The sequence below is a fragment of the Macaca mulatta genome, chromosome 14 (assembly GCF_049350105.2).
Source record: "Macaca mulatta isolate MMU2019108-1 chromosome 14, T2T-MMU8v2.0, whole genome shotgun sequence".
NCBI classification, from domain to species: domain Eukaryota; kingdom Metazoa; phylum Chordata; class Mammalia; order Primates; family Cercopithecidae; genus Macaca; species Macaca mulatta.
The window spans coordinates 18182947-18410188 of record NC_133419.1 but is presented as its reverse complement, the minus strand read 5'-3'; the positions used below and the strand labels follow the sequence as shown (position 1 = coordinate 18410188).

Below are 227242 nucleotides of genomic sequence, written 5' to 3'. Positions count from 1 at the left end.
GCTGCAACCTCTGCCTTCTGGGTTCAAGCAATCCTCCTGCCTCAGTCACTAAAGTAGTTGAGTTTATACATGTGCACCACAATGCCTGGCTAATTTTTGTATTTTTGTAGAGACGGGTTATCGCCATGTTAGCCAGGCTGGTCTCAAACTCCTGACCTCAGGTGACCTGCCTGAGCCTCCCAAGGTGCTCATTGCAAGCTCCGCCTCCCAGGTTCACGCCATTCTCCTGCCTCAGCCTCCCAAGTAGCGGGGTCTACAGGTGTCCGCCACCGCACCTGGCTAAGTTTTTTGTATTTTTAGTAGAGACGGGGTTTCACCGTGGTCTCGATCTCCTGACCTCGTGATCCACCCGCCTCAGCCTCCCAAAGTGCTGGGATTACAGGCGTGAACCACTGCACCCGGCCTTATTCCTTCACTTTCTTAATAAACTTGCTCTCACTTTATTCTATGGATTCCCCTCAAATTATTTCTTTCACCAGACCCAAGAACCCTCTGCTGGGGTCTGGATCAGGACTTCTGGTAACAGAAGCAGATGGAAGATGAAGCTGGAAAGATAGGTTGGGATTGGATGGTGAAGATTTGCAAAGTGAGCTAGGGAATTTGGACTCTGTCCTATAGGCAGTGGGAAATGTGCATGGGGGTAAGTAGATCAGATGTCCCCTTTTATTTTATTTATTTATGTTTTTGAGACAGAGTCTCGCTCTGTCGCCCAGGCTGGAATGCAGTGGTGCGATCTCGGCTCACTGTAACCTCCGCCTCCCAGGTTCAAGCGATTCTCCTGCCTCAGCTTCCCAAGTAGCTGGGATTACAGGTGCCCGCTGCCACGGCTAATTTTTGTAATTTTAGTAGAGACAGGGTTTCATCATCTTGGCCAGGCAGGTCTTGAAATCCTGACCTCGTGATCCACCCACCTCTGCCTCTCAACTGGGATTACAGGCATGAGCCACCACGCCCAGCCAGATTTCCCCTTTTTTTGTTATTATTATTATTATTATTTTATACTTTAAGTTCTAGGGTACATGTGCACAACGTGCAGGTTTGTTACATATGTATACATGTGCCATGTTGGTGTGCTGCACCCATTAACTCGTCATTTACATTAGCTATATCTCCTAATGCTATTAGCAGATTTCCCCTTTTTAACGATAACTCTGGCCACCCTGCCGAGAGTAGATCAGAGCTGGCCGAGTGCTGTAGGCAGGGCTGTCTCCTCTGGATGCTGCTTTGTGAGCTTCCCTCCGTGGCCTCTGGACATTGCCCCAGCATTCCTGACAGGCAGCTGAGTAAAGTATTCTAATTTCACAGCTATGTTTTTCAGAGCTCAGGCAGTCCCACGTAAAGGCTGGTCCCAGCTATTAAGAGCAGTTAACCTCAGTCGGGGAGGCTGTTTGTGGATAGCAAGGCAGACCGATGGTGCTCAGGTGAAAATGAATTGCAGGTTTCGAGAGTGCAGCCTATAGAGAAAGCTTCTCCAGGGTCAGGAAGTTACCCTATTAAGAGAAAAAAAAATTAAGTTACCCTATATAGTCTAAACAGGGGAGGAACCAGTAGTTCCAGGAATCTGCCATTGCCCCAGGCAGATTCTCTAGCTGGTCCCTGCGTTGGCAGGAGACGCCCCAGGAGTTGCCATTGTGTACTCCGGGTTTCAGCTCTGTCGGCCGGGAGGCTCCTCCTCCGGAAGCCTACCCTGGTGCTCCGGAAGCCTACCCTGGGCCCTTCCACTGGGGTCTCCTTGCCGGTGAATGAGGAGTTCCTCGTGGCAGATCCATTCATTTCATAGGTTTTCAGGGAACACCCGTTGTGTGCCCAGTACCAGGCTGGGTGCTCAGTCCTTAATTCAAAGAAAGCAGGCCAGGCATGGTGGCTCACACTTGTAATCCAAGCATTTTAGGAGGCCAAGGCAGGCGGATCACTTGAAGTCAAGAGTTCAAGGCCAGCCTGACCAACATGGTGAAACCCCGTCTCTACTAAAAATACAAAAATTATCCGGGCATTGTGGTGCACGCCTGTAGTCCCAGCTACTCGAGAGACCGAGGCAGGAGAATTGCTTGAACCCGGGAGGCAGAGGTGGCAGTGAGCTGAGATTGCGCCACTGCACTCCAGGCTGGGTGACAGAGCGAGACTCCGTCTCAAGACAAAAAAAGAAAGCAGACAAGATGCCTAACTTTGTGGAATTTTCCACTGAAATCAAATAAAGTTTCAAAAACATCATTACCAATTGTCATGACTGTTTGAAGGAAAAAAAAAAAAAAAGGACAGTGTGCTGGAAAAGAATAGTGGAAGTGTGGCTTCAGGGAGTTTACGCCTCCACCCAAAAAGACCCAAAAGACAAATGGAAGTTAAAAAGGTGAAGAGGGGACCTAAGGAACGGCATTCCAGGCAGAACAACTGAAGACATGTATGTAAAGATCCTTACGTGAGAACTTGACCTTCTGGGACAGAAGGGTGGAGTGGGCAGGGCACGGTGAATGAGCGGGTGAGAGGCCCAGAATGAGGTGGGAGAGGCAGGCAGCACCCGGACACTACCAGGCTTTGTGAGTTCTGTTTCGAATGCAGGAGGAGGCCCTTGGAGGGATTTAAGCGGAGGAGGGAACTGAATGGCCTTTTTGGATGTTGCATGAGGAATGGATTAGAGCAAGGAATTAGCAAACCATGGCCTGTGTGGCCCACAACTAAGAGTGGTTTTTACTTTTATTCTTTTTTTTCTATGGAGACAAAGTCTCCCTGTGTTCCTCAAGCTGGTCTCGAACTCCTGGGCTCAAGTGATCCTCCTGCCTTGGCTTCCCAAAGTGTTGGGATTACAGGCATGAGCCACTGCCCTGGGCTGGTTTTTACCATTTTAAATGGATGAAAAAATAATAATAAAAAGAAGACTATTTTGTGACACACAAAGGTTATAGGAAATTCAAATTTCGGCATCTATAAATAAAGTTGGATTGGAACACAGCCACACTCATTTATTTATAAACTGCCTTTGGCTGTTTTCACACCACAATGGCAGAGTTAGTACCGTAGTTGCAACAGAAATCATATGGCTCAGACAACCTAAAATATTTACTATCTGCCCCTTACACAAAACTGGCCTGACTCATGGATTGGAGAGAGAGAAAAAGCAGGGAAATCAATTAAGAGGTACCTGCGGTAGATGGTACAGGGGTGAGATGACCACATAAGATGAACAGGGTGACTTGTTCCAGGGTGGTAGCCGTGGAGGTATGAGACGTGCATGGGTCCGGGCAAGGTGGCTCACTCCTGTAATCCCAGCACTTTGGGAGGCCAACGAGGGCAGATCACCTGAGGTCAGTTTGACGCCAGCCTGACCAACATAGTGAAACTCCATCTCTACTAAAAATACAAAAATTAGCCAAAGCCAGACGTGGTGGCTCACACCTGTAATCCCAACACTTTGGGAGGCCGAGGCGGGTGGATCACCTGAGGTCAGGAGTTCCAGACCAGTCCGGTTAACATGGTGAAACCCTGTCTCTACTAAAAATACAAAAATTAGCAGGGCATGGTGATGAACATCTGTAATCCCAGCTACTTGGGAGGCTGAGGCAGGAGAATTGCTTGAACCCAGGATGCGGAGGTTGCAGTGAGCCGAGATTGCGCCATTGCACTCCAGCCTGGGCAACAGAGCAAGGCTGAATCTCAAAAAAATAATAATAATAATAACTGGGTGTGGTGGTGCATGCCCGTAATCCCAGCTACTTGGGAGGCTGAGGCAGGAGAATTGCTTAAACCCAGGAGGCGGAGGTTGCAGTGAGTGGAGATCATGCCACTGCACTCCAGCCCAGGCAAGAGAGTGAGACTCTATTTCAAAAAAGAAAAAAAAGCGCCGGGCGCGGTGGCTCAAGCCTGTAATCCCAGCACTTTGGGAGGCCGAGACGGACGGATCACGAGGTCAAGAGATCCAGACCATCCTGGCTAACCCGGTGAAACCCCTTCTCTACTAAAAAAAATACAGAAAACTAGCCGGGCGTGTTGGCGGGAGCCTGTAGTCCCAGCTACTTGGGAGGCTGAGGCGGGAGAATGGTGTAAACCCGGGAGGCAGAGCTTGCAGTGAGCTGAGATCCGGCCACTGCACTCCACCCTGGGCAACAGAGCGAGACTCTGTCTCAAAAAAAAAAAAAGGCAATAATGATGTCCAGATGTTTAGCTACCTGAAAATACCATTTATTGAGACGAGGGAAACTGTGAAAGAGACAGAAAAAGAGCGAAAGATCAATAGTTCACTTTTGGACACTTTGGATTTGAGATGCTGATGAGATGTCTGGGAGGATTTCTCAAGAAGGCAGGGCCATGCACTATTCTGGACATTATCAATGAGCCTGAGACCCAGGAAAAGGTATAGGAACCCTGCTCCTCAGCCTTGCAGTGGGAGCTCTGTGCCGGAGGTGAGGTTGGACCAGGGTGGAGAAGGGGGAAGATGGGAACTCACGCATTAAGTCTTGTCTGTGGTACATCTGTCATTCCGCTCAGCACTCTGTCACCACGGCCTTACAACGACCTGGCAGAGTAGGACTTACTCTCCCCGTTTTACAAAGCAGGAAACTGAAAATCAGAGAGGGGCTACGATTTGCAGAGGGACACATCTAGGAACTGGGGAAGTGAGGGCTGGTTACGAGGTGTATTTGTTTCCCAGGGTGGCTGTAACCAATTACTGCAAATGAGTGACTTCAAACAACAGAAATATATTCTCTCATAGTTCTGGAGGCCAGAAATCCAAAATTGAAGTGTTAGCAGGGCCACACTCTTTCCCCAGGCTCTGGGGAAGAATTTTTCTTTCTTTTTTTTTTTTTTTTTTTTTTTTTTGAGATAGGATCTTGTTCTGTCATCCAGGCTGGAGTGCAGTGGCATGATCACAGCTCACTGCAGCCTCAAATTCAAGGCATCCTCCTACTTCAGCCTCCCCGGTAGCTGAGACTACAGGTATGCACTGCCATGCCTGGATAATTTTTTTTTAGTTTTTGTAGAGATGTTGACCAGGATGGTCTTTAACTTCCTGGCCTCAAGTGATCCTCCAGCCTCAGCCTCCTAAACTGCTGCGATTATAGGCGTGAGCCACTGCACCAAGCCTTGAATCTTTCCTTGCCTCTCTCCTAGTTTTTGTGGCTGCCAGCAATCTTTAGCATCCCTTGGCTTACAGCCTGTCATTCCAATCTCTGCCTCCATTTTCCCAGGATCTCCTCCTCTGTGCATCTATTTCTCTGTATCTGGCCTCCTTCTGCTTCACTCTTTTGTTTGTTTTTGTTTTTAGAGATGAGGTCTCACTGTATTGCCTAGGCTGGTCTTGAACTCCTGGGCTCAAGAGATCCTCCCACCTCAGCTTCCCAAGTAACTGGGACAACAGGCATGGGCCACCATGCTGGCTTGCCTTACTCTTTTCGGTGTGTGCTTCACTTTTTTCTTTTCTTTCTTTCTTTCTTTTTTTTTTTTTTTTTTTGAGATGGAGTCTCGCTCTGTCCCCCAGGCTGGAGTGCAGTGGCGCGATCTCGGCTCACTGCAAACTCCACCTCCCAGGTTCACTGCATTCTACTGCCTCAGCCTCCCGAGTAGCTGGGACTACAGGTGCCCACCACCATGCCCAGCTAAGTTTTTGTATTTTGTATTTCACCATATTAGCCAGGATGGTCTCAATCTCCTGACCTCGTGATCCCCCCACCTCAGCCTCCCAAAGTGCTGGGATTACAGGCGTGAGCCACCACGCCCGGCCTTTTTTTATTATTATTATTATTTTGAGACGAAGTCTTGCTCTGTCGCCCAGTCTGGAGTGCAGTGGTGCGAGCTTGGCTCACTGCAACCTCTGCTCCCCCGGTTCGAGCGATTCTTGTGCCTCAGCCTCCTGAGTGGCTGGGATTACAGGCATGCACCACCACACCCGGCTAATTTTTGTATTTTTAGTAGAGACAGGGTTTCAGCATGTTAACCAGGCTGGTGTTGAACTCCTGAGGTCAAGTGATCTGCCTGCCTCAGCCTCCCAAAGTGCTTGGATTACAGGTGTGAGCCACCATGCCAGGCTGATGTGCCTCACTCTTATTAGGACACTTGCCATTGGATTTAAGGTAACTGGATAATCCGGGATGATCACCTCACTTAAAAATGCTTAATTAGGTTGGGTGCAGTGCCTCAAGCCTGTGATCCCAGCACTTTGGGAAGCTGATGTGGGTAGATCGCTTGAGCCCAGGAATTGGAGACCCACCTGGGCAACACAGTGAGATACTGTCGCTACAAAAAATATACAAATTAGCTGGGTGTGATGGCAGGTGGCCATAGTTTGAGCTACTCAGGAGCTCAGGAGTTTGAGGTTGCAGTGAGCCATGTTCACGTCACTGCACTCTGCTTGGGTGACAGATTGAGACCCTGTCTTGAACAGACAAACAAACAAACCTTTTTTTTTTTTTTTTTGACATGGATGGAGTGCAGTGGCACAATCTCAGCTTACTACAACCACTGCCTCCCAGGTTCCAGCAATTTTCCTGCCTCAGCCTCCCAAGTAGCTGGGATTACAGGCACCCGCCACCACACCCAGCTAATTTTCGTAGTTTTAGTAGCAACAGGGTTTCATCATGTTGGCCAGGCTGACCTAGAACTCCTGACCTCAGGTGATCCCCCTCGCCTTGGCCTCCCAAAGTCCTAAGATTACAGGCGTGAGCCACTGCACCTGCCAAGAACAAACCTTTAATTATATCCAAAAAGATCCTTTTTCCACATAGAATAACATCCACAGGTTCTGGGGATTAGGATATGGACATATCTTTTTAGGGACTGCCAGTCAACCCAGCTAGAGGAGCTAGAGGAGGCCGCAGCTGTTAGCTTTGGAAATCTTATAAAATGCTTCCTGAGCTTAAAAAGCAGGCAGCTTTTCCTATTTCTTCATCTAGCACAAATATGCCTCTTTGCAGGATGGCCTGGCAGCCTAAATGCTGCCAACCCAAATGTGGCTTGGTCTTCTAGACTGTGTATAATTATGACAAAACCCTCAGATTCTGAGCCCTTATGACACAGGGATAGTCAAGTATGAAGGGGAGGCCAGGCGCAGTGGCCCACGCCTGTAATCCCAGCACTTTGGGAGGCCGAGGTGGGTAGATCACTTGAAGTCAGGAGTCCGAGACCAGCCTGGCCAACATGGTGAAACCCCATCTCTACTAAAAATACAAAATTACCTGGATGTGGTGGTGCATACCTGTAATCCCAGCTACTCAGGAGGCTGAGGCAGGAAAATTGCTTGAACCTGGGAGGCGGAGGTTGTGGTGAGCTAAGATCGTGCCATTACACTCCAGCCTGGGCAACAAGAGCGAAACTCCATCTCCAAAAAAAAAAAAATGTCTTTGGGGATGTGCACTCAGAGTTTGGAGCACAGGGGAGGACGCGTGTGGATCTGTACAAAGATACCACCCCACCGGGCCATGGGCTTCACCAATAAGAGCCACAGCTACCCAGGTAGCTTGCCACCTTCCTCCCCATAGAGAAACTAAGCTGGGGTTTCTTGAGCAAGTTTTTTGTCATAGGGACAGGAGACAACGCAGGGCAGTGGGAAAGAGGGTGGGAAGAGGGAAATGTAAAGGAATGTAAGTATAGTTCTCCCAGCCCTGCTCACACGTGACTCATCCACCCATAGGGAACTAGCTTGGCTGTAACACAGACAGAATCATTTTTATTTCTGCCACTTGGGATTTTTGCTGTCCTTGGAAGAGACCTTTGGCATGAGAACAGTGAGAGGAAGGATCTAGCAGAACTCAAAACCCTGGTTTCTGATTCTGGAGTTCCAGTTCTTTCTACGATGGTTTTCTAATCACTAAGGACTTCTGAGAACAGCAAAGGGCTTGTTCACCACCATCATCAGACCTTATTAGTAACTAACATACCCCCAGGAGATTATATCACAATGTCTATTTGCAGAACACTTTACAATTTACACAACACTTTCACATGTATTATTTCAGCACTCTGGTGATTGCTGTGCAAATCTGGCTGTCTAGAGAAGTTACCTGGCATTCTGTACATACGGTATTTTATGACATGATATTGATTTAGTGTGTGGATGGTGCCTCATCCCCCGTATATAAAAACAGAGGTGAGGCTTGGGTTTGGGTTTTTGTTTTGTTTTTTTTTTTGGACAGGGTTTCTGTCACCCAGGCTGGAATGTAGTAGTTTGATCTCAGCTCACTGGAGCCTCAACTTCCTGGGCATTGATCCTCCCACCTTAGCTTCCCAAGTAGTTGGAAATACAGGCACAGACCACCACGCTGGGCTAATTTTTTTTTTTTTTTTTGAGACAGAGTCTCGCTCTGTCGCCTGGGCTGGAGTGCAGTGGCGCGATCTCAGCTCAGTGCAACTTCTGCCTCCCGAGTTCAAATGATTCTCCTGCCTCAGCATCCTGAATAGCTGGGATTATAGGCGTACCACCATGCCCGGTTAATTTTTGTATTTTTAGTAGAGATGGAGTTTCACCATATTGGCCAGGCTTGTCTCAAACTCCTGACCTCAAGGGATCCACCCACCTTGGCCTCCCAAAGTGCTGGGATTACAGGCGTGCGCCACCGTGCCCACTTGAGGCTTGAGTGCGTATGTGTGTGTGTGTGTGTGGGTGTGGGTGTGTGTTTTTCTTGTTTTGTTTTTTGATATTTATGAAGCTGTCTGACACTTCCATCGTTATCCAAATATATATATATATACACACACACACACACATACACACACATACATATATATATATATAGTTGTTGTTTTTGTTTTGTTTGAGATAGTCTTATCGTGTTGCCCAGCCTGGGGTGCAGTAGCGCGATCTCGGCCCACTGAAACCTCTGCCTCCTGGGTTCAAGCAATTCTTCTGCCTCAGCCAACTGTGTATCTGGGACTACAAACACATCCCCCCACACCCAGCTAATTTTTGTGTTTTTGTTTTTTGTTTTTTGTTTGTTTGTTTTTGTTTTTTGAGACAGAGTCTTGCTCTGTCATCCAGGCTGGAGTGCAGTGGCGCGATCTCGGCTCACTGCAACCTCTGCCTCCCGGGTTCAAATGATTCTCCTGCCTCAGCCTCCTGAGTAGCTGGGATTACAGGCGCCCCACCACACCCGGTTAATTTTTGTATTTTTAGTAGAGATGGGGTTTCACCATTTTGGTCAGGCTTGTCTTGAACTCCTGACCTCAAGGGATCCACCCATGTCAGCCCCCCAAAGTGCTGGGATTACAGACGTGTGCCATCGTGCCCGCTTGAAGCTTGAGTGTGTGTGTGTGAGTGTGGATGTGGGTGTAAGTGTGTGTTTTGTTTTGTTTTCTGGTATTTATGAAGCTGTCTGATACTTCCATTGCTATCCAAATTTATATATATATATACATATATATGTATAGTTGTTGTTTTTGTTTTGTTTGAGACAGTCGTCTTACTGTGTCGCCCAGCCTGGAGTGCAGTAGCACCATCTCAGCCAACTGCAACCTCCACCTCCCAGGTTCAAGCAATTCTACTGCCTCACTCTCGTGAGTAACTGGGACTACAGGCATGTGCCACCATGCCTGGCTAATTTTTGTATTTTTAGTAGAGACGGGGTTTCACCGTTTGGGCCAGGCTGATCTTAAACTCCTGACCTCAGGTGATCTGCCCGCCTTGGCCTCCCAAAGTGCTGGGATTACAGGCATGAGCCACCGCACCCGGCCTCATTTTTGTATTTTTAATGGAGATGGGGTTTCGCCCTGTCGGTCAGGCTGGTCTCAAACTCCTCACCTCAAGTGATCCGTCCACCTCAGCCTCCCAAAGTGCTGGGATTACAGCCATCAGCCACTGTGTCCAGCCCCAAAATTGTGTTTTTGACACTGATTGCTGCTCCCAGAGTGTGGGACTCCTGCCTTCAGTCAGCACTGTTACGGATTTTCTCCTGTTAGGGCATTTAAATATGTGTTGGAGATGCCAAGCAGCAAGGACTCCGGATGCCTGTATTCAGTCTGTTTCCAAGCCTTGAGGAGGAATTTCATCTTCAGTTTGCTGCAAATTCTGCAGAATCCTTGAGGCTGTTATTTGCAAACCACTGGATGCAGTGACTGTGCAGGAAGCTCACACACATCATCTGTGTGGATTATGCATAGTTTTGCAGACTCAGCAAAGCGTTTGGATCCACAGACCACTTGAACGGAATCAGAGTTGTGTATTAGCCTGCACCAGGAAAATTCATCCCACGAAATGGAAATTTCCCAGAGGGAGCCTGGAGTTGAAAGACTTCTGCTGCTAGGCAGGGCGCGGTGGCTCATACTGTAATCTCAGCACTTGGGGAGGCCAAGGCAGGCGGATAACCTGAGATCGGGAGCTCGAGACCAGCCTGACCAACATGGAGAAACCCCATCTCTACTAAAAATACAAAAATTAGCTGGGTGTGGTGGTACGTGCCTGTAATCCCAGCTACTCGGGAGGCAGGAGAATTGCTTGAACCCGGAGGCAGAGGTTGCAGTGAACCGAGATTGCAACACTGCACTCCACCCTGGCAACAGAGCTAGACTCCATCTCAAAACAAAACAAAGCAAAACAAAAAAACAAAACAAAAAAACAGACTTCTGCTGCTTTTACAGCAAATCATGAAATCCACAGGTCCCAAAACTGGAAGGGATCCAAGGGACCATCTAGTCCCTCCCCTTTCATTTTAAGATGAGGAAACTAAAGCCTAGAAAACTGAAAGGATGAACCCAAAATCCCATAGCCCAAGTCCAATGCTCTTTCCACTGTGCTATGTTACCTGTTCTAGAAAACACCCCGACAAAGCCAAATATTGTTTTGCAGATCAAAGAAACTGGCATTATTTAGGGTCATGCTCATGGTCTGCCCAGCTTCCAGTGTGAGTGAACCTGAGACCTTGATTTGCTATCCCCAGCAGCTTTTCAGTGAGTTGCCTTGTGATGCCTTAGGTCGAAGTAGTGTCACAGACAGGAGCAAAACGTCTGTAAACAGGGCTTTATGACGTGGTCTCTCCATGGCAAGAAAGCAGAGCAGGGCCGCCCCATCCTCCTCACTATCAGATTAGCAGCATCAAAAAGTAGGTATCAGGTCAGGCATGGGGGCTCACACCTGTAATTCCAGCACTTTGGGAAGCCAAGGCGGGAGGATCGAGGATCGCTTGAGCTCAGGAGTTGGAGACCAGCCTGGGCAACATAGCAAAACTCTGTCTCTACAAAAAATACAAAAATCAACTGGGTGTGGTGGCTCATGCCTGTGGTCCCAGCTACTGGGGAGGCTGAGGTGGGAGGATCACCAGAGCCCAACAGGTTGAGGCTTCAGTGAGCTATGATCATGCCACTGCACTCCAGCCTGCAGCCTGGGCAACAGAGTGAGACCTTATCTCAATAAATAAATAAATAAATAAATAAATAAATAAAGTATTAAAATTTTGTGTCCACCCTGCATCTGAGGGCTCATCAGATGGGAATGGATGACTTTAAGCCCCTAGGAAGTTGTTTTGCTGTGTAGCAAAGGGAGCCAAAGTAAAGCCTGGGGTTAGTTAAGATGCCTCAAAGCACAGCCTGAAACAAAGCGCTTTACAGGAGTGTGCAAGGCAGGTCTTCCCTGCTCAAACATGGCGCTTTTTTTTTTTTTTTTTTTTTTTGAGATGGTCTCCCTCTGTCGCCCAGGCTGGAGTCCAGTGGCACGATCTCGGCTCACTGTAACCGCCGCCTCCCAAGTTCAAGTGATTCTCCTAGCTCCACCTCCCAAGTAGCTGGGATTACAGGTTTACCATGCCTAAGTTTTGTATTTTTAGTAGAGATGGGGTGTTGCCATGTTGGCCAGGCTGGTCTCGAACTCCTGACGTCAAGTGATCCACCCATCTCGGCCTCCCAAAGTGCTGGGATTACAGGTGTGAGCTAACGTGCCTGGCCCGCACATCGTTCTTTCTATCCACCATGGAAAACCTCTCCAGTCCTAAAAATGGATTCTGGGAAAACGTGGCATTAAGCAGGACATTTCCTGTTCTCATAAATCCATTATAGCTAGAGGTGGCCTCCCTGCCCATGCATTTCCTGCTCCCTCTGCCTGCAACGCCCTCCCACTCCCGCTGGCTCAATCTCTCAAGATTCAGCTTAAGTGTCACCTTCTCTGGGAAGACCTCCTTGACACTGTCTTTTCTTTTTTCTTTCTTTCTTTTTATTTATTTATTTTTTCTGAGACAGGGTCTGTCTCTGTTGCGCAGGCTGGAGTGCAGTGGCACAATCGCAGCTCACTACAGCCTTGAACTCAAGTGATCCCTCCACCTCAGCATTCCCAGTAGCTGAAACTACAGGTGCAAGCCACCATGCCCCAGTATTTTTTTTTTTTTTTTTTTTTTTTTTGTAGAGGCATGGTCTTGCTATGTTGCCCAGGCTGGTCTTGAACTCCTGGCCTCAAGTGATCCTCCTATCTTAGCCTCCCAAAGTGCTGGGATTGCAGGTGTGAGCCACCGTGCCTGGCCAACACTGTTCATTCTTTACCCCATTTGAAGCTGACTTAAAGTGCTCCTTTTCTGTGCCCCCCGCCCCCCAATGCCTCTTCTTTCAGCAAGCTTGTCACATTCTATTGTAGTTGTAGGTTTACTTGTCTCCCACTCTTAAAAGACACACTCCGTTGGGGGCAAAGAGTGTTTTCCATTTCAGCATTTCTTTTTCGTTTTTGTTTTTTTAAAGACAGGAGTCTAGGCCAGGCACAGTGGCTCACACCTGTAATCCCAGCACTCTGGGAGGCCAAGGTGGGCAGATTGCTTGAGCCCAGGAGTTCGAGACCAGCCTGGGCAACATGGTGAGACTCTGTCTCTACAACAACAACAACTTAGCTGGGCATATGCAAGCCTGTAGTCCCAGTTACTCAGGAGGCTGACAGGGGACAAGTACTTGAGCCTGGAAGGTGGAGGTTGCAGTGAGCCGAGATCGCACCACTGCACCCCAGTCTGGGTGACAGAATGAGACCTGGTCTCTCAGGAAAAAATAAAATAAAAAGACAGGAGTCTGGCTCTGTCACCCAGGCTGGAATGCAGTGGCACGGTCATAGTTGACTGTAATCTTGAACTCCTGGCTCCAGTGATCCTCCTGCCTCGGCCTCTCAAAGCGCGGGGACTACAGGCGTGAACCACCGCTCCTGGCTGAGCATTCCCTTTGGAACAGTGAAGAGGAGAGTAGATTTTAAATAAATGTCAGTAGAATTAATGATTCTTCTGCCTGCCATCCAATCACCCCCTTTATCTGGCCCCTCTTACTTTTTTTCTTTTCAAACAGAGTCTCGCTCTGTCACCCAGGCTGGTGTGCAGTGGTGCCATCTTGGCTCACTGCAACCTCCACCTCCTGGGTTCAAGCAATTCTCCTGCCTCAGCCTCCCAAGTAGCTGGGACTACAGGCACATGCCACCACGCCCAGCTAATTTTTGTATTTTTAGTAGAGACGGGGTTTCGCAGTGTTAGCCAGGATGGTCTTGATCTCCTGAACTCATGATCCACCCGCCTCAGCCTCCCTAAGTACTGGGACTACAGGCATGAGCCACTGCGCCCAGCCTTTTTTTTTTTTTTTTCTTTTTTGAGACAGAGTCTCACCCTGTCGCCCAGGATGGAGTGCAGTGGTATAACCTCGGTTCACTGCAACCTCCACCTTCCAGGTTTAAGCAATTCTTCTGCCTCAGCCTCCCAAATAACTGGGACTATAGGTATGCGCCACCATGCCCGGCTAATTTTTGTATTTTCAGTAGAGACAGGGTTTTACCATGTTGGCCCCTCTGGTCTTGAACTCCTGACTTCAGGTGATCCGCCTGCCTCAGCCTCCCAAAGTGCTGGGATTACAGGCGTGAGCCACTGCGGCCGGCCTCCTCTTACATTTTTTAAAAGAAATAGAGGCAAGAGAGGCCTCACTATGTTGCCCAGGCTGGCCTCAAACTCCTGGGCTCAAGTGATTTTCCTGCCTTATCCTCCTGACCAGCTGGGACTCCAGGCACACGCTTCTGTGCCCAGCCAGCCCCTCTGACTCTTGAAAGATCTTCAATATGAGGATCTCTTCAAGCTGCCTCCTATCCTACCAATAAATGTCACTGTTCCCAGCCAGACACCACCAGGAACAATCCTGTAGCTGAAATTGGGGTGTATTGCTGTTTGCAATGGAGAATGTGTACTGGGGGAATGATGGGACATCTGTCTAAGAGGGTGTTAGAAAGGACTTATTACAGGATTTGACTTGCATTGGGTGATTTGGGGAAGAGTCAAAGAAACAGGGCTTTGCTCTAAATTGGAGGCTGTCAGGAAGTGGGGGTAATACTATAATTGTTTTTTTGTCGTCGTTTTCAAGACAGAATTTTGCCCTTGTTGCCCAGGCTGGAGTGCAGTGGCACGATCTCGGCTCACTGTAACATTCACCTCCGGGGTTTAAGTAATTCTCCTGCCTCAGTCTCCCGAGTAGCTGGGATTACAGGCATGCGCCACCATACCCAGCTAAATTTTTGTATTTTTAGTAGAGACGGGGTTTTGCCATGTTGGCCAGGCTGGTCTCGAACTCCTGACCCCAGGTGATCCGTCTGCCTCGGCCTCCCAAAGTGCTGGGATTACAGGGGTGAGCCACGGTGCCTGGCCCTTAAGATTGGTTACTGAAGTGGTTCAGAGCATGCCACCTCAAAATATGCCACTTTAGTATACTGATTATATACTGGGCTGAAGGCACAAGAGAAACAGAAGATACAGGAAAGGATCTCTGACCTCTCCCTTTCTACCTAAAAGAGGTCATAAAATTTCCCATGAGAAAGGTTCCTTACCTAAACCAGGAAGAAAGAGACTGAGAACCTGTATAAACCAACCTACTAAAATAAGCCCTACCTTCCATTACTTTCCTCCATCTATTTCCTAGTCACTGTCTCACAATTTACTGCCCCTAGTTCAAGCCTCTTTGTCTTGTCTCATCCCCACTGTGCCCAGTTGTGAACAATTAACTGTTCTTTTTTTTTTTTTTTTTTTGAAACAGTCTCCCTCTGTCACCCAGTCTGGAGTGCAGTGGCACAATCTCGGCTCACTGCAACCTCTGCCTCCTGGGTTCAAGCGATTCTCCTGCCTCAGCCTCCCAAGTAGCTGGGATTACAGGCATGTGCCATCACGCCTGGCTAATTTTTGTATTTTTGTAGAGACAGGGTTTCACCCTGTTGGCCAGGCTGGTCTTGAACTCCTGACCTCAGGTGATCTGCCCCCTCGCCTGCCAAAGTGCTGGGATTACAGACGTGAGACACCGAGCCCAGCCCACAGTTGATTGTTCTTTGTGTGAAAAGGTAAAGGTATATAAGCTTTTGAGCCTAACAGCTTCTTTGGGTCTTCATTTTCTTTCTAAAGTCTCCCATGTATACACACAAAAATATTAAATAAAATTTGTATGCCTGGCTGGGCGTGGTGGCTCACACTTGTAATCCCAGCACTTTGGGAGGCTGAGGCAGGCGGATCACGAGGTCAGGAGATCAAAACCATCCTGGCAAACACAGTGAAACCCATCTCTACTAAAAATACAAAAAAATTAGCCTGGTGTGGTGGCGGGTGCCTGTAGTCCCAGCTACTCGGGAGGCTGAGGCACGAGAATCGCTTGAACCCGGGAGGCAGAGGTTGCAGTGAGCCGAGATTGTGCCGCTGTACTCCAGCCTGGGCGACAGAGCAAGAGAGAGTCTCCCCCCCAAAAAAAAAAAAATTTGTATGCCTTTCTTCTGTATATCTGTCTTACATCAGGTTTTTTTCTTTTCTTTTCTTTCTTTTTTTTTTTTTTTTAAGACAGGGCCTCAGTCTCCCAGGCTGGAATGCCATGGCACCATCAGCTCACTGCTGCCTCAACCTCCCAGGTTCAAACAATCCTCCCACCTCAGCCTCCCAAATATCTGGGACCACAGGCTTGCGCCACCACGTCAGCTAATTTTTAAATTATTTTTGTAGAGATGAGGTCTCACTATGTCGCCCAGCTAGTCTTGAACTCCTAGGCTCAAACCTCCCACCTCAGCCTCTCAAAGTGCTGGGATTACAGGCATGAGCCACCACACATGGCACGTGGCCAGTTTAATTCTTTTTTTTTTTTTTTTTTTTGAGACGGAGTCTCACTTTGTCACCCAGGCTGGAGTGCAGTGACACGATCTCCGCTCACTGCAACCTCTGCCTCCCAGGTTCAAGCGATTCTCCTTTCTCCACCTCCCGAGCAGCTGGAATTACAGGCACGCCCCACCACGCCCGGCTAATCTTTGTATTTTTTTTTTTTTTTTTTTAGTAGTGATGGGGTTTCACCATGTTGACCAGACTGGTCTCGAATTCCTGACCTCAGGTGATCCACCCACCTCAGGCTCCCAAAGGGGTGGGATTACAGGCATGAGCCACCGTGCCCGGCCTGGCCGGTTTAATTCTTAGTCTCAGCTACAGAACCTGAGAAGGTAGAAGGAAGTTTTTTTGTCCTCCCACATCCTGTACCTTAATAAATGTTATCTATAAGGTGGGAGGAAAGCAGCAAAACTAAAGTTGTGATTGGGAAAGCAGCTGCAGTGAATCACATTGGCGAAAACAGGGAAATTTTTGGTCATTTCGGTGTTTTGGACAATGTCCATATTTTTGCCTGTGTTCTGACATGAGTGATGATTTTCTTGTTTGTTTTTTGAGACAGAGTCTTGCTTTGTCGCCCAGGCTGGAGTGTAGTTGCACAATCTCGGCTCACTGCAACCTCTGCCTCCCGGGTTCAAGCAATTCTCCTGCCTCAGCCTCCTGAGTAGCTGGGATTACAAGCCCACGCCACCACGCCCAGCTAAATTTTGTAATTTTAGTACAGATGGGATTTCATCATGTTGGTCTGGCTGGCCTTGAACTCCTAACCTCATGATCTGCCCACCTCAGCCTCCGAAAGTGCTGGGATTATAGGCATGAGCCACTGCGCCCGGCCGTGATGTTTTTTTTTTTTTTTTTTTTTTTGAAACAGTGTCTCACTTTGTCACCCAGGCTGGAGTGCAGTGGTGTGATTTCAGCTCACTGCAACCTCCGCCCCTAAGTTCAAGCGATTCTCCTGCCTCAGCCTCCTGAGTAGCTGGGATTACAGGCGACTGCCATCGTGCCTGCCTAATTTTTGTATTTTTAGTAGAGACAGTTTCACCATCTTGGCCAGGCTGGTCTTGAACTGCTGACCTCATGACCCACCCACCTCGACCTCCCGAAGTGCTGGGATTATAGGCGTGAGCCACTGTGCCTGGCCGTGATGTTTTTGTCTTGGTTTATCATGGCCACAGAGTAGCCTTGTCTGGTGTTGACGTACTGTGAAACTGTTCACTTCAGTGGAACACCAAGGCCTAGCTGATAGTACCAGGCCCACTACCACATGCCAGGGCTTCATTGCCTTTCTCAGAACTCATACCTGTTCCTGAATGTTACCAAGCTGTTCCTGTTCCTTGCCTAGGAGGCTCTTTTCCCTTTCCCAGCCAAACACTACTTTTTTCAAGTCAAACTGCACAAAATTCCATCTCCCCGTGAGGTCTTCCCAAAGACAGTGAAACCGCCTTTGCAAAATTATAACTGATACAGTGAAAGAGATCTAACTTAACCAACTCCATCTTGCTTTTAACCTCCAAGCTGTCCTTTTTCATTCCTGGGCATAGGCTGAACTAACTTTGGGAGAAATTTATTTATAATTTATAGTTTGAAACAAAGACGATGGCCGGGCACAGTGGCTCATGCTTGTAATCCCAGCACTTTGGGAGGCCAAGGTGGGTGGATCACCTGAGGTCAGGAGTTCGAGACCAGTCTGACCAATATGGTGAAACCTCGTCTCTATTAAAAATATAAAAATTAGCTGAGCAAGGTGGCGTGTGACTGTAGTCCTAGCTACCAGGGAGGCTGAGACAGGAGAACTGCTTGAACCCCGGAGGCAGAGATTGCGCCACTGTACTCCAGCCTGGGCGATAGAGCAAGACTGCCTCAAAAATAAACACATACATACATACATACAAACAAACAATACATAAAACAAAGATGATAACAGTCCTTTCCCAAAGCAGACCATCTTCCTGCTTGCCTAGGGACTAGATTGCTTCTGTAGGACTAACATTAGCCATAAGATTAGAAATAATTATGGTTTAGGAGTCATGCAGCTGGAGGTTACAAGCTTTTGACCCTCCCTAAACTGCTCCTAAGATCAGTGCTTGAGATAGTTTGCAGACCCTGCACTTGATGGATCAGCTGGCACCACCCAGATCAATAAACTGGCTCACCTGATCTTGTGGCCCCCACCCAGGAACTGACTCAGAGCAAGAAGACAACATCAACTCCCTGTGATTTCATCCCTGACCAGTCAGTACTCCTGGCTCACTGGCTTCCCCCAGTCACCAAGTTATTCTTAAAAACTCTGCTCCCCGACTGGGCGTGGTGGCTCACACCTGTAATCCCAGCACTTTGGGAAGTGGAGGCGGGTGGATCACCTGAGGTCAGGAGTTCAAGACCAGCCTGGCCAACATGGTGAAACCCCATCTCTACTAAAAATACAAAATTAGCTGGGCATGGTGGCGCATGCCTGTAATCCAAGCCACTCTGGGTACTGAGGCAGGAGAATTCTCTGAGCCCAGGAGGTGGAGACTGCAGTGAGCTGAGATTGTGCCACTGCATTCCAGCCTAGGTGGCAGAGCGAGACTCTGTCTCAAAACAAAACAACAGAAAAACCAAAACACCACCACCACCAACAAAAACTCTGCTCCCCAAATGCTTGGGGAAGCTGACTTAAGTAATAATAAAACTCCGGTATCCCGCACAGCTGGCTCTGCGTGAATTACTCTTTCTCTATTGCAATTCCCCTGTCTTGATGAATCGGCTCGGGCAAAGTGAACCCCTTGGGCGGTTACAACAGTACTACTTTCTCCATAGAATTAGCTTTCCTGCGTGCATCTAAAAACCTTAATTGGTCATGCCTGTAATCAAAGCAATTTGAAAAGTTGAGGCTAGAAGATGGCTTGAGCCCAGGAGTTCAAGGCCAGTCTGGGCAACATAGTGAGACCCTGTTTCTATAAAACCAAAAACCAAAAACCCTTGATTGGCATAGCATAGTTAGTCTTCAAATATATCCCTATCTTGAAGTATTTTACTTGTTTCACGTGTGTTTTTCTTCTGTTCCCAATAGGTTGTAAATCTTTTAGAGGCAAAGTCCATTTCTTACACTTCAATATCCCCTACAACTGAGCACCCTGCTGAAGGACAGGTTAGTCTGAGTTGGCATATTGGTTGGTCTGAATAAGGAGAGAGGGGAGAACAGTTTGCTTCTGCAACACAGCTGTGAAAACACAGCTCTAGGCTAGCAGAGGAGTAGCTCCCAGCTTGCCCCTTTCCCAGGTAAAGCCATTTCTATTTTTGTTTGTTTGTTTGTTTGGTTTGTTTTAGACAGAGTCTTGCTCTGTTAGCCAGGCTGGAGTGCAGTGGCACGATCTTGGCTCACTGCAACCTCCCTCTCCTGGGCTCAAGCAATTCTCCTGCCTCAGCCTCCCAAGTAGCTGGGATTACAGGCGTGTGCCACCACGCCCAGCTAATTTATATATAATTTATATATATTATATAAATTATATATATTATATAAATTATATGTATATATAAATGAAGGGTTTCACCATGTTGGCCAGGCTGGTCTTGAACTCCTGATCTCAGGTAATCCGCCTGCCTCAGCCTCCCAAAGTGCTGGGATTACAGGCATGAGCCACCGTGCCTGGCCTGCCCTTTCTTTTTTAAAAAAGTTTTTTATTTTTTGAGACAGAGTCTCACTCCGTCGTCCAAGCTGGAGTGCAGTGATGTGATCTCAGCTTACTGCAAGCTCTGCCTTCTGGGTTCAAGCGATTCTCATGCCTCAGTCTCCTGAGTAGCTGGGAAGACAGGCACGCGCCCCACGCCTGGCTAATTTTTGTATTTTTAGTAGAGATGGGTTTTACCATGTTGGCCAGGTGGGTCTCAAACTCCTGGCCTCAGGTGATCTACCCACCTCAGTCTCCCAAAGTGTTGGGATTATAGGCGTGAGCCACTGCAACCGGCCTTCCAATTTACGTTTTGGAGCATTCATTCCATTGCAAGAGCTTATTTAATTTTTTTTTATTTATTTATTTATTTGAGATGGAGTCTCGCTCTGTCGCCCAGGCTGGAGTGCAGTGGTGCGATCTTGGCTCACTGCAAGCTCCGCCTCCCGGGTTCATGCCATTCTCCTGCCTCAGCCTCCCGAGTAGCAGGGACTACAGGTGCCCACCACCATGCCTGGCTAATTGTTTTTGTATTTTTAGCAGAGATGGGGTCTTGCCGTGTTAGCCAGGATGGTCTCGATCTCCCGACCTTGTGATCCACCCGCCTTGGCCTCCCAAAGTGCTGGGATTACAGGCATGAGCCACTGCGCCTGGCCAATATTTATTTATTTATTTATTTATTTATTTATTTATTTATTTATTTATTTTTGAGACACAGTTTTGCTCTTCTTGCCCAGGCTGGAGGGCAATCGCACCATCTCAGCTCACTGCAACCTCCACCTCCTGGGTTCAAGCGATTGTCCTGCCTCAGCCTCCTGAGTAGCTGGGATTACATGCATGTGCCACCACGCTCTGCTAATTTGGTATTTTTCCTAGAGACGGGGGTTTCTCATGTTGGTCAGGCAGGTCTCGAACTCCCGACCTCAGGTGGTCCGGCTGCCTCAGCCTCCCAAAGTGCTGGAATGACAGGCGTGAGCCACCGTGCCTGGCCAATTTTTATTTATTTATTTAGAAACAGGGTAAACCTCTGTCATCCAGGCTGGAGTGCAGTGGCACAATCATAGCTCACTGCAGTCCCAAACTCCTGGGCATAAGCGATCCTCCCACCTTAGCCTCCCAAGTAGTTGGGACTATAGGCGCGTGCTACCATACCTAGCTAAGTTGTGTATTTTTTAATTTTTTAGACAGGGGTCTCAGTATTGCTGAGGCTGGTCTCCAACTCCTGGGCTGAAGTGATCCTACTCCCGTGCCCTCTCAAAGTGCTGAGATGACCAGCATGAGCCACCACACAGGACCAAGAGTTGATTTTGGTAACATCTTCTGTCCCTATCTGTCTGAAAAATCCTTGAGAGCAGGATCTACCATTAATGCATTAAACAATTATTATTATTATTTGTTTGCTTATTTTGAGATGGAGTCTCACTCTGTAACCCAGGCTGGAGCGCTGTGGTGCTATCTCAGCTCACTGAAAACTCTGCCTCCCAGGTTCAAGTGATTCTCCTGCCTCAGCCTCCTGAATAACTGGGATTACAGGTGCGTGCCATGATGCCCAGCTACTTTTTTTGTATTTATTTATTTTTATTTTTATTTTTTTGAGATGGAGTCTTGCTCTGTCACCCAGGCTGGAGTGCTATGGCATGATCTTGGTTCACTGCAGCCTCCCTCTCCTGGGTTCAAGCAATTCTCCTACCTCAGCCTCCTGAGTAGCTGGGACCACAGGCGACTGCCACCACGCCCCAGCTAATTTTTGTATTTTTAGTAGAGATGAGGTTTCACCATGTTGGTCCAGCTAGTCTCGAACTCCTGACCTCAAGTGATCTGCCCGCTTTGGCCTCCCAAAGCGCTGGGATTACAGGCGTGAACCATCACACCTGATGGTATTTTTAGTAGAGACGGGGTTTCACCATGTTGGCCAGGCTGGTCTTGAACTCCTGGCCTAAAGTGATTCACCTGCCTTAGGCTCCCAAAGTGCTGGGATTACAGGCTTGAGCCAACGCAATTGCCTACCATTAATGTATTTTTGTATATCTCCTCCCACCCCCACAAACTGTCAGGCAGGGGGCTTAGTGGGTGGAGGAAAGGCCCAGCAGTGCCTGAGTAACCCCTTTGCAGAAGGGCTTTGCCTACCTCTTTGTAGAAACTAGGGCACATCCAAACTGTCTCTTCTCAGGCTAGGCAGGACAGCGTGGCCTCACCTCTGAACCTTCAAGACTTGGACTTTGGCTGAAGCCAGGGCGTAGGAGTTCTAAGTCCCACTGGCCACATGCCCTCTGGCCCATCACTGTCCCAGGCTGCTCCTAGGTGGACACTCAATAGGTTAGGCAAGTCTTAGTTAAAAGCAGTGAGAGGCTGAGAGCCTGGGCATGGTGTAATCCCAGCACTTTGGGAGGCTGAGGCAGGCAGATCACGAGGTCAGGAGACTGAGACCATCCTGGCCAACATGGTGAAACCCCGTCTCTACTAAAATACAAACAAATTAGCTGGGTGTGGTGGTGGTGCACGCCTCTAGTCCCAGCTGCTCTGGAGGTTGAGGCAGGGGAATCGCTTGAATCCGGGAGGCAGAGACTGCAGTGAGCCGAGATTGTGCCACTGCACTCCAGCTTGGGTGACAGAGCAAGACTCTGTCTCAAAAAAAAAAAAAAAAAAGAATCAGTGAGGAGGCTGGGCACGGTGGCTCACACCTGTAATCTCAGCAGTTTGACAGACCGAGATGGATGGATGCCAGGAGTTCTAGACCAGCCTAGGCAACATAGGAAGACCCTGTATCTACAAAAAATGCAAAAACTAGCTGGGTGTTGTGGCACGCACCTATAGTCCCAGCTACTCGGGAGGCTGAAGTGGGAGGATCGATGCCCAGGAAGTCGAGGCTGCAGTGAGCCCACGTCCTGCCACTGCACTCCAGCCTGGGTGACAGAGAGGTCCTGTCTTAAAAAAAAAAAAAAAAAAAAAACCGGCCAACCACCAAACAAACAAAAAAGCAGTGAGGGTCAGACATAGTGGTTCATGCCTAGAATCCCAGCACTTTGGGAGGCCGAGGTGGGAGGATCACTTGAGCCCAGGAGGTCCAGACCAACATGGGAAACATAGCAAGACCTTGTCTCTACAAAAATACAAAAATTAGTCAAGCTTGAGGACGCAGGTCTGCAAGCCTACTTGGGAGGCTGAGGTGGGAGGATCAGTGAAGCTTGAGTGACTACATCACTGCACTCCAGCCTGGGTAACAGAAGACAGACGACGTCTCTAGAAAAAAAAAAAAAGGCCCATCCTGGCTGACACGGTGAAACCCCGTCTCTACTAAAAAAAAAAAAAAATACAAAAAACTAGCCGGGCGAGGTGGCGGGCGCCTGTAATCCCAGCTACTCGGGAGGCTGAGGCAGGAGAATGGCGTGAACCCGGGAGGCGGAGCTTGCAGTGAGCTGAGATCCGGCCACTGCACTCCAGCCTGGGCGGCAGAGCGAGACTCCGTCTCAAAAAAAAAAAAAAAAAGAAAGAAAAAAAAAAAGGCAAGGCGTTCCAATCATTCTCCCTTCACAGAGAAGCAGCTTGGATTCGATGGGGCTGTAGTTTCTGGATTCCGACTGCAAAGCTGACCGCTGGTACAGCGCAGCTTCTAACTTAGGAAAGGCACTAGCTCTCTACAAAGCCGCCACGCCCCAACTACACCCTGTAGCTACCAGCCAATCCCAAAGCCCGAGCGGGAGTCATCACCAGTTGCAAGGCGGGAGCCAGGGCCTTGGCTGGTACCAGGCCTCCTCCCCGGACCCGCAGAGGCCTGGCAGCGCCTCGTCTGAGGAGGGTTCGTGTCGGGAGGCTAAGGCTGGATGATCACTTAAGCCCATGAGTTCAAGACCGGCCTGGACAACATAGCGAGACCCCGTCTCTCCAGAAAAAGAAAAAAAAAAGAAAAAGAGAGAGAGAGATAAATTAGCCGGGCGGGGTGGCGCACGCTTGTAGTCCCATCTACTTAGGAGGCTGAGGTGGGAGGATCGCTTGAGCCCAGGAGGTGGAGGCTGCACTGACCTATCATCGCGCCACTGCTCTCCAGCGTGGGCGACAGAGCCAGACCCTGTGGCTGAAAAAATAAAACATAAAGCCGGGGGCCATCTTTGCTCCGGGCAGGTCAGCTGACCCGGGCTGGCACAGGCCCTGGCGCAGTTCCCGCCCCTCCCGAGAGCGCTGGCACCGCCCCCTCCCCGCGCCCCCTCCTTCCAGGAAGGGGCGGGGTCTCCTAGACGGGTGGGGCCGGAGCTCGGAGCTGGTTTGAACAAGCCCTGGGCATGTTTGGCGGGAAGTTGGCTTAGTCGGCTACCTGTGGCCCCGCAGTTTTGTAGTCCCCGCCTTGTTTCTCCCCAGAGGTCTCTCAATCCTCCCTCCATGATCTTCGCATAGAGCACAGTACCCCTTCGCACGGAGGACGCGATGGCTCCCAAGAAACGCCCAGAAACCCAGAAGACCTCCGAGATTGTATTACGCCCCAGGAACAAGAGGAGCAGGAGTCCCCGGGAGCTGGAGCCCGAGGCCAAGAAGCTCTGTGCGAAGGGCTCCGGTACTGCCTGTGCCTGCTGCTTGAATATTTCCGCCTTTAGGGGTGCTCGCGCAGGAGGCTGCAGCGGGGGATGGGTGCTCCGAGGCTCCCGAGGCCGGCGCAGGTCACGGATGCCGCCGGCTGTGCATTCTACCTGCAGGTTCTTTGACACCAGAACGTTTAGGCTTCAACACCTCTCCCGCCAGGTGACAGGAAGCAGACAAGCTCCGTAACAACAGACACACGGACTTGTCAGATTCCTTGTTTGTAGCAGGGTTCTTGCACAGTTTGGACGGCTTCAGAGAATACTACCTTTCCTGGCACTGTGTGTGCTGGATTTCATAGTCACGCTTGTTAGCTGCACGTGCTAGGTGGTCAGTTGTGAGAGCCCCCAATTCCTTCCCTCCTTAGAAAGCTCATTCTCTGAGGTTTACTGGGGCTTGAACCTGGGGCTATAAGGAGTTTCGAGACACTCAAAAACTGGAGCTGGGGCTTGTTAATCAAGTGGGTTTTGTCCATGTGAAGAAAGAATTGGTTGTCAGGACGTCGGACCTATAGTGATTGGGTCCTCAAATGCAAGTTTGGTGATCCGGAGTTGTTGCTTTATTGCTATTCTAATTTCACTCACCTCCCCAGAAGTAACCTAGTTAAGAGCATTTCCAGGCCTTCCTATTCCTTCTTTTCCTAAACGGTGACTTCTGCCATGCTCCCCTAAAATATTTTTATTGTGCATTATATGTGATTTATAAAATTGTGACCCTGTCCCATCTCGTTTTGCAGCCCAAACTGGGAAGAGTTCTGCAGTGTACTTTATTCTTGTGTGTTTCTTTGGCTGGGGTCTCAGGAACCCTGCACGATTATTTACTTTCATTTCAGTCTTACTGTTTGGGGGAGTGTTTTGGGGAAGGGGCCAAATCCCTACTCATTTTTTTTTTTTATTTCCGGTGCTGGGTGAGACCGCACAGACACGGAAAGGCCTCAGGAGATGATGAGACAGAGATTAGCCATGCCGAATGAAACAAGGCTTCCTTTCAGGGAATTCAGCAGAAAAACCTTTCGTGAGATTGGAGAGGAAAATATGTCTGTTCTGCTTGGCAGGTCCTAGCAGAAGAGGTGACTCAGACTGCCTCTGGGCGGGGCTGGCTGGCCCACAGATCCTGCCGCCATGCCACAGCATCGTCAGGACCCTCCACCAGCATAAGCTGGGCAGAGCTTCCTGGCCATCTGTCCAGCAGGTAAGGCATTTTTTGCCTCAAGTCCTCAAGGGTTTGCACGTGCATTTTTACTATTGCATGCTCCCAAATTAGATGATGGCTTGGTTCACCAGCTTGTCAGAGTGGTCCGATCACCCAGACTGTGGTGACTGGCCTACTGGGCACTCAGCCATCTAAAAAAAGTCTTATGTTGTAAAGGTCCCAGCTGGAATGCACTCTGCCCCTTTTGCTTTCCCAGATTATTAGTTCATGTACATTGCAAATATTTTCATGCAGGGCAGGCGGTTAGCTTTCCTTTGGTGGGAGGACTTGGCTCTAGGGCTCATCTATGAAGGAGGCAGAGATTGGCAGTTTACCCAGAACTTGGGTTTTAATTCAACCTAATTCATTTCTCTCTGTGGCAGGGGCTCCAGCAGTCCTTTTTGCACACTCTGGATTCTTACCGGATATTACAAAAGGCTGCCCCCTTTGACAGGAGGGCTACATCCTTGGCGTGGCACCCGACTCACCCCAGCACTGTGGCTGTGGGTTCCAAAGGGGGAGATATCATGCTCTGGAATTTTGGCATCAAGGACAAACCCACCTTCATCAAAGGGGTGAGCAGTTCCCCATGCCAGGTCGTGCTAAAGAAGTGTTTGCTGGCCGGGCACGGTGGTTCACGCCTGTAATCCCAGCACTTTGGGAGGCCGAGGCGGGCGGATCACCTGAGGTCTGGAGTTTGAGACCAGCCTGGGCAACATGCTGAAACCCTGTCTCTACTAAAAATACAAAAATTAGCTGGGCGTGGTAGCAGGTGCCTGTAATCCCAGCTACTCAGGAGGCTGAGGCAGGAGAATCGTTTGAACCTGGGAGGTGAGGTTGCAGTAAGCCAAGATTGCGCCATTACGCTCCAGCCTGGGCAACAAGAGTGAAACTCCATCTCAAAAAAAAAAATAGTAAAATAAAATAAAAATAAGGAGTGTTTATTGAAGGAATGAAAGGGATATTGATGTCACCCAGTAATTGTCAGGAAGAGGACTGGGATCAAAAGTAACTGTGGGCATTTTCAAATACGTAAATGGTGATGGTATATATTTTTCTAATGCCTGCCCTTAAAATACTAGAAGATATAGACTATTGATCATCCATAGAATTGAAGCCCCTTCTGGGCTGGGCGCGGTGGCTCACTCCTGTAATCCCAGCACTTTGGGAGGCCAAGGTGGGCTGACCACGAGGTCAAGAGATCTAGACCATCCTGGCCAACACGGTGAAACCCCGTCTCTACTAAAAATACAAAAAATGTGCTGGATGTGGTGGTGCGCGCCTGTAGTCCCACCTACTCGGCAGGCTGAGGCAGGAGAATCGCTTGAACCCGGGAGGCGAAGGTTGCAGTGAGCCGAGATCGCACCACTGCACTCCAGCCTGGGCAACAGAGTGAGACTCCATCTCAGAAAAAAAAAAAGAATTGAAGCTCCTTCTTACCACATTGACCTCATCTTACACCACTGTCTTTTCTCACTTCCTATGCTGTAGCCACACCAGTTGTTTCTATTCCTGAAACCCAGTCTCTGTAATTGCTGTTCCCATTGACTGGAGTGCTTTTCCCCATGGTCTTCTCATGGCTGGCGTCTTCTCATGCAGGTCTTTGCTGATTCTACCTCTGCAAAGAGGCTTTCACTGGTGGTCGTTACTCATAACGTAGATCCCACTCCTCCACCGTCATTCCCGGTATCATTACCCTGCTTCACGTTTCCCCCAAGCGTTGGCCAGTGTCTGAGATCTGATGCTTATTTGTATGTGTTTGCCCACTGATGGCAGACACCTTGCCTGTCTGGTTCACCACTCTATTCCCGGTGCCCGGAACAGTCTGGCCTAGAGTAGCTGCTTTATATTTGTTGAATGAATGAGGGACTTGAAGTGTAATTGAGCAGATAGGATGTATACATACGAGGTAATTAACAATACAGATGCCAAGTGCTACAGAATGTGAAAGAAGGAAGAACCCCTTGTGAATTGGAATCAATAGAGAAGACTCCATGGATGAGCAAGGAGGAGCAATATTAGGGAAATGGAGAGAAAAGAGGGAAAGACGTAGTGTGATTGGGTGAGGTTTGGCATAGAGTTCTTGGGGATAGTCTTTGTTGTGTCAGTTTCTCATCCGTTGCTGAGAGGTGAGTGTGTCATCCCCTCTAAGACCTTTAGCCAGCCCAGCTGGTGGCTAACGTTGGACGGCTGTGCTGTGAAAAGTGACACTGGGTTTAGAGCAGGAGTCACAAACTTATATGGCTCCAGAAGCCAAACAGAGTGGGAAAAAAAAAAGAATGTATGGTGGTAGCGTCAGGGGTAAACTAGAAATGACCGTTGTGCAAAAATGTAGGTCTTGTGCTATCAGATGTGATTTTTTCAAACAAAGCCACAAATCCTCATTTTTTAAATTTCAAATATCTTGAGTTTTAAAAAAATTGTAAAATAAGGCCGGGTGCGGTGGCTCAAGCCTGTAATCCCGGCACTTTGGGAGGCCGAGACGGGCGGATCACGAGGTCAGGAGATCGAGACCATCCTGGCTAACACGGCGAAACCCCGTCTCTACTAAAAAAATACAAAAAACTAGCCGGGCGAGGTGGCGGGTGCCTGTAGTCCCAGCTACTCCAGAGGCTGAGGCAGGAGAATGGCGTGAACCCGGGAGGTGGAGCTTGCAGTGAGCTGAGATCTGGCCACTGCACTCCAGCCTGGGCGACAGAGCAAGACTCCGTCTCAAAAAAAAAAAAAAAAAAAAAAAAAAATTGTAACATACATGTAACATAAAATTTATCACCTTAGCCATTTAAAACTTTTTTAAAAAAATGATAAAATATATATAACATGAAATTTACTTTCTTTTTTTTTTTTTTTTTTTTTTTTTGAGACGGAGTCTCGCTCTGTCGCCCAGGCTGGAGTGCAGTGGCTGGATCTCGGCTCACTGCAAGCTCCGCCTCCCGGGTTTACGCCATTCTCCTGCCTCAGCCTCCCGTGTAGCTGGGACTACAGGCGCCCGCTACCTCGCCCGGCTAGTTTTTTGTATTTTTTAGTAGAGACGGGGTTTCACTGTGTTAGCCAGGATGGTCTTGATCTCCTGACCTCGTGATCCGCCCGTCTCGGCCTCCCAAAGTGCTGGGATTACAGGCTTGAGCCACCGCGCCCAGCCCGAAATTTACTTTCATAACCATTTTTAAGTGCACAGTTCAATGGCATTAGGTAAATTGTGTAACCAGTCTCCGGAACTTCATTATTTTATTATTTTTTTTTATTTTTTGAGTCTCATTCTGTCACCCAGGCTGGAGTGCAGTGGCACAACCATAGCTCACTGCAGCCTCCACCTCCCTGACTCAAGGAGTCCTCCAGCTTCAGCCTCCCATGTAGCTGGGACTACAGGTGCGCACCACCATGCCTGGCTAATTTTTAGAGATGTGGTCTCTCTGCTTTGCCCAGGCTGGTCTCAAACTCCTGGCCTCAAGCAATCCTTCTGTCTTGTCTTCCCAAACTGCTTGGGATTACAGGGCTAAGCCACTGTGCCGGGCCTCTAGAACTTCTTAATATTGGCACTGAATAAAATTAAACACACATCTCAGCTGAATTCTGCTTCAGCCCACTATTTTTCTAACTCTGGTTTAAAGGTAGAGATGGGGGGAACCCAGGAGGAGGTCTCTTAAGTGGAGGGATTTGGAGACCAGCCCACCAGAAAAGGCCAGGTTAGACAGGTGTGGGAGACTGGAATTCAAGGTGTGAGATGGGTGTTCAAGGAACAAGTGCCAGCAGCCCCCAGAAAGGCAGTCAGAGGAGTGCCGTGGACAGAGAAGGGTAGGCTTCCTGCCTAGCTAAAGAGGCAGGTGACCGCCAATAAGGCAGCATGAAGTTGAAGTCAGAATCCAGAGCTCAGACAGGAAGAAATTTGTTTTCTTGTTTTCTCCAGGAGTCTAGGACATGGGAATAGAGGAATTTAGCTTATGCCTGGAGATGGGAAGAAGCAGTGTAGGGTATTCTAGGGGAAGATCTTCCTGACTAACAGGGTAATGACAAGTGCTTTGAACTTGTGCCAGACTGAGATTTTTTTTTTTTTTTTGCATCACCTTATGACATGCATGTAACTTTCTTTACAGTGTAAGCTTTCTTTACACTGTAATGAAGATTGGTCTAGGCATTGAATTTCGTGACTTGCAGTTGCAGGGAGCTAGGTTGGAGCAAAGGAAGGGTATGGCAGTCTGGAGAACTGTCTGGTTTTGCTCCCAGATGCTGACAGCAGAATGCTGATTTGAGACCAGTTACTGGAGGAGTAACAGTGCCTCATTTTGTCACTTCTTTAGTCATCTGACTTTGGCTGTGACCTCTACATTCTTCAGGCCCTTGTCAAGGGAACATGTATTACAGTTTCACAATGAAGATAGCTTAATTTTATTACTATTATAAAAACAATGTATGGGGCCAGGTGCAGTGGCTCACGCCTGTAATCCCAACACTTTGGAAGGCCGAGGCGGGTGGATCACCTGAGGTCAGGAGTTCAAGACCAGCCTGACCAACACATAGTGAAACCCTGTCTCTACTAAAAATAAAAAATTAGCCGGGAGTAGTGGCACACGCCTGTAGTCCCAGCTACTCGGGAATCTGAGGCAGGAGAATCACTTGAACCTGGGAGGTGGAGGTTGCAGTGAGCCAAGATGGTGCCACTGCACTCCAGCCTAGGCGACACAGAGAGACTCCATCTCTCAAAAAAACAAAACAATGTATTCTTACCATAAAAAAATACAGAGAAAAGTATAGAAAATAAATTAAATATGATCCAAAACCCCCATTTTCAGCATCCCTCTGTGCATGTGTACACTATTTTTTTTTTTTTTCCGAGTCTGAGTCTTATTCTGTCTTGTAGGCTGGAGTGCAGTGGTGCGATCTCGCCTCACTGCAACCTCTGCCTCCTGGTTCAAGCAATTCTTCTTCCTCAGCCTCCCAAGTAGCTGGGATTATAGGCATGCACCACCACACCCAGCTAATTTTTGTTTTGTTTTGATTTTTTGAGACAGAGTCTCACTCTGTTGCCCGGGCTGGAGTGTAGTAGTGTGATCTCGGCCCACTGCAACCTCTGCCTCCCGAGTTCAAGTGATTCTCCTGCCTCAGCCTCCTGAGTAGCTGGGATTACAGGCGCCTACCACCACGCCCAGCTAATTTTTATATTTTTAGTAGAGACGGGGTTTCACCATGTTGGCCAGGCTGGTCTTGAACTCCTAGCCTAAGGTGATCCACCTGCCTTGGCCTCCCAAAGTGTTGGCATTACAGGTTTGAGCCACCGAGCCCGGCCTAAATTTTTATATTTTTAGTAGAAACGGGGTTTCACCATATTGGCCAGGCTGGTCTCGAACTCCTGACCTCAAGTGATCCACCCACCTTGGCCTCCCAAAGTGCTGGGATTACAGGCGTGAGCCACTGCACCTGGCCTGGGTTTTTAAAATTATATCTTTATTGAGGTATAGTGGACATAAACTGCACCTATTTTAAGTGTACAATTTGGCTATTCTCAGCCTATGGGGTAGTCCTACTCCATAGGAGCAGTAAAAAATAAAAATAAAAATAAAAATTTGTAAAATTTGATGAGTTTTGACGTATGTGTACAACTGTGAAGCCATTACCACAATTAAAATAACTCACATTTCCCCCCTTTGTAGTATATTTGGGGCGTGAGAGATAGATGAGTTATCTATGACCCTTTGTAATCCACTCCTCTCCACCCAATATCTTACTCACTGTAAACTGCTGATCTACTTTTTATTTTTAGAGATTAATTTACATTTTCTAGAATTATATATAAATAGAATCATAGAACATATGCTCTTTTATTTTTGTTCTAATTTCTTTCAGTATAATTATTTAAAATTTATCTACATTTTTATGTGTAGTTTTTTTGTTGTTGTTTTTTATCTTTCTGAATAATGGTTCATTGTTTTTTGGGTTTTTTGGGTTTTTTTTTTGAGACAGTCTTGCTGTCTCAAAAAAGGGGCAGTGCAGTGGCACGATCTCGGCTCACTGCAAGCTCCGCCTCCCAGGTTCACACCATTCTCCTGCCTCGGCCTCCCAAGTAGCTGGGACTACAGGCGTACACCGCCACACCCGGCTAATTTTTTTGTATTTTTAGTAGAGATGGAGTTTCACCGTGTTAGTCAGGATGGTCTGGATCTCCTGACCTCATGATCCACCCGCCTCGGCCTCCCAAAATGCTGGGATTACAGGCGTGAGCCACCGCACCCGGCTGGTTTTTTTTCTTTAAAGACAGGGTCTTGCTGTGTCACGCAGGCATGATCATGGCTCAGCATAGCCTCAACCTCCTCGGCTCAAGCAATTCTCCCACCTCAGCCTCCTGAGTAGCTGGCGCTACACACACAGGCCACCATACTTGGCTAATTTTTAAATTTTGTTATAGAGACAGGGGTCTCACTGTGTTGCACAGGCTACTTTCAAACTCCTGGCCTCAAGCAATCCTCCTGTCTCGGCCTCCCAAAGTGCTGGGATTATAGGCGTGAGCCACTGCACCCAGTCGCATTGTATTGATATGCTACAGTTTATTCATTTACCTATTGAAGGATATTTGGAATGTTCTCTAGTTTTTGAATGCAACATATAAAGTGGCTGTGAACATTCACATACAAGTATTTGTGTGGATATATGTTTTCATTTTTCTTGGGTAAATACTTAGCAGTGGAATGGCTGGATTATTGAGTAGGAATGTTTTAAAGATACTTTTTAAATGAGAAAAGGCTTTTCTATTTACCCACATATTGTCATTTCCAGTGCTTTCATTCTTTCATGTGATCCAGATTTCCTTTTGGTAATATTTTCCTTCTGCCTGAAGAAATTCCTTTCATATTTCTTATAATGCAGATTGTTGATGAATACTTTCCACTGTTGTTTGTCTCAAAAAGTATTTTGCCTTTATTCTGGGGGAGGATGTTTTTGCTAAGTATAGAATTCTAGGTTCACAGTTTTTAAAATTATTTAACTTTTATTTTTTAATTGACGAATTAAAATTGTATTTATTTATCACGTACCATATATTGGTTCGCAGTTTTCTTTCTTCAGTACTTTAAAGATGATTTCTAGGCCGGGCGTGGTGGCTTACGCCTGTAATCCTAGCACTTTGGGAGGCCAAGGCAAGTGGATCATTTGTGGTCATGAGTTCCAGACCAGCCTGGCCAACATGATGAAACACCGCCTCTACTAAAAATACAACAATTAGCTGGGTTTGGTGGTGCTCACCAGTAATCCCAGCTACTTGGGAGGCTGAGGCATGAGAATCGTGCTTGAACCTGGGAGGCAGAGGTTGCAGTGGGCCAAGATGGCATCACTGCACTCCAGTCTGGGTGACAGAGTGAGACTGTGTCTCAAAAATAAATAAATAAAAATAAAGATGATTTCTAGCTGGGCACAATGGTTCATGCCTGTAATCTCAGCACTTTGAGAGGCTGAGGATGGGGGTCCTCTTGAGGCCAGGACTTTAAGACCAGCCTAGGAAACACAGCAAGATCTCATCTCTACAAAAAAATCTTAAAAATTAGCAGTAGCTTGAACTTGCAGTTCCAGCTACTCTGGAGGCTGAGGTGGGAGAATTGCTTAAGCCCAGGAGTCCAAGGCTTCAGTGAGCTCGGCAAGTCTGGGTGACAGATCATGATCCTGTCTCAATTAAAAAAACAAAACATCCTGATGAGAAGTTTGCTGCTATCCTTATGTTCTTCCCTATGTAATTTTTCTTCTGGTGGCTTTAAAAATGATTATGAGACCGGGGGGCACGGTAGCTCATGCCTGTAATCCCAGCACTTTGGGAGGCCGAGGCGGGCGGATCACGAGGTCAGGAGATAGAGACCATCCTGGCTACACGGTGAAACCCTGTCTCTACTAAAAATACAAAAAAATTAGCCAGGCGTGGTGGCAGGCGCCTGTAGTCCCAGCTACTTGGGAGGCTGAGGCAGGAGAATGGCGTGAACCCGGGAGGCGGAGCTTGCAGGGAGCCAAGATCACACGACTGCACTCCAGCCTGGGCAACAGAGAGGGACTCCATCTCAAAAAAAAAAAAAAAAAAAAAAAAAAAAAAAAAAATTATGATGATGTGCTTGTGGAGATCACTAAGCTTCTTTGATTTGATTTGTGAATTTTTTTTTTTTTTTTTTTGAGACAAAGTCTTGCTGTGTTGGCCAGGCTAGAATGCAGTGCCATGATCTCGGCTCACTGCAACCTCCACCTCCAGGGTTCAAGCGATTCTCCCTCCCTCAGCCTCTGGAGTAGCTGGGATTACAGGCACCCACCACCTCGCCTGGCTAATTTTTTTTTTTTTTTTTTTTTTTAAGTAGAGACGGGGTTTCACCATGTTGGCCAGGCTGGTCTGGAACTCCTGACCTCCGGTGATCCGCCCACCTTGATCTCCCAAAATGCTGGGATTATAGGCATGAGCCACCTTACCCAACCCATTATTTCTTACAAATAGTTCTTTTTCTCTTGGGTCTCCAATTACATATTGTCCAGCAGGTCATTGTTGTACTGTTAATTTTTGTCTTTTTCCCTGTTTCATTTTGTGCAGTTGTTCACTGATCTTCACTTCTGTAATATCTGACCTGCTGTCAATCCCTTCCTTCTTCCCTTCCTTCCCTTTCCCTTTCCCTTCCCCTTCCTTTTCTTTTCTTTCTTTCCTTCCTTCCTCCTTCCCCTCCCCTCCCCTCCCCTCCCCTCCCCTCCCCTCCCCTCCCCTCCCCTCTCTCTTCTCTCTTCTCTTTTCTCCTCTCTTTCCTGCTTGTGCAGAGCAGGGCTATTCCATAGGCAAAGTAGCCCAGTGTATTTTTCATTTCAGATACTGCATATCCCCTCTAGAAGTTGGGTCTTTTTTTTTTCATGTCTTCCATTTCTCTCCTCATATTTATTATTTCCTCTTCTTTCTTTTGTGAGGCAGGGTCTCACTCTGTCCTCCAGGCTGGAATGCACTGGCACGATCTCAGCTCACTGCAACCTCCACCTCCCAGGTTCAAGCCATCCTCCTGCCTCAGCCTACCGAGTAGCTGGGATTACCGGTGTGCACCATCACGCCTAGCAAATTTTTGTATTTTTAGTAGAGACCAAGTTTCGCCATATTGGCCAGGCTGGTCTCGGACTCCTAACGTCAAGTGATCTGCCTGCCTTGGCCTCCCAAAGTGCTGTGATTACAGGCGTGAGACACTGTGCCTGGCCTGATCCTGTGTCTTAAAAAAACAAAACAAAACAAAAAACTCTAACATGTAATACTGCTTTTTTACAAAAAATTGTGGGCCGGGCTCAGTGTCTCACACCTGTAATCCCAGCACTTTGGGAGGCTGAGATGGACAGATCTCCATCCAACATGGTGAAACCCCATCTCTACTAAAAATACAAAAAAATTAGCTGGGCATGGTGGTGGGTGCCTGTAATCCCAGCTACTTGGGAGGCTGAGGCAGGATAATCACTTGAACCCGGGAGTCAGAGGTTGCAGTGGCCCGAGATTATGCCACTGCACTCCAGCCTGGACAACAGAGCGAGACTCCATCTCTATTAAAAAAAAAAAAAACTGGCCGGGCGCGGTGGCTCAAGCCTGTAATCCCAGCACTTTGGGAGGCCGAGACGGGCGGATCACGAGGTCAGGAGATCCAGACCATCCTGGCTAACACGGTGAAACCCCGTCTCTACTAAAAAAATACAAAAAACTAGCCGGACGCGGTGGTGGGCGCCTGTAGTCCCAACTACTCGGGAGGCTGAGGCAGGAGAATGGCATGAACCCGGGAGTCGGAGCTTGCAGTGAGCTGAGATCTGGCCACTGCACTCCAGCCTGGGCGGCAGAGCGAGACTCCGTCTCAAAAAAAAAAAAAAAAAAAAAAAAAAAAACTGGTAGAAAACACGTAACAAAATTTACAATCTTAACCATTTTTAAGTATACAGTTTAGTAATGTTAACTATATTCACGTTGTACAACAGATCACTAGAACTTTTTTCTTATAAAATTGAAACTCTACACCCACTGAACAACAAGTCTCCACTTCTTCCTCCCCTTATCTCCTGGCAACCACAGTACTACTTTCTGTTTCTGTGAGTTTGACTACTTTAGATATCTCATCTAAGTGGAATCATACAGTATTTATCTTTTTGTGACAGGCTTATTTCCCTTAATACAGTTTTTTAAGATTCATCCATGTTGTAGCATGTGGCAGAATTTCCTTCTTCTTTAATGCTGAATAATATTCCATCATTCGTGTGTACCACCTTTTGTTTATCTGTTTATTCACTGGCAGACACTTAGGTTGACTTCATCTTTTGACTACTGTGAATAATGCTGCAGTGAATATGGGTGTGCAAATATCCCTTTGAGACCCCGACTTCAGTTCTTTGGGGCTAATGCCAGTAAGTAGGATTGCTTCATCAAATGGTAATTCTGTTGTTCATTTTTTGAGGAACCACCATACTGTTTTCCATACTGGCTATACCATCTCATGTTCCCATCAGCAGTGTACAAATGTTCCTACTTCCCCACTTCCTCACCAACATTTCTTTTCTTTTCTTTTCTTTTTTTTTTTTTTTTTTTTTGAGATGGAGTCTCCCTCTGTCACCCAGGCTGGAATGCAGTGGCGTAGAATCAGCTTACTGCAACCTCTGCCTCCCAAGTTCAACTGATTCTCCTGACTCAGCCTCCAGAGTAGCTGAGATTATAGGCACACACCACCATGCCCAGCTAATTTTTGTATGTTCAGTAGAGATGGGTTTTGCCATGTTGGCCAGGTTGGTCTTGAATTCCTGACCTCAGGTGATTCACCTGCCTTGGCCTCCCAAATTGCTGGAATTACAGGCGTGAGCCACCATGCTCAGCCTTTTCTGTTTTTTTGATAGTGGCTGTCCTAAGCGATGTGAGGTGATAGCAGTGTAGTTTCATTTGCATTTCTCAAATGATTAGTGATGTTGAGCATCTTTACGTGTGCTTCTTGGCCATTTGTATATTTTCTTTGAAGGAATGTCTATTCAAGTCCTTTGCCTTTTTTTTTGTTTTTTGAAACAGGGTCTTACTTGGTCACCTAGGCTGCAGTGCAGTGGCATGATCATAGCTCACTGCAGCTTCGAACTTCTGGGCTCCAGTCATCCTGCTGCCTTAGCCACTCTGGCTAAGACTGGGACTGCAGGTGCTCGCCACCATACCCTGCTAACTTTGTTTTGTTTTGTTTTTTTCGCTGTCTCTTACAGAAAGGACCTACTAACTTAAAAAAAATTTTTTTTCCATAGAGACTGGGTCTTGCTAGTCTCCCAGGCTGGTCTTGAACTCCTCTTTGCCTGCTTTTAGTTGGGTTATTTGTTGTTGTTTTGTAGGGGGTCTTTATATATTCTGGATATTAACCTCTTTTTTGTTTTTTTTTTTGTTTTTTGAGATGGAGTTTCGCTCCTGTCGTGCAAGCTGGAGTGTAATGGCGCAATCTCCACTCACTGCAATCTCCACCTCCCGGGTTCAAGCAATTCTCCTGCCTCAGCCTCCTGAGTAGCTGGGATTACAGGCATGAGCCACCATGCCCGGCTAATTTTTGTATTTTTAGTAGAGACAGGGTTTCACCATGTTGACCAGGCTGGTCTTAAACTCCTGACCTCAGGTGATCCGCCCGCCTTGGCCTCCCAAAGTGCTGGGATTACAGGGGTGAGACACTGTGCCCGGCCATGATATTAACCTCTTATCAGATCTATGATTTGAAAATATCTTCTCCCACTTCATAGATTGCCTTTTCACTCTGTGGATTGTTTCTTTTGAGGCCTGATTTTTTTTTTTTTTTAATTTTGAGATGGAGTTTCACTCTTGTTGCCCAGGCTGGAATGCAATGGCGTGATCTTGGCTCACTGCAACCTCCGCCTCCCGGGTTCAAGCAATTCTCCTGCCTCAGCCTCCCAAGAAGCTGGAATTACAGGCACCTACCAACATGCTAAGCTAGCCTGATTGATTTTTAATAGTGAACCAACCTCGCATTCTTGGAATAAGTTCATCCTGGACATGATGTATTTATCATTTTTAAATATTACTGGATTGAGTTGGCAAATATTTTAAGATCTTTGCATCTGTGTTCATGTGTAAAATTGGCCAAATCCTTGTCACATTTGTGTATCAAGATTATGCTCATTTCTGGCCGGGCGCGGTGGATCACTCCAGTAATTCCAGCACTTTGGGAGGCTGAGACGGGCGGGTCACAAGGTCAGGAGATGGAGACTCCTGGCCAACATAGTGAAACCCAGTCTGTACTAAATATGCAAAAATTAACTGGGTGTGGTGGTGCACTCCTGTCATCCCAGCTACCTGGGAGGCTGAGGCAGGAGAATTGTTTGAACCCGGGAAGCAGAGGTTGCAGTGAGCCGAGATCACGCCACTGCATTCTAGCCTGGCAACAGAGTGAGGCTCTGTCTCAGAAAAAAAAAAAAAAAAGATTATGCTGATTTCTGAGAATTGCTTGAGCCCAGGAGGTGGAGGTTGTAGTAAGCCGAGATTGCCTGAGCAACAGAGCATGACTCTGTCTCAAAAAAAAAGATTATGCTGCCCTCATTAGCTTGGGAATGATTCCCTCGTTTTCTAGTCTGTGGAGAGGGAGGATTTAAGATCAATATCTAGCTGGGTGCGGTGGCTCACTCCTGTAATCTCAGCACTTTGGGTGGCCAAAGTGGGCAGATCACCTGAGGTCAGGAGTTTGAGGCCAGCCTGGCCAACATGGCAAAACCCTGTCTCTACTAAAAATACACAAAAATTCACCGAGCATGGTAGCAGGTACCTGTAATCCCAGCTACTCGGGAAGCTGAGGCAGGAGAATTGCTTGAACGTAGGAGGCAGAGGTTGCCGTGAGCCAAGATTGTGTCACTGCACTCCAGCCTGGGCAACAGTGTGGGACTCTGTCTCAAAAAATAAATAAATAAAAATTAAAAAAAGAAAGATCAGTATCTCTTCCTCAGCCAGGTCTGGTGGCTCATGACTGTAATCCCAGCACTTTGGGAGGCCGAGGCAGGCAGATCACATGAGGTCAGGAGTTCGAGACCAGCCTGGCCAACATGATGAAACTCCATCTCTACTAAAAATACAAAACTTAGTTAAGTGTGGTGGCGTGAGCCTGTAATCCCAGGTACTTGGGAGGCTGAGGCTAGAGAATTGCTTAAACCTGGGAGGCGGAGATTGCAGTGAGCTGAGATCGTACCATTGCACTCCAGCCTGGGCTAGAGTGAGACTCCATCTCAAAAAAAAAAAAAAAAAAAAATTATTTCTTTCTATCTATCTATCTATCTTCCTCTTTCATCATCATCTTTTTCCCTTCCTGAACAGTTCAAACCAAAAGTCATTAGGTAGGATCAAGCAAGATAGATGTTTATGTAGTGGGGAGGCTACAGTGCTGGAAGTACCAGATGCTGGGCCCCTGAAGCTGAGGTGGGTGTCAGTACAGGTGGCAGGTGGCAGCAGCTCAGTACATAGAGACTGGACCCAAGCAAGATCAGAGGGGCATCCATGCAGGCAGGGGTGGAGAGTAGAGGAGGCCAGGCATGGAACAGTGAAGTGTGAAGCGGGGGTAAGGAGGCTGACCCACAGGGAGGTCTAGAGTGGGGTGGCGGAGTCAAGTGGGGTGAGCAGGGCTTTTGCATGGAGAGGGGACGGCAGTGGCGCCTGATGTGGGCAAGGAAGTTGTGTCTGCGTGGTTGAGGGAGTGGAGAGAGAGGAGAGGGTGATTGTGCCCTCGGGAGGGTACAAGAGTCCAAGCATCCTAAGGAAGATGTGCATTTGGGGGGTGTGTGGCAGCAATAGTGGAAGACTGGTTAAATACAAGGAGATTAATCAAATATGTAAGTATATTGAGTATAATGGGAACTACATTTTTCACTGTCAAAGAAGGGAATTATAAATATGGAAAGAGAGAAACTCGAATCAACTCTGTGGTGTTGAATTTGAATTGAAGACATTGATACGAAATTATGGTTTGCAGTATACAAAGTAAAGACAGTTGTGAAGCAATCTGATTGCAGATTCTCTTTACAGTTTTATTACCTTAATCTTTTATAAGTGTCTCACCCCGTGCTTAATTTGATGGCTCTTTTTTTTTTTTTTTTTCCAATAGAGATAGGGTCTTGCTCTGCCGCCCAGGCTGGAATGCAGTGGTAGGATCATAGCTTACTGCAGCCTTGAACTCTTGGGCTCAAGTCATCATCCCGCCTCAGCCTCTCGAATAGCTATGAGCACAGGTGTGCACCATCACTCCCAGCTGATTTTTAATAATTTTTTATAGAGGCTGGACCCAGTGGGTCATGCCTGTAACAGGACTTTGGGACGCTGAGGTGGAAGGATTGCTTGAGCCCAGGAATTTGAGACCAGCCTGAGTTACATAGTGAGACCCGGTCTCTAAAAAAAATAAATAAATAATAAAAATTGGTGACACACACCTATAGCCCCAGCTACTTGGGAGGCTGAGGCGGCGGGAGGACTGCTTGAGCCCAGGAGGTTGGGGCTACACTGAGCCAGGATTGCACCACTGCATCAGGGTTTCGAACTCCTGGCCTTAAGCGATTCTCCTACCCCAGCGCCCCAAAATACTGGTATTATAGATGTGAGCTACTGTGCCCAGCCAATGGCTATTCTTTTTGCAACTCATTACCGAGTTCTCCCAAAGCTTTCAACACGGCTTTTGTAGAAGTAACAATGTCCTTTGTTTTTGCACGTATTTCATCAGTTTACATGCTTGATTAAATTTGGTATTAATTACAATAAAAGATGCAACTGGAATAAACAGATTTGAGAACAACCACAACCAACCCTTGGTTTGGTAAGCATAGAACTCAACTGGAGGGAGCAGAAGATTATCATACTACCAGCCAGCATTTGGCAGACCGTGAGCATTAGAATGACCGTGAGGTTAGAACGTTTTATAGAGGGAAGGGAACGTGCCAGTTAGTATGTTGCGATAGCTAAGTGATTGTTGCATAGAGGAACTTGTACAGTTCTATGAGGCTGGGATAGCTGCAGCGTAAGGAAGAAGTGGAAAAGGTGGAGAAAGGCAGAGAAGTGGAGAAGTTTCCCTCTTGGGGATGTAAAGTTCTTAAAACAATGCCTGACCGGGCACAGTGGCTCACGCCTGTAATCCCAGCACTTTGGGAGGCTGAGGCAGGCCAATCACCTGAGGTCGGGAGTTCGAGACCAGCCTGACCAACATGGTGAAACTCGTCTTTACTAAAAATACAAAAATTAGCCGGGTGTGATGGTACGGGCATGTAATCCCAGCTACTCAGGAGGCTGAGGCAGGAGGATTGCTTGAATCCGGGAGGTGGAGGCTGCAGTGAGCTGAGGTTGTACCACCGCACTCCAGCCTGGGCGACAGAGCAAGACTCCATCTAAAAAAAAAAAAAAAAATCCCCCCCAAAAAACAGTGCCTAATACATAGTAAGCAATTAATAAGGTTAAGCCATTGATATTATCATGATTACTTTCATCATAATTTTCTGGGATGACTGGAAGAATAGGAAGGGGCACAGATCTGACTCTTGCCCTCCTAACTCCGCCACTGCTCTGAGCTGAAGCTCTTCTAAAGAGAGGACTGTGGGAATAGCAAATTAGGGCACATCCATAAAATGGAATAATACCTCAGCAATAAAATGAGATGAGCTTGTTGATAAAGCAAACTCAGATGAATCTCAGAGGCATGATGAGTGACATGAAACAAGACAGTCTCAAAAGGTTGCATACTGCCTAATTCATTTACATGACATTCTATTTTTAATTCTATTTTTAATTTAATTTTATTTTTAGAGACAGGATCTTGCTCTGTCACCCACGCTAGAGTGCAGTGATGCGATCACAACTCACTGCAGCCTCGACCTTCAGGGTTCCGTCATCCTCCCACCTCAGCCTTCTGAGGAGCTAGAACCACAGGCACCTACCACCATGTCTATATATATATATATGTGTGTGTGTGTGTGTGTGTGTGTATATATATATATATATATTTTTTTTTTTTTGTAGAGATGGGGGTTCTCCCTATATTGCTCAGGCTGGTCTTGAACTCCTGGCCTCAAGCAGTCCCCCCGCCTCAGTCTCCCAGGTGGTGGGATTACTGTGCCTGGTCTATTGGACATTCTATGAGGGCAAAACAATAGTGATGGAGAACAGATCAGCCAGGGGCTGGGGGCGAGGGGAGGGTGTGATTGCAATGGGATAGCACAATGGAGTTTTTGGGCTGTTGCAAATGTTCTGCATTTTGATTTGGGTGGTGGTTATTTAAATCTATACATATGTTAAAATTCAGAGAACTGTATACCCCAAATTTGCTATATGTTAATTAAAAAAAAGAAAGTAAAAATAAAGCCTTAAGAAATGAAGGGAGGCCAGACTTAGTGGCTCACGCCTATAATCCCAGCACTTTGGGAGGCTGAGGCTGGCGGATCACCTGAGGTCAGGAGTTCAAGACCAGCCTGGCCAACATGGTGAAACCCTGTCTCTTCTAAAAATACAAAATTTAGCCATGCGTGGTGGTGGGCACCTGTAATCCCAGCTGCTTGGGAGGCTGAGGCAGGAGAATCGCTTGAACCTGGAAGGCAGAGGTTGCAATGAGCTGGGATCACGCCATTGCACTCCAGCCTGGGTGACAGAGTGGGACTCCATCTCAAAAAAAAAAAAAAACAAAAAAAAGGAAAGGGAGGGAGGGAGGGAGGAAGAAAGAGAAAGAAAGAAAGGAAGAAAAAGAAAAGAAGGGGCCAGGCAAAGTGGCTCATGCCTATAATCTTAGCACTTTGAGAAGCCACGGTAGGAGGATCACTTGAGCTCAGGAGTTCGAGACCAGCCTGGGCACCACAATGAGACCCTGTCTCTACCAACAATTTTTTAAAAATTAGCACTTGTAATGCCAGCACTTAGGGAGGCCGAGGTGGGCAGATCGCTTGAACTCAAGAGTTCAAGACCAGCCTGGGCAACATGACAAAACCCCATCTTTAAAAAAAAAAAAAAAAATACAAAAATGAACTGGGCATGGTGTGTGCACCTGTAGTCCCAGCTACTTGGGAGGCTGAGGTAGGAGGATCGTTTGAGCCTGGGAGATTGAGGCTGCAGTGAGCCGTGTTCGTGCCACTGCACTTCAGCCTAAGTGACAGAGAAAGACCCTATTTCAAGGGAAAAGAAAAAGAAGTGAAGGCTCTGTGGAGAGCGTCCTAGTGTTTAGGTGTCCGAGCTGACCTGGCCCCACGCACTGCTCGTTGGTGCTTCCGTGACAGCGCAGCACGCGTGCCCAGGCCTGGTTCCTCACTGCCAGGCCCATCATCACTCACTGGCTTTTTCCTTCCTCATGTTAGATTGGAGCTGGAGGGAGCATCACTGGGCTGAAGTTTAACCCTCTCAATACCAACCAGTTTTACGCCTCCTCAATGGAGGGAACAACTAGGCTGCAAGACTTTAAAGGCAACATTCTACGAGTTTTTGCCAGCTCAGACACCATCAAGTGAGTAGTTTAACTAGGTGGGGAAAGGGCTTCTAAGCTTAGGTGTAGTTCCGGCAAGAGCATCCAGATCCCATTTCCTCAACCCAACCTGGCACAGGGAAGAAAGGAAAGATGTCAGCCACCTTCCGCCCTTCTTTCTCTTTCTCAAACTGTTCCTTGGCCACCCTCACTTTGGTCCAGGTGGGTTACTGCTTTGGGAAGGTGTTCTGGAGCCTCAGCTCTTCTGTAAGTCATACCTGTATTAGACTAGACCTGGACCTTCACTAGATAAGCCAGCATGGCATAGGCCCAGAAAGCCACCTAGAGAATGGAGCAGCAGCTAAGAACTTGAGACTGAATTCCCTGCACTCGCTGTGGTGTAATGACCTGAGCCGTTCCTGGGTGCAAGCTTACATGGATGGAATCTTGTCCATAAAGTGCTCTGAACTTCCCAAGAGAAAGTGGCTGGAGAAATTACAGAATGCAGCTGGGTGCAGTGGCTCATGCCTGGTGGGTGGATCACCTGAGGTCAGGAGTTCAAGACCAGCCTGGCCAACATGGTGAAACCCCATCTCTACTAACAATACAAAAAATGAGCCGGATGTGGTGGTAGGTGCCTGTAATTCCCAGCTACTTGGGAGGCTGAAGCAAGAGAGTAGCTTGAACCCAGGAGGCAGAGGTTGCAGTGAGCCGAGATTGCGCCACTGCACTCCAGCCTGGGCAACAAGAGTGAAATTCCATCTCCAAAAAAAAAAAAAAAAAAATTACAAAATACTCGTCACTTTGATTTCCAGCTAGAGCCGGGACTCTGACTGCTCCCTGAGGAATTAAGTGAGGGTGCTGGGGTGTAACTAGCATTGGATGGGATCCTGGGCTGTCCTGCAGGGATGAGGAGTGCATGCGCAATTCAGCAGGTGATTGGATAGACGAGGCTCCAGGCTCGTTTTCCGCAAGAAATCTTCTTGCTTGAAGATATTCATAAGGGATGGCAAAAGTCAGTGTAGCATGGATTTGAGGGTTTGAGAGAAAAACTGAGCTGAGCTCCTCTGGCTGGATAGCAGGATCCCTGAAGCACCCCTAGTCAGCCTCCCAGTCCAGTGGTTTGAGGGACCAGAAGAGCTCCTGGTTGTGTGTTTTTCCCTCAGTGTTCAGAAGGGGGCAGAAGTGCCTTTCCAGCCAGCTCTGAGGAACAGAGCAAGGCAATCCCTGTTTGGCTTGTGTCTCCTTTGGCCCAAAGGGTGGAGAGTGAAAGGAGAGAGCAGTAAAGGAGGATTGCTTAGAACCCGGGGTGTGGGGGCGGGCGTGCCCTGAGGCTTGCTTTATGGTTTGAGCTTTGTCTGCTTCAGAGACTCTTAGGAGCTGGGGATCCTGGGCCCAGCAGTAACCGGACAGATTTCTGAGCCCCATTACCCCATTCCCTCTGTCTGGACGGTAGAGCAGTCTGAATGTTCCTCGCTAGGAATCCACAGCAAGACAGTTATTCATTCATTCAACAAATATTTATTGAATGCCCACTGTGGGTTAGTCACTGGAGCAGCAACAGTGAGTAAACAGGCCTATCTCTGTCCCCAAGAATCTTACAACACAGTCTTTCCCTCCAGCATCTGGTTTTGTAGCCTGGATGTGTCCGCCAGTAGCCGAATGGTGGTCACAGGAGACAACGTGGGGAACGTGATCCTGCTGAACATGGACGGCAAAGAGGTGCGTTCTCCCAGGTCCTGCCTTTCCCTCCCTCATCCCCGCCTCGGTTCTGTGTCCCCACCTGAACCGAGCTCTTCTCTGCAGCTTTGGAATCTCAGAATGCACAAAAAGAAAGTGACGCATGTGGCCCTGAACCCATGCTGTGATTGGTTCCTGGCCACAGCCTCCGTAGATCAAACAGTGAAAATCTGGGACCTGCGCCAGGTTAGAGGGAAAGCCAGCTTCCTCTACTCGCTGCCGCACAGGCATCCTGTCAACGCAGGTGTGATATCCCAGACTTCATCCCTCCTGCAGACCCTGCCTATCTGACTACTGCTGGGGTGTTCCCTCAGCGTGGAAGCCACTACCACAAACCTTTACCCCTGATAGCGTCTGCCAAGCTGATGTCTGGGAATCTTTGTGGCTGTGGCTGTCCCCATCAACTGCTGAGTTTCCAGAATTTTGTTGTTGTTCATAGCCCAGATTCACCTCTTCCTTTCCGCTCCTGTCTAGAGAGGAGTGGTAGGGAGGGTACCCCTGCAGGAGAAGGCCTGCAAGGCCAGGACCACAGGGGGCTCGTGGTTCCTTCAGCTCAGGGGCTTTTCACTTTGCCAGCTTGTTTCAGTCCCGATGGAGCCCGGCTCCTGACCACGGACCAGAAGAGCGAGATCCGAATTTACTCTGCTTCCCAGTGGGACTGCCCCCTGGGCCTGATCCCACACCCTCACCGTCACTTCCAGCACCTCACACCCATCAAGGTGAGTGGCGGAGGGAAGGAGCTCCCAGAAGGAAGCTGTGATCATGAGGCTGGAGCAGGTCTGCCCACGGTGGGGAAGGGCTGATGTGGTAAGCCTGCCACCCCAGATCGCTCCTGGCCCAAGCACAGAGCATCTCTTACCCTTTGGCTCTCTCTCTTCCTTTTATCCCACTTCTGCCATTCCATATGGTTGAGTTTTCTTTCTGTCTCTCTGATAAAGTATTTTTCTGAGTTTTTTCAGCCCAGCTCTGATCTCACGGTGAGCATTTTCTAAGATCCTGACCCTCTGTTCTGTCTTCTCAGCTTCAGTTACCTGTGTACAGTTGACCCACAAACCTTCACCTTTTATTTATTTATTTTTTTTAAGGCAGGGTCTCGCTCTGTCACCCAGCTGGGAGTATAGTGGGGCAATCATGGTTCATTGCAGCCTTGATCTCCCAGGCTCAAGCGATCCTCCTGCCTCATTGTTTTGTTTTTGTGTTTCTTTTTTGCTTTTTTTTTTTTTTTTTTTTTTTGAGACGGAGTCTCCCTCTGTCGCCAGGGCTGGAGCGCAGTGGCCGGATCTCAGCTCACTGCAAGCTCCGCCTCCCGGGTTTACACCATTCTCCTGCCTCAGCCTCCTGTGTAGCTGGGACTACAGGTGCCCGCCACCTCGCCCGGCTAGTTTTTTGTATTTTTTTAGTAGAGACGGGGTTTCACCGTGTTCGCCAGGATGGTCTCGATCTCCTGACCTCGTGATCCGCCCGTCTCGGCCTCCCAAAGTGCTGGGATTACAGGCTTGAGCCACTGCGCCCGGCCTGCTTTTTGTTTTTTAAAGACAGGGTATTCCTCTGTTACCCAGGCTGGTCCTTTTTTTTTTTTTTTTCTTTCTTGAAACAGGGTCTTGCTCTGTCACCCAGGCTGGAATGCAGTGGCACAAACATAGCTCACTGCAGCCTCAACCTCCTGGGTTCAAGCAATCCTTCCATCTTAGCCTTGGGAGTAGATTGGACTACAGGTGTGTGCCACCACATCCAGCTAATTTTTTTATTTTTTGTAGAGATGGGGTTTTGCCATGTTGCCCAAGCTGGTCTTGAACTCCTAGGTTGAAGCTATCCTCCCGCCTTGGCCTCCCAAAGTGCTGGGATTACAGGCATGAGCCACCACGCCTGGCAACTTTGCCTTCTTAGTTTGTCTTGCAGGTTTCTGTGCTTCTAATAATAAAAATAAGTCTTTTATTTTCCCACCTTTTCGCAGGGTCTTGTTAATAGCTTCTCTATCCTTAGTCCCCAAGACTAATGGCTTTCAAGTCCTTTGATGCCTTCTTGCCTGAGCCCCCATGCAGCCTGAGCTCTGCTAGTTCTGTGTCCTTTTCCAAAACTACAGATCCTCTTCAGATCTTCAGGTTTTATGCCTGTACTTCTCTGGTCAGTTCAGCCTAGTGGTGGAGAGCACCAGTTTCCAGCAGCCAGACCCCCCGGGTTAGAATCCTTGGGCAAATTATTTATATTTTGGATCTGTTTCCTCATCTGCAAAAAGGGAATACTAGTCTCTAACTGATAGGGTTGTTGTGACGATGAGTCAGTATACTTAACGCACTTGGCCCCATGCCCAGCACCTGGTAAGTATTGGTAAGTACTCAATAAATGATGATTGAATATTGAGTGGCCCCCATGTACCTCAATCACATCCAAGCTCTTAATAAGTAATGTCAAGAATCCTTCCCCAATTGGTGTTCCTGTTAATCCATCGGTGTTCCTAATAATCCATCTGTCCCCATGTCCCAGTTTGTATCTAGCCAGGTGTCATAAGTCATTACAGCTTCCTGTGATTTGTGACTTACTTCTAAGCCTTTGCATGTACTATTTCTTCCTTCCTGCTAACCATGTCTTTCCTCCTTCAAAACTTCCTTGAGAAGTTTAATTAGGAAAATCCCATCCAATTTTGTCATTTTAATAACTGCCAGATTTGTTTTCAGTGGGGTGATCTGGGGAACATGGGTTTCCTTCTCTTTTTTAGCCAGTAGCAATTCTATACTCAACTCTTAGTAATTCATGCTGACGGAGGCGGGATGATAGTGGGGTTCCTCCAGAACTGAAGTCCTGTTAGGTTTTGGTCATCAGAGGCTTCTTTTGCTTTGTTGTAGGCTGACCTCTTAGGCTAATATCTGGGTCAGGCTGAGGTGAAAACGTTTATCAGTTAGCATGATCTTAGGAAATGCAAGTGAGGGAGAAGGCCTGAAGCTGCCCTAAGGGCCAGGGAGGCCAGCTAGGGATTAAAAATGTGCAATGGCAGAGGCAAACACAACCAAAAACCATTCTTGTCGTTTTCTGTAAGACTTACCTCCATTATTAGGTTGGCTTGTTACTGGCAAATAATACCTTTTTTTTTTTTCCCCTTTGAGACAGAGTCTTGCTCTGTCCCCTAGGCTGGAGTGCAGTGGCATCATCTTGGCTCACTGCAACCTCCGCCTCCCAGATTCAAGTGATTCCCCTGCCTCAGCCTCCCGAGTAGCTGGAACTACAGGCATGTGCCACCACGCCCAGCTAATTTTTTTTTTGGTATTTTTAGTAGAGACAGGGTTTCACCATGTTAGCCAGGATGGTCTCGATCACCTGACCTCGTGATCCGCCCACCTCGGCCTCCCAAAGTGTTGAGATTACAGGCGTGAGCCACCGCGCTCAGCCCAAAGAATACTTTTGATGTCCCTCTTTGTTGATGTTTGATGTCCCTCTTGGTCATGTTCTGCGTTTACTCTCATGACCGGCCTCTCCACCTCCTAGGCAGCCTGGCATCCTCGCTACAACCTCATTGTTGTAGGCCGATACCCAGATCCTAATTTCAAAAGTTGTACCCCCTATGAAATGAGGACGATCGATGTGTTTGATGGAAACTCAGGGAAGATGATGTGTCAGCTCTATGACCCAGAATCTTCTGGCATCAGTTCGGTGAGGCTTGGGCCCTCAAATAATGATGGGAGGAAGCAGGGATTCAACCTACCTTATTGACCAAAAATGACCAGAAATTAGGTTTTGTGTGCCCTTCTATGTCTCTGCTAATACCTTCACCCTTTCCTTGTGTTGACACTCTTGTCTCTGCAGCTCAATGAGTTCAATCCCATGGGGGACACGCTGGCCTCTGCAATGGGTGAGTAGGAAGAGGATGTATCTGACTTGCCGAGCCCAATCCTACTTCCCAAGGTTCAGTGCGGGCCAGCCTCAGCCCTGCCCTGCCACATTCACCCCAGGGCAGTGGCCCGCGGAAGATGGCTGGAAGACAGTGGTCTCTTTAGCCGAGGCCCTCCATGCCTCTGGCTTTGTCTTGGTCATGCAATGCCTGGCTACTGTCCAGTTTCCTAATGTTTCTTTCTTTCTTTTTTTTTTTTTTTTTTTTGAGACGGGGTTTCACTCTTGTGGCCCAGACCGGAGTGCAATGGCATGGTCTTGACTCACTGCAACCTCCGCCTCTCAGGTTCAAGAGATTCTCCTGCCTTAGCCTCCCGAGTAGCTGGGATTACAGGTGCCTGCTACCACGTCCAGCTAATTTTTTTCATATTTTTAGTAGAGACAGGCTTTTACCATGTTGGCCAGGCTGGTCTCAAACTCCTGACCTCAGGTGATCCGTCCAGCTTGGCCTCCCAAAGTGCTGGGATTACACGCATGAGCCATCATGCCGGCCAGTTTCCTAGTATTCCTTTTTTTTTTTTTGAGATGGAGTCTCGCTGTGTCCCCCCAGGCTGGAGTGCAGTGGCACGATCTTGGCTCAGTGCAAACTCCGCCTCCTGGGTTCACGCCATTCTCCTGCCTCAACCTCCCGAGTAGCTGGGACTACAGGTGCCCGCTACCACGCCCAGCTAATTTTTTGTATTTTTAGTAGAGACGGGGTTTCACCGTGTTAGCCAGGATGATCTCGATCTCCTGACCTCACGATCCGCCCGCCTTGGCCTCCCAAAGTGCTGGGATTACAGGCGTGAGCCACTGTGCCTGGCCTTCCTAGTATTTCTTTACCAAATCCTAGGTTTGCAGGCCAGCCCCAGGCTCTGAGAGACTGGTAATGGAAGGTGTAAGTCAGACTGGTCTCATTCCTCCTAGGTTACCACATTCTCATCTGGAGCCAGGAGGAAGCCAGGACCCGGAAATGAGAGACACTAAAGAAGGTGTGGGCCAGACAAGGCCTTGGAGCCCACACATGGGATCAAGTCCTGCGAGCAGAGGTGGCGATTTGTTAAAGGGCCAAAAGTATCCACGGCTAGGGTTGGAGCAGGGGTGCTGGGAGCTGGGGCGCTGTGGGACTGGGACACTTTCGTGTTAATGCTCTGGACCTACCTCCAGAGACTGCTCCAGAGTTGGTGACGCAGCTGCCCCAAGGGCCCCTCTGTATCTAGCCTGGAACCAAGGTTATCTTGGAACTGAATGACTTTTCTCCTCCTCTCAGTGGGTGGTAGCGGAGGGATCAAGCAGTTATTTGATTTCTGCTCACTTTTGATATGGCCAATAAAACCATACCCGACTGAGCTTTTGTGTGGATCTTCCAGAAGTAACCTGGTCAGAGAGCTTCTTGCGTCTCAGAAATGAAAAGGCACAGGAAACAGCACTATCAGTCCAATAGGAAACAACACTATTCATTCTCTGGGAGCTGCCCCAGCCCTATTCTGGGCCACAGTCTACAACTTTCTTTTCCAGCTTACAACCTGCATGTACCTCAGGTCCCTGGAGACCCCAGCCCAGCTGAGGGACAGCAGTTTCCTGATTCCATGTGACAAGCAACTCCCCTCCCACCACTCCCCACTCCCTCCCAAGTACAGACACCCTTCCATCCTGCTCCAATTGAAGGGGTGACAAAGGTTCCTGAAGCATTCTGTCTGAGTCTAACGGTGGCTCTAGCCAGACACAGGGAAATGTGGCTGGCTGGCTGTTGGGTGATCCAGTTCTTTGGGAGCCAATGTTTGTACCCCTGGTATTTGCTGTTTTTCTCACTAAAATAAGCACTGAGAGGCAAGACCGTGTCCTCTGAGCTATTTGCCAAAGACTCCAGGCTGGAGGAAAAAGAACGGGGCTTGATAGAAGCGCAAGGTGGATCCAGCACCAACTCTGCCGTTTTCTAATCCTAGGTCCTGAGTGAACACTGACGGCCAGTTTACATCTCAGGTGTGTAGGGAGCATGGAGGAGGCAAATCCTGTTTGGAGAAAGCCAGTGTCCAACACAGCACTTGGTAAACATCAGGCATGGGAATGCTGAGTGACAGGCACCACGGGCCACGCTGAGCCCCACTCGCTCATCTGGCTGGGGTCATCAGAGGGAGGCCCAACCCAGGATCTCCCGTCCATGGGCTGGGGAGCAGCAACAGTCAGAAGCGAGGGCCCAGCCCACCTCCCCTAGGAGGCGGAGGGAAGCGGGCTGAGTGGTTGTCAGGCATGGTCCTCCCCATCTGCGACGTGGCGGTAGCCAGGAGGCTGGGCCTGCATCCGGAAGAGGACGGTGAGGAGCAGCACTATGAGGAGGAAGAGGATGGAGCCACATACAGCCAAGGCCACGATCACTTCTGGGCATGGGGGAGGCAAGAGAAAGGTCATGTCAGCGTCCATCATATGCCAGGGACTGTTCTGACACATAGGAGATACACAGAGGTGGCCAGAAAGAGTCCCTGCTCTCATGGAGTTTACGTGCGAGGAGAGGGGATGTAATAAATAAGCAAATGGGCTGGTCATAGTGGCTCATGCCTGTAGTCCCAGCACTGTGGAAGGCTGAGACGGGCAGATCACCTGAGGTCAGGAGTTTGAGACCAGCCTGGCCATCATGGTGAAAACCCATCGTTACTAAATAAAGTTGGCCGGGCGCAGTGGCTCACACCTGTAATCCCAGCACTTGGGGAGGCCGAGGTGGGCAGACCACCTGAGGTCAGCAGTTTAAGACCAGCCTGGCCAACATGGTGAAATGCCATCTCTACTAAAAATACAAAAAATTAGCCGGGCGTGGTGATGCGCGTGTGTAATCCCAGCTACTCGGGAGGCTGAGGCAGAGTAATTGCTTGAACCCGGGAGGCAGAGGTTGCAGTGAGCTGAGATCGTGCCATTGCACCCTAGCTTGGACAACAAGAGCGAAACTCCATCTCAAAAAAATAAAAAATACATAAAAGCTGGGCGTGGTGGTACACGCCTGTAGTCCCAGGTACTCAGGAGGATGAGGCGGGAGCATTGCTTGAACCTGGGAGGCGGAGGCTGCGGTGAACCGAGATCACACCACTGCACTCCAGCCTGGGCGACTGAATGAGACGCTCTCTCAAAAAAAAAAAAAGTTAGGAGTGACAGGTCAGTGATGAATGTGATACAGAGAGACAAAGCAAAGTAGGTCAGCAGGGAAGGCATCGTTGAGGAAGTGAGAAGTTTAACAGAGACCTGGAGTCAATGAGTGACATACAATGATCTGAGAAGAGTGTCATGGGGCAGAGGACAGGAAGGAAGGGCAAAAGGCCCAAATGTGGGGATAAGCCTGGCATGTGCTAGGATCATCAGGAAAGTCAGTCTCACCAGAGCAGAGTAAGCAAAGGGCATGTAGGAGATGGGGCAGGAGACCAGATGGAGTAGGGCCTGGAAGGCCATGGTGAAGAACTTGGATTTTATTCTACATGTGATGGGAAGCCATTGGAAAATTCTGAGAGGACAGTAGTGTGAACTGGTTTAAGAGTTAACTCAGTCGGCCACGGTGGCTCATGCCTGTAATCCCAGCACTTTGGGAGACTAAGGTGGGCGGATCACCTGAGGTCCGGAGTTTGAAACCAGCCTGACCAACATGGAGAAACCTCGTCTCTACTGAAAATACAAAATCAGCTGGGCATGGTGATGCATGCCTGTCATCCCAGGTACTCAGGAGGCTGAGGCAGGAGAATCGCTTGAACCCGGGAGGCGGAGGTTGCAGTGAGCCGAGACTGCGCCATTGCACTCCAGCCTGGGTGACAAGAGCAAAACTCCGTCTCAAAAAAATAAAAAAAGTTAACTCTGCTGTGCTGAAAGACTGGTAGGGACAAGAATAGAACCAGAAAGAACTAGGAAACTTCAGTCGGTCGGCAAAAGCTGACAGTAGATTGGACTGTGGAGGCAAGAGCACGTATTAATATTTGAAAGGTTGAGCTGATCTGGCAGTGGGCTGGATGAGGGGTATGAGAAACGGTATGCAGAATGACTCCAAGGGCTATACTGTGCCACTAGGCAACTCGTGGCATTGACTGAAACAAGGAAGCCTGGAAGAAAAGCAGCTTTGGAAGGAAAAGCATCTGGTTTAAGACATTGCAACTTTGAGATGCCTTACTTAACGTGCACATAGAGACCTCAAGTCGGCAGCTGGATATGAGTCTAGCTCAGAGAAGAGGTGGTGAATCTGTGAGGGCGTAAGGACAGAAGTGAGCATGGAGATGGGCATAAAGTCATAAGGCTGCATAAGATCACTTGGGAGTGTGCACAGATGGGGAAAGCGCCAGGGATGAGTCCTGGGTCATCCGTTCTTTAGTGAGGAAGGGACAACTAAAGTCAGGAGAAGCCAAGAAAGTGTTTCAGGAAGAGGTGGCCAATTATGTAATGCTGCTGAGAGGCGAGAGAAGCTAAGAACTGGTCACTGGCTTTGGTAAGAGGAGGTCACTGGTCACCAGACAAGTGTGGCTTCAGGGTAGTGGAAGGTGACACAAGACTGTCTAATGTGAGTCTAAGAGATCAGGCGGTGAGGAAGCAGAGCCAGAGTCTAGGCAGCTCTTTCGAGGATTCCATTCTGAGAGGGAAGAGGCTGGTGGCTGGGGAAGAGGTGGCTCTCAGAGGTCATGGATGGGCTTTTGGGAGGGAAGTGATCCAGTAGGGAAGCAGAGGCGTCAGAGCTCCTTGCAGAGGTGAGGAGAGAGAACCTGAGCGTGGGTGGAGAGGCCATCCTAAGCAGTGGCTTCCCCAGCAAGTAAGCTGGTGGAGCTGGTGGTGGAAGAACGAGCCGATTCTCTCCTGGCTCTTATTTTCTTGGTGATATAAGTGAGACATCACCTGAGGGTGAGAAGTGGGGAGAAGGTATAAAGTGGTCTGGGGTCGGGGAGGGAACTCCTAGCAAATGCAGTCAGATGACTGGGAGTGCGACAGCTCTTGAGATTTGAGGATATGAACTGCAGGTTGGTCTGGGGCATGACTAGCAAGGAGTCTGGTGACAGCTCACCTGTGTCTGCAGGACCGCTTGCCAGCTGGCACTCCTGCTGCCAGTCCTTGGGCACGACGGGCTCCGTGAGGTGAAGGAAGTCCTGCAGTGGGCAGCGGTGAGGGCAGCCAGGCAGGCTGAGCGGCCAGGGGGCCTTGTCACTCTCGTTCCGAAAGTACATCTCCACTGAGAAATTCCTAAGGGTCGACAGGAGGCAACATGGGAGCTGCCCAGCCTGCCTGTCATGGGGTCCTTGGGCTGCCCCGAGCCACCTCCTGAGGGCCCTCTCCAGAGGACACTGCTAGCTCCACTCACCCAGAATCTTCCTGGTACAGTTCAAATATGTGGCAGGAGGCATAGGGGGCTTGTTCGCCATTGTAGACGTCCAGTGCCATTTGCAGGGCAACCAGGGTAGTGTCGTGCTGCGGGGGAGAGGGGCTCCCCGTCAGCATTGTTCCCCACACCCGCAGGAACTGAACAGAGAAGAAATCCAGCTCCTTGCCTGACACAGCAAGCTAGGGAGCGCAGGCACTCACCGCGGAGTAAACCAGCAGCTTGGGGAGCTGGGAGGTGGTCGCCATTAGGGTCAGGTTCTTCCTTATCTGAGCCAGCAGGACTCCTGAAGGAGAAAAGTCCCCGGTGTTGCCGGCTACAGCCACCCCTGCCTTCTAATTCCACCTATCTGTGCTCCTTTCACCCTCTGCCAGGTCTGGGCCTCATCCCCTACACAGAGAACTCTTTAGTGTCATAGGGACCGTGTAAGAACTCTGTGGCACCCCTCCTCTCTAAGAACTGTCAAATGTATAGAAGGAAGCAAGACAAAACAAGGTATTTGCCTATATTTCAACACGGATGTAGAAACCTGCCTGTGTTTACAGAAGCACTTCAGTTTGAAACAAATGTAAACGTAAGATTGCTTCAGAGTACACAGTGGGTGGATCCGTGCCCGGGTAACTACCATATGCTCTGAAAACTGAGATGTCAAAAAGGTGTGACAGCCGGCAAGCCTTTAGGTGCTCAAATGAGGAAGCTGGCATGTGTATTACTCTCAGCCTTCTCAAAATGGTCCCCACTGGTTCTCTTGGGGCAGCTATTCATTTAGGAGAGGGAGGGTCTTCTGATGTGGGCGAAACTTAAGAACATGAATGGCAGGGCTGGGCGTGGTGGCTCACGTGTGTAATCCCAGCACTTTGGAAGGCTGAGGCGGGCAGATCACCAGAGGTCAGGAGTTTGAGACCAGCCTGGCCAACATAGTGAAACCCTGTCTCTACTAAAAATACAAAAAGTAGCTGGGCGTGGTGGCAGGCACCTGTAGTCCCAGCTACTTAGGAGGCTGAGGCAGGAGAATCACTTGAACCTGGGAGGTGGAGGCTGTAATGAGCCAAGATTGTGCCACTGTACTACAGCCTAGGTGATGGAGCGAGACTCTGTCTCAAAATAAATAGGCTGGGTACGGCGGCTCATGCCTGTAATCCCAGCACTTTGGGAGGCCGAGGTGGGTGGATCACCTGAGGTCAGGAGTTCGAGACCAGCCTGGCCAACATGGTGAAACCCCATTTCTACTAAAAATACAAAAATTAGCTGGGCATGGTGAAACCCCATTTCTACTAAAAATACAAAAATTATCCAGGCATGGTGGCATGTGCCTGTAATCCTAGCTGCTCAGAAGGCTGAGGTAGGAGAATCGCTTGGACCCAGGAGGCAGAGGTTGTAGTGAGCCAAGATCGAGCCATTGCATTCCAGCCTGGGTGACAAAAGGGAAACTCCGTCCCCCCGAAAAATAAATAAATAAACAATTTCTTTTAAAAAGAATAGGATGGCAGAAAAGGAAGAGAGCTGGGGAAATTTGGTGACTAGCGGCATGAGGAGGGGAATTTGGTTCTCAAAGAGCAGGGAGTGTTTCAGTAGAGAGGGAAGTGTGTAAGAAGCCCCCACAGCAGATTTTTAACGCCTTAGGGTCCTGAGGAGTGGAGTGACATGCTGTCTTTGTCACTCACCCCCCTGAAGCCGGGCCTTCTCCGCCTGCTGGTAGATTCCGAAGAGGAAGCGGAAGCTGAAGTCCTTTAGCCGGCTGAGACGCTGCATGGTTTGGGGTGAGGCCCAGGGCGGCAGGTGCAGCCCGTGCGTTTGCTGTATATCGCAGCGGGCAGGTTAGCGCCCCAGGCCTAGGCCAGCCTCTCCAGGGGGCAGCTCTCTTCCCCAGTGGGAAGGTGCCTGTGTGTGTGAGGGAGGGAGAGGAGACAGAGGCAGAGGGGCTGGAACTAGTAGACATGGCAGACGGTGTGGATGCTGCAGGGCACAGGAAAGGAAGCTCAGGCACAAAAAGTGAGACTCAGCAGAAAGGAGCTTTGGGTGGAGAGCAGCAGGGACTGCTGACAATTAATAAACCATTTCCCACTCTGAGGATCTCTGTCACCCGTGAGGGAAGTTCCCGTGTTTCACAAGCACAGCCTCCCTGGACCTCCCCAGGGGCGTAACGGTATCAGGCACTGTGTTCTACCGTCCTGGTGACCTGGGCCTGCTGAGGGGAAAAAGAGTGATCACAGTGGGCACTCTAGTGGGCTCACCTCACAGAAGAGTGTGTCATAGACATTCCAGACAGTCTCCAGTGTCAGGTCTGTAAGCCCTGTCTCGTTGGCCACCATGTCCAGAAATTGCTATGAAAAATGGATCAGGATCTCAGTGCTTTTGTGGGGAAAAGACAGTGTGGCGACCTCCACCTCTGCCCCTACTCACTGCATTCCGAGAACTCTCGTTCTGATACTCTGGTGTCTTCCGGGTCTCATTCTGCAGCTGCTCATAACGGGGACATGGGCCCAACGGGAACTTCAGCAGCTGTAGAGCGAAGCAGGGAAACAGGCAGTGGGAAAAGGAGCCTGGCGTCAGCAGGCACACGGCCACAGCTGTCCCCTCACCATCCCAGGGAAGGGCTGGCCACTCTCACCCTGTCCTCAGTGATGGGCACAGTGTGCACAGGGATAGGCTGCCACGAGATGTTCGGGTTGAAGCGCTGCATCCCGTTGGGAGGGAAGAGTCCAGCCAGGTTGGCCTCAGCACTCATGAGAGTCCGGTCAAAGTCTGTGCTTCGCACATAAACCTGCAGAGATAGCAACACAAGTCACGTGTGTGTGTGTGTGTGCGCGTGCGCGCGCGTGTGGTGGGGAAGTTTTGGTCACCCTGGAGTCGTGTGTGTGTGCGCACCTGCGCACGTGCGTGTGTGGTGGGGAAGTTGTGGTCACCCTGAAGTGGAGCCGCGTGTGTGTGTGTGTGTGTGTGTGTGTGTGTGTGTGTGTGTGTGGTGGGAAGTCCTGGTCACCCCAAAGTGGAGCCCCGGGGGAGAACCTGTTCTTGAGGATCACCCAGCAAACTGTAAACCTACCATGCATCTGGCCCTCACTCCCCTCTGGCCTCTGGCCTTCCCCATCCCCCAAACACTCCACTGGGGGTTGTCACCACTCTGTGAAGAACTCCTGTGGGAATGGCCTTAATTGAATACCCCTTTCTCCCAGTCAAAAGTGCTGAGTCAATCAGTAAGGCTCTCTGGTCTGTCTGGTTTCATAACAACACCTCTCTCCTTGTCTAGATCAGGGTCCTTGGGGCAGAAACTGGCTCCAGTGATGACCCTTAGAGACCAGGGAGAAAAAATAAGATAAAGGTCTGGGCCTGGTGTCTCACGCCTATAAACCCAGCACTTTGGGAGGCCAATGCAGGAGGATCGCTTCAGGCCAGGAGCTCGAGACCAGCCTGGGCAACATAGTGAGACCCTGTCTCTATAAAAAATGACCCAGGTGTGGCGGGCACCAGCTACTTGGGAGGCTGAGGCAGGAGGATCACTTGAGCCTAGGAGTTTGAGGCTGCAGTGAGCTATGATTAAGTCACTGTGCTACAGTTTGGGTGACAGAGTGAGACCCCTTTAAAATATACGTATATATTTTAGGCCAGGCACAGTGGCTCATGCCTGTAATCCCAGCACTTTAGGAGGCCGAGGCGGGCAGATCAGCTGAGGTCAGGAGTTCGAGACTAGCCTGGCCAACATGGTTAAATCCTGTCTCTACTAAAAATACAAAAATTAGCTAGGCATGGTGGCATACACCTGTAATCCCAGCTACTCGGGAGGCTGAGACAGGAGAATCGCTTGAACCCAGGAGGCGGAGGTTGCAGTGAGCCAAGATCATGTCACTGCACTCCAGCCTGGGCAACACAGCAAGACTCCATCTCAAAATAAATAAATAAATAAATAAACAATATTTTGAAGAGCTTATTCAGAGATAGTGGCTCATGAAAAGGGAGGAGGAAACTGGGGAAGGACAAGCTCAGGACAGAGCTGGGCCTTAAGGGAACAATTAACAATATCTAGGGACTCTTGACACAGCTGAGGCTGACAGTGGTAACCAGAGGAATAGCTTCCCCCATCCCTGGGGTAGGGCAAGGACTCAAGGAGCAGGCACACTCGCCAGTCCTCCCTGATGTGCCCTAGGAACGTAGCGTGACCTGGCGTGGCAGACAGGGCTCGAAGACCTCATCTTGATCAAGGAAAGACAAGCCCTATCTACGTGCGTCTTCCCCGCTGTCTTTCATCTTGGCCCTGTCTGGTTTATCATCAGATACCCCCACAACATTCTAAGCTCCATGAAGACAGAGATCATATCTGTATGGTGCACCACTGAATGCGAAGTGCTAGCATAGTTCTTGGCCTTTAATGGGTACTCAATAAATGTCTTGGATGGAAAGCCTGTGATTTCAAAGAGTCAGAAACCACTTTGCCAGGCCCGCCCGTAAGGCTGAATTTGGATGCTTAATCAGGTTTGCCTCTTCCTAGCCAAGCAGGGGCAACTCAGCTCCTAGGGTTTTGTTCCAGACAGCTCTCAGATGCCTTTTCCTGTAGTTGTAACCAAAAATACAAGAAGGAGGCCAAAGTGCCCAGCCTCAGCCTTAGGCTCCCTGAGAGCAAAAGATGAGGGCAGCATACCCCATTCCCCTTGCCTCTGGAGCTCCCAAGCTTACCTCTTGCCGGTGATAAGAGGTGTTTAGGAAGCCATGATAGCGCTGCCGCAGGGCCTGGCCCAGCTCCCAGTGCTGTAGCATCCCCTCCTGTGGGCAAACCCAAAAGTTAAGAGGGTCTAGAGGGAAGGGGTGGCTCACAAGCCCCATGGGGTTTAGGCCCTGTTGCTTTCCAGGTTTACCCTTTGCTGGAGTCAATTAATCTGATCCCAGAAGTCTTTCATTAAGTGGCCAGTCATGCACGGCAATATCATGGGCACAGAGGTTAAGGTTATGAAATCTGGTCAAAGTCAGCACCCATATGGGAAAAGGCAGTTTAGTAAGGCCCCAAGTTCTGTAGCCTGCTCTAGACATCACTCATTCTACAGCTCATCCTGAGGAAAGGCTGGCTTCTGACCCACCTTGGTTAATTGACCAAACCCCTGGGGCCATTCTTCTTCCTGGTAGGGGTCCTTGGGATATGTCTTCACTGGTGAACGGTCTCCATGGCGGTACAGCTGAGGGAAGAAAATGGTTTGTCTATAGGTCAGAAGCATCTCGATAGGGACCCAGAGCCTACCTTTTGCCCCATGTTAGGGAAGGAAGTCTCATTCCCTTTGGGAAGCCTACTCGCTGCAAAAGACCCCAGTTAGGAGTCAGTCACTTCTTCCAGATTCCAGACACTCTAACTTGGCTAAGCAATGCCACTGGAGACCACAGGCAAAGCCAAGGTACAGGTGGTAAGGGAAAAGAGAAGTGAAAGCAACATATGTGGTGGGGACAACTGGGGAAAAAAGACAACCAAAGGCTTCTTTAGGGATGAGTCTTAACCATTCAACTACTTCCCTGTCTCAGGGCAGACTCACCCCGACCTATTCGGTCACCCTGACCCCCATAACCCAGGGCTCCACGTCAATCCTGAACCCAGCCTCCCAACTACACAGGCCAGTCGTCCTCTCCTAAACCAGCTGTTCCTTCCCAAGATCCCCGACCCCCACCAGCTGGCCTTTGCCCTTCTAGCTTCAGGGAACTCTTTGGTGACCCCATTTCTCATTACCAAGGTAACGAAGCGCAGACTCCGGGCCTGGGTGGGCGGCATCACCATCAGGTTCGCGCCGAGAAGGAGCTGGAGGAGAGCCGCACGGCTCCAGCCGGACCGCTTGCCCGCCATCACCGTTGTAATCTATGCAGCAAAGAAGCTGGAACCCGCTGGGTGGCACCTGCAAGCAGCCGCCCGGACGCACTCGTAAGGACACACGCCGGAAGTGCGCTCGCCGCCATCTTACTTAGGGACGAGCTGGGGTTGGGGGAGAAGGCGCAATCTCGGTGGGAATGCGTGCAGGAGGGTCGCGACCTGGCTGTGGCGGAGGAGCGTAGGCATGTAGCCCGACGTGGCGAGGCAGACAGGTCTCGAAGACCTCATCTTGATCAAGAAGGCATTAAGTTCGCGTTTGCCTCTGCTAGGAGAAATCCCTTACCAAGGTGGCGCTTGCAGTGGGCGGGACCATGTCCTGGAAAGCGAGCGTCCCCTCCAGCCGGGGTGCTTCCGGGCTTGACCCCATAGCTAGAGCGGGTGCAGAGTTGAGGCGAGGGACGGAAAAGCAGAGGTCGCTTCTCTCCATGCCCCTGCCTTTGGGGTGGATTGAGCCCTGGCCCTGTTTTCTAGGAGACGTTTTGCTTGGGGTGCAGGGCATAGTATATAAACAACCCTTTGGATTTCCTGTGTCCTCGAGGTTGCCTCCAGTCTAGCCTACCGTTCCTGCCCCGCACGAAGCTTCAGTAGCCCTTTCACTTTCCCTTCCAGTCCTTTCCCTGACCTCCCTCCCCTCCACTTCCAAGTTTTAGTTAATTAGATTCAAGACGTCATGCCTCTTCCCAAAGGAGTTGTGTTGCACAGGATGTTCAGACTTTCCAAACCCAAAGCACTGAATCCCTAGGGGAGGAATTTCAGACCAGTGGGGAGGTATTTTGAGGTAAGGGGCAGGCGCATATCATAAAGTGGGAGTACATGCGGTTTACACAGAATCAGTGGCCCTCTTGGCATTGACCATTAGGATTCAGGTGCAGCCAGTTTGGCCTCAGGACTTTGTGACTAATATGACGGTTGCAGAAGGTCAGATCGTAGGTCCTGGGGATGTTTTGATTCAGATCTGCCTACTGGAAGCAAATCTCCTCAGATCTTTGGGAAACAAAACTGATCAGGCTTGGGCTGGGCACCGTGGTTCCCCTGTAATCCCAGCACTTTGAGAGGCCGAGGCAGGCAGATCACCTGAGGTCAGGAGTTCGAAACCAGCCTGGCCAACGTGGCGAAAACCCATCTCTACTAAAAATAATAATTTAAAAATAGCTGGGTGTGGTGGCGTGCTCCTGTAATCCCAGCTACTCAGGAGGCTGAGGCAAGAGAATCGCTTGAACTCGGAAGGTGGAGGTTGCAGTGAGCCGAGATAACACCACTGCACTCCAGCCTGTGCGACAAAGTAAGACTCTGTCTCAACAACAAAAAAACCTGATTAGGCTTGGTGTGGTTGCTCACGTTTGTAATCCCAGCACTTTGGGAGGCTAGGGTGAGAAGATTGCTTGAGCCCAGGAGTTCGAGACCAGCCTGAGCAGCTTACGAAGAGCTCATCGCTACAGAAAAAAAAAAAAAAAGTTTAAAAATTAGCTGGGTGTGGTGGCACACACCTGTGGTCCTAGGTCCTCAGGAGGCTGAGGTGGGAGGATCACCTTGAGCCTGGGAGGTTGAGGCTAAAGTGAGCCATCATGGTGCGACTGCATTCCAGTCTGGACGGCAGAGCAAGACTGTGTCTCAAAAAAACAAAAAGAAAAGAAAAGAAAGATCAGAATTAGCTGTCCTTATTTTGCCCTAGGACTCCAGATTCAATTATTTATATATACTGCAGGATTTAAACTTTGCTTCCAAAGTTGTTGTGGAGGAGGCTGAGAAGCAAATAGAATAAGAGCTGAAGCCTGGGTAGCCAAATAGTTCTTAACCTTGTTTAATCACAAGCTGCTTTTTGAATCACATGAAAATTTTGCACCTCTCCTCCAGAAAAATGTTCACACGTGTAAACACGCACATGGAATTTTGCATATAATCCCAAATGGTTCACAAAGACCATTTACTAGAGGTTTCATAAATCAGCATTTCTGAATACCTGATTTAACCTAGTCGTCTTACTTCACAGTTTAGGAAACAAACCTAAAGAGAGGAAGTGACTGGCCCAAACTCACAGTTGAGGAGAATGGATTAAAAGTCTAGTTTTGTGGTTCTCAGTTAAATAGTCTATAATGGGCTGCTTCTTGCAGGCTACTCAAACTGCATTACTAAACTGTAATTGGTGATCTCGAAATACTTTCAATAAAGAGGTATCTGTCAAAGGAAACCTTTTCACATTAGTGGGACTAAACAGGGCCTAGGCCGGGCACGGCTCGCACCTGTAATCTCAGTACTTTAGGAGGACAAGGCAGGCAGATCACCTGAGGTCAGGAGTTCGAGACCAGCCTGGCCACCATGGTGAATCCCCATCTCTACTAAAAATACAAAAATTAGCCGGACGTGGTAGAGCACGCCTGTAATCCCAGCTACCCGGGAGGCTGAGACAGGAGAATTGCTTGAACCCAGGAGGCAGAGGCTGCAGTGAGCCAAGATTGTGCCACTTCACTCCAGCCTGGGCAACAGAGCGAGACTCTGTCTCAAAAAAAATAAATAAAGGAGGCTTGGGTAATTGGCAGATTGCTGCATATTAGTGGCGGGGAAAGGGGTTGAGTGTTTTGTTTTAATGGGCCTCTTACTCTCCTTGCAAACTAGCCATTGTACTTTCAGAGTGTAAATCTTTGGCTCACCAAATTTCAGCAATCTCTCAAATTCAGCTTTTGCTTTTCTTCCCACTTGCTCAAATATGTCTGTATTCTTTGTGCGTGCAAGTATCCCACGTGGGAGGGATTGATGAGGCAGATATTATTTCAGTTTTTATAGGGAGAAACTATTCCAGGAAGGATGGGGGTTACAGCACAAGTAGACAGTAGAGCCTGGAGCTGAGCCCTAGTTTCTTCTTCCTTTGCCCCCAGCTTTTGCATTTTCTGCCAGATGATTCTGTGGTCCTTACACTTTGGTTCCTAACTACAGATGCAAAAAAAACAACAACAAAAAACAAAAATACCACACACATGTAGATGGTGAGATAGATGGATATGTGGGCCTATACCAGATCAAATAAATCAGAATCTCTGAAGGTGAGGACAGGAACCACTACCTTATTCTGTGTTGGCAGAAGCAAACCTAAATCCAGGTATGTTCGCCATTTTTTTCCATCTGAAGAGGCAGTTTTTTGTTGTTGTTTGTTTTTTTGTTTTGAGATGGAGTTTTGCTCTTGTGGCCCAGGCTGGAGTGCAATGGCGCCATCTCAGCTCATGGCAACCTCCACCTCCCAGATTCAAGTGATTCTCCTGCCTCAGCCTCCCGAGTAGCTGGGATTACAGGCACCCGCCACCATGCCTGGCTAATTTTTTTGTATTTTTAGTAGAGACGGGGTTTCACCGTGTTAGCCAGGATGGTCTCAATCTCCTGACCTCGTGATCTGCCCGCCTCGGCCTCCCAAACTGCTGGGATTACAGGTGTGAGCCACCGTGCCCAGCCCCAGCCCAGTTTTATATAATGGAGTGTGTTTGTGATTTTTTTTTTTTTTTTTTTTTTTTTTTTTTTGAGACGGAGTCTCGCTCTGTCACCCAGGCTGGAGTGCAGTGGCCAGATCTTAGCTCACTGCAAGCTCTGCCTCCCGGGTTCACGCCATTCTCCTGCCTCAGCCTCTCGAGTAGCTGGGACTACAGGCGCCTGCCACCTCGCCCGGCTAAGTTTTTGTATTTTTAGTAGAGACGGGGTTTCACCGTGTTACCCAGGATGGTCTCGATCTCCCGATCTCGTGATCCGCCCGTCTCGGCCTCCCAAAGTGCTGGGATTACAGGCTTGAGCCACCGCGCCCGGCCATGTTTGTGATTTTTGTTTGTTTAAGCTTGAGCTCAAACTTTTGAATCAGCTAAACTTGTATTTTTTTTTTTTTTTTTTTGAGACGGTCTCCCTCTGTCACCCAGGCTGGAGTGCAGTGGTACAATCATGGCTCATTGCAGCCTCAATCTCCTGGGCTCCAACAGTCCTCCTACCTCAGCCCCCCAAGTAGCTGGGACTATAGGCAGATGCCACCACACCTGGCTAATTTGTGTGTGTGTGTGTGTGTGTGTGTTTCTGTAAAGGTGAGGTTTCACCATGTTGCCTAGGCTAGTCTCAAACTCCTGGACTCAAGCGATCTGCCCTTCTTGGCCTCCCAAAGCGCTAGGATTACAAGTGTGAGCCACCGCACCCAGTCTTATCCCTGTATTCAAATTTGATATTTGCCCCTTGCTAGCAACTATCTCCTAGAGTTTACTGTGAGAATAAATGAAATAATGCATGTAAAGATAAATGTATGTAGTAGGCATGAAATCAATGTTACATCTTTCCTTTCTGCCTTCTGTATCATCTCTGAACTCAGGTCTGGGAATCCAGGTTTCTGGATTATTCTCTATGTTGTGATTGGAAGGTTGGGCAGAAGTCACTTGAGTAGATACGCAGTGGTCTGCAAGATGATCCCCATACTTTCCACCCTTCCAGAACGGTGAAGGAGGGAACAAGAAGCAGTTGCCCTTGCCCATCCCTGCAGACCTTACCCTGCAGCCTGCTTCATTGGAATGAGTACTTTTCAGGGGAGTTAGCCAGTAGTACCTGTGACCGTGGCTGGTGTATGCTCCTGTTTCTGCTTCAAGTTTCTCCTTGCTGTGAGAAGAAACCTGTGGAGGTTCTGGAGGACCAGATATGTGACTTGGTAGATCCCCGAGTGTGTTCCCAGGGACATTGCCTCCTGCAGGAGCCAAGGAAACAAAGAAGAGGCCCATAGGACTGGCGACTTTGGACCTAACAACTGCAAGCTGGTGGGACTGTGGCACAGGGGTGGGGCTGGCAAAGTGGGAATGTGATTCCGGCCGCTGATCACTTCACTGCTTCCCCTGGCTTGAAGCAAGTCTCAGTGGTTGGTCTCCAGAAACTCCGTGGAAATACTGCCAACAGGTTTTGGTCTTCTCCCACTTTCCTCTCCTTTTCCCTCTTTGTAGGGATGACGGTTGGGGTTTCTGAGCTGTAACCTGGTAGGACAGCTCTGGCAGTTGAAGTCCTGGTTATAATTTCTTCTAAACAGGAGATGAGGCTGAGGCCAACTCCCTGGCGTGGGGGAGTTGGTCCCCAACCTACTTTTTCAGCAGTTGGCCCTAGCCTGGCGCCCCCCATCCAGATGGGGCTTGTGTGTGGTCCTGGGTCCTGGGAAGCCACCTGTGGGGAGACTAGGTGTCAGGAGAAGGAGTTGAAGAACAAAGTGGATGAAAGAGACTTCTCCCAGCTGGCAGAAGATAGGGCACCAGGCGCCAGACCATTGATTCCTGAGATAGGGCACCAGGCGCCAGACCATTGATTCCTGAGATAGGGCACCAGGCGCCAGACCATTGATTCCTGAGATAGGGTACCAGGCGCCAGACCATTGATTCCTGAGATAGGGCACCAGGCGCCAGACCATTGATTCCTGAGTTTCTTGAAACCAGGCATCTCAGAGACATCTCTGACTGCCCTGCTGGGCTGGAGCTTCTGGGAGCAGGGAGGTAGAGGAGGGAGCTGGACTGGTGATGTGGGTGCTGGGACAGAATAGTGCCAGTCTCTCAGTGACTAGAGTCCCTGGTTTCTGCTTTTCCAGGACAGCTGGGGCCTTGTGAAAATCAGAGAGGGAACACATGCGAGAGGAATGGAGAGCCTTGTGCTTGTGACTCAGAGATACCCAGACCAGGGTGGGGGCCTTGGGAGGGGACAACCTTGTGATGAGGGGGAACAAGAGCAAGAGCTGCAGGCAGAAGTCTGAGATGGGGGTGTCACAGGGGCTTTTCTGAAATGTGAAAATGAATACATGGGCAGATTTTGCAACAGCACCCAGCCTGCTGTCTTCTCACACTTTGCTCCCCAGCCCCCGCCTGTTCCCCATGTCCCACCCTGTGCTTCCTCCCGTCTTTCAACCAGGCTCCTCTTCTGCCTCAGCCTTCAACTTTTCCTCATCTGGTCCCTTCTGTCCCATCCACACCCCCGTCCACTCTTTCCCTGTTTCCTCTGTTCTTTTCCCTGGTGCCCTGTTCATCTGTTTTAGTCTCTTTGGCTGCCTGCCCTGGCCCCCGTCCTTCTGTGCTTTAATGTGGGGCCCATGGGAACTGGAGTTCATAGCAAAACAGGAAGAGCCCGTGAGCAGGAAACTGGGAATGGGGCAGGGGGTGAATGACCAGCAGTAACCTCAGCTCCTCGCCTCCTACATCTGGACTGGAGCATCTGCAGGGTTCTCAGCCTCTCCCCTGTAGCCCACCAGCCCTGGCTGCTTCCATTCCAGCACTTCACTGGCCCGAGATGCAACAAGACAAGATTGCCCTGGACTCTGACACAGCAAAGGGACTGGAGTGAGGACATCTGGGTTCTGATCCCAGCCGGGCCACTAACTGTGTGGTCTTGGAAAAGGCCCTCACATGAGTTTCAGTGTTCTCTGTCAAATGGAGCTCAGGTTACTTACTCTGCTTTCCTCCCAGGGCTGCTCTAAGGACCAGAAAAGATAGTGAAGGGTTTGTGCTGTGTATGGAAACAAGTACAAAGTTCAAAATCCACTGAGTTAAGGCAATGGGAACACCCACAACTGAAAGAACTGGGAGGGTGATGACAACTCGTGCCATTTCTCGAACACTTACTGTGTGCCACACGTTGTGATACAATCTGTAGTCCCTCCCTCCTTCCTTCCTTCCCTCCATCCTTCCTTCCTTCTTTTTTTTTTTTTTTTTTATGGAGTTTTGCTCTTGTTGCCCAGGCTGGAGGGCAATGACGTGATCTCGGGTCATGGCAACCTCCGTCTCCCAGGTTGGAGCCATTCTCCTGCCTCAGCCTCCCAAGCAGCTGGGATTATAGGCATGTGCCACCACACCTGGCTAATTTTTTGTATTTTTAGTAGCGATGGGGTTTCACCAGGTTGGCCAGGCTGGTCTGGAACTCCTGACCTCACGTGATCCGTCTGCCTGGGCCTCCCAAACTGCTGGGATTATAGGCATGAGCCACTGCACCCAGCGTGATCTGTAGTTTCAATCTCACAACAACCTTGTGTGGTAAAAATGACTACTATCCCTATGTTTTCTTTCTTTTTTTCTTTCTTTTTCTTTTTCTTTTTTTTTTTTTTTTTTGAGACAGAGTCTCGCTCTATCGCCCAGGCTGGAGTGCAGTGGCACAATCTTGGCTCACTGCAACCTCCCAGGTTCAAGTGATTCTCCTGCCTCAGCCTCCCGAGTAGCTGGGATTACAGATCCGTACCACCATGCCTGGCTAACTTTTGTATTTTTAGTAGAGGCGGGGTTTCACCATGTTGGCCAGGCTAGTCTCGAACTCCTGACCTCAAGTAATCCACCTGCCTAGGCCTCCCAAAGTGCTGAGATTACAGGTATGAGCCACCATGCCCAGCCTATTTATTTTTCAACATACCATTGCTGGCTCGAATATTCCTATTTTAAAGATAGGGAAACAAAGATTCAGAGACATTAAGTAACTTGCTCAATCAAGATCACATAGGTACTAAGAAGTTTAGGATTTGAACCCAAAATCTGAGCCCAGAGTCTGAACACTAAATCAACATGCTGAGTTGAAACTGACTACAGCAGTTGTGAGTGCGTGCCTGTAATGCTAGCACTTTGGAAGGCTGAGGTGGGAGGATGGCTTGAGCCCAGGAGTATGCAACCAGTCTGGGCAACGTAGTGAGACCCCACCTCAAAAAAGAAAAAAAAAGGAATAATAAAAAAAATTGACTAGGGCTAACAAGTAGGGGATAGATGAGAATAATATTTTTCTTGTTATTCATTCAACAAATAGGAACACAGTACCTACTCTGTTGCCTCCTCTATGCCAGCCCTGTTTCAGGGGTTTTGGGGAAAATGAAATCAATAAAATATGATGTCTAGTTTCCGGGATGGATTTCATGCCCCAGGCAACAGAGTGGGAAGAATGGCTATAGTCTCAGTAGCTGCTGGTTGGAGCCTGCCATCACTTCAGATAGGGATGTTCCCCAGATGAGGCAACCTTCATACCTTCCCAGGTCCATCCTGGGCTGCCACCCGAGTTGCCTGCCTGCCTTCTGCCACGCCCCCACCCCTATCCCAGGCCTGCCATTGCTCATAGCAGATTTCCTACCAAAGGCTCTCCTGGCCTCCTCTCTTATCTGTGGCCCCCGCAGGGCACCCACTTTCAGAAACTCCCTGGAAGGCCCAGCACCTGCCTCTCTGCACCCCTGGATTTCTACCAGCTTGGCTGAAGCCTAGGGCTAGTGGGGAGAGCTTCTTGGCCTCTTCCCAGAGGCAAGGGAGGAGGAGGGAGGCTGGGAAAGCAGGCTGGGGCTCAGTGTCGCAATTCCGGGCCCTGCTGGGACCTTTGCTCCGAGAGGTGCCTATGGAAGGGAGGGAACACCGACTCTGGAGGCTGCTGGGATTGGGGTAGGGGTTCCTGGGAGGCAGTCCTTTTGCAAGAGCTGCTAAGAGCGCTGGGTAAGGAGAGGAAGGGGAGAGACATGGAACTTGGCAGGTCTGCAGCGAAATGCCACTGTTTTGACCGGGAGTAGGGGGTGGGAGTGGCGGGAGAGGGGGTGGCCGGCTGGGGAGGAGCCAGCCTGGTGGAGAAGCTGCCCTGTGGGCGGGGGTGAGGAGGGGAGGGCTGCGGTCGTCAGGCAGGAAGGAGGGGTGGCCTGACCCCTCGGCAGTCCCTCCCCTAGCCTTTCCCCAAATTGCTACTTTCCTGGGGCTCCAGGTCCTGCTTGTGCTCAGCTCCAGCTCACCGGCTGGCCACCGAGACCTCTGGACAGGGAACTGCACCATCCTCTTCTCCCAGCAAGGGGGCTCCAGAGACTGCCCACCCAGGAAGTCTGGTGGCCTGGGGATTCGGTGGGTCTGCTCCTTAGCAGTGGCCTGGGGCTCTGTGTGTGTATCTGGGGTGGGGTTGGCGAATGTCCTAAGGATCTTAGAAGGGGGTTTCTGGGGAGAAGTGAGGGGTGATGGTGATGGAAGCTTGGGAAAGGAACAGGACTCTGGGTCCCAGAATAACTCATGAGGGATTCGGGGGAGGAGGTCCTCTATGTGAATTGGGGAGATTCTTGGAGATAAGAGATTTGTGCTGGGACCCTGGAGAGTGGCATGAGCAAGGTCCTCTAATAAGCAGCGTGTTTCACTGAGTGGAGCGAGCTTCGATCCCGTCTCCTGGTCCTGCTCAACTTTGGCTGTCCTCAATGTTGGAGGGGGAAGGGGCCCGAGAGAAGCAGGGCAGATGTACCCAAACATTCCCCGCTGGTTTGGAGGGGACTTTGAGGGAGAAAGGCTGGTACAGTGACTGGGAGCTCAGACTTTGGAGTCAGACGAGGGTTGGAGTCTTGATTCTACCGCCGCCTAACTGTGTGACCATAGTTACTTAATCTCTTTGAACCTCAGTTTGCTTATCTGTAAAATGAGGTTAAGAATAGTCCTGAGCCGGGAGCAGTAGCATGTGCCTATAATCTCAGGTACTCAGGAAGCTGAAAGTTGATTGCCTGAGCCCAGTAGTTTGAGGCGATAGTGTCCTATTATTGCACCTGTGAATAGCACTGAGTTCCAGCCTGAGCAACATAAAGAGACCCTATCTCAAAAAAAAAAAAAAAGACTAGTCTTGACCTCAGAGGGATATAATGAGGAAAGCACATAAAGCCTTATAATAGGCTGGGTGCAGTGGCTCACTCCAATAATCCCCGCACTTTGGGAGGCCCAGGTGGGAGGATCCCTTGAGCCTAGGAGTTCCTAGACTAGCCTGGGCAACATAGGGAGAACCTGTCTCTAAAAAACATAATAGTAATATAATAAAGCCTTAGTACAGGCTAATATATGGCAAGTAAATATTAGCTGATATTGTTGGTATTGATAAAAGGGAGGATCAGGTGGAGAAGGGAGCTGAGGCCAGAAAGGAGGCCAGTTCTAGAAGAGTATAACCTGAGTCCTTCCTGCAGGACAGTGCCTTGGTAATGACCAGGGCTCCAGGAAGAGATGTCCGTGTGGCTGGGGGCCCCTGTGCCTGACATTCCTCCTGGTAAGCTTCATTCCAGCCCTCTCCCCTGAGCCCAGACCGCAGGCTCCTCGCCTCCCTGTAGGAATCAGTCTGCTTCATTACCTGCCTTCTTCCTTCCTCCAGAGAGCAGTCCAGATTCATTCTTAGTCGTGGTTGCCTCTCCCCCGGTTCCAGTGCCTGGCCCTTGCAGGCTTCCGCCCAGTCCTCCCCAATCTGGGTTTGCTGCTAAAGAGTTGGTCAGCTGAGTGCTTACCCTGCTCTGGCTTTGAAGAGTTTTATCTGATCTCTGAAATGCATACACTCCAGCCCCCCAAAGAGACGAGGGTTAACATCTTCATTTAAGGTCTTGAGATGTAAGAAACTACAAATGACTAGTCCTAGCTAGAGCCCACACAGACGCTAGGGTCCCAAAGCCTGAGCTGGGACTTTGCTGCCCTCTAAGGGTGGGGATAAGTTTTCAGTTTCCCAGCTAGGACACTGGGCTATGGAGCGGGGATGGAGCCTGAGACCCCCATGTGCCTCTCCTTTGGAGCTCAGACTCTGCAGCGGAGCTGTGGAAGCCAGGTGCACAGGATGCAAGCAGCCAGACCCAGGGAGGCAACAGCCGCATCCTCAGAGAGGAAGCCAGGATGCCCCACTCTGCCACAGGCACTGCAGGGGTGGGGCTGGAGGCTGCAGAGCCCACAGTCCTGCTCACCAGGGCAGAGCCCCCTTCAGAACCCACAGGTGAGGAGCTTCTGGGTTTGGAGGAGGTAGGGGTCCAGATTCCAGGTCCTGGATCTGGAAGAGGTTCCTTGGGGGTTTTTACTTTATATGTAATCTCATGGTTAAGTCCAAAGGCTTTAGAGCTAACTAAATCTGACTGATCTAAGTGTGAATTCTGTCTCTACTTTAGGCCTTCCTGAGCCTCAATTTCCTTGTTTATAAAATGGAAAAAAATTATGTTTGTCATAAGGATCAGTGCATATGAAAAACTCATACAGTACCTAGAACATAATGGCACTTGGCCAATGAGGGCTACTCTTCTCATAAAAGAGAGACTGGAGTTTGTATAATGAAGGGAATGAAGGTCACTGAGTGCCCAGGGCAGTGACTGAGTCAGGGAGAACATGAACTTTTTTCCTTGGGGGAGAGCATTGAAACACTTTCCTGTAACCAGAGATCCGTCCACAAAAGCGGAAAAAGGGGCCAGCCCCCAAAATGCTGGGGAATGAGCTATGCAGCGTTTGTGGGGACAAGGCCTCCGGCTTCCACTACAATGTTCTGAGCTGCGAGGGTTGCAAGGGATTCTTCCGCCGCAGTGTCATCAAGGGAGCGCGCTACGTCTGCCACAGTGGCGGCCACTGCCCCATGGACACCTACATGCGTCGCAAGTGCCAGGAGTGTCGGCTTCGCAAGTGCCGCCAGGCTGGCATGCGGGAGGAGTGTGAGTTTCTGGGGCTGGGGGGGGAAGAGGCTGAGGGGAAAAGAGGGGGCCAGGGTGTGACCCAGGACAGGTGCCTGAACTTGTAGGGGCCAACTGATCCCTAAGTATGGATTAAAATATATTTCTTGACCGGGCGCGGTGGCTCATGCCTGTAATCCCAGCACTTTGGGAGGCTGAAGCAGGCGAATCACCTGAGGTCAGAAGTCTGACACCTGCCTGGCCAACGTAGTGAAACCCTGTCTCTACTAAAAATACAAAAATTAGCCGGGTGTGGTGGTGAGCGCCTGTAATCCCAGCTACTCAGGAGGGTGAGGCAGGAGAATCACTGGAACCCGGGAGGCGGACGTTGCGGTGAGCTGCGATCGCACCACTGCACTCCAGACTGGACGAGTGTGAGACTCTGTTTCAAAAAAAAAAAAAAACTTCTTGCGTTTACCCAGTGCTGTCTGTTTTTCTGGAGCCCCAGACTGCCCCTTTTGCCCCATCCTTGCTTCCTGTCTCCTCATATTTGGTCCTGTCCTTAGGTGTCCTGTCAGAAGAACAGATCCGTCTGAAGAAACTGAAGCGGCAAGAGGAGGAACAGGCTCATGCCATATCCCTGCCCCCCAGGGTTTCCTCACCCCCTCAAATCCTGCCCCAGCTCAGCCCGGAGCAATTGGGCATGATCGAGAAGCTGGTCGCTGCCCAGCAACAGTGTAACCGGCGCTCCTTTTCTGACCGGCTTCGAGTCACGGTACTTGACACACCTGGGGAGAGGCGGCTGCACCCAGATCACCAGTGGGCTTCTTGATGTCTGACTCAAAGCGCTTTGCCTTTTCCCTCCTGGGTAGCCTTGGCCCATGGCACCAGATCCCCATAGCCGGGAGGCCCGTCAGCAGCGCTTTGCCCACTTCACTGAGCTGGCCATCGTCTCTGTGCAGGAGATAGTTGACTTTGCTAAACAGCTACCCGGCTTCCTGCAGCTCAGCCGGGAGGACCAGATTGCCCTGCTGAAGACCTCTGCGATCGAGGTGGCTGGAGAAGGGCAAGGGATGAAGGGAGAAGCAGAATGGGATTGTCTGTGGGAGGGGCCTCCAGACATCGGGAGAACCAAATCTGCTGGGAAGCAGGGATGAGGGGAATCGGCCTCCCTGGAAGGGGCTATGCTCCAAGACCAACCTTCCTAGTCCCCGTTTGAGGTCTGCTGCTTGTGTGCAGGTGATGCTTCTGGAGACATCTCGGAGGTACAACCCTGGGAGTGAGAGTATCACCTTCCTCAAGGATTTCAGTTATAACCGGGAAGACTTTGCCAAAGCAGGTGAGAACTGAGATCACACAGGGATTGGGGCTGGATGGACAAATGCTTCTTTTTTTATTTTTTATTTTTAAAAATTGAGGGCCAGGCGCGGTGGCTCATGCCTGTAATCCCAGCACTTTGGGAGGCCGAGGTGGGCAGATCACAGGGTCAGTAGATCAAGACCATCCTGGCTAACACGGTGAAACCCTGTCTCTACTAAAAATACAAAAAATTAGTCAGGCATGGTGGCACGCGCCTGTAGTCCCAGCTACTCGGAAGACTGAGGCAGGAGAATCGCTTGAATCCGGGAGGCGGAGGTTACAGTGAGCTGAGATCATACCATTGCACTACAGCCTGGGCAACAACAACAAAAAATTGAGATGGAGTCTCACTATGTTGCCCAGGCTGGTCCCAAACTCCTGGCCTCAAGTGATCCGCCTGCCTTGGACTCCCAAAGTGCTGGGATTACAGGCGTGAGCCACCCACCATGCCTCGCCAAGGACTGTTTCTTTTTTTGTTTCTTTTTTTTTTTTTTTTTAAAGACAGAGTTTGCTCTGTCGCCCAAGCAGGAGTGCAGTGGTGTGATCTTGGCTCACTACAACTTCTGCCTCCCGGGTTCAAGCAATTCTCCTGCCTTCAAGCAATTCTCCTGCCTCAGCTTCTTGAGTAGCTGGGATGAGGTGCACCACCACACCCAGCTAATTTTTGTATTTTTAGTAGAGACAGGGTTTTACCATGTTGACCAGGCTGGTCTTGAACTCCTGACCTTAAGTGATCCACACACCTCAGCCTCCCAAAATGCTGGGATTACAGGCGTGAGCAACTGAACCTGGCCAGGACTCGTTCTTTTTGTCATAGGCCCATAGTGACTACAGAGCCACAGGCCCAACATTTGAGTGACTAGTAAGGGAAGGTTCCCCTTATTTTTTAAAGATGGAAAATTGGAATGCTGATAGGCTTCTCTCAGCTGCTCCAGATAGACCCCGTCCTCTGTTGCTTTAGGTCAGTGGTTTTCAAAATGTATTCCAAGGAACCTGAGAGATATATGGAATGGCACCTTGGAGGAGAAACAGGGAGGCACAGGAAGTGAACTAATCTTCCTCACATGTGCTCTTTGGGGATCATGGGGGCTGATTTCCCCTACTCTTTTTTTTTTTTTTTTTTTTTTGAGATAAGTTCTTGCTCTGTCACGCAGGCTAAAGTGCAGTGGCATGAACGTGGCTCACTGCAGCCTCAACCACCTGGGCTCCAGTAATTCTCCTGCCTCAGCCCCCCAAGTAGGTGGGACTACAGGCATGCATCACCATGCCAGGCTAATTTTTATATTTTTTTGTAGAGACTGAGTTTCGCCATGTTGCCCAGGCTGGTCTCGAAATGGTCTCAAACTCCTGAGCTCAAAGGATCCACCCACCTTGGCCTCCCAAAGTGCTGGGATTACAGGTGTGAGCCACCACACCCAGCCTCCCCTACTCTTTTTTTTTTTTTTTTTTTTTTTTGAGATAGAGTCTCACTCTGTTGCCAAGCTGGAGTGCAGTGGCACGATCTTGGCTCACTGCAACTTCCACCTCCCGGGTTCAAGCGACTCCCCCGCCTCAGCCTCCCGAGTAGCTGGAACTACAGGCGAGCGCCACTACGCTCAGCTAACTTTTGTATTTTTAGTAGAGACAGGGTTTCACTGTGTTGCCCAGGCTGGTCTTGAACTCCTGAGCTCAGGCAGTCCACCCGCCTCGGCCTCCCAAAGTCCTGGGATTACAGCCATGAGCCACCACACCAGGCCCCTCCCCTACTCTTTTTCAATTACACTTTCTGATGAACTGGAACCATGGCATGGCAAACATGCCCAGAGGGGATGTACAATAAGAGCGAATGTTTCCATCCCCATCCTATATCTGAAGTATTTTCTCCAAAAATTACTTCATACTGCGGCTCTCTAGCTGATTCTCGCTTGGGAGCTACGCAGAAGGGGTTTCTTCATATTCAACTATTGGTCATGTTTGTGTCATGAAAACTGGCCTGGGAAAGGATGGGAGGCTGAGGGACTTTTGGAGGGAGTGGAATTGAGCTTCAGCAGGAAACCAAGTAGCTTAACAACTGGATGAGTGGGGCTCTAAAATATGGCTGATGCCCTGACTCCATTCTCAGGGCTGGTAGATCTGTGGCCAGGCCAGTCATCAAGCCTTCCCTGGTTTCTGACAACTCAGGTCAGCTCACGTGCCTCTTGCTCTCCCAACACAGGCCCACCCAATGAGCTTTCTAGGAAGGCCACCCTTCACTGTAGGGCATAATAGGGCTATGTTGGCACCTTTTGCCTTCTATAGTGCCCGGTGTGCTGCCCGGATGTGTTGGCACCTAATGGGGTGATTTAATGACTTTACCCAGCTTTAAAGCCCAGCCCTGCCCCCTCTTCCAAACCATTTTTTCCTCGATGGTTATTATCTCAGACCTTCTTAACCATGGCTCTCCCCTCCTTCAGAATATCCTCCTTGTGGAACCCTGCCCAGTTCTTTTTTTTTTTTTTTTTTGAGACGGAGTCTTGCTCTGTCACCCAGGCTGGAGTGCAGTGGCCGGATCTCAGCTCACTGCAAGCTCCGCCTCCCGGGTTCACGCCATTCTCCTGCCTCAGGCTCCCGAGTAGCTGGGACTACAGGCGCCCGCCACCGCGCCCGGCTAATTTTTTTTGTATTTTTAGTAGAGACGGGGTTTCACCATGTTCGCCAGGATGGTCTCGATCTCCTGACCTCGTGATCCGCCCGTCCCAGCCTCCCAAAGTGCTGGGATTACAGGCTTGAGCCACCGCACCCGGCCCCCTGCCCAGTTGTAAGATCTCTGTATTAGTTTGGCACTCGTAGACTCGTGCTATCTGAATCTGCACCTATTTGTAGATTTATTTATTTACTTATTTTATTTTATTTATTTTTTTTGAGACGGAGTTTCACTCTTGTTGCCCAGGCGGGAGTGCAATGGCACAATCTCGGCTCACTGCAACCTCTGCCTCCCAGGTTCAAGCGATTCTCCTGCCTTAGCCCCCCGAGTAGCTGGGATTACAGGCATGTGCCACCATGCCTGGCTAATTCTGTATTTTTAGTAGAGATGAGGTTTCTCCATGTTGGTCACGCTGGTCTCAAACTCCCGACCTCAGGTGATCTGCTCGCCTCGGCCTCCCAAAGTGCTGGGATTACAGGTGTGAGCCACCGCGCCCGGCCCTTATAGATTTATTTATACAAGCAGTTTTGAAGTAATCATGCTTGCCTTTCATTTTTCATTTCGTGAGTGAGGTCTTGGGGAGAAGGAACTGGAGCTCTGTTTGTCACGTCTCCTCCTCTCTCTATCCACTACTATTTACTGCATGCGGTAGATGACTGGTGACACGGACTGAGCACATTTGAGGTGTTCATTCCATGGGCATCAGCAGACCCTCACAGGTGCATTAGCCAACTATAGAACCTCCTCTTAATTTGTGTATAAAGGGGGCTGTTTGCCATACTTTGGGGCTCAAAACCTCACCAAGAAATGCTTTAGAAAATGGGGCTTGCCGCTGGGCGTGGTGGCTCACACCTGAAATCCCAGCACTTTGAGAGGTCTAGGCAGGCGGATCACCTGAGGTCAGGAGTTCGAGACCAGCCTGGCTGACAGGGCGAAATCCCATCTCTACTGAAAATACAAAAATCAGCTAGGCGTGGTGGTGCACCCGTCCCAGTTACCCAGGAGGCTGAGGCAGGAGAATCGCTTGAACCCAGGAGGCTGAGGTTGCAGTGAGCCGAGATCGTGCCACTGAACTCCAGCCTGGGTGACAGAGCAAGACTCTGTCTCAAAGAAAAGAAAAAAGAAAAAGAAAATGGGGCCTGCCCATTAAATGGACTAACACACAACACTTGATAAACATCAGGGTGAAAGTACAGGAAGTGACTCACCAAGAAGCCTTGAATGGAAAAGTGTAGCAGATGGTTGCTAAAAGAAATCTGACAAAGCCTGAGGAACTGTGTAGGGTGCAGAGACTTTGACAATGTGTATGAGAGACATATTCTCTAGGTATCATGACTTTAACTCATGGTTTGTTGCATTTTAGTCTTCTCAGCAGGAAGACTGTTTCCATGAAAAACTGATTATTTATTGGCCGGGCGTGGTGGTTTATGCCTGTAATCCCAGTACTTTGGGAGGCCCAGGCAGGCAGATCATGAGGTCAAGAGATCGAGACCATCCTGGCCAACATGATGAAACCCTGTCTCTACTAAAAATACAAAAATTAGCTGGGCGTGGTGATGTGCACCTGTATTCCCAGGTACTCAAGAGCCTGAGTCAGGAGAATCGCTTGAACCCGGGAGGCGGAGCTTACAGTGAGCTGAGATTATGCTACTGCACTCCAGCCTGGTGACAGAGTAAGACTCCATCTCAAAAAAAAAGAAAAAAAAATATATATATATATATATTTATTTTACAAGCACTTATGTGGTAGTTACCATATATGCCACATATTTATGAGATAGGTACTATTATTATTCCCATTTTACAGATGGGAAAACCAAAGCCCAGAGAGGTTACATAACTTACACAAGGTCACGTTGCCTTATAAGTGGTAGAACCAGGACTCAACCCCAGGCAGTCTGGCACCAGAATCCACATCCTCACCCATACTGCAATATTCCCTCTAGGATGTGATACATGAAATGTATCTCTAGTGTTCAAATAAGTAAGGCCAATGCCAGTGAAAAACAATGCTTTTTTTTCCTTTAAAACAGGGTCTCACTCTGTCGCCCAGGCTGAATGCAGTGGTGTGATCAATCATGGCTCAATGCAGCCTTGACCTTCTGGGCTCAAGTGATCCTCCTTGAGTAGCTGGGATTACAGGTGTGAGCCACTGTGCCCTGCTGAAAAAGGATTCTTTTATTTTTTTATTTTTTTATTTTTTTTGAGCCAGAGTCTTCTGTTGCCCAGGCTGGAGTGCAAGTAGCACGATCTCAGCTCACTGTAAGCTCCGCCTCCCAGGTTCAAGCAATTCTGCTCTTCAGCCTCCCACGTAGCTGGGACTATAGGTGCGCCACCACGCCCAGTTAATTTTTGTATTTTTAGTAGAGATGGAGTTTCACTGTGTTGCCTAGGCTGATCTCGAACTCCTGAGCTCAGGCAATCTGTCTGCCTCAGCCTCCTGAAGTGCTGGGATTACAGGGATAAGCCACCACATCCGGCTCTTTTTCTTTTTCTTTTCTTTCTTTCTTTCTTTCTTTTTTTTTTTGAGATGGAGTTTCGCTCTGTCACCCAGGCTGGAGTGCAGTGGCGTGATCTTGGCTCACTGCAACCTCCGCCTCCCAGATTCAAACAATTCTTCTGCCTCAGCCTCCTAAGTAGCTGGAAATACAGGCGTGCACCACCATGCCCAGCTAATTTTTGTATTTTCAGTAGAGATGGGGTTTTGCCATGTCAGCCGGGCTGATCTCAAACTCTTGACCTCAGGTGATCCGTTTGCCTCGGCCTCCCAAAGTGCTGGGATAAAAGGCGTGAACCGCCATGCCCTGCTGAAAAAGGATTCTTTATAAACAAAAATAAGAGTTGCTTCTATTTCTAGAAATGTGGAGCCCTCAAGAATTTTAATAACAGAATTGGCGGGGAGTGGTGTCTGATACCTGTAATCCCAGCACTTTGGGAGGGCGAGGCGGGTGGATTGCTTGAGTCCAGGAGTTTGAGACCGGCCTGGGCAACATGGTGAAATCCTGTCACAACAAAAAAATAAGAATTAGCTAGGTGTGGTGGTATGCACCGGTAGTCCCAGCTACTAGGGAGGCTGAAGTGGGAGGATTGCTTGTGCCTGGGAGGTCGAGGCTGCAGTGAGCTGTGATCGTGCCACTGCACTCCAGTCTGGGTGACCAAACAAGACCCTGTCTCAAAAAAAAAAAAACAAGAATACCAGAATTATTATCATGTAATTCAGCACCTCTTGTGTGCCAGACACAGCACTAAGTGCTCTGCATACTTTGTCACTGAACTATCCCAACAATTTTCTGAGATGGGTTTAGATATGATTCTCATTTCACAGATGAGGCTTAGAGGGGTTAAGACATTTGCTCAAGGTTACACAGCAAAGCCCTATAGCCTTTTTTTTTTTTTTTTTTTTTTTAATGGAGTCTCCCTCTGTCGCCCAGGCTGGAGTGCAGTAGTGCGATCTCGGCTTACTGCAACCTCCACCTCGCAGGTTCAAGTGATTCTCCTGCCTCAGCCTCCCAAGTAGCTGGGATTACAGGCACCTGCCACCACGTCCAGCTAGTTTTTGTGTTTTTAGTAGAGATGGGGTTTCGCCATGTTGGCCAGGCTCTTCTCGAACTCCTGACCTCGGGTGATCCGCCCGCCTCAGCCTCCCAAAGTGTTGGGATTACAGGCGTGAGCCACCGTGCCCAGCCCCGGTAAACTTCTTAGTGAGTTCCTAGTAGTTCTCTAAGGTAAGGCGCTGGAGGAGAGAAGGAAGTTCCTGCTGCTCCTGCTGCATGTGTCAGCCTCCCTTCTTCCTCCCCAGGGCTGCAAGTGGAATTCATCAACCCCATCTTCGAGTTCTCCAGGGCCATGAATGAGCTGCAACTTAATGATGCTGAGTTTGCTTTGCTCATTGCCATCAGCATCTTCTCTGCAGGTGTGGAGGAGGGGCAATGGGAAACAGCAAGAGACTTGCACCAAGGAGGGCTGCAGGCCCCACAGGAATCAGGGGGTGGCTTGGGAGGGTGGAGGCATTTGCTCTGTTATTTAGGGATGAGAGAGCTTGGCTGGAGCATGTCTCTATATTTTGGTTGCAACTTGGGGTATGGAACTGGACCCTGGCCAGACCTGCTTCTCAACTCTCTTGGTGACCTATAGACCGGCCCAATGTGCAGGACCAGCTCCAGGTAGAGAGGCTGCAGCACACATATGTGGAAGCCCTGCATGCCTACGTCTCCATCCACCATCCCCATGTGAGTCTCCCCATGGTGCCCCTTTTCCTCCTTCCCACACACAGGCCCATTCCCTGATACACCTACTTTCCCTTCAAGAATTTCTCTCTGACTGCATGGTGTGCAGACAACTCACCTCTCCCACAACTCCCCTACCCTTGCCCCGCTTCCCTGCAGACAGGCAAAAGCTGTTCTTGTCTCTCTCCTTTCCCCAGGACCGACTGATGTTCCCACGGATGCTAATGAAACTGGTGAGCCTCCGGACCCTGAGCAGCGTCCACTCAGAGCAAGTGTTTGCACTGCGTCTGCAGGACAAAAAGCTCCCACCGCTGCTCTCTGAGATCTGGGATGTGCACGAATGACTGTTCTTTTCTCATATTTTGTTTTCTGGGCCGGATGGCTGAGGCCTGGTGGCTGCCTCCTAGAAGTGGAACAGACTGAGAAGGGCAAACATTCCTAGGAGCTGGGCAAGGAGATCCACCCGTGGCATTAAAAGAGAGTCAAAGAGTTGGGAGTTTTGTGGCTACTGAGCAGTGGGGCGCCCGCTAACGCTGTGCTGTATCTGAAGACCACACTGATCCCACAAACGGATGGGCCTGGGGGCCACTTTGCACAAGGTTCTCCAGCGCCCTGCCCATCCTGCCTCCACCACTTCCTGTTTTTCCCACAGGGCCCCAAGAAAAATTCTCCACTGTCACTTTGTGGTATGGCCATAAATGTCTCAGCGCCGCCTCACTGATAGGTCTGGTACTGTTTGAACAGGAAGATCAAAATGAATACAAAATGAGAGAAACCAATGTCTGTATTGGGGGTGGGGACACGGTAGTAGAGGAGGAAGCCTGCGATCTTTAGGATCCGCCTCCAGGCTCAGAGGAGGGAGGGTCACAAGTGACAGGCTTGGCCGTGAGAGGGGGCCTCTTCTTACTAACCCCCACTGCGCCATATGAATAAATGGAATGCTGAGGCTTAGGCGCCCCCTTCCCCTGCTGGGATCCAGGTAGGATCCGGTTGCCTTTCTGCGGGGGAGGAGGAAGTGTTGGATTTCAGCGCTAAGGCCTCGGCTGTGCACCTCACGTGCGTGTCTAGCATGCCGTAGTTTTTCCTTTGGCATCTGAAAAAGGCACAACCTGAAAGACCCAGAACCCAGTTTCGGCCCCCAGGTCCTTTGGGACAGGAAGAGAAGAGTCGTGTGGCCGCGAGGAGGCTGTCCTGCGGCGGGGCTGGCCTCGCAGACGCAGGGGACTCCATTTCCCAGCGGGCGCCGCGGCGCTGCCACGCCCCCCTCCCCGCGCGCGCCCGAAGGAGGTAACCGCGGCCGCGCGCCCCCCTGCGCCCCCGCGGCCCAGGATTGGTAGGCTCCACCGCGCGACAGCCGGCTTGGGCTCCGAGCACCGCCAAAGCGAGTGAGGTGTGGGAGCAGGGGGATGGGGAGCCCGTCAGGAAGTCTCAGGGGCCGATTATCTTGGGAAGTGACTTTCAGAGGAATCCACATGTCGTCGAAATGGGCGCTATGACCCCGTCGGGTTAAAGTCTTTCTGAGCGACCCAAACAGAAGGTACTGCCGTGTGTCCTCCCCTTTGCACGCGACGGCGCTGGGTCGGCCTGGCGCGCCCTCCCGTGCCCATGGGCGCTAGACTAGGTGTGTGCGCAGCCGCTGTCTCCGGAGGTCGGCCCCGCCCCGCGGCGCTTGGCTCGGCGCAGCCCCGGCCCCCCGGGCTGAATGGTACGGCCCCGGCCCCGGCCTCCCCCTCCGCACCCCGCGCGAGTGGTGCGCGCCCCCCAGTGCAGACGCGGAACTGGCGCCCGTTCGGAGCGGCGCCGCGCTGGGGAGCGACTGACGCCCCGCTGCCGGGGACGTCGGTCCGGGCCTGGCCAGTCCCCCAGAGCTTGGGAGGTAGGAGAGTCTGGGCCGGTGGGGGTTTTGGGCGAGCGTCTGGGGACTCCGAGTGGGAGACGGGCTCTGAGAGGACACCGTGGCTCTTGGAGGAAGGGGTCTCTGAGGAGGCTCTGGAGGAGTGTGAAAGGGCGTGGGGCGGGGCCAGGGATGGGGGCGCCCCGGGCCGAGGAGGGGGCTCGGGCTACTGGGCTTGGTTCCTGCGGGGCGGGCGGCGCGGGTTCGGGTTCGGGGCGGGGGCGGGGGCGGAGGAGAACTGTCCAGCAGGTGAGGGGGCGGGCAGAGCTGGGCAGCCTTGGGGCCCGATCCCGCACAGCGCTTGGCGGGTGTGCTTGTGCGTGTGCGTGCATGCGCCTTATTTTTGGCTGAAATTTGGAGAACCACGTTTGGTTCTCAATAATTGTTTTTTGTTTTTTTAATTTGATGTTTCAAAATTGACTTGCTGGAGAGTGAGAACGCTATTTCATCTTTCTGCAGTCACTCTCCTCCCTATCCTCGTGTATCTACCTTCTTCCACCTTTCCCTGCCCTTCCCTCTACCCCAACCCTGCCAGCTGCCAGCCTCCTTGCTCCAGTTCTTCCGCACGCTGGACCAGTCCGTGCTGATGAGCTTGCAAGGTCACTGCCTGGGGAGGTAGAGGAGGGGAGGAGAGCCTCCTGTTGTGCTCACGTCAGCAGAGATGTCATATTGCTCTCTGGTTCCTGTGGTTTTACTGTGAGATCCTGTGCAAAATGAGGGACGAATCCAAAGGGTTGGTTAGCATGGCCATTTCTGCTGAAAAGACATAGATAACTTAGAAGTTTGTGAATCCTAATTCTACCTCTGGGTGGAGCTGATGGTGATGTCGGACTTCAGCAGATAGATATGCATTTTGAGCTTTATGCTTTTGGAATACATGAAGACAGGAACCAGAGGCTCTATGTTAGTAAATATGGTTGAGGCTACAGGCAAGAGTCGGAGCCTCGTTGGTTGTGAAGACAGAGTGTGAGTTGTGGGTGATGTTAGAGGGTTTAGTCTTTAGAGGAGTTAAAGATGTTAATCTTTGTGGGGAGGGGAGAGAGGAGACAATGAGAAGAAAAATCTTAGTTATCTCTGCAGTCTGAATAACTGAAGGCAGTGGCTGCTGATTAGATGAATTCTGGCTAAAAATCGTATCCTACCCATAGCTAGAATAATAACAAGATCTCAGGGTCCTTGTGGCTCTGGAAGGAAATGATTGTGAGTGACTTGAGTTTCATCAGATAGTTCTCAGTGGATAGGGACTGAGATCCCTCCAAGGCTAGAGGGGCCTGATGCGTACTCAGTAGGAGGTGCTTCAGGCCTGATCTTTGAGATTTTGACTGGAGAGGACTCCTGGTTTTCAATATAAACATAGATTGCAAGGTGTAGCCTAGAGCTCTGGTTCTATAAATTTTGTTTTACTTTGAGATACTTTGGCTTTCGCTGTAGTCATTTCTACACAGTTCTTTTTTTTTTCGAATCCCATGACAGATTAACTACATAATTCTTTGTTGGAACAAATCATGCTTTTTACTCATATCCCATTTCATTTCTCTGTTTCTCTCCCCCTTGCATTCTGCTCAGGAGGAGCTGAGTGCAGCTCTGTTACGGTGCCCCACCTCCTGTAGTTTGCTCATGACTCTTGCAATTGGGAGAACCAAAGGGACCGTTTGGGTTTGTTAAGCAGTGGTGATACCTAGAAATGAATATACGGCATGCTCGGAAACCTGGTGGTGTACAGATATCAGTATCAAAAGTCAGAATTAGGACGGAGTACAAACTACAGACAGAGGAGGGAGACGATAACCTAATTCTTAGCAGGTACTGTCAGTGGGAGAAGTGTCTCTAGGTTCAAGGGGAGTGAATTGTTATGGGCCTTGGCCGACTCTGGAGTAGCAGCTGCTAGCACTGTGCGGTCACCAAGCAGGGGAGGGGCTGTGGCTCTGCTATAAATAGTGCTGGGAGCCAGAGTCGCTATGGAGATAAAACTGAATCCTATTACCTGCAGGTCCTCTATTGGGAGCAAGGGAAAGGAGAAAGCAGTATTTTGAGGATTTGAGAGGTATTGCAAATAGGTCTTGTTAATTATTAGGTAGGGGAGAAAAAAGAACTACTCATTACCTAAACCAAATAGGGCCTTAAGCATCCAAGGAGTGTGTATGTCTGTATATATGGGAGTGCCCGCAGCAGCAGGTAAGGGAGTAGAGTGTGTGTGTGTATGTATATATATGATAATGGGTTTCTCTCTGTGTGCATTGAACAAGGTCTTAGGCCGCATGTAGAGCACAGAGGTAGAATCCTGGAACACTAGAAATATGAGAAAAGAACTGCTACTCATAGAAGAAATAGCCCTACTAGAAATAGCTGTGCAGCGGGGTGAAACGTTTTATTTAGAGAAGTGCATAGACACTTAAAAGGAAATAAATTACAATTAAGACCATGAAAGCTTTTCCTAATTTTAGAACATAGTTTAGAAATTTCTCTGAGCACCTCTCCCTCTCCCTGTCCTTGCAGAAATCCTAGTATTTCTACCTCTGATTCATAGCCTCTGTATTGTATAGTAGGACAAGGACTCATCTGTGTGTATTGTATTACTGATTCTGAGCCTAAGATCAAAATAGAGGGGAGATTATGATTCAGCACCAAGGGCAGAGCTAGTAGCAGTGGCCTCTGGGCTCCTTTCTTGCCTGAAGCGCGGAGAAAAGTGGTGCAGAGGAAGCAATTGGGGCAATGGACATTTTCATTTGAGATCACATGAGGTAGAATAACCAGCTGTTATTGTCTGAGCATGGTTAACTAGACAGTCTATGTGGTAGTTTCACATCAAGCTGAATGCAGATTGTTGAAACAATTGCGTTTCCATCTAGACCTAGAAGTGCAGATTAGTGCTAGTTAAGGAGTCTGGTTTGATCCTGATCCACTCTGGAGGGATCCTGAGAGTGACTTCCATTTTTGTTACAATGACTGAGCCCAGATTAGACGGCCTAGGTCTGTTTTTCAGAAACAGAGCCCCAGGTGTTAAGCTGGAAATGAAGTCACTGGTAGGGATAGGTAGGTGAGCTATTATTTATCTACTATCTACTTCTTTTTTTTTCTTGAGACGGAGTCTCACTCTGTGGCCCAGGCTCGAGTGCAGTGGCGTGATCTCGGCTCACTGCAGCCTCCGCCAAAGCAATTCTCGTGCCTCAGACTCCCGAGTAACTGGGATTACAGACGTATGCCACCACCTCTGGCTATTTTTTTTGTATTTTTAGTAGAGATGGGGTTTTGCCATGTTGGCCGACTGGTCTGGAACTCCTGACCTCAGGTGATCCGCCTCAGCCTCCCAGAGTTCTGGGATTACAGGTGTGAGCCACCGTGCCCTGCCTATCTATTTTTTAACATTTTATTCTGTGAGCTCATAAACCTAGACACAAGGCTAGGCAAGTGTCAAGTTCTCCTATCATTAGTATGAAAGTGGAAGACCTTCTGACCTCTGCCCCTGGCCGGGAAGAAGCTGAGAGGGATGAGTCCCTTAGGCACAGCAGTGGATCTTATCAGTACTTTTTTTCCTATTAGACTTCGGTTTTCAGAATTCCTCCCGGGAATGCTGACTCCTTGCTTGGTGCCCTGATGCTTCTCTGAGATGAACTGATGAATTGGAACCATGGTGCAAAAGAAGAAGTTCTGTCCTCGGTTACTTGACTATCTAGTGATCGTAGGGGCCAGGTAACCAAGAAGAGATGGACTTTTGTCTTAACATCTGGGATAGCCATAAAACCTGCAGTTGTTCCCCTCTCCAGTTTCCACGTTGCTTTGCATAGCTCATTTTCCCCTGTTATTTTACCCTGCTGGGAGTGTTGAAGCCAATAGGGAAACAGCAAAGTCAGGTGGATTGAAAGCAAAACCCTGCTCTTAACTAACATCTTTGTGATGTTGAGCAAATACACTCTTTATATCTCAGTTTTCTTATTTCGTAAAAAGGAAAAGTACTTTAAAAGCTCCTCCTCTGTGTATGCTTTTTTGGTAATTTATTAGCTAATTCACTTTAAAAGATGTTAATCATCTAAAGGTGCCAATGATAATTTTATTGTCAAAATCTCTTGTTGCAGAATAGGTGCCTTCATGACAGTGCAGACTTCACTTAGGCTACCAGCTCCATATGGCAGGCAGCACCCGTATTTTCCAAGGTGTTACAGTCAGGTTACTTTATCCAAAATAGCATCTTGAGCTTTATTCATCGACAGTGGTTAAAATGTGATAGCCCATTCCATCCCTTCAGGCTGCTGAATTTGTCTTTATGTTCTTCAGGCACCCGAGCAGTGACAGCGTGGCCCAGACTCCTGAACTGCTACGACGATACCCCTTAGAGGATCACGCTGAGTTTCCCCTGCCCCCAGACGTCGTGTTCTTCTGTCAGCCCGAGGGCTGCCTGAGCGTGCGGCAGCGGCGCATGAGCCTCCGGGATGATACCTCTTTTGTCTTCACCCTCACTGACAAGGACACTGGAGTCACGCGATACGGCATCTGTGTTAACTTCTACCGCTCCTTCCAGAAGCGAATCCCTAAGGAGAAGGGGGAAGGGGGGGCAGGGTCCCATGGGAAGGAAGGAACCCGCGCCACCTGTGCCTCAGAAGAGGGTGGCACTGAGAGCTCAGAGAGTGGCTCATCCCGGCAGCCTCCCAGTGCCGACTCTACCCCTGATGTGAACCAGTCTCCTCGGGGCAAACGCCGGGCCAAGGCGGGGAGCCGCTCCCGCAACAGTACTCTCACGTCCCTGTGCGTGCTCAGTCACTACCCTTTTTTCTCCACCTTCCGAGAGTGTCTGTATACCCTCAAGCGCCTGGTGGACTGCTGTAGTGAGCGCCTGCTGGGCAAGAAGCTGGGCATCCCTCGAGGTGTACAAAGGTACGGTTTGCTGCTGCTGCCCAATGGGAGCATTTTAGAGATTCCATGTAATTGGTCTTTGAGGGGCATAGGAAATTTCCTCTGCAACTCAAGGTCCTTCAGACCTATCTAAGCATATTTAGAGTATTTAGAGTAAATATTTTTTCTTCTGGAGATGGAGTCTCGCTCTGTTCCCCAGGCTGGAATACAGTGGTGTGATCTCAGCTCACTGCAACCCCTGCCTCCTAGGTTCAAGTGATCCTTCTGCCTCAGCCTCCCGAATAGCTGAGATTACAGGTGTGTGCCACCACGCCCAGCTAATTTTGGTACTTTTAGTAGAGACAGGGTTTCACCATGTTGGCCAGGCCGGTCTCAAACTCCTGACCTCAGGTGGTCCATCCACCTTGGCCTCCGAAAGTGCTGGGATTATAAGCGTGAGCACCATGCCCAGCCAAGAGTTAATTTTTTTTTTTTTTTTTTTTTTTTTGAAACAGAGTCTCGCTCTGTCGCCCAGACTGGAGTGCAGTGACGGGATCTCAGCCCACTGCAAGCTCCGCTTCCTGGGTTCACGCCATTCTCCTGCCTCAGCCTCCCGAGTAGCTGGGACTACAGGCGCCCGCCAACTTGCCCAGCTAGTTTTTTGTGTTTTTTAGTAGAGACGGGTTTCACCATGCTAGCCAGGATAGTCTCGATCTCCTGACGTCGTGATCCGCCCGTCTCAGCCTCCCAAAGTGCTGGGATTACAGGCTTGAGCCACCGCGCCCGGCCGAGTTAATCTTTACTAAGCAAAAGACTCTGCAGAGTTAAACCTCCTTCCAAAATTGTGTTTGGAGTAATGCTGTAATTTGATGTTTAATGGTGGTTAGGACAGTAAGTCTTATCCAGTATATATTTTTACATTTGCTCTTGCTGTTGTATATACCTTCTGGTCCTATCTGAGCTCAGAGACTGGGCTTTCCTAATGATGCTCCTTTTCCCGTTGTCATCGTTAGAGCCTCTGTGGTGATACTGGGTTGCAGTGGGGTATCAGCTCCTGATGCTAATGTGTCTGGTTCCTGCTGTCTGCTTCTCAGGGACACCATGTGGCGGATCTTTACTGGATCGCTGCTGGTGGAGGAGAAGTCAAGTGCCCTTCTGCATGACCTTCGGGAGATTGAGGCCTGGATCTATCGATTGCTGCGCTCCCCAGTACCCGTCTCTGGGCAGAAGCGAGTAGACATCGAGGTCCTACCCCAAGAGCTCCAGCCAGCTCTGACCTTTGCTCTTCCAGACCCATCTCGATTCACCCTAGTGGATTTCCCACTGCACCTTCCCTTGGAACTTCTAGGTGTGGACGCCTGTCTCCAGGTGCTAACCTGCATTCTGTTAGAGCATAAGGTGAGAGGCCAGCTTCCTAGACCTTTCTAGGGGAGGAACTCTTAAATATGCCAGTGGCCAGATCATGAGCTCTTGGAGGACAGGGACTACATATTTTTCATCTTTTTGTGCTCAGGAGGTAACATGATGCCTGGTATACAGCAGGTATTCCGTAGATGTGGGTTGAATTAAGATACTGGTATCATGTGGGATGTATTCAGAGGGTTTACCATTCATTAGGGCTTATCCTTAATTGTACTGACCTAATTTTTTGGAAATATCAGTAGTTCTGTTTCATGAGTGGTCCTGGGATGGGCAGTACAAGAACTAGGAAGGTAAGGGAGTGATTTGCATATCTCAGGTGAGGGAGGATCACCATTGTGCCTGAATTGGGAGGTGGCAGGCATGGTGGGGCAGAGGGCAGTGCGAAAGGCAAAGCTGGAGCTGTAGGCATGGTGAATTGGAAACCAAGTTGTAATGTTGGAAGCTGTTTTCTTGTAAACCTTATGTTTTGGAGTGATTCTTACTGGATGGCTCATGACAGGTGGTGCTACAGTCTCGAGACTACAATGCACTCTCCATGTCTGTGATGGCATTCGTGGCAATGATCTATCCACTGGAGTATATGTTTCCTGTCATCCCGCTGCTTCCCACCTGCATGGCATCAGCAGAGCAGGTGAGTCTCAAGGCGTCTTCCGGCTTTGTCACCTTTGTCTTCCTGAGGGAGGAGGCCTAATGCTCAAAGAAGTTGTAAGTGGGGCTGGGCGCGGTGGCTCAAGCCTGTAATCCCAGCACTTTGGGAGGCCGAGACGGGCGGATCACGAGGTCAGGAGATCGAGACCATCCTGGCTAACACGGTGAAACCCCGTCTGTACTAAAAAATACAAAAAACTAGCTGGGCGAGGTGGCGGGCGCCTGTAGTCCCAGCTACTCGGGAGGCTGAGGCAGGAGAATGGCGTGAACCCGGGAGGCGGAGCTTGCAGTGAGCTGAGATCCGGCCACTGCACTCCAGCCGGGGCGACAGAGCAAGACTCCGTCTCAAAAAAAAAAGAAAAAAAAGTTGTAAGTGAGTGCTGGTCCTCAATCTTTTGTCATAACTTATTTGTCTGCAAAATCTGACTGATTTGAACTGATCTGGTGGCAAAGCTTATGCAATTTGTAGTTTTTATTTATCACAACAAATGTTAATGACTGTAGGCTACTGGCTACACTGCCGCAGGTGTTACGTAATACAGTAATTCCTCCTTATCTGTGGAGGATATGTTCCAAGACCCCCAGTGGATGCCTCAAACCACAGATGGTTCCAAACTCTGTAGATACTTTGTTTTTTTCTATATATACATACTAATGATACAGTTTAATTTATGAATTAGGCACAGTAAGAGGTTAACAATTTCTCTTTGGGCATTTATTTGGTGTTTTTTGGAGACAGAGTCTCCGTCTGTCCCCCAGGCTAGAGTGCAGTGGCACAGTCTTGGCTCACTGGAGCCTCCGCCTCCCGGGTTCAAGTGATTCTCCTGCTTCAGCCTCCCTAGTAGCTGGGATTACAGGCACAGCCACCATGCCCAGCTAGTTTTTTGTATTTTTAGTAGAGACAAGATTTCCCCGTGTTGGCCAGGCTGGTCTTGAACTCTTGACCTCGGGTGATCCGCCTGCCTCAGCCTCCCAAAGTGCTGGGATTACAGACATGAGCCACCGCGCCTGACCTCTTTGGACATATATTTGGCTTCTCTTTGGCATATCCCAATCGCCAGCATCAGTACACTTGTGCTTTGGGGCCATTATTAAGTAAAATAAAGGTTACTTGAACACAAACACTGAGATTGTGCGACAGTTGACCTGATAACTGAGATGGCTACAGGTGAGTAGTGTATACAGCATGGATATGCTGGACAAAGGGATGATTCATGTCTGGGTGGGACAGAGCGGGACAGCATGAGATTTCATCATGCTTCTCAGAACTATTGTCCTGGACTTCAGATATGATCAAGCTGCAATTTAAAATTTATGAATTGTTTATTTCTGGAATTTTCCTTTTAATATTTCAGACTGCAGTTTACCTCAGGTAACTGGAATCACAGAAAGTGAAACTCTGGATAAGGAATACTACCGTATACAAAAAAATGTACTATGTAACCTTTCAAAAAATCTGAAAAATTCTGAATTTTCAAATACATCTGGCCTCAAGGGTTTTGGAAGAGGGATTGTTTCTGCATTTCCTTATCTAGAAGAATCCGGACTTGATAAGTGCTCGTGATAGGTTTTGTCTTTGTTTCTTACCTTCTTTATCGTTTCCACAGCTGCTGTTGGCTCCAACTCCGTACATCATTGGGGTTCCTGCCAGCTTCTTCCTCTACAAACTGGACTTCAAAATGCCTGATGATGTATGGCTAGTGGATCTGGACAGCAACAGGGTGAGGTTCTTCGCTGAGGCATTGTAGCGTCTGGAGGAGGATTGCATTCTAGACCCAGTCCTGGGATATGTGTTTTTCTAGATTCCTTTCAGGAACGTTCTAAGTTGTTGGATAATTTCTATTGTGAGACTTATTGAAAAATTTTTTTAAATGCTCCTTTTACCTTATTGGCCAAATAAGCCCTTGGTTAGGTCTCAGAGAATTTTAGGATTTATTTTTGCCAGAATTAAGTGGTGCCTCCACCATATCCTCCAAGAGCAGTCAGACAGTTGTGATCCGAAGACCATTACATGTGGTATAGATCATCTCTTAATGGTTTCCCTGGAGTATAGTTTCCAGTAAGAAACTGTCTTTCAATGCAGGCTTAATGAATTATTTGACCATTCTGCAATGTGAGTATATTCAAACTTTGGTGGGAAGCCCTTATGTGTGTTCATTGTAAAACTTTAAAAAAATAAAAATGTCTGGGCGCGGTGGCTCACGCCTGTAATCCCAGCAGTTTGGGAGGCCGAGGCGGGCGAATCACAAGGTCAGGAGATCGAGACCACGGTGAAACCCCGTCTCTACTAAAAATACAAAAAATTAGCCGGGCGCGGTTGTGGGCGCCTGTAGTCCCAGCTACTCGGGAGGCTGAGGCAGGAGAATGGCGTGAACCCGGGAGGCGGAGCTTGCAGTGAGCCGAGATCGCGCCACTGCACTCCAGCCTGGGCGACAGAGCAAGACTCTGTCTCAAAAAAAAAATAAATAAAAAATAAAATAAAATAAAAATAAGCGTAAATGAAGTAAGTGAAAAGCAAAACCGTAATCTTTTTATTTAGCGATAATAACCAATAGCATTAAGGTATATTTCCTTTCAGATGTATATGTATGTCATGTGTGTGTACATATCTTATTGTGTAGTTACATAACGTGTGTTCGTTTATATAATAATACTGTATATACATCCTCTTATTTTTATTTACCCTGTGTAAGAGAAATTCCTTAGCAATAAACTCTAAGGTCACGTCTTTTATCATTTCTCTGGTGCAGGTGATTGCCCCCACCAATGCAGAAGTGCTGCCTATTCTGCCAGAACCAGAGTCACTAGAGCTGAAAAAGCATTTAAAGCAGGTACGTGAAGAGTGAAGGAAAGAGAGGGGAGTAATAGATGCTGTGGGGTTCCTATAGGAAGACAGCTGTTCTCAGAGCCAGTTTCCTATCAAACTTCAAATGGAGTAGTTTTCTTCACCCTGGATGGGCTTAAGAAAAGGGATATCCCATTTCTGGGTGGCAGAGTGAATCTCAGTGGTTTTGATTCCAACTCATTTTATGCCTTACTATATTCTAATGCTTATTATACTGTATAAAATAGCCCTTCACTGTCTGTTTCTTGTATGTGTGCCACTCTCTATGGCCTCAGAACATTTTCGGGGTCTTTTTTTTTTTTTTTTTTTTGAGACAGAGTCTTGCTCTGTCGCCCAGGCTGGAGTGCAGTGGTGCAATCTCAGTGCGCTGCAAGCTCCGTCTCCCGGGTTCATGCGGTTCTCCTGCTTCAGCCTCCCCAGCAGCTGGGACTACAGGTGCACGCCACCACGCCCAGCTAATTTTTTTGTATTTTTAGTAGAGATGGGGTTTCACCGTGTTAGCCAGGATGGTCTCAATCTCCTGACCTCATGATCCACCCGCTTCATCTTCCCAAAGTGCTGGGATTACAGGCATGAGCCACCATGCCCTGCCGATTTTCTCAGTCTTGTTAGGTGGAAGTTAGTAGTGTGGACCATCTGGCTGCTTTTGTATCATCTTCTAGAGTTGATCCTGAGGTTCCTTTCTTCAAAAATTCCTTTCTTTGGCCAGGCATGTTGCCTCATGCCTGTAATCCCAGCACTTAAGGAGGCCGAGGTGGATGGATCACAAGGTCAGGAGTTTGAGACCAGCCTGGCCAATATGGTAAAACTCCATCTCTATTAAAAATGCAAAAATTAGCCAGGCGTGGTGGCGGACGCCTGTAGTCCAGCTGCTCGGGAGGCTGAGGCAGGAGAATCACTTGAACCTAGGAGGCAGAGGTTGCAGTGAGCCAAGATCGTGCCACTGCACTCCTGCCTGGGCCACAGAGTGAGACTATCTCAAACAAACAAATTCCTTTCTTTGAGTAATTCCTCACATCCATTTTTTATTGATTTATTTTCTTCCTCTGCATGCTGAACACAGTACCTGAAGGTAACACATGACAAAGCTTGATTCCCTTCCCCTGCCTTATGTCTTGTGTAGAAACACCAGTAGATAGCACTGTGTTTATTTTTAGGACTCCCTGCTCTCATTTGAAGGGCCTTTAGAAACCTTTTTCTGTGTTGTCTAAAGTACTTAGTAGTACCTCTAGATGCTATGTTTGGGTTTAAATGGGTCATTTTGTATCATCCCTCTCACCTCAGTTGCTTCATCACTGCTGATATAATGTGATACCTTGTTACTGCAGAGTCTAGTGGGAATTTTAAGTCCTGACCCCGTGATCTGCCCTTCTCGGCCTCCCAAAGTACTGGGATTACAGACATGAGCCACCGTGCCCCGCCAAGAATTATATTTTAAATATTTGAAGGAGCTAAGATCCTTGGACTCATTGATCCTGTGTTCTAACTCCTGCTATTCAAAGTGTGGTTTATGGACCAGCAACATTAGCATCACTTGGGCTTATTAAAGTGAAGGATCACTCCAGGCATATTGAATCGGGATCTGCGTTTTGACAACCTCCGCCAGTGATTTCTCTCCTCACTCACATTTGAGAAGCACTGCTGCTCTCGACCAGTGGTCTTCACCCTGCCCCATTGAGCCTCTGAGGGGCCGATTTAGCTTGGGATCCCTGAGCATGTGAGGCTCTGCTTCCTGTGTCCTTCAGAGCAGCTATGTTTTCAAATTTCCATTCTGTATAGTTTCACATGGATTCCAATTTTAAAAAACATTTAATGACTATAATAATTTTGCAAACAACTGTCCTGGACTTCAGATAAGATCAAGTTGCCTTAAGCTAGGTTGTCTTAAGATGGAGAGCTGGCCGGGCGCGGTGGCTCAAGCCTGTAATCCCAGCACTTTGGGAGGCCGAGACGGGCGGATCATGAGGTCAGGAGATTGAGACTATCCTGGCTAATACGGTGAAACCCCGTCTCTACTAAAAAATACAAAAAACTAGCCGGGCGAGGTGGTGGGCGCCTGTAGTCCCAGCTACTCGGGAGGCTGAGGCAGGAGAATGGCGTAAAAACCCGGGAGGCGGAGCTTGCAATGAGCTGAGATCCGGCCACTGCACTCCAGCCTGGGCGACACAGCAAGACTCCGTCTCAAAAAAAAGAAAAAAAAAAAAAAGATGGAGAGCTATATATTTCAGACTGTTTTCTTTCTTTCTTTTTTTTTTTTTTTTTTTGAGACGGAGTCTTGCTGTGTCGCCCAGGCTGGAGTGCAGTGGCCGGATCTCAGCTCACTGCAAGCTCCGCCTCCCGGGTTTTTACGCCATTCTCCTGCCTCAGCCTCCCGAGTAGCTGGGACTACAGGCGCCCACCACCTCGCCCGGCTAGTTTTTTGTATTTTTTAGTAGAGACGGGGTTTCACCGTGTTAGCCAGGATGGTCTCGAACTCCTGACGTCGTGATCCGCCCGTCTCGGCCTCCCAAAGTGCTGGGATTACAGGCTTGAGCCACCGCACCCGGCCTTTCAGACTGTTTTCTAAAGGCTAGAGTATTGGGATTTTTGTTTCAAAGATGAAAGGTCTGAAATGGGTTGACCATGATTTGCAAATTAGCACTGTTCTTTGTTGCAGAACTTTTTGACCAGAGAATACGAGGTAGAAGACTTTAGGAAGGCTCTTTCCTTGGAGTTGAAATTGGCTAGCTGCCCAGGAACGTGCCTTGTATAAGGAATTTTCTTGTTGTTCCACAGGCCTTGGCCAGCATGAGCCTCAACACCCAGCCCATCCTCAATCTGGAGAAATTTCATGAGGGCCAGGAGATACCCCTTCTCTTGGGAAGGCCTTCTAATGACCTGCAGTCCACACCGTCCACTGAATTCAACCCGCTTATCTATGGCAACGATGTGGATTCTGTGGATGTTGCAACCAGGTAAGACCAAGCCGATTATGTAATCACAAGTTCTTAAATTGATCTCTTTGCTCTCTAAGTGACCTTAGGGCCGACTATTTCCCTGAACCAGGGTTTCTGTTTTTTTTGAGATGGAGTCTCACTCTTGTTGGAGTACAATGGCATAATCTCAGCTCACTGCAACTTCCACCTCCCGGGTTCAAGTGATTCTCCTGCCTCAGCTTCCTAAGTGACTGGGATTACAGGCACCTGCCACCACGCCTGGCTAATTTTTATATTTCTAGTAGAGACAGTGTTTCACCATGTTGGCCGGGCTGGTCTCGAACTCCTGACCTCAGGTGATCCGCCCACCTCGGCCTCCCAAAGTGCTGGGATTACAGTCGTGTGCCACTGCATCCAGCCCAGGGTTTCTTTATATATAAAATATGTGCCATATTTGGTTGTGATTTTCCACCTTGGTAAAAGCAAAGTGAAGAAATAGTAAACCACGTGCTCAGGATGAATAGGGGGCTGATGATTCTTTTAAGGTATCTCTCCCTGGCCGGGCGTGGTGGCTCACACCTGTAATCCCAGCACTTTGAGAGGCTGAGGTTGGCGGATCGCGAGGTCAGGTGATCGAGACCATCCTGGCTACCACAGTGAAACCCCGTCTCTACTAAAAATACAAAAAAAATTAGCTGGGCATGGTGGCGGGTGCCTGTAGTCCCAGCTACTCGGGAGACTGAGGCAGGAGAATGGTGTGAACCCAAGAGGCGGAGCTTGCATTGAGCCAAGATTGCGCCACTGCACTCCAGCCTGAGCAACAGGGCCAGACTCTGTCTCAAAAAAAAAAAAGGTGTCTCTCCCCTTGGAAGCCTGTTAAGTGATGGCTTTGGGAGGTGTTCTGAGACTTTGGATCATGGGAATCCTTACCCTACAGGGCATGGGTCTCAAATTATCTCATCATCTCCTTCCCCAGGGTCGCCATGGTACGGTTCTTCAACTCTGCCAACGTGCTGCAGGGATTTCAGATGCACACACGTACCCTGCGCCTCTTCCCTCGGCCTGTGGTAGCTTTTCAAGCTGGCTCCTTTCTAGCCTCACGTCCCCGCCAGACTCCTTTTGCCGAGAAATTGGCCAGGACTCAAGCTGTGGAGTACTTTGGGGAATGGATCCTTAACCCCACCAACTATGCCTTTCAGCGAATTCACAACAGTGAGTCCACCTGCCCTCTGCTCCGCTCTGCCTTCTGCCTCTGTCCTTTTGATGGACTTTGATTTTTCCTTTGCTCATCTTTGACCTGTGCCTTCTGTCCTTGCTCTGCTTTAGACTTTTTCCTGCCCTTCTTTCAGGCATTGCTTGCCTTTTTTTCCTTGCTGCTGACTTTCTATTCTTTTCCCTCATGGGGTAGATATGTTTGATCCAGCCCTGATTGGTGACAAGCCGAAGTGGTATGCTCATCAGCTGCAGCCTATCCACTATCGCGTCTATGACAGCAATTCCCAGCTGGCTGAGGCCCTGAGTGTACCACCAGAGCGGGACTCTGACTCCGAACCTACTGATGATAGGTGAGCATCCTTAGGGTAGCAAAAAGGTTTTTAAGGTGAAGAGGCTCTCACTAGCCCTTCTTTAGCACAGAAGAGGCAATCTCATAGGCTTCCCATATCACTATTTTTTTTTTATTTTATTTCTTTATTTTTTTTCATGTGTGACAGAGTCTTGCCGCTCTGTCACCTAGGCTGGAGTGCAGTGGTGCCGTCTCAGCTCACTGCAACCTCCGCCTCCCAGGTTCAAGTGATTCTCCTGCCTCCGCCTCCCAAGTAGCTGGGACTACCTGGCTAATTTTTATATATATACATTTTTTGAGATGGAGTCTTGCTGTGTCTTCCAGGCTAAAGTGCAGTGGCATGATCTTGGCTCACTGCAAGCTCCCTCTTGGGTTCAAGCGATTCTCTTGCCCCAGCCACCTGAATAGCTGGGATTACAGGCACATGCTATCACGCCAAGCTAATTTTTTGTATTTTTAGTAAAGACAGAGTTTCACTATGTTAGCCAGGCTGGTTTCAAACTCATGCCCTCAAGTGATTCACCTACCTCGGCCTCCCAAAGTGCTAGGATTACAGGCGCGAGCCACTGCGCCCGGCTACTTTTTGTATTTTTAGTAGAGATGGTATTTCACCATGTTGGCCAGGCTGGTCTCAAACTCCAGACCTCAGGTGATCAATCCGCCTTAGCCTCCCAGAGTGCTGGGATTACAGGCGTGAGCCACTGTCCCAGCCCCCATTATCAGTCTTTATGCTTTGGTTGACTGTTTTTCTTGGTTTCCTTATTTGATTTGTACCCTGGCCTTGCGTTCAGAGTGCTCCCCCTTTTATTTTTCCTAGTGCTGATTGCAGGTGTTCTCCCTGCCCCTTTCTGTTTTGTTTTTTATGCAATTCACTCTGCAGTGGCAGTGATAGTATGGATTATGACGATTCAAGCTCTTCTTACTCCTCCCTTGGTGATTTTGTCAGTGAAATGATGAAATGTGACATTAATGGTGATACTCCCAGTAAGTGTGCTTGGGGAGATTGGCCAGCCCTGGGCAGGGGTTGGGGGTCTAGGGATGGGGTGGTCTCTACCTGCCTCCCTTGGATTTTGGCAGATGTGGACCCTCTGACGCATGCAGCACTGGGGGATGCCAGCGAGGTGGAGATTGACGAGCTGCAGAATCAGAAGGAAGCAGAAGAGCCTGGCCTAGACAGTGAGAACTCTCAGGAAAACCCCCCACTGCGCTCCAGCTCCAGCACCACTGCCAGCAGCAGCCCCAGCACCATCATCCACGGAGCCAACTCTGTAAGTGAGGAGTGGTGGATGAGTGAGAACCATGGCCTGGGATGTGGGCCTCATCTATTAGGAAAGCCAGGCTGTAGCTATTCATTTGCTTCTTCTCACACAATTTTCTCATCTTCCTCTTCATGGGCCCTAGAGCTTAGAGCCTAAGAGACCTAGTTTTGACCCCAAAAGGAGTTCATCAGGCTTTGTTCAGGGTACACTGTGATCCCCCTTATATAGTTTGTGGGGACAGAGAACAGGTGCCACAGAGATCATTTCCCACACATTCCTTAGGCTAGAAATCTGACAGGCCTGGTCCAGCACTGCCAAACTGGGATTACATGAAGGTACCATTGGGCACCAGCTAACCACTTTCAATTTCATGTGGCCTTCAGGAACCTGCTGACTCTACGGAGATGGATGATAAGGCAGCAGTAGGCGTCTCCAAGCCCCTCCCTTCCGTGCCTCCCAGCATTGGCAAGTCGAACGTGGACAGACGTCAGGCAGAAATTGGAGAGGGGTCAGTGCGCCGACGAATCTATGACAATCCATACTTCGAGCCCCAATATGGCTTTCCCCCTGAGGAAGATGAGGATGAGCAGGGGGAAAGTTACACTCCCCGATTCAGCCAACATGTCAGTGGCAATCGGTGAGAGCCTGGGGATCCCTTCTAGATGGGTGACTGAAGGACCTCACCTCAGTGGACCCTGGTCGAGGGTTAATCAGAAAGTCTAAGTCTGAATGCTCTCGTGGTCCTGCCATCCCCAGAGGGTGGTGTTTTGATCCAGGGGTTTAGGAATTACAGGAAGGGAGCAGCAGCTGCAGTGTAGCGTAAGGCTCATACTCTCAAGGTCAAGTACCCCTGCCTGGGGCTCATAGGTGCCACTGTGCATTCAAGGGCTCAAAAGCTGCTGCGGCCCAACAGCTTGAGACTGGCAAGTGACTCAGATGCAGAGTCAGACTCTCGGGCAAGCTCTCCCAACTCCACCGTCTCCAACACCAGCACCGAGGGCTTCGGGGGCATCATGTCTTTTGCCAGTAAGTGCCTTCAGCTGTCTCTCTCATTCCTGTGTTCCATTTTTCTCTACAGCAGAGCCTGACTATCGCAAATGTTGTTTAGAACTTCACATGTAGGGCTAGGTTAGCATTAGCAAGCTCTAATTCAGTCATTTGGGTGATACTGAATAAGGTGTTTTCAAGTGAGGGCAGTAAAGGACAGGGACAGATTAGTCATTATTATGCCTGGTCGTTTCAGTCTATTTCAGGTAAGAGCTGGATGGGTAACTGGAAAACAGGCAGTAAATTCAGAATCACACACTTGTACTTATATTTAATGGAAATACTCTGGTCAAATTTGATTTGAGTCTATATCTGGTATCTTCTTTGCCTCATAACGGACTCTTCCATGAATGTGCTTTGAAATCGATACGAGATTGAATTTTGTGCTTAGAGAGTATTTCCAGCAGTGTGGGGTGGTATCAGTTAAAGATTGAAGACAGACTATGGACTAGAGAGAGCCAACATCGAGGATCCCTGTTATCGTGAGTTTCTTCAGCAGCCAGGGAGGGACAGTGCCAGCTTCAGACCAGAAGCCCGTTAACTGCCAGCTTTCATGCTGTGCAGCAGTAGATGAGAGACTCGGATATTATCATGTGAGGTGGACAGAGAAAGCTGTTACTGGGTTTTGGCTGCTCCTGGCAATGGCTCCATTGTTTGCCTGGAGTTAGACTTGATCCTTTCTAAGACAGATCAGAGATGATCTGATCCATCAAACTGGGACCGTGTTTGGAAAGGAGGGAGGTGCAGATGCTGATAGTCATTAGTCTAATGCTTTGATTACTTACTCTGCCAAGTCATCACTCTCGCACCCTCCCCTTGATAGGCAGCCTCTATCGGAACCACAGTACCAGCTTCAGTCTTTCAAACCTCACACTGCCCACCAAAGGTGTCCGAGAGAAGGCCACACCCTTCCCCAGTCTGAAAGGTAACTACAGCCTTCCTTTTGCCAAGCCAGGTTTCTCCGGGAGATATTTCAGGCTGTGGGTTCATGTCAGGAGCCCTGCGTCTGGTGAATCCTTTGACCTGGTTGTCATCCCTCATGTTGCTCCTCATGGCTTTCACTGCACATCTTGGGCTCCGATGGTTGTCAAATGGAAACCATCTTCGTAGCTAGAGAGGGCCCTGTTATGTCATTTAGGACAATGGCAGCTGTGGGATTACTGCTGCTTCTCGGGAGGACCCTGTCAGGGTACGTGATTAACATAGGGATCATCAGCCGCCTCCAGTCGTCTGCTGGGTTGCCACTGCATGAACTTAGGACAAACTCCATGCCAAGGAGCTGGCCTACCAGAGAATGGTTATGGAGAGCCTGGCAGCATTTATAGAGCACAGCCTCTCACCTCTCACGCACTCATAAGCCTGTCAACCCAGGGCTTGTGAGCGCGCCAGGTAGTATTTGTTAGTTTCTAGGAGCAGTTAAGACCTTATTTGAAAGCCAGGTGCAGTGGCTTACACCTGTAATCCCAGCACTTGCACTTTGGGAGGCCAAGGCAGGTGGATCACGATGTCAGGAGATCAAGACCATCCTGGCTAACATGGGGAAACCCCGTCTCTACTGAAAACAAAAAAAAATTAGCCAGGTGTGGTGGCGGGCGCCTGTAGTCCCAGCTACTTGGGAGGCTGAGGCAGGAGAATGGCGTGAACCTGGGAGGCGGAGCTTGCAGTGAGCTGAGATCATGCCCCTGCCCTCCAGCCTGGGCGACAGAGCAAGACTCTATCTTAAAAAGTAAAAAGACCTTATTTGAATTTGGCTTGTGCCATCTGACAGTTTCAGGGGCTTTTCTGAATTTGATTTTTTTTTTTTTTTTTTCCTGAGACAGAGTGTCACATCCCAGGCTGGATAGAGTGCAGGGTGGCGATCTTGGCTCACTGTAACTGCTGCCATCCAGGCTCAAGTGATTCACATGCTTCAGCCTCCCATATAGCTGGAATTACAGGCACACGTCACCTCGCCCAGCTAATTTTTGTATTTTTAGTAGAGATGGGGTTTCACCATGTTGGCCAGGCTGGTCTTGAACTCTTAACCTTGAGTGATCTGCCCACCTCGGCCTCCCAAAGTGCCAGGATTACAGGTGTGAGCCACCGCACCTGGCCTGATTTTTTTGTTTTCTCTGGATGGTGTGCCGAAATATTTAACTGTGGTAGGAAGTGCAGTGAGAAGCAACCTCATGTATTCTATTTTTTTTTTTTTGAGACGGAGTCTTGCTGTGTTGCCCAGGCTGGAGTGTAGTGGCGCAATCTCGGCTCATTGCAAGCTGTGCCTCCTGGGTTCATGCCATTCTCCTGCCTCAGCCTCCCGAGTAGCTGGGACTTCAGGCGCCTGCCACCACGCCCAGCTAATTTTATGTATTTTTAGTAAAGACAAGGTTTCACTGTGTTAGCCAGGATGGTCTCAATCTCCTGACCTCGTGATCTACCCGCCTCGGCCTCCCAAAGTGCTGGGATTACAGGCGTGAGCCACCGCGCCCGGCCAACCTCATGTATTCTTTAACTGATCTCTCATTCCTATTGGTAAAAAACGTCAGGTTACTTGGGTGCAGTAGCTCACACCTGTCATCCTAGCTACTTGGTAGGCTGAGGCAGGAGGTTCACTTGAGCCCAGGAGTTTGAGGTACAGTGAGCTATAATTAGGCCAGTGTACTCCAGCCTGGACAACAGAGTGAAACCCAGTCTCTAAAAGAAACCAACAGAAACAAGCAAATAACATTGTCAGGAGTCTAAGGCATGTTCTTAGGTGGTGATGGGAACATTGGATAAATGGGCAAAGGGACATCAGAGCTGGTAGTGTAAGGAGCGAACTAGCACTGCCAGGGAATCCACATGTGGCCGGGTAGGCTAGGGATGGAAGGGTGTCAGTGACACTGGCCTTCATTTGGTACATTTGAAGAGGAGAGCAATTGAAACTCTTTCATTGCATGCTGATGCATTGTCGCATTTGCTGCACTTACCCTCTCACCCACCTCCCATCCTCATGCCCTGATCCCCACTCCCAACAATAGCATCTGCAAGATGGGTCGCTTCCCTGCACATGCCCTCAGGCCCCTGACCCCCTGTGCTGGATGTTTTCTGAAAACCAGCGGTCCCTCTTTCATGCATGTGTGTGTGCAGTACCTGAAGCCTCCCTGTGTCATTTACCCGCCCCTGGCTTTGAGAGGCCACGTCTTAAGGATGGTCTTTTCTTAGAGCCTTGGTTGTCTCCTGGTCACTTGGCTTCCAGCTCTGAGGTGCCCGAGAACCAAAGTTATGTGCATTCCTCAAGCTTTGGGAGAATGCTCAGATTATCTGGCTTACTGCTCCTCGGAGGGGTAGAGGGGTTGCGGTATTGTGGTGCACCTACTAATTGTGTATTTTGTGTCCCAGTATTTGGGCTAAATACTCTAATGGAGATTGTTACTGAAGCCGGCCCCGGGAGTGGTGAAGGTGGGTCTTGCCTGTGAGCTGTGCATGATCTTTTTTTTTTTTCTCTAGCATCTTCTGTGCCTGCCCGAGGGCCATCCTTCTCATGGAGCTAGCAGCATCACATGAGTGACCTGCTTGCCCCGTTCCCCGTGACGCCCATGCTTGCCCATGGGGCGTGCTGCTGGTGCATGTGGAGTGGCCTGAGTCTCCATCCCTACCTCCTCCACATTGCCATGGCTGGTTTCTACCTACGTATGATGCCTTGGTGCTACCCTCACCCAGCCCTTCTGAGGAACGGGCGTGGAACATGGCTACTCAGGGCTGTGCTGGCATGAGCTCCTGCACTATAATAGTGATGTCTCTCATTCCTGCCTCCCCTGCCACAGGAAACAGGAGGGCGTTAGTGGATCAGAAGTCATCTGTCATTAAACACAGCCCAACAGTGAAAAGAGAACCTCCGTCACCCCAGGGTCGATCCAGCAATTCTAGGTAATAAATGGTAGAGCTGTTTTAAAAGTTCTCAGGTAGAGGTGGGGTGGTTCCTCTGCAGAACTTTAGGGATAGAGTGGGAGAGAAGCTCTCAATGGGGTAGATGTAATCAATTTCTTGCCAGCACTTCTCATTCTGGCTTGATCTCCATGCAATTGAAAGCTTACAGTGTTGAGCGGAGTGAATCAGCAGTGGTGGGTATTTGGGCAAATCAGGTTCTCCGGAGAGTTGGGGGATGTGGTGGACTTGGACATTCAGAGATGTGGCTTTGTGTTTTACCCCTGGAGGCAGGCATCTAGTCTGGGTGAAAGGTGGGGGGTGCTCTGCAAAGGAGCTGGTGACCACAGAAGCGGTGTGTGGACCCTGTAGTGAGAACCAGCAGTTCCTGAAGGAGGTGGTACACAACGTGCTGGACGGCCAGGGAGTTGGCTGGCTCAACATGAAAAAGGTGCGCCGGCTCCTGGAGAGCGAGCAACTGCGAGTCTTTGTCCTGAGCAAGCTGAACCGTACGGTGCAGTCAGAGGACGATGCCCGGCAGGACATTATCCCGGATGTGGTCAGTGTTGGGGGTAGGGAGTCAGAGTAACTGGGGAGAGGGATGTGAATACCAAAGGCAATTTGCCAACGCTAGCCCCTGGGTTATTGTTGCAGGAGGTCAGTCGGAAGGTGTACAAGGGAATGTTAGACCTCCTCAAGTGTACAATCCTCAGCCTGGAGCAGTCCTATGCCCATGCGGGTCTGGGTGGCATGGCCAGCATCTTTGGGCTTCTGGAGATCGCCCAGACCCACTACTATAGTAAAGGTAGGGATTGTATCTGCTGGGCACCATGCCATCCCCAACTCTCCCACTTGTCTCCCAAAGAGAAAATGTATTTGTCCCCAGGACAGATTTCCAGTACCATGCTGCTTCCCATCTGGCTTTGGGGTTTTATTTTCTATGCATGTTTATACGTAGTGAGTGTTTTTTGTTATGAAAAATAAGACATCAGCTCATCTTTCCCTGAACTCCTTCATTCCACACCCTTCTGTATCCTGGCTCCTCCCACCTCATGTCTGCACCTTGATTCCTACTCATTACTTCTCTTGACGTCTTGATTTTTTTCTCTCAGAACCAGACAAGCGGAAGAGAAGTCCAACAGAAAGTGTAAATACCCCAGTTGGCAAGGATCCTGGCCTAGCTGGGCGGGGGGACCCAAAGGCTATGGCACAGCTGAGAGTTCCCCAGGTGGGACCTCGGGCACCAAGTGCCACAGGAAAGGGTCCTAAGGAACTGGACACCAGAAGTTTAAAGGAAGAAAATTTTATAGCGTCTATTGGTACGTATCAGTGTGTTTGGTGCGGTAGAGGGGTCCTGGCTTCTTAAATATCCCTTTCTCCTCAATTCATCCAGAATCCTGCCTTTCTCTGCCCCATGCTTTGCTTCCTAGAGAGAGAAGGAGACCTGTGTCCATTTCTAGTGGTGTTTCTTTGTACTTCTCTAGTCTTTATATTTCATCCGCAGCCACCCCTCACCCTGTATCTTAGAGGAAGAATGGAGGTTTTGTTTAGAGGGCCCAGTAAGGCTTACTGCAGGTGGTGTGAGCTGTACTCCTGGCCGCTCTTTTTATTTACATCTGCATTTCTTCACATAGTGGAGAGAATTCCTGGAAGTGCTCAGGAAGTTTATAGATGCATCTTTGGGCTATACAAACGACATTTGTGTCTCTGAAGCCAGTGTCCTCCCATCCAGCCATTACACTGCTCTGGAATGTGCTCCTCTGGGCCATGTGTGGCAACCCCATTTCCCTGGGTTCTGGATCTTTGAGGTATAGGTTTCCAAGTCAGTTCTTTAAATGCTTCCTCATGGACTTGATTAAAATCTTGTTTACATTTGGTGTTTCTCCATTCCCACAAAGGCAGTGCCTTAGTGAGCTTTCTGGGCATCACCTCTGTTTGGCTCACTCCCTGCTTGACCTTGAGTCATCGAGGTTGGATCTTTCTTTTTCTGGTTCTAGGTCCCTAGGCACTCTGCTTCCAGCTGATGTTTCATTGCCATGGCCATTAGCAGTTGCCATGTGCTCCCATAAATGGTGATGTGGAACTGATTCCTTTTTAGGGGAGCTACACTTTCCTAGCCAGCAGAATATTATTCTAGTAGCAGTCAACTCCTGGCTTTCTCCTGCCTCATATGATGTTCTAGAAAAAGTACTGACCTGCTAGTATGGAGGTCTGGAGTTTTAGTCCCATATCAGCCTCCAGCTAGGAATGCAATGGGCAAATAACTTCCCCTCTCAGGGTCTCTGTCTCTTCACCTGGGAAATGAGGAAATCATACGGAAATAAGGAAATCATACTAAGTACACTCTGAAGTTCCTTCGAGGAAAATAATTGCTGTGGTTGCCATTCTGTTTTCCTCTATGAGGATGCTGGTCTTGACCATTTTATGTTCTCTGTCACCTCAGCTGGAAGCATTTTTCCAGATTGCTGGTTGGTAGTGCAGGCACTGGCTCTGGGGGTGAGTGGTTTCTTGAGGAGCAATGAGGAGGGGTGCTAACTGCCTGCAGTTTCTTGAGGAGCAATGAGGAGGGGTGCTAACTGCCTGCATGAATTGGCCTCTGTCCAGTCCAGTGAATCAAACAGATTGGTGTTCATGCTTCTGAAACTCTGGCCGCTTGAGGTGTTCGTCTGTCTCATCTGGAATCTGTAAAAATTGTCCTTCCCCAGCTCATTTGGCAGAGAGAGTGTGGCATGGTGGGAGTTTAAATGGATCCTAAGTTACATGATCTTGATCAAGTGCTCCAGCCTCTTTAGGACCAGTTTCCTCATGCAAAAATGAAGGAGCTTTGTTAAGGGCCCTTCCAGCTCTAACATTCTGCAGGGTTTTTACTGCCACATTGGGATTGGAATTGGAAATTTGGAATCTGTTCATGAGTTTGGGTGGAGGGGTTAGATGTCTTGTTTTCTGCCCCTTCTCCCCATGAAGATATCTTTGTATCTCTTGGTTGGTAATCCAGTGCCTGAGACTGAATCGACTTGGGTGGGTGGGTTTCCATTTCATCTGTCTGACCAGCCTCTGACTCTCTGTCTTTCTCTCCTGCTTGCATTGCATCTGGGGTAGAATTGTGGAACAAGCACCAGGAAGTGAAAAAGCAAAAAGCTTTGGAAAAACAGAGTAAGGAACAAATGCCCTTTCCTGTTCCCAAGTCTCCCATACCTGCCAACTCCCCAGGCCCAGTTGGGGCAGGCTCCCTTTGTCAGCCCCACCCCAAATTTGCTCTTAGAGGGTGTTTGGAATGGCAGCAGGTAGGTAGCATGTGACTCCTAGGCGTGTGGCACGTAGGCCGCTTCTTTCCTCCTCCCCTCGTGTCAATCAGGTTATAACCAGGTGTCTACTGAATACAACTCCCCAGAACTTGGTTCTCTGTTGCTTCAGAGTTGGTGGGGAGAACGTTTGCCTATTTTAGTGCCCCCCATTGGCTGATATCTCCCTCACCTGTTAGAAGGCCTGTGGGCACAGTTGGCAGAGATGGTTGCTGTCCCTCCGTGTTGAGTCTGTAGCTGCCCAACTCTCTGGTGGCTTGCCTAGGCACGCTTTCTTGCTTTCTGTCATTCTGTCCTTCTGCCATACCATTGTGGGTGGGTGGGGGACAAGGGGGGTGGTTTTTATCTCAAACGTAGATGGAGGTAGGCAGTGCCCACCAAAACAGCTGGTGTTTCTTATCTCATCGGGCCCAACCTTTTCTACTTCCTTTAGACACATTTGTTTGGGAAGCATTAAGTGACCTGGGGACCATAAAATGGTTTCAGGTACCAGCAAAGCTCAGACTCTGAGTGCCATGGAATGTGGTTTAGACATTTGTTTGTGGAACTTTTCTTTTTCTTTTTTTTTTTTGAAATGGAGTCTTGCTCTGTTGCCCAGGCTGGAGTGCAGTGGTACGATCTTGGCTCACTGCAACTTCTGCCTCCAGGGCTCAAGCGATTCTCGTGCTTCAACCTGTCGAGTAGCTGGGATTACAGGCATGCACCACCACGCCTGGCTAATTTTTGTATTTTTTGGTAGAGACAGGGTTTCATCATGTTGGCCAAGCTGGTCTCAAACTTCTGACTTCAGGTGACCCACCTGCCTCAGCCTCCCAAAGTGATGGGATTACAGGCGTGAGCCACCATGCCCAGCCTTGTGGAGCTTTTTTGTTTTAAGATGATTTGCTCATAATTTTCTCAGGTTGAGAAGATGACTGGAGAACCCGTTGGGACCAGGTCTGATTTGTCTTACTTGGTTCTTAAGGCATCTGGGGACCTCTTTTTCCAGTGGGTCCTGAGTTGGGAGTAGTCCTTGGAAAGGTGACTGGGATGGGCTGAACAGGTCTGGGACCAGCCTGTGCTGCTGTCCCTCCCCCTTTACCAGCCTGCCCCTAGCCTTTGTGCACGGAGTAACAGAAGTCTTCCCCTACTCAGGGCCTGAAGTAATCAAACCTGTCTTTGACCTTGGTGAGACAGAGGAGAAAAAGTCCCAGATCAGCGCAGACAGTGGTGTGAGCCTGACGTCTAGTTCCCAGGTTTGTGACAACCTTGTTGAAAATTACGAGGATTAAATATGCTGTCTCAGAATACTTCAAGTTAAAAAAAAAACAAAACAGCCAGACGGCCGGGCACAGTGGCTCACGCCTATAATCCCAGAACTTTGAGAGGCCGAGGCGGGCAGATCACCTGAGGTTGGGAGTTCGAGACCAGCCTGACCAACATTATGAAACCCCGTCTCTATGAAAAATACAAAATTAGCCAGGCGTGGTGGCGTATACCTGTAATCCCAGCTACCTGGGAGGCTGAGGCAGGAGAATCGCTTTAATCCGGGAGGCGGAGGTTGTGGTGAGCCAAGATTGCACTATTGCACTCCAGCCTGGGTAACAAGGGTGAAACTCTGTCTCAAAAAAAATAAAAATAAAAAAAAAAATAGCCAGGTGCAGCAGTTCATGCCTGTAATCCCAGGACTTTGGGAGGCTGAGGCAGGTGGGTCACTTGAGGTCAGGAGTTGGAGTTCAACACCAGTCTGGCCAACGTGGTGAAACCCCGTCTCTACTAAAAATGTAAAAATTAGCCCGGTGTGGTGGTGGTCGCCTGTAATCCCAGCTACTCCGGAGACTGAGGCGGGAGAATCACTGGAACCCGGGAGGCAGAGGTTGCAGCGAGCTGAGATTGCTCCGCTGCACTCCAGCCTATGCCACAGAGTGGGACTCCGTCTCAAAAAAAGAAAAAAAAATTGACCCTCAAAACAATATAAATATCTAATGATAAGGAATTGTTAAATAAGTGTAATAGATCCATGTAATGCAATATTAGTATCCATTAAAGGTTGTGTTTTCAAAAATTTAGTGACATGGGAAAATGTTTAACAAAGCTGCATATAGTGTGATTCCAATTTTATTTTTAAAATGTATTGAGAAGAAACTGAAAGGAAATATACTAAAAACAGTGCTTAAGGTGGGAGGTAGATTTACAACTTGTTCTTATTTCCTTATTCTTTCATGTATTTTCTACAGTGAGCATGTACTTTTTTAATGCATTGTTTTTTGTTTTTTGTTTTTGAGACAGGGTCTCACTCTGTCGCTTGGGCTGGAGGGCAGTGGTGTGCTCTCAGCTCACTGCAGCCTCAACCTCCTGGGCCCAAGTGATGCTCCCACCTCAGCATCCTGAGTAGCTGGGACCACAGGCGCCCACCACCATGCCTGGCTAAGTTTGTGTATTTTTTTGTAGAGATAGGGTTTCACCATGTTGCCCAGGCTGGTCTCCAACTCCGGGGCTCAAATGCTCCTCCCACCTCAGCCTCCCAAAGTGCCAGGACTACAGGCGTGAGCCTCTGCCAGGCCTATTTCTTTTTTTTATTATATAAGTTGTACATATTTTATATTCCGGAAACAAAAGTTGCTCGTGACTTCTCTAGGGATGATAACAGAAGGGTGGGGATGGGCAGAAAGAAGGTACAGTATTTCTGTGGGAAACTGAGAGGAGATTGGACACCTCCCCTAATGTTCCTGTGTCTTGTTTCAGAGGACTGATCAAGACTCTGTCATCAGCGTGAGTCCAGCTGTTATGATCCGCAGCTCAAGTCAGGATTCTGAAGTTAGCACCGTGGTAGGGGAACACCACACTGGCATCTTGGTGGGTGGGGTGTGGATTTCCCCTTTGGAAAAGGGCGCTACTTTCTCTTTGGAGGCTGCTCTGAGTCTCAGGTCAGCATGGTTCTCATGGTGGAGAGGTTTAGCATCATAAGTGTGTGTACACGAGATTTCACCCAGAGCTTCTCAACTTATAAAGAAGGTACTTCCAGAGGCTGTCTGACACACCTTTGAAATTGAATATTTTTTTATGGTGGCAGGGAGCTCTAACAGCTTGGCATTTCTGGGGCCCATCCCTGGGGACTATCTCTTACTACCTTTTTTCTTTTACAGGTGAGTAATAGCTCTGGAGAGACTCTTGGAGCTGACAGTGACTTGAGCAGCAATGCAGGTGACGGACCAGGTGGCGAGGGCAGTGTTCACCTGGCAAGCTCTCGGGGCACTTTGTCTGATAGTGAAATTGAGACCAACTCTGCTACAAGCACCATCTTTGTAAGCTTTGTTTGCCAACAAAAGAAGACCATTTCTTTAATGGGGGAGGGAAGCAGGCTAGAAAAGAATGAAAGTTAAGAGACACTAAAGAGGTGAAGGTTAAATAAGGAAGAGGTAATCCTCATATATTTGGCTGTAAGGAAAACATTTCTTAAGGCTTTTTTCAGTCGTTTGACTTACGATCTGGGACTTTTAGAACCCTCTCCTGAATCACTGATGAGTTATGCTCCTTGCCCAGTCAGATAAGGGCTTCGAATCCTATGTAGTATTAATCCCCAGGTCTAACACAGGCAAAGTGATGCCTTTGTGGTATTTGTCAGGACAATCACAGCTCTCATTTAGTACCAGTCTGTTTCTATGGAGTATCCAGTTTTATTTTGGTCTCTGCTCTATTTATATAGCATCTTAAAATAGCATTCTATTTTAGTATATTACTAACAGTTATTTGAAGTTTTCATTTATTAATAAACATCCATGAAGTGATTTACTAAGTGCCAGATTTTGCGCTAAAGAAACAGGGATGAAAAAGGCATAATTTTTACTCAAGAAGTTTGTGATTCACTATATTGCTGTGACTAGTCTCTTCTAATAGGTGAGGGGAACAATGCCTTAGGAAAAAAGAACTTCCCTAGATCACACAGTAAGCCTGTAATCAGCTGGAAGGAGATGAATTCTTTTTAGTCCTTGCCTTAGACATCTGGGTTTTTTTTTTGTTTGTTTGTTTGTTTTACACAGGGTCTCACTCTGTTGCCCAGGCTGGAGTGTAGTGGCACAATCACTGCTCACTGCAGCCTTAACCTCCCAGGCTCAAGTGGTCCTCCCACCTCAGCCTCCCAAGTAGCTGGGACTACAGGCATACACCACCATGCCTGGCTAATTTTTTTAGTTTTTTGTAGAAATTGGATTCCCCTCTGTTGTCTAGGCCAGTCTCAAACTCCTGGGTTAAGTGAGCCTCCTGCCTTGGCCTCTCAAAGTGGCATGAGCCACTGTGCCCAGCCTCTGCTTTTTAATGTATATGTGCCTCTATAGGCTGTTAAAACACTGATAGACTTGCCACTTTATTAAACGGAGATGAGAATGGATGTGCTTTATAAGAACTTATAGGCATAGGTCCTTATCTTTGGCCCGTGGGGTGAAAGGAAGAAAAATTTAAATGAAACCAGCTATTTAAGACTGGTAATCATGCCCACTCGCAGAGCCTTCTGTATGTGTTTTTAATAGATTCAGTGACCTCCCAGAGTGAAGATTGGGAATAGGATTGAGAGGCTATTCAAGTTAATGGGCCTTAACTCTCTCTGAGTCTGAACAGACTGGTTGGTTGATTGAATGATTAATTGATTTTTCTTTTGTGCTAACAGTTTATTAGGGGTTTTCTTTTCTTTCTTCTTCTTTTTTTTTTTTTTTTTTAGATGAAGTCTCGCTCTGTCGCCCAGGCTGGAGTGCAGTGGTGCAGTCTCGGCTCACTGCAAGCTCCGCCTCCTGGGTTCACGGCATTCTCCTGCCTCAGCCTCCCAAGTAGCTGTTACTACAGGTGCCCGCCACCACACCCAGCTAATTTCTTGTATTTTTAGTAGAGACAAGGTTTCACTGTGTTAGCCATGATGGTCTCGATCCCCTGACCTCGTGATCCTCCCGCCTCAGCCTCCCAAAGTGCTGGGATTACAGGTGTGAGCCACCGCGCCCGGCCAGGGATTTTCAATAATGTTTTCTTTTCATATTAGTTCAACCTTCACCCCAAAATCTAACCATGGATCGTAAAAGTTAAGTTGACAACAGGTCTAGCCTGCTATACTTCCTGTTTACCTTTAGATGCTTTTCAAGCCAATAGAGGTTACATTTGTGGTGGAAGGAGCCAGAGTAATAGGAAAATTACTTCTCTTCGCTTCAAAGAAAATCCTCCACCTTGAGCGTCTTCTGAACTTTTCACCGTAAGGCATCTCAGTGCTTGCTGTACCCTTCAGCCGCATAGCTGTGAGGATAGCAACCATCAGTTTCTCATAAATGGAAGCGGCAGTGAGAACTGTCTACAGCAGTTTGGCTTCAAGGCCTTTGTAGAGGCCCATTATTCCAAAACACCTGTTAGCCATTTGTGTGTCTTTTTTTAAGAGAGATCTGTTCAGCTCATTTGCCCATTTTTTAATAGATTGTGTTTTTTTGCTGTTGAGTTCTTTCTTGTATATTCTAGATATTAATCTCTTGTCAGATGAATAGTTTGTAAATATTTTCTTCCATTCTGCAGACTATCTCTTCACTCAGTTCATCATGTCCTTTGTTGTGCAGAAGCTTTTTAGTTTAATATAATCCTGTTTGTCTACTTTTGCTTTTGTTGCCTGTGCTTTTGAGGTCTCCATAAACTTTTTGCCCAGACCAATGTCCTGAAGCATTTCTGCTACGTTTTCTTCTAGTAGTTTTATAGTTTTGGGTCTTATATTTAAGTCTTTAATCCATTTTGGGTTGATTTTTGTATATGGTGAGAGGTAGGTGTCTAGTTTTATTTTTCTGAATAATGGATATCAGGTTTTCCGAGCACCATTTATTGAAGAGACTGTCCCTACCCCTGGTGAATATTCTTGGTTCCTTTGTCAAAAAACAGTTGGCTATAAATATATGGATTTCTTTCTGGGTTCTCTATTCTGTTCCATTGGTCTATGGGTCTGTTTTTTATGCCAGTAGCATGCAGTTATGGTTACTGTAGCTTTCTCTTATATTTTGAAGTCTAGTAGTGTGATACCTTTTTGCCCAGTATTGTTTTGGCTATCTGGGGTCTTTTGTGGTTCCATATGAATTTTAGGATTGTTTTTTCTATCTCTGTGAAGAATACCATTGGTGGCCTGGCGCGGTGGCTCACGCCTGTAATCCCAGCACTTTGGGAGGCCGAGACGGGCGGATCACGAGGTCAGGAGATCGAGACCATCCTGGCTAACACGGTGAAACCCCGTCTCTACTAAAATACAAAGAAACTAGCTGGGCGTGGTGGCGGGCGCCTGTAGTCCCAGCTACTCGGGAGGCTGAGGCAGGAGAATGACGTGAACCCGGGAGGTGGAGCTTGCAGTGAGCCGAGATCGCACCACTGCACTCCAGTCTGGGCGACAGAGTGAGACTCCGTCTCAAAAAAAAAAAAAACAAAGAATACCATTGGTATTTTGGTAGGAATTGCCTTGAATCTGTAGATCACTTTTGGTAGTATGGTCATTTTCACAATATTCTTCCAATCCATGAACACGGTGTATGTATCTTTACATCTTTTCCCTAAACTCGTTCTTACATCAGTGTTTTCTATTTTTCCTCATGGAGATCTTTTATCTCCTTCATTGAATTTATTCGTAGGGCATTAATTTTTTATTTATTTATTTATTTTTTTGAGATGGTGTCTCGCTCTGTTGCCCAGGCTGGAGTGCAGTGGTGTGATCTCGGCTCACTGCAAGCTCCGCCTCCTGGGTTCACGCCATTCTCCTGCCTCAGCCTCCTGAGTAGCTGGGACTACAGGCGCACGCCACCATGCCCGGCTAATTTTTTTGTATTTTTTTAGTAGAGATGGAGTTTCACCGTGTTAGCCAGGATGGTCTCGATCTCCTGACCTCGTGATCTGCCCACCTTGGCCTCCTAAAGTGCTGGGATTACAGGCGTGAGCCACCGCGCCCGGCCTCTGCTGTTTTATTGTTGGTGTATAGACACACTACTGATTTTTATATGTTGATTTTATATCCTGCAACTTTATTGAATTCACTTATTAGTTCTGAGTTTTCTAGTGGAGATTTTAGGGCTTTCTTTTTTCTTTTTCTTTTTTTTTTTTTTTTTAAGATAGAACCAGGCTGGAGTAGTGCAGTGGTGCAATATCGGTTCACTGCAGCCTCCACCTACTGGGCTCAAGCAGTCCTTCCATCTCAGTCTCTCGAGTAGCGGGGACTACAGGCATGCGCCACCATGCCCAGCTGATTTTTGTGTTTGTAGAGACAAGGTGTTCCCATGTTGCCCAGGCTGGTCTGGAACTCCTGGGCTCAAGCGATCCACCTGCCTTGGCCACCCAAAGTGCTAGGATTAACAGGTGTGAACCACAATACCCAGCCCGCTTTGAGGGACAGTTTGACTTCCTTCTGTCCAACTTGGATGCCCTTTCTTTCTCTGGCCTAATTGCTTTGATTAGCACTTCCAGTTGAATAAAAGTGGTGGAATTAGACATCCTTGTCTTGTTACAGATCGTAGAGGAAAAGTTTTCATCTTTTCCCCATTTAGTATGATGTTGGTTGTGGGTTTGTCATATGTGACTTTTATTGTTTTGAGGTATGTTCGCTCTGTACCTAACTTGTTGAGAGGTTTTATCATGAAGGGACGTTGACTTTTATTGAATACTTTTGTATTTGGTATTAGTTTTTCTTTTTTTTTTTTTTTTTTTTTTTGAGACGGAGTCTCGCTCTGTCGCCCAGGCTGGAGTGCAGTGGCGCAATCTCAGCTCACTGCAAGCTCCGCCTCCCGGGTTCACGCCATTCTCCTGCCTCAGCCTCCCAAGTAGCTGGGACTACAGGTGCCCGCCACCTCGCCCGGCTAGTTTTTTGTATTTTTTAGTAGAGACGGGGTTTCACCATGTTAGCCAGGATGGTCTCTATCTCCTGACCTCGTGATCCGCCCGTCTCCGCCTCCCAAAGTGCTGGGATTACAGGCTTGAGCCACCGCGCCCGGCCTAGTTTTTCTTTAAATGTTTTTAGAATTCTGCATTGAAGCTATTGGGTCCTGAGCCTTTCTCTTCTTTCTTTCTTTTTTTTTTTTTTTGAGACGGAGTCTTGCTCTGTTGCCCAGGCTAGAGTGCAGTTGTGCGATCTCAGCTCACTGCTACCTCCACCTCCCGGGTTCAAGCAGTTCTCCTGCTTCAGCCTCCCAAGTAGCTGGGATTAAAGGCGCCCATGACCACACCTGGCTAATTTTTGTATTTTTAGTAGAGACGAGGTTTCGCCATGTTGTCCAGGGTGGTCTCGAACTCCTGACCTCAAGTGATCTGCCCCCCTCGGCCTCCCAAAGTGCTGGGATTACAGGCGTGTGCTCCACTGCGCCCAACTTTTTTTTTGAGACAGAGTCTTGCTCTGTTGCTCAGGCTGGAGTGCAGTGGTGTGATGTTGGCTCACTGCAACTTCTGCCTCTCAGGTTCAAGCAATTCTCATACCTCAGCCTCTCGAGTAGCTGGGATTACAGGTATTCACCACCATGCCTGGCTAATTTTTGTATTTTTAATAGAGACAGGGTTTCATCATGTTGGCCAGTCTGGTCTCGAGCTACAGGCCTCAAGTGATCTGCCTGCCTGAGCCTCCCAAAGTGCTGGGATTACAGGCATTAACCATCGTGCTCTGTGATGGGAAGCTTTTTATTACAGATTCAATCTCATTACTTGTAATTGGACCGTTCAGGTTGCTATTTCTTGGTTAAATCTTGGTAGATTGTTTATGTCTAAGAATGTATCCATTTCTAATTTGTTGGCATGTAGTTATAGTCCCTTGTTATTTGTTGTTTTTCTGTGATGGCAATTGTAATGTTTCCTTTTTTGTTTTTGGTGTTTTTTTGGCGGGAGTCTTCTCTCTCTCTCTCTCTCTCTCTTTCTCTCTCTCTCTCTCTTTTGGTTAGTCTAGCTCTAATGGTTTGTGGATTTTGTTTCTCTTTACGAAAATGAACTTTTCATTTTGTTGATTATTTATTTATTTATTTTGAGACAGAGTTTTGCTCTTGTTGCCCAGGCTGGAGTGCAATGGTGCATTCTTGGCCCACTGCAACCCCTCCTGGGTTCAGGTGATTCTTCTGCCTCAGCCTCCCAAGTAGCTGAGATTACAGGTGCCAACCGCCACACCCGGCTATTTTTTTTTTTTTGTATTTTTACTAGAGATGGGGTTTCGCCATGTTGGCCAGGCTGCTCTCGAACTCCTGGCCTCAGGTGATCCACCTGTCTCAGCCTCCCAAAGTGTTGGGATTATAAGCGTGAGCCACCATGCCTGGCCTATATTTTTTAGTCTCAATTTTATTTCTGCTCTGATCTTGATTATTTCTTCTACTAATTTTGGGTTTGGTTTGTTCTTGCTTTCACAATTCTTTGAGCTGCATCATTAAGTTGATTTGAAATCTTCCTACTTTTTTGATGTAGACATTTATTGCTATAAGCTTCTTTCTTAATACTGCTTTTGCTGTATCCCATAGGTTTTGGTATGCTGTGTTTTTATTTTCATTTGTGTGAAGAAATTTTTAAATTTCCTTCTTAATTTCTTTGTTGACCCATTGGTCACTCAGGAGCATATTTAATTTCCGTGTATTCGTATGATTTTAAAAGTTTGTTATTTCTAATTTTCAGAGCACAGTGTTCCCTTGTGGTCTGAAAAGATACTTGCTGTGATTTCAGTTTTCTTAAATTTCTCGTTATGCTTATTTCGTGGCCTAATATGTGGTCTGTCCTAGAGAATGTTCTGGGTGTTGATGAAAAGAATGTGTATTCTACAGCTGTTGGATGGAATGTTCTGTAAATGTCTGTTAGGTCCATTTGGTCTAAAAAGCAATCTGAATCTAAAATGCAGTTTAAATCCAGTGTTTCTGTGTTGATTTTCTGTCTAGATGATCTGTCAATGCTGAGAGTGAGGTATTGAAGTCCCCAACTGTTACTGTATATCTCTCCCTTTAGATCTAATAATATTTGCAATATTTGCTTTATATAACTGTTTGGTGTTGAATGCATATGTATTTGCAATTGTTATATCCTCTTGCTGAAGTGATCCCTTTGTTACTATATAATTATTTTGTCTCTTTTTAGGTGTTGGGTTTTTTTTTTTGTTTTTTTTTAAGACAGTCTCTCACTCTGTCGCCCAAGCTGGAGTGCAGTGGTGCGATCTTGGCTCACTGCAACCTCCGCCTCCAGGGTTTTCAAGCGTTTCTTCTGCCTTAGCCTCCCAAGTAGCTGCGACGGCAGGCGTGTGCCACCACACCTGGCTAATTTTTTTTTTTTTTTTTTTTTTTTTGAGACGGAGTCTGGCTCTGTCGCCAGGCTGGAGTGCAGTGCAGTGGCTGGATCTCAGCTCACTGCAAGCTCCGCCTCCTGGATTCATGCCATTCTCCTGCCTCAGCCTCCGGAGTAGCTGGGACTACAGGCGCCCGCCACCTCGCCCGGCTAGTTTTTTGTATTTTTTTTTAGTAGAGACGGGGTTTCACCGTATTAGCCAGGATGGTCTCGATCTCCTGACCATGTGATCCCGCCCGTCTCAGCCTCCCATTTTTTGTATTTTTAATAGGTACGGGATTTTACCATGTTAGCCAGGAACTCTGGATCTCCTGACGTGGTGATCCAGCCACCTTGGCCTCCCAAAGTGTTGGGATTACAGGCGTGAGCCACTGCACCCGGCTGAAAATCTTTTAATGAATAGAAAATCTACTCAGAAGTAGCAGATGAAGTTAGTGATATTTCTTAGGGACAGTAAAAGATAGGAAAGAAGAAATGAACATTTCTCAATTACTAGCCATGTGCTAGGCACTGTTAGGTGCTTTATATGTATTTTCAAATTTAATTCTTGTAAAGTAGTCCTATGAGGTAGGTATTATAACCTTCCTTTGACAGATTAGGAAAATGAGGCTCAGGGAAGCTGATTTTTGTACCTAAGGTCACATAAGCTAATAAGAGGCAGGGATCTGAGCCTTAGTCAGTCTGATGGTAAACCCTGGGTTCTTTCTGCTGTGTTATGTAACTACACAGAGAATTAATCTGATTGTTATTGTTGTTGCTTTAAAGAGAAAATAATCTTACAGAGACTAAGGAGTAAAGATAAGTCAAAAATGAAAACTTTATTGTATAGTTTAGGAGGCATGGTGGACTTGCAGAAGCATGGGTACTAGAGTTTATGTTGTTAATGGATGGTGACTGGTGTGACAGCCTCTTAGTGAAATGCTTGGTTTCCTTTGCCCCTGTTCATTGCTACCTTGGCCACTGACCTATCATCTCTTCTCTCTAGGGTAAAGCCCATAGCTTGAAGCCAAGCGTAAAGGAGAAGCTGGCAGGCAGCCCCATTCGCACTTCTGAAGATGTGAGCCAGCGAGTCTATCTCTATGAGGGACTCCTAGGTGAGAAACACACTGGGAAGGCCCTTTGCACTGGAGAAAGCTGGCTCAGCCAGGGGAGAGGGTCACACTGAACAAGTAGCTGGTTGGCTTTCTGCTGATCTCAATGCTGACATTAGATAGCAGTTTTATACCTGAAGCAAGCGACTTACTGTGTCCAGAACAAGCAGTGGGTGAAAACTGGACAAGATTGGGTTTTGGTGTTAATCAACAGCCTCTGCCTTTCTGTCTTCCTTTCTTTCCTTTCTTGCTACCATGGTCCTTCCTGCTCTCAAATTGGCAGGAAGGGACAAAGGATCCATGTGGGACCAGTTAGAGGATGCAGCTATGGAGACCTTTTCTATAAGTAACCACATTTATTTGTGTGCTGTGTTCATCCCTCCTCCTTGGGAGGGACTGGGCGTTACTTGAAGGCATCTGGGGCTGGTGGCAGGCATGTTAGATCTGGGGTAGAGAGATTGTGTTTGCTTTGCCCTGGAATTTGTAATTATTCCCTTTTATCTGGATTTTACTCTTTATTTTTGTTTGGCAGCTATATTCTTAAATGTTAAATAGGCCCCCTAAGAAACCTTTATTCTACGCAGGCAAAGAGCGTTCTACTTTATGGGACCAAATGCAATTCTGGGAAGATGCCTTCTTAGATGCTGTGATGTTGGAGAGAGAAGGCATGGGTATGGACCAGGGTCCCCAGGAAATGATCGACAGGTATGGGGCTTAGGAAACCATTGGGAATATGCAGACAGCCTCCTCCTGGTTAGTTCCGTGGTCTCCCACTTGAGGGCTGACTTGTGCTTTGTCTTCTGCTTAGGTACCTGTCCCTGGGAGAACATGACCGGAAGCGCCTGGAAGATGATGAAGATCGCTTGCTGGCCACCCTTTTGCACAACCTCATCTCCTACATGCTGCTGATGAAGGTAATGTCATTTTGCTGTGTCCAGCTCCACTGATGCTAGAAGGGCAAGGCTTGTTCCTGTCACCTGAATTTCGGGGCAGCTGGGAAGCTATCAAGGTATCTTACTTAGGGCTGTCTTCTTGATTGAAAGTCTGAGGCCTCTCTGCCAGCTTAACAATGTTCTGTTTCTCTGAAGCTGCCAGCCTGTTTTACTAAGGAGTGTTGTAGAAATAACTGATGATTCTCTTTTTTTTTTTTTTTTGAGACAGAGTCTTGCTCTGTCGCCCAGGTAGGAGTGCAGTGGCGCAATCTCAGCTCACTGCAACCTCCACCTCCCCAGTTCAAGTGATTCTTGTGCCTCAGCCTCCCCAGTAGCTGGGATTATAGGTGCAGACCACCATACCCAGCTAGTTTTTGTATTTTTAGTAGAGACGGGGTTTCACCATGTTGGCCAGGCTGGTGTCAAACTCCTGACCTCAGGTGATCCACCCGCCTTGGCCTCCCAAAGTGCTGGGACTACAGGCATGAGCCACTGCGCCTGGCCAAGAACTGATGATTCCATACTATTTATTTATTTATTTATTTTTATTTTCATTTTTTTTGAGACAGAGTCTCACTCTGTCACCCAGGCTGGAGTACAGTGGCATGGTGTTGGCTCACTGCATCCTCTGCCTCCCGGGTTCAAGCAATTCTCCTGCGTCGGCCTCCTGAGTAGCTGGGATTACAGATGTCTGCCACTACGCCCAGCTAATTTTTCTATTTTTAGTAGAGATGGGGTTTCACCATGTTGGCCAGGCGCCTTGGTCTCGTACTTCTGACCTCAAGTGATCCTCTTGCCTCAGCCTCCCAAAGTGCTGGGATTACAGGCAGGAGCTACCATGCCCAGCCATTATTTGTTTATTTTGAGATTTATATGGTCTCCCTTTACTGAGTAGTTTTAGGATGCCAGTAGAGCTTCCCACAAAATACAATGAATTAATTTTTCTTTTTTACAGTAGTAGATTTTTAAAACTTAGAAAGGATGCTCAGGACCAGGAGTGGTGGCTCACGCCTGTAATCCCAGCACTTTGGGAGGCCAAGGCAGATGGATCACCTGAGGTCAGGAGTTCTAGACTAGCCTGACCAATATGGTGAAATCCTGTCTCTACTAAAAATACAAAAGTTAGCTGGGCATGGTGGCTCACGCCTCTGATCCCAGCTACTTGGAAGGCTGAGACAGGAGAATCGCTTGAACTCTAGAGAAGAAGGTTGCAGTGAGCTGAGATCGCACCATTATATTCCAGCCTAGGCAACAGGAGTGAAAATCCATCTCAAAAAAAAAAAAAGAAACGATGCTCAGATTTTGTTTTTCAGGACAGCCCTATATCTTACAGAATTTTCCATAGTTATAAGAAGAGCCAGCCATTAACAAAGTAATAGTAGATAGAACTTGGTATGTTGTACTTGGTTTTGTGGCTGTGGAAGAAGTATGTTACCAAGTAGAAGAGTTCTGCTCTCAAAGGGAAACATAAGTCTGGAGTTGATGGGTAGAAGAGAATCGTTTGGAGAAGGAGCCACTGGGTTTCTCCTCCTTTTGTTCTCCCTAACCTCCCTAAGTGTGAAGGGATCAGTTGATCAAATGCAGAGAATGCCCCCAGCCCCTCTTGGTTTGCTTCATTTCCTGGTGTAAGTTTCACTGTACTCTGGAATTTGGAGGGTACTGGTTGACTCTGGCTGGGAAAGGATGATGATCCCTAACCTTCAGAGATGTCTTAGCTACAACCCAGTCTGGTGTTGCCACTCTAAGTCATTTCTGAATTACACTATGAAGAGCCTTGGGGGTTTTCAGAGCCATTGTAGGGGTGAATGTTGTGGTATTGAGTGGGGATAGGGAGAAAGTCTCCTCTGGAACCAGAACTGCTCTAAGAGCCACTTTTCTGCAGAAGCTAACTAGAGACAGAGCCAGGACTTTTCTTCCCCTCATGGTGGCAGAATACACAGTTGAAAGTTTTCTCCCTTGTTCAGTGATGTGGTCTTTCAGAATTTCACTTCTCTCAGATGGTGGGAAACCCACTTGTACATTCTCTTCTCTCTACCTCAGTCGAGAGGAGAGCAGATCCCTTGTTAAGAGTCCTGTTTTGGCTTTTCAGGTAAATAAGAATGACATCCGCAAGAAGGTGAGGCGCCTAATGGGAAAGTCGCACATTGGGCTTGTGTACAGCCAGCAAATCAATGAGGTGCTTGATCAGCTGGCGAACCTGGTAAGCACATCTGGCCACCCCTTAGGCTTCCCATGGGTCGTTTCTTGGTTTGTGTCACTTCCAGTCCAGTTCACCCCTGATTTTGCAAATGGAGCAGTTGTCTTTGACTCTAAATGAGGCATTAGTCCCTGTGTTCTGTGATGGGATTCTCTGTATAAAACTATCATAGTGCATCAGTTTTGATGTGTGGTCTGGACTGCTGAGGTTTCAGAAGGTGAAAACTATTTCAAATGATTCTAAAATGTTATTTGCCATTTTCACAGGGTTACGTTTGCACTGATGGTACCAAAGCAGTGGTGGGTACAACTGCTGGCACTTTAACCCAAGTGAAGACAATGGCCCCAAACTATGCCAGCAGCCATTGTATTCCTTGCCTCGATACACTCTCAGTTTTTTATTTTTGTTTTGTTTGTTTTTTGAGACAGACTCTCACTTTGTCGCCCAGGCTGGAGTGCAGTAGTGCAATCTTGGCTCACCGCAATCTCCACCTCCTAGGTTCAAGCGATTCTCATGCCTCAGCCTCCCGAGTAGCTGGGATTACAGGCGTGTGCCCCCACACCCAACTGATTTATTTATATATATAGAGAGAGAGAGAGAGAGAGCGCGCGCGAGAGAGAGAGAGGGAGAGAGAGACAGAGTTTCACTCTCTTGTTGCCCAGGCTGGAGTGCAATGGTGCAACTTTGGCTCACTGCAGTCTCTGCCTTGTGGGTTCAAGCAGTCTTCCTGCTTCAGCCTCCTGAGTAGCTGAGGTTACAGGCATGCACCACCACGCCTGGCTAATTTTTGTATTTTTAGTAGAGACGGGCATTCGCCAGGCTGATCTCGAACTCCTGACCTCAAATGATCTGCCTGCCTCAGCCTCCCAAAGTTCTGGGATTACGGGCGTGAGTCACTGCACCTGGCTTACACTCTTAGTTTTTTAAAAATGCTAGTTGTGCTTATAAATGTCCTTGAAGAAGCAGTGAAAACTGTTACTTTTATTAAATTGATTGATTATACTTTTTTTTTTTTTTTTGAGACGAAGTCTCGCTCTGTCGCCCAGGCTGGAGTGCAGTGGTGCCATCTCGGCTCACTGTAAGCTCTGCCTCCCAGGTTCATGTCATTCTCCTGTCTCAGCCTCCCTAGTAGCTGGGACTACAGGACCCCGCCACCACGCCCAGCTAATTTTTATATTTTTAGTAGAGACGGGGTTTCACCATGTTGGTTAGGCTGGTCTCTAACTCCTGACCTTGTGATCCACCCACCTCGGCCTCCCAAAGTGCTGGGATTACAGGTGTGAGCCACCACTCCCAGCCAAGGGAGACCCCATTTCTACAAAAAATAAAAAAATCAGCCAGGCACGGTGGCATGCACCTGTAGTCCTAGCTACTTGGGAAGCTGAGGTCACTTGAGCTCAGGAGGTTGAGGCTGCCATGATTCATGATCGCACCACTGCACTCCAGCCTGGGTGACAGAATGAAACCCTGTTTCAAAAAAAAAAAAAAAAGAAAAAAGATGTATGGAGAATAGGAGCTCATTGTTGCCCAGGTTGGTGTCCAACTCCTGCCTGGGCTCAAACAGTACTCCCGACTTGGCCTCCTAAAGTGTTGGGATTATAGGAATGAGCCCCCATGTCTGGCCTAAATGGATTTTAATGTAATAGTGTAAAATGTTCGTTGATGTGCTTTCAGATTCCACACTGCAGCTAACTTTCAAAAGCTGCTGTTGCTGGGTGTTGTGATTTATGCCTGTAATCCCAGGTACTTGGGAGGCTGAGGCAGGAGTGTCACTTATGCCCAGGAGTTCAAAGCTGTAATGGGCTATGGTCATGCCACTGAACTCCAGCCTGGGTGACAGAGCGAAACCTTGTCTCTAAAAAAAAAGAAGCTGCTACTTCTCAAGTTCTGGTATAGTGTTAAAAAAAGAATACGTCTATTTATCTGAAAAGGCTATGAAAATCCTCTTCCATTTTCCAAATACGTAACTGTTAGGTCGTTTTTTTCATATACCTCAACCAAAACAACATACTGCAACAGACTCAATGCAGAAGCAGATAGGAGAATGCAGCTATTTGCTGTTAAGTCAAACATTAAAGAGATTTGCAAAAATGTGAAATGGTGCCTTTTTTTTTTAGAAAATATAGTTCTTAAAAATGTTTATATTACTATGTAATGGGTTATTAATGAATTAATTGTTTTTATAATTATTTGAGAAATTTCTGTTTAAATTTCTAGTATGTAAATATCTATAACTCACATAAACAAAAGCTCTTTGGAATCTTCAATAAATTTTAAGAGATATGGGGCTTCTGAGACCAAAACATCTGAAACCACTTCCTGGGTGACCAGTGGCCAGCAGATGAGACTGTGCTGAGAAAGCTGATATGAATTTGATTGCTGGATGGGGAATTCTTGGCCCAGAGCCCTCTTGAGAGGGATGTATGACTGTCTCAAAAAAATCTCTCTTTCATCAGAATGGACGCGATCTCTCTATCTGGTCCAGTGGCAGCCGGCATATGAAGAAGCAGACATTTGTGGTACATGCAGGGACAGATACAAATGGAGATATCTTTTTCATGGAGGTAGGTGCTGGTTCACGCTGGGGGCCCAAAGGGCTGTTGGAGAGTCACAGGGAACTCCTAGAACTGATGCCAGAATATTTTTCTCGTTTCTCTCATTCATCTTCATGATCCATTTATCATTAAATTATCAGATTGGGATTTTCTGGTTTTTTTGTGTGTGTTTTTTTGAGATAGGGTCTCGCTCTGTCACCCAGGCTGAAGTGCAGTGGCTTGATCTCGGCTCACTGCAACCTCCGCCTCCCAGGTTCAAGCAGTTCTCCTGCCAGAGCCTCGCAAGTAGCTGGGATTACAGGCGCCAGCCACCATGCCCGGCTGATTTTTCTATTTTTAGTAGACATGGGATTTGATCATGTTGGCCAGGCTGGTCTCAAACTCCTGACCTCAAGTAATCCACCCACCTTGGCCTTCCAAGGTGCTGGGGTTACAGGCGTGAGCCACCACACCCAACCAGATTATCAGATTGTTATTCAGATAATTAAATTTTATATAGTTATAGTAGATGATACCCATTTCTTTTTTGTTTTTTTTTTTTGTTTGTTTGTTTGTTTTTTTTGAGACAGAGTATTGCTCTGTCACCCAGGCTGGAGTGCAGTGGCGTGATCTTGGCTCACTATAGCCTCCGCCTCCCAGGTTCAAGCAATTCTCCTGCCTCAGCTTCCTGAGTAGCTAGGATTACAGGCATGCACCACCATGCCTGGCCAATTTTTTGTATTTTAGTAGAGACGGGATTTCATCATGTTGGTTGGCCAGGCTGGTCTTGAACTCCTGACCTCAAGTGATCCACCTGCCTTGACCCCCCAAAGTACTGGGATTACAGGTGTGAGCCACCGTGCCCAGCCCTATTTATTTTATACACACACACACACACACACACACACACACACAGATATAAAGATATCTATCTATATGTAGATGATATAGTCACATTGTTCATAAATCAGAATAACAGAAAATAGTACACATTGGGAAGTCTTACACTCATTCTTGTCCCCTTCCACTGAATTTTCCACTCCCCTCACCCCTTCATCCTATAGACAACCACTTTTATTAGTTTCCTTTGTAAATTCCAGTGAATTTTTTTTTTTCTTTTTGAGACAGAGTCTTGCTCTGATGCCCAGGCTGGAGTGCAATGGCGTGATCTCGGCTCACTGCAACCTCCACCTCCTGGATTCAAGCAATTCTCCTGCCTCAGGCTCCCAAGTAGCTGGGATGACAGGCGCCTGCCACCATGCCCGACTAATTTTTTGTATTTTTTTTTTGGGATGGGTTTTTGCCATGTTGGTCAGGCTGGTCTCGAACTCCTGACCTCAGTGATGCACCCACCTCGGCCTCCCAAAGAACTGGGATTGTAGGCATGAGCCAGTGCCCCGGGCCTTCCAGTGGATTTTTATGCAAACAATAAAATATGAACACAAATTCTTCTTTTTCTTTTTCTTTTTTTTTTTTTTCTCTTTGAGATGGAGTCTCGATGAACACAAATTCTTATTTTTCTCCCTTCTTTTTTTTCTCTCTTTGAGACGGAGTCTCGCTCTTTTGCTCAGGCTAGAGTGCAGTGGTCCAAACTCGCCTCACTGCACCCTCCGCCTCCTGGGTTCAAGCAATTCTCCTGTCTCAGCCGCCCAAGTAGCTGGGATTACAGGCACCCACCACCATGCCCAGCTAATTTTTCTATTTTTAGTAGAGACGGGGTTTCACCATATTGGCCAGGCTGGTCTTGAACTCCTGACCTCAAGTGATCCGCCCACCTTGGCCTCACAAAGTGCTGGGATTATAGGCATAAGCCACGCCACCTGACCTATTTTTGTCCTTTCTTTCAGAAAGATAGCGCATCTTATCAATTGCTTTATTCCTTGGGTTTTTTCATTTAATATTGTCCTGGTCCTCTTCTGTATCAGTACCAAGAAAGCTTTCCCACTCGTTTTATGGCTACGTGTATTCCACTGTGTGACTGTGCCTTAATTTATTTAACCAGTCACTACATATGGATCCTTGGGTTGCTTCCAAATTTGCTGTTAGTGATACTGTGAATGATGCTGTGCCTGCTTCATTTTATACATGTGCAAGTGTGTCTAAGGATTCCCAGAAATGAGATTGCTGGGTCAGAGGGACAATGTATTTGTAATTTTGGTTGATGGAATTCTTAAGTGTCTCATAACATGTAATACCCCCTTTGCAATTTATTTTGTTGAAGAAATTGTATCATTTGCCCTGTGGAGTCTCCTACATTCTAGATTTTTTGCTGATTGTGTCTCCTTTCTGTTAGCGTGTTTCTCTGTCACATATTTCTCATAGACTGGTAGTTCAGTTTAGAGGTTTGATCACTTTCAGATTCACTCTTCTGGGAAGAACACTTAATGAGTGGTGCTATATGCTTCTTGTTGCCTCTTATGGTCATCCCTGTCCTACTGATCAGTGGGCTCAGATATGGGCAGTCTGATCTGCCCACCAGAAAGTTCCTCATTTGTCTTTTCTGATTTTGCCTATGATATTTTTTGACACACATAAATTTTTTACTTGGATATAATTTTTTTTTTTTTTTTGAGACAGAGTCTGTCTCTGTCGCCCAGGCTGGATGCAGCGGCATGATCTCGGCGCACTGCAACCTCTGCCTCCCAGGTTCAAGCAATTCTCCTGCCCCAGCATCCCAAGTAGCTGGGATTACAGGTGCCTGCCACCACACCCGGCTAATTCTTGTATTTTTAGTGGAGATGGGGTTTTACCATGTTGGCCAGGGTGGTCTCGCACTCCTAACCTCAAGTGATCCACCCACCTCAGCCTCTCAAAGTGCTGGGATTACAGGTGTGAGCCATCACGCCTGGCTACTTTTATATAATTAAATTAATCAATAGTTTCTTTTACGGCTTCTGGATTTTGAGACATAGTTAGAAAAAGCCTTACTCTCTAGAATTATAAAGGAAATTGACTATGTTTTCTTCATTTCTGTGTTTTTAATTCTGAAACAGACCTCTAAGTAATTTTAAGGACCAAGTACAACTCCTAAATATAAAGTAGTGAAATTTTGCTTATGTTATCTGTTCCCCTGTGATTTAGCTGAATTTGATTTCCACAGTCACAGTTTTTTGAACAGGTGGTTTACCAAACAGAGGGGCTTACCCTGAAGCAGAAACATACACGTCAGTGTAGCCAAGAAGGAGTCATTTTCATGTCACCCTTTAAAGTGTTAGAATTTGCCTTGTTGCCTCTCGGAGCTGAGGGCTGACTCAGGACGCCTGCACCACAGTAGAAGTGCCACATGACTCTTGCCCTTTTCTTTTCCTTTAAAAAAAAAAATCTCTCCAGCAGTTTCCTTGGACTACTCTTACTCTCACCACTGTACAGAGGGAGCCTCATGCTAAGTCTCTGGAGTGTGGGACTGGACGCATTGCCCAAATAGATGCCACTTCCTTGAAGTGGTGCCATGCCAGGGAAGAGTGCACCATGGTCACTGTGACATCACCTGGCTACTGTGAGGCTATTTGATTTTGCCTTTCTCAGAGCATAGCCTGCTTTCTGCATGATCAATTGGACAGCAATTTGGGAATTTTTTTCTTTCTTTTTTTTTTTTTTTTTTGAGACAGAGTCTCACTCTGTTGCCTAGGCTGAAGTGCAGTGGCGCAATCTTGGTTCACTGCAACCTCTGCCTCCCAGGTTCAAGCGATTCTCCTGCGTCAGCCTCCTGAGTAGCTGGGACTACAGGCACATGTCATCATGTCTGGCTAATTTTTGTATTTTTAGTAGAGATGGGGTTTCACCATGTTGGCCAAGCTGGTCTCAAACTCCTGACCTCAAGTGATCCGCCCACCTCAGCCTCCCAAAGTGCTGGGATTACAGGTGTGAGCTGCCGTGCCTGGCCAAGGAAGATTTTTTTTTTTTTTTTTTTTTTGGAGATGGAGTCTTGCCCTGTCACCCAGGCTGGAGTGCAGTGGCACAATCTTGGCTCACTGCAACATCTACCCACTGAGTTCAAGCAATTCTACCTCAGCCTCCCAAGTAGCCGGGACTACAGGCACGCATCACCATGCTCGGCAAATTTTTGGTATTTTTAGCAGAGATGAGGTTTTGCCATGTTGGCCAGGCTGGTCTTGAACTCCTGGTCTTAAGTGATCTGTCTGCCTCAGCCTCCCAAAATGCTGGGATTACAGGTGTGAACCTCCGTACCCGGCCAAAGATTTTTTGTTTTTTTTTTGAGAGAGAGTCTTGCGGTGTTGCCCAGGCTGGAGTGCAGTGGTGTGATCTCAGCTCAGTGCAAGCTTCGCCTCCCAGGTTCACACCATTCTCCTGCTTCAGCCTCCCAAGTAGCTGGGACTACAGGCACCCAACACCTTGCCCGGCTAATTTTTTGTGTTTTTAGTAGAGACAGGGTTTCACCGTGTTAGCCAGGATGGTCTCAATTTCCTGACCTCGTGATCTGCCCGCCTCAGCCTCCCAAAGTGCTGGGATTACAGGTGTGAGCCACCGCGCCCGGCCACCAAAGATTTTTAAAAATTGTTTTTATTGCCCTTTTTTTTAGTTACAAAAGTAAAACAGTATATGCTATAAATGTTTCAAACCAGCCAAAAGTTTAAAAATAATTAAAAGTTTTACTCCCTCTCAATCCTTTGTCCCAGAGGTAACCACTATTAAAGAGTTTTGTGTGACTTCTTTCAGATTATTGAAAATGCATATTTGTGTAAATATAATTTATTTATATGGAATTTTGTTTTGGCACTTGTGGAAGTGGTATGAAATTACAAATGTTGGCCGGGCGCGGTGGCTCAAGCCTGTAATCCCAGCACTTTGGGAGGCCGAGACGGGCAGATCACAAGGTCAGCAGATCGAGACCATCCTGGCTAACCCGGTGAAACCCCGTCTCTACTAAAAAATACAAAAAACTAGCCGGGCAAGGTGGCGGGCGCCTGTAATCCCAGCTACTGGGGAGGCTGAGGCAGGAGAATGGCGTAAACCCGGGAGGCGGAGCTTGCAGTGAGCTGAGATCCAGCCACTGCACTCCAGCCTGGGCGGCAGAGCGAGACTCCGTCTCAAAAAAAAAAACAAAAACAAAAACAAAAAACAAAAAAACAAATGTTGGGCTGGGCGGGGTGACTCACATGAGCCTATAATCCCAGCACTTTGGGAGGCTAAGGCAAGCAGATCACCTGAGGTCAGGAGTTCCAGACCAACCTTGCCAACATGGTGACACCCTGTCTCTCCTAAAAATAAAAAAATTAGGCGGCTGTGGTGGCAGGCGCCTGTAATCCCAGCTACTTGGGAGGCTGAGGTAGGAGAATCGCTTGAACCCAGAGGGTGAGGTTGCAGTGAGCCAAGATCATGCCACTGCCCCAGCCTGGGTGACAAAGCGAGACTCCATCTCAAAAAGAAAACAACAAACAAATTACAGATATTGTTAAATAATTTGCTTTTTTCACTTAATGATATACTTTTCCATGTCTCTCTCTCTTTTTTTTTTTTTAGTTTAATGGATGCTTAGCCATTAGATATTATATGGTGTACCATAATTGGTTTAACTAGTGCCTCCCACTGTTTTTTTTTTTTTTTTTTTTTTTTTGAGACGGAGTCTCGCTGTGTCTCCCAGGCTGGAGTGCAGTGGCGCGATCTCGGCTCACTGCAAGCTCCGCCCCCTGGGTTCACGCCATTCTCCCGACTCAGCCTCCCAAGTAGCTGGGACTACAGGCACCCGCTACCACGCCCGGCTAATTTTTTTGTATTTTTAGTAGAGACGGGGTTTCACCGTGTTAGCCAGGATAGTCTCGATCTCCTGACCTCGTGATCCACCCGCCTCGGCCTCCCAAAGTGCTGGGATTACAGGCTTGAGCCACCGCGCCCGGCCTGTTTTTTTTTTTAAATATTGCTCAGGCCGGGTGCGGTGGCTCAAGCCTGTAATCCCAGCATTTTGGGAGGCCGAGATGGGCAGATCACGAGGTCAGGAGATCGAGACCATCCTGGCTAACACGGTGAAACCCCGTCTTTACTAAAAAAATACAAAAAACTAGCCGGGCGAGGTGGCGGGCGCCTGTAGTCCCAGCCACTCGCGAGGCTGAGGCAGGAGAATGGCGTAAACTCGGGAGGCGGAGCTTGCAGTGAGCTGAGATCCGGCCACTGCACTCCAGCCTGGGCAACAGAGCGAGACTCTGTCACAAAAAAAAAAAAAAAAATTGCTCATTGGGCCAAGCATGGTGGCTCACGCCTGTGATCCCAGTATTTTGGGAGGCCAAGGCAAGAGGATTGCTTGAGCTCAAGAGTTTGAGACCAGCATGGGCAACAAGAGAGAAACCCTGTCTCTACAAAAAATTTAAAAATTAGTCATACATGTGGTGGTGTATGCCTGTGGTCCCAGCTATTAGGAATGCTGAGGTGGGACGTTCGCTTGAGCCCAGGAGGTCAAGACCAGCCTGGGCAACATAGGGAAACCCTGTCTCCACAAAAAAAAATTTTAAGTAAGCTAGGCATGCTAGTACATGCCCGTGGTCCCAGCTACTGGGGAGGTTAAGCTGGAGGATCCTTGAGCCTGGTAGATCAAGGCTTCAGTAAGCTCTGATTGCATCACTTCAGTCCAGCCTGGGTGACAGAGCAAGACCCTGTCTCAAAAATAAATAAATAAAAAATAAAAATTGCTCATTGAATATCCTTGAGCATATATTTTTGCACCCTCACATGAGAATTTCTATAGGATATTGTCCTAGACATGAAATTTTCAAGTCAAGCTTATTACATTTAAGATTTCATTAGATTTTGCCAAATTGCCATCCCAAAGACTATACCAGTTTACACCTTCAACAGCCACTTAGGTGACTCTAACAGTATATTACGAGCATTTCTCTAGCCTAGAATGCTCTAGCTTAGAAATCATGTGTTCTCCTAAATGTGTTCTGCCCGCCTTTACATGATGTTCTTAAAGGATTATGAAAGGTGGAGTGGTATGGTCCATTTTCCCCCTGGAGAAAACCACAGAGTCAGACTGGGGCTAGAACTCAGGTTTCCCATTCCTACTCTGCCACTTTGACTCATTCTCCAAAGGCTTTAGAACTCCAGTAAACTCTTATAGAGTAGCTTAAACCTGATAGTCTTGTGTAGTCCTTACTCACCTAATATTTATGGAGCACATATTATGTGCTAGGTAGTTTTTTGGGTGTCGGGATTATAGCAGTGAATAAGACAGACGTGATTTCTATTGCCCTTAGCATTGACTAGCTATCGGGGAAATCAAATAAATAAAGAGTATTATAAAATACAGTGAGCATTATGAAAGAAGCTCAGGGGGCAGGAGTTATGGGAATATATAGCAGAGGGCCTTGGAGCTGTGGACAACTCCTTTGAGAAGTTGACCTTTGAGCTTAGACTTGAAGAAAAAGTAAGAGTTAATGGCTGGGGAGTGGAAGAGCAGTCAGGGATATTTGAGCTAGAACCAATGGGACTCAGTGATGGAGTGTAGTTAGAGGGAAGAGGAAGGAGTCGGGCATCACTTCTTCATTTCAGGCTGGGGCAGCTGGGTGGATGGTGGTGCCGTTTCCTCAAATAGCAGACTTAAAAGGAGGATCTGCCCAGGAGGAGATGTTGAGTTCAGATTTGGACACAATGAGTTTGAGGTGCTACATGTGAAGCATCCAGACATTGAGAGGCTCAGGAGCTCAGGAAGAGAGGTCTAAGATGGAGAAAGAGGTAAGAACCATCAACGTGGTAATAATCATTAGTTTCATAGTTCTGGTATCTAGTAGCCAATTAGGGTACTTTCTGTGTGCCTGGCTTTGTATGCACCTTACGTACTTTATGCACATTAACTCATTTAGTCTTCGTAGTAACTGTAGGAAGTTATTACTGTTACTATCCCCGTCTTACCCGTGAGGAACTGTGGACACAGATGAACTTGCTCAGGTGGCACAGCTCAGTAATGGCAGAGCTGGAATCTAAACTCAGGCTGACTTTAGACCTGTGCCCTTCACCACTGTGCTATAATGTCTCCTGTAACATTTGAAGCCTTAAGAACAGATAACTGGCCGGGTACAGTGGCTCACACCTGTAATCCCAGCACTTTAGGAGGCCAAGGTAGGCAGATCATGAGATCAGGAGATCGAGACCATCCTTGCTAACACGGTGAAACCTTGTCTCTACTTAAAAAAAAAAAAAAAAATTAGCCGGGCATGGTGGCGTGCGCCTGTAGTCCCAGCTACTTGGGAGGCTGAGGCAGGAGAATGGCGTGAACCTGGGAGGCGGAGCTTGCAGTGAGCTGAGATCACGCCACTGCACTCCAGCCTGGGCGACAGAGCAAGACTCGTCTCAAAAAAAAAAAAAAAAAGAACGGATAACTTCACCTGAAAGAGAATGTTGAACAGAAGGTGTCAAAGATATTTGGTTTTTAATTTATATCATCCTGTATTGTATCATTTTTATGCAGTAGGCACTGTTCGTGTGTCACTTGTATTAATTTTTTAAAATATTTTTATAGAGCCGGGCGCGGTGGCTCACGCCTGTAATCCCAGCACTTTGGGAGGCCAAGGCTGGCGGATTACAAGGTCAGGAGATCGAGACCATCCTGGTGAACACGGTGAAACACCGTCTCTACTAAAAATACAAAAAAAATTAGCCAGGCGCGGTGGTGGGCGCCTGTAGTCCCAGTCCGGAGGCTGAGGCAGGAGAATGGCGTGAACCCAGGAGGCGGAGCTTGCGGTGAGCCGAGACTGCGCCACTGCACTCCAGCCTGGGCGACAGAGCAAGACGCCGTATCAAAAAATATATATATACAAATATATATATTTTTATAGATATAGGGTAGACCCAGGATTAGAAAGTACATCAGCTCCCATTTTTCTCCTTGGTTAAGTCTGTCATGATCTCCTGCCTTTGTGTTTGTCAACAAAGATGATTCCTGAGATCGTAAGATGGAGGCATGAGATCTCCTCCAAATACTTTAAGTCCATAGAGCACATAAAAGGTAAATAAATAACTGGGCTGGCCGGGCACGGTGGCTCAAGCCTGTAATCCCACCACTTTGGGAGGCCGAGACGGGCGGATCACGAGGTCAGGAGATCGAGACCATCCTGGCTAATACAGTGAAACCCCATCTCTACTAAAAAATATAAAAAACTAGCCAGGCGAGGTGGTGGGTGCCTATAGTCCCAGCTTCTAGAGAGGCTGAGGCAGGAGAATGGCGTAAACCCGGGAGGCGGAGCTTGCAGTGAGCTGAGATCCGGCCACTGCACTCCAGCCTGGGCGACAGAGCGAGACTCCATCTCAAAAATAAATAAATAAATAAATAAATAAATAAATAAATAAATAAATAACTGGGCTTAGTGCGGTGGGTCACACCTGTAATCCCAGCACTTTGGGAGGCCGAGACGGGTGGATCACTTGAGGTCAGGAGTTCAAGACCAGCCTGGCCAACATTATGAAACCCTGTCTCTACTAAAAATACAAAAATTAGCCAAGCATGGTGGTATGTGCCTGTAGTCTCAGCTACTCAGGAGGCTGAGGCAGGAGAATCGTTTGAACCCATGAGGCAGAGGTTGTAGTGAGTCGAGATTGCATCTCTGCACTCCAGTCCAGGCAACAGTGGGACTCTATCTCAAAAAAAAAAAAAAAAAAATTATAGCCAGTGTGATGGTGTGCACCTGTAGTCCCTGCTACTTTGGGGGAACCTGGGAGGTCAAGGCTACAGTGAGCTGAGATGGCACCAGTGCGCTCAAGCCTGGGGGACAAAGTGAGACCCTGTCTCAAAAAAAAAAAAAAAAAAAAAAAGTAATAAATAATTGATTGATTTGTGCCTCTTCACTTATACACAGGTTCTTCTAATGACTCCATCTCTTCCACCAATCCTTGTAGGAGGCAGCATGTCAGTAGTTCTGTTTTGTGTCTCCAACTAGGGACACCACGAGTATAAGGCAGAAAACCTGACCATGGGGATGCCGCAGGGCCAGTTGTCCCACCCTTTCCCTGTAGGAAACAGTCTAGGGAGAGGCTGTCAGAGACAGAAACCACTGAGCCGCTTTGTACGCTTCTCCAGGTGTGCGATGACTGTGTGGTGTTGCGTAGTAACATCGGAACAGTGTATGAGCGCTGGTGGTACGAGAAGCTCATCAACATGACCTACTGTCCCAAGACCAAGGTGTTGTGCTTGTGGCGTAGAAATGGCTCTGAGACCCAGCTCAACAAGTTCTATACTAAAAAGGTACCCAGGATCTGTGTTTGGATTGGGGCTAGGGTAGGCATTGAAGACCAAATAGTGAGTTTATCTTTGGGAAGTTAAAATTCCAAAACCCGTGTCTGGAGCCACACTTCTGTCTCCAGCTGTTGGGTGGGGTACCTAAAGCTGTCTCGGAGGTCCTGGCGTCAGCCCAAGCCTTCAGTGGCCGTTACAGAGCAGTGGGTGGGGAACCGTGGACAGCCCCCATGATGGGACCGCTCTCCCCCTGTGCCACAGTGTCGGGAGCTGTACTACTGTGTGAAGGACAGCATGGAGCGCGCTGCCGCCCGACAGCAAAGCATCAAACCCGGTGAGGAGAGTTTTTCCTGAGAGTGTCTTCCCTGTTTCCACCAGTCCTTCTGAGTGTCAGGGGTCTGGCAGGGAAGTCAGGGGTGGGATTCCCCACCGCACCAGTGAGCTGATAGCCCCTCCCTCACCACAGGACCTGAATTGGGTGGCGAGTTCCCTGTGCAGGACATGAAGACTGGTGAGGGTGGCCTGCTGCAGGTCACCCTGGAAGGGATCAACCTCAAGTTTATGCACAATCAGGTAGGTGCGAGCAGCAGCACAAGGCTCCCTGTAAGAAGGACCAGTGTCCAGGCCCCCAGTACTTCCCCAGCAAAGCATGAGAGAGGGCCCTCGAGCTAGAGGGAGAACTGGAGCAGCTGGACCCAGGAAAGAAATCCCAGGGGAGGGCACAGTGACGTTGGCGACCACCTGGCGCTGTGAAGGTGCACCAGGGAGCCCGCGGGGGAGGCTGGGCAGAAGCGAGGCCGGGTGGCCACGCTGCCCCATCCGTTGGACTCCATACAGTGTGAGTGGGAGCGTCTCACTTGGCCCTTCCCCTGCAGTGTCTCTGCCTTCCTCTATTCCCAGGGTATGCTTCTGCTTGGTGGTTTTGCTTTGAGAGTCTAGACTGGCCGATCTCTTTGTATCTTTCTGGTGTGCGTGCAGCTTGCGTGTGCGTGTGTGCGTGCCTGTGTGTAAGTAGCTTGTGTCTGTCCTCTCTGGAGTGTGTTTATTTGCCTTTTTCTTCTGCGGATTCTTCTGTTCTTTTCCTTCCTCTGAGTGTTCCCACTCTGTCCCCTGCTCCACAGGCCCCATTCCCCTTCTTTTGATTGGGAAGCAGTTCTGGATACATATTTCCCTCATTGTAATTCCACCATAGGAGCTGACTTTTTTTTTTTTTTCTCTCTTGGTCTTTTAACACAGTGTTACCTTTTTCTCTCAGTGGACATTCCTTAAGCTAATTCCTTTCTGAGGCCAGCGCATCATCCCAGGTCCGTTCACAGCTCTGACTCCTCACACAAGTGCCTTCCCTCCTCTTTCCCTGATGTCCGGGTTGCTCTCCCTGAGGCTCTGAGCCAGACCCGAATGTGTGAAGCCCCATAGCCCCTGGCCAGGCTGCAGACCCTCAGGGGAGGTGGATGCCTGACTGATGTGGCTGTCTCCCTCCCTCTGCTAGCCGTTGTATCTCTCTTCCAGGAACGTAGCTGGGCAGCTTTGGTTTAACGGGAAACAGCTGCCCAGGCTGCCAGCAGCCCCTTAGTGTATTTTCAATCTAGAACTTAGGGCGGTAGCCAACCCCAAAGACCTTAGGACCAGCCCAGAGAGGGGTCTACCTAAGTGCTTTTCTGGACCACAGAGGTGTCAGTATTTCTTGAGGAGCAGGCTCCTGACCACATTTTAGTGCTGTGGCCTCCCTGTCTGAAGATGAGATCTTGCTGAGCAACGCCCAGGTGCTCTGCCCTGTTCCTCGTCCTGCCCTTGGCACAGGCCCTCTGGGCAGCCATCCAAGCCAGTCTGTGGTTGAAGGCTTGGCCCCTAGAAGATAGATTGCGCAGAGAAGGGGAGGAAAGCGCAGCTTCTCAATCTCACCTCACAGTTAATAATGAGATAGCAACCTGTCCCTCTTCTGCCACACAGTGGTCAGTTGGACTGGAAGGGGCAGCAGACCTGGTGGAGCTGTGCAGTCTGGGGTGAATGGGAAAAGCACAGGCTTTGGTGTCAGGACGTGCTTGGATTTGAAGCCCAGCTTCCACATTCATGGACAGAGAAACTTTCTGATCCATAGTTTCCTCATGTAGAAAATGGGGGTAATACTATATACTGTGTCATGTAGGCGCAGGGATTAGAAATCGTATTTGTAAACCCCAAGTATGTGCTCAGCAAGTGGTAGCAGATGTTATTATCACCACATACCTCTTGGGAGATCCTGGATCCTGTTTCAAGGAGGATACCAACACCTCCCACCCCAAGGACAGTCTGAGGGGAGCTTTGTGCCCGTGCCAGCCCTCTGCGCCGGAGGAGGATGCATGGAAGGGTAGAGACCTGATGGGCTGAGTGGGGATCCCTGGGGCACGGTGTCTTACAAGCACTGCCCTGGGCAGAGGGTACGGGCGGGCAGCCCAGGCCAGCAGCGGGGCCTTCGGGTTGGGTTTGACCATTGAAACTAACGCCTTCATTTCTCTCCCATGCTTTCTCCTCCGGCCAGGAGCGGAAGGTACATGCCCTTTCTGCTATCTTCGCTTCTTAGCGCTTTTGAGTTGTGTGCGTGTGGATTCTTCTGTCCTCTCTTTGGGAAATAGACTTTCTTTGTGTGGGTGGGGCTGTAGCTGGGAGAGTGTGCTGTGTGGGGCAGGGGTGGAGCCTGTGGGCCTTACCCCGCCCTCCCTCCCTCTCTTGCAGGTTTTCATAGAGCTGAATCACATTAAAAAGTGCAATACAGTTCGAGGCGTCTTTGTCCTGGAGGAATTTGGTAATTACACTATTTTGCTCTTAGGTCTGGACTCACATGGCAGTAACTCAAACCTCGGAGCTCCAGAGGAGGGTCTAGGGTCAGGGAGAAGAAGAACCTCTGTAGAGAGGTCAGGAGGAGCAGGAGAGACAAGGAAGAAAAGGGACCCCTGAGATGAGAGCCGGGAAGTGGAAGGGAAAGATAGATAATGGATCACAGAAGAGCAAATGGGGCCTCAGGTGGGTTTCGAGTTTAGAGGTGGTCCTGAAGCAGCTCAGCGAAGTAGCACCACCTCCCCGTGCTGGGCCAGCCAGTGGTCAGAAAGTTTGGGATAGAGCAGACTGGTGACCCCCAAGCTCCACTACGTCTGTATCACCTGCTGCAATCTCTCTAGCAGCCCAGTCCTCCACCCAGCCTCCCTGGCACCACTCTGGTCTCCACCTGGCCTCTGTGCCAGACAAAGGGCACGGGGCATCGCAGGCAGACTCACTTGAGGGACAGAGGAGCCTAGCAGGGCAGCTGTAGCCCGAAGCTGGGAGCCAGCGCTAGGGAGTGGTGTAGTGGGTTCTCACCCTGGGGCTTTGAGTTCCTGCTGTGTTTGTGCTTCATTCTTTTGTGCCCCTCATCGCTGCTATGAAAACCTTCGTTCTCCAGCAGGTAAAGTGACCTCGGCTCGTGCTGCCTCTCCCCAGGTCTCTGCCTTGGGCCCTGCCCTGGGTGGGTAGCTCCCTTCCACCAAACCAGCTCCTCACACTGCCAGCTCATCTCTTCCTTTCTCCTCCACCCTCTTTCTTCCCACCTTGCCTCCCCCCTCTCACTGGCTCACTGGACTTTCCTCCCCGTGTGCTCCCTTCTCTCTTCTGTCAGAGAGATACTTGGGGGAATCTTCCAACTCAGGAGAATGGCCTGGGCTTCTTGCTCTACCTTTGATGAGTTTATTCCCTGCTGACCCTGAGTTTCCCCAAATTCTGCCTCCCAGGGTCAGAGGAAGGTACAGCCAATTCTCCTCCTGCCTTTTCTGGCCCCCAGGGAGATGCCAGGCCCCTCCGCTCCCAGTCTCAAGGGGCCATGATGATGGCTGAGCCTGGGGGGCTACTCCTTCCTCTGGCCAAGCAGAACCCCTGCATGGCTGGAGCGGGGGCTCTCTTGCCTTCCGGGCTGTGGACATGTGTGTATTTTGCCTGATGCTCCCTGTCACCTCCCTCCCTGGGTGCTGTACTCGCCTGTCTTCTGCTGGGTGTGTTGCTCCAGAGCCCTCAGACGCTCTCCCTCACACAGGCAGGCCTGGGCTTCTCCTGCCGCTCAGGGAAGGACACTGCCACGTCCTGTGGGTTTAGTATCATGTTACCTCTTCAGCCTCAAGACCCTCTATGTAGGGGGCTGGGAATAAAGGGAACTGTGTTTAACATGACCCAATTTTCAGGCTGGTGACAAGATGAGTTCACGGGTGTCTCAGCAAAGTTGGACACAAGCTAGAAACAGCTCTCTCCTCCCAGCCAAAACCTGGGAATTCCCCACGGCAGCTCCTCGGGGGCCCTGGACAGTAGCCGTGACCAGGCTGGTGAAAGGTCCATCCCTCCCATCCAGGGCTTTCAAAGAAGTGGCTGGAATCACAGCCATCAAGTAAAAGCCACTGCGGACGGCAGAGGCCTAGCTGAGGAGGCTGGGGCCATGTCCTCCCAGCCGGCAGGGTCTGGACAGAGCCTCTGGTGGCCTCTGCCCTGTCATAGCCTAAGCTGCTGCAGCCACTGTGAGAGGCCACAGAGGGGAAGGGGACCCTGACGCCGGGCGCTGCCGCCTGGGGGAGCATGGCACTACTGCTCTTAGTGTTGAACTTTCTGTTTTGTCTCTTGCCCGTCCGGTTTTAGTTCCTGAAATTAAAGAAGTGGTGAGCCACAAGTACAAGACACCAATGGTGAGTGTGCTGCTCAACCCTGATGGGCCACAGTGTGCAGGGCTCCCTGGGGACCTTCGGACAAGAGGAGGGGTGGGCCCTCTGAGCGCACAGGGTTGAGTGGGGACCTGGTCTTGTTGCCAAAGGTTCAACTCAAGCTGAAACAGGTCTTGAGCCCCGGGAGACAGACACACACACATGGATCCCCTCTCCCACGGGGACAGCTTCCTTGCTTGGAGCTCACGTTTAGTCCAGAGGCCCATGCCCAGTGTTAGGGCAGGAGTTGCCCATTGGCAGATCCTCCACACGTGGAGATGCAGGAGTCTCAGTATCGTGATCCGCTTGGTTTTCTCTCCCCTCTAGGCCCACGAAATCTGCTACTCTGTATTGTGTCTCTTCTCGTACGTGGCTGCAGTTCGTAGCAGTGAGGAAGATCTCAGAACCCCACCCCGGCCTGTCTCTAGCTGATGGAGAGGGGCTACGAAGCCGCCCCAGCCCAGGGCACGCCCCTGGCCCCTTTCTGTTCCCAAGTGCACGATGCTCGTGTGTCCTCTGCAAGCCCCTGCTGTGGCTTAGTTGGTTACTGGTTATGTGTCCCTCTGAGTGTGTCTTTGAGCGTGTCCACCTTCCCCTCTCCACTCCCAGAAGACCAAACTGCCTTCCCCTCAGGGCTCAAGAGCGTGTGTCTGTGGGGCTGGTGTGAACCCACTGTTGTGTGTCCTTGAGACATTTGTGTTGTGGTTCCTTGTCCTTGTCCCTGGCGTTGTAACTGTCCACTGCAGGAGTCTGGCTCACCCTTCTCTTTGACCCGGCACGACTGGGCGCCTGGAGCAGTTTCACTCTGTGAGGAATGAGGGAACCCTGGGCTCGCCCTCTCAGAGGAAGGGCACAGAGAGGAAGGGAAGAACTGGGGGGCAGCTGGAGCGAGTGGCAGCCTCCCTGCTTCCTTCTGCATTCCCAAGCTGGCAGCTACTGCGCGGGGCCCGCAAGTGTGGGCTGCTGCCTGCTACAGCCTCCGTCACTGCAGTGGAGCAGCAAATTCCCTGTGGCCTGCCACGCCTTCGGCATCAGAGGACGGAGTGGGCGAGGCTCGTGGAGTCCCGGGGACCACTGGCTGCTCTGCCTGAGCATCAGGGAGTGGGCAGGAAAGGCCAAGCTGGGTTTGCACATCTGTGTCTGCAGGCTGTGTCTCCAGGCATGGGGTGCCAGGAGGGAGAGGCAGCCTGGGCATGGGCAAGAGATGACTGTAAATATTTCAGCCCCACATTATTTATAGAAAATGTACAGCTGTGTGAATGTGAAATAAATGTTCTTGACTCCCTTTGGGCTCCCTGGCTGCCTTGCATTAAATGACACCTCCTCTTGGCTCAGGCCTGAGGAAGGCTGTCCCTGGACTCTAAAAAGGCACCTCAGGCTGGAAGGAAGGAAGGAGATGAGGTCCTCCACGTCCAAGCTTTGGCACACGGAGGCCCCGGCTCCCCTGTTCTCGTCTCCCAGAGCAAGGCTGCGGGAGGAGCTTTCCTTCCTGGGCACCTGGGGGCCCTGCAGAGAGTTGGGCTGCCGTGAACTGAACGAACGGGCTGCTAGAGGGAGCAGCCAGAGGGTGTCCTCGCCTGAACTGAGATTAAGTGAAAGAAAGCCAAGGCCCTGGCCCTCTCCGTTCCCTTACAGGTTGGGTATGGTCCAGAGAGGTGTGGTGACTCAGCCAGGGCCTCCCACAGGGCCCCGGACTCCTGGCTAGGAGTGTCTTCCACTGGGTAGAACTCCCAGAAGCTCCCCTAGGAGCCGCCTTCATGGAATTGTCCTGGATAAACCTGGCTGCGCTCTCAGGGAATTTCTGAGACCTGCTGGCTTCCCCCACCCAAAGGGAAACTGATGCTCGGATTTATGGGGAAGTGAGAGCAGAGTGGGGCCCTGGCCCTGACACCTTTCTGGTCCCCAGGGTCCTGGGCTGGATTGGGTTGCTGTCTCCCACTGGGGATATGAGTGTGTACTGGCTGTTGGCTTATTGATGGCTGGGACCGCAAAGCCACCTAGTGCAGCTCCACCCCAGGACAACACAGATTCTGCCTCACTCCACCCCCAAGTGGCTGTGACCGGGGCCGCTGGCACAAGGATCACGCTGAGTACCTAGGACCGGTTAAATGCGCTTTCCGCTGTCGCAGCTCAGTTTCATCATCTGAAGAGTGAATGCCGCAGGGGAAGACAGGTTCCTTCTAGTGTTAATGTTTTATGAACTCAGAAACCACTCTGGGCCTGGTTTAATCATTGAGAAAACAACAAAAATATCTGCCCTCACTTTGCTGTGAAGATAATGTCCCTGGGCCTTTTTTTTTTTTTTTTTTTTTTTTTCCTTGAGACAGGGTCTCACTCTGTCACCCAGGCTGAAGTGCAGTGGCGTGATCTCGGCCCACCGCAAACTCTACCTCCCGGGTTCAGGTGATTCTCGTGCCTCAGCCTTCCAAATAGCTGGGATTACAGGCACGCCACTATGCCCAGCTAATTTTTGTATTTTTAGTAGAGATGGGGTTTCACCGTGTTGGCCAGGCTGGTCTGGAACTCCTGACCTCAGGTGACCCGCCCGCCTCTGCCTCCCAAAGTGCTGGGATGACAGGTGTGAGCCACCGCACCTGGCCATCCCCTGTGCATTTTTATGAAAACAGGCACACTGAAATTGAGTGAGAAGAGTGAGTTTTCTGTGACTGCATTAATCTTTTATTGCCCAGTACACATTGGGAAGACACAGCAGGCCAGAAAGGCCTGTCCCCAGACAGCCTTTCTTGAGGTCACCCTCCTTTTACCCCAAAGATCCAGGAGCGGGCCGGGCGCGGTGGCTCAAGCCTGTAATCCCAGCACTTTGGGAGGCCGAGACGGGCGGATCACCAGGTCAGGAGATCGAAACCATCCTGGCCAACACGGTGAAACCCCATCTCTTAAGAAATACAAAAAACTAGCCGGGCGAGGTGGCGGGCGCCTGTAGTCCCAGCTACTCGGGAGGCTGAGGCCGGAGAATGGCGTGAACCCGGGAGGCGGAGCTTGCAGTGAGCTGAGATCCGGCCACTGCACTCCAGCCTGGGCGACAGAGGGAGACTCCGTCTCAAAAAAAAAAAAAAAAAAAAAAAAAGGAGCTTCCTTCAGGAGCCCTGTGGACCAGTCTGTGCAACACCCACTCAGGCCTGCCCAACATAGCTGTCCTGCTGATCCCCCACCGCAGCCCAGGAGACACACTTGTCACACACACATCCAACAGCAGGGAGCGGTTTCCCCAACTTCCCTGCAGGCTCCTGGTATGGGGCTGGCATCTTGTACCTGCAACACAGGTTATCTTATGAGTGAACGGAGGCCCCCTACAGCCTCCCATTTACTGATGGCTGCCCCCCGACCAAGGGCCAGGGCTTAGCCACTGACTTGTGCCCTGGGTGTCAGGTGGTCTGGAGTACATACCTGGCCATCCCCGGGAGCCAGCCTGGTCACTGAGGCACTGCAGAAGAGGAGGCCATGTCATTGTGTCCTCCCAGCCTTCTGGAAGCTAGTACCCATCTGGTCATGACAGGGTCCTTGCCCTTGCAGTCACAGCAGGTGCTTGGCCCAGGACAACAGAGCAAAGCCCAGGGTCCCCACTGCTGCCCTGCTCTTCCCGCCTCCCAGGCCCTGGCCCCAAGGGCTCCTCACCTCGCACCTCCAGGCGGCACTCACACTGTGCCTCGCCCTGTAAGTTGGTGGCCCTGCAGACGTAGATGCCTCCGTCAAACGGGCAGGGCTTTCTAATCTCCAGAGTCAACACTCCCTGCTTGCTGAACATGCGGAAGCGGGCATCCTCTCCCAGGTCCAGGCCATTCTTGAACCAGGAAATCTTGGGCTACAATTAAGGTAAAGAGAGGGAGGGAAGCCATCCAGGCTGAGAGGGGACCTGGCAGGGACCCAGGGAGACGCATTTCTGTTTATACTCGGTGGGGGGTGGTCCCACGGAGTCCCTGACTATGCCCAAGGCTGGAAACAAACATGGAACCAACAGCGAGTACCACGGCCCTGCCCAGGGAGAGAAACCCGGTCCATACACCCCAAGGTGGAGAGAAAGCAGAGGAGACAGGCTGGGGAGAGGACTGCTCGACATCCGGGCCTGTGAGCCCCGCCTCCTGGTCGGCCTGGACCAGTGCCTAAAGTTCCCTACCTTGGGGCTACCCCGGACAGCACAGCAGAGCATAGTGGTGTAGCCTGCGATGACTGAGCGGTTCACCAGGGGCTGGGTGAAGCTTGGGGCCTCAGAGAAGTCCAGGGCCTTATAGTCGGGTGGCTCATAGGTGATGCCTGTTGGTGACAGGACTTGGTACTGAGAGGGCCACACCAAACTAGGCCCCCCTCCCTGTTCCGATGGCCTCCCTGCCCCAGCCCCTGCTGGGGAGAATGAGGGTACAGCACCTGGTCTGGGGATAAAGACGGGCTCCTTGGTGGTGGCCGCTGTGTCACTGGAACCAACCATATTCTGGCTGAAGACACGGAAGTAGTAGCCATTGCCAATGATGAGCTCTGGCACCACGCAGTGGGTGCGGCGGTAATGCTCCAAGACGGTGAACCACTCCTGGGGGCGGGGAGGGAGGGGAGGCATCTCTGGGCCAGGCCTTCCCCGATGCCGAGAGCCTCTCCTGGGTGCCCTGGGCATCTCCACCCGTACTGTGGAGGGACTCAGATCAGCAGAGGGAGGGTGAGGGGCCCGTGGTGAGGACAGTGAAGGGTGGCTGCGGCCTGGGTCTGCCGGGCCTAGGCAGAGTGCACGTGGAGACCCCAGACCTCGGGCTCACCATGGTCTTCTTGTCAGCCTTCTGCACTGTGTACCCCCAGAGCTCCGTGTTGCCATCATCCTGGGGTGGCTTCCACTCCAGAGCCACATTAAGACCCCAGGCCTCAGTGACCCGGAGATCCTGGGGAGGACTTGGCTTGTCTGCGGGAGACAGACCCAGTCGGGTCACCACTCTTTCCGACAGTGAGCAGGGGGACACCGGGCTCCAGGGACTATGCCACCCCTACCAGCCAGGGCCAGGCCTGCTGGGGCACTGAACTGGAAAATGTGAGCTGTGGGTTGGGTCAGCCCTTGGACCCAGCAGCCCAGCTCAGGGATGGGAAACAAGTGGGCTCAAAGAGGCCTTGGCCACGCACCGACAACCTGCAGCACCAGGGTGGCCTTGTCCTCCATGTTCTCAATGCGCACCGTCACCTGGTAAGTGCCTGAATGCGCGCGGCGAGCGGCCCGGATGAACAGGATGGTGTCTGTGGGGCTGTTGCGGACGCTCACCTCCTCGCCTGCCAGGGGCTGCCCCTCTTTGGTCCAGGTCACCTGAGGCCGGGGCTTGCCCTGAGGGGAGGAAAAGCTTAACCCTGAATGTGGATCTCTCCAAAGGCCAGCTGCCACCCCCACCTCTGGAACCTCAGATTGGGCCAGCCCTGAGACATCAGTCCACTGGATGGAAACAACACACCATAGCCTCTCTCCCCTGGAGGACAGGGAGGGGCCAGTCCCACCTGGAAAGGGATGAGGAGGTTCACAGGCTCCCTGACCTTCTTCTGAATGGTCTGACGCAGGTGCCTGGGCAGCTGGAGCCGTGGCCGTTCTGTGGATACAGAGTGGGTAGCTAAGTGAGGGTCTGCCACGGCTCTGAGGGGCGCCACAGCTCCAGCCTCCCTTGAGACAAGCCCCAGAGAGCTGCAGCTAAGAAAAAAGCCGCCTGCTGGGCCCTGCACCTCCTTTTAGCTCCTGCTGACACAGCAACTCCAGCCTGCCCAAGCCCAGCTGGCTTCCCCGAGCCTCACCACACTGCTTCAAGAGGCAGGGATCAGAGAGGGTAAGCAACTTGACTGAAGTCACACAGCTAGTAAGTCATAGGCCAGGGTGTAAACCCTATGCCCTGTGCTGTTTCCACTCGAGTTTGCTGCCTCGTTCCAGCTTTGAGAACCAATCCTTACAAAAGATGGACCCTTTGTTGGGACGAGGAACAGAGGAATGGGAAGTGGATCCCAGAGGGACCAATCTGACGACAGACATAGACATAGAGGGGTTGGAGCTGAGACGCTCCTGGAAGAGAGCTTGGGTACTGTGGCTTTTATTTTCCCTGTTCCAGAACTAGGGGTCCGACATAGACCAAGAAAGCCTTTTCCGCACTTTTTTTTTTTTTTTGAGTCATTGTCTCACTCTGTCACCCAGGCTGGAGTGCAGTAGTGTGATCTCAGCTCACTGAAGCTGCCACCTCCCGGGTCCAAGCAATTCTCCTGCCTCAGCCTCCCAAGTAGCTGGGGGACTACAGGCACCCACCACCACACCCGGCTAGTTTTTGTATTTTTAGTAGAGACGGGGTTTCACCATGTTGGCCAGGCTGGTCTCGAACTCCTGACCTCAAGTGATCTGCCTGCCTCAGCCTCTCAAAATGCTGGAATTACAGGCTTGAGCCACTGTGCCTGGCCACCCTCTCTGCACTTTTTCCCTAGGTCTAGAGCGTGGATGATGGCTCCAACCCCTCCTGTCTCTGCCAGCGTTCTGGGCAGAGCGTTCTGGGCCTCCCCAAACGTCCCCACCTCCACCGGACACCAAGGGCCTGGGGTGTCAATGGCGGGTCTTGTGACTGCATGAAGGGGCACTCACGCAGGATCTCCTGCACCGTCACCGGCTCTGTGGTGGTAACAGGGGCTCCGGGCCCTGCCATATTGTGTGCACGCACTCGGAAGAGCAGCCGGGCCCCCGTGGGCAGGTCCTTCACCAGTATCGACGTGTGCTCTGTCAGCCCCCGCAGGGCAGCCACCCACTCTGAGCCTGGGGGTGGGGAGGGGCAGTCAAGGCCACAGACTGTGTCACCACCGACACCCCATCCCCACTGCCCACTCCTCTGATAGGAATCTCCAGGATTTAAATATGTTTTTATTTTTTAAATTTTATTTGTTTATTTATTTTTGAGATGGAGTTTCACTCTTGTCACCCAGGCTGGAGTGCAATGGCGTGATCTCGGCTCACCGCAACCTCCGCCTCCTGGGTTCAAGCGATTCTCCTGCCTCAGCCTCCCGAGTAGCTGGGATCACAGGCGCCCACCACCACACCCAGCTAATTCTGTATTTTTAGTAGAGACGAGGTTTCTCCATGTTGGTCAGGCTGGTCTTGAACTCCCGACCTCAGGTGATCCGCCCACCTCGGCCTCCCAAAGTGCTGGAATTACAGGCGTGAGCCGCCGCGCCTGGCCTTAAATATGTTTTTAAAATGTAGTTGCTGATTTCGCACTGCTCAAAGAAGTGTTACAGTCAGCTTTACTCTGCATTTGTTTTTCACTAGGCAAGCTTTTTTTGCTTCTGAAAACAGAACAGGTATTTCTCTGGATGTCCTCAACTTTAGGCAAAAGTGGGCCAAAAAAACCTGACTATGGGTGAATCTGCTCAATGGCAAGGTGAGCATGTTCTTCGTTTGGGGAGGGGGCTGGGGGTGGGGACACTCACCGCCCTCTGGGCAGTACTCCACGCTGTAGCCGTCCAGGCCTCCTGCTCCCACGCGCTCTGGGGGCCGCCACTTGAGGGAGACCGTAGTGTCCGAAACGTCCTCTACTGCCAGGTGGGTGGGTTCGCTGGGGGGACCTGGGCAGAGGAGAGGTCAGAGAGGGGTCTCAGCAAGCCTGGGGAAGCTGGAGATCCGTGGCCTAGACCCCGAACTGCCCACTGGTCACATAGGGGGCACTTCCTGTTCAGCTGGCTTTTAGCCACTTTAAGGAATATTTTGTCTCTGTTACAAGACTTGTCTGTAGATTGGCTTAAAAACAAACAACAGCAGCAGCCAGGCATGGTGGCTCACACCTGTAATCCCAGCACTTTGGGAGGCCAAGGTGGGCGGATCACCTGAGGTCAGGAGTTTGAGACCAGCCTGGCCAACATGGTGAAACTCCGGCTCTACAAAAACACAAAAATTAGCTGGGCACGATGGTGGATGCCTGTAATCCCAGCTACTCAGGAGGCTGAGGTGGGAGAGTTGCTTGAACCTGGGAGGCGGAGGTTGCAGTGAACCTAGATCGCTCCAGGACTGCACTCCAGCCTGGGTGACAGAGCGAGACTCCATCAAAAGAAAAGAAAAGAGAAAGAAAGGAGAAAAGAGAAAAAACCCCTAAAACTATAGGAAAACATGGGAATTTCCTGGCACCGTATGATTAGGTGAGTTGACTAAGAACTGAACAAACCAGGAGTCAGTCCCTAAAAAGAGAGGCCTGAACCCTTCTCCCCACAGGCCCCAATTCCTGCCATCTTCCCAAGCTGTGCCCCATCCCTGGGCCCAGGGGTCCCTGGCCTGCACTTGCCACAGACAGCTGCCCCTGGACTCACCCACCCTGGTGGGAACAGGTGTCCTCCCGAGCCCTGCCACACCCTCAGCACCTGTTCTACCCACTCAGACCCCATTATACAGATGAGGAAGCTGAGGCTTCAGGGAGGGTTGACTCCAGTTGGCCTCCTGGAGACCGTGGAGCTGCCTCTGCCATCTCTGAGTCTTGGTCCAGGACTCTTTCCACAGACAGACGCCCCTGAGACCCCTCCACTAACCACAGCCCTTGCCCCATCCCATAGGTGACAAACCCTGGGTTGAAGGGTGTGGGGAACAGGGGACAATGAACATTCACTGGGCACCTGCTAGATGCCAGATGGCCTCTGCCTGCTCATCCCATCTCATCCTAACAGCTCTCTGAGGTAGGCAGTGTCATTATTCCCATTTTGTAGACATGGAAAGAGAGGCTTGAAAGTGAACTAGGGGTCGGTGTAGTGTGAGAGTCAGTTCCACCCCAACCAGCTGGGAGATCTCAGGCAGGTCGTTTAACTGCGGGGAGCCTGTTTCCTCATCTGTAAAATGCGGCTGAGTATCCCCAGTCGAGGCTGAAAGGAGACCGTGGATGTGAGTGTCTAGCGTGGCTGCCTGCGGAGCAGCTGCTATTACTGGGGGCCTTTGACTGGGGAGGGAGCGGAGGCAGGACCAGGTCAGGCAGGCTCACCGATTGGCATGAAGGGCTGGGAGGCAGGGCTGGGCCTGGACATGCCGATGGCGTTGACCGCGTAGACGCGCATCTCGTACACCACGCCCTCGATCATGCGCCTCGCTTCGTGGCTCAGCTCCTGAATCAGGTCGAAGTTCAGCCGCATCCACCGGTAGCTCTTCTTCTTCTTGCGCTCCAGGATGTAGCCTGGCTCGGGGGAGGTGGCGGCTCTGGTCTGGGACCCAGGCATCCCCACACCACCTTCCCTCGGATCTGTTCGGCGCCCTCGCACCTCCGCCTGGCGCCCTTGCACTCACCCAGGACCGGCTGCCCGCCGTCGTAGGCAGGCGGCTCCCACTGTACGGTGCAGGAGTCCTCTCCCACGTTGCTGACCTTCGGGGCCGCGGGTGCGTCTGGCACGTCTGGAGGGGGTGCGGTGGACACATCAGCCCTGCCCCGCTCGGGGCCTTGAGTAATGTTGCTCGTCCCCTTCCCACTCCAACTAACTGCCACCGGCTGCCCCCACCACCTCCAGATCCAAAATCCAAAGAGATCTTTCTAGAATGCATTTCTTTCTTCTTCTTCTTCTTCTTCTTTTTTTTTTTTTTTTTTTTTTTAGTGATACTGAGTCTCACTGTGTTGTCCAGGCTGGGTCTCAACAGGATGCATTTCTCATCATGTCGCCAGCCCTCAATCAACACTTTAAGGCTTCACACTGCGCATATTCACCCCTGTCCTGGCTCTGATCCTCCCAACCCTACCCAGTCCTCTCCTGACACGTTTCATTCATTCTCCACACCCAAAAGACCCTTTCCCTTCCCACCCCTTTGTACACAGTTTCCTCTGCCTGGGATGCCTGGGATTCCTCTGCCTGGGATGCCCTTCCTCACCATCTTCTCAGCCTCCTAAAGGCATCCCCCCCAGGCTCTCTGGGATGGCTCTCTGCTCAGTGCTCCCATGGCACTCTGGACACGGCTCATGTACAGCCGTGTCGCAGGAAATCTGCGGGATGCAACTGCCTCCATCTCCCCCACAGCGGGGCTCCTTGTGGGCAGAAAAACCTGTCCTGTTGCCACTCAGCTCAGGGAGCATGCCCGTGATGTTTGTCGAGTGGCTGAATGAGCGAACGGATGGGCCCTCCTTGGGGCTGCCCCTCTGTGTTCTCCAGCTTGGACCCTGGCCGGCCTCACCGATGACCTTGACTGTGAGGTTGACCCGGTCCTCGCCCACAGGGTTCTTCACTGTGACCGTGTAGACGCCCTCATCTTCCTTCTCTGCCCCCTCGACCGTGAAGATGCTGCGGTCCTTGGTGGTCTCCACACGGACCCGGCCCTCGGTCTCACACAGCAGCTGGGGGGATGGAGAGTTGAGGTGAGATCCAAGTCAGACCCCAGAGGCCCCTGCAGTCTCTGCAACAACCAGATGTCCCGGGGTCCATAGGGGTAACACAGCCTGTGGGAAGACTGCACCCATGTCAGCATCTAGTTCAAAATCCTCTCTGTGGCACCGACCGAGGGCAGGGGCTCAGGTTCTAGCTTTGTCAGGGGACCTGGGGCAACCACCTGTCCTCTCAGATGAGCTAGCGTGAGGACCCCTCAAGACCCCAGCCTTCAGAAGAACCAACAGTGCTGGGCAGGAAAAAGACCCCAGCAGCTACAGTGGCAGGAAACTGCCTCGGAAACTACTCTGGAGTTGAGAGGAAGCACAAGGTCAAGGTCAAGGTCAGCTCAGGATGAAGGGAGCCAGGGAGCAGCCCAGTCATGAGGGATTCCTCACAATAAGAGGGTGTCCACAACCTTGTGACGGCCATCAGCACACTCCACAGACCCTGCCTGAGGTGTGAGGGCCCCACAGGGACCCTGCTGGGGGCAGCAACACACCTGGCCAAGTGTGGCACCTCCATGGAGACCTCACCAAGGGCTCGACACCAAATGGGCAGAAAGTGATGGAAGACAAATGAGCCCCATCCTGACCTGAGCCTCACTCACCTTCTTGTCAAACACCCACTCGTCGCTGTCACCTGCATCCTCTGGGGCATCTGGGGCTGGTCTGGCTGGGGACTTATTCCCCTGGGAACAGGGCAGGAGGGAAGTAGGGAGCAGAGGAGCTGACTCAGCCTGGAAGCACCCCTCTGCTTCTTCTTCCACCCCCAACCCACACTGCCCATCTCGCCTGCCCCCTGGCCAGTCGAGCCTCTGCTCTCCCACGGGGTAGCCAGCAGCAGGGCGTGCACACGTGGGTGGGGTGTGCAGCAGGTCCAAGCACTTGGGTGGCTCCACACACCCACCTCACAGATGGGGAGATTGAGGAGGGACCCACCGTACCTGCGTGATGGCCTTCTGCCAGATCACGGTGGGAGCAGGGTCCCCAGAGATAGGGACGTCCAGACGTAGCTTATTTCCAGCTACAACCACAATGGTGTCTGGTATGCGGCCCGGGCAGTCCAGGTGGATCTTGGGAGGTTCTGCAGAAGAGACAATGTAGTTCAGAGAAACCGGAGAGCCGGGAGGAGCATAGGTCACTGGGGAGGGGCCACTTGAGAGCCCGGGCCCCTGTTTGTTGGTTTTTTAGATTTGTATTGAGGTATAGTTTATGCTCAGATCTGACTGAAGGCTGATGAGTTCTGACAGATGAATACACCCATGCAACCATTAACCCAACCAAGATCTAGAACATTCCCATCATCCCAGGACGTTGGCTGGGAGGCTTGTAATATTCAGGTCAGGTCACCTACCATAGCATTTTGAAAACTGGGGGAACATCAGTGTCTTGCTCCTGCCCCCCCCCACATACACACACACACATATACATACATACACATACACACACACATACACACACACATACATATACATGCATACACATACACACATGCACACCCATACACATACATACATACACACACATACATACACACATACACACATACACACATATACATACATACACATACACACACATACACACACATACATACACGCATACACACACATACATATACACACATACACACATATACATACATACACACATACACGCACACATACACACATACACACCCATACATACATATACATACATACACATACATCCATACACATACATACATATACACACATACATACATACACACATACATACACACATATACATACACATACACATGCACACACACATACATACATACACATACACATACACACATACATACACACATATACATACACATACACATGCATACACACATACATACACACATATACACACACAGACATACACACACGCATACATACACACATATACATACACACACATACACACATACATACATACACATACATACACACACACACACATACATACACATACACACACACACATACATACACACACACACACACATTAAAAAGGTTCCCTAGCCGCCGGGCGCGGTGGCTCACGCCTGTAATCCCAGCACTTTGGGAGGCCGAGGCGGGCGGATCACAAGGTCAGGAGATCGAGACCACGGTGAAACCCCGTCTCTACTAAAAATACAAAAAATTAGCCGGGCGCGGTTGTGGGCGCCTGTAGTCCCAGCTACTCGGGAGGCTGAGGCAGGAGAATGGCGTGAACCCGGGAGGCGGAGCTTGCAGTGAGCCGAGATCGCGCCACTGCACTCCAGCCTGGGCGACAGAGCGAGACTCCATCTCAAAAAAAAAAAAAAAAAAAAAAAAAAAAAGGTTCCCTGGCCAAATCAGGAATCTGCCCTCAGTTAAACAAAGCTAAACAAAGGCAAGTTTCTTTACTGATTCGATTGCTTCCGAAGAAGCAAGAGGTGGGGCAGGTGTTCGCTGCTTCCCAAACTAATTTCATCAGAGAACTCTTTTCAAGTGGGTTAACGATGTTAAATGAACCCAGTTTGGAAAGCACTCCAAGTATGCTGCAATCTGGATTATTCTCCTGAAGTTAAACTTGTGAAATGTCTGATTAAAGCTTAATCCTGGGCCGGGCGTGGTGGCTCACCCCTGTAATCCCAGCACTTTGGGAGGCCGAGGCGGGTGGATCATGTGAGGTCAGGAGTTCAAGACCAGCCTGGCCAACATGGCGATACCCCGTCTCTACTAAAAATACAAAATTAGCTGGGCGTGGCGGCATGCGCCTGTAGTCCCAGCTACTCAGGAGGCTGAGGGAGGAGAATCGCTTGAACATGGGAAGCAGAAGTTGCAGTGAGCCGAGATTGCACAATTGCACTCCAGCCTGGGCAACAAAGTGAGACTCCGTCTCAAAAAAAAAAAAAAAAAGAAGAAGAAGAAAAGATGTAATAATAAAAGTCACACCTGTGACAGCACTTGACAGCTCTGACACATCATGTCACCTCATCTTTATAACTACCCTATGGGGGCGGCACTATCAGGGTTCCCATTTTAGAGAAGAGGAAACTGAGGCTCACAGAGATTATAATTGACCTGTGGTCATGAGTGGCAAAGCTGGAGCTGGGCCCCAGGACCCCCACTTTTGATCCTTGCTCTTCCCTCTGTGAGTGGAGGGGAGGCCTGCGTGGGTGGGTTGCGGAAAGTGAGCAGAACCAAGACTCGGGGGCCCCGAGACTCACCCTGCCTGGGTACGAAGTCAATCTTGACCTCTGCAAGAGAAGGAAGGGCAAGTGGCATGGGGGCAAAGACAGGGCCCAGTGACAGGGGCTCCTGGCCCCACTGCCCCCACCCACCCTACCCCGGAGCAGGCTCACCCATGAAGTGGAGCTTGGCTGACAGGTTGCAGGCGAAGCCCTCGGGCACAAAGCTGTAGTCAGCCTCGTCGGCAGGTGTGACGTCGTCAATGGTCAGTTTGTGGACCCTGCAGGGAAGCACAGGCTTAGGGGACCCCACTGGGCCACACACCCCTGGCCTCACCAGATACCCCAGCCAGGGTCCCCAGGAGGCCCTCACCTCGTCCTGGCTTGTTGGTATTCTGATTTTTAAAAATGCCTTTTTTTTTCTATCTTATATAATTTTCCAGCTCTCCCATGTGCTTTTAGAGGTAGGCAGTGTAAAAGTGATTTCCACATCAAAGCATCCCCTTGGCTGGGCCCTTGGAGACTGGGCAGGGGTTGGGTGTCATTAATCTCTGTGAACTTGGGCCCAGCACGGCCAGCCCAGTTGCTCCCGGGATGAGCAAGAGGGCGGGAGAGGCAGCGAGGGCCTCTGGCCAGAGCCGGCCTCCTTGGTGGCCTCCTGCCCTGCCCTGGTCACAAGCTGGGGGAGGGCGCCAGGGAGCTCTCAACCCTGTCTGTGTCTCTCCCTGCTGCCTCTTTGTCTCTGTCCCTCATTCTTCTCTGTCTCTGACGAACTCTCCTCTGTGTGTGCCTCCCTGTGCATATCTTTCTGTCTCTATAAAACTATTTCTGTCTTTCTGTCTCTGTCTTTTTGGGTCTGTTTCTCCCTCTCTGTGGGTCTCTGTCTCAGTCTCCGTCCTGTCTGTGCATCTGCCTCTCTGTTCACCTGTCTTTATCTCTCTTTCTCTCTGTTTCTTCCTGTCTTTGTCTCTGTCTCCATCTCAGTCTCCACCTGTCCCATCCGCCTGCCCTGCACACTCACCGCCCGATGTGGGACACCTTTATGCGGCTGTCGGGCACCAGCTCCTTCCCGTTCTTCAGCCACACGCCCCGCACATTCTCATCTGAGACTTCACACTTGAACACCGCCTGGTCCTTCGCGCCCACCGTCAGGTCTGCGATGCTCTGGTACACCTCCAGCTTCTTTTCTGCAGGGCAGGGCTGAGCCATTGAGCTCGGGAGGGTGTGTGGGTGTGGCGTGAGTCCCTGTGGAGGGCGTGTAGGCTCCTGGGCGCTGGTGCGCATGTGTCTGGGTGCATGTGTGCATGTGAAAACGTGTGTGCCTGTGTGTGCCATGTTTGCCTATGACGGTGCAGTGCACATAAGGAACCTCAAGTGTTTGAGGGGTGGTGACGCTCACCAGGCCTGTCTGAGCCTCTCAGTACCCTCTGGAGTGGTCACTTCAGCATCGTCATTTTAGAGATGAGAAGGGTGAGGTTTAGGCTGTTAAAGGCCCAAGGTCACAGGGGCCTTGAGCCCAGGTTTGCCTGCTCCCCTACAGGGTGGGGTGGGGGCTGGGAGGCCCAAGCCTTGAAGCCTCACGTGCCCCAGCCTGGCTCACCCTGCACGATGAGCTCAGCCAGCGCCTGGCCCCCACTGGTGCGCAGTGCGTAGTGCCCCGTGTCCTCCAGCGTGGCCTCGTTGATGATCAGGCGGTGTCTCCGCCCGTCCTTCTTGAACCGATATTTGAAGGTCTCCTCCCGGGTCAGCTCCACCCCGTCCTTCAGCCTAGCCGGGTGGGTGGGTGGCAAGTGCTGTGGCCTCTTCTGCACAGATGCCCCCGATGCTCAGCCCTGCCCCATGCCCCATGCTTCTGGAACTCACCATTTGACTTGCGCCCCCTCCTCCGATACTTCACACTCAAACTCCACCCGCTGTCCCACCATCACCAGCTGGTCCTCCAAGGGGCGCGTGATGAGCACGGGGGGCTCTGTCCAGGCAGGGTGAGCATGAGGGTGGCTCCTGAGGCCATCTCCTCCCCAGATTCCCACGGCCTCAGGCCCCAGGCCCACCTTTGACAAAGAGCTCCGTGCTGCACTTCTCGCCACCCACCACGCACTGGTAGGCTGCGTCGTCTGCCAGTGAGCACTGGCTGATGGTCAGGGTACGCTTGGCACCAATGGACTCAAAGATGTACCTGGGTGGGAGCCACAGGGAAGTGGCAGGAAAGTCGCGGACACACCTCCGGGCCCAGCGCACCCCATGAAAACCCCTGTGCCCCCCACCCCAGGCCATCCAGAGGGGAACTTACTTGCTGTGGAACAGAAGGGGCCATTGGAGTGTTCCCGACGGGAGGAAGTGAGCCCGAGACAAAAGGAGAGAGGGAGAGGACCGGCAGGAGCAAGAGGAGGGGAAATTAGGCCCAGAGAGATGGGGCTGAGAGCCACAGTGAGTCAGAGACACGCATGTGGAGAGGGACAGGAGGCAAGGCTGTGGGGGTCCCCACCTCCACCTGAGGCCCCCTCCCCACCCCAGGCCGCACCTGCCACTCATCTGGATCTCCTGGCCATTCTTGAGCCATTTGACTTCAGCGTCAGGGTCGGCCAGTTCCACGGTCAGCCGGATCTTGTGGCCTTTGCTCACCTGGTAGGCCGGCTCCAGCTTCTTCTGAAAGGCTGAGCACCACCCCTCAGCCCCGGCCAACCCACCCCCACCGCCCACACCCTGCTCCCCCAGGCCAGGCTACTGTGGCTGGGGCTGGGGCCCAGGTCCTCCCCCAATCCCCTCTGTGCCGCCCCGCCTCCACTTCGCTCTCTGTGCCTCTCTTTCTTTTTGTGTGTTTGTTTTCTGAGACAGAGTCTCACTCTGTCAGCCAGGCTGGAGTGTAGTGGCACCAACTCAGCTCACTGCAACCTCCGCCTCCCAGGTTCAAGTGAGTCTCCTGCCTCAGCCTCCCGAGTAGCTGGGATTACAGGCGTGTGACACCATGCCCAGCTAATTTTTGTATTTTTAGTAGAGACGGGGTTTTACCATGTTGGCCAGACTGCTCTTGAAATCCTGACCTCAGGTGATGCGCCCACCTCGGCCTCCCAAAGTGCTGGGATTACAGGCGTAGTGTCTCTATGTATTTGTGTCTATGTGTCTATCCACCTCCTTGTCTCTGTCTCTCTGACCTTGTCCTTCTGTCTTCCTTGGGGTCCTCTCCACCTGCTCAGCTCAGGAATGGGGTTAGGGGCTTCCAGAAAGACAGAAGCTTGTCAGGAGAACTGGGGCTGGGACAGATGTGCCTTCTTTTCTCCCAGCAACCCCTGAGTTTTGTATTCTTCCCAGGAGCTCCCACCTAGCGGCCCTCTGTGCCCAGCGCTGTCACTCCCATCTCAGCCCCTGGGGCCAGTGCGGTGATCCCCGTGCTGCTGCAGTGGGGGAAACAGGGCTCAGAGAGGTGACTGGCCCATGCCACCAGCCCGGCAGGTGTGTGGCAGAGCTGCGTCTGGCCCTGCCCCGCGACAATGCCTCCTCTTGCGGCCGTGTTTGTAAAAGCCCGTGTTGTTGCTGCTGAGCCCAGGGAGGAAGTGGGGGCTCCATCCACGGAGCAGAGAAGGACCTCTGAGTCCTCAAATACTCTGGCTGGGCCTGGAGTCAGCTGCGGAGGGGCAGAGATCTACTGCTGGGTGCTCTGTGACCTTGGGCTAGTTCCTTAATCCCTCTGTGCCTCGGTTTCCTCCTTAGTAACATGGGAATGGTAACAGTCCTTTCATCATAGTATTGTTTTGAGAATTAAATGAGACAATTACATAAAGCACCTAGTCCCTGGCTTAGGAAGGAATTCGCTCTTTTTTTTTTTTTTTTGAGATGGAGTCTCATTCTGTCACACAGGTTGGAGTACAATGGCACAATCCTGGCTCACTACAACCTCTGCCTCCCAGGTTCAAGCGATTCTCCTGCCTCAGCCTCCGGAGTAGCTGGGATTACAGGCACCTGCCACCATGCCCAGCTAATTTTGTATTTTTAGTAGAGACAGTGTTTCACCATGTTGGTGAGGCTGGCCTCGAACTCCTAACTTCAGGTGATCCACCCACCTCAGCCTCCCAAAGTGCTGGGATTACAGGCGTGAGCCACCGTGCCCGGCCATCAATTTGCTCTTTTTACTATTGTTGCCCTTCCTGGAAGACACCCCTACCCTCGGAGGTCCCGGTCTGCCTTGCCGGCCTCCATCTGTTCCTCCCGGGGCACCTGCAGTCCTTTGCTTGGTGTCCTCTGGGATCAGCAGTTCAAGGGTTAACCCAGAGGAACACTGGTGGCATCCAGGGGATCCCTGACTTCAATGAGGCCACAGTGCAGGTAAGGGCCAGGCCACCTAGTGATGGGGTGATAGGGAACCCAGTGAGGCTGAGACACAGGAAGGCAGAACGGAGGGCTAGGGGGCCTGGGGAAAGTTAGCAAGGAGGGACTAACCAACTCCTCTCCCTGTCCCCACGATCGTGTGTGTTTTGTGTGTGTGCTTTGGGAGGGGCTTGTCTCCCATACCCTGCATGGAAGCTGACCCCTCCATTCCGTCGGTGTTTATAGAGCGCTCGAGGTGTGTGCCAGGCCCTGTGCTAGACTCAGACACGGTGGGGAGCAGGCATGTGAGACTCCTGTTTTGCCGGTTCACACCCGCCCTTGTCAACCCCTCAGTGGAGAAGAGCTAGCCTGGGCTCTCCTCCTTCCACCTGGCTGGGGGTGGGGGGAGCTAACCTGAGCCTTCCTGCTTTGTTTGCCTGTGAGGAAGATTAACCAGGCTCTTCTCTTTGCCTGCGTGTGGCTCTCCAGGCTTAGCGGGTCTCTTCCCTTTTCTTTCGGGTGTGGAGAGGGTTAACTGGGCTTCATTTCTTTTCAGAAGAGGGTAGAGAAAGAAAGGGTAGGCCGGGTGCGGTGGCTCAAGCCTGTAATCCCAGCACTTTGGGAGGCCAAGACGGGCGGATCACAAGGTCAGGAGATCGAGACCATCCTGGCTAACACGGTGAAACCCCATCTCTACTAAAAAGTACAAAAAACTAGCCGGGCGAGGTGGCGGGCACCTGTAGTCCCAGCTACTCGGGAGGCTGAGGCAGGAGAATGGCACAAACCTGGGAGGCGGAGCTTGCAGTGAGCTGAGATCCGGCCACTGCACTCCAGCCTGGGCGACAGAGGGAGACTCAATCTCAAAAAAAAAAAAAAAAAAAAAAAAAAAGGGTAGCCTGATTTTTCCTTGGTGAGGAGGGTTAACCTGAGTTCTGTCCTCTTCCTTGTGGCTGTCCTGGCCTAACCTTTGTTCTTCTCTTCTCTCTGTGGAAAGGGGCTAACCTGGGCATTCTTGACTTTTTCTACACAAGGAGGGGTTAACCTGGACTCTTCTTTCCTGTGAGTCTCTGTGCTAAGCTGGACTCTGCTCTTTCCATGTATGTGGATGGGGTGGTGGGCTAACCTGTGCCCTCTCCTCTCCTGTGTAGGGAAGGGCTAGCCTGTGCCCTCTCCTCTCCTGTGTAGGGAAGGGCTAGCCTGGGCCCTCTCCTCTCCCCGTGGGAAAGGGCTAACCTGTGCCCTCTCTCCTCTCCTGTGTAGGGAAGGGAAGGGCTAGCCTGTGCCCTCTCCTCTCCCCTCTGGGGAAGGGCTAACCTGTGCCCTCTCCTCTCCCCTCTGGGGAAGGGCTAACCTGTGCTCTTCTTCTCATCGCGCCTCATGCCCTTGAGCCTCTTCAGCATGCCGCGCAGGTCGGTGACGCCGTACTGGAAGGCGATGCGCTCGTACTCGGATGGGGGTGCCTGCCGTAGGATCTCCCACACGTCCTCCTCTGCTGGTGCCTCCAGCTTTGAGTCCCTGTGTCCCGCAGTCCAGGCTGTGGCTGGGGGCAAGACTGCAGCCCCCTGGGCGGGGCTTCCTGGACCCAGGACCAAGGAGCTATAGCCACCCCTGTCCCTCTGCCCCTACCCTTCTGGTGGGGCAGCTGGAGGTGGTCTGGGTCCCAGGCCAGGTCTGGGGGCCAAGGGAGCTTAAGTGGGGCTGGAGATTTGGAGGAGTTCCCGGCAGAATTAAGGGTGATGAGGGTGCTGTGCTATGATGGGCACTCACCTTGGGGTCCGGAAACTGCTGCTCCGGGGGCAGGGGGAGGGCAGAAAGGGTAGGAGACACATGAGAGGTGTGGCCGCCTTCCCTCAAAGACCCAGACCCCACCCATGGGCCTTTACCTCCTCCCTATTCTCCACACTTGCACTCCCTGTGTTGTGGGGCACCCACGCTGCTCCGGAGGCTCTGGAGGGATCTCCTGTGTGCATTACTTTTTCTTATCCCTCCTAAGCTCTGACAGATAGGTGGGTGGCAGGAGAAGCCCAAGGCACAGAGACTTACCCCTGTCCATGGGAAGCCACACCCTGCTCTGAGTCTCTCACCACAGCCTCTCAGGGAGGGGACGGGATCCCCTCTGCACCCACTAGCGCCCGGCTGCCCCCAAACACCCAGACCCCATTTCTTACTCTCTGGGCCACAGCAGCAGCAGCCATAATGGAGGGGCCGGGGGAGAGGGAGAGAGAGGGCAGAGAGAACGTAAGCCAGTTGGGCCGGCCTGGTAGACCCTGCAGCTCTGGGGACCCTCTCTCTGTTGCTTCTGGGTCCCCGGAGTTTACGGAGGGAGTTCTGCAGCCCTAAGTGTGGAGTGGCCGTGGGGGACACTGTGAGGATGCCTGTTCACGGGACATAATGTCTGCAGAGCCCTTTAACTCCTTCCACACCGGGACCATCCCCTCGACAGACAAGGAAACCAGCTCAGAGAGGTGCAGTGTTGTGCTCAGCGTCACACAGCTGGCAAACCACAGTGCTGGGATTTGGAGCCAGGCCTCACCAGCTGCCCCAGGAACTGCCACCCAGGACTCACCTCTTCTTCAGCAATGAGCTGAAGTCCAGAATCCCAGCATCCTCGTGGCTGTCACTATGGAGAGGGACCCCCAGTGAGGCTGCAGTGAGGGACTGGAAGGGGATTAGGAGCAGGACAGGGAGTGGAGTGGGGAGGGAGAACGTGACGCTGGCCAGACTGGGCTCCCGCCCATCTCAGACCCCTGGAGGTCTGTGGATGGTGCAGATAGGGCCTGGGGCAGGGGTACCTGATCCGCCGACCACCTCCAGCCAGGCTCCTGTGGGGGTTAGACTCAGTATCCTCACCTGCCCGGGAAGCTTGCTGTCCCCCGCAGCCCCCACTGACTTCAGCTCCACCCCACACATCATCCCCAGCCCTGACCGCCAGTCCAGACCCTGAAGGGCCTCAGACTCCAGCACTGGCCTCCCCCAGGTCCTGAGGATGGTCACTCACGTGCGGCGGAAGGATGATAGGAGGTCCAGGTCTCCGGTGCCCACGGCCTCTGGGTTCAAAGGGTGGAGAGATGGGGGAAGGGGCTTCAGAGGGGGGTCGTTTGAGAAGCCCTGCCCTGGGGGTGGCCTCTGGGTATTCACAGATTTGGCCATTCATGACCCTGTGAAGCTGGGCATCTGCCCCAGGACCTCACCTTCCCAGCCTTTCCCAGGGTCAAGGTACCAGGGAGGCGGGACGGTTTATTGTCCCCAATTCCCACCCATCTTTCAACTCACCTTCACCCATGGACCAAACATTCAGACAGTGCCAGGCCGTGGGCCAGGAGCCGTGACACCAAGATGATAAAACAGAGTCCCACCCAGATGAGACCCGGACTCAGCCCTAATTAGGTCCCCACGCCTACCCTGCAAGCCTCTGGATTTCTCTCACACACTGTGTGTGCAGCACTGGGCACGTGGCCAGCACTCGTGCCTGGACGGGACGAGGCATCCTCCTTAGTGTTGGGAAACGGAGGCAGGGGACCAGGACCCATGGGGAGCCCGAGCCCAGGACAGTCACGAGGGCCCCCTCACCATGGACAGTGAGATTGAAGTTGGAGCAGTCAAATTTGTCCTTGGTGGACACCTCGCAGCGGTAGCCGCCAGTGAAGGCAGGCTGGGCATCGGTGATGTGCAGCTCGAACAGATAGACCTGTGTGCATGGAGGGACAGGGCGTCAGGGGACACCAGGGGTCGGGAGACAAGGCTCTGCACCATTGAAGGAGACTGGGAGTGGCTTGTGCCTGTAATCCAGCACTTTGGGAGGCTGAGGCGGGTGGATCACATGAGACCAGGAGCTCCAGACCAGCCTGGCCAACGTGGTGAAATTCCATCTCTACTAAAAATAAAATTAGCCAAGTATGGTGGTGTGCACCTCTAGTTTCAGCTACTCGGGAGGTTGAGGTGGGAGAATCGCTTGAACATGGTAGTGGAGAGCCACTGCACTCCAGCCCGAGCGACAGAGGGAGACCCTATCTCAACTAATATTAAAAAAAAAAAAGGAGGCTGGGAGTGACAAATGCTCATCAACCTTCTCACCCTCGGGTTTAGTTAACCCATATAGTTTTTGTATAGAGAAAGGGGACTATCTCAAAACCCATGACTGCCATCTGCTGGCACATGGTTGTGGTGAACTACAGTGCTTTTGTGCAATGCACAGCCCGGCACATGTTGGCCCTCTCCTGCTACAGGCCCCGTCTCCTGGCCCAGGACTGTGGAAGGTTGGGAAAAGCAGAGGCTTGGAGTGAACACACAAGGAGACTTAAGTCTTAAGGTTCTGGTGGGCAGGGTGGAAAAACACAAAACACAAAAAACCAAGGCTTAAGGTTCTAGGCCTATGTCTAGGTGACCTTGGAGCAACCACTTAACCTCTCAAGCGTTGGTTTCCGCGTCAGTATAATGAGGAATTGTTCTGGTCAATCCCTGAGCGTCCCTTGAGCCCTGAGCCCTGATACCCATCCAGGGGCTTTACAACCCCACTAGCTGGTGCCCCATGCTTCACGGTGTCCTCCAGACTTCCTGACCACCGTGCCCCCGCCCCCTCCCCCCACCGATTCCACCAAGCCTTATTAGGTGCTCCCTTGAGGCGATCATGTCCTTCAAGTCTCCCATGTCCCCCACAGCACTCCCATGCGTCTCATCGCGCTCCCTGGCCCCCAGGCCTCCAGGATCTCCCTGTGGGCCCCTGGACCCCTCCACCTGCCTCCCAGATTCCCCACGCCCCCTGCTTGCAGCTCGTGTGTGCCTCAGGTCTCATGGTGCCCTCTGTGTGCCTTGTGCCTTCCAGGATTCTCCATGTCCCCTCTCTCCGTGTCTCCACGACCCCGGCGGACCCACCTTGCTGGCACGGTCGTAGCTGTCATGCAGCTGCAGGTGCTGGCCCACCTTGCTGCTCAGGTCCACCCATTTGCCCTTGAACCACTTGACCACAGGCGGCTTCAGGAGGCTGGCGCCGGCCACACGGGCTGAGAAGGTGATGCTGCCACCTGCAAGGGCAGGGCGACAGGCCCAGCTTGGGGAGCGTCCTGCTGCCCCCCTTCTCACCCCAGTGCTGGGCACAGCAGCTCACACTCACCCACAGTCACTTCGCCATCCTGTGGCCGCATCACGAAGAGGCCAATGGGGTCATCAGGGGCTCCAGGGGTAGGGTCGTTGCGAGCTGCTGAGCTTGACCCTGTGAGCAAAGGCTTTTTTTTTTTTTTTTTTGAGATGGAGTCTTGCTCTGTCGCCCAGGCTGAAGTGCAGTGGCGTGATCTTGGCTCATCACAAGCTCTGCCTTCTGGGTTCATGCCATTCTCCTGCCTCAGCCTCCCGAGTAGCTGGGACTACAGGCGCCCGCCACCACCCCGGCTAATTTTTTTTTTTTGTATTTTTAGTAGAGACGGGGTTTCACCGTGTTAGCCAGGATGGTCTCCATTCCCTGACCTCGTGATCTGCCCACCTCGGCCTCCCAAAGTACTGGGGATTATAGGCCTGAGCCACGGCGCCCGGCCAACCAAAGGCTTTTCAGACCTGCCCTGGACACCCTCTACCCACGGATCCTGCCCCTCCCTGCCCAGCCCCTCTCACCTTCGGGACTTGGGGCACTTTCTCCCAGCTCAGCGGCTGGGGCCAGGGTTTCTCCAGGGGTTCCAGTGGCCTCAGCAGGGGCAGGGGTAGGGGCCAGGACGGGCTCTGCCTTCTCTGGAGAGGATCAGATAGGAGTCGTGGTACAGTCACTAACCAGAGACCCCTCCACCCTCTCTCTCCTGAGCGTCGGACCCATGAGCCCACTGTGGATGAGGAAAGTCTGCCATGGCTGTCCTCCCACTGCCTGGGCCCCTCAGAGGCAGCTCATGCTCAGCTGGAGAGCCACCCTGCCTCTCACATTCTCCTCCCTGTCCCAGGTCATCAGTTCCCACATCCTCTGCACCTGCCCTGAACAGTTCCAGGTCCAACCCTGCTCTGCCCCAGCCTTAGAGCAGCCCCACAGACTGGGCTGCACTCCCCTCATCCACACCTCCTGGGACTTCGCTGCCAGCACACAAGGTGCCCTCTGCGCAGGGTCATCTCCCCAGGGAGGTCTGCAAGGGGAGACTGGGGTTGTGTCTTGTTCATCTCTCCCACCTACCCCATGGCTGGAACAGGCCAGGATGGCACCTGGGGTACTCAGAGAGGTCATGTAAAGAAAGGGGGGAAAGGGGATTCCTGGCGGGGGGCACAGCCACAGCAAAGGCAAGGAAGTGTGAAAGTACCTCCTGTTCCCTGGATGGATAGAGAGGTGCTGGGCTGTCCCTCCCCCCAGGAGCCTGAACCTCAGGGAAGCCTGACCAGAATCTTACCTGCCTCTGTGACCTTGAGGTCGAACTTGACCTTGGAGGAGCCAGCAATGACTGCGTAGGAGCCCTGGTCCGCAGGGCCCACCTCCCGCACTGTCAGTGTATGCCGTGTGCCCTCTGTGGCCAGGCCATACTTGCTGCTGGCTCCGATGTCACTGCCTCCGCGCTGCCAGCGCACCTTCACTCCTGCCCGCTCTGTCTCCACCTCAAACACGGCAGGGCTGCCTGCGGCCACTTCCACTGACCGTGGCTTCTTGCTGAAAGCTGAGACTGTAGGGCCAGGTGGAGGCTACAGCGGCCCCTGGTTGGAGCGTGCACCCCACCCCTGCAGCCCCTCTTAGTAAATACTGTGCTAGCACTTTCCACGCATCCCCTCGTGTAATACTCCACCAGTTCTCCTAGGTAGTTGCAGTTATTCTGTTCATTTCTCAGAGGACACTGAGGCTCAGAGAAGCTAAGCAGCTCCTCCAAGATCACACAGCTAGTAGCCGGAAGAGCCAGGGCTGTGGTCCTGACCTCCACGCAAGACTTTTGCTGCATGTGTCCCCTGGATACTCCACTTTCCCTGCTTGGAGACACCCGTGATGGACTCGACTTCCCTTCCCCCCACCATCTGGGGCCCTTGGCAGGGGGCGGGGAATTCTGCCTGCTTGGAATGTGGCCAAATTTGTCCTCCAAGGACCTCAGGCTGAGAATCAGCAACTGAGATAAAGCTGGCCTAGGAGGGCGTTGGGGGATGGGGACCTGGATCTCTGCCCTGGACAACCTTGGTAAGGGCATAGCCCAGGCCCAGGACCCTGGGCTGTGATTTTCCCTGCCCTTGGCCTGGGTTCTGGGGCTCCCGACTGTCTTCTCTCAGAGAAGGAGGGGCTGTGTCACCCTCAACATGGGGGCCACACCATATAGGCTCATGAAGCAGATAATGTCACAGCCAGGAGGAACCAACCCAACGCCGCCACTACCCCCAGCGCCCCAGGTTGGGAGACTGAGACCCAGAGTGGGTAGAGGCTGGTCCGAAGGCATGCCGTGAGCCTGGCTCAGCTCCACACTAAACACGGGCTCTGTCTGCGGGCAACCTTGCTGTGGAAGGCGAGGGAAATGGGACAGGGAAGGGGTCCTTTGCGTTCTCAGAATGGGTTGACCCCGGGTGCTTCCTGTCTCGGCTGCGTCCTCTGTCTGTGTCCCTGACCTTGGGTTTACCTTCACCTCTCGTCAGAGGGATAGGAAAAAGAAACCGAGAATCAAAAAGGACCCCCGAGGACTGGCTGCCCCTGTCCTGGGGCTCAGAGGCCACGTCCTCATCAGCCCCCTCAAGAACTCCCTCCTAGCCCTGCTCCCCAATTGTGGACACCCCCCTGCTCCCCCACTTAGACCCAACCCTAGTCCTAAAGCTACCTGGCTTCTTCCCCGGCTCAGGCATCCTGAGAGACGTCACACCAGGCACCAAGCAGGCACAGGTCACCCAAAGAGGGACTGAGTGGGGTCTTGTCCTTCCCACTATATATGGGGACCTCCCCCCTCCCCAGGCTCTGCTTATCTGCCTCCTGTCCAGCCACCTGCTAAATATAGATAGATTCCAGAGAGCTGAGGTCTCTCCAGGGAGAAGGTAGGGCCACATTGTCCCTGGCTGGCTCCTGTCCCTTCCCCTCCACCCCCCTCAGCACAATTCTGCCTCCCCAACCCTTGGCGAGTCTCAGGGGTACCCCCTAGCCCTGTGTGTGTCCCTCTTACAGCAAATTGTATGGTGGGAGCATGCTGGGCCCATAACCCTAAGGCTAACGGGTCAGGAGCATCCTTGCGGGCAGTTCAGGCAGTGGTCATGTCCACAGACCGTGGGGCCAGGGTGACTCTGAGTCCTGGCACTGCCATCTCTTTAATCTCAAAGCACCTGGTTTCCTCATCTGTAAAGCAGGGCAGGTGATAGCAGCACCCACTGCACAGGATTGTCACACGTATGAGGTTGGTTTATAATTTTTAAAATGTTAGGCCGGGTGTGATGGCTCATCTGTAATCCCAGCACTTTGGGAGGCTTTGGGGAGGCCGAGGCAGGCAGATCACTTGAGCTCAGGAGTTCGAGACCAGCCTGGGCAACATGATGAAACCCCATCTCTACAAAAAATACAAAAATCAGTCAGGCATGTGACGCACACCTGTCGTCCCAGCTACTGGGGAGGCTGAGGCCGGAGAATCGCTTGAGCCCAGGGGGTCAGTGCTGCAGTGAGCCGTGTTCGTGCCACTGCACTCCAGCCTGGGCAACAAAGTAAGACCCTGTCTCAAAAAAAAATAAAAATAAAAATAGAATAATGAAGACACAACACCATTTTGCCTTCTCTTGTGGCCCTGAAGTAGGACTAGGGAGCTGCAGGGTTGGGCTGCAGTGAGCCCTCTGAGGGTGAGGAGGTGTGGAGGGGCATTTGCCGCTACGGTGATGACCCCAGAATCTGGGTTCCCTGAGGTGTCTGACAGCGTTGGGAAGCCTCTCACTCCCGTGCTGTCTACTGCCACTTCTTGAAGGAAAACACAGGACTCACAGGCTTCTCTGCTCAGCTCGGTCTGTTTCTCCCCTGCTGTGGCGAGGAGCTGGAAAGCAAACAGACCCTGGGGGTCCCACCAGGGATTCACCTGGGTCTAAAGTCCTGCTAGGCGTGCAGCTCATGAGAATGCTGTGTGACCCACAGGAGCTTTGGGGCTTAAGGCCTGTCCTTGGAATGCTGAAGAGTATCCTCTTCCACATAAGCGAAGCCTCCTACTCCATGTTGACGTGTCGGGGACAGACCTGGAGTGTGATCCAACTTGGCCACTCAGCGGCTGTGACCTTGGGGAAATAATTTGACCTCTACAAGCCTCAGTTTCCCATTCTATAGAGTGATATTAGACTCCACATCTCAAGGTTGGCAGGTACTAATTGACCAGAAAATCCAATGTTGTTGCTATGGTCATCATCATCATCATCATCATCAAATGAGTTCAAACCTCATCAAGGCTTAAAACCAACAACTACCACCAGGAGTAGAGAGCTTTTAAATAGGATCTGTTTCCCTCATCACAATCGAGGACTTGTTCTTTCCACCAAACTCTAACTCCTGGTCAGGCGCCTGTGTCATTGGTCCTCATGTTCCCAGGGTCCAGCATTGGGTACAGTCCTCAGTAAACACCCGATGGACAAATGACAAAAAGAGAGACGTCGCAGCACACACGGGCCAGAAGAGGTGTACAACAAATTTTAAAAGAGACTCCGTGCTGCAAGAGGATGGATTGAGAATAACTTTACTTGTTTTCTGGGAGGAGGTTAATGGATGGGAGGGGTGAGAGGGGAGATCTGATTTACACATGGACTTGAGACTCCCAAGGAAGTACCCCGGGTCGTCCTCAGCAAGGTTGCCCCGGTGGGGTCTGACGCCCAGGTGGCCTCCCGGGGCCGGGGCGGAGTCCTGGAGGGAGGCGAAGCGGGATGTGGAGGGGGGCTGGAGTGGGGGGAATGGGCGGGTGAGGCGAGGCCCGGCCCGCCACAGTCCTGCCTCTGGGCCCCGGGAGCGTCCTCCCTGTGTCCGGGCCGGGCGAGGGCTTAATGCTATGGCCAGCCGGGAGGCCTGGCGGGGCCCGGCGGGGGCTGTGGGCTCAGTGGGGCGGGTGGCGCCGCTCGGCCAGGCCCCCACGGCCCAGCACTTCGCCGCTGAACTGGTAGGTGAGCTTCTTCTTCACCTTCTTGACCTCTCCCGTCTTGCCGTAGTTGCGCAGCGCGCGCGCCATCTTCTGGTACGTCATCTTCTTGCGGTTGCCCTTCTGGATTCCCCAGCGGTGCGCCAGCGCCTCCTTGTGCTTGGACGAGAACTGGAAGGTGCCCTTGTCCTTGTCCACCCACCAGATGCTGTCCTTCATGTCGCCGCTGCGGAGCAGGTCCAACAGGAACTGGTACAGACGGATCTTCTTCTTGCTGCCTGCGGGGGGAGGGCCCGGTGGGAGGGGGCCCGGGGGCCCACATGGGAGCCGCCCCCACCGCCGTGCGCACACACGGGGACCCGGGGACGGGGTGGCCAGGAAGGGCAGGAGAACGGCTGCCCCAGCCCGCGCCGGGCGTGCACACACAGCGCACCCACACTCACACACACAAACAGCCTCTGGCCTACACACAACCGTTCACACACACCCACTCACGCACTCACACACCCCTATGCACACACACTCGCACCCACACAATGCACCAATCGCATACACATGCTCACACACCCACATAACGCACCCACTCAGCCACACCTGCTTGCACCCATACACACCACGCCCACAGCCACTTACACACGTGCTCACACAGCGCACCTTCTCCCACTCACGCTCATGCTCACAGTGCACCCACTCACATGCTCACACCCACACACCTGCTCACACATACCCCCACTCATACCTACTCACACGCACACACAATGCTCACACATGCTCACACACGCCCACACAATGCACATGCTCACACAGACTCACACCCACATGCTCACACACATGCTTGTGCAATGCACCCACACCCTCACACCCGCTCACACACCTGATTGCACCCACGTAACCCACCCACTTGCACATTCACACCATCTGCTCTCACACACGACACACCCACTCAAACTTGCTCACACACACCCACACAATGCACTTGCTCACACCCACACATATGCACACAAACACACCCATTCACTAACATGCCCACACACTGGCACCCACATGACACACCCACTCGCACGCTTGCAGCCACCTGCATGCTCAAACCCACACACTACATCTGCTTACACATTCACAACCCATTCACACCCCACTCACACCCACTCATGCTCACACCTCATTCACACCCACTCACATGCACACAAACACATGCAATGCACCCACTCACATGCACACACACTCAGACCTACTCACACCCCCAGATGCACGGTCACACCCACACAATGCATCTTCTCACACTTATACACATGCCCAGTCACACCCACTCACACATACACCTCACACCAGGTCTCACACACTCATGTGCTCACACGCCTGCTCATACACCTCACACCAGGTCTCATAATCACACCTGTTTATATATGCTTGCACAAACACACACCTGCTTACACATCTCACATTGCTCACCCTCACACCTCACATTGCTAACCCTCACACACACAAGCCTCTGCTCAGCACACGCATGCTTACATACCTCACACCATTCACACACACACCTACCCACTCACACATGGTCACACCTGCCCACACCTGCTCACACACATATTTGCACACACAGACCTCACACACATCACATTACTCACCCACACACATGCCCCTGCTCACACACTTATGCTCACACACACCTCACACCATTCACTCACACACACCCACTCACACTTGCTCACATGCTCACCTGTTCATACAACTCACACTCATACCTCACACTACGTCTCTCACACACACATGCTCACACGCTCATGCTCACAGACATGCTCACACCTCATACATGCTCACACCTCACACACACCCACTCATGCTTACACGTCACACATTCACACCCACTCACATGCTCACACCTCACACATAATCACACCTCACACACATGGTCACATCTCTCAATCACACCCACTCACACACCAGCCCACACATACCCACACACACATGCTCACACCTTATATGCCCACACCTCACACATTCCTGCTCACAGGCTTGCTCACACCTCACAGTTGCTCACACATGCACTCACAATGCTCACACCAGCTCATTCACACCTCATTGACACCTGCTCACTCATATTTCACACCACTTACTTGCACCTCACTCACACCTGCTCACGCATGCACACACATTGTACTCATACACACCCACTTGCATGCTTACACACCTGTTCACACACAACCAGACACCCACTTGCACACTCATGCTCACACACATTCTGCTCTCACACCCACTCAGCAGCTCACACACCTGCTCACAAGCTCACATGTCACATCTGCTCACACCCATTCTCTTGTTTTTGAGACTGAGTTTTGCTCTTATTGCCTAGGCTGGAGTGCAATGGCATGATTTTGGCTCACTGCAACCTCCGCCTCCCGGGTTCAAGCAATTCTCCTGTCTCAGCCTCCCAAGTAGCTGGGATTACAGGCATTCACCACCACGCCCAGCTAATGTTCGTTTTTTTTAGTAGAGACGGGGTTTCGCCATGTTGGCCAGGCTGGTCTCAAACACCTGACTTCAGGTGATCCGCCTGCCTCAGCCTCCCAAAGTGCTGGGATTACAGGCATGAGCCACCATGCCCAGCCCACTCACACCCATTCTCACACACTCATTCATATATCTTCTGTCTCACACACACACGTTCGCACACCTACTCACATGCACACCCACTCACACACCCAGGTGCTCAAGCATGCCCTCACCCCCCACATACACCTGCTCACGCACAAGAACACACACATGCTCACACATGCTAAAACACATATCCACTCACGTACATGCACAAACCTGCTCACATATACAGATACATACTCACACACCCCAGCTCACACCTTCCTGCTCACACACACCTGCTTACATACACCCTCAAACATGTTCACATCCACTCACACATCCACTGACACCTACACACACACGCCCATTCACACACTCACTTATATCACACACATCCCTGCTTATATACACATTCACACACACACTTGCTCACACACCTGTCATACCCCCACTCACACATATCACTCACGCCTGCTCACACCCACTCACATATACCATGCTCACATCCCTGCTCACACACGCATACCCACACAATGCTGACACCCACTGACATGATCATACATGCACACCTCACACACGTGCACACAACCACTCACACACACTGAAATACATTCATATGTTGATACACACAAACATGGCCACACCCACTCTCATCCACACCAGCTCTCACATTCACCTTCTCACACACCCACTCAGCCACTTGCACACATGCACCTGCCTACATCTGTTCACACACACACTCACTCTGCACACTTGCTCACACACACCCAGATCTACACACACTCATGGCACAGAGACATACACACCTGGCACACTTCATGGAGATGCCTGTATGCACTCACAGCAGATACACACACACACACACACATAGAGACGGCCACAGACAGCCCCACAAAACACATACATTGGCAAACATGCACACACACACACACACACGCAACTCGGCGGCATGGCTGCTGGGTCAGTTGGCCTGGCTGGGTGGGGGAGGGCACAGACACAGCCAGGGTTGGGGCCAGGGTGGAGGGCCAGATGCCCCACCTGTCTCCCCAGGCAGGAGCCCAGGCCCAGGCTCCAGGCCGTCCGCCTCGCCGTCAGACACCTCCAGTGGGGGGCTCTGCCGCTCGCCCTCCTCCTCATCTGAGCTGGGCTGGGCTGGGGACAGGGGTGGGTACTGGAGGCACATCCGGGGCAGGTAGGAGACCTGGACGGTGGGGGAAGGAGATCAGAGTCAGGAAGGGCCAGCTTACAGCTCAGAGGGGCTGGGAGGGAGGTTAGCTGGGGAGAGAAGGAGTGCAGAAGGCAGGGGACAATGGCAGGCACAGGAGACTGGAGGAAGGCCAGGGAAAAGTGGGGCCAGTTGAGGCGCTGCACATAGGGTGCAGGCTGTGGGGCCAGGGGTGCTGACATCCAGCCCACCCAGCCCTCCCAGCTGGGCCTCCTGGTTTAGGGCTGTGGGCACCGGGGAAGCGGTGGCTTGCTCCCCTCCCTGCTGAGGTGTTATGTGGGCCCACAGTGGGCTGGTGCTGGGGGCTGGTGCATTGGGTCTGGAAGGGGGTTTGATAGGTGGGGTGATGAGTGGTGGAGGGACCCTGGAGGCCAGTAGGGGTGGTAGAGGTCAGCAGAGGTCACTGATTCAGATTAGGGTCAGTAGGGAGGGTCACTGGGGAGAGGCAGGGTCAGTAGACATGTTCAGTGACTTGGTGTGGGATCCATGAGGGCAAGTGAATGGGGGTGGAAGACAGTGAGGCCCACGAGGGTTCACAACAAGGCGTTGGGGTGGGGAGGCTCGGTGAGGTGCAAGAATTATCTGGGGTCTGTCCATACTCGGGGTGAGATGAGATAAGGGGTGTGGGGTCACGAGGTCACTCGGGGGGTCAGGCAGCAGCCGTTGGGGCTCCAGCCGCCGTTGGCGCTGTGGGGCAGGAAGCCGAGTTGGGTAAGAGCCTGTGTCAGCTTCCTGTGAAGCTCCCGGGCCCCACCACAGGCCTGGCAGTCTCCTGGGGGACGGGGCAGGCGGTGGCACGCACCTGGTGGCCAAGACTGGGATGGGGTGGCACCATGGGGGTGTCGAGGACATGCATCTGCTCCAGCTCCATGTGGCGGTAGAGCTGCTGCAGCTGCGGGGGCTGCACACTCTGGAGCTCCGTGAAGTTGTTCTCGGCGAAGCTCTCGAACTCGCTGTGCACGTGGTGGGGGTGGAAGTCCCAGTAATGGTCTGTGGGGGACAGCCAGGCAGTGTGGGGTGAGCTCAGGGTTGGGCAGGGCAGGAAAAGGTTGTAATAACATTAAATAATACTGCCAGGCCATATGGGGCCTAACCATCTCATTTAACGCTCGCCACCTGCATGGTTACTCTAGGACTGCATTTTATAGATAAGGACACTGAGGCTTTGAGCGGCTATAGCATGCCCAAGGTCAAAAGCATGCAGGTCAGAGCCAGGACTCAGGGCTGAAGCAAAGCTCGTGTTCTCAGCAATTCCATCCTGATTCCCATGCAGTCACACAGACTAAGCGTCTAATCCTGGCTCTGCCGTTTACTTGCTGTGTGACCTCATGCATATGTGTGGCCTCTCTAACCTCAGTTGAGTTGCCTGTAAAATGGGGATCACAGTTATTGGGAGGATACAAATGAGTACACATTTGTAAAACACCTCGCACCAGAGCTGGCCCTCAGGGAAAGTTGATTCCCCTCCCATCCTGTTAAAATCTCCCGGCCCGGGCTGGGCGCGGTGGCTCATGCCTGTAAACCCAGCACTTTGGGAGGCCGAGATGGGCGGATCACGAGGTCAGGAGATGGAGACCATCCTGGCTAATGTGGTGAAATCCCATCTCTAGTAAAATACAAAGTATTAGCCGGGTGTGGTGGTGGGCGCCTGTAATCCCAGCTACTCAGGAGGCTGAGGCAGGAGAATCGCTTGAACCAGGAGGTGGAGGTTGCAGTGAGCCGAGATCACGCCACTGCACTCCAGCCTGGGGTGACAGAGCGAGACTCTGTCTCAAAAAAAAATAAAAAAAAGAAACCTCCCACGGGTTCCTGAGCTCCCTGGCTGCCCACAGTTTCTCTCTCTCTCACACACACACACACTCACAGCCTTGTCACATGGCCAAGGTGTGACAGCAAAGTCATAGGGCTGACATTCCTCACACACCAGAACTTGTCCAGGCACACGGTGGCCCTTCCTCTTCAAAGCCATGACCTTAGGCAGTGGCACCTGTGTTCCCGTGAAGTTCCTGGGACCTGAGACTTTCCTGGAAAACCCCCTGTGGGTCCCTTGAGAGTCTGCGGTGGAGTGGACTCAAGTCCAGAGAATAGCCCCATGCCACTGAAAGTCTTGGAACTGGGGAAGATCTTCAGCATGAGCACATTTTCCAGGAACAAAAACTGCCACACATCTGTGGGACTTCCTGGGTACAATTCGGGGTCCAAAGTGAAATGTGGTAATAAAGTGACAAGATCGGCTGTCTCATGTGGGCCAAAGAGGGAGCCTATGAGACTTCAAGTCCAGACTGTGTCTCTGGGACAAGTCCACCACCAGCCATGCGTGTGTGTGTGTGTGTACATGTGTACACAGGTGTACACGTGTCTGTCTGCTTGCCTCTCTCTTTCTCTCTCACACAAACACCTACTCACACATCCCTAATAGACAATGATGATTTTTTTTTTTTTTTTTTTTTTTGAGAGGGAGTCTTGCTCTGTCACCCAGGCTGGAGTGCTGTGGCGTGATCTCAGCTCACTGCAAGCTCCGCCTCCCAGGTTTATGCCATTTTCCTGCCTCAGCCTCTCAAGTAGCTGGGACTACAGGCGCCCGCCACCTTGCCTGGCTAGTTTTTTGTATTTTTTTAGTAGAGACGGGGTTTCACTGTGTTAGCCAGGATGGTCTCGATCTCCTGACCTGGTGATCCACACATCTCGGCCTCCCAAAGTGCTGGGATTACAGGCTTGAGCCACCGCACCTGGCCACAATGATGATTTTTGGTTCCGGACTGGATCTCAGAGTACTCGCTTTCTAAACCTGCTCAGTGGTGGTTTTGCAGTGTGACTGTGGACAAGACGTTTTTTTCTCCCCGAGCCTCTCATTCCCCAGTCTAAAAGTCAGAAATGCACCTGGGTAGTTACTGAGGCCCTGTCTACATGTATAATTATTTGGCCCCACAGTCCAGACAGCCCAGACTCCCACCTTTAGGAAGCCACAGGGCAGAGAGGAGAGAAACGCAGAACTGGGTTCCAGTTCTGGCTCTGCCATTTACCACTGTGTGACAATGGGCAGGTCATTCTATTTCTCCAAGCCTCAGTGTCCTCATCTCTTAAATGGAGCTAACAGTTATACCCATCTCACAGGCTTGTTTTGAGAAGCAAATGACCTATTGCTTGCAAAGTGCTTAGACTAGAACTTGGCACAAAGTAAGACCTTGATAAACATTAACTTCATCATTATCATTATTATTATTAATAATAATAATAGTTTATTCTAAAGAGCCTAGATTCCCACTGAGTGAGGTTACACCTATAATCCCAGCTACTCAGGAGGCTGGAGAGGGAGGATCACTTCAGCCCAGGAGTTTGAGACCAGCCTGGGCAACATAGTGAGACCCTATCTCTACAAAAAAATTTTTTATATTTGCCAGACATGGTGGCACACACCTGTAGTCCCAGCTACTTGGGAGGCTGATACGAGAAGAGCGTTTGAGCCCAGGAGTTTGAGGCTGCAGTGAGCTATGACTACATCACTGCCTGCAGCCTGGGTGACAGAGTGAGACCCTGTCTCTCTCTCTCTCTCTCTCTCTTTTTTTTTTTTCTGAGGTGATGTCTCACTCTGTTGCCCAAGCTGGAGTGCAGTGGAGGGGCTTACAAAAAATTTTTTTTAACTAAAAAAAAAAAAAAGAGCCTGGATTAGCACTTGAGCAAGCATAGAGCAAACGCTTTTAATACATGTTTCTTTCCTCTTGTTCTCCCTGCTCCTGGCCACCTTAGTCAATGGCCCAGAGAAATAATTTCAGGGGACCATGTTGTCACTGCAGTTGAAGCCCAAGCATGGCATTCATGAGGGCAGGGACTGGTTTTGTTCACCTCTGTATTCCCAGTGCTTAAGTAGAGTAGACACTCGACAAACATTTCCTGAATGAATGAATGAATTATTGCCTCTTTTTAAAAATAAAAATGTCTTTCTAGGCCAGGTACAGTGGCTCATGCCTGTAATCCCAGCACTTTGGGAGGCCGAGGTGGGCGGATCACATGAGGTCAGGAGTTCGAGACCAACCTGGCCAACGTGATGAAACCCCGTCTCTACTGAAAATAAAAAAATTACCTGGGCATGATGGTGGGCGCCTGTAGTCCCAGCTACTTGAGAGGCTGAGGCAGGAGAATCACTTGAACCTGGGAGGCGGAGGTTGCAGTGAGCCAAGATCACACCACTGCACTCTGTCCTGGGTGACAGAGTGAGACTCCATCCCAAAAAAAATTTAAAAATCTCTTTTTAAATTGAGATGGAATCTCACTATGTTGCCTCCAGCTCCTGGGCTCAAGTAATCCTCCCACCTCAGCCTCCCAAAATGGTTTTGTTACAGACATGAGCCACCAAGCCCAGCCGAATCCTAGCCTCTTAAGAAGCCTCTCAGGCCAGGCGTGGTGACTCACGCCTGTAATCTAAGCACTTTGGGAAGCCAAGGTGGGCAGATCGCCTGAGGTCAGGAGTTCCAGACCAGCCTGGCCAACATAGCGAAAACCCGTCTCTACAAAAATACAAAAATTAGCTGGGCGTGATGGCAGGTGCCTGTAATGTCAGCTACTTAGGAGGCTGAGGGAGCAGAATCCCTTGAACCAAGGGAGGCAGAGGTTGTGGTGAGCCGAGATCACGCCATTGCACTCCAGCCTGGGCAACAGAGCAAGACTCGGTCTCAAAAAAAAAAAAAAAAACCTCTGAGACTCTCCTCTGCAAAATTATCTAAACCTGAAGCGAAAACAAAACAAAACTTAATTTGCATTTTCATCTTGCAGTGAGCTAACAAGATCCTGAAACTCTCCTCGCTGTGGGAGAGTTTGCTCTGCTCTTTAGTGCGGAGGCTGTCCTGGGGCTCTGGGATTTGGTGAGAGGATTCCTCTCCAGTTGTTGATCCCTGCTTCAGCCTCACTCCTGGTTCTGCCCATTTTTGCCTTCCCCTGCCCAAGTTGGAGTGCCCTGGTATAATGCCGTATGGATCCTGCCTATCAAACCCCCATGCCCGAACCCACTCCCACTCCAGGGCTGGAGGCACCCTGAGTGCATGCACTCCATAGGTATGGGGTAAGAGGCACCCGACTGCTCTGTTTTCCTCCCCACCCCCACCTCTTCTAGCTCTTCAAGCTCCACTTTAGACCTATGACCTCGCTGTGGTGGTCCCAGTCTGAGGCCAGCATTTCCCAAAGCTGGTCTCAGTTCACCTTCATCGGTCACTTGGAGAGGCTGGAAAAGCCTGTAAATGTGGGGTCCTGCTGGAGACCCACTGAAGCAGAAGCACTAAGGGGAGCTGGGAATCTGCATCTAAAACCATCCAAGGAAGTTTTGTGCTCACGAAAACTCTGGAATTCCACCCGGGGTCTCCTGAAGGCTGCAACAGAGACTCCCGAACTACAATTAAGGTTTCAGAAGGTCCAATGGCTACCTCGCCTTTACCCATGATTTAGTGCTCAGGCAATTATGTAATAAATACTGTCTGGTAGGCAGAACTATTCCAAATATGGAGCCCTCTGTGAGAACACAATACAAGGAATCCTTCCTAGTGCAGAGGTCAGCACTCCTGGGCTCTTCAGACCTCATTTCCGGATGACTCTTCGAGAACAAATTGCTTTATTTCTTTGTGTCCCTTCACTGGGCCACCCAGACCACACATTCGGGAGTCACCCACATGCCCCCTTAGCGTGACTCTCAGCTCCTAGAAAGAATATAATGTCATTTGCATAACACTTGGACATGGCTCCAGACCCTCACTTCTACAGATTGATAGGCACCCAACACGCAGTAGATCTCAATCCCTTTTTGATCAAATGATCAACAAAAGTTAGCTTTTAATGTATTTTTTATACACCAGACACTGTGCTAAGTGTTCAATCCACATTATCTCATTTAATCCTAACCCTAGCTCTCAGGAAGTGGCCACTACAGTATAATCTGTCTTTTGCGTGGAAGGAATCTACGTCTCAGAGAAGTTAAGTCCTTTGAAGCAGATATTGATAGAATTAGGACCCAAACCCACCTGTATCTGACCCCAAGGACTGAAATCTTACCACTACACCATATCACCGCTGAGAAACAAGATGATTAATGAAAAATTTAAGTAAGACCTGTGGTGACGCCGAGAGATTTTTTATTTTGTATTTTTGAGATGGAGTCTCACTCTGTCACCCAGACTGGAGTGCAGTGGCACCATTTTGGCTCACTGCAACCTCTGCCTCCTGGGTTCAAGTGATTCTCCTGCCTCAGCCTCCCAAGTAGCTGCAACTATAGGCGCATGCCACCCCGCCCGACTAATTTTTGTATTTTCAGTAGAAATGGGGTTTCACCATGTTGGCCAGGCCAGTCTCAAACTCCTGACCTTGTGATCTGCCTGCCTTGGCCTTCCAAAGTGCTGGGATTACAGGCATGAGCCACTGTGCCCAGCCAACACTGAGAGATTTTAATGGCTACTTTTATCCACCATCATTACCCATCACCTGTCATTCTTCATCCAACCTACATCCATCTATGATTCCCCCATCGTCCACCCATCCTTCATCCATCCATTCATCATGGAACCATTATCCATCCAGCTATCATCCAGCCAGCCAGAAATGACCCATTCATCTTCATCTCTCATTTCCTCGCTCTAAACCAGTTCTCAATCTGGGGCCAAAGTCCTACCCACACATCCCTAGTCTTACTCAGTTTTTTGGTGTCACTAACACCTGTACGTCATGAGTATAAAAATAAAATCATATTCAAAACAACCCCACAAAAAATGTCAAGCCTTACGTGTCATTCAGCTGACCTTATCTCCTCAGAACAGAACCTCCAGCCTGAAGCCCTGGGCTCTTCCCAGGGGAACAAAAGTGTGATCAAAACAGAGAAGAAAGATGAGGAATCAAGAAAGGAGGGGCCAAGAAAAAAACCTTCTCAGAAGATCATAGACCACTAGACTAGGGCTCCCGAAGCCCAGCCTCTCCTGAAAATTATTCAGACGTAGAAACAGGCTCAGAGGTCGAGGCAGGTGGATTACCTGACGTCAGAAGTTCGAGACCAGGCTGGCCAACATGGTGAAACCCTGTCTCCACTAAAAATAGAAAAAAATTAGCTGGACGTGGTGACAGGTGCCTGTAATCCCAGCTACTCGGGAGGCTGAGTCAGGAGAATCGCTTGAACCCAGGAGTCGGAGGTTGCAGTGAGCCAAGATCGCACCATTGCACTCCAGCCTGGATGACAAGAGTGGAACGCTGTCTCAAAAAAGAAAAAAGAAAAAAGAAAGAAACAGGCTCAGAGAATAGACAACTGAAGGTTTCATGGCACTTGTTACTCTCTACCTTGGATTCTAATTATTAGAGTTTTAATTCTTTCCCTTGTTACAAAGATGGATCTTGTAGAACCTGTGTTTTATTCATTCCACAGCATCCAGCAATGTGCCTGGCATATTGCCTATTAGACAGATAGGCTGGTGCAAGATGGAGGGCTTGGTAGGTAGAGGGAGGGCTTGGTAGGTAGAGGGAAGGACAGTTGGAAAGATGGCTAAGTGGATGATTAGATGGGTGTGTGAATAAATTAATGAATGGGTAGATAGTGCTATGAAAGGATGAAGAAGTATATGGAAATTGGATGGATGGATGGATGGATGGATGGATGGATGGATGGATAGAATTCACATTTTGGAACTCTCTTTTCTTCATCAATCCTATTGTAGGCCAGGCATGGTGGCTCACGCTTGTAATCCCAGCACTTTGGGAGGCCGAGGTGGGTGGATCATTTGAGGTCAGGAGTTCGAGACCAGCCTGGCCAACATGGTGAAACCTCATCTCCACTAGAAATACAAAAAGTAGCCAGGCGTGGTGGTGTGCACCTGTAATCCCAGCTACTTGGGAGGCTAAGGCAGGAGAATCACTTGAGCCTGGGAGGTGGAGGTTGCAGTGAGCCAAGATCACACCACTGCACTCCAGTCTGGGCAAGAGTGAGACCCTGCCTCAAAAAAAAAAAAAAAAAAAATCCTATCGTAGATAGCAAATTCCACCATACTCATTAGGATAGCTACTAGTTAAAAAGAAAAAAAAAGAAAAAAGAAAGAAAATAACAAGTGTTGGTGAAAGTGCAGAAAAATTAGGATACTTGTATACTGTTGCAAATGTAAAATGATGCAGCCACTATGGGAAATAGATGATGGTTTAATTTCTTTTTTTTTTTTTTTTTTGAGACAGAGTCTTGCTCTCACCCAGGCTGGATGCAGTTGGGCAATCTCGGCTCACTGCAAGCTCTGCCTGCCGAGTTCACACCATTCTCCTACCTCAGCCTCCCGAGTAGCTGGGACTACAGGCACCCGCCACCACGCCTAGCTAATTTTTTGTATTTTTAGTAGAGATGGGGTTTCACTGTATTAGCCAGGATGGTCTCGATCTATTGACCTCGTGATCCGCCTGCCTCGGCCTCCCAAAGTGCTGGGATTACAGGTGTGAGCCACTGCGCCTGGCCGATGATTTAATTTTTAATAAAACTAAAAATAGGCTGGGCGTGGTGGCTCACGCCTGTATTCCCAGCACTTTGGGAGGCCGAGACGGGCAGACTGCCTGAGGTCACAAGTTCGAGACCAGCCTGGTCAACATGGTGAAACCCTGTCTCTACTAAAAATACAAAAATTACCCAGGCATGGTGGTGGACACCTGTAATCCCAGCTACTCAGGATTCTGAGACAGAAGAATCACTTGAACCTGGGAGGCAGAGGTTACAGTAAGTTGAGATCACGCCACTGTACTCCAGCCTGGGTGACAGGGTGAGACTCCGTCTCAAAAAAATAAAAAAAAAAATAGAATTAGCATATGATCTAGCAATCCTACTTCTGAGTATATATCCAAAAAAACTGAAAACAGGGTCTTTCCACACCCTTCTTCATAGCAGCTTTCTTCACAATAGCCAAACGGCAGAAGCACCCCAAGTGTGGGATGGCTGGGTACACAAAATGTGGTGCACGCATGCAATGGAATATGATTCAACCTTAAAGATGAAGGAAGGCCGGGCGCGGTGGCTCACGCCTGTAATTCCAGCACTTTGGGAGGCCGAGGCAGGTGGATCACGAGGTCAGGAGTTCAAGACCAGCCTGGCCAAGATGGTGAAACCCTGTCTCCACTAAAAATACAAAAAAATTAGCCAGGTGTGGTGGCACGCGCCTGTAATCCCAGCTACTCAGGAGGCTGAGGCAGGAGAATGGCATGAACCCGGGAGGCAGAGCTTGCAGTGAGCCGAGATCACGTCACTGCACTCCAGCCTGGGCAACAGAGCGAGACTCCGTCTCAAAAAATAAAATAAAATAAAATAAAAAGATGAAGGAAATGCTGACACGTGCTACACCATGGGTAAATGGGTAAACCTTGAGAACGTTATGCTAAATGAAGGCATAAAAGAACAAATACTGTATGATTCCACTCATGTGGGGTACCTAGAATAGTCAAATTCATAGAGACAGAAAGTGGAATGGTAGCTGCCAGAGGCTGGGGGGAGGGAAAATGAGGAGTTGTTGTTTATTGAATACAGAGTCTCTGTTTTGCAAGTTGAATTATAGAGATGGATGGTGATGTAACGTGAATATATTTAATATCATAGAACTATACACTTAAAATGTAAAGAAATGGTTAAGAAGGTAAAAAAAAAAAAAAAAAAAAAAAAAGTGGTTAATGTTATGTGTATTTTACCACAATTTAAAAGTAATAGGCTGGGCACGGTGGCTTATTCCTGTAATCCCAGCACTTTGGGAGGCTGAGCCAGGTGGATCACCTGAGGTCAGGAGTTCAAGACCAGCCTGGTCAACATGGTGAAACCCGTCTCTACTAAAAATACACACAAAAGAAATTAGCCAGGTGTGGTGGTGCATGCCTGTAATCCCAGCTACTCAGGAGGCTGAGGCATAAGAATCACTTGATCCCAGGAGGCAGAGGTTGCAGTGAGCTGAGATCACTCCACTGCACTCCTACCTGGGTGACAGAGTGAGACTCTGTCTCAAAAAAGCAAAGAAATAAACAAAAAGTAATAAACAATAGCAAATCCTGTGAGCCCTTCAAAATCTATCTTGAATCTGTCCCCCCCTTTCTGTCTCTGTTGCCTTGTCCAGGTCACAAGCATCTCTTTCCTGGATTATTCCAATAGTTTCCTCAATGTTCTTTTTTCCAGCTCCTATTCTCGCCTCCTTTCCATCTGCTCTCCACCCAGAGTGACCTTTTAAAAAGCTTATTCAGTTGAACCATGAGGCATTGGGAGAAGATACTAAAAACTTCCAGAGAAAGAAAACAAAAGAGAGAGAGAGAAAGAAAAAAAAAAGCAAATGAAACAAACAAAAAGCTAGGTTAATTATGAAAGAAATTTAAAAGAATATGGAGTGGCATCAGACTTCATAGGAAAAACTCTAGTAACCAGAAGACAGTAGAAAAATGCTTTCAAATTTTGAAGGGAAAAAATTATTTTCAACCTAGATTTCCATACACAGCCAAACTGTGATTAATCAAGTGACAGCATAGAATAAAAGACATGAGGCAAAACACAAAATAAAACCATCACCACCACAACAAAAACCTCACCTCCCACACACCCTTTCTTAGGAGGCAACCATGATAACAAATCTGTACAAAACATTTGCTATTTCCAGGCACTGTTCTAAGCACTTGACATACAGTAGCTCGTTCAGTCCTTACAGCAGTCCTGTGAAGTTGGTGTTGTTATGAAGAAGTTGAGGCACAGAGAGGTTGGAGATCTTGCCCATGGTCCCCCGGATAGCAATGGAGGAGATGGGGGATGAGTTTCAGCAGCCTGGTTTCAGAAGAAGGGTTCTTATCTCCTTGCTACATTGCCCCTCAGAAATATGGGGGTGAGGCCCGGGCACAGTGACTCATGCCTGTAATCCCAGCACTTTGGGAGACTGAGGCCAGCAGATCGCCTGAAGTCAGGAGTTCGAGACCAGCCTGGCCAACATGGTGAAACCCCGTGTCTAAAAATATAAAAATTAACCGGGCATGGTGGCACACGCCTGTAATCCCAGCTACCTGGGAGGCTGAGGCAGGAGAATCGCTGGAACCCGGGAGACAGAGGCTGCTGTGAGCCGAGATCGTACCACTGCACTCCAGCCTGGGCAACACAGAGAGACACCATCTCAAAAAAAAAAAAAAAAGTCTGGGCGCAGTGGCTCATGCCTGTAATCCCAGCACTTTGGGAGGCCGAGGCAGGCAGATCACTAGGTCAGGAGTTCAAGACCAGCCTGGCCAACATGGTGAAACCCCATCTCTACTAAAAATACAAAAATTAGCTGGGCGTGGTGGTGGGGGCCTGTAATCCCAGCTACTTGGGAGGCTGAGGCAGGAGAATCGCTTGAACCCAGGAGGCTGAGGCTGCAGTGAGCAGAGATTGCACCACTGTGCTCCAGCCTGGGCAATAGAGCGAGACTCTGTCTCATTAAAAAAAAAAAAAAAAAAAAAAAGGAAAGAAAAAGAAATATGGGGATGAGAAAGTACAGGTAAAGGAAGAAAGGACGCCGTGTGGCTCAGCTGAGTAATAGCCACACAGTCATAACAATGGAAAATTCAAATACTGATTTAACAAATATTACCATACACAGTAATGAATTGGGGATGTGTGGGAAAATGTGAGTGTGTGTTGTGAATGACTAAAGTTGAATTCTGATTGTATAAGTAAATAAAATATATCTCAAACTGAAAAATCAAGCTGTTTTGAAAAATCAGGCTGCCTGACACTCAATAATAAGTATAATAATAATAATAAGGCGCTCAATAAATGTTTGCCAGTAAGTAATGCTCTAAGTCTCTATTCCACATCTTCATTTGTACGTTTACATAGCACTCGAATAGAAAGACTGGAGACCGGGCACGGTGGCTCACGCCTGTAATCCCAGCACTTTGGGAGGCCGAGGCGGGCGGATCACAAGGTCAGGAGATCGAGACCATCCTGGCTAACACGGTGAAACCCCGTCTCTACTAAAAATGTAAAAAATTAGCCGGGCGTGGTGGCACTTGGCTGTAGTTCCAGCTACTCAGGAGGCTGAGGCAGGAGAATTGCTTGAACCCAGGAGGTGGAGGTTGCAGTGAGCTGAGATCTCACCACTGCAATCCAGCCTGGGCAACAGAGTGAGACTCCATCTCAAAAAAAAAAAGAAAAAAGAAAGAAAGACAGACTGGAAAAATAGCTTTTATCAATCTCTGATATGCTACATATGTCATGGAGAAATGCAGACTGGCATGATATGAAATTCCATTTTTGAATGAATAAAATATACATGAGTATGTATATATACTTACCAACACTTAGGATTGTATATGCACAATAAAACGTCTGTAAGGATTAACTAAGGTTCTATCAGTGGGAAATGGCATTGAAAAGAGGAGGATGTGTTACTTGATATGCTGTTGTATGTTTTAAGTTTTTGCAGTTAGTATTTGTTACTTTAATAATTAAAAATTAGGCTGGATGTGGTGGCTCACATTTGTAATCTCAGCACTTTGGGAGGCCGATGCGGGAGGATTGCCTGAGCCCAGGAGTTCGAGCCCAGCCTGGGCAACATGGTGAAACCCCATCTCTATAAAAAATACAAAAAAATTAGCCAGGCATGGTGGCACAAACCTGTAGTCCCAGCTAGATGGGGGCCTGAGGCAGGAGAACTGCTTGAACCCCATAGGTAGAGGCTGCAGTGAGCCAAGATTGCACCACTGCACTCCAGCTTGGGTGAAAAAGTGAGACTCTGCCTTTTTTTTTAATTTTCGAGAGGAAGTCTCACTCTGTTGCCCAGGCTGGAGTGCGGTGGTGCGATCTTGGCTTACTGCAACCTCTGCCTCCCAGGTTCGAGTGATTCTCGTGCCTCAGCCTCCTGAGTAGCTGGGACTACAGGCAAGTGCCACCACGCCCAGCTAATTTTTGTATTTTTAGTAAAGACAGAGTTTCATCATGTTGGCCAGGTTGGTCTCAAACTCCTGACCTCAGGTGATCCACCCTTCTCAGGTGTTCCACCCTCCCAAAATGCTAAGATTACAGGCGTGAGCCACTGCGCCTGGCCTAATTTTTTTATTTTTAGTAGAGATGGGGTTTCACCATGTTGGCTGGGCTGGTCTTGAACTCCTGACCTCAAGTGATCCACCTGTCTCAGCATCTCAAAGTGCTGGGATTACAGGTGTGAGCCACCGTGCCTGGCTGAGACACTGTCCCAGCCTCCCGAGGACTACAGGCGCCTGTCACCAAGCCCGGCTAATTTTTTTTGTATTTTTAGTAGAGATGGGGTTTTTTTTTTGTTTTTTTTTTTTTTTTTGAGACGGAGTCTCGCTGTGTCGCCCAGGCTGGAGTACAGTGGCCGGATCTCAGCTCACCGCAAGCCCCACCTCCCGGGTTTACGCCATTCTCCTGCCTCAGCCTCCCGAGTAGCTGGGACTACAGGCGCCCGCCACCTCGCCCGGCTAGTTTTTTGTATTTTTTAGTAGAGACGGGGTTTCACCGTGTTAGCCAGGATGGTCTCGATCTCCTGACCTCGTGATCCGCCCGTCTCGGCCTCCCAAAGTGCTGGGATTACAGGCTTGAGCCACCGCGCCCGGCCGAGATGGGGTTTCACTGTGTTAGCCAGGATGGTCTCGATCTCCTGACCTCATGATCTGCCCACCTCGGCCTCCCAAAGTGCTGGGATTACAGGTGTGAGCTACAGTGCCCAGCCAGGAGAATAACTTGAACCCAGGAGGCAGAAGTTGCAGTGAGCCGAGATTGCGTCACTGCGCTCCAGCCTGGGTGACAGAGCGAGACTCCATCTGAAAAAAATAAATAAAACCCCCAAAATATGTAAAAATAAAAATTAGAAGATTTTGCCCAGGCGCAGTGGCTCACATGTGTAATTCTAGCACTTTGGGAGGCCAAGGTGGGTAGATCGCTTGAGCCTAGGTTCAAGACCAGCCTGGGCAACATAGCGAAACCCCATCTCTACAAAAGATACAAAAAATAGCTGAGCATGGTGGCAGGTGCCTGTAGTCCCAGTGAATCGGAAGGCTGAGGTGAGAGTGAGACTCTATCTCAAAAAAAAAAAAAAAAAAAAAAGGCCAAGCATGGTGGCTCATGCCTGTAATCCAGCACTTTGGGAAGCCAAGGCGGGAGGATCACCTGAGCTCAGGAGTTTGAGACCAGCCTGGCCAACATGGTGAAACGCCGTCTCTACTAAAAAAATACAAAATTAGCTTGGCATGGTGGTGCACACCTGTAATCCCAGCTACTCAGGAGGCTGAGGCAGGAGAATCACTTGAACCTGGGAGCCAGAGGTTGCAGTGAGCCAAGATCGCACTACTGCACTCCAGCCTGGGCAACAAGAGCGAAATTCCGTCTCAAAAAAAAAAAAAAATTGTAAACGTATTTAAATTTTCAGCACACACACATACACAAAAGGTTATTCAGATCATGATCATGTCATTTCCCAGCTCAGAACTCTCCAGTGGCTTCCCATTGTGTGTATGATAAAATACAAACGCCTGCCATGGCCTTCGAGCCCTGCGTGAGCCACTGACCCCTTTGGCTTCCCTTTCTGTCCCCTGCCCTGTGCTCACTGGCCTCTCTGGTCCTCTGTCAGGGTCCTTTCTGCCTTTGCACTTTCTGTTGCCTTGACCTTGGATACCTCTCCTCTACCTACGGTCACATATGAATTACGAGTTCCTTCTCTTAGCTCAGCTGCCACCTCAAAGGCCTTCCCTGACCACTCAAATGAAAGCAGCCCCCCATGTAGACAATCTGCACTACATCTGTGGAAAACAGTCTGTTTGTTTGATTCTTTGTTGTTTTTGAGCTGGAGTCTCGCTTTGTCTGTCACCAGGCTGGAGTTCAGTGGCGTGATCTTGGCTCACTGCAACCTCCACCTCCTGGGTTCAAGCGATTCTCCTGCCTCAGCCTCCTGAGTAGCTGGGAGTATAGGTGGGCACCACCGCCTGTATTTTTAGTAGAGACCAGGTTTCACCATGTTACCCAGGGTAGTCTTGATCTCTTGACCTCGTGATCCACCCACCTCGGCCACCCAAAATGCTAGCATTACAGGCATGAGCCACTGCGCCCAGCCTGTTTGTCTGATTCTTTATGTCCCCGTCCCCTCGCTGGAGGGTGAGCTCTGTGAGAGCAGTGGCTGTGTCTGGGTGCTCACCATGGACTTCCCAGAGCCTACAGCAGTGTCTGGTACATGGCATATACTCAGAGACTATTTAATGGATGGAATAGGGAGGAAAAGTGGACCAGATGGGAAGCGGCTGGCAGGATGGACGAGTAGGTGGGTGGATGGGAGGGTGAGTGCATGGATGTGGGGGTGGGTGGCAGGTTGGCTGCCCCCTGGGTCAGTAGAAAACAACCCAGTTGGTCTCTCACAGAGCCCTCTGTACTTCTCCTACTCCCCAGCCGCTTTGTCCCTCCTGCCTTGGGGGATGCAGTGAAGCTAGCACAGGCCTTGTCCTCTGCACATTACCGTACCTCACAGATTACGTGCCTTACCTCGCTGAATCATCACAGCTCTAGGAGGTAAGTGTTTTCATGCTCTCAGTTTTATAAATGGGGAAACAGGGGCTCAGAGAGGTTATGTTACTTGCCCCAAGTTTTCACAGCTGGTGAGTGATGGAGTCAGGGCTGGGTCAAAACTTTTTCACTAAGCTTTGGTAGCTAAAAATGTGGACAAAGAGGATGTGCAGGAATTGACAGAAGTGTGTGGGGGTCTCTATGGTTGAGTCTTCAGACAATACCTTCCAGCGGGTATAGAAAGGGACAGCCCGGCTGGGCGCGGTGGCTAACACCTGTAATCCCAGCACTTTGGGAGGCCGAGGCAGGTGGATCACCAGGTCAGGAGTTCGAGACCAGCCTGGCCAACATTGTGAAACCTTGTCTCTACTAAAAATACAAAAAATTAGCTGGGCGTGGTAGAAGGCGCCTGTAATCCTAGCCACTTGGGAGGCTGAGGCAGGAGAATCATTTGAATCCAGGAGGCAGAGGTTGCAGTGAGCCAAGATCATGACACTGCACACCAGCCCGGGCGACAGTACAAGACTCCATCTCAAAAAAAAAAAAAAAAAAAAAAAAGGGACAGGCCAGGCGCGGTGGTTCACACCTGTAATCCCAGCACTTTGGGAGGCCGAGGCAAGTGGATCACTTGAGGTCAGGAGTTTGAGAGCAGCCTGGCCAACATGGTGAAACCTTGTCTCTACTAAAAATACAAAAATTAGCCAGGCATTGTAGTGCACGCTTGTAATCCTAGCTACTTGAGACGTTGAGGCAAGAGAATTGCTTGCACCCAGGAGGCAGAGGTTTCAATGAGCCAAGATGGGGCCACTGCACTCCAGCCTGGGCAACAGAGCAAGACTGTCTCAAAAAAAAAAAAGAAAGGGACAGCCCAAATGCCCTGATTGGCAATGATTAACAGTGGGACAGGGCCAGGGCCGAGGATACCTGGGAACACCGGTGGAGTTTCTGGAGGAATTGGGGGTTCATGACCAAAACGGGGTGCCCAGGCATCCAATCAGGAGTCATTCCTAGAGCCCCACCCCAGATATAAGGAACCTGCTTGGGCCCTGAACCAGGAAAACACATGATTTATCTAAAGCGCTCACTCCATCAGGCCCAGCCCCAGGCTCACTGGTTTCCAGCTATGTGGGCAGCGCCCTCATATTACAGGAAGGAAAACTGAGGCTGCAAAAAGCCCAAAGGAAATGCACCCAAGCCCAGTGAACTGAAGAGGGATTGGGGCCAGGGAGAATGCGTCCTTGATGGAGGAGGCTGGGCAGCACTGTTTGTGGGGACCTGAGCCACCAGGGGGCGCCTGTCCTGGGGCCCAGCAGGACCTCCTGGAGTCCTGGAACTGCTTGGGGAGGTGGGTGCGCGGTCTGTGAGTCCAGCAGACCCGGCTCTTCACCCTGGTGGGGAGAGCTGGGGATGGAGTTGGAGGAGGGGGACTTTCTCTCTACATTGCCTGGGTTTTCCACCGAGAGGATGTGTTTTTTATATAATTACAAATAAGCTTGAAGGAATTAAAAAGGATATTTTAAAGGCTTTCTAGACCTGAAAGATTCTAAAAGATGCCTGTGCGTTCTCAGCTATGGTCTGGAGGCATATCCGCCTACCCCCGGGATATGGCTTCCAGCCTGAGTTCCGGATGAATCTGGGGCCCTAAATGTGAACCAGGCACATGTGGATCCCTAGCTGGGCCCATCAGGTTGAGACTGCCACAGGTGTATCTGCAGAATGGAGCTACAGGCATGACTGGCCGCAGGGGTGACCTTCAGGAGTGACACCTTCCTAGGCTGTGGGCCTCTGCCCTCTGAGGTGCAGACACCCCAGTTGCTGGTCTGCCCAGGTCCCAGACGCCCTGAGGAATCCCCACAGTGACGACTCACTCACTGACTGGGCCGCCTCACTTTGGGTCAGAGATGTCCACATCAATAAGCCAAGATCCACTTCGGGCAACCTCCCACAGCCCGCTGCTCAGGTCCCAGGCACCTAATGCCTCTCTCCCATCCCCTGAATTTGCTCCAGGACGGAGGCTGGGCTAGGGGGTGAACAGTCAGACCCAGAAGGACTGGACAGACAGAAGGACCCCCGGCCCAGGCCTCTTCCTCCCACCTCAGCAAACTGGGGGCCTTGGCCTCTGCTGAACAAGAGGTCCCCATAGGGTTTCCTTTGGTCCAGCAGTTCCCACTTATGGGTGATTTTGCCTCCCGGGGGGGATCTGCCAATGGGTGGAGACATTTTTGGTTGTCATGATTGGCCGTGCCCCTGGCATGCGGTAGGTAAAAGCAAGGATGCCACTAAGCTTCCCACGGTGCCCGGGACAGCCCACCCTGGAATCATCCCACCCAAAAGTCAACAGTGCCACGGTTAGGAAACCCTGCCAACCACACATGGCAGGGAGTGTGGGTGTGCCGGTGGGAGTTTGGGACAAAGAGTGACGAGAACAGAGAGGAGGAGGTGCGAGAACAGAGAGGAGGAGGTGGGTAGTTAGGCAGGGGCAGAAGACAAAGCACAGGACCTGGAGAGGACAGACCTGGGTCCCACCCAGCAGCCGTGTGACCTTGTGCAAGTCTCCTAGCACCCTAAGCCGGTTTCCTTGTGTATAAGAAAGACCACAAGGACAGAACCAACAGATAATCATAGAAGAAATGAACCCTGCGCCTTGACACACTGCAGAGGCTCCATAATGAAGGTTCAGGTGCGGGGGTGCAGCAAGGATGCCGCGGTTCACTTCCCCTGAGAGCAAACTGGATCTGATTCTCAGAATTCCAAAGAGGTCCTGGGAATCATTTCTTCTTTTTCTCTCTCCAGACCCCAGGAGCCCAGGCTGGGCCAGGGGGTGGGGGCGTGGCAGGCCCCGTACTCACCGCTGTGACTCTCCCCATCACTGCTGAGATAGGGGTAATACTCGTGCGTTTGGCGTTGGTACAGGTCCGTGTCATAGGGCACCAGGTCTTCCGATGGCTGCTGAGAGAGGAGGTGTCAGGGCCTGCACTGTGTGGGGGGACCCTAACCAGGCCTGCAGCACCCCCGCATGCTGGGTCCCCACCACCTTCCTTGGCTCAATGACTGCGTTGGGCCTACAGTCCTCCCTCTGCCTAGAATTGGGACAGAGAGTGGGGCAGGGGACCCGGGAGGCCTGAAAAGGGGTGACAGGGACCTTGGGGGTCAGATGTCAGAAGAGGACCAGGGTCCCCCCCTGCTGGGCTACTCCCCATAGCCACCTCATGCTCACACTCACACTCATGCCTGTGTGCCCCCATCCTCATCCCACACCCCTCTTCTGGTCACACTGATGCACATGTCCACACGATCCCTGTGACACCCTCACACTCATAATCCCACATGTGGACTCACTCTCATAGCCCCTACCCACCCCGATGCAGGCGCCTGCACACTGTTCCTCTCACACACATCTTCACACCCACCCAGAAGTCACCCACCTCACAGAGATATTGTACACTCAGCTCATGCGCACACGCAGTCTCCTTGACACTCACATGACACCACGTTCCAGCCATCAACACACACACTCACACCCCCAGAGCCACTCACATTCCACCCGCACACTCACCTGCACAGCACACACTCGCCTGCCCAGTCCCACTGTCACAACCTATGCCTCTCACACAGCCTGGGCAAGAGTGGCACCACAATGACCGTCCACATGATGGTTGGTGCAGGGGTCACCGGGGCAGGCTTGGGGGCCGAGGGCATGGAGGGCCTTGATCCCCTCACTCTCCCTCCTGAGTCCTCCCTAACCTCCTCCTTCCCTCCTCACCGCCACCCCCACCCTGTCTCCTTTGCTTCCTCCTCCCCCTCCTCACTACCCTCTGTCCTCCTTTTCTTCCCCCTCCTCCCTGTCCTCCTCCTTTCCTCCTCCTCTTCCTCCCCCCCTTCCTCCCTCCTCCCTGTCCTCCTCCCCCTACTGGCACAGACACAGGGCCGTGCACACCCAGGAGCCTTCCCAACAGTCGTCAGCCCTCCCCGCCCCCACAGTGTGTGGCCCAGGATTGCACAACAGTCACTGTGGCCCTCAGGGCTGGGCTTGGGGGACTGGGGCAGCCTTGGGATCCCACCCTACCAGGAGACACTCAGAGTGACCCTGGAGCTTGCAGAGAGGGCTGGGGGGCCTAGGGACGGCCCAAGGAGCTCTGCCACCCGTTCAGCTCCACCTGGAGTTCAGGATTGAGAGGTCAGGGGTCAGAGACAGTGGGCCTGTGGCTTTCTTGAGGCAGAATTGGCTCTTCCTGAGACAACCTCCATCACCCTCTGCCTGCGCCGCCCCCTTCATGGTCCCAGGTGGGAAGGGGTGTCAGGGTGTGGATGCCACAGCGGGCTGGCTGGTCCTGCCTGGTCCTGCCTGTGTCTGGCCAAGTGAGGAGGCCAGGAGCCCAGCACTGAGCCTGCCCCTCTGGGTTTCCAGGTAGTGGAGCCTCGATGCAGGATGTCAGCCTGACTCTGGTCGGATTGGTGTGATGTCAGGCCTGGGGTGACTCCCAGCCTCCTGGGGTGGCTCTGAGCTGGGGCACGGTGGGGGAAGGGAGCTGCCTCTAGGCCAGGAAAGTGGAGTCAGGAGGGCATCCTGCCAAGCCCTTCCCGGCTCCCCTCAAGCCTCCCTACTCCTGAGAGGTCATGGGGTGGGAAAAGGGAGAAGGGTCCTCTCAGAGGGACCCTGGTCTGATACCTGCCTCAGGCTGCAACTGTCACTGAGAGTGAGGAGCAGTGGCGATCTGCTTCTCTTCTCAGGGTCCCCTGGGGTTCCCACTTTTTCACCCCCAAGATCCAGTCCCTGTCCTTGTCCCAGCCTCAGCCCCCATTCAAACTTGTCACATGCTCACCCCAGGTCCCACCCAGCCCCAATCTCAGTCCTGACCTTGTCCCAGCCCTGTCCCCTGCCGCGCCTCTCCCTGAACTCCAGCCCTGGGGCCAGCCTCAACTGCACTGTCTCAGCTCCACTCCTGGCTCCTTTCCAGCACCGGCCCCTGTCTCCTGTGGGTCCCCCTGTGGGCCTATGGCCCCGACCCTTTGGTCAACAATCATGTCCTCTGTGCCAGGCCCCAGACTGGGTGTTGGGGACCCAGAGTTCCATCAGCCTCGGTGTCCAGGAGCCCCAAGGCCATGGGCCAAGGCTTCTGCCTGTTGCCTCCTGCCTTCAGCCCCTTCCTGTCCAGGGGATCGGCCTCCTCCAAGCCAGTCCCCCCATCTCTCTCCTCTACCTCTCTACCACTGCCCTCACCATCCTCAGCCCAGCACCCTCCCCAGGAGCCCCGGCCTCCGCCTGCCACCCAAGCCCTGTCTATAAATAACTGTTCAGGCCCCACCGATCACAGCCCCACCATGGGCCCGGCCTCAGCCCGCCAGGGCATGCTCCGAGGAAGCCAGTGGCCCCCGCGCTGGGTCTCAGGCCAGGAGTTCCAGGGAGGAAACCCTGACTTCCCACTGATAGCAAGCCAGGAGGGCAGCGGGTGGGCTGGCGGGTTCATGGGCAGGCAGGCAGGCGTCCGAGGGCCACGGGTTGGGCTGGTGGAGGAGTCCCAGTACTCACAGGGGGGACGAGGGGAAACCCTTCCATTTTGCACGCCTGTAACATCCAGCCGGGCTCCGAGTCGGTCAGATCCCCTGCCTCGGTGGGGGCCAATGCAGAGCCCCTCAGGATGGGGTGCCCCGTCGGGGGCTGGACGGTCGTGGGGCGGGTGCAGGGCTCAGGCCTGCCCCCTGAGCTACAGGAGCCCTGCGTGAGCCCCCTCCCTTGACATTGCAGGGCCAGCACAAGTTCCTGATTTTATCGAAGGGCCTGCCGCTGGGAGATAGTCCCCTTGGGGTGACATCACCGCCCCAACCCGTTTGCATAAATCTCTTGCGCTACATACAGGAAGTCTCTGGCCGGCTGGGGCAGGTGGTGCTCAAAGGGCTGGCCTGGGAAGCCATGGGGTCCAGGCCCCCTGCCCAGAGGAAGCTGCGACTGAGAGGGATGACTTTGGGGGCTAAGCTGGGGAGGGAGGTTGGAAGGGAGAACGTGTAGCTCCGCCACACCACTGGGAGGCTTTTGCTCTAACCCAACAAATGTCTGCTGCTTTTGAGATCCCTATGTAGCCAACAGTCACCTTGTTGGGGTCAGAGCTGGAAGGGGTGGCCTCCTGGGGCCTCCACTTTCTGGGGTCAGCCTTGCTAGGTGAGGGCTCTGATCTGGCAGGCTAGGCCTGCCTCTTCCTGTGGCCCTGCACCCCCACTGCCCAGGCTGTCCCTCGGCTGAGGCTGGGCTCCGGGGTAGGGTCTTCAGCACACTGCTGCTTTCTTCCTTTCTTCCTTCCCTCTGAGTCTATTCACATGGGCTTCTCTTCCACTAGAAGAGGGTCCTGGGTCCTTATACCCTTCCCTCCCAGCTTCTTGAGTACCACATTCAAATCCCTAGGGCTCTGTTTCCAGCCCAGGTTTCTCAGTTTCCCCATCCCTTGCCAATGCCTGAATATGAATGTAACCTTCCTAGTTTACAAACCTTTCTTGCCTATCCACCATTCGTCTGTTTTCCCGTGCATCTGTTTGTCTGTCTGTTTGTCCATCCAGCTATCCATTCATCAAGCCCACCATGCATTCACTTATTTGTCCATTTATCCAACTCTCCATATATTTGTTCATTCATTTGTCAGTCAATTCATCCACCCACCCATCTGCTTATCTACTTGTCTGTCTAGCCATCTATATGTCCATTAATCAGCCCGTCCACCTACTATCAGTCCATCAGTCCACAATTCCATCTGTTTATCCATCTATAAACCTGCTCATGCATTCATCCACCTATGCATCCGTCCACCCATCCACTCATCCACCCATCTACCCATCCACTCATCTGTCCATCAACCCATCCATCATCCACCTATCCCTTCATTCATCCATCCATCCATCTACCAGTCCACTCATCCACCCATCTACCAGTCCACCCACCTACCATTCCACCCATCTATTCATTCACCTATCCATCCATTCACCTATCACCCATCACGCATCCATCCATCCCTCCATTCATCCATCCATCCATTCATCCACCCATCCACCCATCTACCCATCTACCCATTTACTTATCTGCCCATCCACCAATGCAGCCATCTACCCATTCACCCATCCACTCATCCACCCATCCATCCTTCCAGTCATCCATCCAGCCATCCACCAATACACCCATCCACTTATCTATCCATCCATCCAGCCATCCATCCATCCAGCCATCCATCCATCCATCCATCCATCCATCTATCCATCCACTCATCCACACATCTACCAGTTCACTAATCCACCCATCCACCAATCCACCCATCTACCCATTCATCTATTAATTCATCCACCTATCCATCCATCTACTCATTCATCTATCTGTCTATCCACTTATCCATCCATCCATGCATCTTCTCAGTGTTGAGTTCCAGGCTCTAAGCTGAGCTCTAGGAAAACAAAAAAGTATTATACAAGACCCCTGCCTTCAGAGCGCTCCTGATCATTTCTGGAGAGTTGAGGGATGAGTAGAGGTGTTTTGTGTGTGTGTCCCAGTGATCTCTGGTGAGTCCTCTCTGCTGGGAAGGAACTTTTGAGCATTCAGTGTCCTCCCCTGTATAATCTAGCCCCTTGCTTTAAATTTCCACTCCACTAAGACAGGCCTGCCTTCTTGCCAGTGGATTCCCAGGCCTCAAGTGTTTTTTCGTTAGCAGCAAACACCAGAATTCCACAGCTTTGGGCTCACCATTAGATCTACTTGACTTCCACCTTCACTGACTTTTTGTATCTGCACTTGGGACTCTCCAAAGGCTCCAGGCCACAGGTCCTCAGGGCTCCCTAGGAACCTGACCAAGGCCTTTCCCCAAAATGAGGGGAAGGACAGACTGGCTTGGCATCAGTTCCATCCTCGTTCCCACTTCCCCATCAAGAAGGCCAACCCCCAGCTGACTGGGTGCAGTGGGGTGTGTAAGGTTATCCACTCCACAAGATCTAGGCCCTGCTTAATGTGTTCATTCATTCATTCATTCATGTGTGTGTTATCATCTTGCTTTGGTTTGTTTATATGCTTATTTATTCATTCATTCATTCAATCACTTTTTTGTATAAATATAAGGGGTACAAGTGCAATTTTGTTCCATGGATAGATTGCATAATGGAGAAGTCTCGGCTTTCAGTTTATCCATCACCGGAATAATGTACATTGTGCCCTTTAAGTAATTTCTCATCCCTCACCATGCCTCCCCACTCTCCCACCCTTGCAGACCTCCAGTGTCTGTCATTCCACAGTCTATGTCCATGTGTACACATTATTTAGCTCCTCCTTATACATGAGAACAGGCAGTATTTGACTTTCTGTTTCTGAGTTGTTTCACTTATGATAATGGCCTCCAAGTCCATCCATGTTGCTGCAAAGACATAATTTCGTTCTTTTTTATGGCTGAATAGTATTTCATTGTGTGTGTGTGTATATATATATATATATATACACACAATTTATTTTTTCAATCATCCATTGATGGACACTTAGGTTGATTCTGTATCTTTGCTATTATGAATAGTGCTATGATAAACATACAAATGCAGTATCTTTTTGATATAGTGATTTATTTTCCTTTGGTTAGATACTTAGTGAGATGGCTGGATCAGATGATAATTCTTTTTCTTTCTTCTTTTCTCTTTTTCTTGTTCTTTTGAGACTGAGTTTCGCTCTTGTCACCCAGGCTGGAGTGCAGTGGCACAATCTCGGCTCACTTCGCCTCCTGGATTCAAGTGATTCTCCTGGCTCAGCCTCCCGAGTATGTGGGATTACAGGTGCCCGCCACCATGCCCAGCTAATTATTGTATTTTTAGTAGAGGCAGAGTTTCGTCACGTTGGCCAGGCTAGTCTCGAACTCCTGATCTCAGGTGATCCACCTGCCTTGGCCTCCCAAAGTGCTGGGGTGACAGACATGAGCCACCATGCCCAGTCAATTCTTTTTCTTTTGAAACAGAATGTTGCTTTATCACTGAGGCTGGAGTGCAATGGCGTGCTCTCGGCCCACTGCAGCCTGGACCTCCCGGGCTCAAGCGATCCTCCCGCCCCAGCCTCCAGAGTGGCTGGGACTACGGGTGTGTGCCACCTGTAGTCTCGTCTAATTTTCTGTATTTTTTGTAGAGATAGGGTTTCACCATGTTGCCCAGACTGATCTTGAACTCCTGGGCTCAAGCAATCCGCCTGCCTCAGCCTTCCCAAATGTTGGGATTATAGGTCTGGGCCTAGTAAGGAGGACAGACATGAATGAGGCATCCTCGGAGCCTCCAGCTGCTTACAGGCCTGCAGAGGGTCATGTGAGCAGATAGTGGGGCAAGAGGGGAGGTGCCAGGTACACTCGGTCTCAAAGGTGCATTTGGGAATGATTGATGGGGTCAGCGTCCCAGATAGGATGGCTTAGGGAAGCGTGTGAGGGGAAGGCATGTCTGGCCGAGAATCAACTTAAGCAAAGGAAAAGAACAGGAAAACAGGGAGCCACCGTCCTTGCAGCTGGAAGCAAAGCAGGACAGGAAGGCAAAGAGCCTTGAGTGCCAAGCCAAGGAGCCTGAGTCATGTACAGGGATGGCTGTGGAGCCTTTGCTGGTTTTAAGTAGGGAGTATGGGGCTCTCCTCCGTGGGTACAGCCAAGAAACCAGGTAGGCTACATGTTCCCAAGGCCTAAGATTCAAGGGGCTCCAGAAGAAGGAAGATATCCCATTGCATCAAGTATGGCCAAGCTCAAGGGGCCTGGGTGAGGAAGTCCATAAAAGAGATCCAGAGTCAATAACCTCTGGAAATAGGCAGAATGTCCTCTGCCCTCTGGGCAATGCTAGAGTGTCCTCCCAGCTCCTCTTCCCGCTCCTCCCCCTCCCCAAGGACACCAGAAGCCTCATCCCCTTACATCCCCAGGGACCCGTGGTAATTCAAATTCTTGGGAATAGGAGGACCCAGATTCCAAGAACAGGAAGGGTTTGGTAATCCACAACCTCACAGTTAGTAGTTCCTTAAAAAGGAAAAGAAAAAAAGTTTTGAGTGCTTGGCACCATGCTGGGTGCTTCCACCCTATGATCTCACATCACCAAGAGAGCCATCCATTCAACTGAGGCCCAAGAGATGAGTGACTGGCCCAGGGTTGCACAGCATGTGCGGTAGAGAGCTGGGGCATGAACCCTGGCTGCTGGGGCTCTAGGAAGGGCTGGGTCTTCTGGAGAGGGAAGGAAGCTAGAGGAAGAACGGAGAGACGGAGAAGCTGAGGCAGGGAGCAGGGAGGAAGGGGAGGGGGAAAAGAGGAAAGGAAAGAGAAGCAAAATAACAAGATAAAAGGAGGGAGCAGAGAGAAGGGAGAAACTGGACAAGAGGTGAGGAGGCAGCGTGAACCTCAGGCAAAAAAGAGGAGAGCAGGGCGAGGGAGGATGGAGGAGGAGGACAGAGGAGGGACAACGAGGAGGTTTTGGGAAGACAGGGACAGTGGCTGGCTGGAGGTGGCGGGACCCCAGAGCAGCACATTCCCAGCTTCCCCCTTCTGCAGCGGAGCAAAAGAGGGGCGGAGAAGGTCCTGGATTTGCAGGAGGTCACCAGGTGCATTGTGCTGGAATGTGGCTCCCTTTCATTCTGGTCACCAGGAAACTGGTTTGAAACCAAAAATCTTGGAAGCTCTAGGGACTGAAAAACAAAAACAAAAACAAAAATCATTTTTAATTATTTTATTTTTTGAACAGATAACATGTGCACATGGTACAAAATACAAAAGGTAAAAAAAAGGTAAACCACTGCCCAGCTCCCCTTCCACAGACTAGCCCACCTGTTACCTGATCTTGTGTTTTGGTCTAGAAATCGTCTACACAGCATGTAGCAGATATATTTTTAAAATTTTTACACGGAGGGGGGCACACTAAACATATTGTAGCTCCCTTGTTTTTTTCCCCAATGTCCATGTCACACCCATGCAGAACTGTCTTGTCCTTTTGAGATTTTTGCATTTTCAGTTTTTGTGGGTACATAGTCGGTGTGTTTATTTATGGGGTACATGAGATATTTTGGTACAGGCATAAATTATGTAATAATCACATCAGTAAATGGAGTATCCACCACCTCAAGCATTTTTCATTTCCTTGTGTTACCAACATTCCAATTATACTCTTTTAGTTATTTTTAAATACGCTATAAATTATCGTCGACTGAATGGCCGTATAGTATTCCACTATTTGGATGTACTAGGGTATTTTTAAGTCATGAGAGACATCGTTCATTTAGAAGAGTAAATAACATTTATGTGCAGTTTAAAGAATAATTATAAAGCAGCCTGGCGCGGTGGCTCACGCCTGTAATCCCAGCACTTTGGCAGGCCGAGGCGGGCAGATCACAAAGTCAAGATATTAAGACCATCCTGGCTAACACGGTGAAACCTCGTCTCTACTAAAAATACAAAAATAAATTAGCTGGGCATGGTGGTGGCGCCTGTAGTCCCAGCTACTCGGGAGGCTGAGGCAGGAGAATGGCGTGAACCCGGGAGGCGGAGCCGAGATCACGCCACTGCACTCCAGCCTGGGCGACAGAGCGACGCTCCGCCTCAAAACAAAAACAAAAACAAAAAAACGTTGCCGGAACCCCAGAAGAATCCCCAAATGTCCCTTACTTCCCTCTAGAAGTAACACTGTCCTAACTTTCTCGGTAATTTTCTACTTCTTTTCTTTTCTTTTCCTTTCTTTCTTTTTCTTTTTTTTCTTTTGTTTTCTTTCCTTCTTTTTTTTCTTCAGACAGAGTCTCACCCTGTCGCCCAGGTTGGAGTGCAATGGCATGATCTTGACTCACTGCAACCTCTGCCTCCCAAGTTCAAGTGATTCTCCTGCCTCACCCTCCCATGTAGCTGGAATTACAGCTGTGTGCCACCACACCCAGCTAATTGTTTGTATCTTTAGTAGAGACAGAGTTTCACCATGTTGGTCAGGTCTCAAACTCCTGACCTCATGATCTGTCCACCTCAGCCTTCCAAAGTGCTGGGATTACAGGCGTGAGCCTCTTGCTTTCCTTTATAACTATCCCTTATAGTTCAGTATTTATTTTAATGGGTTTTAATCTTTATATTAAAAGAATCACAATGTAAATATCCTTTTGGGTCTTTCTTCTTTTCCCCACCATGTTATTACATGTCGCTATGGTCCATTTTCATTGCTGGATAGTATTCCAGTGTTATTTACTTACTTATTTTTTTTGAGATGGAGTCTCACTTTATCACCCAGGCTGGAGTGCACTGGCATGATCTCGGCTCACTGCAGCCTCCGCCTCCTGGGTTCAAGCAATTCTCCAGCCTCAGCCTCTCCAGTAGCTGGGATTACAGGCATGCGCAACCACTCCCAGCTAATTTTTGTATTTTTGGTAGAGACAGGGTTTCACCATGTTGGCCAGGCTGGTCTCAAACTCCTGACCTCCAGTGATCCACCTGCCTCAGCCTCCCAAAGTGCTGAGAATACAGGCATGAGCCACCACACCCAGCGTTCCATTGTTATTTAACCAGTCTCTTATCAGTATATATATATTTTTGAGACAGGGTCTCGTTCTGCACACACAACTGGAGTGCAGTGGTTCTATCATGGCTCATTGCAGCCTGGACCCCCTGGGCTCAAGCGATCCTCCCACCTCAGCCCCGCCAAGTAGCTTTAACTACTTATTGATGGACATTTGAGTTGTTTTGAGTCTTTTGCTATTACAAATAAATGCAGTAATCAATAATATATGCTAATTTACATATATGCAGGAGGATGTCTAGGAGAGATTCCCGAAAGTTGAATTACCAGGTCAAAGGGCAGTGCATTTTTCATTTTTTAATTTTATGTATATATGTATGTATGTATGTATTTTATTTTATTTTATTGAGATGGAGTCTTGCCCTGTCACCCAGGCTGGAGTGCAGTGAAGCAATCTTGGCTCACTGCAGCCTCCACCTTCAGGGTTCAAGCGATTCTCCTGCCTCAGCCTCCTGTAGTAGCTGGCATTACGGGTGCACACCACTATGCCCGGCTAATGTTTTTTGTGTTTTTAGTAGAGACGGGGTTTTGCCATGTTGCCCAGGCTGGTCTCGAACTCCTGGGCTCAAGTGATCCACCCACCTTGGCCTCCCAAAGTACTGGGATTACAGGCATGAGCAACCACGCCCGGCCTGTATTTATTTTTTAGAGATGGAGTCTCCCTTTGCTGCCCAGGTGGTCTCAAACTTCTGTCCTCCAGCCGTCCTCCTGCCTTGGCCTCCCAAAGTGCTGAGATTACATTTGTGAGCCACTATGCCCTCTGTGCATTGTTAATTTTGAGACAGATGATGGATAGACAGACAAGGCGGGTGCAGTGGCTCATGCCTGTAATTCCAACACTTTGAGAGGCCAAGGTGGGAGAATCACTTGAACCCAGGAGCTCGAGACCAGCCTGGGCAACACAGGGAGACCCTACCTCTAAAGAAAATTTCAAAATTAGCTTGGTGTGGTGGTGGTGGTGTGTGCCTGTGGTGCCAGCTACTCAGGAGGCTGAAATGGGAGGATTGGTTGAGCCCTGGAGGATGAGGGTGCAGTGAACCATGATCATGCCACTGCACTGCAGCCTGGGTGACAGTACAAGACCCTCTCTTAAAAAAATAATAAGACTGGAAACAGATATGTCACATTGCCATTAATAAAAGTTGTATCAGCCGGGCATGATGGCTCAGGCCTGTAATCCCAGCACTCCCCAAGGCGAGTGGATCTCCTGAGGTCAGGAGTTTGAGACCAGCCTGGCCAACATGGTGAAACCCTGTCTCTTACTAAAAATACAAAAATTAGCTGGGTGTGGTGGTGCACACCTGTAGTCCCAGCTACTCAGGAGGCTGAGGCAGAAGAATAGCTTGAACCTGGGAGTGAGAGGTTGCAGTGAGCCAAGATGGGGCCACTGCACTCCAACCTGGGTGACAAGAGTGAAACTCCGTCTCAAAAATAAATAAATAATAGTAAGAATAAAAGTTATACCTATTCACTGTCCTACCAGCCCTGCTAGACAGTGCAGCTTCCCAACCTACTAGACAAGTGGGAGACCCTGTAGGGGCTGGGCCCTGCAGAGTGACAGGGAGGCTGGGCAGGTCTAGGGTAGTGTGACCCTTTGCCCCTGCTGGCTGGGTTGCTGATAGGGGCAGGCCGGGTGCTAATGCAATCGCAAGGCAGGCGGGCAACAGGAAACTTGAGCAGGTGTCCTCAAAGCTGAGTCCACAGAGGGGAGCACGACCCCTGACCTCATAGATCCCTCAGCCTTGGCCCAAACGAGCTAGAAAATGAGGAAATGTCCCCCCACCCACTTTCCTAGCAACCTGTCCCCACAGGGTGTGACAGGGCATGTGAGAACACACAGGCCTCAGACCAAGAACTGGGAAAGTTGACCAAAAAGAGCTGAGCCTGTGGACAGAAATGGCAGTCTTGCAACTTCCTCTCATGGTTGAGACACTGGGAGAGGCTCCTTGGGCCCCAGCCAGGGTCACCTGGGCCCCTCCGAGCTCCCCAAGTTTTGCTGACAGCACTGGGCTGGCTCTTCGGTGTATTAAGGCCTTCAACAATGATTGACTTGGGGCCTCTGCATGACAGGCAGCCCAAACAGGCAGGGCCCTTTATTCCCGCCCTCATGGGCCTGCTCTTCAGCAGGGGAAGACCATGATGAACTCATGACAGTGAGTGTCCCATTGCATGTTGGAAGGTGACACTCGCCATAGGAACAAGGGCACGCAGCTGGGTAAGGGGCTTGTGGTAGGGGACAGAGTGGGTGGGGACAGTTTGCAGCATTCATGAGAGCGGGCAGGGCAGGCTTCACCAAGAGAGGTGCATCCAGCAAACCCCGGAAGCAAGTGAGGGAGCGAGCCAGGGAGAAGAATTCCGGGCAGAGGGACTAGTCAGTGCCAATGCCCCAGGCAGGAGCGTGAGCCAGGGACGCTAAGGAGGCCTATGGGGGCCCAGTCAGTGGCAGAAGCTCAGACAGGGCCAGTCAGGTCAGGTCATGGTATGGAATTTGGCTTTGACTCTAGGAAACGTGGAGTGTGTCGCAGGGTGTGGCCTCTTATTCGAATCTGAAGCTGGTGCCGTGGTACGGATGAAGAGACTGAGGCTCAGAAGTGGCCATGACTTGGCACAGCATGGCTTGGCCAATCCAGGGTGTAGGTGATGAGGCTCTCGCCCAGGTCTGCCTGAGACCTAGACCCCAGCCGTACCCCATGGCAGTGCTCCAGTGCCTGTGGGTGGTGACAGGCAAGCACTGGAGGGTGCCCGTGCTGGGCACTCACTCATCCCACCCTCACGTAAGCCTATGAGGCAGGCCTTGTCAGTGCCATTTTGCAGATGACAAGTGCAGTTCCCGGAGGTGAGGGGCACGGCCAAGGGCACAGAGCCGGGAGGCAGGGCAGGAGGCCATCGTGGTTCTCAGGGCCCCTCGGGCCTGTGCCTCCATGGCTGTCCCTATCTCGAGGTTCTCTGATGGATATTGCCCCACCTAAAAGTCTTCCTGAGCTCTCGCCTGTCCTCAAGCTGAAGCCCAAACCTCCAAGGCCTGTGCGGGAACCTCCAACGCCCGGAGTCCGGCCAGCCGTTCTGCCGTCCCCAGCCCAAGTGGACAGCCCCACCTCCGCCTCCAGCCAGAGGACAGCGCTCAGCATTCCCAGAACCTTTCTCAGTCTCCCCAGCCTTTGCGCGCAAGCCCACCCACTTCCACACCCTCAGACCTCTGTCTTTTAAGAGCTTGCCTCCTCCAGGCTGCCACCCAAGACCACCTTTCCCCTAGATTCCCCCCACCGCTCCCCAGCTCTGCCTCAGTCTCTCATCCCACTCTGCCCCAGCCCCAGTGGCCAGGGGCAGCTAGACCTCCTCTGAACCCCAAATCCTGGCCAGCCCCCCACACCCTTGTCCCTGCTGACCAGTTCTACAGATGGGGCGCTCACCTCCCAGCCACATCACTCAGGCTTCGGCACCTCAAACCCACCGCCACCCACAGCGACTTCCTTCTGCTCACCACGGGCAGCACCACACCCCCCTGCGCGCTCACTGAGGACAGGAGCTGCCTCCCCAGCCCAGACCCTTCCCCTGTGGAGCCCCCTCCACCATGCCCTGGCTCTAGGTTCCCCTGAGTCTTTCCCTAAGGATTGGCTGTGTGGCCTTTGGGTTAGTTCCTTCCCCTCTGCAGAGCTCAGATGCTCCAATTTTACAGCGCAGTCAACAGTACCCACTTCCCAGCATTGTCCTGAGGACTGAAAGAGATGGTCTGTGAAAGCCTTTGCTTGGTATACAGTAGGGGTTCAATAAGTGCACATTTCCTCCATTGACCTCCACAGATGCAGAGGTTAGGAGTGTGGCTTCGGAGACCCTGATTAGAATCCTATTCCTGCTCCTCATTCACTGTGTGGCTGACGGCAAGTCACTGATTTCTCAGAGCCTCAGTGTCCTCATCTGCAAAATGGGAACATTAATAGAACATACCTCACGGAGTTGCATGAACTAGATGAGGTAGCACGTGGCTATCCGTGTGTGACAGGCCCTGCATCCCACCACGGGGAGCAAGTTCAGCCCTGTCCTCAGCCCTCCAAGCTCCCACCGTGGGCCTCTCCACCGCCGCCTCGGAGAAACAGAAATGTAGGGAGAAGCTCTGGAAGCTGGCAGAGGAGGCCCTGAGGCAGTGGCATCTTAGCCTCTGCCCCTGGACGATTCCCCACCTGCCTGGGGCCCCCGGGCTGCACTTTGCTCTCACCCTCCCTGTCTGAGAAACCAGCTCTTGGGCAAAAAAGCCAGCCTGGGAGAAAGGGCCTAGCTCTGGAGTAGGGACCCTGTGATAGGATGAGCGGGGCCCTCTGAAAAGACAAACTAATCATGACAGTTCCCACCATGGGCCCAGCACACAAGATCTTTACAATCGGGTGATCCATTTTACAGATGAGAAATGGGGCTCAGAGTGGACGCTTACACCTCCTCCAGGAAGAAGGGCCAGAATCAGGATTTCCACCCAGGCTCGAATTCCTCCCAAGCCTGTGCTCTCAGCCCAAGGCTGCCTGAGTGTGTGCCTTGAGCCCTTGGAACAAACAAGGGAGAGTGGGCCCGGAGGGGCCAGTAAGTGAGGAGCTGAATTCAGCTTTGAGGCTCTGGGGCCCCAGGCCAGTGCAGGGCTGCCCAGGGGTCCCGGGCTAGGGGTCGGGGGCAGCGCAGGGTGAAGGAGCAGGAGGCCTGGGCCTGGAAGGAGTTAACTGCGTGAGGGGCCCGAGTGAATCAGAGGCTCCGCAGGCTATGATGGAAATTCCCTGTGCATGGCATGTGGTCACCCAGAAAAGGGAAACGGTGCTTTTCGGAGCAGGGGACGGCGGGGGCTGGAGCTAGGGAGCAGACACCAGCCTGGGTGGGGCTGGTGAGGCTATTGTGACAAAGGAGGCCTGGCGTCAAGGTCTGCTCAGGCCTTGGGCGGGAAGGAGATGATGAGGAGCCGCCAGGCCAGGCCAGGCCTGATTGTGCTATGGTGTGTCCATGGGCCCTGATGGATGAGTAGGAGTTCACCAGGCCAGAGGAACTGCTAGAGCCAAGGCACAGGGCTGTGACTCAGCATGGAGCCCATCCACCCTGCTTTTGCTGGCAAACTCATTCCTGTCCTTCAAGGCTCATCCCAAGTAACACCTCTCCCACCGCAGGCAACACTCATAGCTCCTCTGAGTCCCACTGCCTCGGTTTCCCGCTTGGAGCTCACAGGATTTTATGTTATCTGCCTTCCCTATAGGACTATGGTTCCACAAGGGCAGGGGCTGTGTCCCAGCTGTAGAAACAGGTTGTGCCCAGCACAGGGCCAGCACCAAGTAGGCGCTCTGTATTTGTGGAATGACAGTTTCGCAGAAGAGGAATGTGGGGCCCAGAGAGGTGGCACTCAGTCAGCCAGCTGGTGAGGCAGAGTGGGGCTCAGGCTGGGCGCCTCCTCAGCTGGGACTGGTCAGGAGGGAAGGAACATGGCAGGAAGATCCCTCCCCTGGGGCAGGGCAGGGGGAGATGGCAGGGGCCACCGGGCGCTGATGGCCAGGCAGGGAAGGTAACAGGTGGTGCTATGGTCCATGCCCTGCTTCCCCCTTGAGCTTCAGGCCAGCCCTGCTACTGCCCTGGTCACAGCGCTAGAAAACGTCCGCCCTCCCAGGAGGGAGATGAAGGTACAAGATGAAGCAAGGGGCAGTCAGAGGAATAGAGAAGGACACTGGGTTCTAGATTTTCCCAGTGAAATCTAGAATCTCCAGACACTTTGTAGCTGCCTGAACTTGGACAGGGTCTCCCTGTGTTGCCCAGGCTGGAATGCAGTGGTGTGATCATAGTTCACCGCAGCCTCGAACTCCCAGGCTCAAGCAATCCTCCCACCTCAGTCTCCCCAGTAGCCGGGACTATAGGCATGCATCACCATGCCGGACTAATTTTTTTTTTTTCTGTAGAGTCGGGGTCTCACTCTGTGGCCCAGGCTGACCTCCAACTCCTGGGCTCAAGTGATCCTCCTGCCTTGACCTCTCAAAATGCTGGGAATACAAGAATGAGCTACTGTGTCTTGCCCTTAATTTCCACTTCATGATGGAGAAAATGGAATAGGCTTGTTCTGAGGGCAGAATAAACTAACGGGTATAACTGTAAACCTCTGTACCGATGTGAGGGAGACTGCCCGTTAGCTGCAGTGGCTATTGTGTAGTCTGGTCCCTCCCTGGGGGCTGTGGCAGTACCATCCCACCAGCCAGCTCCTAAGCAGTGTTAGGCTCAGGCCCAGCGCCCATCTGTCCCAGCTCCTCTGTGCCTGGTGAAGGCCTATGACCTGCGCCAGCCTGACAAGGGGGCCAAAACCCAACTTGGATGACTGAGAATGATGGCCAGGGTTTCCTGTCCAGAAACGTGCCCCCTGAAGGCCTCAGCTGCTGCAGCTCCACCACAGCACCCCAGATTTCTGGGCCCTCTCGTGTCTGCTTGAAGGTCAAGGGCATCCTGAGAAGCTGCCCTCAGGCAGGGACCGGCGGCATGGAGGCGACCATCAGGGTTGGAGTGTTTCCAAGCATGAAGGGGAACTGAGAACTGTGGGAATGGGCTTTGTGTAGTGCAGGGTGGGCTGGGCCTCGTGGGAGGGGGCTTGCTCCCAAGAGCTCAGACTGATGGGGTCCTGGGGTGGAGAGGAGAGGGGCTCGGCAGAGGTGGGGTTGGGGACACCATAGGGTGCTTGCAGGTCATCCAGAGTGGGCTGGCCAGGCAGTGGGAGGTGGGGGAGCTGTGCGGGGAAGGAAAGAGGAAGCCAAGGGGAGAGGGGGATGGGCTGCTGGGGATGGAGTGGGGGTGGGGGCTGGGGACCTGGAGCCACTTTGGCCGCAGCCACTTCGCTTCTCCCGGTTTCGGTTTGTAAATAGCTGCCGGCTCCGTGGGGCGGGATGGGCCTGTCCCTTCTGCGGCCTGTGTCCAGGGAAGCCCAGGTCTCAGGAGCTACAGATGCTCAAGCCCTGGATTTGGGGACCCCAGGAGGCCCACAGCCCGGTCAGCCTTTGCCTGGGTGGGTGGGTTCTGGGGGCCCAGTTCTGGGCAGTCCCAACCTGTGGTCACTGAGGTAATGCAGCTGGGCTGGGGGAGCTTCGGAACATGATGACTCGGCCACCCTGGCTTATTTATAACTGGGCCTCCGTGGCCAGAGCAGCTGCTGAGCCGCCAACTCAGCACTCAGGCTGGCCCAAAACACCAAGGCAGGCAACAGGACAGTGAGGGCCAGGCTGCCCTGACGGCCCCGCAGGCTGAACCAAGGGGTCTTGAGTTCTCCAAGGCCTCTTTGGCTGGGACTGTGATGTGATGGGTGGGACTTGGGTTTTAGGGGAGCTTCTTGTGGAGCCGGCGTCTTGAACCTCCTGGACCAAAGGGATGGTTGAGCCCAGCCAGTGAATTGGCCACTCCCAGGGGGCACAGGGCTCGGCCTTCTCGAAAAGAGCCTCTTCCTCCCGAGGTCAGATGCTGTCAGCAAACTCGACCAGAAGCAAAGTCATCTCCCCTCCCCTTCTTGCAATATCAGCTTAAAAACAAAACACGACAGATTCGGAGAAAGGGCAGTTCGGGCACCGAAGGCCCGACCCCAGGCGGGCTGGCAGGTGGGAGAAGCATGGGTCTTTGCTGAGGCGCCCACGTCACCCCACACCAGCACCCACCTCCTCGGCAGCTGGGAAGGGCTGGCCCTGCCCCACCCTGCAAATCACCGCGTCGTCTTTGTGAGGAAGCGTGCTAGGCGGTGTCAGGCCCTTTCCCAAGGTTTGCAGGAATAAAGCCTCCTAAAAGCCTATTCCTCCCAGATCAGTGTGGCCTCTGCCGCCCCTGATTCCATCAGCACCCTGTCTGCCAAACGTGAGCCTGCTCCCCCCAACTCCAAGCCTTGCTCCAGTGTGGAACCCCCACTGGCCTCGCCTGTTCCCCTCTCTGCCAAGATCTACACCAAGTTCTACCTCCAAGGCCCCAGCCTCGTGCTGTCCCCAAAGCTTTGGCTCTTGGGATGCAAAGCCCAACGAATGTCAGAACCGGGGTGGGAATGGGCGAGGGGTTTTAGACCATGGATGCTGAGGTACTGCAGGAAAGAGGAAGGTGGGCCTAGAGAGGGAGAGATGGCGGTGGCACCTGGCAAGTGCAGAGCTCAGAGCAGAGCCACGTGCCCTGACTCCCTACCTAGCGCTCTCACCCCTGGACTTCTGACCTCCGGGACCACTTGCTTGGCCCCTTCCTCTTGGCGGAAGCTGTTAGGGAAGGGAGGGATGGTGGCCTGCTGTGGGGGAAACTCAGGCCACCACTGCCCGGGTCTGGGGCCTAGGGGTGCTGGGCCCACGTAGGCCCCTCTGGGCAGGGTCGGGGCGCCCAGCCTGGAGCCGCCCGGGCTGCAGCTGCCCCTGTTTCCACATCGGCAGCAGCAAGGCCGGCGCCTGAGAAAACAGGAAGCGCCCAGTCACCACAGGAAGCATGTGTGCGCCGCCTCCCCACCCCCGGCCCATTGCAAAACGCCAACAGCCCATTACCACAGGCACCGCACAGCGGCCAGGAGAAACGCTCCGGCCACCAGGCCTGCCGAGGAGCCGGACACAGCCTCCGGCCCTCACCAGCCTGGGCCAGGCCTCAGGGGGATGTCCAGCCGCGGCCTGGAGGAGCCCGGAGTCCCCCGGGCCTCGGGCCTCAGCCTTCTTCTGGGCTCTCAGCCCAATCCCCAGGCCAGCCAGGGCCAGGCCTACTTTGGCCACCCTTAAATCAGAATGTGGGGTCAGGGGTCACAGAGAACCGTTTTTCTGACCTAGTGTTTGGTGTCCAGAAACTCTGTGCCCAACCTTCACACCCTGGCAGTCCTCACTGAGGCCGTTGGCCCAGAGCCCACCATCCCCCCAGACCCCTGGGAGCCGCCTGCTGCCAGGTCCACACCTGCCACACCCTCCGCCGGGCCCCAGCCCCTCTCAACAAGGACCGTGCTGGTCCCTGGGGGTCCTGCCCCACCTTGCCTTGGGGAGGCGTGGGCCCTCCTCCTCCCACCCTGCCGGCCCTCACTCACCTCTTGCTTCTGGTTCCCCAGGCCCAGCCCTCGGAAGGAGACGGGAGTCCAGGGAGGCCGAGGCCCGCTCCCGGGGAGGCCCGTGCTCCTCCAGCCCCGGGGACAGCAAGGAAAAGAGAAGAGAGCAGAGCATTTCATGGCTATAATAAATCAAAGGGGGAAGTCGGAGCAGGAGAAATAAGAAACTTCCCTTGCCTGGGCACGGGGACCTGCCAGGCAGCAGCCCCCGGGTGCCCCGCGGCCTTCCCTCCTTCCTCCTGCCTCCCTGGCCAGTGCCCAGATCTCTCTTCAGGCCTAGGTACCCCCATCTACCCAGAGACACCCGCCCCTGGACACCCAACAGCCCTCCTCACTGCACTCCCCAGGCTGGCACCTCTCCACTTGGCCTCAGTTTCCTCTTAATTGGCACAGAAAGCCCTGGGTCATGTAGTCAGGCTGCCCAGCAGAGAAGGATGAAGACAGAAGACAGGCAGTGCCCCCTCTGAAACAAGGACCCTCAGTGGACAAAGGGTGGGGTGAGGTGTCCTGAGAACTCCTAGTGGGACAGTTGGAGCTGCATGGACAAACGTCTGGGAGCCGAGACGAGAGGGAGAGGCAGCAGAGTTCAGAGCAGAGATGGGGCCAGCCCCAGGCCGTGACAGCTGGCAGGCCCTCAACCATCAACCTCAACCATCCCTGAACTTCTCCCCAGCCAGACCAGGTGGCCCGGGGCCTGGGGCTTGAAGGGCCTAGAGGTCACCATGGGGCATGAGATGTCCACAGCCTTGGGACATAACCTGGGTGTATCTTCTTGGAACATCCACTCAGGTAGAATACTGAGAGGGGAAGATGTTTTTAAGAAAGGGGAGGGAAATCCCCACACATTAAAGAGAAGGATGCAAACTTACATGATTTTTTAAAGATAAAATAAGGAATTTCAGGCTGGGCACAGTGGCTCACACCTGTAATCCCAGCACTTTGGGAGGCCGAGGCAGGTGGATCCCCTGAGGCGAGGAGTTCGAGACCAGCCTGCTCAACATGGTGAAACCCCTGTCTCTGCTAAAAATACAAAAATTAGCCAGGTGCAGTGCCGCATGCCTGTAATCCCAGCTACTCAGCTATTCGGGAGGGTGAGGCAGGAGAATTGTTTGAATCTGGGAGGCGGACGTTGCAGTGAGCCGAGATTGTGCCACTGCACCCCAGCCTGGGAGTCAGAGTGAGATTCCCTCTCAGAAAAAAAAAAGGCTGGGCTTGGTGGCTCACGCCTATAATCCCAGCACTTTGGGAGGCCAAGGCAGGCGGATCACGAGGTCAGGAATTCGAGACCAGCCTGGCCAACATGGTGAAACCTCGTCTCTACTAAAAATACAAAAATTAGCCAGGGTGTGGTGGCATGCGCCTGTAGTCTCAGCTACTTGAGAGGCTGAGGCAGGAGAATAGCTTGAACCCGGGAGGCGGAGGTTGCTGTGAGCCAAGTCCATGGCATTGCACTCCAACCTGGGTGACAGAGTGAGACTCCGTCTCAAAAAAAACAAAAACAAAACCAAAATAAGTAAATAAACAAATGGAGAAATGCCTAGCTCAGAAGTTTGCAATGAGGAACAAATGAGGCTGTGGAGTGGGGCCTTGGGGTAATTGTTTGGCCGGCAACATACTGTGGCCACCCTCTTGTCGCCTCCCTCTCGCCTGCCTGAGTTGGGGTGAACACTCCAGCTCCCTACTGTTCTCTGAGAACCCCCAGGGCCCCTCCCTGGCCTCCCTCTGGCCCTTCCTGACCCGGGGAAGTGCTGAAGCTGAGGCTCCCAGCCCCACCCTCAAGGGGCTCCCTCTCTGGGACAGAAACCTTAGAGGCCTCCACTCCTACCCTGGGAGGACTCCCCACTTCTGCTCACACTTCATGCCCCTTACATGACATCCCCGTCCCCGCCCCAAGACTGCCTTAATAACTAGAGGTATTCACCAGGCACTCTACATACACAGCATCTTGTAATCCTTGACGCTGCAGGTGTTCTCATCCCCATTTCACAGATAAGGAAATGGAGGATCGGGGAGGACTGACAGGTGCAAGCTCAGCTGGCTAGAAAGGGGCATGGCTGGCCGGGCGCAATGGCTCACACCTGTAATCCCAGCACTTTGGGAGGCCAAGGCAAGTGGATCACCTGAGGTCAGGAGTTCGAGACCACCCTGGCCAACATGGTGATACCCCATCTCTACTAAAAATAAAAAAAAATTAGCCAGGCATGGTGGCAAGTGCCTGTAATCCCAGCTACTCAAGAGGTTGAGGCAGGAGGCTGAGGCACAAGAATAGCTTGAACCCAGGAGGCAGAGGTTGTAGTTAGCCGATATCATGCTATTGCATTCCAGCCTGGGTGACAGGGTGACAGAGCAAGACTCCATCTCAAAAAAAAAAACAAGTATAAAAAAAAAGGGGCAGCGCTGCGATGAGAACTCAGTTTTCCCGTGTGCCCATCCAGTGGAAAGCCCATGCAAACCCTGAGGCAAAGCAGCATCTCTTTGGAAAAAGACTTCAAGCCTTTTAGATTCTCACTGCTGCCTCCAGGCCCATCGCCACCACCTCTTCCCAGCTCTCCTACCCCTGTCCCTATTTTCAGTTGTCCTGCTTCTCCTGGTCCAGGCTGGAGGATATAAGAGTTGAAAAAATTCCAGCCTCTGGTTCCCATAGGAGCAGAGAAATGGTAAAATCCAGAAAGGGAACGAGCCAGGCTCGCCTTGGCTCTCAGTCCTGGGCACGAACACGTAACAGTGAGATTTAACTCCCTGGGAGACAGGCCCAAAGAGGCATCATTCCTGGTAGTGAGAACTGAGTGCATCTGCACCAGACATTCCCACATTTAAATCTCAGCTCTGCAATGGAGAGACCACCCGCTGGGTGACAACATGAAAATGGGAGAAAATGCCTCTCCTGGCCTGGAGATCTCACAGGAGGGAAATGTGTTTCTTTCTTTTTTTTTTTTTTTTCCTTTTTGTGGAGAACGGGGTCTCGCTATATTACCCAGGCAGGTCTCGAACTCCTGGGCTCAAGCTATCCTCCCGCCTCTGCCTCCCTGAGAGCTGGGATTACAGGCGTGAGCCACCGTGCCCGGGGGAAATGTGTTTCTAACAGCCATGAGCCCAGCCCACCTTCACGCACCGGCTTGGTCCGGTAGGTATGATTATTACTCCCATTTCACAGACGAGGAAACCCAACACAGCCTTGCAGGGGATTGAACCCTAATCTTGTCTAACTCCAAGTCCCATGCACTTACGTATACCCGAGATCTCCTCCTTCCTTTTCTCCTAGGAGTTCTGTACCTTCCTATCCCACAGGGTTGGGCCCTGGGTGGCAAGTTGAACCATGACTGGATGGGACTGGAGGGCTTGACCTTGCCTGGTTGAGGCTGCAGTCCCCAAATACCCAACTGCCCTTGCTCTTGGTTGGGCTGAGGGACTGCTGCCTGGGCATTCAAAGAGTTGGGGACCAGCTGCAGCAGCACCTCCCTGCCATGTTGCCTTGGGTCACCCTGCCCTCTAACCTTGTTGGTGTCTTACTTTCTTGGGAGAGGGGTATAACCCCTTCCAGGGGGCCTGCACGGTGGGGCTGGGACGCTAAGAAAGTTGCACTTGAGCTTCCTCATTGGCTCAGCTCCTTCTGAGGCCCTGGAAGGGGCCTTGGCAATTTTATTTTTGTTTTTTGGTGGGTTTTTTTTTTTTTTTAGATGAAGTCTCACTCTGTTGCCCAGGTTGGAATGCAGTGAAGCCATCTTGGCTCACTGCAACCTCCGCCTCCCGATTTCAAGTGATTTTGCTGCCTCAGCCTCCCGAGTAGCTGGGACTACAGGAGGACTCCACCATGCCCAGCTAATTTTTTTTTATTTCATTGTATTTTTTGTATTTTTAGTACAGACAGGGTTTCACCACGTTGGCCAGGCTGGTCTCGAACTCTTGACCTCAGGTGATCCACCCACTTTGGCCTCCCAAAGTGTTGGGATTACAGGTGTGAGCCACCGCGAACGGCTGTTTTGTTTTGTTTTGTTTTTGTTTTTTGTTTCTTGTTTTGAGCCAGAGTTTCGCTCTGTCACTCAGCCTGGAGTGCAGTGGCGCAATCATCTCGGCTCACAGCAACCTCTGCCTCCCGGGTTCAAGCGATTCTCCTGCCTCAGTCTCCGGAGTAGCTGGGATTACAGGCACCCGCCATCACGCCCAGCTAATGTTTGTATTTTAGTAGAGACAGGGTTTCACCATATTGGCCAGTCTGGTCTCGAACTCCTGATGTCAAGTGATCCGCCCGCCTTGGCTTCCCAAAGTGCTGGGATTACAGGCGTGAGCCACTGCGCCCAGCCTCAGCAATTCTGTATTTGTGACTTTGTAATCTTTTCCTTAAAGAGTGCCTCCCAAATGGTTTTAAGCTTCAGGCTCCACGGAACCTAGATCTGTCCCCAGGGTGGGGCGGTGGAAAGCGTTCCAGCCCCCTCCCACTTGCTTTTTGCATGCTGGCTCTGGGGCTTTGGGTGAAACGCCCCACTTTGCCATCTATACAATAGGGATGAATGATGCGATGCGACGTTCAGGGGACCCTCTGTTCAAAACTCGCCCAACCCACAGAGACCTTCACAAGCCTGCACTTGGTGCATCCCCAACAGCCCTGTGGGGAAAACCGAGCTCCTACCCCCATTTTCCAGCTGAGATAACTGAGGCGTGGAGCCCCGCTGCCTCTCGTCACTGAGGCGGAGTGAGCAGGCTGGAGCCTCATCCCCCATTGCTCCCTGGGGTCTCCTCCCGGGATGCCCAGCCCGGGTAGCAGGAGGGGGAACTCCAGGGTGCGGGGGCGCTCTGGGGACACCAGGGGCGGAGGCGGTGTCCCGCACTGTCTCACCGCAGGGCCGACCTCGGCCCTTATCTGCTCCGGCAGCTTCCGCCCCCCCACCCCAGCCCCCGCCGCAGGCCCGGCCCCCGGCCCCGCCCCCCGAGGGCCCCTCCCCCGCGCCGCCCGCACCCATGGGAGCGCCCGGAGCTGCCCGGCTGCGGCCCAGTGGAGCGGATTGGAGGCCCAGCCCCCCAGGTGGGCAGCCGGAAGTGATAAATAACCGAGGTGGGAGGGCACCATTGCAGTGAGGCCCGAGTTGCCCCAGGATGCTCTCCCCCAACCCAATAGGAGCTCCCCAAACTAAGTTGTGTTCGCCAAAAATGGGAGGGGGTCTGAGAAGGAAGAGGAAAGGGGTCCCTTAAGGCGCCAGGGACAAGAGAAACAGTGGGGTCAGTTTAAACAGGGTTCTGAGAGGCACACGACCTCCCCCCACACTAGGAATGCTAAGTGGCCTCCCTGGCACAGGTGTGGGGGGGAAGAGAGAAGCGGAGACACCTTAGAGAAAGTGAAAAGCAAGCCACAACTGGAGATGTCTGCGGAGTGCAGCGGGGGACAGCCTCAAAAATACATCAGGAACTCTTGCAAATCAAGGAAGAAGAAAATCAAGCAATCCAATATAAAAAATAGATAACACACATGGAGCGCAGGCATGTTAGGGCAGAGGAAACAAATTTGTTCAAATACCATCTAAGGGAGGCTCAACCTCACTGCTGATGAGGGCGATGCAAATTGAGACCACAATGAGATGCTATTTACACCATCTGAAGGGCAGAAGGGAACTGTCCTTCAGCCAGAGCTGGCAAGGAGGGGAGCAGCAGACCCTCCTGCATGTGGCTAGTCAGGGTGCAGCTCCAAATAGCCCCCCAGGGAGAGCAATCTGGCCTTATCTCATGAAGTGGAGGTACAGAGGCTGTCACCCACACATCCCCCCAGGCAACAAATCAAGATAAGTTCTCTGGCATGTGCGCCAAGAGACAGGGACAAAAATATTCACAGCTGCATTGTCCCTAATAGCAAAAAAATCCTGAAATAACCGCAGGGCCCATTGATAAGAGAATGGATAAATAAATTACAGTAGACACATTCGCAGGGTAGAGATCATTCAGCAGTGCAAGTAGGTGACCCATGGGTTCACCAATATCATGAAGGAATCTTTGCACCATGGTATTGAGTGGAAAAAGTCAGTCCCAGGAGACGGATACAGGCGGCCCTCTGTATCCCTGGGTTCCACATCCATGGATTCAACCAACCTCAGATGGAAAATATTTTGGGGAAAAAATAGATGGTTGAGTCTGTACTAAACATGTACGACTTTTTTCTTGTCATTATTCCCGAAACAATACCGTGTAACAATGATTAACATAGCATTTACATTGTTTTCAGCAATCTAGAGATGATTTAAAGTATATGGGAGGATGTGGTAGGCTAAATATGCAGATATTTAATACCACACCGTTTTATATCAGGGACTGAGCATCTGTGGATTTTGGATTCTTAGGGGGTCTTGGAACCAACTCCCCTCAATCCCCGCCAGGATGCCAAAGGACAGCTGTCCTTACCCTTCTCATGAAGTTCAAAACCAAGCCAAGCCACATCTTTACAAATAACAATGTTCCTTCCCTCTTTCTAATACTTTTGTTATTAGGAGATGATATGATTACCCACATAAAAGAGTCTAGGCTGGGCATGGTAGCCCAAGCCTGTATTCCTAGCACTTTGGGAGGCCAGGAGTTCAAGACTAGCCTGGGCAACATGGCAAAACCCCATCTCTACAAAAAATGCCAAAAAAAAAAAAAAAAAATAGCCAAGCAAGTGCCTGTGGTCCCAGCTACTTGGGAGGCTGAAGTGGAGGGATCACTTGAGCCCAGAAGGCCGAGGTTGTGGTCAGCGGAGATTGTGCTATACTCCAGCATGGACAACGGAGCGAGACTCTGTCGCAAAAAACAAAAAAGAAAAAGAAAAAAATATATATATACATATATATCTCCACAAAAATATAAAATATCTAGAAGTAAACTTGGTAATAATTATGCAGAACCTACAGGAAAACAATTGTTAAAATCACTAAATAATGTAAAACCTTAAAACAGCTTTTTTTTGTTTGTTTGTTTGTTTGTTTTTTTGAGACGGAGTCTCGCTCTGTCGCCCAGGCTGGAGTGCAGTGGCCAGATCTCAGCTCACTGCAAGCTCCGCCTCCCGGGTTCCCGCCATTCTCCTGCCTCAGCCTCCCGAGTAGCTGGGACCACAGGCGCCGCCACCTCGCCCGGCTAATTTTTTGTGTTTTTAGTAGAGACGGGGTTTCGCCGTGTTAACCAGGATGGTCTCGATCTCCTGACCTTGTGATCCGCCCGTCTCGGCCTCCCAAAGTGCTGGGATTACAGGCTTGAGCCACCGCGCCCGGCCAGCTTTTTTTTTTTTTTTTAAGCCAACTCAAATGGAATATTGTCTAGGTATGCATATGTATGTCAGAAAAAGCTTTATCAAAAAAATAAAAGCAAGAGTCAGGCGTGATGGTGTGCGCCTGTGGTCCTAGCTTCTTGGGAGACTGGGGCGAGAGGATCATGTGAGCCCAGGAGCTTGAGACCAGCCTGGGCAACACAGAGAGACCCCATCTCTAATTTTAAAAAAAGAAAGAAAGAGGCCAGGCTTGGTAGCTCACACCTGTAATCCCAGCACTTTCGGAGGCTGAGACCGGCGGATCACTTGAGGTCAGGAGTTCAAGACCAGCCTTGCCAACATGGTGAAACCCTGTCTCTACTAAAAATACAAAAATTAGCCGGGCATGGTGGCGGGTGCCTGTAGTCCCAGCTACTCAGGAGGCTGAGGCAGGAGAATCGCTTGAACCTGGGAGGCGGAGGTTGCAGTGAGCCGAGATTGCGCCACTGCTCTCCAGCCTGGGTGACAGAGCTAGAATCTGAGAAAGGAAAGAAAAAGAGAAAAAGAAAAGAAAAGAAAAGAAGGAAGGAAAAGGAAAGAAAAAGAGCGATCATCACAAAATTCAGGTTTCCCTGAAGAAGGAGACAGGGAGATGGGATAGGGGACAGGTAAGGAAATATGTAAATCAACACAAAAATTAAACAGCCTTGCAGGGACCAAAAGGACAGTGCAGAACGCACAAGGATTTTACCCCAATTTGTGCACCTGAGACAAGAGAAGGGGAAGGGGAGACATGAAATTGATTTGGACAGGCTTTTATTAAGAGTAGAGGCAAAAGCTTGTTTTTTCTAGCAGCCCACACCTGGCAGGGAAAGAGGCCTGTGTATCCAGGGGACAAGGCTAAGGGCTCCAAAGACACACCGACACCCAGGGCCTTCAGGATGGACAGGTCAGGAAGGTTGCAGGGAGGAGAAGGCCTTATCAACAGGCTAGGTTTCAATCGACTGAGATGGCAAAAGGCGAAGGACATCCCAGGCCTGCCGAGGGTGGGGTGGGGGTGACAGAACTTGCCACAGTGGAGAGGCTGGACAGACAGTAGTGGGACTCAGCTGTTCATGGTGGAGCTGCTGGTGGCGGAGGAAGAGGGGAGAGGCCCTGTGAGGTCACTGGAGCATCGCCCAGCCAGGGCTTAGGATTCAGTGGAGAAAATACCCCAGGAACTCATGAGGAAGCTAAGGCCGCCTGGAAAGAACGACTTGAGAAAGGACTGGGGTCAGGGGTTTCAGAGGGGCAGGCCTCCTTTGGAGAAGCTGAGCCTGTGGCCCTGGGGGAGCTGCTGTGCCTCTTTCTAGCTGTGACCCTGGGTAATGTGCTCACCATCCTGAGCCCCAGATGCCTTTCAATAAGAGACTGCCACCTGCCTGCTAACCCCCACGGGAGGAAGCCCTGTGACAAGGAGAAGTCCGGATTTCTCACTAGAGATCACACTTTGGAAGCATCCATCCCCAGCCCGTCTCTAGCCCTCGACTGCCAGAGTGGAGGGAAGGATGTCAAAGCATTGGCCATTGCCAGGTCAGCCAGTCTTGCAGGGGCCAGAGACAGATTCTGGGCATTGAAGTGAAGTCAGAGAAATGGATCTGTGGCTTCCCGATCCCAGACACCTCTCAGCCACTTACAGCCACGCAGGACCCAGGCCCAGCCAGCTCTGCTGAAGTTTGTCTGTCCAGCACTTCAACCCAGGAAAATCCTATGGCCTCCAAACCAACTGATAAATGTGTCAGAAAACACTCATTTGTGGCCACGCGGGCATGGTGGCTCACGCCTGTAATCCCAGCACTTTGGGAAGTCGAGGCGGCAGATCACCTGAGGTCATTCGAAACCAGCCTGGCCAACATGGTGAAACCCCGTCTCTACCAAAAATACAAAAATTAGCCGGGCATGGTTGGTGGGTGCCGGTAATCGGGGGACTGAGGCATGAGAATCACGTTAACCTGGGAGGCGGAGGTTGCAGTGAGCCGAGATCGCACCATTGCACTCCAGCCGGCGCAACACAGCGAGACTCCATCCCAAAAACAAAAAAACAGGCCGGGCGCGGTGGCTCACGTCTGTAATCCCAGCACTTTGGGAGGCCAAGGCGGGTGGATCATGAGGTCAGGAGATCGAGACCATCCTGGCTAACACGGTGAAACCCTGTCTCTACTAAAAATACAAAAAATTAGCCAGGCGTGGTGGCGGGCGCCTGTAGTCCCAGCTACTTGGGAGGCTGAGGCAGGAGAATGGCATGAACCTGGGAGGCGGAGCTTGCAGTGAGCCAAGATCGCGCCCCTGCACTCCAGCCTGGGCGACAGAGCGAGACTCCGTCTCAAAAAAAAAAAAAAAAATTGTTATATTCACTTTTGAATTTTCTCTTCTGTTCCCTTTATCGTCTTTCTAAACAAAACAAAAGAATCTTATTGTCTTAATCACCAAGACACCAAGAGCTAGGCCAGAGAGAGACAGAGAGAGAGAGAAAGACAGAGAGGCTGGATGTGGTGGCTCACACCTGTAATCCCAGCACTTTGGGAGGCTGAGGTGGGTGGATCATTTGAGGTAAGGAGCTCAAGACCAGCCTGGCCAACATGGTGAAATCCCATCTCTACTACAAAAATTAGCCAGGGAGTAGTGTCCTGTGCCTATAGTTCCAGCTACTTGGGAGGCTGAAACCGGAGAATTACTTGAGCCTGGGAGGCGGAGGTTGCGGTGAGCCGAGATCATGCCACCGCACTCCAGTCTGGGTGACAGAGTGAGACCCTCTCTCAAAAAAAAAAAAAAAAAAAAAAAGAGAGAAAGGGAAAGATTTTATATGGTGAGATTTTCATATATCTGAGATGAGATTTGATATAGCTATGCAATTTTACACATTGCATACATGTGATCATACACATCTTTTATTTATTTTTTGAGACGGAGTTTTGTTCTTGTTGCCCAGGCTAGAGTGTAATGGCGTGATCTCGGCTCACTGCAACTTCTATCTCCCAGGTTCAAGCGATTCTCCTGCCTCAGCCTCCCAAGTAGCTGGGATTACATGGATGCGCCACCACGCCTGGCTAATTTCGTATTTTTAGTAGAGTGGGTTTCTCCATGTTGGCCAGGCTGGTCTTGAACTCCCGACATCAGGTGATCTGCCCGCCTTGGCCTCCCAAAGTGCTGGGATTACTGGCATGGGCCACCATGCCTGGCCACATATGGCCATATACATCTTTCAATGTGTTGTTTGCATTATGTTAAAGTGTTAACATTTTATACATTAGTTCTTCCCACCATAGAATCCATAATATCACTTTAATGTGTTATCTATGTTTTTTATGTATTCATTATACAAAGACTTACATATACTGATACCTTTAATCACATATACATATACAATGTTTCTTTTTGTCATTATTTTAAAATAGTCTCTTACAAAATAAAAATAGGGGATCATATTAAATATTTCTGCATCTCACTTTTCTCATACACCTGGAAACTGCTGCAGATCTAATTCAGCATTTTATTAATTTGTAAATTTTTTTTATTTCTTTATTTTTGAGACAGGGTCTCACTCTGTTACCCACACTGGAGTGCATTGACAAGATCAGGGCTCACCGCAGCCTTGACCTCCCGGGTTCAAGTAATCCTTCCACCTCAGCCTTCTGAGTAGCTGGGGCTGCAGGTGTGTACCACCACACCTGGCTAATTTTAAATTTTTTTGTAGAGACGGGTTCTCAGTTTGTTACCCAGGCTGGTCTGGAACTCCTGGGCTCAAAAGATCCTCCTTCCTAGGCCTCGCAAAGTGCTGGGATTACAGATGTGAGCCACTGGGCCTTAGGAATCCGATGGGAATTCCAGGCCAGGTGGGAGGAAAGGCTAGTGCATTGGCACCAAGTAACGTTTCTGGCTGGGTCTTGCCCATTCCCTTGTTGGGTGGCCAGGAGCCCTCAGCCACCAGAGGCAGGAATGCTGACTGTGTTATTGTGAAATCATTTGCATATTGTGAAGTGCTTTGCAAAAGATGGGAGTGCTTTGCATACAGGGAGGGGAGCATTTTAGAAGTCCTAGGGCAGGATCCCTGAGTAGCTTTCTTTGCCAAGAAACTAACCCAGGGATTCCATTTTGGAACTCAGGGAGGGAACAGAACATCCTGGCAGTTGTATGGGCCCGGTGGGATGAGATGGACGGAAAGCTTCAGAAGACAAGCTGGGCCACCAGGGAGAAGTTGGAGGTCTAAGGAAGGTCAACACTGCAACATGAGGTGGGACAGGCACCAGAGGCAGCCCTGAGAGCTGAGTGTGCTCTCAGAGCCCCAGCAGAGGGGAAAGTGACAGAGCAAATGGTTGGAGCTGCCACGGGAGGCTGATGAGGGTCAGAGACTTAGAGACCTGTACTCGGTCGCTATCTCTGCCCAAGAGAGTACTCACATGCCCCTTCCTGAATCTTCTCCTACAGTGGCTGATTTCCAGAGAATACAAAGTGGAAACGCCAAGCCAGACTCCCACTGCTGTTCAGGACCTAGAAGTGAGAAGTGGTATCACATACTCTGGCTTCAGGACACCCAGGCTTGAATCCTGACTCTGCCATCTGTGCCACTGTGTGACCCTGGGCTAACAGTACCCACCACAACGGGATAAGATTCAGTGAGATAATGCGAGTGTATAGCACATAGTAGGTGCTCAGTAAATTGCGGTTATAAGAACTGCCATCCAGTGTTTGCTGCCCTAGTCTAACCAAAGAGGTCAGGTCTAGCTTCCTCCAGGTGGGGGGAGCACAGAGTCCTCGCCTCCCAGGTTTGGAGTTCCATCAGCAGGGTCCAGCCACCATGCATTGGACCCCAAAGGGTTACAAGCCCTGGAGACAGTGGCCTGAGGTTCCCAGCGAAAAACCAAAGCATAAAAATAATTCGATGAGTAAGAATAAAATTCCCTCTTCTGAGGTTCCCGGGGCCAGGCCCCTCCCTGCGGCAGGCACTTCCCCTTTCCCTTGCTCATGGAGGAGCCAGGCCGGGCTGACTCAGAGCAGGAGCGCACAGCCGTCCTCCCAGCCCGACCTGGGCGGAGTGGTCTGGCAGCAGGGTGCGCCCCCGTGCGGCAGTGGGCAGACTGCGGCCCTGGACGGGAAGCGGCGGCCAGATCCGCAAGCCCCGCAGCTCGGCCGATCGCGGTCCCCGCAGAGCCGCCGCCTCCGTCCCTGCCCAGCCTGGCTGAGCGCGGTGCGTGTGGCGCTCCCACTTCCGACCGGCCCTCCCCTCCGACCCGCAGCCCGGCCCAAACGGAAGTGCGCCCTCTGTCCGGGTCCCCCACTGCCGCGAGACGGAAGCGCCCTTCCGCCGCCACTCCCCCCGGCCCCTCGGCACGCTGCGCCTCGGGTTCCGGACAGGCCCCTTGTGACGTGGCCGCGCGCCGGGGGCGGCCCCGGGCCGGGGGCCGGGCGGCCGGGCGGCCGGGCGGGGCAGAGCCTGGGCGGGGCGCGGCACCGCAGCTGGATGGCCGGGGCCGCCCGGAGCGCCGCCGCCGCAGCCGCACGGTGAGTGCCCGCCGGACCCTCGGGGCCCGCGTCCCGGGCGTGACGGACCCGGCCGATCCCTCGCCCCGTCTGACTGGTCCTCATCAGACCTGGGCCGGCTCCCAGGACCCAGGAGTCAGGCTTGCCCACCTCGGCCTCCTCTCCCTCATCGCTCCGCGCCCTGCGCCCCATCCCTCCCTCGCTGTCCCCTCAGCGTCCCACCCGCCTCTCTCTGGCTCTCTCACTCTCTCCTTTCCTCTCCCCTCGGACTCTCAGTGTATTCTCTCCCGCTAATCGGTGGTCCCCTCACCTCTGCGTGACCGCCTCGGCCTGGCCCAGTCTTGCCTGTGGTCCCCAGTGGAGCCCCGGTGGCTTCATCAGTATGCCTGATTAATTAAGGCCTGGAGGTCCTAGAGATGGGCATCTCTGCCACCACCCAGAGGCAGCTGCTTTCTTCCCCTCCCATCTCCATCAGAAGGTGAGGAAACTGAGGCAGGGACGTCACTAGCTCAAGGTCACAGCCAGCCTGAGGCAGGGCAGACCACATTTAAACCTCATGCCTGAGTTTCCAGATGGAACTTCTCGCTTGGTTGACTCACGTCCACATCCTGTGATCGGCCGGCTGGGCACATTCCTGTTGCAGGGAGCTCCAGGCCTTCCCTGGCACAGGCAAGGCTTCTGCGCCTTCTCATGCACATCCAGCTGCACTTTCAGGCTTACCTCGCCCTCACAGCTGAGGCAGGTGATATTGATCCCTGTCCTGCAGATGAGGGCACTGAGGTTCAGACGGGGAGGGGGCTTCAGAGATTTGCCCAGAGTCAGACAGCTCAGAGTGCAGTGTAGAGTTCACCGCGGGGGCTCTGCAGTCTGCTCTCTGCATGGGAGAGGCATCCCCTGGCTAAAGGCTCCTTCTTCATCAGCCCCACCTCCTGTCGCTGTCAGTGCCCCGGGGACATTGGTCTCATGTCCTAGGAAGAAGCGTGGATGGTCTTGCCCTGGCTCAGCTGCTCAGTTTCTCCACGTGTGTCTCTCTGAATCCACCCCATGCCCTTAGAAGGGGAGCCTCAGTCTCTGGGGTGTCGCGGGCGGCAGAGCCTCCCCTGGCAGCCAGAGATACCAGACTGGGCCGGGCCGCCGGTGGCTGAGGAGAGCCAGCCAGCGCCTCACCCTGTCATTAGGGAAAGTTTAGCCTCAGGCGGAGGTGCTGACACAGTCTGGAGCTGCTCAGAAGGAAAAAATACGCGGTGATCGGGAGTGGCGCGTGGAGACACAGGGCCCCATTGCTGTGCACCGAGCATTTGGATGCTCAGACGCTCTGGCAAGAACAGCAGGAGGGTGGATGCCAGGGTCCCTTGGAGGGAGGAGGGAGGCGCCACGTTTCCTAAGCAGGTGTGCGGCCAAGGCTGGCAGCTCATGTAGGTGGCCTTTGTGTTTTTCAGTACGTGGCATGCCTGGATGTCCCTGCCCTGGCTGTGGCATGGCGGGCCCAAGGCTCCTCTTCCTCACCGCCCTTGCCCTGGAGCTCTTGGGAAGGGCTGGGGGTTCCCAGCCGGCCCTCCGGAGCCGGGGGACTGCGACGGCCTGCCGCCTGGACAACAAGGAAAGCGAGTCCTGGGGGGCTCTGCTGAGCGGAGAGCGGCTGGACACCTGGATCTGCTCCCTCCTGGGTTCCCTCATGGTGGGGCTCAGTGGGGTCTTCCCGTTGCTCGTCATTCCCCTAGAGATGGGGACCATGCTGCGCTCAGAAGGTGGGTGGCTCTCCGATGGCGCCCAGGGCCGGCCAGCGTGTGGGAAGCACGCTGCTGCTCTTCTTAGGAGACCCCGGGGTCACAGAGTGTCTGAGATGGAGGGAGAGGATTGAATAGAACTTCTCCCCTTGGTACTCTCAGGAGTCATCTAGCCAGGGGTGGCTGGTTCTGGCTTCCCCAGGAAGCTATGAGCACCTGGTAGCAGGGCCTGCCCCTGGGGAGGGGTCCAGGAGATGGGGATGTAGGCACGGGTGGGAGCTTTGCCCTGACTACCCTTTTGTACCAGGAGCATGTACTGCCCGTTCATAAATAACATGTAACAAAACACGCAGGAGAGCTCTAGGGAGCTGCTAAGAATGCATGTGCCTATCCCCCACCCAAGAGGGGTGGACCAGGGCCCTGGGAATCTGTTAGAAACAAGCATCCCAGAGGCTGGTGCTGCCTGCTGGATGCTCAGGAATCATTCACTTACCAGATATTTACCCAGCAGCTCTGTGTCAGGCACTGAGCTGAGGGCGGCTGTGACCCTGTTCGGGCGACAGTCAGGCCTGTGCTCACCCTTCAGAGCAGCCCTGCGAGGTCAGTGCAGGGAGCACTTGGATTATTAGTTCCATTTTACAAGTGGGGATGCACAGGCACAGAGAGGTTCTTTGACCAGCCCAAGGTCACCCAGCCAGGAAATAGCAGTTTCCCCTGGGATCCCACCCCAAACTCAGCTGCCTCTGTCCTCTAGGCCTCAGTTTCTCTATCAAGCCAAAGGGTTGGACATGGCTTTCAGGCAGGCGACTTCCAACTCTGGATGCTGCAAGTCCCCAAATCTCTGCCACTTTTCTGAGTGACGGCAGCTGAGAAAAATTCCCACTTATTGAGCACTTGCTATACATATTGTCATTTAATTCCCATAAGAGCCCATAAAAGGCACACGACTGTAATCCCAGCAGTTTGGGAGGCTGAGGTGGGCAGATCACCTGAGGTCAGGAGTTTGAGACCAGCCTGGCCAACATGGTGAAACACCATCTCTACCAAAAATATAAAAATTAGCCGGATGTGGTGGCACGCACCTGTAATCCCAGCTACTTAGGAGGCTGAGGCAGGAGAATCGCTTGAACAGAGGTTGCAGTGAGCCAAGATCACGCCACTGTACTCCAGCCTGAGCAACAGAGTAAGACTCTGTCTCAAAAGATAAAATAATAATTCCCATAAGACCCAATTTACAGATGGAGAAACTGAGTCTCCAAAGTCATCTGCCAAGGTCACCAGCTAGTGGGTTGGGAGCTGGTACCTGTCAGCTCTTCACCATGATGTGGTGGTGGCCCTATGGGCATTTGGCAGGGTGTGGTGTTTCTGCTGTGAGGTGGGGGGCCCAGGAAGAGCAGCCACCCATCTCCAGCCTTCTGCAGGCCCAGGAAGAGCCCAGTGAGTGGAGTGGGACGGAGGTCAGGCCAGGAGCTCCAGCGGGTCGGCCCCCAGATCCCACATCTCTCCCTTGTAGCTGGGGCCTGGCGCCTGAAGCAGCTGCTCAGCTTCGCCCTGGGGGGACTCTTGGGCAATGTGTTTCTGCACCTGCTGCCCGAAGCCTGGGCCTACACGTGCAGCGCCGGCCCTGGTGAGTGAGGCCACAGGCCAGGGGCAAGACGGTGCCAGGAGTGGGGGCCTGGTGCCCACGCCCAGGGATGGCCAGGATGACCAGGAGAGGGATTCTGGGTATCTGGCAGGAGCTTGCCTGGGACGGAGGGAGAGAGGGTCATCATCCTGGTCTCAGGGCCCTGGCCTTAGTGGGAGTTCTAGGCCCCAGCTGCCCGACCCACCCTTGTCACTGCCCTGGTGCCCTGGATGAGATCCCATTCCAAATGGCCCCCTCCTATGGCCCTGGCTTGGCCTGGCCTTGCCGCCCCCTGCAGGTGGTGAGGGGCAGAGCCTGCAGCAGCAGCAGCAGCTGGGGCTATGGGTCATTGCTGGCATCCTGACCTTCCTGGCGTTGGAGAAGATGTTCCTGGACAGCAAGGCGGAGAGGACCAGCCAGGTGGGCCCCACACCCAAGGCCTGGATATATCAGCCTCTGTTCTGTGGTGGTGCCTGGGGCCTGGAGGCCCAGGTTCTGAGTTGAGCCCTGAAAAGAGGGGTCTCCTGGCCCTCCCCTGGGAGCTGCGGGAGGCTGGGCCACCTTCCTTGGGAGTGACAGCATTAGCCCCTGATGTAGCTTGTTCTGGTAGCCTGATGCTGACAGCAGTTGGGGAAGGTTTGTTGAGTTTGGGGGCACCCAGCTGATAGAGTAGCAGAGAATTCTAGCTAGAAAAAAGAGGGGCTCCTGTCTTTGTTTTTTTTTTTTTTTTTTTTTTTTTTGAGACGGAGTCTCGCTCTGTCACCCAGGCTGAAGTCCAGTGGTGCAATCTCGGCTCACTGCAACCTCCGCCTTCCAGGTTCAAGCGATTCTCCTGCCTCAGCCTCCCGAGGAGCTGGGACTACAGGCTCGCGCCGCCATGCCCAGCTAACTTTTGTATTTTTAGTAGAGACAGGGTTTCACCATGTTTTCCAGGATGGCTCGATCTCCTGACCTCGTGATCCACCCACCTCAGCCTCCCAAATATTATTATTTTTTTTTTTTTGAGACAGAGTCTTGCTCCGTCACCCAGGCTGGAGTGCAGTGGCATGATCTCGGCTCACTGCAACTTTCACCTCCCAGGTTCAAGTGATTCTTCTGCCTCAGCCTACCGAGTAGCTTGGACTACAGGCGCGCACCACCACGCCCGGCTAATTTTTGTATTTTTAGTAGAGGTGGGGTTTCACCATGTTGGCCAGGCTGGTCTCAAACTCCTGACCTCAGGTGGTCCATCTGCCTTCGGCTCTCAAAAGTGCTGGATTACAGGCATGAGCCACTGCGCCCGGCCCCGTCTCTCTTTTTCCATCTCTCTCTCCCCTTCTGTCTGCCCTGGCTGAGTGGGGGGCATCTAATGTCACCTCTCCCTCCTTCTCCTGGCCCTAGGCCCCCAACAAAGACCCCACTGCTGCTGCCGCTGCGCTCAATGGAGGCCACTGTCTGGCCCAGCCGGCCGCAGAGCCCGGCCTCGGTGCCGTGGTCCGGAGCATCAAAGTGAGTGGCCTGCTCAGGGCCCCTGCAGCCGTACAGCCCTGAGTGGCCAGTCCCACTCAGCCCTGCCTCCTGCCTTCCCTCCTTCCCAGGTCAGCGGCTACCTCAACCTGCTGGCCAACACCATCGACAACTTCACCCATGGGCTGGCTGTGGCTGCCAGCTTCCTTGTGAGCAAGAAGGTGAGGGGCTCGGGGCTGGTAGGGCTCTGGCGATTCTGGTGGCAGCCATGTGGACTCCGCCTGTGTCTGGAGTCTCTGCTTCTTGCCCCTCCATTGCCAGCACCCTCATCTAAGACCCTCATCCCCATCCTCCCTGCTGCTGTCCTGGCCGCTACCGTTCTGATCCTGAGCCGCTGGTCTGTTCCTGTTCCTAGCACTCCTTGTTGGGTGCCTCTATCAAGCTGCTAGGCGTGGACCCTGCCTGCTCCTAGATGCTTCTTCCTCCACCTCCTCCCTCTGGCCTCTGGCCCAGGGGCGGCCTACTCTGCAGCTGGCCGAGCTCCTTCCCACCTCACACTGTTCCCCCTGCCTGGAATGTTCTCCCGCCCACGCTTTGAGCGGCTGACGACTCATCCTTGGGGCCTCGACTTACATGGACTCCTCCACCAGGCCTTTGCTGACCTCCTCATCTAAATTTGGTCCCTGGGCCTGCTCCCCCGGGCACCCTGTCCATCCTTTCCTTCCCAGCGCCTGTGAGTGTGTGAGTCCTGTCTCTCCCCTCTAGACCGCTAGCTTCGTGAAGGCAGGTTCCTTGTCCCCTTTAGTCACTGCTGTATTTCCAGTGGCCAACACAGTGCCCACCCAGGGCCAGCTCAGAGCAGAGTAAACCTCTGTGGAATGAGTGGGCAAGTGGGGTGCCCAGGCCTCAGCACAGACCCTGCAGCCACGGCTCCCCTCCCTGCAGATCGGGCTCCTGACAACCATGGCCATCCTCCTGCACGAGATCCCCCATGAGGTGAGCGCTTGTAGGGCGGCCCCCAGAGGCCCAGGCCCCCACAGTACCCATGGTCAGCATGAGTGTGGAGCTCAGGAGGGCTTGGGGGTGGGCCTTCCCAGTGTGGCACTCTGGGGCTGGGCTGTGAGGGCCGGAGCTCCTCACCCCAGCAGCCTGCAGCTGCCATCTCTGCCATACTCAGGATGAGAGTCCCAGGGGCAGGGTGGGGAAGGGCTCAGTGTGTGTATCGTACCTGAGCACTCAGGGTATCAGGCCCTGCTGGGGCGCAGGGTGAACCTCCGGACCTCCCTTCAGGTGGGCGACTTTGCCATCCTGCTCCGGGCTGGCTTTGACCGATGGAGCGCAGCCAAGCTGCAACTCTCGACAGCGCTGGGGGGCCTGCTGGGCGCCGGCTTTGCCATCTGTACCCAGTCCCCCAAGGGAGTAGGTACGGGCGTGGTGGGTGGTGGTGGCGGGTGGCATCGGTAGAGGGGCACCAGCCAAAGGATTTGGCTGCCTCACCACTGGTCCCCAGGCCCGGGAGGCAGGGAGCATACACAGTGCCCTGGGTGCCCAGTCGGGTGTTCTCCCGCTGCAGAGGAGACGGCAGCCTGGGTCCTGCCCTTCACCTCTGGAGGCTTTCTCTACATCGCCTTGGTGAACGTGCTCCCTGACCTCTTGGAAGAAGAGGACCCGTGGTGAGTGACCTGTTGGCGGAAGAGGACTGCCACTCACAGGGCCCTTAAGAGGCTCAGGAGGGAGGGGCTCCTGGCCGCTGCCTGCTCCTCCCTGCCCATGCCTCCACCGTGAGCCCCGTTCCCTCCCCACAGGCGCTCCCTGCAGCAGCTGCTTCTGCTCTGTGCGGGCATTGTGGTGATGGTGCTGTTCTCGATCTTCGTGGATTAACCTTCCCTGATGCCCTGACGCCCCTGCCCCCTGCAGCAATAAGATGCTCGGATTCACTCTGTGACTGCCTATGTGAGAGGCAGAGAGGGCGAGTGCCTGCGAGAGAGAATGAGCCTCCCACCAGACAGGAGGGAGATGTGCGTGGATGTGTGTGATGTGCACATGTGGCCAGAGGCGTGTGTGCGAGACCGACACTGTGATCCCTGTGCTGGGTCCGGGGCCCAGTGTAACGCCTGTCCCCAGCCATGCTGTGGTTACCTCTCCTTGCTACCCTGTCATCTTGCACCTCCCGGAGTGAGCAGCGAGGAACAGCAGCACTGGTCCCAAGCAGAGGCCTTGCCCTGCTGGGACCCCGGGAGTGAGAGCAGCCCAAGGATCCCAGGGTGCAGGGAACTCCGGAGCTGCCCACCTCCTGCTGCCCCCTCTGTACACGCAGCCAGTCCCCAGGTGGCCTAGGGGCTAAGGCTGGGGCGGCTTTTCTCCCTTTTCCTGGCCCTTCCTTTCCCACCTGTAAACCAAAGAAAGGAGAGGCAGGTGCTCGTGTACCCCAGCCCCACTCAGCACTGACAGCCCTCAGCTTCTAGCAGTGAGCTGGGAGGCGCTTCCTAAGACCCTTTCCTCAGGGCTGCCCGCCCTGGGAGCTCATTCCTGGTCAACACACCCTGGCAGCACCAGCAGCTCATGTCACCTCCAGCTGCCAAACAGCAGCCTGCTGGGCAGGGAGCAGCCGCAGGCCAGAGAGGCCTCCTGGTCCAGCTCAGGGACGCTCCTGCCAGCACAGGGGCCAGGGACTCCTGGAGCAGGCAGAGCGAGCCCAGGCTGCTCTCCCCAGCTCAGGCCCCTTTCCTTCCCCACTGGGGTTGGGGTAGGTGGGGGCGGTGAGGGCTCCGAGTTGTCAGCGCTCAGGAATGTGCTCCGGGAGAGTGCTGAAGCCATAATCCCCAAGCATTTCCCTTGGCTGACGCCCAGGTACTCAGCTGGCCCACTCCACAGCCAGGCCTGGCCCTGCCCTTGACCATGGGTGTTTTCAGAAGTGGCCATCGAGAGGTCTGGGTGGTTTTATAGCAACTTTGCTGTGATTCCGTTTGTATCTGTAAATATTTGTTCTATAGATGATACAAATAAATATTATCCACACACTGGCTGCCTTGGTTCTGCACGGCCTTCCATGGCCACGCAGGGCCTTCCTCACTGCCACTGCCAGTCGCCTGTCTCTGAACTGTCACCCCTGCAGTGCGTCTCTGAACATTCCATGTCTTCCTGGCTTCTTATTCCAATAATGACGGAGCACCTATACCAGCCTGGCCCTGTGCCATTTTAGTCCCTCACCACCAACTCCAGGACGCTGTCCTTCTTTCTTTTTAGTCTCACTTTGTCACCCAGGCTGGAGTGCAGTGGCGCGGTCTCGGCTTACTGCAACCTCCACCTCCTGGGTTCAAACAATGACTCCTGCCTCAGCCTACCTAGTAGCTGGGATTACAGGCACCTGCCACCACGCCTGGCTATTTTTTTTTATATATTTTTAGTAGAGATGGGGTTTCACTATATTGGCCAGGCTGGTCTTGAACTCCTGATCTTGTGATCTGCCTGCCTCAGCCTCCCAAAGTGCTGGGCTTACAGGTGTGAGCCACCACACCCAGTTAGGGTGCTGTCCTTATTTTATAGAACTGCAAACCACAGCATTTTCCCTACCTGCCCCCCATTTCCCCTCACTGAAAATGTAACCAGGGAAGGAAGCTCCAGCCACAAAGTCATCTCCAGGTTTGGCCTCAAATTAATTAAGCTCTCATTCGCTTAAAAAAGAGAGAGAGGCCGGGTATGGTGGCTCATGCCTGTAATCCCAGAACTTTGGGAAGCCAAAGATCAGAAGGTCAGGAGTTCGAGACCAGCCGGGCCAATATGGTGAAACCCCCGTCTCTACTGAAATACAAAAATTAGCCAGGTGCAGTGGCAGGTGCCTGTAATCCCAACTACTCAGGAAGCTGAGGCAGGAGAATTGTTTGAACCTGGGAGGCAGAGGCTGCAGTGAGCTGAGATCGCGCCACTGCACTCCAGCCTGGGTGACAGAGCGAGACCCCGTCTCAAAAATAAGTAAGCAAAAGAAGAAAAGATGATATGGGACCCTTATTCAAAACCACACCCCCTCTCTTCTGAAGGTGTGGAGTGTAAGAACACCAGGCACAGGGCGCCGCTTCCCCAGTCCCGTCAAGAGAATGTGGGTGGGGGTGCCCAGTCCACCTCTTCCCTCCCAGGCCAGCCAGGACCACTGTCAATAGTACACTGGCTGGGATCTGCAGTCTGGGCGGTGTCCTGGAGCGTGGGAGAGGTGGACATGAAACCCCAGTGACGTCCTTAGCTGGGAGTGCTTAGCTCTCAATATTTCTAACAGCAAAACATTTTAAAATGATAGTATTTGCTTCGCCTAGCTGCGACACATCCTGTAAGATAACTGTCTCAAGGATCCAGTGACTCCTGGCC

The 227242-nt window shown here is 51.0% G+C and overlaps 7 protein-coding genes and 1 long non-coding RNA gene across 140 annotated transcripts; 4 read left to right on the top strand and 4 right to left on the bottom strand.

The window, feature by feature from the left end:
• Positions 1-23412: 23412 nt before the first annotated feature.
• On the top strand, positions 23413-49797 carry DDB2 (damage specific DNA binding protein 2). Of its 5 annotated transcripts, XM_077960879.1 has the most exons (11): positions 23434-23661; positions 24038-24230; positions 25308-25444; positions 25828-26019; positions 42743-42888; positions 44469-44568; positions 44653-44830; positions 45163-45305; positions 48067-48231; positions 48385-48430; positions 49375-49796. In XM_077960879.1, exons 2-11 carry the CDS (start codon positions 24104-24106, stop codon positions 49422-49424), a joined length of 1284 nt encoding a protein of 427 aa, XP_077817005.1. In that variant the 5' UTR covers positions 23434-23661; positions 24038-24103; the 3' UTR covers positions 49425-49796. The 5 variants fall into 5 exon arrangements, with proteins under 5 accessions (XP_077817006.1, XP_077817005.1, XP_077817007.1 ...); NM_001260837.1 differs by lacking the exon at positions 23434-23661 and having other exon boundaries at positions 23925-24230; positions 49375-49797; XM_077960880.1 differs by lacking the exon at positions 48067-48231 and having other exon boundaries at positions 23413-24230.
• Positions 49798-49877: 80 nt separating this feature from the next.
• Positions 49878-59677, bottom strand: ACP2 (acid phosphatase 2, lysosomal). 7 transcript variants are annotated; one of them, NM_001357041.1, is given in 11 exon segments: positions 49878-50825; positions 53468-53643; positions 53762-53868; positions 53983-54065; positions 55444-55576; positions 56014-56103; positions 56183-56281; positions 56391-56543; positions 58451-58537; positions 58849-58944; positions 59484-59677. In NM_001357041.1, coding segments are annotated over 11 exon segments (1305 nt in total). In that variant the 5' UTR covers positions 59598-59677; the 3' UTR covers positions 49878-50658.
• On the top strand, positions 59111-79708 carry NR1H3 (nuclear receptor subfamily 1 group H member 3). Of its 27 annotated transcripts, none has more exons than XM_015114343.3 (11): positions 67910-68050; positions 68310-68443; positions 69532-69611; positions 70128-70316; positions 70750-71016; positions 71541-71749; positions 71847-72026; positions 72214-72313; positions 78795-78908; positions 79130-79224; positions 79419-79708. In XM_015114343.3, the coding sequence occupies exons 3-11, from the start codon at positions 69569-69571 to the stop codon at positions 79563-79565; spliced, it is 1344 nt and encodes a 447-aa protein (XP_014969829.2). In that variant the 5' UTR covers positions 67910-68050; positions 68310-68443; positions 69532-69568; the 3' UTR covers positions 79566-79708. The 27 variants fall into 27 exon arrangements, 23 of the variants coding, with proteins under 23 accessions (XP_014969838.2, XP_077819063.1, XP_077819067.1 ...); XR_013403842.1 differs by having other exon boundaries at positions 67921-68050; positions 79098-79224; XM_077962947.1 differs by having other exon boundaries at positions 67926-68050; positions 70892-71016.
• Positions 79709-80052: 344 nt separating this feature from the next.
• Positions 80053-138005, top strand: MADD (MAP kinase activating death domain). Of its 50 annotated transcripts, none has more exons than XR_013403816.1 (37): positions 80544-80758; positions 84656-84805; positions 85388-85984; positions 87037-87340; positions 87864-87995; positions 89620-89733; positions 90763-90843; positions 93633-93811; positions 94749-94984; positions 95181-95337; positions 96217-96320; positions 96414-96604; positions 96979-97103; positions 97482-97621; positions 98466-98567; positions 101003-101062; positions 101428-101530; positions 101900-102086; positions 102182-102332; positions 102640-102846; positions 104627-104680; positions 105964-106064; positions 107554-107637; positions 107955-108113; positions 116081-116189; positions 116470-116532; positions 116771-116891; positions 116995-117100; positions 119208-119318; positions 121772-121879; positions 131874-132038; positions 132291-132363; positions 132496-132602; positions 133266-133337; positions 134742-134811; positions 136659-136705; positions 137048-138005. XR_013403816.1 is itself a non-coding variant. In XM_015114307.3 (37 exons), the coding sequence occupies exons 2-37, from the start codon at positions 84744-84746 to the stop codon at positions 137150-137152; spliced, it is 4953 nt and encodes a 1650-aa protein (XP_014969793.1). In that variant the 5' UTR covers positions 80988-81097; positions 84656-84743; the 3' UTR covers positions 137153-138005. The 50 variants fall into 50 exon arrangements, 36 of the variants coding, with proteins under 36 accessions (XP_077818976.1, XP_077818956.1, XP_077818954.1 ...); XR_013403814.1 differs by having other exon boundaries at positions 96979-97232; positions 107554-107625; XR_013403818.1 differs by lacking the exon at positions 80544-80758 and adding an exon at positions 80988-81097 and having other exon boundaries at positions 107554-107625.
• On the bottom strand, positions 81488-83004 carry LOC144334233 (uncharacterized). Of its 2 annotated transcripts, none has more exons than XR_013403856.1 (3): positions 82794-83004; positions 81918-81980; positions 81488-81819 (listed from the first exon to the last, which is right to left on the bottom strand). It is a non-coding gene; the product is annotated as an uncharacterized LOC144334233 (long non-coding RNA). The 2 variants fall into 2 exon arrangements; XR_013403857.1 differs by having other exon boundaries at positions 82905-83004.
• A 1371-nt stretch (positions 138006-139376) lies between the features above and the next one.
• MYBPC3 (myosin binding protein C3) lies at positions 139377-163414 on the bottom strand. Of its 4 annotated transcripts, none has more exons than XR_013403827.1 (33): positions 162268-163414; positions 160876-161142; positions 160124-160237; positions 159630-159728; positions 159392-159540; positions 158090-158207; positions 157518-157566; positions 157312-157341; positions 157086-157139; positions 156287-156307; positions 155871-156034; positions 152508-152871; positions 152269-152393; positions 152081-152186; positions 151818-151984; positions 151239-151404; positions 150392-150498; positions 150257-150286; positions 147990-148129; positions 147654-147734; positions 146856-147015; positions 145983-146087; positions 145684-145872; positions 144155-144289; positions 143316-143483; positions 142202-142290; positions 141839-142034; positions 141484-141623; positions 141104-141263; positions 140856-140992; positions 140357-140543; positions 140129-140266; positions 139377-139993 (listed from the first exon to the last, which is right to left on the bottom strand). XR_013403827.1 is itself a non-coding variant. In XM_077962852.1 (33 exons), the coding sequence occupies exons 1-32, from the start codon at positions 162488-162490 to the stop codon at positions 140155-140157; spliced, it is 4299 nt and encodes a 1432-aa protein (XP_077818978.1). In that variant the 5' UTR covers positions 162491-163414; the 3' UTR covers positions 139377-139993; positions 140129-140154. The 4 variants fall into 4 exon arrangements, 3 of the variants coding, with proteins under 3 accessions (XP_077818978.1, XP_077818979.1, XP_077818980.1); XM_077962852.1 differs by having other exon boundaries at positions 140129-140213; XM_077962853.1 differs by having other exon boundaries at positions 140129-140165.
• A 709-nt stretch (positions 163415-164123) lies between these two features.
• SPI1 (Spi-1 proto-oncogene) lies at positions 164124-189596 on the bottom strand. 4 transcript variants are annotated; one of them, XM_028833436.2, is made up of 6 exons: positions 189358-189596; positions 186677-186776; positions 175336-175389; positions 169134-169321; positions 168145-168307; positions 164124-164810 (listed from the first exon to the last, which is right to left on the bottom strand). In XM_028833436.2, exons 1-6 carry the CDS (start codon positions 189400-189402, stop codon positions 164491-164493), a joined length of 870 nt encoding a protein of 289 aa, XP_028689269.1. In that variant the 5' UTR covers positions 189403-189596; the 3' UTR covers positions 164124-164490. The 4 variants fall into 4 exon arrangements, with proteins under 4 accessions (XP_028689269.1, XP_028689270.1, XP_014969784.1 ...); XM_028833437.2 differs by having other exon boundaries at positions 186677-186773; XM_015114298.3 differs by lacking the exon at positions 175336-175389.
• On the top strand, positions 164650-225903 carry SLC39A13 (solute carrier family 39 member 13). 41 transcript variants are annotated; one of them, XM_077960863.1, is made up of 14 exons: positions 164650-164784; positions 183714-183833; positions 217034-217221; positions 218363-218564; positions 218659-218755; positions 219526-219834; positions 221327-221440; positions 221736-221857; positions 222818-222925; positions 223015-223104; positions 223829-223879; positions 224174-224302; positions 224457-224556; positions 224689-225903. In XM_077960863.1, the coding sequence occupies exons 6-13, from the start codon at positions 219534-219536 to the stop codon at positions 224517-224519; spliced, it is 978 nt and encodes a 325-aa protein (XP_077816989.1). In that variant the 5' UTR covers positions 164650-164784; positions 183714-183833; positions 217034-217221; positions 218363-218564; positions 218659-218755; positions 219526-219533; the 3' UTR covers positions 224520-224556; positions 224689-225903.
• The last annotated feature ends 1339 nt before the right edge of the window (positions 225904-227242 follow it).

Bases quoted from the DNA above. Each gene is read 5' to 3' on its own strand.
- DDB2 (NM_001260837.1), top strand. From the start codon at position 24,104: ATGGCTCCCAAGAAACGCCCAGAAACCCAGAAGACCTCCGAGATTGTA. The intron at 24,231-25,307 runs GTACTGCCTGTG...TCTGCTTGGCAG, and splicing joins GCTCTGTGCGAAGGGCTCCG to GTCCTAGCAGAAGAGGTGAC. The intron at 48,232-48,384 runs GTGAGGCTTGGG...TTGTCTCTGCAG, and splicing joins AATCTTCTGGCATCAGTTCG to CTCAATGAGTTCAATCCCAT.
- ACP2 (XM_077960873.1), bottom strand. From the start codon at position 59,597: ATGGCGGGCAAGCGGTCCGGCTGGAGCCGTGCGGCTCTCCTCCAGCTC. The intron at 56,282-56,390 runs GTGAGAGTGGCC...TTCGCTCTACAG, and splicing joins TGCCCATCACTGAGGACAGG to CTGCTGAAGTTCCCGTTGGG. The intron at 53,644-53,761 runs GTGAGTGGAGCT...GTCGACCCTTAG, and splicing joins CTGTACCAGGAAGATTCTGG to GAATTTCTCAGTGGAGATGT.
- NR1H3 (XM_077962945.1), top strand. The intron at 72,027-72,213 runs GTGGCTGGAGAA...GCTTGTGTGCAG, and splicing joins TGAAGACCTCTGCGATCGAG to GTGATGCTTCTGGAGACATC. The intron at 79,225-79,418 runs GTGAGTCTCCCC...TCCTTTCCCCAG, and splicing joins TCTCCATCCACCATCCCCAT to GACCGACTGATGTTCCCACG.
- MADD (XM_015114307.3), top strand. From the start codon at position 84,744: ATGGTGCAAAAGAAGAAGTTCTGTCCTCGGTTACTTGACTATCTAGTG. The intron at 84,806-85,387 runs GTAACCAAGAAG...TATGTTCTTCAG, and splicing joins CTAGTGATCGTAGGGGCCAG to GCACCCGAGCAGTGACAGCG. The intron at 93,812-94,748 runs GTAAGACCAAGC...CTCCTTCCCCAG, and splicing joins TCTGTGGATGTTGCAACCAG to GGTCGCCATGGTACGGTTCT.
- MYBPC3 (XM_077962852.1), bottom strand. From the start codon at position 162,490: ATGTGGCCCTACCTTCTCCCTGGAGAGACCTCAGCTCTCTGGAATCTA. The intron at 159,541-159,629 runs GTGAGTGTGAGC...CTGCCCTTGCAG, and splicing joins GGATGGCGAAGTGACTGTGG to GTGGCAGCATCACCTTCTCA. The intron at 145,873-145,982 runs GTGAGTGCAAGG...CCCCCGAGCCAG, and splicing joins CGGCGGGCAGCCGGTCCTGG to GCTACATCCTGGAGCGCAAG.
- SPI1 (XM_028833436.2), bottom strand. From the start codon at position 189,402: ATGTTACAGGCGTGCAAAATGGAAGGGTTTCCCCTCGTCCCCCCT. The intron at 169,322-175,335 runs GTAATCCACCTG...TGTCCCCCACAG, and splicing joins TCTCGAACTTCTGACGTCAG to ACCATTACTGGGACTTCCAC. The intron at 164,811-168,144 runs GTGGGGCATCTG...CTCCCCCCGCAG, and splicing joins GCTCCTGCCTGGGGAGACAG to GCAGCAAGAAGAAGATCCGT.
- SLC39A13 (XM_077960835.1), top strand. The intron at 221,441-221,735 runs GTGAGTGAGGCC...CGCCCCCTGCAG, and splicing joins CACGTGCAGCGCCGGCCCTG to GTGGTGAGGGGCAGAGCCTG. The intron at 223,105-223,828 runs GTGAGGGGCTCG...CCCTCCCTGCAG, and splicing joins GCTTCCTTGTGAGCAAGAAG to ATCGGGCTCCTGACAACCAT.